This window comes from Echiichthys vipera, assembly GCF_963691815.1.
Source record: "Echiichthys vipera genome assembly, chromosome: 12".
NCBI lineage: Eukaryota > Metazoa > Chordata > Actinopteri > Perciformes > Trachinidae > Echiichthys > Echiichthys vipera.
The window spans coordinates 2,532,624-2,820,981 of NC_139837.1; the positions used below are offsets into that span (position 1 = coordinate 2,532,624).

Here is a 288,358-nt window from a genome sequence, read left to right on the forward strand (position 1 = left end):
TAAGTAACGTTAGACCAACATGACCTACCACCTTAAACATGTAAGTAACCTTAGACGAACATGACCTACCACCTTAAACATGTAAGTAACGTTAGACGAACATGACCTACCACCTTAAACATGTAAGTTACGTTAGACGAACATGACCTACCACCTTAAAACATGTAAGTAACGTTAGACGAACATGACCTACCACCTTAAAACATGTAAGTAGCGTTAGCCGAACATGACCTACCACCTTAAACATGTAAGTAACGTTAGCCGGACATGACCTATCACCTTAAACATGTAATTAACATTAGACGAACATGACCTACCACCTTAAAACATCTAAGTAACATTAGATGAACATGACCTACCACCTTAAACATGTAAGTAACGTTAGCTGAACATGACCTACCACCTTAAACATGTAAGTAACGTTAGACGAACATGACCTACCACCTTAAACATGTAAGTAACTTTAGACGAACATGACCTACCACCTTAAAACATGTAAGTAACGTTAGCCTACCACCTTAAACATGTAAGTAACGTTAGAAGAACATGACCCACCACCTTAAACATGTAAGTAACGTTAGCCGAACATGACCTACCACCTTAAACATGTAAGTTACGTTAGCCGAACATGACCTACCACCTTAAAACATGTAAGTAACGTTAGCCGAACATGACCTACCACCTTAAAACATGTAAGTAACGTTAGACGAACATGACCTACCACCTTAAAACATGTAAGTAACATTAGCCGAACATGACCTACCACCTTAAAACATGTAAGTAATATGAATATGCATCGATTAGTCGATTAATGGCTCTAAATGACGACATTAAAGGCGTTCAAGCTGATCTTACGGAGGAAAGCGTATCGGACATGATCCACTCGGGCTGTGTTTAGCTAAAAGTTAATAAACCTGTACTGTAAGAGCTCTCTGTCGTCACTGGACCAGCCGATAAACGTAGTATATCGTATTCTGATCGCAGCTTTTCTCACTCTAAACCATTTTGGAGCTTCCAGCACCCACTAAAGCCATTTTCCGTACTCGTTAGGATTCACTCCCCGGGTTTGAGTCTCTCTTTCTGTCTCCATCAGCCTCGCTCTCTTTCTCACTCTGACTGTCAGCGCCCACTCAGATGCTATCTCCACAGCCCTTCACGCTAACTCAGATGCACTTAGCGTCAGTTTGGCACACATGTTTACTGTCACTAGATGATGCATGGCGTAAATACCTATTTGCAGTGAAATTTGATAGTGCCAGTGCAGTTTTGGTGGCTCCGCTACACTGTACAGAATACCAATGTGAGAGCGTGTGTGTGTGTGTGTGTGCGTGTGTGTGTGGCGTAGGGTGGGTCGGGCGCCATATGCCTGAGATGCTTTCCCCCAAAACTTCAAGGTGAAAACAAAGGGAAACTGATAACGATGTGAATTGTTGTGACAGATGTCTGAGCACCCCCCCCTCCCCCTCCCATCACCACCTCCACCTCCACTAAAATGATAACCACACACACACACACGCACACACACACGCGCGCACACACACACCCACAAACACACGATGCAACATAGCCTCGGTGCATATTACAATAATCGCTGCATTCCTTATCATGTTTCACTCCCGACAGTATCCTCGTTCTTCTCTATCAAACGGCACAAACCTTCTCCGTGCTTCTGTTTGCAATTTGTCTGCGTCTGATGGCGTCCCCGGGTCCCGCGCGATGATGAAGACGCCTAATAATAGGCACAGCCACTTTAATTTCCAAAGTAGAGAATTTACATGTGGCTTTCCTCCCGACGCCGACTGCACAATCAACACCACGGCACGCGCGGTCGGCCTGTGGACAGCTGCTTTTTCCAACGTGTCTGCCGAATGATGTGTTTAGCTTTATTCCACATTCATTCCCAATGTGCTTGTATTTAAGGACGCCACGCTTCTATGATAATGCATCTCTAACACTTGTGTTTGTAGCCTTTGATGGGCTGCGTTTAAAAACAGGGGCCCTCACGTCCTTCAGCCGTCTGTATCCCAGAACGTGTGTATTCTGAAATACACCATATTTGCTGCATCATGGATTAAAATTCATAGATGCAAATGACAAAACATGGGAAGAAAATTCTGTCGTACACATTTAAAGTTAATGACTTTGCTTTTAAAAGCCCCAAAAAACATAAACTTTTAAAATAATAAATATGAAATCATGTAATTTGGAGTTATTTAGCTTTCAGCGGACGGAGACGCTAAGAATTTAAATAGTTTTAAGTGTTACTGCAATGACAAAGTGTTAGTTGTGTGGAGAACATGCAGAATTTTTTTATTTTACTTATATTTTTTATTGTTAGATAAAGTGATAAGAGAGCATGTGAAGTACAGGGAGACATAAACAGTCAAAAGAGATAATATAAACTAAAACAGACACTTAAAGCTACGGCCTACGGCTGATAGACCGTTCATGTTGTGTGGATCGAACCACAGGACGTCCAGCAGAACCGCGTACGCAGAAGGACATGTGCGTCATCATTCAGCATTTTCTTTGGAGCTCCATTAGACGTGTTTGCTTTCGGCGGTCGACACGACCATGGTTATTCATCCGGGCGCCATCGATCCCGGGTCTAATTGACACGCAGACGGAGAAGGAGCGGGCCTCCACCTAATCCCCAATAAGCAGGCTAACCTTCATTAAAGCCGTGACATTTTCTCACCGCGTGCTAAAAGCCAGACAGAACACGAGGGCTCTTCAACAGCTGGTGAGCAGCCGAGGCGTGCGTGCGTGCGTCCTGGGCCCCGGCGCTCACGAGGAGCCCGGAGAGTGCCGTTGTTTTTCTTCCAGGCGCTGCAGACGCCGTGCTCAACGCTGATACAGGCCTCTCTCAAACACCAGGGCCCTCCGAGAGAGTCTGACGGCGCCAGATAGGCACTCTTTAGCATGCGCGTGTGCGTGCGCTCCAACCAAACATGCGTTCATATCTCCGTCCACAGACGATATGTTCCCTTTAACAGTCTGCGAGCACGTCTCTCGTTCTTCTATATTTCATTTTGAAAGCAGCTCTCCCCGCTGTAGTTTGTTCAAGGGAAAGAAATGTATTAATGTTTATATTAATATAAATATCTATACAGTTATTTTTAATGTGATTATCAGCGGCGTTCTCCTATAAACAAATGGTTATTTCTGCCCCCTGAGCCGAATACAAACGCTGCTGCTGCTGTTTTTCCCTTTCTAACAGCGGGAAAGCAAAGTTTAGAGAAGAGGTGGGAGGAACAACACCTCCCGTGGCTGAGCAGAGAAAGAGAAGCTCATGAAGTAAACTGAATAAAAATTACAGCACCACCCACGTTGATTGACAAGTGATCTCTGGGTATTTGAGCACAGAAACAACAGCAATAAGAAATGAAACCGAGGAAAAACACGATAAACAAGAAACATCTCGTAGCTTTAATTTAAAAATGAGCTGAACTGTGAATGAATTAGGGAAGGGAGGCTTTAATATCTGCGTCCTATTGTTTAAACATTAAAGAACACACGAGAACATCTATGATTAGCTTTAAAGTGGACTGTATACGTTGAAGGGAAGTTCCCACTCCTGCACGCACTCGTGCAAGAAGAGCTTTGATAAAACAGATGAGAGAGGCTCAGTGAGAAGGGACTAAGGGCGCCCTCCCACTGTTCCTCCGTCCCGTGCCCCGTGCTTTAGGATCCTTGTCCCCCCCTCCAGGCCCGTTTGTACTCACACTACCTGGGCCTCGGAGAATGCTTCTTGCTGCCTATACGTCATCACGCCGTAACACGTCACACGCATTGATGACGTCATGGCGATGCGTGGCTTTGTTTCCAGATCTTTCCGTAGACCTCGGAGTTTTTGTGCGTCTTGTCGACTGTTTTTGAATCTTTTCATCGACCAAATCTGCAGTAAACACTCCACCTCCGCATCACACCAACGTGAACCTTTCACCGCCATTGTTTGAAATGTCCGCGCATGGTCCCGCCTTCTTTTTTTCTACGTCCCAACAGGCGCACAGGAAATGACCTCAGAGCCACCGTAGGCCTCGTGCTCGTACACGTGCGCACGCTCGTGCTCGTACACGTGCAAACTCTACCAAACTGGCCGTGGACGACAAGCGTACCGCAGCTATGTGTCCTGTGATAGACTGGCGTCCTGTCCAGGGTGGACCCCGCCTCTCGTCCGATGTCAGCTGGGATCGGCTCCAGCCCCCCGCGACTCCGACAGGGACAAGAGGTTGAAAATGAATAACTCAAAGCTAGGACTTCATTGAAACAGGCCTATTTATCTTTATCTCTTATCTCTGTCTCTGAAGAGCCGATCCGAGCTGCTTCCGTTACGAGGAAGGCTGCTCTCACGAGTTTACAGGTCTCGGACGAGATTTAGGGCGATTTTCAGAGCGCCCATCTCTCCCACATATACACTCATTAAGAGGTTGCTAACGCAGCTTGCTGTGCTCTATGGACGAATACACGGGACCAAACCTTTACCCTAATCTCTCCCCAACCTTTGCCCGTTGTTTGAGCCTCGTGTGTTTGAGCCGTTGTGTTTGAGCCCGGTGTGTTTGAGCCCGGTGTGTTTCAGCCTGTTGCGTTTCTGCCGCGTGTGACCGTAAACTGAAACCATAGCTGTAGAGGGAGGGACGGCGACATGGAGCCGACCGCTGTTCTTCACTGTTTAATCTTTTAAACTAAATCTGTTTAGGAAAAGATCACTAACAGACAAACTTGTGAAACAGCTTGGACCGCATCGGCGCGATGTTTCAGTTGTCATGACAACCAGTGAGAGAGGAAAAGACAACGATCGACAGTTTAACAAGAGGTTTGTAAAAACTTCACAGTCTGTTGTGATGATCAGGAACGACCCTGCTTTAACTTCCTCCTTTTCCAAATCCAAACAACAGATGGAGCCTGGAGCGAACGACCTGAAGCACCTTTATGGAGGATGTTTATATTTATATAGATATATGTTCATGAAAAAGGAAATCTCTCATGGAAAATTCAGTCAAATTATTTGCAAAATGAAAAATAGAAACATCTTAAAAGGAAAAGTATGTTTAGTTTTGTTCACTTCAGCAACAACGTGTCAATCATCATCTTAAAACGAGGTTTTTGAGGTTATTGATATGAACCAAATAGTGACAATATGAACTGTGTCTGTGTTCATTATTATCAACGCACGATTGCTGGAGTATAGATAGATAGATAGATAGAGATATGGATGGATGGATGGATGGATAGATAGATAGATAGATAGATAGATAGATAGATAGATAGATAGATTGCAATCAAAGTCTAAAGTTGTTTCAACAATAACTCCGTTACACCTGAGAATCTGACTTATACCTGGAACATTATAGTTCCCGTCCCTTAAGGTTCTTATGCAATGGGAACGGGAGATATTTCTCATCCGCTCAGCTCACAGATCTCCAGCTACGAGCCAGAAAGCTAACGCTAACATTATGCTAGCAAGATTCAAAGTCAATAATGTTGCGTACGGTTCACAAATAGTAAATTTAATTTGACAGTTTGTTTAACAACAATACAAGGTAGCTATCCAGCCGTGTCACTGTCCATAAATCAATACAGCGTGATGACGTATAGGCAGCAAGAAGCATTCGCCGAGGCCCAGGTAGTGTGAGTACAAACGAGCCTGGAGGGGGGGACAAGGACCCTAAAGCACGGGGCACGGGACGGAGGAACAGTGGGAGGGCGCCCTTACTTGTTCTCTCTCTTGTGGTGTTCAGATGATGAGGCATTGAAGCGCTACAGTCAGTGTTGTAAATAAGAGATTCCTAGTTTCTGCCATGTATTTTAGCGCATTAATTTAGAACGGTAAACAGACAGTTTCACCGGGACTACTTAGCACATGTCCTATATCACGTTTTAATGGGCGCCCTGCAGCCAATCAGAATTGAGTATTCACCCGGACCACTGTATAATCTGGGCCGGTCTCTCCTGCTGCACTAATAAGATTTACAAGGTATCCTTGCCTTTCATCATTTTATTTTTCTCCTGTTGAAACATTTATGGGCATTCATAAAGAAACACACCATTAAGGCTGAGGGCCTCTACAGTACAGTAAGCGTGGTGTTAATAAATCATGTTTAATAAAAAGAGACATCTAAACAGGGCCACAGCCCCCTGTCATAGTCCAAACTCAGCAAGCATGAATATTTAGGGACATCTGGAAATAACAGAGCAGCGTTCAGGCTCCTCAACAATTTATGACATGTTGGTGAAGGGGGAGACTTACCTTTAGAGCGATGTGTTGCTCTGACATACGTGAGAGAGGTGGAAGGGAGGATCACGCTTACTCTGGCATACGAAGCGCTTGAAAGGCCTGAGTAGTGAGGAGGGGACGGCATAAATGGGAACCACGCCGTTAATGTTGGATGGTGTTATGGCTGTGGAACATCTGTAAAGTGACCGATCACACGTTCACACAGTCAAGAGGGAGCACATGAGTAGCTGGACAGATGGATGCATGGATGGAAGGATAGAAGGATGCATGGATGGACGGATGCATGGATGGACGGATAGATGGATGCATGGATGGACGGATATATGGATGCATGGATGGACGGATGGATGGATGCACGGATAGATGGATGCATGGATGTACAGATATATGGATGCATGGATGGACGGATATATCGATGCATGGATGGACGGATATATGGATGCACGGATAGATGGATACACGGATGAACAGATATATGAATGCATGGATGGAAGGATAGATGGATGCATGGATGTACGGATGGATGGATGCATGGATGGACGGATGGATGGACGGATATATAGATGCATGGAACGACGGATAGACGGATGCATGGATGGACGGATAGATGGGTGCATGGATGGACAGATAGATGGACGCATGGATTGACGGATAGATTGATGCATGGATGGACAGATAGATGGATGCATGGATGGACGGATAAATTGATGCATGGATGGATGCATGGATGGATGGACAGATGGATGCATGGTGGACGGATGGATGCATGGATGGACGGATAGATGGATGCATGGATGGACGGATGGATGGATGCATGGATGGACGGATAGATGGATGCATGGATGGACAGATATATGGATGCATGGATGGACGGATAGATGGATGCATGGATGGACGGATGGATGCATGGATGAACGGATTTATGGATGCATGGATGGACGGATAGATGGATGCATGGATGGACGGATAGATGGATGCATGGATGGATGGATAAATGGATGCATGGATGGATGGATAGATGGATGCATGGATGGACGGATAGATGGATGCATGGATGGACGGATAGATGGATGCATGGATGAATGGTTTAATCTTCACCTTTTGTTGTCTGAACTTAATCATCACCTTCTTTTTCCTTTGAACTTAATCATCACCTTTTTTTCTCTAAACTTAATCGTCACCTTTTTCCCCATCTAAACTTAATTGTCACCTTTTGTTGCCTTAAATGAACCAGATGCATAACAATAGTTTTATTGCCTAAACTTATTTGTCACCTTTTGTTGTCTAAACTTTATTTCAAGTTGCCATATAGGGAATGGTAGGGTATGATATAGATAGGTAGGGTATGATGTAGGTAGGTAGGGCGTGATGTAGGTAGGTAGGGTGTGATATAGGTAGGTAGGGTATGATGTAGGTAGGTAGGGTATTATGTAGGTAGGTAAGGTATGATATAGGTAGGTAGGGTATGATATAGGTAGGTAGGGTATGATATAGGTAGGTAGGGTATGATTTAGGTAGGTAGGGCGTGATGTAGGTAGGTAGGGTATGATGTAGGTAGGTAGGGTATGATGTAGGTAGGTAGGGCGTGATGTAGGTAGGTAGGGTATGATATAGGTAGGTAGGGTATGATGTAGGTAGGTAGGGTATGATGTAGGTAGGTAGGGTATGATGTAGGTAGGTAGGGTATGATGTAGGTAGGTAGGGTATGATGTAGGTAGGTAGGGTATGATGTAGGTAGGTAGGGTATGATGTAGGTAGGTAGGGTATGAAGTAGGTAGGTAGGGTATGATGTAGGTAGGTAGGGTATGATGTAGGTAGGTAGGGTATGAAGTAGGTAGGTAGGGTATGATGTAGGTAGGTAGGGTATGATGTAGGTAGGTAGGGTATGATATAGGTAGGTAGGGTATGATTTAGGTAGGTAGGGTATGATGTAGGTAGGTAGGGTATGATTTAGTACAAACCTGTTTCACAGTGTTAGAACATCATATTCCATAAGTTTTCATAAGATATCCCATAAAACTGTCAATGAGACCATGTTCACACAGCAGATCTCATTTACCGCAATTATTTAAGATCTTTCTTCTTTAGATGTCGGTCAGTCTGTCATCTACAGGACATGAAACGTGACATCTGTGTTCCACATCAGGTGTTCGACAAATATATAAATATAATTTTAGCGCTGCTGTCCGTTGTGTGTTTAACGGCGTGTTTATACCTTCTCTGCAGATGGAGGTGGATGCGGACGATAAGCGCCATCGAACACGCTCCAAAGGTATCTGCACGGACACACACCGACACACACACGGACACACACACGTACACGCGGCGGCGCTGCCATCCAGGGTGACCTTCACTCCCCCAACACAAACACGAACACACACACAAGAGCACACACATATGCTGTACACACACCACTGCACAAATCCCAGACTGTCACAGTTGAGTTGCCTCTTCTCACCCCTCTCCCCCGTCCTCCGTGGCTCTGTTTTTATATTTCCTGCAGAAACACAAAGTCCACATTTCAAAATAAAACGTCTACATCATCGACATCTTATTCTACAAAACGATGCACAGTGCAAAGTGAAAATAAATTATGGGACTTTCAAATAAACAAAACAAACATATTTTGACGGTTTTTAGTGTTAACAAGGGTTTAATGACAGTAATTATATCCGCCCAATAAGGCCCAAATCTTCAGTGAAACCTTTAAAAACACGCTTCAATAAAGCGCTGATGGCTGTTTGTTTGTGTCCATTGAAGAACACCCAACCATGAGTTCATCAAGAGCACTTAAACATCGGTTTATATTTAACACGCGCATCAGTAATGTTGTAATTTGCAACAGAGTAGTTTTTAACTGGAAGAATAAAATGTTCCTGCAAACCACATGTTTGACGTGTTGAGTCAGCGATTTTTAAACTGCTGGAACCCGTTTCTCACCCCCTTCTCCAATGTTAACGTTCAATTTGATTTATAGTGCCAAATCATAACAAAAGTTATCTCAGGACACTTTACAGAGTAGGTAAAGACGACACTCTATGACTTATTCATGATTTACAGAGACCCAACAATTCCCCCGTAGAGTACGGTGGCGTTGAAAACCTTCACTATAACAGACAGGAACGTCAGACAGACCCAGCTCTGTGGAGGACGGACATCTGTCTGCACCGATTGGGGAGGAAGAAAAGGAGAGAGAGAGAGAGAAAGACAAAGGGCACACTCCCACTGTTCCTCCGTCCCGTGCCCCGTGCTTTAGGGTCCTTGTCCCCCCCTCCAGGCCCGTTTGTACTCACACTACCTGGGCCTCGGAGAATGCTTCTTGCTGCCTATACGTCATCACGCCGTAACACGTCACACGCATTGATGACGTCATGGCAATGCATGGCTTTGTTTACAAATCTTTCTATAGACAGATTTGCGCAATAAATCGGGATTGTGGGTTCAGACCTGCAGTGTGAACGCAGCCTAACAGAAGCAGTCATCTCGCGCCCTTTCCCAGCCCCTTGTCCACTTCCACAGGTTCAGAGCAGCAAAAAAGAAGTGACCATGTTTAATCAGAGGACCTTCTTGATGCATATATTAATTTCTTTAACTTTAGGAAGTATCTAACATCCTTTGACTGAACACAGATCAAGGTCATGACCCGTCTTCTTCATGAGGCGGATCAAGCGCTGTGAAGGACCACAAGGCCATCGTTTGATTGATTTATCGGCCGTGTGTGATAGCAGGACTGCGACTGACGTAACTTCCCCATTCGTTCATTCACTGCTCCTGCTCCCACATCATCTAAAGAGGAAGTTTAATACACTTTAATCCAATAATGATACTCTTAAAGGTAGGGTATGATATAGGTAGCTAGGGTATGATGTAGGTAGGTAGGGTATGATATAGGTAGGTAGGGTATGATGTAGGTAGGTAGGGTATGATGTAGGTAGGTAGGGTATGATATAGGTAGGTAGGGTATGATATTGGTAGGGTATGATATAGGTAGGGTATGATATTGGTAGGGTATGATATAGGTAGGGTATGATATAGGTAGGGTTTGATGTAGGTAGGTAGGGTATGATGTAGGTAGGTAAGGTATGATACAGGTAGGTAGGGTATGATGTAGGTAGGTAGGGTATGATGTAGGTAGGTAGGGTATGATATAGGTAGAGGGGGTATGATATAGGTAGGTAGTGTATGATGTAGGTAGGTAGGGTATGATATAGGTATGTAGGGTATGATGTAGGTAGGTAGGGTATGATGTAGGTAGGTAGGGTATGATGTAGGTAGGTAGGGTATGATATAGGTAGGTAGGGTATGATGTAGGTGGGTAGGGTATGTTGAAGGTAGGTAGGGTATGCTGTAGGTAGGTAGGGTATGATGTAGGTAGGGTATGATATAAGGTATGGTAGTGTATGATCTAGGTAGGTAGGGTATGATGTAGGTAGGTAGGGTATGATGTAGGCAGGTAGGGTATGATATAGGTAGAGGGGGTATAATATAGGTAGGTAGGGTATGATGAAGGTAGGATATGATATAGGTAGGTAGGGTATGATGTAGGTAGGTAGGGTATGATATAGGTAGGTAGGGTATGATGTAGGTAGGTAGGGTATGATATAGGTAGGTAGGGTATAGTGTAGGTAGGTAGGGTATGATATAGGTAGGTAGTGTATGATATAGGTAGGTAGGGTATGATGTAGGTAGGTAGGGTATGATATAGGTAGGTAGGGTATGATATAGGTAGGTAGGGTATGATATAGATAGGGAGGGTATGATATAGGTAGGTAGGGTATGATATAGATAGGTAGGGTATGATGTAGGTAGGTAGGGTATGATGTAGGTAGGTAGGATATGATGTAGGTAGGTAGGGTATAATGTAGGTAGGTAGGGTATGATATAGGTAGGTAGGGTATGATGTAGGTAGGTAGGGTATGCTGTAGGTAGGTAGGGTATGATATAGGTAGGTAGGGTATGATGAAGGTAGTTAGGGTATGATGTAGGTAGGTAGGGTATGATGTAGTTAGGTAGGGTATGATATAGGTAGGGTATGATGTAGGTAGGTAGGGTATGATATAGGTAGGTAGGGTATGATGTAGGTAGTTAGGGTATGATGTAGGTAGGTAGGGTATGATATAGGTAGGTAGGGTATGATGAAGGTAGTTAGGGTATGATGTAGGTAGGTAGGGTATGATGTAGTTAGGTAGGGTATGATATAGGTAGGGTATGATGTAGGTAGGTAGGGTATGATGTGGGTAGCTAGGGTATGATGTAGGTAGGTAGGGTATGATATAGTTAGGTAGGGTATGATATAGGTAGGGTATGATGTAGGTAGGTAGGGTATGATGTAGGTAGGTAGGGTATGATATATGTATGTAGGGTATGATGTAGGTAGGTAGGGTATGGTGTAGGTAGGTAGGGTATGATATAGGTATGTAGGGTATGATGTAGGTAAGTAGGGTATGATGTAGGTAGGTAGGGTATGATGTAGGTAGGTAGGGTATGATATAGGTAGGTAGGGTATGATGTAGGTAGGTAGGGTATGATGTAGGTAGGTAGGGTATGCTGTAGGTAGGTAGCATATGATGTAGGTAGGGTATGATATAAGTAGGGTATGATGTAGGTAGGGTCCCCAAGGACTGCAACAATACGGGCTTTGGTGAGCCTCTGGATCTATCGATGAGAACTTCAATGACGCTTACCGCGATCTCAACGCTAATTGGCTGTCACGGCACAGCGGCAGGCGATGTTGCTTGAAAAGCTAAAATGTTTTAACTTCATGTGACACACGCGATGAGGCGATGGACGCGTCATTTACATTGATTTTGAACAGCAGCTTGACGCTTTCATCAACTCCATGGCTTTTGGTGTGAATGCACGGTTAGCATGCACGAGTCAGTCCTGTTTCATAATCTCTCTCTCTCTCTCTCTCTCTCTCTCTCTCCCTCTCTCTCTCCCTCTCTCTCTCTCTCTCTCTCTCTCTCTCTCTCTCTCTCTCTCTCTCTCTCTTAGTGCCTGTGGATCCAGCATTAACAGAGCTTTTCAGGTCAGTGGGATTGAAAAAGTGTACTGCATTGATACACACACACACACACACACACACACACACACACTCACACACACACACACACATACACACACACACACACACACACACACATACACACACAAACCACTTGAATACAAATGCACACAGGCGTAAAATAGCCAGAGGGTTACAAACACATACTCACACACACCCACCCACACACACACACACACACACACACACACACACAATTGTCCTGCTGTTGTCTTGGTGCTGAGGTAGAGACAGTCGAACAGTGTCTGGATCAACCGTCACCTTATTACCGACCAGAGACGCTCCAGTCCTTCCTCCACTGTTCGAGAGCAGTCTCAAATCAGCAACCAGTGACTTTGTGTGTGTGCTCTTTCTCTTTCTTACTCTTTGTTTGTTCGTTCCCTCGCTTTCTCTCCTCTATTCGTTTGTTTCTTCAGACATGAAGAGACACTCATGGATAGTTTCTCTTTCTCTCACACTGTCGCTGCCTCTGACACTTCAATGTCACAAAAGACGATAAACAGAAACAACAAGCACACGCACTTTCTGTCTCTCTCCCCTCTCGTTAAAACAATTTCACCATATGAAATATTAAACAAGAGGGTTTTCTCATCGTCTAATATTATCCAGATAAATAATTCTGTGTTGTGTTATGCACTTGATGATATTTAGCATGATAGACAATTAGCACTTCATTACCATACGCAACTCTTTGTACGCCTACGGCCTCACAGTTGTCGTTGGGTGAGTCGAGCGGGTGGGAGGTAGAACGCAGCTCTATGTCAAATCTGAAGGTTTTTCTTTGTCACTGGAAAAGTTTCTACCTAGTGTTTTTTTTATAAAAGAGTTGTTGGCTATTTGGGCGACACGGTGACTTGGTGGAGGGTTCATGGTTTGAATCCTGGCTGCGGCCCTTCTGTGTGGAGTTTGGATGTTCTCCCCGTGTCTGCGTGGGTTCTCTCGGGTTTCCTCCCACAGTCCAAAGACGTGCACGGGGTGGCGGGGGTGCTGGGGCCGATCCCAGCTGACGTCGAGCGTGAGGCGGGGTCCACCCTGGACAGGACGCCAGTCTGTCACAGGACACATAGAGACGAACAGAGACAGACAACCATTCACACCTACGGGTGATTTAGAGTCATCAATGAACCGAACACCTGCACGTCTTTGGACTGTGGGAGGAAACCGGAGAACCCGGAGAAAACCCACGCAGACACGGGGAGAACAATGCTAACTCCACACAGAAGGGCACCAGCCGGGATTCGAACCAGGAACCCTCTCGCTGTGAGGCGACAGTGCTAACCACCACACCTCGCATCCGTGTAGCTCAAAGACGTGGGAATGCAAACTAACTGTAGGTTAAAGACTAAGAGAAGAAGAGGTTTGTGCGACACCATCAGACACCTTGACAGGAAGTTGTGGGGAAGGGCCCCAGCTGGGATGTGAACCTGGAACCTTCTCGCTGTGAGGCGACAGTTTGCACACTACCCCACCGTGTCGCCCCTTATACCGGTGTCAACGCAGCTTATTGACTTGTGTTCCACACAGTACAACACCGTCTCTTGGGAGGATGCGGAGTGTAGTTCATTAACGTTAGCCACTCAGCCTCTACTCACCAGCTCCACTCCTGACCGTTAACTAAGCTACGCACTCAACGCCGGGTTCTACATGTGTATATTTATTTACTGCCTCTTTAGTGTGAAGTGTAACCTGTTTGGGGATCGAACGGTGGCTCTTTCCCAGTGTCCTCTACTTGTCTTTGCGCGTCGTTCCCACCCCAGTAATATGTGGATCCCTCTCTGTCCTTGGCCGTGTGGTGGGGGGCGGCTGCGGCTGAGATAAGGGTTCCTCCCCACCGACACATCAATACCATATTATTCCACCTGGAAGATTCCTGTGCAGCCTTTAGCTGATGCTCACACACTGTACAAGGTGTACTCTCCCTCTCTCTCCCTCCTCTCCCTCCTCTCCCTCTCTCTCCCTCCTCTACCTCCATCCCTCTCTCTCCCTCCATCCCTCCTCTCCCTCCTCTACCTCCATCCCTCATCTACCTCCTCTCCCTCCTCAGTCCTTCATCCCCCTCCAATACACTCATTTCCCTCCTATTCACACCTCCCTCTCTCTCTCTCTATCTCTCTCTCTCCCTCAGTCTCTCTCTCTCTCCCTCTCTCCCTCTGTCTGTCTCTGTTTCTCCCTCTCCCTCTCTCTCCCTCTTTCTTTCTCTCTCTCTCTCTCTTTCTCTCTCTCCCCCTCCCTCCCTCTGTCTCTCCCTTCCTCCCTCTCTCCTTCTCTCTCCCTCCCTCCCTCTCTCCCTCTCCCTCCCTCTGTCTCCCTCTCTCTCTCCCTCTCCCCCTCCCTCTCTCCGTTTCTCTCCCCCTCTCTCTCTACCTCCCTCTCTCTCCCTCCCTCTCTCCCTCCCTTCCTCTCTCTCTCCCTCCCTCCCTCCCTCTCACTGTCTCTCTCTCTCCCTCTCTCCCTCCCTCTGTCTCTCTCCCTCCCTCCCTCTGTCTCTCTCTCTCTCCCTCCCTCTCTCCCTCTCTCTCTCCCTCCGCCTCTCTCTCTCTCTCCCTCCCTCTCTCCCTCTCTCTCCCTCCCTCCCTCTCTCTCCCTCTCTCTCTCCCTCCCTCTCTCTCCCTCTCTCTCTCCCTCCCTCTCCCTCCCTCCCTCATACTGCTGCTGCCTGCAGATAGTAATTAATCAGGGGATCGATGGGAGCCCTATCTCCAGGCTGAGGCGTCTATAATGTCGATAATGCCGCTCGATGGCCTCTCTCCCCGGAGAGCTGATAGTCTCCAGGACGAACACGCTTGACTTTGCATGGAGCTGCCTGCACTGCGTCTGATAGGCCATTGCTCTTGTGCTTGTGAGCGTGATTGTATGTGTGTTTTTATGGACATACCCTACACGTACAGCACACACACACACACACACACACACAGGAATGGCTGCTGTATGTACGAAGGTGAATGAGAGTGAATTACAAAGGCTAATTTGAGGGAATGCAAACTAACTGTAGGTTAAAGACTGAGAGAAGAAGAGCTTTCTGCCACACCGTCAGAAGCCTCAACATTCATTCATCTGCAACCTCTTGTCCCTGTTGGGGTCGCGGGGGGCTGGAGCCGATCCCAGCGTGAGGCGGGGTCCACCCTGGACAGGACGCCAGTCTATCACAGGACACATAGAGACGAACAGAGACAGACAACCATTCACACCTACGGGTGATTTAGAGTCATCAATGAACCCAACACCTGCACGTCTTTGGACTGTGGGAGGAAACCGGAGAACCCGGAGAAAACCCACGCAGACACAGGGACAACATGCAAACTCTACACAGAAGGGCCCCAGCCGGGATGCAAACCTGTAACCTTCTAGCTGTGAGGCGACAGTGCTAACCACTACACCACCATGTAGCCCCTTGGCAGTTTTCCCCTCATCAAAATTTAGCCTAACTGTATCATAATCTATCCCCCTTCCTGATAAGCTAGCATGACCTGGCTGGTGCCTTTGGTCGTCTAGTTTCACACGATACCACCTTCTTCACTTTAGCTTTGACACAAAAACCTGCCACAGCCGCTTAAAGACAGTAATCGTGTCCGAGAATGATCGCCGGTGGTGCTGCGGGTCTCTTACTTACTGGGGGTGGCCGACCCCTCGTCAGACATGTTCTTTAGCGGTTCATAGTAATCCCAGACTATCAGGAACTTAAATCTGTGTTTGGCAGAAGTGTAAAGTGTATCATTGGTGCAGGTAGAGGACGTGGATTCCTCACATAAAGCACAGATTCAGCTTGACGTGCAGGTCTGGTGACATGTGGGAAGAAGCGGCGTAGAGAGGGTGTCCGTGCGTCAGTGCAGCTGCCCTGTGTCTCCTCACGATGAAAGCTGCCACAGTGGAAAGACGCGGAAGGTAAAGGCTTCCCTTTTCAGTCAAAGCTCCAATTACATGGTTGAATTTCTTTTATGAAAGCAAAAAAATAAAGATAGCTTCGACAGAGACCCCATCATCGTGGTTTTCATACGCGGAGTGGGGGTGGGGGGGCCTGAGCTAGACGGAGAGCTCACAGCACAAACATCCCCTTCCACTTCTCTTTTGTCATTTGCATATTTACAGTCCGCCATGCTAATCGTGTTTATTGGGGTGTAGAAGTGCAGCGCATAAACTCAATAGGGGAGGATAGCTTTGTGCCGGAGACTGCATGGGAGAGGTACTGGGGTAGAATTGCCCCCCCAACCCCAACCCTCCCTCACCCCTATATTTGGAAATAAACGACTCCTCCTGCCGTAATCCAATTTCAAAAGACTAAAAGAGCCGTCTTACGTAACTAGGACAGCACAGGATTTTGCTAATTATGGTGTTAATGCGCAGTGAAGAACCCCCTGATTTTGAACAAAGGCCACAATTTGTGAAGATATTTTGGTGTTGTTGTGTTGTCGGTTGTCGTGTAGTTGAGCAATTGCAGCTCTCACTGCATCTCTTCTTCATAAAAGAGTAGAATCTATCATCGTGCAAGGTGACGGATGCCCCGCTTACAGGGATAAGATATCTGTTCGCCTCACTGCGTGTATCAGGAAAGCAGACGACACACCACGTCGAAGCCATCAATATGTAAAGGCGTTCAAGGTGGGTGTCTCGGTGCCTAAGGCTGGCTTGCAAAAGTAAACTCTTCACTCCCTTATTTGCATTAATCAAACACATCCAAGGAAACCAAATCCAGATTTGCACGATTTCACTTTGAGCACAGAGATTTTCACCTTGAGCCCCGGTGCGCGTTTGCACTGAAGTGTTCAGAACAGTTAAGTAAGGTGGATGAGTGCTTAAGCCCCTCATTTTTTTACCCCCCCTGTCAGAATTCTGCTTTCATTCAAAAGACATAAGGTCGTCCTCCGTCACCGAGCGGCCGAATGAGCGAGGCGGACGCTCCTTTAATCGCCGGTGTCAGAGCTGAAACGCGGCCGAACAGGAAATGATCGAGTTAATGAAACGTTTTAATTATTCAACGTAATTGTGGAACGTGACGAGTGTGTCGGTGAAACCCTGGTCTTGCTCGTTACACAAGGTATCTCTCCGACACACGCATGCACACACACGCCCACACACACACACACACACACACACACACACACGCACACAGTCATATACTGGCCCTCTCTCTCGATCTCTTTGTCTCACGCACACTGAACGCTTGCTTTCCCGTGGTGCTCTCCCTCGTCCTTATTACTCACCATTCTCCTCAGCGGTAGAATGAGTGAGATCGCTCGGCGTTATAATTACTTGCCCTCGTCTGCTCCCGGTTGCTGCTCCCAGCCGCCCACCTCAGTGCCCCTGCCAAGCCTGTATGCCCACCGGCCCGAGCCCCTGCAGCCATTCTGCACATCGCTGCGGGGCTCACGGGCACTGGCGTATCGATCTGAGAGCTGGAGTGCACGAGAATGAAAGGAAAGGAGTCTTTTCACTCGTTCTCTATCACTATCTCTCTGTCTAATACTACACACACACACACACACACACACGATTACCAACGGTGCACGGTAGATAATTAAAGACGACTGAAACAAACATGAGGATATCAGTTGATCAGCACGCCTGAGACTCGTCCCTATCTCACTCTCTGTCTTTGGTCGCTCCTTTCTTTCTCTCCTCGTCTTCCTTCATCTTGACAGGCTCCTCTTCTCCTTCCTGCCCCCTCGTTAGGCCCCTTTCCCCCCACTAACATCCTGCAGCCTTGCTCCTTTCCTTCCTTCCTTCCTTCCTTCCTCTTCCTCTCTACCCCTCCCGTCTCTCTCGGCTGTCTCTGGCAGAGCTAATTCCCTCTTCAGCTGGCGCGGCTCTCATTTGCATATTTATCAAAGTGTTTGGACTATCCGACAGAAGCTGTAGGAAGGTGGGGTCATTAATATGTTAATTACCCCCCTCCCCCCTCCCCTTTCTTCCCCACTCGGCTTTAGACGGCGGTGCACCATCCATATCCTCCACCTCTCTCTCTCACTCTCTCTCTACTTCACACACAGTCTTTGAATGTTCGAATACCCTCTGAAGCCCTGCAAATGCCATAAGACTCCGTAGACACTCACATTGGGGGTTAGGGTAGATTTACGCCTATCTATAGTGGGTGTGTATTTGAATGAGTGTGTGTGTGTGTGTGTGTGTGTGTGTGTGTGTGTGTGTGTGTGTGTGTGTGTGTGCACTCTGTAAGCTACCATCAATTACATGTCTACGGTCACGGTTAAGAAGCATTTGTTCATATTTTTTCGTTTTAGAGCCATAATATGATCTGGTTGCACAATTGACCGTTCGCTAACCCCCCTCCCCCGGACTGTGATCGCCCAGTCGTCGCCTTAGCAACTGTAACTAAGCACAACAGGCCTGTCAAGCCTTGGGTTTCTCTACATGCTGAAGCGTAGCAGGAGCTAAATGTGTTAGAAATCTATGAGACCGGGTGTTTATCTACTCTAATGTAAAATGTAGGTGTTAGCATGCTTGGCTAACTTATAGCATACTGACCACAGTAGTAAGCGTGTGTTAATGATATACTTCCTGACTGTGGATGAAGCATGAAGTACATTATTTTGAGGGGTTGACTATGATTTAGCGTGAGTTTGGCCGGAGAATCGGAGCAGCGGGGGCGGAGCTGCAGGCGCTCTACCGCACCGTTGTGACGAAAAGAGAGCTGAGGAAGGCAAAGCTCTGGATCTACCGCTCAGTCCTGGTTCCTACCCTCACCTGTGGTCATGAAAGCTGGGTCAGGACCCAAAGAACCAGGTCCAGGTCCAAGCGTGTGAAATGTGTTTCCTCAGGAGGGGGGCTGGAGTCTCCCTTAGAGAGAGGGGGAGAAGTTCAGCATCCGTGAGGAACTCGGAGTAGAGCCGCTGCTCCTTTGCGTTGAAAGGAGCCAGTTGAGGTGGTTCAGGATCATCTGGTAAGGATGAACCCTGGGCGCCTCCCTAGGGAGGTGTTCCAGGCACGTCGTGCTGGGAGGAGGCCTCGGGGAAGACCCAGGACCAGGTGGAGAGATTAGATCTCCACACTGGCCTGGGAAGGCCTCAGGATCCCCCAGTTAGAGCTGGTTAATGTGGCCCGGGAAAGGGAAGTTTGGGGTCCCCTGCTAAAGCTGCTGCCCCCGAGACCCGACCCCGGATAAGAGGCTGAAGATGAGATGACTGTGATTTTTAAAAAAAACAACCCAGTTCATGGCTAGCACACCCACTGTAGAGTAGGCTAGCTTTCAGCCCAGAAGACGTTTCACCTCTCATCCAAGAGGCTTCATCAGTTCATGTACGCAAAGACCAAGACTGGACGGTCCCAGCCGGGTCCTGGATGAGAGGTGAAAACCACAAATGACCAAGTCCAGTTGCTTTTGACTTAAATTGCTTTGGGGACAACATTAAATAGAACAGTTATATATGACGTTCTGGAAGTCACTGGCATATTTCCATGAGGCACTTCAACAAATCTAGGCAACACGGTAGTGCGGCGGTTAGCCTGACAGCGAGAGGGTTCCTGGTTCGAATCCCGGCTCCCACAGTCCAAAGACATGGGGTTAATTGATGACTCTAAAATTGCCCGTAGGTGTGAATGGTTGTCTGTCTCTGTTCGTCTCTATGTTCGCCATAAACTGGCGTCCTGTCCACGCCTTATGTCAGCTGGGATTGGCTCCAGCCCCCCCGCGACAGGGACAGGCGGTTGAAGATGGATGATTGAATGAACTTATAGTCTATGTAATGGTTGCAGGGTCAGTAGTCAAGTCACTCCGCTGGAGGATCGGTACATTCTGTTAATCCTAACGGGTCATTAATGTGTCGGCTGCTGTAACGAAGCTTGGTTGGCGGTGCATTGCATTAGTCATCGCTGATGCAGGTGACCGACTGAGGTGCCTACAACAAGCAACGACGGCTGACATTAATTAAAAATGTCACAGGAAGTTGTGAGCAAATGTTGGCGCAAGGCATCGTGGGAATCGCTGTCCTTGATCTAGCTTGTTTTACGGTTTGAATCCGCTGCACGGGAACGCCAAAACCCACAAAGTCTGAACATTTATTCAGCAAACAGAGGTAAGTGGTTCCTGGAATGAAAGGGAAAGATAAAAATAAATCAACATTTTCTCTGTCGAACAGAAAGGTAACTAGGGACTCAAGTGTTTTCTAAAGTAGGTTTCAATAATTTAACCGGTGGAGTGAAGGCAGAGGAACCAATGCACGGGTTTGGATTTTACCTTCTCCAGGACTCTTAACAGAAAGGATGTGTAACAGCCACCTCTCTGCACGTGTTTATGTTCAGACGACTCTCTCTCTCTCTGTCTTTCTTTCACCTCTACCATCCTCTCCTTTGCATGTCGCTGTGCCTCTTCCAGGGCGCTAATTGGTGGATTTATAGGTTACGTGGTGAATAAAATGAATGTAGAAGGGACTCCAGTATGTTATCACGGAGCCTTCTGCGGTAAATTGTAGATAAACGGTGATGTTTACTACAAGAGACAACACAGGCTACCTACGCTTGTTTTGCGCCCCCCATTTTGTGGATGTTTTTCCCTTTTCTATCCTTCCCCGTAGGTAAGATAGGGCAGCATAGAGTTAGGGTATGTTAGGGAGTGTAAGGGCGCACTCACACTGTCCTTCCGCACCGCGCCAAAACAGGTTTTATGGGTAAAGCCTAGTGCGTTTGACCAGTGTGAGTGCACCCGCTCCGCGCATAACTGCGGCCAGCTGGCCGTCCACGGCCCGTTTGGGAGAGGTGGGCTTTAGTAAAGCACGTTTGCACATGTACGAGCACGAGCGTGCGCACGTGTACGAGCACGAGCACGAGGCCTACGGCGGCTCTGACGTCATTTTATGTGTGTATAATGATAATAATAATAAAGCAGCCACTCTGAAAAATGAGTAATTTTACTTTTCATACTTTAAGTACATTTTACTGATAATTCTGCTGTACTTTTACTAAGGGCGCATTCCCACTGTGCCTCCGTACCGTGCCCCGGCACGTTTCACAGCTAAAGTCTAGTTCCTTTGACCAGTGTGAGTGCAACCGTACCGCGTCTAGGAGCGGCACGCTTGCCGTCCACGGCCCGTTTGTGAGAGGTGGGCTTTAGTAAAGCACGTTTGCACGTGTACGAGCACGAGCGTGCGCACGTGTACGAGCACGAGCGTGCGCACGTGTACGAGCACGAGGCCTACGGCGGTTCTGACGTCATTTCCTGTGCGCCTGTTGGGACGTAGAAAAAAGAAGGAGGGACCATGCACGGACATTTCAAACAATGGCGGCGAAAGGTTCATGTTGGTGTGATGCGGAGGTGGAGTGTTTACTGCAGATTTGGTCGATGAAAAGATTCAAAAACAGTCGACAAGACGCACAAAAACTCAGAGGTCTACGGAAAGATCTGGAAACAAAGCCACGCATCGCCATGACGTCATCAATGCGTGTGACGTGTTACGGTGTGATGACGTATAGGCAGCAAGAAGCATTCTCCGAGGCCCAGGTAGTGTGAGTACAAACGGGCCTGGAGGGGGGGACAAGGACCCTAAAGCACGGCGCACGGGACGGACGCACAGTGTGAGGGCGCCCTAACAGATAGAGTGTTATTGTGGACACTGGTTGGAGGAAGGAGGACAGACATAGAGGAAAGACAAAGAGATTAAACAAAACTAAAGGTGAGACGAGGAGAGCCCTCACCTCGTTCGCATTAACAATAAAGCCTCACAGATCCACCTGGCCTTGCTTCTGAATACATACTTTTCTCTGTGCCAAACCGAGAGGGCGTTCAATTCAACCCACGCAGGGCAGACTTAACAATTACTCTCACTTTGAACGCAATTTCCCGGCTGGGGGCAATGATTGACGGATTTTATCCAGGGTGTCAGGGGGCAGCCACGCCCCTCCTGACTAAGGCAGAAATTAGAGAACAGTAGGAGCTAAATTACACCTTAGCAAAGACCTCTGGCAAGAGGACAGGGAGGGAAGCATGATGAATGAGGAAAGGATCAGAACAGAAAGGCAGAGGGTGAGCCGCGTGGGAGCATGGAGACGATTGGAGGAATGGCTCGGAAATACATTTGTAGGCTCGCACGAGCACACACACACACACACACACACACACACACACACACACACACAGAGGCTGGTAGACACACAAACATACACACCGAGGTAATGGGTCTGCAGTGCTGTTGGAGTGCAAAGGCAGAGACACTTAAATGCCATCTCTACAGTTGGGATGCTATTTACTCCTTCTCTCTCTCTCTCTCTCTCTCTCTCTCTCTCTCTCTCTCTCTCTCTCCCTCTCTCTCTCTCACTTTTACAGGCACACACACACACACACACACACACACACACACACACACAAAGCCATCTCCGCTCCTCTCTCTCTACTATGTCATGCTCTCAAAGCACTCAGACAGATATGAGAACAGCAAGCAGCCAGCGGAGTGGCACAGTGAGTCTCAGGGTATCTACAGTGGAAGAGCTCGTTGGTTTGCACACATTCACAAGGCAAGAAAAATAAACGACGGACAATATCTGCTGCGGTTGCTCTAGAGAAACTGTTCTCTTATCAGTCCATATTTGGGCTCAAGGCAGGGACACACCAAGGCGTCAGTCGGCCATCAGTCGGCCGACGGTGGCGTCCATCGCTCAGTTTTTGTGGTGTGTCCTGCAACTGGATCTGCCAGGCAGTGCTTTGTTGACCAGGATTAGACTTCTTCTTCTTTGCCATGTGTAGATTTGTGGAAGTGCCTCATGGACACCAGTGACTTCCACAACGTCATATATAACTCTGACCAAAAAAGGGCATGTATGTGACGTTGGGGGGAGGGGCGTACGTCCATCTGGCTGACGTTTACCTCCGAGGAGAAGTGACAACCAGAGGCTAGCTGTCACTCAAGAGGCCACGCCCCTAATTATTCATAAACTTGCACCTCGAAAACAATATTACTACATATTTTAACAATTGGGGCTACACAGTGGTGTGGTGGTTAGCACTGTCCCCTCACAGCGAGAAGGTTACAGGTTCGCATCCCTGCTGAGGCCCTTCTGTGTGGAGTTTGCATGCTCTCCCCGTGTCTGCGTGGGTTTTCTCCGGGTTCTCCGGTTTCCTCCCACAGTCCAAAGACGTGCAGGTGTTCGGTTCATTGATGACTCTAAATCACCCGTAGGTGTGAATGGTTGTCTGTCTCTGTTCGTCTCTATGTGTCCTGTGATAGACTGGCGTCCTGTCCAGGGTGGACCCCGCCTCACACCCAATGTCAGCTGGGATCGGCTCCAGCACCCCGACAGGGACATGCGGTTGAAGATGAATGAATGAATTTTAACTATTTTCAACCCGCTGACACGAATCCTCTGTACTTCCGTAGGTGAGCAAGCGGGGGAGCTCCCAGCGCCGGTGCCGTTTATTTGAATGCACGGCAGTGAAATGGGCTGTTAATGCTAATGCTAGCTAGCTTGGTTAGCAAGATGCAACCACCGAACACTGCTCGAGACATTCTGGGTCACCTAAACCGATGACACTGACAGCACACACACTCAAGTTCACAGCTGCTTTAATGCTCACGGTGCTGTGGAGACGCATCGCTAAACCTCCACCCTGATCGACAGGTCGCCTCGTAGCTCCGCCCCAAAGCATCCCCTACTTCTCGTCATTTGACTTTAAATGAGACCATAATTGTCTTCTATACAATGTAACTTCTATTTGAAGCCAGTGGAGTAGCCCCGTGTTTAAGGCACTTACACGTCGGCTTAATTTTTCAGGCCTAGAAGCTACGTCCATTATTTTTTACCGTCTGTGTTTTCAGGTTTATGTGTTTGAGGAACGGTACGGATAAAGCCAGGAACGGTGTGGCTAAGGCTTATAAGCATCACCGACATGTTCCCCATTGACTCGCAGACGTGTTTAAAAGAAAAACAATATTCTAGGACTTGTTAAGAGGGATATGGATATTCCTTGAAGTGTAGGGGGTTACTGCCTGCTGGCCAGACCACTTGTGGCTGCTGTCTGATGGTCCAGTATTTTCTAAGACAGATGGCGTAATGCAGGCTTACCTCTATCTGGGTAAAGTGCTGCCAGCCTCGCTTCAAGGGGCCTCGAACCGGAGCAGAGCCTTCAGAACAGGCCCTTCACCTGGAGAGGCAGAGGCAAAGGGCAGCGCCACTGACACACATTCACACGCACATTCACACTCTCAATGCGAACTGACACAAATGTAGACATACAAGCATCTCCTAAGCCCCCTCACACACACACACACACACACACACACACACACAACCTACTTCACATGTAGAGCAGCGTTCCCAGCTGAGTGCCTCTTTCTGTAACCTGGCAATTTCAGCGGAAAGAGAATCCAGCTAAAGTACACAGAGCCTCATGCTGATTTCACAACAGGGTAGTTGAATAGCAGAATGGCCTCACTACAGTCCTCGTTACTGATCAGGCGAGATCCAACTCATCTGCACTCTATCATTTGTCCTTTTGTGTGCGTTTACTGATGGAGGTATTGTGCAGGAGGCCCATTTTTTGTACAATCTTGCTACGGTGGCGTTGGATTGACGCTGTGAATTACTGTGTTTAATCAGTTTATCTTACGCCACGTCTTCACACAGCTCTGTGTAGCCTACGAATGAGAGTATACCAAAAGTCCATTTATACCTATGTGTTTGTGAAAGTGCTCTTTAGTTTTTGGGTGGTTGTATTTCCCTGTGCAGAATTTGCGTAGATCGCGTTGAACAAATTGTCACTTTTGCAGCAGACTTCACACACATCCTATAGCATTTTATGCTAACTGCTATTTTATCCAAATCAATTATTTATTTAAAAAGTTTAACACATTGTGAATGGCGACACGGTGGTATAGTGGTTAGCACTGTCGCCTCACAGCGAGTAGGTTCCTGGTTCCAGGTTCGTGTGTTCGTGTCCCTTCTGTGTGGAGTTTGCATGTTGTCCCCGTGTCTGCGTGGGTTTTCTCCGGGTTCTCCGGTTTCCTCCCACAGTCCAAAGACGTGCAGGTGTTCGGTTCATTGATGACTCTAAATCACCCGTAGGTGTGAATGGTTGTCTGTCTCTGTTCGTCTCTATGTGTCCTGTGATAGACTGGCGTCCTGTCCAGGGTGGACCCCGCCTCACGCCCGATGTCAGCTAGGATCGGCTCCAGGTCCCCGCGACCCCGACAGGGACAAGAGGTTGAAGATGAATGAATGAACACATTGTGAATTTCAGTAATGCTATTTTGCTAAATAGCTAGCATAGGCTGCATCGTCTGAATCAAAGTGGGTCTTCCATCTCCGCGGTGGCGTTTCTATCCTTCCGTAAAGAGGTGCATTTCCTTGTGGGTGCTCACTCAGTAACCTGAAAATGGTCTTAAAGGAATGATCTGATTACTGAAGTTCCCCACGTGTACATGAGCGGGCGTTGAATGCTAAAATGACGGAGTAAGTCGACTCCCGTTACAGTGGGTGGAGCTCTTCCAACATACAGCCGGCTTTTTTTCTGGTTTGCTTTTGACAAAATCACACCCGGGGGGGGATTGGCCGACATTTGGACAGAATCAGGACAGAAACTGGTCTTCTTGGTAGTGATGTTGCTGTGGCGAAGTCCTTTCTATTGTTGTTATCTTTTTCACGTTATTTTCGGCGCTGTTGCTTCCTCGATTATTCTATTTCTGTCATGAACGGTTCAGGTATAACAGGAAGGTGGACCTGATGCAGACACAGACAAAAATAAAGTTACAAAATAAACGTTTAATATTACAAATGGACAAACGCAAAAACACTACAGATATACAAACCCAAGACTAACTAAACGAACACGGGAATACAGGAACGGGGAGACGACGGGAAACGGGAAACTACGGAGTAAAAACAGAACACAAACACGATTAGTAAACTTACTACAGGGAGCTTGAAAACCACTACGAGAAAGGGGACGCCAGTCCGGGGGGGAATAGTTTTACCTAGATAGGGTCGACGACGGTCCGGCGCTGCATGCCTGTCAGCTTCAGGTATTTAAGGTGGTGGTGTAATTAGCTAAGAGGCTGCAGCTTTGGGGAACGCCTACCGGACCTACAGACAGACAGGGGGAAGCACATGCAGGGAAACGCAGACAGAGGGAGACAAACTCACACAAAACGAAGGAGAGGAGGGTACTGACAGAACCAGATCTTGACAATTTCCAAGTGGAAAGCCACTGCAATGGAGTGGGGAGCATGCGCAGACGAGAAAACCGACAGTAATCCGGGAAGGCTGTTTACATGCATGAATAATCAGGTACTGAAGGAGTTCTCTAAGTCTGTTAACCGGGGTTTGAGAACTCCGATTTAACCCGGGGTACCTTGTTAACATGGTGTTCAAGAAACCTGAGTACGCCCTTAACCCGGATATAATCGTGTTTTTTTAACTGCATGTAAACGCCGCTTTAAAACGCCTCTACACTTACTTCCATTGAACAATGAAATACACATGCAAAGACACAATTCACACACACAAACATTACATACAGTACATGCTCACACACACACACACAGCAGCATCCGACAGTGATGTTTGGGGTGACATTTAGTTTCTAGGTTGCACAAGATGCTCCTATAAATGAATCATGAGTAAATCTGTGAGGTGTGAATAATAGATGGGAGGAGAGGTAAAAAACAAAGGAGTGCTGTTATTATTTGTTAATAAGACACTCTGGAGCATCACTAACTAGATCTCATTACCACAATACACGCAGGCACGTGTACACACACACACACTCACAGCCACACACACCTCCAACCACCCACATGCACACACACACCTTGCGCACACAACCCACATGCCAAACACATGCAGAAGTCTCGCAATCCCGCATGACTATTTTTACCTGTGAAGCCTGTCGTTGCCTAGCACTCCGTAATTACATCCCACACTCCACCAGCAAATGATTAGAGGCAATGATGGATGAGTTAACACTGTCACCTAAGGATGCCTGGGCGCAAAACTAATTACGTGACCATACATGTGTCACACGCCTGATACATGTGATAGCCCTCTCAGCCTGCTGCCATAACTGTGGAACAAGTGCGATAAAGGTGGACGACGTGTCTCCCGCTAATCAACAGATAAGAGATGATGAAGTAACTCCTGCTGTTGATTAATAGATCTTTGTGGCTCAGCGGTGTCTTCAACGCAGACTACAGGAATGACATAAAGAGCTCTTTTAGTGCCATTTCTGTTTTACATTTTAGTTTCCTCCTTAAAAACACGAACAACAATCCTTCTCCTTTGCATAATGTTGTTTGCTTAGCGAGGCGGTATATCTTATAGACGCACCTGAGTGTTTCACCTACTGTCAGTGCCCCGATTTCGTCGCCACCCTCCATGAAATCGCTGTCGAACTTACTTTGAGGTTCTTATTTATTACTACGCATTATGGATTTTCTGTCACGTACGGTAAGAAAGTTGTTGCATCTCTGCAGAGACAAATTTTGGTGTTATTTGAATCGGGAGACTCTGCAATGCTTGTCTGCTTATACATGCATGCAGTGTGTGTCTGCGCGTGTGTGTGTGTCTGTGTGTGTGTGTGCGCGTGCAGACAGGGATGTGAGGGGTTGCGTTTATGATTGCCACGGCTGCAGCTGGGGCTGTGGGCTGAGTAATTGCCTGTCTTGGTAGGGAGAGCGTGGTAGCGAGCTAAAAGTCAAGTGCTCTCTTCCTGCTGTAGACCTCATTTGGATTCCACATAGCTAGCTAGCAAGCTAACGCCAGCCTTGGGCCTGTATTATTCATAGCTTGACAGATAGCTCTCACTAAAAGCATTGGAAGTGGGCCAGGTGGTGATGGAGCGACGGAGGAGCGGCACCGCTGCACCGCTCTCTCCCTGCCTGGCAGGAGGAGAGGAGGATAGGGGGACGGGAGTGAAATACAAGGAATTGAAGGTAGAACGGAGCAGCGGGGAGATGAGCAGCTTTAACAGAAGCAGGGGAAACGTCTCAGTGGGATAGGAAGAGGAGAAGGGATATAGACATGAAGAGAGCGAGGAGGTGAAGAGGAGACAGAGGGCGAAGAAGGAAATCAGACAGAATTATCAGAGAGGCCATGGGAAGTTAAAGAAGTACAAGACGTCGAAGCAGAGCTTACATTATAACAGAGATAGCGGGGCGAGCGCACCAACCACAATAGGGTGAAGCCGGAGAGAGGGCAGGAACGAGGAGCGAGCGAGTGAAACCATTTCAAAAAGAGGCCTGGAAAAAGAAAAAGAAGAGGAAGAAGAGGAGAACAGGCAGCCATCCACCCCCGCCAAGCTCAGCAACCCCTCTGCCTCCATGTGCAGAACCAGATAAGGTCGCATTAATCAAAATCTGCCACTTCCCCTTCCAAAAAAACACAGTCTACGCCATCAACCCCCCTCTGCGAAGTATCTGTCACTGAAACGGAAATTTCCATATTTAATGGGGAAGCTTTATATCACCAAAGAGCCAGTGTGGGCGCAGGGTGGAGAGAGCCGAGTCGGTTGGATCTGTCGGCGCCGTCATTAGCTTATACACTTTAGACGGCGCGTGGAGCCTCGAGGGTTCATTTCAGCTTGGCTCCGGCGCCATTGTTATCATTTCAACAGCGCGATGAAGCCGGACCCAGATTGGTCCCCGTCTTGTCACAACTACGACCGCTCGTGTGATGATAGCACACCGTCTGTACTTCACCGCAGTCTCTTTCTCATCACCCTCCTGTTCTCCTAAGGGTCAATTTGACCCCATTTAATGTTTAAAATCTCTAAATAACGACGTTTTTTGGTGTTTTTTTGCTTTATATTTATGACTTTTCCTCATTTTATGGAGAAAACTCATAAAAAACCTAAAATTATCATGATTATATATATTTTTTTATTGTTCTTATCGTACATGTACTTGTGGCATCGGTGTTCCTTTGGGTCAGTTTGATCATCTGGATGATTTAATCATTATTATTATTGTTTATTTTACAATTCAAATATTATATGAGGTCAAATTCACGCTGCTGTCCTTGATAACGGACGTTACTTTCATTCCAGATGTTACAAATAACACAAAATAGCACTTAAAATAACAGACTTACTTTAAAACACACACACACAGAAATCCCTCCATGCAGTTTAACATCAGTGATATTTTTCATTCTGTTAAATAAAAACATAAAGTACCCGACTTCACTTCAGTCACACATTGATTAGGATCATTTTCCAGATGTTTAACGGTCAAATTGACCCCGAGAATAAACGTGTTAGTCAAATTTGAGGGCAACAGGAGGGTTAAAGAGTAACAGTCCCGTATTCTGTCCTCGCGTAAACCTGCAGTGCAAATTAAAAACGCACTTTGAAAGCATTTCAAAACCAGGGCCGTCAAATATACAGTGGCACGCACACGCGACTCCCCCCATCGCGCCTTCTTCTCTGATGCCATTTGTTTATTCTTTCTCTTTGTAATTTCTCTCCCGCGTTCGCCTCCTGTGCACATCGTGACAGCCCACAGACTACCTTTCTGACATTATAGCAGGCGTCAGATAAACAGGTGGTGTTTACGCTCTTTTTTTCCCATCCTCCTGTTTTTTATAACCACCTCCCCGAGGAACGACATCAAAGGGAATAACAGATCATGTGCGGTGAGTGCGGAGTGTGCCAGGGGGACGCGGGTATGATTGTGGGGAGGTGGGGTTGGGCGAGAGGGCAGGCAGCTGCTTAGGGCCAGCTCCGGGCGAGGCACAGCGTGACCTCTAACCCCTGAATCCCCACGAGCTCTCCGCAGCCCCGACCTCACCCCCTCCCACCCCGGGCCAGCCCTCCCCTCAGAGCTGCTGCCAACTAAATTACATCAGTGTCAAAAAAAGCCCCCCTCCTCTGCTGGGGAGACGGAGCCTGGTGAACATGACGCGGAGTGAGAATCACATTGTAACACAGGAAGGACACACGCTGTAGTCAGCCAGGATTACAGGGAATGATAAAGTTGATCCCATGAAAAGACAAAAATGCAAGTAACTACAAGTCATACATGTCACCCAGAGCAACAGCGTGGCTCGTTGATGGAGTTTAAGACACGGAGGACGACGTTACATCGGGCTTTGGCTACAAAGGCCGACTTGTCGTGAACGCTACAGAGATAACAAACAAAAATGGTGGACCCAATGCAGACACAGACAGGAAGTAAAAGTACAAACATTCATATTCATTCATCTTCAACCTCTTGTCCCTGTCGGGGTCGCGGGGGAGCTGGAGCCGATCCCAGCTGACATCGGGCATGAGGCGGGGTCCACCCTGGACAGGACGCCAGTCTATCACAGGACACATAGAGACGAACAGAGACAGACAACCATTCACACCTACGGGTGATTTAGAGTCATCAATGAACCGAACACCTGCACGTCTTTGGACTGTGGGAGGAAACCGGAGAACCCGGAGAAAACCCACGCAGACACGGGGAGAACATGCAAACTCCACACAGAAGGGCCCCAGCCGGGATTCAAACCAGGAACCCTCTCGCTGTGAGGCGACAGTGCTAACCAAACGTTTAATAATACTAACAGACGCAAAACACCACAGGGTAAACAGGAAATACAAACAACGAGACGGTCGAGGGAAAAACAGGAACGAGGAGACGACGGATGAACAGGGAGACGGACGAGGAAACAGGAACACGGGAAACTACGGAGAAAGAGAAACAAACACGATTAAATAAACTAAACGACGGGGAGCGTGAAACCACAACGAGAAAAGGAACGCCAATCCGGGGGGAATAGTTTTACCAGTGAAGGATCTACAACGGTCCGGCGCTGCGTGCCTGTAAGCTCAGGGTATAAGTAGAGATCCAGGTGATCAGCGTAACAGGCTGCAGCTTGGAGGGAACGCCTACCGGACCTAGACGACAGGAAACAAAAGGGACACACACATGCATGGAAACACAGACAGAGGGAGACAAACTCACACAAAAGGAAGAGAGGAGGCGACTGACAGAACGAGTCTTGACACGACTGTTGCGTCACCTCTGTGTCTTGCTCTTGATCTCACCACAAAGACTACAGCTGTTGGCTAACTAGCACGTATGTTCTGCGCCACCCCGAAACCGTAAGGACTGCTCTCAACGTGCTAGTTAGCCAGTTAGCACGTTAGCGACACAACCCAGTGTTGAACAAACAAAGGATGTTTACCGTGTGCAAGAGAACAATAACACAAACAACTAAGAAGCATAACTGTTAAAGAGCTCGATGGCTAAAAAATATCTTACCTGAAATAACACTGTTTGTTTTTTACCTCACAGCCTCTTGACTTTGACCGTTTGTGTACTTTACTCACTTCCGTTTATCCTCTTGTGCACGGAACCAACAATCAAACTGATGTCTCTCACCGTCAGGCTCCGACAAACAATTCGACATGTGGAATTGATCGAAAAGCTGCTGAGGAAGGTCAGCTACTGTAGGGCCAACAGTGCCAGACACACACACACACCCCAAAATGTGTGTGTGTGTGTGCATGTGTGTGTGCATGTGTGTGTGTGTGTGTGTCTTTGCATATGTGTGTGTTTGTGTGTGCGTGCGTGTGTGTGTGTGTGTCTGTCCGTCTGTCTGTGCATATGTGTGTGTGCGTGTGCGTGTGTGTCTGTCTGTCTGTCTTTGTGTGTGTGTATGTGTGTGCATGTGTGTGCGTGTGTCTGTCTATCTGTGTGTGTCTGTCTGTCTGTCTTTGCATGTGTGTGTGTGTGCATGTGTGTATGTGTGCGTGCATGTGTGTGTGCGTGTGTGTCTGTCTGTCTGTCTGTCTTTGCGTGTGTGCATGCATGTGTGTGCGTGTGTTTGTGCATGCATGTGCGTGTGCATGTGTGTGTGTGTGTGTCTGTGCATCTGTCTGTCTGTGCATGTGTGCGTGTGCATGCGTGTGTGTGTGTGTGTGTGTGCACCATAGCAGCTGATATGGGAGCGAGAGCCTGAGACGACAGAAAACGCCCCAAATTGCGGCGTCTGCCATGCGCCGAGCCTCCTGCACCAAGACACTGTCTTTTGTTCTCCCCTGCTAGCGGGAGGAAGCCTGACAGCTCTGAAATGATCCTCTCTCCTCTCTCATGCACACACACACACACACACACACACACACACACACACACACACACACACACACACACACACATCTCTCCCTTCCTTTCAACCGCTCTACTATATACCTCCCAATTTTGCGCGCGCACGTGCACAAACGAAACAACCCCAAAAACATACGTTCTCCTGTCTCTCTCGCTCCTATAGCCTCTATTTCCCCCAGCCTCTCGTTCTCTCCCTCCGTCTTTCTTTCTCGCTGTTGTGCGGTGAGGATGGCGAATCCCTCATGGATTTCTGGAGGGTATCACCATGGAGACGGGGCTCTGCCACACGTGTCTATAGATCCTCCTGCTGGATAGGGGGGCACAAGCACAACCGGAGGTGGTGCATTCCTACCACCTCCAGTCTGCTCTGCGGAGAGTGAAGGGGCCGAGGTGGAGGGAGAGATAGGAGGAGATGGGGAAAAGGGGGATGGAAAAAGCAAGTGGTGGAGGGAGCCCGGTGTGAGAGGAAGGATTGAGTTAATACATACTCTAGATAGCATATGGAGGGGGCGGAGATGCATGATAGGAGAGAGAGCAGGTGAGGTTATGATGGGTGAGAACAGAGAGGGAGGAATATGAGATCGAGGGTGACAGGAGGAGATGAAGAGAGAGAGAGAGGGAGAGGAAGCAGAGGAAAGAGGCAACAGCCGCCTCGTCCCAGTGTCAGGGAGACAAATAGCGCGTGATGCTAATGACCGGCTAAAGCTTTTGCCCCCGCTGAGAACAGCCGCTAATATGACTGCTAATAACGGCGCCGCGGAACGCTGTCGCACTCCAGCAGTCGCTCAACTGTCGCCCGAAATTAGCCAAACGGGAGCTCTCCTTCTCCTTCTCCTTCTCCCGCTGTTCTGCTCCCCTGCCTCGGGAAACAGGGCCCTCTCTGTAACGTTTTCTTTTCCTGCATTAAAGGCCCACTCCGTAAAATATGAAGTGGTCTTTTCTGTGATCTGAAGCTCTTCTACTCTCTGATCGCTACCTCTCGTACGGAGGATTTTGTGATTTTACCAGGAGACAAAGCAAAGGGAAACGTAGAATGGCACAGTATTTTCTCATCCCCTTCCCTTCTCTCTTCTCTAATCGCCGAGCCCAGTGAGTGGGATGCACTGCCTGTGACGGTGTAGCCAAGGTCACACGGCGACAGAGCCGGGGAATGTAGGACGGCGGAGCTGCGGAGGCTTCCCGCGGCTTAGTCATCACAGGGCTGAGGAGCGTCGGGGCAAACGCAGCCTCTCACAGTGTCACAACAACCTGACAACGTCTCTCCTGTGATCCGTTTGCATAAGATAGTCCGCCGTTGCTTTCAAAGAGCAGGAGCTTTTAAAACACGAGTCGAATATCTGCTACTTTTGACGTCCTCTTGTCTCTCTGTTTTAAAAAGGCCTCTGTGTTTGAACAAGCCTGACCGTAAAATAATGAAGTGCACTTGACTCCTTTTAAAGATACAATGAAGAAATACACAACCCAGGATTTACTATGTGATATCCATTAGCTGATGTTGCAGAGTAATTATAGCAATTCAACAACTTGGATTGAGAGTGATCCAGCTGCAGTAATGCTGCTTTAAGACTGGAAAGATAACGGCTGAAAGGGCGAGGGGGCGAGGGCATGTGTCTAATACCCCAGTTCAGACCTGTTTCTGTGATCCTGAGTGATCGGATCACAAGTGGACGGCTCTTAGGGCCGGTCCGCAGGGACACGCGCTTTCCTGTGACCGCACAACTTTAGCATTCTTCAATAAAGATCAACAAACAGGATCAGCTTTTTCTCTGTGGTATATTTTGCCAAAACATTTTCCTCTGCGGACAAAAACACGTTCACCCCTGCATCCTTACAAAGTCAGAGTCTAGCAGGAATGACAACGAGCCAAATCTCGCACAGTCTTTTTGGGGAAGGGACAGGACGCCAGTAGCCTTGGTTGGGTGACGTCTTTAGACCAAACGAAAAACCAAACATGCCTCAGACATTACAATTCCTAACATTCTGAACTTCTCTCATCACAAGGTCTCTAACACAGGGTCCACATGCAAAAAATGTGCCGTTGTACCATCATGAATTAGTTATTTGCATTATCCATTAAGAAGGTGAGACAGAGGAGACACTGAACTGTGTCTGACCTGACAAAACTATGATTATGAATTACAAATATCCAAAATTCCCACAACACGCTTAACAACAGTGCTGCTGCGTGAGAGGACAGAGACGGACCCAGAGACTGTTTAGTGAACTGGACTCTGAGCCACATGCATGGGACTGAATGAGGCCCAGCACAGATTCCTCCCTTTTCCCTGATGCTCTGAATAAGGAGCTAAACTGCTCTAGGCTCTGTTTCTAAATCCAGTTCTAAGAAGCTGTGAAAAGTCTCTTAATGTAGTGAGAAAGTGGCGCCTGGGAGTGCTTTGGGACGGGGAAGGGGCTCCCAGCAGCCCCCTCTGCTCAGTGAGGACACTAACTGCAGAGTGAAGGGGCTCCCAGCAGCCCCCTCTGCTCAGTGAGAACACTAACTGCAGAGTGAAGGGGCTCCCAGCAGCCCCCTCTGCTCAGTGAGGACACTAACTGCAGAGTGAAGGGGCTCCCAGCAGCCCCCTCTGCTCAGTGAGGACACTAACTGCAGGGTGAAGGGGCTCCCAGCAGCCCCCTCTGCTCAGTGAGGACACTAACTGCAGAGTGAAGGGGCTCCCAGCAGCCCCCTCTGCTCAGTGAGGACACTAGCTGCAGAGTGAAGGGGCTCCCAGCAGCCCCCTCTGCTCAGTGAGGACACTAACTGCAGAGGGAAGGGGCTCCCAGCAGCCCCCTCTGCTCAGTGAGGACACTAACTGCAGAGTGAAGGGGCTCCCAGCAGCCCCCTCTGCTCAGTGAGGACACTAACTGCAGAGTGATGGGTGCATCAGAGTCCAGAACAGCACCAAAGTCTCCACTAAGACCAGAACCAGGGACACGTTTGTCTCTAGGATGGAGGAGGATTTGGAGAGAAACTCTCCCGTCTCTTCTTCTCCGTTGTTGGTGTATTTCTATGGCAGTTACAGCGCCACCTCCAGGCCTGGCATGGGTAGTACAGCATTTGGAGTCTGTTTCACTCGTCCCCTGTGTGGACGCAGAGATTTCGTGGACGGAAACGTTTTCAGAACAGTCGTTTTCGATGGTGTGGACGTGCCCTTAGTACAGGTATAAATGCACCCAGGACTCATCGGGGACGCATTGAGATCGGATAGACCACATTTGGAGGTGGTCCAGGCCCCATGTGGTCACATTTGAGCTATAAATAACTCATGGTTACTTGGTCATTTTGGTAATAACATTATATTTAGGTTCATTAAATATGCCCAAATTCACAAATACGTCATATATTACTAAGTTAAACAGAAATTATGAACATGTTGTTTTACATACAGAGGGGGGAAGTTGAATCAGATGGACACTGAAGACGCATGTGGAGACGCGGGCTGCTGCCAGGTGCGAACAGACGGACTGAGAGCCGTCCACTTGTGATCGGATCACTCAGATCGGATGTTTTTACCAACAGTGGCTCAGTTGGTAGAGCGAGTCGGCCGCGGTTCGGTCCCCGCCCTCCCCTACTTGTGTCATGGTCGTTGTGTCCTTGGGCGAGACACTTCACCCACCTTGCCTCGTTTGAATGTGTCTGACTGCCGTGTGTTTGAGGAGGTGGTCGGAGGGGCCGTAGGCGCTGATTAGCTGTCACGCTCCCGTCAGTCGAACCCCAGGGCAGCTGTGACGACCACGTAGTTTACCACCACCATGTGTGTCTGTGTGAATGAATGGAACCTGGACTCTATAAATAATAAATGGAAACAGCTTCTATATGTAAACCAAAAAGATCCATAAAGAGCAGGTATGTGATATCCAATCACAGGTGGACACTGAAGACGCATGTGGAGACGCGGGCTGCTGCCAGGTGGGAACAGACTGACTGAGAGCTGTCCACTTGTGATCGGGTGACTCGGTACCAAGTTAAAACCAGGTGAAAACAGACCTTATGCTGTGTCTAGCCTGCACCACCTCCCTCTCCCTACCCCTGCTCCCCCTCCTCCTTCCTCCCACTCACCTATCCTCCTCTCCTGCCAGCCGGCCTGCCTTGGCAGCCGCTAACCTGCTGGGACCAGCTCTTGATTTATTTGGAGAGGGCCCTGGAACGGAGGGGCCAGGATGAGTGGCATTTTAATGTGCTTTTGAGATGTTTGGTCACAAGCACTATTGATCACAGTGCCGCAGCGCACGCACCCCCCCTCCCTCACCGTCCCGCAGTCCCACACGCTGCCCTGGGGGAGAGGTCTGGCTGTCAGGCAGGGAATGAGTTTCCATGTGGGCTTAGATTAATGAAATGAGGCCCCTGGTTGCGGGGGGTGCAGGGGGTCAGACCATTAAGGAATCTCTGGGCTGGGTGAGATTGAGCCTGCCAGCTGACTGTACCCTGACTGACTGATGGACGTACGGGACTGTGAAGTGAAGGGGAGAGAGAGGCAGAGAAGGATGGATGGGATATTGGTCCGTGGGACGCACTGACATGAAAAACAGAGAGAGAGAGGGGAACAGAAATGGGTTTCTAAGATCCAGCGTGCTACAACACCACCTCGCCACTGTGAAGGGCCTTTTTCCGTAGCCACAAAGGCAGCACACACACGTTGACTTCCATTTTCTTAGTCTCACACACATCTTTTGTCCCGTTCGCTCACACCAGGTCTTACTCTAAGTAACGCAGAGCCGGGGAAACACCCAGAGGTTGTAAAAATAGGAGCCGGGGATATTTCACAGCTGAGTGAACATGCCCAAAGCGTGTTTAGCTCTTTTACACTCCAGCCTGGACAAGGGGGTTTATATGATGGCCAAAACACTCAGCAGAACTCATCAGGATTCTGACCGTGTGGGTGCTTTTGCACCGACGTGCCAAAAATGTGCGCGCACAGCCGTACACTCATACATAAATGTACAAACGGCAGCGCACTTTCTAAACACGCGCATGCAGCTTACATTGAGGGCCAGGTAGCCGCTCGGGGTTCTCACAAGGTTTGATGAGTGAAATGGATTAAGCCCCCGTGATCAATAGCCTGAGCAAATACACAGATTATCAGATTATCAGATTAGGATCTGTCCCCCTGCTGCCGAGAGGGGGGGGTACATTATCCAGAGAATACATTAAAACCTGAGGTGCCTTGGCAAGATTCAATTAACCAGGCTACAGGTTGTCCTTTACAGTCGATTCCAGACGAGCCGTTGTGTTTTCGCCGCGCTCGCTTCATGTCTGAACATGAGCGTATCGGTGTCCGTGGAACATGCACGGGGATTTTCTTCTGCCTGAAGAACAAATTGGTGTTAAATGAATATCAGTGAATGTGAAAATAAACTGCATCTTGTGCTTTGTTTGCTTCAAAGATGGAGATTTCATCCCTTTGTAACTGTTTTCTGGAAGAAATGGAGCATTTTACTATAATTGCCCAATAGTTAATGAGCACATGTCTAATTAAGGTTGGTTAAGCAAAGTTTAATATTATCCCCAGCAGAAGAACCCTTTTCTCCCATTGCCGCTCTGTGCATTGTTTGCTAGTTTGTAAACCGCGGCACCATAACACAGAGGCCTGATTGTACATGAGCATTAGCATTTATGGCCAGGTGAGGCAAACAGCTAATGGCTGCCCTCTTATCTCTCCTCTGCAGTGTGTACGGCTGCCCCCTGGCCAAGAAGAGAAAGAGCCTAGACAGACAAACGCTGGAACCGTCGCCCAAGAGGAGCACCTACCTAGATGACATGGACAACTCCACCATGGAGGAGTGCTACGAAACGGACGGAACAGAGGAGATGGACGACAGGGAGGAAGAGGAGGAGGAAGGAGCCGTAGAGGAGGAGGAGGAGGGAGAAGTGGAGGAGGAGGAAGAGGAGGTGGAAGGCTACATGGACTACAACGTAGAGCAAATGGAGCATGAAGAAGGGGAGGTAGACAGAGGGGACGGAGAGGGGGAGGAGGAAGAGGAGGAAGAAGAGGAGGTAGAGGTGGAGCAAGAAGAGGAGGAGGAAGAAGGTGATGAGGAGAGGGTGGAGGAGGCGGAGGAAGAGGAGGAAGCAGTAGAGGAGGTGGACTATGAAGAGGAAGAGGATGAAGGAGAGCAGAGTCAAGGGCAAGGTGAGACCACTTTCTTATAGTGTTTAGTGTATTAAACCTAACCAAGAAGTTTTGACTAAACCTAACCAAGAGTGATGATATAAGGATGTAACCATGGTAATTAGTGCCGGGCTGTTTCCACCCGTCCCCAGTCTTCTAGTGCTCAAAACCAACCGGCTACTGGCTGTAGCTTTATATTTATCACACACACAGGAGAGCAGTATCAGTCTTCAAGTACATATGTACACGCACATCCAAGCCAAATAGGGCAGGTGCTGAGCCAAAGGTGAGCAAATCAATCAACAGGAAATAATAACCCTCACACTGCAGGGCTCCAATTATCTATCTATTTATTGCACCAAGGTGGCGACGCTTCAAACACTGCTCTTTTTCAGACAAAAGTACGAAGCTATCCTAAGCATACATATGATGCAGTCACATTATGTGATCACATCAGCGGAGGTACTCAACAGGGGCTCCCAAACCCCCGGTTGACTCAAAAACTGCAGAGGGGCCTATACGTGGTGCACAGTGGCGGCTGCTGGTCTTTCAAGGAGGGCTATGTAAATTCTACCCTTCGTTCCTTTTCGAGAAAATGATCTGTGACCATGTCGTACCAACTAGGCGTCTTTTCCAGGGACTTGACCAGTGTCCTCTAAATGCTCAGCAGAGCTAGGCTGCTTAAACGGCCTTGGCCAAGCTGGAGCTGCTGCGCCAGGCTACTGTGGAGTATGACCGCCTGTGAGCGTGAGTGCTGCCGCTGGTCGTTGGGGAAAGAAACCGCAGAGTGACAGAGCAGAGTCGCCAAACACACCGCTAGTGGTTTTTAACAAAGACAAAGTCTCTGGGGATCGGTAAAGTCTCCGGATCAGTTCAGAACAATGGAATGAAAGACTTGAAAAATGCTCCGATGGATGTTTATTTTTCAAGATCGCTGATTCGCTCGTTTAGCTGTCAATCAAAAAATAATTCCGCCTCAGATAGCTCATCCAATCATTGTGAATAAGCTGAGCGTCCGGGCCAGCGCACTGTCCCATAGACCCCCAGAGACGCTTAGCGCGTCCGATGGGCGGGACAAAGCCCAGCATTTATCCAATGAGCGTCTAGTTTGGCTGCAGTGGAACAACTCGCTCTACGCTTCCCACGTGAAGTCAGTAGAAGCTGAATGAACAAAAGATGAAGCTTTCTAGCTCTTATTAAGTCAATGAAATGTACACAGCAGAACATATTTCAACACTCTTCCCTTGCAGTCTGAGAGCAACCACCACGGGGGGGGGGGGCAGTATCCCTCCCCTCCTGTACCTCCACCAGCACACGAATAAACATATTTCCCCAAATGTCGAACAATTCCTCAACATTTCTCTATCTCTAAAATGTTACCACTGTTTTCCATGTGCTGCATGTGTGTGGTTTATATTTCCATGTTCGATGGGCTGACTGGGGCCGTTGGACACGATGTTCAAACACTGATTGTGTTTTGAACTGGAATAAGATGAAAGACCTGAAGCCAGCATGACTGAAGCTGTGTTATTCCAACAGTGCTTGGTTATTTATTTAGTACAGTTAGTGTTTGATCCATTTATTCATTCATTTGCATTTTTTTTGTTTGGATATTTACCAATTTTCAAAGCCTTTATTTAGTTTATCCTTCTCAGGCTACTGCTATACTGTGGTCTAAACCAACCTGGAGCTGGAGCGGTGGTGTGCTACTTGTTCACCATCTCTTTTTAAAGACAGCTGTTACTTTAATTACAGAGAAATGATCTAAAGTGATGGCTAAAATCACTAGGACGCTGCTTTGCAACAATTCCCCACTGAAATCCCCTTGATTATTAAATGTATACATCAGAACAACTGCTATCAAACTAGTCATTTGTAATACCAAAGGACTCTTCAGTTGCCTGTCCCTTGGTAAATCTCAAGACTATTAGAGATGTTGACATTCAAAGCCTTACTTCCTGAAGACACGATGCAAAAATACCATCTAGTTTTGGGACTATCTTGTCTTGGGCCCCTCCCGACGTGCCCGAGACCAGATTTGGCAGGTTTCTCTCCAGCAGATTCTGCTTTGCACCCCCGCATGACGATTGGACCTGACAGTGCCTTCAAGTCCAATTAAGAGTGAAGCTCTGAGAGAGAAATGTGTGTACCATGTTTGGTGCATAGCTCTACCCACCCAAAGTGTTGATGTGGCAGCCATGCTCTTATTTCTTGCAGAGTGTGAATCTCTACAGACTGGTGTTCATTAGCCAGGGCCTCACCCGTAACACTGAGACAGTGGACTGTTGCCACTGTCTCTTCATCCTGTCAACAGCCACTCTTTCCATGGGCAGGAGCGGATTACCACATTTTTTTGATAGCTACTGTGGACATAACTAGGGACATACCTAAGGAAATACCTATGGACATACCTAGGGACATACCTATGGACATACCTAGGGCTGCCGCCGACCAAGGAGATATATATATGCCCCATAGACCCCCAGAGATGCTGAGCGTACGATGATCGGCACAAAGCCCAGCATTTATCCAATGAGCGTCTAGTTTTGCTGCAGTGGAACAACCCGCTCTACGCTTCCCCATTGAAGTTAGTAGAAGCTGAGCAATCGGCACTACACCCCCCACCCCTCCCCCACTCAAGTATAGCCTAAGCAACTGAATAACATGATTCAACGTAATTATTAACCATTATGTTATTATATTACGTTACTTACATGTTTTAAGGTGGTAGGTCATGTTCAGCTAACGTTACTTACATGTTTTAAGGTGGTAGGTCATGTTCGGCTAATGTTACTTACACGTTTAAGGTGGTAGGTCATGTTCGGCTAACGTTACTTACATGTTTAAGGTGGTAGGTCATGTTCCTCTAACGTTACTTACACGTTTAAGGTGGTAGGTCATGTTCAGCTAACGTTACTTACATGTTAAAGGTGGTAGGTCATGTTCGTCTAACGTTACTTACATGTTTACGGGGTTGGTCATGTGACCTTCTTGGGGTCATCCTTGTTCTTTTCAAAGTGATCCCATATTTTAGACGTCCTTCCCGACATGATTGGCTATTATTTATTTACTGGTAACCGCGATGTCGAACACTGACAGTGAGTGAGGGTCACGACTTCCTGTATCTGGCCCTTCAAATTAAAAGCCCCCCAGCTTTTTAGACCAGCCGCCAGTCACATAGATTTTCACTTAATTGTGGCGAATTTCATGCGACCAAATTTTGGTCGGCTAATGTTTTTTCCTCGACCAACGCTTGGTCGACTGTTTGGGGGACGTACCACATTGAGCACTTTTCTGATGAATCCTCCAAACCCTTCTCATCATTGAGCTCTATAATAATTATGTTTGCTTTATTTGAATAGACGGATTCAGCAGCATTTTAATCTGCAGCCTTTTCCCTGAGAAATATTTCTATATGCATGATTACCATGTTCGCCATTCGCCCCAAGACGACGCGCTGCATGGTCCATGGGCAGATCCCAATCCCCTAAATGTAAAAGAGGAGACATTCTGGAGCTTCTCTGTGTTTCACAGTGGTATGCACATCTCTGTAGCTAATCCAAAGCCCATTCAGGGCAGGGCAGTCTCTCTGTTCGCTCCTTAATCTGTTTCGCTTCCATATCTCTTTTGTGTACCTTGATTGCTCTCCAAATTGCTTTCCTGGGCCGTGTTTCATACCATCAAAAATTAAACCCCCTGTTGCAGAAGGGTGCTGTAAGAAGCCTTCTACTGTCAAAATATGTGTCTGGTCATTCGTGACTGTTCCCTCTTCCCGCTCCAAAGCCCTTACCCCCCAAGCACCAATATTGTGTTGCTCTCATTAGATTGGAGTGTGTGTGTGCGTGTGTGTGTGTGTGTTAAGTCCATGTACATGCAGCTGGATGATAATCTGATTTGTTTTTGTATGCGTCGTTTTTTCTGATGAATACAGTCAAGTTCACAGATACGTCTTTGAGCCTGGTGCTAATAATAACATTCATTTTTGTCTCATTATTCACCACTAAAAGTCAAACTCTTGTTTATCGTGTCTGCGTGTCGGGGGCTTTCGGGGGTTCAGGAATGTAACCGGCAAAAACAAGTCGCCGATGTGAGCAGCGTGCTCTCAGCGGCTTCAGGGCGGAGATGTGAAAAGAGAGATGGGAAGTGCTCCAGGAGTGAGTGCTTGAAATTACTGACAGAAGAGGTTCAGTAACCTTTTGCAGCCTGTCAGAATCAATTAGGCAGTGAAAGGAATTGCAAAGATACTGATGATTGAATGAAAAGAAGAACTTTAGCAGCGAAAGATAAATAGCTACTGACTGGGGCTCATGGCGTCGCAGGTGGAACGACGTATATCTTTCAGGTTTTAGGAAAAACGCTCTAATTCAAGGATTTTCTCACTGTGTTTTGATTACTGCAGAGCAATGATTTAAATGTTATTCTGAACTCTTGAGTAATGTGATCAATCATAAGACTATATCTAGGAAGTAAGGGCAAAAGCAAGACTTGGATGTAGTCCATCTACCAGAGCATCTTTCTCTGGATCTTTCCCCAACCACTATATTTAACTTCCTGTGCTGATTCACAATTCAGAACACAAGCTGCTGTTAAGACTCTCAAAGTAAATTATTAGGGGAAGCAAAGAGTTCCTTATCCAATTTAGACGGACCAAGCCCAGAAATCTGATTTACCAGTAAAATAGAATGACGGAAATTCAATTATGAGACGTTTGCTCTTTCTTTCCAACAGAGGACGATCAGATGAGCAGCAGCGAGGGGGGCGAGGGTGATGGCGGAGGTGGCGGCGGCGGCAATGCCAAATCAGGCCCGACTGCGGAGAAGGACAACAACAACAATGACGAGTACGAAAACTACGATGAACTCGTTGCCAAGTCCCTCCTCAACCTGGGCAAGATCGCAGAAGACGCCGCCAACCGAGCCATGACCGAATCTGAGATGAACAGCAACTCCTCTAACAGCGCCGAGGAGGAGGAAGAGGAGGACGAAGAGGAAGAGGAGGACGAGGAGGAGGAGGAGGAAGAGGAAGAGGAGGAGGAAGAAGAGGAAGACGAGGAAGAGGAGGAAGAAGAAGAGAGGGTAGGCGATCAAACGCAGAGGGGCGATCTGAGTTTGGACGTTGACAGCGATGTGGTCCGGGAGACGGTGGACTCCCTCAAACTTCTGGCACAAGGTCACGGCGCAGTGTTGTCCGACAATTTAGATGGACAGGAGTTTGAGGACGGTAGGGCCGAGAATGACTGTACTCGTAATGGGGGAAATGCACACAATGGCGGCAACGGTCAGGTTAAGATCAACAGTAACGGACAAATAGAAAACAGCGACGAGGAAGTGTGTTTGAGCAGTCTGGAGTGCCTACGGAACCAATGCTTCGACTTGGCTCGGAAACTAAGCGAAACAAAGCCCACCGATCGAATCGGACCATCCCAACAGAACCATTTTTCATGCGGGGATCCCAATCAACAGCCCCATCACAGCTATGGGGATTTCCACCACAGCCAAGATGACAGGCGAACACTCGATAGGAACTATTCCGACATGGACAATCTCCTGAAGCTAGAGGAGCAGCTGAGCCCGCGCTCCAAGGCCTTCTCCAGTTGCGCGCAGGAAAACCGATATCACACCAACCTACGGGACTACGATGAGGACACAGCGTCTGTGACGTCGGACCGATCGGAAGAGGTGTTCGACATGACGAAGGGTAATCTTTCCCTGCTGGAGAAGGCCATTGCACTAGAGTCGGAACGCGCCAAGGCGATGCGGGATAAAATGGCGGCCGAGGCTGCCAGGAGAGATGGGGTGAGGTATAGCCATGACGACCATGGCCTGCGGCACGGTTACGGTGTTGAGCGTAAAGCCCGCCTTCCAGATGGCATGAAGAAGCCTTTCTTCCATAAAGGTGAGTGGTTCTTTCAAATATACACACACTCAGATGCAGACCGAGCATGGAAAACCATATCTACTGTACACAAGCGTAGACATTCACACCTCATTTAACAAGCTCAGGTAAAATGTTTGTCCGCCACTGTATCTTATCTGTCCTGTACTGGGGACTAGACAGCCCACATGCATTCTGGGAACCTCACCATAACCCCAGGACAAGCTTTTTTCAGCCAATTTGGAAATTCGCATCTCGGCAGCAGCGGGAGCGGCAGCAGCAGCTTATGTTGTTAAAATAGGCCAGCATGGAAACATCAGAGGGTAGGCTTGTCAGGCATAAGTAATGGCAATCTGCACGGCCTGTTAGGACCGCAAATCTCATCCCTGCGATGCAGCTCGGAGTAAAGCTGCCTATTTTTAAACCTGCGCAAGCACTCGGGAGAGGAAGCTACAAAACAGAGGCCCTCTGCCTTAAGAAGAGGTTCATTCTGTCTGGAACGAGGAACGTTTGTACACTTGTTCATGACACTTATGACCTGCTGTTCAGAATAACACTTACTGATATCAAAGACAGACAAATGTGGCAGACTGTAGTCGTGCATCAGTAGCAATTGTTATCAGCGTGCTGGATGTCTGCTTGTATACAGTAGAGTTGCAGTCACACAGACATAACAGTGACATTTACAGTGGTCTGATTTCAGGCTCTCTTATTTAACTCCTAATGATTCCTCTCATATCATCCTTGACTGCAACACTATTCAGACTTGGGTTAAATCACCTTTCTTCATAAGAACACGTAGATGAGACCAACAAATAAGAGCATGCTAACCTCAGCAGGGTTACACGACACCTTAAATGCCAAACAACTTACAGCAGGTACCATGGATATTGTGTCTTAAATGCCACACAAATGGTAATTTCGAAAGCCCTCCGCGGCCCCCTGTGTCTGGCTAACGTCGGAATAATGAGAGGACGCAAAAGACAGTTGCATCACGATAACATCTTTCCTCGGGCGAGACAGTTGGAGACACTCGTTGACCAGGGTTCCTGTGTGATTCATAAAACAGAGCATGGAGAGGGAGGGGGGGGATCAGGAATGGGGGTTTTTAGAGAAGAGCCCTGCTTCCTGAGAGAAGCACGAGGCTGAGATGGAAATTGAGCAGCACGAGAATGACCGATAACAAACGGCAGGCCAACTGACTGCACATTAATTATCCAGAGATGGTATGGTAATGGGGGCCATTTGCTATGCAAAGCGCAGACCGTCCCCAGCCACAATCAATATCCCCTGCTTTCTAATGTGCCTTCCACTCGGCTGCTTCCACTCCCTGCATGGCGGGCAGAACACACGGGCATCACGCATGTGTACGTGTGCGCGCGCGTGAGTGCGCGTGGAAATGGAGAATTATTTCCGACATACTGTTCAAACACCAACAGTCGATGTAATAATCTGCCCCAAAAGAAGCCATTATTAGAAAGTCCCATTTTACATGCGGACCCGGTTCTTTATCAACATGACATTTATTAAACTGGTGCCACGCAGAAGAACCAGACATGACACAGCAATATTGTGCCAAACTCATATTCCCCTAACGTGGCAGGGATGGATGATAGCCGCGGAGGATAATGAGGTGTTTTTCTCTGATAAATGAGATGTGGGATTTCATTTGGTGACTCACTCGTAAATGCATGAGTAGGTGTGCTCCGTGCCACTTACAAATGTTGTCCTTTCTCAATCCTCCTACCCTCTTCGCTTGATTATTCCTCTCTTTGCTCTTATCCCACAACCTCTGGTCTGTTTGGTGTGTCAGTGAGGGCCTCAGGTGGAGCCCCTTAGTTACACAGGCCTGTGAAACTTTAATCAGCGGTCTGTCTTTCCGTGGCATGTGATAATAGCGGCTCCTCTGTCCACTCCGCCTGTACTTGCTCTAGATAATGGTTTCTGTCATTCAAATGGCTCCAAATTGATTATACAATCTGATACAGCGCTGTACGCCTGTAACCCAGCTGTGAGACGGTTTTTAAGGCTATTGTTGCTTCTTACATTTTTACATTTTTCCCCTAAAATGTCAATGTAAACCAGTGACATGCAGTGAGGGTTGGGGTTGGGGAGGCACTGACTCACAAGTCAGATTTACAAACATACAGTAGGACGCCGATAGGATAGGATGAGAGAACAGGAGCGAACAGGAAGCTGGAAACCATTTTCAAACACCAGTGCCGCTGTATGTTGCAGTATATCTCACCTTTACTTGTAAATGACTTCTTACTTTGACTGAAAGTCCAGCTTTGAAGCTCTACAGCGTCACACAGCACACTTCTTGTGTTTACTTTCTGCACAGGGGTCAGAGTTCACCGTGACCTGCTGGTGGCAGCTATAAGGCTGCTCACTATGCCCCCTGCCTTGAGGCAGAGGTACTGCCTGCCTCAGGGCAGCATCCTCCCTGTGGATTTATGTCACATCAATAAGATGTAAATATTACATGCATGCGTAAAATACATTACTGACCACCATGGGAAAGAAGATGTATACTTTTATTCCATAAAAGTGTCTCAACCATCATATTGGAAACATAAACAGAAATGGGAACAAGCACGCGCCGTTTGCACGCGCTCAATCCAGTTTGTGAGTGATTGCGCAATCTGGAGGGAGGCTCGTCTGTCCGTGCCTCACCTCTCATCTGTCCGTGCCTCACCTCTCGTCTGTCCGTGCCTCACCTCTCGTCTGTCCGTGCCTCACCTCTCGTCTGTCCGTCCCTCACCTCTGGTCTGTCCGTGCCTCACCTCTCGTCTGTCCGTGCCTCACCTCTGGTCTGTCTGTGCCTCACCTCTGGTCTGTCCGTGCCTCACCTCTGGTCTGTCCGTGCCTCACCTCTCGTCTGTCCGTGCCTCACCTCTGGTCTGTCCGTCCCTCACCTCTCGTCTGTCCGTGCCTCACCTCTCGTCTGTCCGTGCCTCACCTCTCGTCTGTCCGTGCCTCACCTCTCGTCTGTCCGTGCCTCACATCTCGTATGTCCGTGCCTCACCTCTCGTCTGTCCGTGCCTCACATCTCGTATGTCCGTGCCTCACCTCTCGTCTGTCCGTGCCTCACCTCTCGTCTGTCCGTGCCTCACCTCTCGTCTGTCCGTGCCTCACCTCTCGTCTGTCCGTCCCTCACCTCTGGTCTGTCCGTGCCTCACCTCTCGTCTGTCCGTGCCTCACCTCTGGTCTGTCTGTGCCTCACCTCTGGTCTGTCCGTGCCTCACCTCTCGTCTGTCCGTGCCTCACCTCTCGTCTGTCCGTCCCTCACCTCTGGTCTGTCCGTGCCTCACCTCTCGTCTGTCCGTGCCTCACCTCTCGTCTGTCCGTGCCTCACCTCTGGTCTGTCCGTGCCTCACCTCTGGTCTGTCCGTGCCTCACCTCTGGTCTGTCCGTGCCTCACCTCTGGTCTGTCCGTGCCTCACCTCTGGTCTGTCCGTGCCTCACCTCTCGTCTGTCCGTGCCTCACCTCTGGTCTGTCCGTGCCTCACCTCTGGTCTGTCCGTGCCTCACCTCTGGTCTGTCCGTGCCTCACATCTGGTTTGTCCGTGCCTCACCTCTTGTCTGTCCGTGCCTCACCTCTCGTCTCCGCAGAGACTCCGTTTATTTAAGCAGGAAACACAGAATTTTCTGCCATTTTTACTGTAAAAACGGTCAAAACACATTAAGAACCACACCAAAATCATAGTCCAGAGGATAAATATTAATACTTTTTCCTCTCATGATGACAGGGGAGGCACATCCTCACCTGCCTCCCCTGACTGCACGTCACTGGTGTAAACTGCGTCCTTTAAGAGTCGTTGTAAGTCGAACCCCTGACCTTGTGTGAGAGTCAAAGTGCTTTAAAGGTGCAGAGCTATGTTTGTAGAAACAATGCCAGTTGGCACAGCTTAGCATCGCTGCTCTTTGGTGGTAACTATATCTGAACTGGGTTTAGAAGAAATAGGAGATCCACGTTTTGGGAAGGGAAAGACAATCTTATCTGCCTTGTCCGTGTGTGTGTCTGTGTGAGTGTGTGTGTGTGTGTTTTCAGCCAACATTGTCACACTCGGCTCAACAAACTGTCATGTGAAGGCATAAGTGCTTTTAATTAAGATAAGTACACTTTTTGCTGAAGGTCACCGACAACAAATTTGTAATATTTCATTAAAATCTTCACGATTTCATTACGGTAAACAAACCTCACCATCAAAAGATCTGTCAGGGAGCCAATTAATGCATCTGTGTCTTCACTCCATAACTTCAAATAAGCACGGCGATAAATAACGGCCCATAAAGGAGAAATCAGACCCACTTAGTTCTAATGTTTTTGGCTGCAACTGTCAGGGGTGTGGATTCTGTGTCAGGGGTTCGGGGGCGACATGAAGTCAGAGGTCCTTCAACGACAAACAACTGGAAACGCTATTTCCTGCATTTTACAAACTAGAAAACAACACATCATCACGATGTCCTGTTTTCTACTTTAATGCTAAATATAAATATAAATGCTATGTAAATGTACTATAATATTTTATATAATATACTTAAAATCACATTTAGTTTTCATTGATAGAGACCATAAACGTAATCACGCATCATCACTAAAAAGAGGACTGCCTTAACTTATAGTCACTGTTAAAAATACGATTTTGATAAGTGATTGGGGAATACGCAAATCCAGGACATACAGACACCGTAGACTGTATAAAAAATGGACGTAGCATACCCGTCGGGGTCTGTTCTCTTAACTTGATCCAATCGTATTCGCTTAGGGAAGTCGCCATCTTGTCAGACTTCGACTCCGCCTCATTTCCTCTTACCATAAAAGGGCATGTATGTGACGCTGTAGGGAGGGGCATACGTCCATCTGGGTGACGTATACCTCAAGCAGCTAGCTGTTATCAAGAGGCCACGCCCCTAATTATTCATAAACCGGCGCTGCTGCCTGCAACTTAAAGTTCTGATGTTATGTGGGGGAGCGTACCTATTTCCCGCGGGTCCTATGTTCCCCGCTTTGTATGTGACTTGTGGTCTTTTATCTTTTCCGAAATTAGCACAGAATTTCACCGCAAATAGGCCTGTGTAGACCCTAACCGTGACCTCCAGCCCTGACAACATGCTAAATTAAATCAGCAGAGACGTACGCGACCAGGGAACATCGGACCCGGGGTAACATAGGGATGACCCCTTTATGTGGCAGCCACAATGCTAGCATCATATTAGCATTTTAGCATTTCATCATGTGTGATATGTATCAATACAACTATCTGCTCACAGACGCTTCACGTGCTGACAAGAAGGAGAGTCGATGTCCGACACCAGGTTGTGACGGCACGGGTCACGTCACGGGCCTGTACCCCCACCATCGGAGCCTGTCCGGCTGTCCGCACAAAGACAGGGTGCCACCAGAAAGTAAGCACTTGAGTCACACACCTGCCGAACACCGGCTTGGCTTGTTTACCCAACCTGTGGCTTTCATGTTCTTTGATGTTCAGGAATTGGCATGTTTCCCGTGATCGATGCTGTGTCTGGCTCGTTGTGTGTGCTGTGTACTTGCTGTCATGGGACTTTGTTTGATATTTCGGGGGGAGGGGGGGGTACAGTGAGGGGTTGGACAGCTGTAGTTCTCTTGTGACCGTTTGCATGCGGTGATGGTTTTGCTTGCGGACTGCCTGCCCAGTGTGCTGTGCGGAGGTAGGAAACGAGTCCTTGGGGATGCGCAAACTAGTGGCAAAGCAGCAATTGGTGGTGGGATGGTCAAGAGCTGTCAATCAGTGACTTACGTACATCTGAATGAGACTTCCTTCTCCACTGGAGTGAGTGACACTGATTGAGAGCATGTGATAATCCCATCCACTGTTGTTGGTTGATACACGGGTCGCATGCTTTTTGAGTTTGCTAAGGTTGTCAAAACTACAGATACCGCAATACCTTTCAATACCATGTGTTTCTAAAACGACGGATATTCTCATCTGATAATACTGAAAGTATGGCAGCTACTTGTAAATCAGATCTACGACTCTGCACAGATGAGGTAACAGGGTGTGTTGGTGTGTGTTCAGTGACATCCCCTGTACCAGCTCTGTGTGCAGGTCGTCAATTTGAAAAAGGAGTCTACCATGGACTTTTCATTTTGCCACGGTATTGAAAAAGGTATCGAGTATCATTTTCTAAGAAATACAGTTGTATTGCATCAAAGTTCAAAATACTGCTATCCTGACAACCTTAGGGGGCTTTCACACCGCCAAACGGCAACTCCCCGCCGCCAGTCATTCCAGTATGTAGTGGTTGCCGCCTACTTGAACGCGCACTGATACTTTGCCCTCCAGAGTTCACAGTTCATTGTGAGCTCCTGGCTTTAACCACCCGGCAGCAGGAGCCACTTTTAAAAATGCATTGCTTTTGGCTCTTCAAGGCAGGTGGTTGTCAGGGCGATTGCTGCGTGGTGGTGTGAAAGCAGAGGTAGAATGTGTGAATGTGTGTATATTATCTACTTATTATAATGGCATAATACAGTATTATTATATTAATACTGGGTAGATATTAATTGAGTCTCACCTGTTTATTTTTCCACAAAAATGCTCGCAGACCTTGATGAGACTGAGCGTGCCTCAGTCATCCCGGCCGCAAACCCCATTCATCTATTTGTATTCCTCGCTCAATTACATCCTGTTGAATAGAAAGGCTTTATCATATCTCTAAGTCACGGATCAAGTCAAATGGCAATAAACATTAGCCTTGAATGAATAGAGAGTTTTCCCTTTTCGAGATTTCACCCCGGCTATTTAGTCTCATTCACCTCGTGCAAACTTCTCAATAAAAGCCCATTTACACGTTTCATTAACTGCGGCGTGCAAATCACCGTTATGATCTGTCATGACCCCGTCTGCGATCAAAATAAAAGAGGGCTTTAATAATGGCAAAGAAATTAGTTACCATTAAAGCCGGGCTTGTAAAGACCAGCAGTGTCACTGATGATTCTTGTTCTGCGGAGCGCCGCTCACACACAGGTCCCTAACCTGAGACGTACTCGCCTCCCAGAGATGTGAAATGACTCACAGCGGCCGACCTTGACTGCGATCAAAAGCCCCAAAATGGAATTTGGAAAGGGCTCGAATTGATTGTCACTGGAGATTTTGGAATATGATGTCCCTGTTCCTGCTCCTGTTGCTCACTCGTGTTGATCGGTCTGACGTTTTGGGGAAATGATACGGCTAATGCTGCACGGGGTGCTTCGGGTCTCAGAGAGTTCTCTTCTTGATCTTTGGGGCATAATCTTCAGCCCTTCTTCCCTGACTTCAAAATGAAGCACACACACACACACACACACACACACACACACACACACACACACACACACACACACACACACACACACACAATTGTGTTGCAGTAAAAATATGACCTGCTTTAGGTAGCTTGAGTTATTGTTAGGTCTCTGCATTATCAGGCCTGTGAAGGGAATGTATTTATAGAGCGCTTCTTTAGCTTTGGCGTCCACTCGAAGCGATGTAGGGCCCGTCCACACGGAGATGCGTTTTCCTGTAACCGCATAACATTAGTATCGTTTTGGCCAACCATCCCACACCGAGCCGGCGTTATCGGAGCCTGAAAACGGGTCCCAGAGTGGGAAGATTTTTAAAAACACCCCCCATGGCGTTGTTGTCTGGACGGTGAAAGCTAAGACTTTGTTAAAGGACGGCGTCATGGCCCCACCTCCGACCTCTAACGCCGCGGCGTCACACAACAACAACAGTGCTGCTGCGTGAGAGGACAGAGACGGACCCAGAGACTGTTTAGTGAACTGGACTCTGAGCCACATGCATGGGACTGAATGAGGCCCAGCACAGATTTCTCCCTTTTCCCTGATGCTCTGAATAAGGAGCTAAACTGTTCTAGGCTCTGTTTCTAAATCCAGTTCTAAGAAGCTGTGAAAAGTCTAAATGTAGTGAGAAAGTGGCGCCTGGGAGTGCTTTGGGACGGGGAAGGGGCTCCCAGCAGCCCCCTCTGCTCAGTGAGGACACTAACTGCAGAGTGAAGGGGCTCCCAGCAGCCCCCTCTGCTCAGTGAGGACACTAACTGCAGAGTGAAGGGGCTCCCAGCAGCACCCTCTGCTCAGTGAGGACACTAACTGCAGAGTGATGGGTGCATCAGAGTCCAGAACAGCACCAAAGTCTCCACTAAGACCAGGACCAGGGACACGTTTGTCTCTAGGATGGAGGAGGATTTGGAGAGAAACTCTCCGGTGTTTGGATTCTCCACAGCGTCTCCCCGTCTCTTCTTCTCCGTTGTTGGTGTATTTCTGTGGCAGTTACAGCGCCACCTCCAGGCCTGGCATGGGTACTACAGCGTTTGGAGTCGGTGCACCTGGTTTCATGTGGACGCAGAGATTTAGGAGTCGAGGCCTTGGGGACGGAAAACTTTTTAATAACGGAGAAAAACATACCCTTACACTAGAGGCACCTTTTACCCCTTTCAAGCACATATTCAGTGGTGGCCAAGGCTCTCAGACAAGGCGCCACCTGCTGATCAAATAAACATTTATGCTCATTTGGGGTTCAGTATCTCGCCCAAGGACACTTCATGTCGACTGCAGGGGCAAGGGATCCGATCCTTCCGATTGATGATTGGGGGCTGCTCTCCCACTGAGCCCCTTCTGCCTTTGTAGCGACCTGTCATGAGGTTTCTGTCAATACGTGGTCAATAGTCTCATGCAGACTCCTTGCATCGCCACTTTAAAGGTAAAGATGAGTGCATGTCACACATGCAGCGGCCTGTGGGGAGGATTCCTCTACGCTCAAGTCTCTCTCTCACCCCATTAACACATTTGCGGCACTGAATGGACAATGTTTTATTAATGGGGCGGCTTCGTTTAATTGGGAAATCACACAACGCCACCAGACTGTTCCTTGGGAAACGTGAAAAATGGCGATTAAATTATATCTCAAATTCATTCATTGCCATTCCTGTTTGCTCTTGCTTGTGCCTCTTTGCTGTAAAATGCTAAAATAGATAATGAGCTCACACGGGAGTCTTTGTTTTTGTCTTTAAAGTGAATTACCTTTGTGGCACGCACGGCATGTGGAGCTACACTGCCTCCTGTACGCGTCCCTGTTTCCTCAGCATCCCTATAGTTATATCTGTGTCCACTGAATCAGGCCAAGGGCTTTTCATTCCTCGCCATCCTATCTGTGACTTTGCAGAGGGCAGGGCAAAACTGGGATATGCATAATTTATCGGCTTGTGGCGTGTTGAGGTGGCAGGCTTTGTCCAATTACCTGCAGCGAACACCAATTAGTATGTGAGGGAAGGAGGATGATGAGGGGTTAAAGTTTACGGGGGTGATAATGATGAAGCCGGTGCCGGTGGGGTTTGGCCCTGCGTGCCACTGATTTTGAGACCATCCTTTCCCCGCGCCCGCGCCCGCACCTGCAGAGCTCCGACGGCTCTTCTCGGACATCCATAGATCATTAATCTAATTGGCTGGTTGCCGAGGGGACCCGAGACAGTTATGGACTGTTTTAATGGTAAATGGTATTGAAGACTGCACTCTCCCCCATAACAACGTACGGATGATAACAAAGCACACTCTATCAAGGAGCCGTATGCCATGTGTCTGCCTCTGTCATTGATTTTAAGGCTTGTGTTTTGCATGATTGCTGGCTGTCGGTTGCTCCGCTCTCTGCATGCTCTCCCTCCATCTCTGTCTCTTGCCGGCTTTGTCCCGGTAAACTCAAATGACATCTTTTTATTCATGACTGTCCCTATTCCATGAATACTAATTTGAAAGGCTAGATAAGTGGAAGCAATATGGCGCGAAACCTTGTCTGCCCTCTCAAACTAGTGTTCATTAAAATGAAGAAGAGGTCATTTGGGTTCACGCGGGCTCATTTCTTAATGATGTTTATAATGCCAAGCTCCTAACACACTAATAGAGCTCATGCGTGATTGTAAGGGGCTCCTAACCTTCCCTGTCTTTCACTCCTATCTCCTGTCTGCGTGAAGTCGTGGCTATGTATGAGAATGTTCTTAAGTGTCCTACGCCTGGCTGCACGGGACGTGGCCATGTCAATAGCAACAGAAACTCCCACAGAAGGTAAGTGACAGCTTGCCCGTACGCAACTGGCACTGTCCATGTTGCACCATACTTTGTTCACCGTGGGACTTTTTTTGTTTGAAAACTTATTTTTTCCATGTTCAATTTCTTTTGTTTACTTATTGTTAAACCCATTCTTTCTGTGTGTGGATAACGTGTTTTCTTATAATGTTGGGTGAAAGAGAACAATTACAGCCCAGTCGGCAGGGAGAAAAAAGTGTTGGCATCTTACGTTTCTGCAAACCGTAGAAACGTTCATATGAAACACGTTTGACGTCCTTTAGCATCTGTATTAGACGCACCAGGCTGGATGGTCGGGTCATGCTGTACGCGCACCAGGCTGGATGGTCGGGTCACACTGTACGCGCACCAGGCTGGATGGTCGGGGCACACTGTACGCGCACCAGGCTGGATGGTCGGGTCACACTGTACACGCACCAGGCTGGATGGTCGGGTCACACTGTACGCGCACCAGGCTGGATGGTCAGGTCATGGCGATGCGTGGCTTTGTTTCCAGATCTTTCCGTAGACCTCGGAGTTTTTGTGCGTCTTGTCGACTGTTTTTGAATCTTTTCATCGACCAAATCTGCAGTAAACACTCCACCTCCGCATCACACCAACGTGAACCTTTCGCCGCCATTGTTTGAAATGTCCGCGCATGGTCCCTCCTTCTTTTTTCTATGTCCCAACAGGCGCACAGGAAATGACCTCAGAACCGCCGTAGGCCTCGTGCATGTACACGTGCGCACGCTCGTGCTCGTACATGTGCAAACGTGCTTTACTAAAGCCCACCTCTCTCAAACGGGCCGTGGACGGCAAGCTGGCCGCAGCTAGACACGGAGCGGTTGCACTCACACTGGTCAAACGAACTACGCTTTACCTGTAAAACCTGTGTGAGCACGGTACAGAAGGACAGTGCGAGTGCGACCTAAGTGTCGGTATGTGACGAGCAGGGAATTGAGAACAGGTTCCGGTACATCTGTGGGTTTCAGAAACGTACAATGCCAACATTTCATTCTGGCAGCCGGGATTGATTATTCAAGTAGTTCAGCTACTTTCAACCATTCCAGGGTTTAACTGAGACTGATTACAATGCAGCAATTCACACCTTCAGTGGCATAAATCATTTATCAGCTCATGGCACAAAAAAAGTGGCATCTATCAGGTGCAGGTTTGGGGGGAGAAACTGAAATAGCAGGGTGCTGTTGCCGGTGCTGTCAGACGGGGCGAGGTGACAGTGAAAGAGGAGTGTCACCCACAGCAGATGCTCAGGGAGTCGGGCGTAGCAGCAGCCATTAGCACCTTTCTGCCACTCAGCCAGGGTGACAGGAAAGGTGCAGACCTGGGAGGACCAGAATGCCTGCACACTGTGCTCAGTGACACGGCTTCTGCGCAGAACAGGCACGCACTTGGACGCGCTCAGTAAACTTTCGCTTTTACTAGAAAGCGGTGATATAAACCTCCATATAGTAGCGTGCACTTCCAACCTGATACTCAGTGTGTTACACCTGCACACAGTCATGCACATTGGATGACAGGTGCTCATGAACACAACTCCATGCTGGCTTCAGGCCATTGTCAAAGATAATCTTTTCACCGCGGCCCGGCACACTACAGGTGACAGACTGGATGGAGAATAATAGGGGTTAAGGATGACAACATAAACTTTTGTCACATTCGGTCAGTTGTTAGTTGTCAAGAGAAAGTTTTACAGCCGTAAATGCTGTCGGAACATACTGCAGGGTTAGATCCCGAGTGTGTGTGTCTCTCTCTGTGTGTGTGTGTGTGTGTGTGTGTGTGTGTGTGTCTGCATATGTTTGAAGGAAATAAATGCATATTTTTACGTGCATTTGTTCATAAGGAAATACTTATTCTGAGACATATGCCGTCTCAGAAACATGCAAGCTGTTCCCAACTGTGTTATTGATTTAAAAGTGAAATGTTGTGATGATGAATGATTTTGTTAGCTTGGAAATCCAGACCCACATCCGTCCAGACGTAGGCTCTGGCAGCGTCAGCGTCAATAGACGTTCCTGACTTAAAGCGAAATTCCGGTGTAAAATCAGTGTAAAATCATCTCAGACGAGTTCGACCAGACGCACATAAATTACGTCAGAACCGCCGTAGGCCTCGTGTTCGTGCTCGTACACGTGTGCATGCTCGTGCACGTGTGCACGCTTGTGCTCGTGCACGTGCGCACGCTCGTGCTCGTACACGTGCGCACGCTCGTGCTCGTATATGTGCAAACGCGCTCTACAAAAGCCCACCTCTCTCAGGCGGGCCGTGGACGGCCAGCTGGCCGCAGTTATGCGCGGAGCGGTTGCACTCACACTGGTCAAACGCACTAGGCTTGACCCGAAAAAAAAACGTTTTGTGTCGACATTGTTTAGTCCCGCCCATAACAGATAGAATGACATGAGTAGTGAATTGGGATTTCCTGACATAGATGATGAGCTCAAACAGAGTACCCAGAGGCAGCTGCAGAGCACAGTGAGTCTGGATTTCCAGGGTATGATTTTAAATTTTAAACAAATCATTTTTCAAACTGCTAAACATTGGACTTGAGTAGCTGATGTGCACAAGCCAAACATGTGCAGTCAATATATTTTCACCTAACAAAATAAGCCTCAGCTGCAACTTCCAATATGCAACTTTAGTCGCTTTTTTCCTTTCAGTTTGTCAGGGTGTCCCATCGCTGCGGCGGAGAAGCTGGCCAAAGCCCACGAGAAGCACCAGGGCTGCGACGGCCCCAAGTCCAACCAGGCCTCGGACCGAGTCTTAAGGTAGTATTCACTCTTCACTTTCATGTACATCACGTATGATGAAGTTGAGTTGGCCAAAATGTAGGATGGAAATCACATAGTATAGTTACATTTCAGTCTACAACCATTGTCATCTTGTAGTGCATATTCAATCCATGCGGAACCCATTGTGAATGCTATCGCTCGATTCAGTCGGGGTTAAGGGCATACCCAGGTAAACACTGTACCCCAGGTTAAATCGGGGTTCTCATAGCCCGGGTAAAAGACCTAGAGAACTCCTTCAGTACCTCAATAATTCGCAACGTCCTCGGATTACTGTCTGGTTTCTCGTCTGCGCATGCTCCCCATTCCGCGCCGGTGGCTTTTGAGACGTGAATAGTAATAAACCAGGAAGCAACGGCACCGAAAAGAGCGTCACCTTTACCAAGAAGACCCGTTCCTTTCGTAATTCCTCGGCGAATGCTTCTTGTTTTTGAATGTTTTCATCGACCAAATCTGCAGTAAACACTCCACCTCCGCATCACACCAACGTGAACCTTTCACCGCCATTGTTTGAAATGTCCGCGCATGGTCCCTCCTTCTTTTTTCTACGTCCCAACAGGCGCACAGGAAATAACCTCAGAACCGTCGTAGGCATCGTGCTCGTGCTCATACACGTGCCCGCGCTCATGCTCGTACATGTGCAAACGCGCTCTACAAAAGCCCACCTCTCTCAAAGGGGCGTGGACGGCCACCTGGCTGCAGTTATGCGCGGAGCGGTTGCACTCACACTGGGCAAACACACTAGGCTTTAGCTGAAAAACCGGTTTTGGGCGGTGCGGAAGGACAGTGTGAGTGCGCCCTTAAACGTCTGATAGTGGCAGTGAAATGTATATTGTGTGTGAAGATGTTCTGACTACTCGAAGTGTGTCTCAGTCATGTTTTGTGTGCGGCTTTTCTCTCCGGAGCTATTGAGATGTTAAGTCTCCCCTTTTGTTTTATGTTTATGTTCTCCTGTCCCCGGAGAATACTTCCAAGAGGCTGCACGTTCACTTCCGTGCTCACCATTGAAAGCAAACGGCTTTATTAGATTGGAGCAAAATTGGCCTCATTCATCACGGCGAAGGCAGAGCTTTTTTTTGAATGAGCGTTTCTTTGATAGTCATGAAAACGCTGTGATGAAAAGTCACAAGTGATTGGGAATTTGATATTTAAATCCAACTGAACATCAGCAGCATATGATCTTACATTTCATTTCTTCCCCGGTCTCAGATTGAGGATATAAACGCGTATCAGATGATAAAAGCACATCAGGAGTGTGCAAGTGTAATAAAAGGAACGTGGAAATTCAATTTTGACCGTTTTTTATTGACTAGGCATGAAAAACAGGGGTATTTTTTTTGTAAAGCCAGAGGAAGAAAACATCCATACCGTGGTAAATCAAAGGGATGCCCTGCACCCTAAGCCACCCCAGCCTTACCATCTACCAGCACCCCCCCCCCCCCCCCTCCCATATACTAATCCTGGATAATTACCATAACCCATTCCCTTGCTTCTGCCCATTTTTCTAACCAAACCCCAAGTTTCCTCTCCTCCCCCTGGGCAATATTGAATGCCTCAGTCCAACTTCCACCCCCTCGTCATTTATTTTCCAGGCCTATGTGCTTTGTCAAACAACTGGACTATCCACAGTATGGTTACAAGAACAATGTTTCCACCAGCACGCCCCGCTCCAACCTGGCCAAGGAGCTGGAGAAGTACTCCAAGACCAGCTTCGACTACAGCGCCTTCGACGGAAGTAACAACCACCACGTGTACGGGAAACGGGCCATCGCACCCAAGGTTCACGGACAAAGAGACGCCTCCCCGAAAGGATATGACGGTAAGGGTGTGTCAGGGTTTATGTCCAGCAGACACTCCCACGTCAACCTTTTCATGTCGGTGCTAACTTACTGTTGTGCACACACACGATTATTTAAAGATTCCTTTGCGTTGTATCACGCATAAACATTTCAGGGTCACAACATATTGTTTTGGGGGCGGCAGTAGCTCAGTCCATAGGTGACTTGGCTGGCTACCGTAGGGTCGCTGGTTCAAGTCACTGTTTGAACCATTTATGGAGCATGGACTGGTGGCTGGAGAGGTGCCAGTTCATCTCCTGGGCACTGCCGAGGTGCTTTTGAGTAAGGCACCGAACCCCCAACTGCTCGGGGCGCCGGGTCACTGGCAGCCCCCTCGCTCTAACATCTCTCCATTAATTGCATGTATAGGTCGTGTCTGTGCATCTAAGTGTTTATCAGAATGCATTAAGCCCTCATTTAATTCTGAACCTCTTATCTTTGACCAACAGCCAAACGTTACTGCAAGAACTCCAGCTCGGCCAGCAGCACCACCAGCACCTACGCGCCCAGCAGTAGCAGCAGTAGCCTGAGCTGTGGAGGCGGCGGAGGGGGCGCGGGAGGAGGCAGAGGGGGCGGGGGCAGCAGCGCCAGCAGCACTTGCAGCAAGAGCAGCTTCGACTACAGTCACGACATGGAGGCGGCCCACATGGCGGCCACGGCCATCCTCAATCTGTCTACGCGCTGCAGGGAGATGCCCCACGGCATGGGGGGGAAGCCCCAGGACCTGTGCTCGCAGGTAAGAGGGCTGAGGAGCCGTCACGTCATATCGTAGATTCTGTGCGGAGAAGGTAAACAAAGGTGACGTCCGCAGGTGTATTCTGATGAGTTGGTTAAGCAGAACACTCTAAGAGAAGACACTACAGGGGAATAAGATTTATACATACCGTATATCTGTGTGTGTGTGTGTGTGTGCTTGGCGACTCTGTTCTGCCTCGGCGAATGCTTCTTGCTGCCTATACGTCATCACGCCGTAACACGTCACACGCATTGATGACGTCATGGCGATGCGTGGCTTTGTTTCCAGATCTTTCCGTAGACCTCAGAGTTTTTGTGCGTCTTGTCGACTGTTTTTGAATCTTTTCATCGACCAAATCTGCAGTAAACACTCCACCTCCGCATCACACCAACGTGAACCTTTCACCGCCATTGTTTGAAATGTCCGCGCATGTTCCCTCCTTCTTTTTTCTACGTCCCAACAGGCGCACAGGAAATGACCTCAGAACCGCCGTAGGCCTCGTGCTCGTACACGTGCGCACGCTCGTACATGTGCAAACATGCATTTACAAAAGCCCACCTCTCCCAAACGGGCCGTGGACGGCCAGCTGGCCGCAGCTAGGCACGGTACAGTTGCACTCACACTGGTCAAAGGAACTAGACTTTACCCGTAAAACCTGTTTTGGCCCGGAAGGACAGTGTGAGTGCGACCTTAGAGATATCGCCATGAAGGTTCCCCAGTTGATAACATACATTAAGACAAATATTCTTTGTATAACGATTACAGACCAAAACAGACAAAGTGTAGTAAAATGAACACCTAAACGTGTATTTTGGACGTGTTTCCACTCGTCTGAAAGAAGGAAGATACCTCACATCGACCCGTGCGTGACTACGTTGTCCGTAGTGTCTCGGCTTAAATGAGCAGGAGTAACAGACGTCCCCTGAGTTAGCACGGCAGCCTCGCATGACTCTACATTCACTGTGGAGTCGCAACAAACTCCACTGACAGATCATCTCTGTGCTTCCTCCGTAATGCTAATGCTGGCAGTGAGAAGTGACAAAGATAGGGAGATCTCATCTGCGCGCACACACACACACACACACTCACACACACACACACACACACACTCTCACACACACTCTCACACACACATTCCATCAAAGATCCAGGGCTGTGTCTTACACTCAGGGCTCAGCGGGGCAGGTTTTTTTTTTATTTTGCCGTCTGGGGATCAGATAGGAGCAGGACGACGAAGTGCGTTTGACACGGCGTGAGCCTGGCGTGTCGTCTCCGAGCAGATAAGGCGCCAGTGTTTTATCTGTGGCCCAGATGCTGGAGCTGGGAAATGGAGGCCGGGACGAGCTCACACAGCGGAGGGCTAATGCGGGCTTAATGCTAATGTCGACAGCAGAGACAGCCGGAGAATGAGAGCGAGGGAGATAGAATTGAAAGGGAAGACGGAGAGAGCGGCGGGGGGGTTTCCAAATGCCACAGTGCAGAAGGTGAGGAGAGGCGGACGCAAGAGAAGAAGAAGAAGAAGTCCTTTATTTGTCCCGCAATGGGGAAATTCAATTTTCACTCTATTATTATTATTTTTCATGTCACACACACACACACACACACACACAATTAATGGAGAGATGTCAGAGCAAGGGGGCTGCCAGTGACCGGCACCCAGAGCAGTTGGGGGTTCGGTGCCTTGCTCAACAGCAAACGTGTCAGAACTAGGCCCACCGATGAACATACCACTGTTTCTGAGTAAGTGCTGTCCTGTATTGTGAAGAAACCTCTGGACCAAAGTCCGTGAAATGTCCTGGAACATTAAATCTTAAAAAAAGTGTGAACCCTGTCTTTGTATTTAGCGCCTCATCAGCTGTTTGACTTACACGACCCCGACCCTTTTATTATTCATAGTGAGATATCGTCTCCGCAGCCTTTGGACGTCCTTGGCCACGGTTCTTGCAGTATTCATGCCCAGTCCTAAATCTTTCACCCCCCTCACCCCTCGTTCGAGTCACTGTGCGTCACAGAGGTTTTGGCTCCAGACACCAGGAGAATCCACCCCGAGGGACACTGTCGGCTGGAATCAGCATTAGGACGGGCTTTCCTTCTCATGAAAGGGGGCGAAGGGAGCGCGGAGAAGAGGGGAGATGAGAAAGGGGAGTCGGGAGAGAACGATAATAACGAGAGCAAGGACACAAACGCACGCACACGCCTACCAAAACAGAGCGGAAGCCTCTGGGGAGCGGGACTCTCGGCACACACACGTCCCAGATATAGATTAAACAAAAGGCATAGTGCGGCATAGCATGTGTGCATAGATGTACAGATACAGACCTCCGCTCGGGAGGCAAAGCGATGCTTTAGTGAGCAGTCGGTCTTGTTGGATGTGGCCCACTTTGTCCCAGAACACAGAACGGTTCTGCTCTATTTTTGGGATTGCGGCAGTCGAGCTCCAGCCACCGCTGCTCGTCACTGCTCCCTTGCCCACCCCTAACCCTCGGCCCCTGCCCCGCTGCGATGTCCTCTCACATTAGGCTCACGGACGAGACCATAGAGGGATGGGAGGGAAGAGAGAGAGAGAAAGAACGGGGGGGTGGTGGTTCACAGGGGGATGCTCGTCCTTGAGCACTGACGACCTCGTCTTCTTTTGACCCTCGTATGAGCGTCACACTGCAGCGTTACTGTACACCCAAGTGTCTGTCTTCTGTTTCGTCCTACGCGGACACAAAGAATAAAGCGTAATATTGTTTCGGGTGTTTCAGCCGCAGGTGCTCTCGATCCATCTCATCGCATCACTTGAGGAACAGCAGCACTTCTCATGTTCTTCTTTAGTATTCAGGGTGGATTCAGCTGCTGTTGTGCCGCGCTCTGATCCTGGAATATGAATGTTTGACTGCTGTGTAATCAGAAACTCTCCCTCTCTTTTATCCCCTTCTCTCTATCCCTGCCTCATAATCATCCCACTGAAAATACGCAACACGCACACACGCTCCTCTTCCACATACCTGACTTTACTCCCCACACACACACGCACACACATCCACATCCTCATCCACTTTCCAGAGTCCGGGGTTAGACGTCGATGAGAACGGCACGCTGGACCTGAGCATGAGCAAGCGTCTGTGCAGCGGCGGAGGGGACTCGGTGCTCACCCCTCTGGAGCCCATGTCCCCCCAGAGGCAAGCCGCCCTGCTGGGCTCCCGCTGCTACGGCATGGGGGACGCCGCCGACTGCTGGGACCTGCCTGTAGACTACACCAAGATAAAACACATAGACGAGGACGAGAAAGAGGTAAATGACGTCTCCGGTGTGTATCGTTTTTGCAGTGAGGATGTATTTAGCTAAGAAGCTGCTCAGACGACATGATGATGATGATGACGAGTGATGAAGAGATGTTACAAACAAATGACAGATCAGTGTGATGCTGATGTTAAAGCAGAAGTAAATGATGGTTTGTGGTTTTGGACGTGACGATTATTTTCATTATTGATTCAACTGCTGATTATTTTCACTTAATCATTTAATCCTTTGGTCCCTGAAGTGTCAGAAAGTGTGATGTCTCAGTGATGTCTTTAAATATCCTACATTGTCAGTCTTCGGACTTCCCATTGCACTTGAACGCAGCATGAGCAGCGCACGTGAAACAGAGCTGCGATGACGGGCAGGAGGCTCTGCACATCGTTTTATTTGGACCGAATAAAATGATGTGCAGACTTTTGTCAGAAATATATGAGAATTGAATATTAAGTTCCAACATCGGGTGGTTTTGTTTTTACATTTTAGTGCCATATGTTTATTAGGAGCATTTTAAGATTACAAAAGAAAACCGCTTTAAAACTCTTATAATGTCTCTGAAACACCAGAATCACTGTAACATAACACGTTAGGAACCTAGAGTAATGTTTTTATTGCATCCGACATATGACACACATCCTTTACAGTGAGAAACAAATACGGTCATCGTAAAACCTGAGGTCCCCTGATTAAAGATGCCCTAATAAATCGCAGCAGAACGAACTTGCGGCGATCGCAGAGAAGCCCTTCACGCACACAGGCTGTCAGCTGCTGCTTGGTAAAAACATACACAGCGATGTTCGTTGTACAGCGCGTGCAACAAACGCTTTGACTTTCTACTGCTTTTAATAGACTTCATCTGTGGTTCTCAAATCCTAAAGGTTTAAGTTTTTTCTCACTATTATATGAATTTAGTCATTAATGTTTCCATTTTTTATTTTGGAGATTACGTCAAAGAGAGCTTGGGTACCCCCAGAGAGAGTTTGGGTACCCCCAGAGAGAGCTTGGGTGCCACCAGAGAGAGCTTGGGTACCACCAGAGAGAGCTTGGGTACCCCCAGAGAGAGCTTGGGTACCACCAGAGAGAGCTTGAGTACCACCAGAGAGAGCTTGGGTACCACCAGAGAGAGCTTGGGTACCCCCAGAGAGAGTTTGGGTACCCCCAGAGAGAGCTTGGGTACCCCCAGAGAGAGCTTGGGTACCCCCAGAGAGAGCTTGGGTACCACCAGAGAGAGCTTGGGTACCACCAGAGAGAGCTTGGGTACCCCCAGAGAGAGCTTGGGTACCACCAGAGCTTTGGTATTAATGTTACAGTAAAAACCGAAGTAATCTGCTGTCGATTCACCGGACAAGTCTCATCTCATCTCATCTCATCTTCAGCCTCTTATCCGGGGTCGGGTCGCGGGGGCAGCAGCTTTAGCAGGGGACCCCAAACTTCCCTTTCCCAGGCCACATTAACCAGCTCTAACTGGGGGATCCTGAGGCGTTCCCAGGCCAGTGTGGAGATCTAATCTCTCCACCTGGTCCTGGGTCTTCCCCGAGGCCTCCTCCCAGCTGGACGTGCCTGGAACACCTCCCTAGGGAGGCGCCCAGGGTTCATCCTTACCAGATGATCCTGAACCACCTCAACTGGCTCCTTTCAACGCAAAGGAGCAGCGGCTCTACTCCGAGTTCCTCACGGATGCTGAACTTCTCCCCCTCTCTCTAAGGGAGACTCCAGACCCCCTCCTGAGGAAACACATTTCAGACCTTTGTACACGCGACCTGGTTCTTTGGGTCCTGACCCAGCTTTCATGACCACAGGTGAGGGTAGGTGATTGCCGGACAAGTCGCTCGTTTTGTAGAGTCGCTCGTGAGAATGTTCACGATTACTCCGATCATGGAAATTCACCGCCATCCCCTGACTGTGTTAGTATCGAGATCTGCGATTAAAAACAACGATCATTGTATCCCCTACGATAGCACAGTCGGCATGTTTGACGCAGACTGTTCATTGTGTCTCAGCCCAAATCATTCCCCTCCGAGCCGTTGATTCAACCCGGTGTCTCCAAGTCCAACATTTGCGTTGCTCTGCGGTTGTCTTCTAGGCGTCTCACCTCCCGACTCATTCGCCCTTTGAATCATTAGAAAGTCATATCAGGGAGTTTGGAGGGAAACCTAATGAATCTGCATGCTAATTGATGCCAGCGTTGCCATGCGCAGAGGCATCCGCTCTGTTTGTATCACGCTTTCTGTTTTTTACATTTCGCTCTTCTCCAAAAATGAATTATGCAAAGTAGCACCTTGGGAGGGAATCGGAATAGCTCGTCTCATCAAAGAACCGCTGGAAATCAATGCACCGCTGCTGTGCGCGCCCCCGTCGGTGTGTGCAGGCGCATGCGTGTGCGGTACATGTGCCCCCGTTGGTGCGCGCGTGCGAGTTGTGAATATTCATTTGAGTGTGTGTCTGCACCCGTGTCTCTGTGGGAGTGTGTCTGCGTGTATATGCAAGTTCCATCCCAACACTGCACTCTGCTCTGTGTACGTATGCGTGTGTGGTTCTCCCTCCTGTCCGCCTCTCTCAGCCCGCGCTCCCTTTAATTGGAGAAGCTCGCCGGCTGACCCAGCATCACACACTGCGAGACAGCTTGAGCGCCGGGTAATTTGGGCTGTTTCTGGACCTGTCTCTTCGCGGGCATTACTGTACATACACTGCGAGCACGGAAGAAAGGAAAGAGGATTTGCATCAACAGCCGTCGTGCCCCGGCTGCATGCACTGCAGACAAAGCACAGCCTCACGTAACACAGCCAGCAGCGGTCTGACGCGGCGCCGCAGTGCCATCTACTGCCCGAGCGCTGCATTACACACATCCAACCATCCACCATAACCATCCCTGAATGCTCTGTTCCCGCACGCTTTAAAAGAACGCTTCACGAGCACGCACAAGCCCACCAGTGAGCCATCGCACACACACACGTATGCACACACACACACACACACACACACACACACACTGTTCATTTGGCACTGACTCATAACTGACTGACAGGAGAGGCTCAGCAGTCACACAGGCTCAATCATTAGCATCAGATTGACAAGTCTGACAGGTGTGTGCGTGTGCGTGTGTGTGTGCGTGTGTGCGTGAGTGTGTACGTGTGTGTGTGTGTGTGTGCGTGTGTGTGCGTGAGTGTGTACTAACGCGGGTGTGTGTGCGTGTGTGTGTGTGCGTGCATGCGTGTGTGTGTGCCTGTGTGTGTGTGTGCCTGTGTGCGTGTGTGTGTGTGTGCGTGCGTGCGTGCGTGTTCGTGCGTGTGTGTGTGTGTGTGTGCGTGTGTGTGTGTGTGTATGTGTGATATTAACCCTTTAATTTCCTCACTTAAAATAAAAATAATAGAAAATGTCTTAGCATTTTTCACTTCCTTGGGCAATAAATAATAATAACAAACAATGTTTTTTACCTTTATCTTTTTTTAACAGACCCCACAGTTGTTATATGTACATATATAATATCTATATATAGATATTATATATATATACAGTTGTTTAGATATAGACCTCTACAAAAACAGTCGAGATGTCTGTTAACTTTTGTTGGTCTCCCCTCCCCCTCCCCCCTCTGCCTCCCTCAGACGGACGACCTGGACCCCTTCCACGACCTCCTGGAGGACCGCTCCTACACCACGGACGTGAACATGCCCAGCCCCAAGCCCAAGTACGTCCAGTGCAAGGAGAGTAAGAAGGACCTGATCACGTAAGAGCGCTCCCTCTCCCCCCTCTCACCTGACCCCTCTCACCTGACCCCACTCCTCCCTCTCACCTGACCCCACTCCTCCCTCTCACCTGACCCCACTCCCCCCTCTCACCTGACCCCACTCCTCCCTCTCACCTGACCCCACTCCTCCCTCTCCTCCCTCTCACCTGACCCCTCTCCTCCCTCTCACCTGACCCCGCTCCTCCCTCTCACCTGACCTCCCTCTCACCTGACCCCGCTCCTCCCTCTCACCTGACCCCGCTCCTCCCTCTCAGCTGACCCCACTCCTCCCTCTCACCTGACCCCACTCCTCCCTCTCCTCCCTCTCACCTGACCCCACTCCTCCCTCTCACCTGACCCCGCTCCCCCCTCTCACCTGACCCCTCTCCTCCCTCTCACATGACCCCACTCCTCCCTCTCACCTGACCCCACTCCTCCCTCTCACCTGACCCCACTGCTCCCTCACCTGACCCCACACCCCCTCTCACCTGCTCCTCACTCTCACCTGACCCCTCTCCTCCCTCTCACATGACCCCACTCCTCCCTCTCACCTGACCCCACTCCTCCCTCTCACCTGACCCCACTGCTCCCTCACCTGACCCCACACCCCCTCTCACCTGCTCCTCACTCTCACCTGACCCCTCTCCTCCCTCTCACCTGACCCCACTCCCCCCTCTCACCTGACCCCACTCCTCCCTCTCACCTGACCCCGCTCCTCCCTCTCACCTGACCCCACTCCCCCCTCTCACCTGACCCCACTCCTCCCTCTCACCTGACCTCCCTCTCACCTGACCCCACTCCTCCCTCTCACCTGACCCCGCTCCCCCCTCTCACCTGACCCCGCTCCTCCCTCTCACCTGACCCCGCTCCTCCCTCTCACCTGACCTCCCTCTCACCTGACCCCACTCCTCCCTCTCACCTTACCCCTCTCCTCCCTCTCACCTGACCCCGCTCCTCCCTCTCACCTGACCCCTCTCCTCCCTCTCACCTGACCCCGCTCCTCCCGCTCACCTGACCCCACTCCTCTCTCTCACCTGACCCCTCTCCCCCCTCTCCTCCCTCTCTCCTGACCCCGCTCCCCCCTCTCACCTTACCCCACACCTCCCTCTCACCTGACCCCACTCCTCCCTCTCACCTCCCTCTCACCTTACCCCTCTCCTTCCTCTCACCTGACCCCTCTCCCCCCTCTCACCTGACCCCACACCTCCCACTCCTCCCTCTCACCTGACCCCTCTCCTCCCTCTCACCTGACCCCTCTCCTCCCTCTCACCTGACCCCACTCCTCCCTCTCACCTGACCCCTCTCCTCCCTCTCACCTGACCCCGCTCCTCCCTCTCACCTGACCCCACTCCTCCCTCTCACCTGACCCCGCTCCTCCCTCTCACCTGACCCCACTGCCCCCTCTCACCTGACCCCACCCCTCCCTCTCACCTGACCCCGCTCCTCCCTCTCACCTGACCCCACTCCTCCCTCTCACCTGACCCCACTCCTCCCTCTCACCTGACCCCGCTCCTCCCTCTCACCTGACCCCACTCCTCCCTCTCCTCCCTCTCACCTGACCCCGCTCCTCCCTCTCACCTGACCCCGCTCCCCCCTCTCACCTGACCCCGCTCCTCCCTCCTCCCTCTCACCTGACCCCTGACCTCCCTCTCACCTGACCCCGCTCCTCCCTCTCACCTGACCCCACTCCTCCCTCTCCTCCCTCTCACCTGACCCCGCTCCTCCCTCTCACCTGACCCCGCTCCCCCCTCTCACCTGACCCCGCTCCTCCCTCCTCCCTCTCACCTGATCCCTGACCTCCCTCTCACCTGACCCCGCACCTCCCTCTCACCTGACTCCACACCTCCCTCTCACCTGACCCCGCTCCTCCCTCTCACCTGACCCCACTCACGCTCAGAGTTCCCATCCTTCTCCTCGCTCTAGTTCACCTCGGAGAACCACCTCCCTTCCTCTCTCCCTTCCCACCCCCCCATCCTGCGCTGCCGGCTTGCTCTCCCACTTCATTCATTTGTCCGTAATCATCTCTTTCACTGATGCCTTCATTCCCTCTTTTGATGCTTTATGCTTATAAGACGCCAGCTGTCCGTACCGCCCCATACCAAGTGTAGCTGATCTTACGCTTTACACAGACAGTGAAGCTAAACTGGAAACAATGAAAACCAACAATCAGAAACAACCCCCCCTCCCCCTCTTTTTTCTGTAATTGTCACTTTTTCTCCATCTTCCCTTTGGGCTTATAAATCTGTCTATTCTTCCAACGGCAGATGTCCCACACCGGGGTGTGATGGAAGTGGTCACTTGACGAGCAATTTCTCCTCACATCGAAGGTGTGACTTCCTCTTCTCCTGGTGGATTCTGAGTCTACTGCTCTTTATTGTTTTCAGCTTACCTCGACTATGCTGTCACACACCCGTACGCAGAGTGTGTCCTCCTGTCTGTTAGCCCCTTTGCTGTCGGCCATCTTGAAACGAGGGTATCATGAAATGCACGGAAGGACTTAATGAATTAAAGATTGGATACATGCTCATTTTGAAGCTAAACCCTGGGATGAAATGATTCCTCCGCGGGCCGGGTTTAAAGCCTTCTAAGCTGATGTTATTCAGTCCTCCAGGCCCTTCCCACAGTGCAATGCGGACTAAGCATTTACCGTTCAGAGTAAGAAGACTTAAGCAGAATTATTGAGTCTGCAAGGACCGAGTGGTATCAGTCTGGAGGCTGACGTGGCCGCGCGTACGTGAGATTCCCCCTGAACAAGCTCCCGATTCCAGCCAACTTCTTTGAAAACAGCCCGGTGTGTTAATTCAGTGCTTTTTTATTCACCCGACGCTGTTTGAACACGGTGCAGGACTCACCATGGTGCGGGGCTCACCACGGTGCGGGACTCACCACGGTGCATGACTCACCACGGTGCAGGACTCACCACGGTGCATGACTCACCACGGTGCGGGACTCACCGCGGTGCGTGACTCACCACGGTGCGGGACTCACCACGGTGCAGGACTCACCACGGTGCGAGACTCACCACGGTGCAGGACTCACCACGGTGCGAGACTCACCACGGTGCGAGACTCACCGCGGTGCAGGACTCACCACGGTGCGAGACTCACCACGGTGCAGGACTCACCACGGTGCGAGACTCACCACGGTACGGGACTCACCACGGTGCGGGACTCACCACGGTGCGGGACTCACCACTGTGCGGGACTCACCACGGTGCGGGACTCACCACGGTGCATGACTCACCGCGATGCAGGTTTCACCGCGGTGCAGGACTCACCACGGTGCGGGACTCAACACGGTGCGGGACTCACCACGGTGCACTCACCGCGGTGCTGGACTCACCACGGTGCGGGACTCACCACGGTGCGGGACTCACCACGGTGCAGGACTCACCTGGTGCTGGACTCACCACGCATGACAACAACGTGTCCTTGGAACAAAAACTCAGATTTAAATCAGCTCCCTGCTCTTGCATCATGGCTTTTTTTTGCATTTTCTGGTTGAAGTTTTGTGTGTGTGTGTTTGTGTGTGCTTTTATATGTGTGTGTGTGTGCTTGTGTGTGTGTGTGTGTGTGTGTGTGTGTGTGTGTGTGTGTGTGTGTGTGTGTGTGTGTGTGTCTGTGTGTCCTCTGATGTAACTAATGTTGGTATATCTCTCAGTCTCTCAGGTGTGTGTGTCCGTGTGTGTGTGTGTGTCTGTGTGTGTGTGTGTGTGTCCGTGTGTGCGTGTTTGTATACGTGTGTGTGTGTGTGTGTGTGTGTGTGTGTGTCCTCTGATGTAACTAATGTTGGTGTCTCTTTCAGTCTCTCAGGTTGTCCTTTAGCTGATAAGAGCATCCGAAGTATGCTGGCCAACAACGCGCAAGAGCTCAAGTAAGGCGTGAGATGATTCCCTGATGTATGTGTGGTGTGTGTGGTGTGTGTGGTGTATGTGATGTGCGTGATGTGTTATGTGTGATGTGTGTGTGATGTGTGTGTGTGTGTCGCTCACTCTGCCGAGGTCAAACGCATCAGTGTTGGTGCAAACATGCACTTTTACAGGAGGTAACGTAAAGCACAGCACACAGAGAAATCCTACGCGGCTCAGAAGAGACATGGAAACTTGATTTCAGCGATAAAGATGTTTTTTATATGAACTCAGTGCGTTTTGCTGCCGCGGACGCCCTCGTCCACAGCAGCTCCTGCGTCTGGACTCAGGTCTATTTTAGAGTTAGTTCGTTTCTGTAAAAGTCCTCACATTTTTTTAATTTTTGACGTTTTCACGAACTTCTTCTTTACGTAAACAGGTTGATTTCATGGCGTTATTTGGACCGAGTGCCCGACAGATTGTCTAATTACAACCACAGTGAATTCATTTATGGCTGTTTATGCTTTTAATGCTGTTGTCTCGTGTCTTTATGTAGAATTTTCCGCGCAGACGGACGATAAAGTCTTTTCTTATCTTACATAACTATGAATGAAATGCTCGACGCGGGCTGCAGTGCTTTATCCGCGGGGTCCTCACTTTTGCTGTAGGCCCTGAGCCCTTTCTGTGTTTTCTGCCCCAGGTGCCCGACACCAGGGTGCGATGGTTCGGGACATATCACTGGCAACTACGCCTCACACAGAAGGTACGACGCCCTCTGTGCACGAATGAACCATTTCCTCTCTTTCCTGTCTCACACACACTCTGCTCTCTGTGTCCCTCACACACACACACACACTGTATGCTTCAACACTGTAACACTGTCATCCGTCTGCAGTCTCTCAGGGTGTCCGCGGGCCAGGAAAAGTGGGATAAAGATCATCCACAGTAAAGAGAACAAGGAGGACCAGGAGCCCATCAGGTACAGTGCAGACACCCATCATCCGTCTTCTGTCTCCTTTCCTACTCCTGCTGCACACTGTACATTCTTCTTCTTCACTTGAGTTTATTCACAAACACCACTTCAAACATAATAAAGTTGGTATTTACAAAGTTAATTGGGTAGAAGGAAAAGGAAGCTAGAGAAGCTTATAGGCAGGGACCCCATGGTTCATGCAGAGGTAGTGGTACAGTCCAAAGTATACACAGTTTCCACCTGTGAGCAAAAATGATGAGTAAATGCATGCAAAAGCACCAGAGCACACATAATTAATACATGACATGCACATACAGTCATACGCATACGTCTCAGTCGTCCATGAGGAAACAGATCTATATGAAATAAAGCTTGGTGGGACATTAAATCTCAAAAAACAACATATAACTTTACTTTTCTTTTAAAATGATGCAAGTAAGACGGGGAACAAAAGAGCAAAGTGCTTATTATGCAGGATTTGGATTTTAGATTTCACACATTAATTAACAAGAGCAACACAGTCACGCATGTAAACGGGTCAGATTTAGTCATGCAGGCTAATTTTCATCTGCAGGTAACGATTTTCAAACCTGTCACAAGCTTCAGCTGCTTGATAACGAGCACATGATTAGACTCAGGCGTGTTGGAGCAGAGAGAAACCTCAAACATGCAGGACAGTGGCTCCAGAAGCAGGGTTGGGCAGCCCTGACTAAGGGCGCCCTCCCACTGTGCCTCCGTCCCGTGCCCCGTGCTTTAGGGTCCTTGTCCCCCCCTCCAGGCCCGTTTGTACTCACACTACCTGGGCCTCGGAGAATGCTTCTTGCTGCCTATACGTCATCACGCCGTAACACGTCACACGCATTGATGACGTCATGGCGATGCGTGGCTTTGTTTCCAGATCTTTCCGTAGACCTCGGAGTTTTTGTGCGTCTTGTCGACTGTTTTTGAATCTTTTCATCGACCAAATCTGCAGTAAACACTCCACCTCCGCATCACACCAACGTGAACCTTTCACCGCCATTGTTTGAAATGTCCGCGCATGGTCCCTCCTTCTTTTTTCTACGTCCCAACAGGCGCACAGGAAATGACCTCAGAGCCGCCGTAGGCCTCGTGCTCGTACACGTGCGCACGCTCGTGCTCGTACATGTGCAAACGTGCTTTACTAAAGTCCACCTCTCCCAAACGGGCCTTGGACGGCAAGTTGGCCGCAGCTAGACGCGGAGAAGTTGCTCTCACACTGGTCAAACGCACTATGCTTTAGCAGCAAAACCTGTTTTGGCCCGGTGCGGAAGGACAGTGTGAGTGTGTAAGAGTGTTCCTCCTTCTACCCCAACAACAACAACACACAGGAATAAATCAGGAATAAAGTCTCTGACAGGACGAGTGCGGCGTGAGCGTAAAGTTTCAACCCAGAATCTGACGGTGCAGGAGAAACTTCAGAAGAGCAAAAGGTCGTAGCAGTTTAGAGAGTGGAGCTTCTGCGGTCTCCGGTGAGCCCGCGGAGACGCACAGGTGAGGGGAGAGATTGATTAGACTCTTCCTGAATCCCACTATGGGCTCCTCTGGCCTCAGCCCTGCAGCCGCATTGATTTCTCTGGTGGTGCAGAGCACAAATACCACACTTCTCTGTCCGTCCTCCATCAACCCCGTCCTTCTGTTGGAGTCTGAGGCCGCAGGTAACCCTGTAGCTGCTCTGACATTAGATATGTTTGTTTAATATTTTATAATATGTATGGAGGAGTGCACTAAATAAATAAATAGATAAGAAAATATGACATTCAGTGTTTCCCGCAGGTTTACAGCGTTTGGTGACAATAAAATTAAAGGAACGCACGGTAGCGTTGTTGCCTGGATGTTGTTTTGTTAGCGTTCCAGTCGGTGTTTAATCAGACAATTTAATGGTCGGGTTCGTCCTAAAGGTCAGTCCCGCAACATGGAGAAATGAATCAGTGTTTAAGGGTGTTAAAAATCAGCAGACAGAAGAATCACAGTTATAAAAGCAATAATCAGCCACGATGCAAACTCGGTTTAAATCAGTGTTTCGCACAATGAGCTACACTCAGCATCAGAACATGTCTTTTAAACTGGCCTGGGAACGCCTCAGGACCCCCCAGTTAGAGCTGGTTAATGTGGCCCGGGAAAGGGAAGTTTGGGGTCCCCTGCTAAAGCTGCTGCCCCCGAGACCTGACCCCGGATAAGAGGCTGAAGATGAGATGAGATGTCCAAAAGGTCCAAATAATGTTCTCCAACAGAAACAGAACAAAGTTACATCACAAATCAACAAATAAAGAAATAATTTCAGTTTGTTTGATTCTGTTTTAGTTGTTTTTTGTTCTCAAATTAAATAATAAAGGATCTCTGAGAAGTTTCAGTTTCGTTTTCCCTGTTAGGAGTGGAAACTGAAGCAAAATGACTTAAAACTTAAGCAAAATGACTAAAAACAGATGCAAAATGACTGAAAACAGATGCAAAATGACTAAAAACAGATGCAAAATGACTGAAAACAGATACAAAATGAGTAAAAACAGATGCAAAATGACTAAAAACAGATGCAAAATGACTGAAAACAGATGCAAAATGACTAAAAACAGATGCAAAATGACTAAAAACAGATGCAAAATGAGTAAAAACTAATGCAAAATGACAAGAAATTTAAGCAAAATGACTAAAAACAGATGCAAAATGACAAAAAACTAATGCAAAATGACTTAAAACAGATGCAAAATGACAAGAAACTTAAGCAAAATGACTAAAAACAGATGCAAAATGACTAAAAACAGAAGCAAAATGACTAAAAACAGATGCAAAATGACTAAAAACAGATGCAAAATGACTTAAAACAGATGCAAAATGACTTAAAACAGATGCAAAATGACTAAAACAGATGCAAAATGACTTAAAACTTGATCATTTTATCTATAAAATATTGAAAATGCCCTTTAATTTTTCCTCACAGCCCAAGTGTAAATCATCAAATGTCTTGTTTTGTCCAAGCAAAAGTCCAAAGATGCTCACTTAACCGTCACATGTGATGAAGAAAACCCTCAAATCCTCACATTTGAGCAGCTGGAACCAGCAACTGTCCGTCGACTAATTGAATAACGTAAATAAACTGTAGTTATACATTAATATATAAGTGTGAGGGTTTCAGGGGAAAGGTCAAAAGAAAGTATTAACACTGCACGGAAGAGTCCGGCAGCTTTAAAGCGTGAGACACGAGGTTGAGCCCTGCTCACCCCAATCATCCCCGTACAGTCGTACAGTCGTACAGTCCCTGACCTGTCGTGCTGTCGCTGCAGCGCGGAGCACAAAGACTGCGCTCACCAGGCTCTCACTGCTGGACATTATGTATTCCTGGATGGTCTGTTTGGCTCCTCTGAGCTGTTACACAGCACACCCTTGGCTCTCAGTCTTATCACAGACTGCTGGATGTTGGCCCGGCGGCACAGTTCTGGACCGGTCTGCTGCCAGCTTGTAGCAGGTCGCCTTTCAGGTCGCTGACGAGGGGTTGGGGCTGATATCTGGTTCATGCAGCCGGGACGTTTATGGCTTGAACTGGGGTCCAGACTTCCCCTCGGGAGGACAAGGAAAGGTGCAGCACGGGAAAGGCAAGAATGTAGAGACATTTCGAGAGAAGCAATTCTTCCACCATCATCTTCAGCCCAAAATAATTCACAGGTTTGTAGAGAATCAAAAGTTACAGGCGGCTTTCATTAGTTTACACCACAGACTGTATAAAAATGGACGTAGCGTCTCCGTCGGGGTCCGTTCTCTCAACTCGATCTAATCGCACAATGAGCTACACTCAGCATCAGAACATGTCTTTGAATCATTAAAGTCCAAAACGTCCAAATAATGTTCTCCAACAGAACCAGAACAAAGTTACATCAAAAATCAACAAATAAATAAATAATTTCAGTTTGTTTGATTCTGTTTTAGTTGTTTTTTGTTCTCAAACTAAATAATAAAGGATCTCTGAGAAGTTTCAGTTTCGTTTTCCCCGTTAGGAGTGGAAACTTGAGCAAAATGACTAAAAACAGAAGCAAAATGACTAAAAACAGAAGCAAAATGACAAGAAACTTAAGCAAAATGACTAAAAACAGATGCAAAATGACTTAAAACAGATGCAAAATGACAAGAAACTTACGCAAAATGACTAAAAACAGATGCAAAATGCTTGAAAAACCGATGCAAAATGACTTAAAACAGATGCAAAATGACAAGAAACTTAAGCAAAATGACTAAAAACCGATGCAAAATGACTAAAAACCAATGCAAAATGACAAGAAACTGATGCAAAATGACTAAAAACAGAAGCAAAATGACTAAAAACCAATGCAAAATGACAAGAAACCGATGCAAAATGACTAAAAACCAATGCAAAATGACAAGAAACTGATGCAAAATGACTAAAAACAGAAGCAAAATGACTAAAAACCAATGCAAAATGACAAGAAACTGATGCAAAATGACTAAAAACAGAAGCAAAATGACTAAAAACTGATGCAAAATGACAAGAAACTTAACCCTCCTGTTGTCCTCATTTTCTCTATAAACCCCGTGTCCTCCGGGTCAAAATGACCCGTCTTCACTAAACCCCTAATATAAGCAGCCTAATTGAATTTAAACATCAAATTTCATCTTGCTTGAAGAAACAACTTGTCATTCACCACAAAATGTGTGAATAACTGAGTTTTCCCTCTTCACTTCATTTATATACCTTAAGAAAAGAAAAAAATGTGCAAAACGGAGTTTGAATGCGTTTTCATTCATCCCAATGACTCAGTTTGAACAATTGAAGACAATGTACAACACAAGATATGAGAAATAACATAACCCATTGCTCTGGGTTGTATTCCTCCCCATCTTCTTCTTCTGATACATCCTCCACTTACGCACACTCACGGCTCCAGCACAGACAGAGTTCAGGGCCCTGTCGTCTGCAGCACCTTTATGATCTCTGCAGTCTGCGATAACACCTGTGTGTTGTTTACGTCTGCTACTGTCTCGTTCACGTCTACTACTCATTGATCTGAGACGGATCAAAGGCACAGCCGTCCGTGAGAAGACCCCATGATCTGTCCTGTTTACGTCTGCTACTGATTAAAACAACTCAAACATTGAAACATTCAGTGGTTTGTAAATAACTCTGTGACCTTGAGTTCAACTCTTTGTGCCTCACGGGTCATTTTGACCCCAGGACGACCTTTGTACCCTTTTTTGTAGCTTACATGGAAATGTGAATAAAAGCAACATTTCACTTTTTCTACTGTTGGTGCCAATCCAGGAAAATTTCAGGTTAAAGAAATATCGTTTAGGGGATTTTTGTTTGGTTTTTAACACAGTGGCGGGTCATTTTGACCCAAAGACAACAGGAGGGTTAAGCAAAATGACTAAAAACAAAAGCAAAATGACAAGAAACTGATGCAAAATGACTAAAAACAGATGCAAAATGACAAGAAACTGATGCAAAATGACTAAAAACAGATGCAAAATGACTAAAAACAAAAGCAAAATGACTAAAAACTGATGCAAAATGACTAAAAACAGATGCAAAATGACTAAAAACTGATGCAAAATGACTAAAAACAAAAGCAAAATGACAAGAAACAAAAGCAAAATGACTAAAAACAAAAGCAAAATGACAAGAAACAAGAATGTAGAGACATTTCTAGAGAAGCAAATCTTCCTCCATCATCTTCAGCCCAAAATAATTCACAGGTTTGTAGAGAATCAAATGTTACCGGCGGCTTTCATCAGTTTACACCACAGACTGTATAAAAAATGGACGTAGCGTCTCTCTCGGGGTCCGTTCTCTCAACTTGATCCAATCGACCTCGCCTACGGGAGTCTCCATCTTGTCAGAATTCGACTCCGCCTCATTTCCTCTTACCAAAAAAGGGCATGTATGTGACGTTGGGGGGAGGGGCGTACATCCATCTGGCTGACGTTTACCTCCGAGGAGAAGTGAGGGCCAGAGGCTAGCTGTCACTCAAGAGGCCACGCCCCTAATTATTCATAACATCCAATAAAATAAAAACTAGCCCCTCCCCCTCAGTGTTGTCATGGATCATTAGATTAAAATGTGTCTTTCCCCTTCTCTTTGCCTCACGGTCGGCCATGTTTGCTGAAGAAGGGGGCGTGGCTTAACTTTAGATGATGTAGTAGAACATTAGCTTATAGCCTCATTTCCTCTTACCAAAAAAGGGCATGTATGTGACGTTGGGGGGAGGGAGATACATCCATCTTGATGAAGAAGGGGCGTGGCTCAACTGCAGTCCACTTTAGATGATGTAGAACAAAGTGATTGGCTTATAGCAGGGATTCCCAGAGTATGGGCCGTGGCCCCCTGGTGGGCTGCGAAGGTACTGCAGGTGTGCCGCAAGAGGTCATTTACAATAAATAATATAAAGTTTCAATTTTGTTATGACCATAAAGTATTTATAATAACATATTTACATTTTAAAAAGTAATCAGAGTTAATAAAATAAAACCATGGGATTTAAAGTCGCAGTTGGCAACATTTGTTTGATCATATTCACTGAAGCCCGCTCTGCTCCGATAGAACAACATAAATCATCAGGTTTTAGGAAAAACGGCCTCTACGTACACGTACTTGTTAGCCAGCCTACCTCCATTTGGCGTGTACTCCATGCCGTTTAACGATGAGAGAAGACACAAGCGCGTTCACAGGAATGTGGTGCACGCGCACTGACGAGCACTTGATGGGGGAGAGCGGAGGAGCTCGCTGGTAGAGGGGGAGGGGCGTGAGAGTAAACATTCAAAATTTGAGTTAACTCAATTTGCCAGACTTGGCGACTGCAGCTTTAAACTATATTACAGCAGTGTATTATTTATCATTGGTGGGGAAGTGATTGGCTTACAGCAGTGATTCCCAGAGTATGGGCCGTGGCCCCCTGGTGGGCTGTGAAGGTACTGCAGGTGGGCTGCAAGAGGAGAAATAGAAAGTTTCAATTTTGTATTTACAGCCGGATAGACATCTACTCACATAAGTGTGTGCACTTGGGTGGAGGTAGATGACAGTTATAATATATCTGGACATCCTGGAGAAGTTATGTCCATTAGAACGGTCGGGGAACGAACGGTTGGGTAAATCTAATCTGAACAGGTTTGGATCCGGATTGGAAGCGCACAGTGGAATTGTTTGAAGGAATATAACTTAGTCTGACCGTTCTGGGTCCAGGTTTTGGGGCTCGGGACGATGGATTACTTAGGAAAATTCCTTTATTTACCAGGGAAAAACTCTCAAATACAACAGGAAATACACTGTGGCAGACATCAGTACATGTGACACCCCCTGACTGTCAAAGCTGTGGAGCTGAACTAAAACGAGGTGGCTGCTATTTGCAGACGGAACAGATACTTTCACAACTGTAGCTCGCTTTACCCATAATCCATTTTGTGAGCTGTGACATTTGGAATAATTTACTGCCTCATTGCATCTGATTAGCACTGGTGTTGATGCACTGTCAGCATTCCCAAACTGTGATAAGGCTGCCACTGGGACAGCTCTAATATGATGATGGTATCTTTGTTTATATCGAAGCAGCAGAGATAGAAGGGAAAGAGAAAAGTGATTCTCGTTCATACGGTCTATAGTGGTTTACTACTCAAGATGCAAACAGACTGTGTACCAGAGCAGCTCAGACTCAGCAGGTCAAGAAAGGATGGTGTCTACCTGTGTGACGCAAAGATGATTGGACCAACTTTGAATATCTCATCTCATCTTCAACCTCTTATCCGGGGTCGGGTCATGGGGGCAGCAGCTTTAGCAGGGACCCCAAACTTCCCTTTCCCGGGCCACATTAACCAGCTCTAACTGGGGGATCCTGAGGCGTTCCCAGGCCAGTGTGGAGATCTAATCTCTCCACCTGGTCCTGGGTCTTCCCCGAGGCCTCCTCCCAGCTGGACGTGCCTGGAGCACCTCCCTAGGGAGGCGCCCAGGGTTCATCCTTACCAGATGATCCTGAACCACCTCAACTGGCTCCTTTCAACGCAAAGGAGCAGCGGCTCTACTCCGAGTTCCTCACGGATGCTGAACTTCTCCCCCTCTCTCTAAGGGAGACTCCAGCCCCCCTCCTGAGGAAACACATTTCACACGCTTGGACCTGGACCTGGTTCTTTGGGTCCTGACCCAGCTTTCAGGACCACAGGTGAGGGTAGGAACCAGGACTGAGCGGTAGATCCAGAGCTTTGTCTTCCTCAGCTCTCTTTTCGTCACAACGGTGCGGTAGAGCGACTGCAGCTCCGCCCCCACTGCTCGGATTCTCCGGCCAAACTCACGCTCCATCGTCCCCTCACTCGTGAACATGATCCCGAGGTCCTTGAACTCCTTCACTTGGGGTCAGGACTCATTCCCTACCTGGAGTAACAATCCACCGGTTTCCTGCTGAGAGCCAGGGCCTCAGATTTAGAGGTGCTGAAGGTCACTGACCGACGATGCCATCAGCTTTTAATATGTAAGCAAATAAAGGTTGTGGTTGTATGAATGTATGAGATGAATCAGATTGTTGACTGAGAACATTTCTCTCTGTCCCTCCAGGTGTCCGGTCCCAGGTTGTGACGGTCAGGGACACGTGACGGGGAAGTATGCGTCCCACCGAAGCGCGTCGGGATGCCCCATAGCAGCCAAGAGACAAAAGGACGGCTACCTAAACGGCATCCAGTTCACATGGAAGTCCGGCAAGACAGAGGGCATGTCCTGCCCCACACCAGGCTGCGACGGCTCGGGTCACGTCAGCGGCAGCTTCCTGACGCATCGGAGGTGAGTCCGGGAAACCTGGCTGGAGTACTGCTCAACGCAAGAAGATCTGAGGAGTCCAGTTTTCTTGTAAACAGATAAAAGTTATGTTTAAAGCATAGACTGGACAAAAATAACGGATAATGTGGAAGCTGCAGTCTTTCTAGTGTCCAGCAGGGGGCGATTCTACGAGTCTACTTCTCACATGATTTACTACCACACTAAACATTTTCCTAATGAGTATATGGTCTTCTTCCATACAGCACAATGTGCGTTATATGACATATTGTCCCATTTAGGATCAAACAGATGATAAAGCAGGGTATTTTTTTAGGGTGGTGCTAAATGGCGACCTCTCGATCAGGATAGAGGCTTCAGAATGCACATTCACAGCACGGTACATTAAAATAGCTTGTTGTCTGTGTTTTCACTGTGTATTTCCACTTCATCAAGGTTAACTGTAACATCTTGGTCTCCTAAATATGTCTTGATCTTCTGTCCGGTGGTTGCATCTTACTAACCAAGCTAGTGCTAGCGTTAGCTGGTAATTTAAGGGAAACTTCCTTTTAAACCGGCGCTGTGTGACTGCAGTACATGCAGAACAATGTCAGTGCTGGTGGCTCCCTGCTCACCTGGCAGCAGAAGTCCATCAAAGGTTTTGCATCAGCTGGTTGAAAATCTGTAGAAGTTTCCCTCTTTAGCGTGTAGCTTAGCGCAACAATACTGGCTTAACGCTCGCTACCAGACCTTTCACCTTGACCCAATATGGTAACTTCTGGCTCAAAAAAGAAAGTGTCCTATGTTATTTTTTCCCACAATCAGTGCTGAATTCCCCGGCAAATAGGCCTATGTAGACCCTAACACTACCCCCTAACCCTGACCCTAACACTACCCCCTAACCCTGACCCTGACCCTAACACTACCCCTTAACCCTGACCCTAACACTACCCCCTAACCCTGACCCTGACCCTAACACTACCTCCTAACCCTGACCCTAACACTACCCCTTAACCCTGACCCTAACACTACCCCCTAACCCTGACCCTGACCCTAACACTACCACCTAACCCTGACCCTGACACTACCTCCTAACCCTGACCCTAACACTACCCACTAACCCTAACCCTAACAAAATGCTGAATTAAATCCGCGAAGGCACAGGCTTATGCAACCAGGGAACATCGGACCCTTTTCGGGTGGGAAACATAGGAACCGGGGAACATAGGGATGATCCCATAGAGCCCAGCATTTGTCTCCCTGTGTGCGTGAAATACCCTGAAGCAATGCTTCCTCTCCTTGTTGTTCCTCTCCTCCAGTCTGTCGGGTTGTCCACGGGCCACCTCCGCCATGAGGAAAGCCAGGCTCTCCGGGGTGGAAATGCTAACAATAAAGCAGCAACGCGCCAGCAACGGTAACTCCAACTACCACTCACACACACAATACAGCCAATCAGGAACATGGATTTGCAATGATTTGCTGAACAGAGTTCCAATTTAAGACCATAAACCAATCAGAGGGACGTGTTTGGAAAGCAATATCTGAGAAAAAGTGATGTAAATAAAGAGAAGAGGGGCAGTAATCAGACATGGGACATCTGAACTAGCTTGTGGTCGTGTGCTCCGTCTGTTTTCCTAACACTTCACCCCTGATTGCAGTGAGTTTCAACACTTTATAAAGGGATGTGACAGGATCATAATGCAGTTCTTCTGTGGGATTGTTGAGTCTGCATCAGATCAACCTGCCCCACTTCTACTTATTGTAGAGGTGAAGACAGTCACACACTGTCCAGCAGAACTCTTAGGAGGCTACGCAGTCATACTGTGTCATCTTTAATTACTTCAGTCCAACACAAAGGCTGTTAATCTCATTTATGACTGAGGCCTTGCAGCAATGTGCCGGTGTTAACGCTGCCCCTCCTCCGCAGGACTGGAGCACGAAGAGGACATCAAACAGCTGGATGAAGATATCAAAGATTTAAGTGAATCAAATTCACAAGTGGAAGCGGACATGATCAAACTCCGAACGCAGGTACGTCACTTCCTGTGTGCCCGTGTTTCTGTATATCTGAGTAAGCGGTGGTGTGCATGTGCCGGTGAGTACACAGCTGTACCGTAACATCCTGTCATCCACCCGTCCTCTCCTCAGATTACAACAATGGAGTCCAACCTGAAGTCCATAGAGGAGGAAAACAAGGTGATTGAACAGCAAAATGAATCTCTCCTGCATGAGCTGGCCAACGTCAGCCAGTCACTGATTAACAGTTTAGCTAATGTCCAGCTCCCTCATATGGTAAGGGCCACCAGGAATGGCAAGCCGGCAAGTTGCAGAATATAGCTAACCGTAGCATTACAGCGGCTGATTCATTTATTTGTGTAATGAACAACAGTGCATGCTTGGTCTAAAGTGTTGAGCATTGCTTGTCTTTGCAAACAGTAAGGGGGAGTTGGGAAATGAGGTTTGATTGGGCTTTTTTTTTTACAGTGGTAGCAACTCCGACAACCGAAATCTGGGCTACATTCAGCAGTTTAGGCGAAACAAAGGCTTATGTTGAGTCTAGAATGGTGATTAAAGGCTTTAATTGCAGGTGTATAGCAAAGTGGTATCATGTTCTGTTTCATAGTATCACGCACTCTTCCATCCTAGCTTTCCATCCTTCACTGTGCCGTTCTTTTACGATATCCTAAGGAATGAATTATTCTTCAGATAGGAATCTTGTCTTAGTGGCAAGCTGATACTGGAGTCATTCATTTCAGCTCCTTATGACCATTCTGACGTTCGGACACCACGGGCCTGCCTGGCTCTGTTTGTCTTAGGGCGCATTCACACTGTCCATCCGTATCGTGCCCAAACAGGTTTCACAGCTAAAGTCTAGTTCGTTTGACCAGTGTGAGTGCAACTGTACCGCGCCTAGCTGCGGCACACTTGCCGTCCACGGCCCGTTTGAGAGAGGTGGGCTTTAGTAAAGCACGTTTGCACGTGTACGAGCACGAGCGTGCGCACGTGTACGAGCACGAGGCCTACGGCGGTTCTGAGGTCATTTCCTGTGCGCCTGTTGGGACGTAGAAAAAAGAAGGAGGGACCATGCGCGGACATTTCAAACAATGGCGGTGAAAGGTTCACGTTGGTCTGATGCGGAGGTGGAGTGTTTACTGCAGATTTGGTCGATGAAAAGATTCAAAAACAGTCGACAAGACGCACAAAAACTCTGAGGTCTACGGAAAGATCTGGAAACAAAGCCACGCATCGCCATGACGTCATCAATGCGTGTGACGTGTTACGGCGTGATGACGTATAGGCAGCAAGAAGCATTCTCCGAGGCCCAGGTAGTGTGAGTACAAACGGGCCTGGAGGGGGGGACAAGGACCCTAAAGCACGGGGCGTGGTGCGGAAGGACAGTGTGAGTGCGCCCTTAATGTCTTAAGGCAGGGACACACCAAGTCAACATCAAAGAACTTGAGGCAAGGGGAGCTGAGCGTTACGTTATCTCACGTCACTTGTGTTGCACTTAACCGAGTTGCAGCGTAGACTGTCTATAAAGACGGACGGCTCGACAACAGCAATCAAGAAAGGTTTTTGAGAAGCCCGTTTCGAGGTGTGTGTCGATGACGTATGTGGTTCAGGAAATGGTTCACGGGTTTGCCTTGCGATGCGAAACATAACGGGGAAACGAGACGCAATGTAAATCCCAACTTTATAAACTTTACTTTTCTCTGTACCACGGCTTCATCTGTGCCTAAAGAAGGTGGAATTCTCTCTTAAAAAAAAAAAATCCGCCAGAGGCCCAGCACTGTGGAAAACTTATTTTTAAATAAAATTAATAAAATGTCCCCCTAACACAGGCACACACATCCCTCCCTGGTGGCTGTCAGCAGGTCACAGGTCCCGCCCCCTCCATGTTAGTGGATGGGACAACAGCCAAACAGAACAGAACACCTAAAAAGAGATGATTTGTGTCGATGTAGGTAGTTTTTATTACGCTGATGTTTGTTCAAGTGTTAATGCATCTGATACGTTTGGCTCCCACGCTGATTCAATATGCTGAATCTGCAAAAACAGCCTAGTCGAGCCGACAAGGGCGGACTAGTGCCACCGGTGCGGGACACACCACAGAAACAAGGGTGACGGTCGCTCATGTCAGCCCAACTGTGACCAGCGTCTGGCGGTCGGCTCGGTGTGCCCCTGCCTCTCTATGTCTTCATCTATGTCCAGCTTCTATTTTTCTAGTTCTAGTTTTCCACTTGTGTGTGCAGCTGTAAATCCAATACTGCCACCTAGTGTTCAACTGTAAGAACTACAGCATAGTTTGTCAAATCAAACTAATAGAAATGTGTCCCTTCTTGCCTTCCATAGAAGCCCCTGGCACACAAAGAGCCTCCTCTAAGGAACAACAGCTGCTTACAGTTGCACCAGCAAGTAAGTCAGTGACGTATCTCATTTACATGCTGTCTATGTGTTTCAGTATTGTATTCCACTACCTCTATACTCTGTATGTTATCATTTCTATGGATGGGTTTGAGTCTTTTGACTCAAACCCATCCATTTGAGTCGGTTTGGAAAGGAACTGCATCTTCAGGACCATTTTAAACAGGGACTCTCTCAGCTTTTAACTTTTTAACTTTTTGAGTCGCTCTGTTTTCTTTGTGGTCGTTTTGAGTCATTTGTAGTCGCTATTTGTTTGGTTTTGGTCGTTTGTAATGACTTTGGGTCAATTTGTGGTCATTTTACAACTATTTATGGTCATTCTACATGTCTTTGTAGTCATTTTACATACTTTAGCGAGAGTTTTGCATCCACTTTGAGTTATTCTGCACTTTTTTTCTGTGTTTTTACGTCAGTTTTTAGTTGATTTGCACTTATTTGTGGTCATTTTGAGTCATTTGTAGTCACTATTTGTTTGGTTTTGGTTGTTTAGTGTGATTTTGTTTCTCTTTGTAAAAGCTTTAGGTCAATTTGTGGTCATTTTGCACACCTTTGTGATGGTTTTACATAGATTTTTAGCTGATTTGCATTTATTTGTGGTCATTTTCAGTCATTTTCAGTCGGTATTTGTTTGGTTTTGGTCGTTTAGTGTCATTTTGGAAAGGATCTGCATCTTGAGAGCATTTTAAACAAGTAAATAAAGCGATTTGGCAGAAACACCGATGAAGCAGTGAAAAGGTTCTGTATACAGCAAAGTGGCTCAAACTCATTTGTTTTAAATTTGGCTTTTATCTCGTTTTGGAAAAGAGCTCTTCATATGTGTTTTTGATTTTGTGCTGAGCTGTCCCTTTAAATCCTCTAACAGCCTCCATGTTGTGTCTCTGTCTTCCGCAGGAGCCGATAAGCGAGCAGAACTTCGACGCCTACGTCACCACCCTGACGGATATGTACACAAACCAAGAGCAGTACCAGAGCCCGGAGAACAAAGCCTTGTTGGAAAACATCAAACAAGCGGTTCAAGGGATTCAAGTGTAACCATCCAGCGAAGGGGGGTTTTTGTCCCCCCCCCCCCCCGGCAGGTGCGGGTCCTGCATCAGCTCCACATACAAACAGTGTTGGTTCGGTCTCCTCGGTTCAGTGCAGTATCTTATATAGTGTTATATATATATTCTAAATTCTGTTCCCTGGGGATAAAAAAGAGGTATGTCGCTCAGACAGACGTCGAGATCATTAGTTTCCTTCTTTTGTTTTTGGGGCCTCGCTTTGACGGAGAACACAAAAGAGTCGACGGCAAAAACGGTTTTTGAGGACCTTCACATTTTGTACGTTTTCATATCAGCTGACATAGTGTCATGTGATGTTTCTAGCCGCTCATGTATGCACATTTTTGAGTGTATATGTCTGAACACTAAGCTAACGATCAACGGGACGCGCGTTCTTTTTATCGGACAGTGAAATCGAACGGGGGAAAAACCACGAGCGAGGAGGACGCCACTTCTTTTTGGAGGATTTTGGACTCTGGACGACGATTTTCGATGTTTTTTCTTCTTCTTCTTCTTCTTCTTCTTCTTCTTGCGTGTAGATTGTCCGAGAGCAAGAACCGGTTTGTGGAATCGCTTTATTTTTTTCTGACGATGCTCGAGAAACGTCTGTGTTTCCTGTTTGTCGATGCGTAGCCGCAGGTGGGGGCGTTTTTTTTAATCGGTGCTGTCAATGAATCCGGAGAGGAAACTGACCTGATGTATGTATGAATGTATGTATGAATAGTTCTATTGTAAACATCATTACACGGAAACCCGATGGTGGAAATCCCGTCATCTAGGAGAGCCAATTAGTTCCTAGAGGAAGACGTCTGTGCGGTGCATGCGTGTCCACATGCTCATCCTTAAATCATGTGTAGAGACAATGACCTTATAGAGAACACGTTCAAGCCTTTCTAAGTATCAAACCCGCGCAATTTGGAGACTCGTGTTGCTTGGATCGAGAAACGTCTCAGCAATATAATACCTAAATCATTTGTTTGTAGTAGGTACGGGATGCAATCTGCGAAGGGAAGGGGGAAAAAAAAAAGGTTGGGTATATGCAATTTCCTGTTTATGAGCATAGCGGGGTAACGCGGATCTTTTTAATATATGTAAAATATTGATTTTTATACAAATCTTTTAATACAAAAAAGAAAAAAGTCTTTTTAGAAAAGAGGAGGGGAACCTGGACGTGGAGTTTCAGGAGCGAAAGTATATGAGTTCCACTTTTTTTCCGTACGATTTTGCACAGGGACACCTTCGTTTCCATGTTCTGATGTTCTTACAGAAACTAAACGCAGCGCCCGAGAGCCTGGACGGAGGGTTTCCGAGGGTTTTGTAAAGAGTATTTATAAGAGTATGACAGCGGGACTTACAGGGTCACTGTCCCCACTTATGTGCCAGTAGACTATTTGCACTTGTCCTTGAAGATATTATCCTTACGTACGGCGGCGTGCAATTTTTACCAGATGACCTCTTTGGCACACGATTGGAGCAGCCGAGTGCTCGGAGCCACTGCGGGCGCGGACTTAGTACCACTGAGAGAGGGAGACCAGGGACTTGAAATCAGAGAGGAGGACGATTCTAACCGCGGCGGTTACACTGTCGGCTTATTATCGCGTGTAAAAACATCGTTCTGTCATTTTCTGCTATGTTTTAAGAAGACAACGTTATCCCCCAGCAGCACTTTATATCTAATCACTGTACAAAGGATTAAATAGTCAATCAATTCAAGGTTTTTAAAAAAAAAGCTGAGGAGACGGTGAGAGGAGACCTTCGAGGGGGGTGGTACCCGGCGTCGCGCCCCGTACGCCTGACTGTGCGCGCCCCTCCGCCCTGTCGTGCTAGTTGTTAGCGATCACGCTCAGAATTTGCCTTTTTTCGAGAGCTAATGCAAAAGGTGCTCGTCGTTCACCCGATCGAACCCCATCTATTGTACTTTACCCTTGACCCTACTACCCGTCCACCCATGACTGCATACGCCTTTTCCCCCCACAGCATCGTGTCTGCAGCTTCTCGCCGATATAGCAACGCTTCAGTAGAGTAACGGCTTAGCGCCAGTTTTTGAATTAATTCTCATTATCAGTCAAAAAAGGGGACAAAGGGATTTTTAAAGCACAAACCGGCCGCTCGTCTGACGTCGGTGCATAAATAACAAACGGGAATAGCTATCCGCGGCGATCCGTAGGGAACACAAAGAGGTCGTCGCACGCTTAGGACGCGGACTTTTCATATGGATTATTGTGAATTCATCAGAGTTTATGCGTTTGATTTGAGCCAGTTTCATTCGGGAGGTTGTTTTTTTCCAGTGACCATCAACAAAGACAGGATTTTGTATAAACTATTGTGCTCTCTGTGGAACTGAAGTTTGATTTATTTTTGTACTACACAGCATGGATTTGTTGACATTTTAATTTTGCTATAAATGTGTGAGATCACAAGTTGCTGTGATATTTCATTTATAAATTGTGAACTTTGTACAATTTTTTGTCATGCTGGATGTTGACACATCTTACTCTGAATAAAGAAACAAATGTGTTGCCAGAGGCCTGTAGAAGGAGTCGTGTGTGTGTGTTCGTTACAGAATGATGCTGCACAAGATCCACGAGGTTTCATTCATACAGCCCAGTATCACAAATGTGTTAATGTGTGTACGCATCTGACCAGTCCCAGCCTGGTCCTGGTCCTGGTCCTGGTCCAGTCCCAGCCTGGTCCTGGTCCAGTCGTTGGTGGAAGTCGGTCTGGACTTGGTTAGTGCTCTATTGAGTCTGAACGACAGTCGTTGGAGTCACAGGTGGACATTTGTCAACAGTTGTTCTTTGAGGTTAGACTGTTGAGCACACCAGTTAGTTGGACCAGTCCCAGCCTGGTCCTGGTCCTGATCCTGGTCCAGTCCCAGCCTGGTCCTGGTCCTGGTCCTGGTCCAGTCGTTGGTGGAAGTAGGACTGGACTTGGTCAGTGCTCTATTGAGTCTGAACGACAGTCGTTGGAGTCACAGGTGGACATTTGTCAACAGTTGTTCTTTGAGGTTAGATTGTTGACCACACCAGTTAGTTGGACCAGTCACAGCCTGGTCCTGGTCCAGTCCCAGCCTGGTCCTGGTCCTGGTCCAGTCCCAGCCTGGTCCTGGTCCAGTCGTTGGTGGAAGTAGGTCTGGACTTGGTTAGTGCTCTATTGAGTCTGAACGACGGTCGTTGGAGTCACAGGTGGACGTTTGTGAACAGTTGTTCTTTGAGGTTGGATTGTTGACCACACCAGTTAGTTGGACCAGTCACAGCCTGGTCCTGGTCCAGTCCCAGCCTGGTCCTGGTCCTGGTCCAGTCGTTGGTGGGAAGTTGGTCTGGACTTGGTAAGTGCTCTATTGAGTCTGAACGACAGTCGTTGGAGTCACAGGTGGACATTTGTCAACAGTTCTTTGAGGTTAGATTGTTGAGCACACCAGTTAGTTGGACCAGTCCCAGCCTGGTCCTGGTCCTGGTCCAGTCCCAGCCTGGTCCTGGTCCAGTCCCAGCCTGGTCCTGGTCCAGTCCCAGCCTGGTCCTGGTCCTGGTCCTGGTCCTGGTCCAGTCGTTGGTGGAAGTAGGTCTGGACTTGGTTAGTGCTCTATTGAGTCTTAACGACAGTCGTTGGAGTCACAGGTGGACATTTGTCAACAGTTGTTCTTTGAGGTTAGATTGTTGAGCACACCAGTTAGTTGGACCAGTCCCAGCCTGGTCCTGGTCCAGTCCCAGCCTGGTCCTGGTCCTGGTCAGATGCGTACATGAACTGATGAAGCCTCTTGGATGAGAGGTGAAACGTCTTCCTAGACAAAGAACCAAGTCCAGTTGCTTTGGACTGAAATTGCTTAGAGGAGAACGACGACCTGGACACATGAGAACGTTCACAGGCTTGTGCCTCATGTACTTTAACTCTGACACACACTCCACCAGCAGATGTCAGCAAACCCAAACAGCACCGTGGCTGCAGCTCAGGACTCACACACTCGTACAGGAGGTTGCTGCTGCTGATGATGTTATTAACACTACTCATCATTGATCGTATCACCATATATATCATCATTGTCATATTCTGTCACCTTAGCTGTGCTTGTTTCTACTATTCTACTGTATTAACTACCATCACATATGAGTCATATTCACATTAATACAGATATTATTATAGTTACTGTTCCTTTTGTGGTTGATGCATCTCTGGAAGTGTCTCTCTGTCTGTCTTTGTGTCTGTCTCTGTCCATCTGTCTGTCTTTTCTCTCTCTCTCTCTCTCCTTCTCTTCCTCTCTCCGGTGCAGACAGATGTGCGTCCTCCACAGAGCTGGGTCTGTCTGACGTTCCTGTCTGTTATAGGGAAGGTTTTCGTCTCCACCGTACTCTACGGGGGAATTGTTGGGTCTCTGTAAATCATAAATAAGTCATAGAGTGTGGTCTTTACCTGCTCTGTAAAGTGTCCTGAGATCACTTTGGTTATGATTTGACACTATAAATAAAATTGAATTGAATGAAACGTGGTTCAAAGCATAAGCACTGATTAACAAACTCTCCCGAAACGCCCCTTTTGTTAGTTCATCACTGTTGGAGTAAAACACTTAAAGCAGCACACACTCTTTATTGGAATACCTCTGTGTGACCGGCTCATTCATTAAGATCCAATGTAATTCAGTTAATCACTTAGCCACGATAATCTACTTCACATCGGAGCGAAGATAGAAGGCTGCAAGCCTCTCGTCCAGATCTGTCCTTCTCTCTCTGTGTCTCCCTCCATCCCATCTTGTCTCTTGTCTCCCTCCATCCCATCCCAACAAAGCTCCCCAGTACCTATCAAACAATGGATGTTGCAGTTATGTGGTATGGGCACTGTATAGTCTGACAGAGGACCTAGCTACAGTAGGATCTGCATGGTTGTCCTCACTCCTGGATCAGCACAAGGGCCAGCCAGGAACATATAAAGCTGACCTATGATCCCAAGTGTCTGAGTTTATGTTGGGACACATTGTTTATTATTATTATTGTTCATTATTTAACTGTACACTTACACGATTTTTCCCGAAAAGGGTCCGATGTTCCCCAGTCGCATAAGCCTCTACCTTCGCAGATTTAATTCAGCATCTTGTCAGGGTTAGGGGTCAGGGTGAAGGTCGGGGTTAGGGGGTAGTGTTAGGGTTAGGGGGTAGTGTTAGGATCAGGGTTAGGGGGTAGTGTCATGGTCAGAGGGAAGGTCAGGGTTAGGGGGTAGTGTCAGGGTCAGGGTGAAGGTCAGGGTTAGGGGGTAGTGTCAGGGTCAGGGTTAGGTTGAAGGTCAGGATTAGGGGGCAGGGTTAGGGTTAGGGTTAGGGGGTAGTGTTAGGGTTAGGGTTAGGGTTAGGGGGTAGTGTTAGGGTCAGGGTGAAGGTCAGGGTTAGGGGGTAGTGTTAGGGTCAGGGTCAGGGGGTAGTGTCAGGGTCAGGGTTAGTGTTAGGGTCAGGGTGAGGGTTAGGGGGCAGTGTTAGGGTCAGGGTGAAGGTCAGGGTCAGGGGGTAGTGTCAGGGTCAGGGTTAGTGTTAGGGTCAGGGTGAGGGTTAGGGGGCAGTGTTAGGGTCAGGGTGAAGGTCAGGGTTAGGGGGTAGTGTCAGGGTCAGGGTTAGTGTTAGGGTCAGGGTGAAGGTCAGGGTTAGGGGGTAGTGTTAGGGTCAGGGTGAAGGTCAGGGTTAGGGGGTAGTGTTAGGGTCAGGGTGAAGGTCAGGGTTAGGGGGGGTAGTGTTAGGGAATCAAATATTTCTGTTTGAGCTCCCTGTAAATAAAACACCACAGCCCGACGCATGTGCTGAAACAATGCTTCCACTGTTTATCGGTGCCTCCAGTCTGTCAGGCTGTAGAAATGCTAAAAATAGCAGTGGAGCAGCATTGTTAGCGGTGGAAATGCTAACAATGACACAGCAGCATGCCAGCAACAGCAGACACAACTCTCTCGCCAACACAATACAACAATCAGGGACCCAGATGTGATGATACGGAGCAGAGGTAACAGACCAATCAGGAGTCTACATGTGTGCTGAGCTGCTGCTTAGATTAGAAGGAAACTAACGGTCGACTGTGGCTCGGAGATAGATCGGGTCGTCCTCCATTCGAGAGATCCGTAGTTCCATCCCCACCTCCCCCGGTCCGCATGTCGAAGTGTCCTTGGGCAAGACACTGAATCCCCGAATTGCTCCCTGTGCAGCGCATGGGTGTCACTCTAACGAAGGTCGTTGGCACAAAGGGTTCCAGTGACATCATCGGCCTTGTGAAAGGTTAAATACCTGGATCTCCACACCAGTTAGGGCGCACTCCCACTGTCCATCCGTCCCGTGCTTTAGGGTCCTTGTCCCCCCCTCCAGGCCCGTTTGTACTCACACTACCTGGGCCTCGGAGAATGCTTCTTGCTGCCTATACGTCATCACGCCGTAACACGTCACACGCATTGATGACGTCATGGCGATGCGTGGCTTTGTTTCCAGGTCTTTCCGTAGACCTCTGAGTTTTTGTGCGTCTTGTCGACTGTTTTTGAATCTTTTCATCGACCAAATCTGCAGTAAACACTCCACCTCCGCATCACACCAACGTGAACCTTTCACCGCCATTGTTTTAAATGTCCGCGCATGGTCCCTCCTTCTTTTTTCTACGTCCCAACAGGCGCACAGGAAATGACCTCAGAACCGCCGTAGGCCTCGTGCTCGTACACGTGCGCACGCTCGTGCTCGTACATGTGCAAACGTGCTTTACTAAAGCCCACCTCTCCCAAACGGGCCGTGGACGGCAAGCGTGCCGCTCCTAGACGCGGTACAGTTGCACTAACACTGGTCAAAGGAACTAGACTTTACCCGTGGAACCTGTTTGGGCACGGTACGGATGGACAGTGTGAGTGCGGCCTTAGTTGGTCCAGTCCCAGCCTGGTCCTGGTCCTGGTCCTCATTAAAAACACCAGCATTGTGCTTAATCATGACTCTGTGATGATACATGGTGAATGTACCGTATGTTCTGTCTCAGGCCTGGTGTTGTCTCTACCTTCAGCAGCAGGTGTCAGCAAACACACACTAGTAACAACAGCTGTCTTCAACTGCTGTGTGTTTAAAAGTTGGGATGTGAACTGATTGGAATGGGTGGCGTGTTTAAATATAGAATATGAAATATAAATTAAAGTGAAGGAGCCTTCTGAGGAGCCTACCTTAGAACAGACACATCTGTGCCGTATCAGTAATGTGTGAATCTCCCATCGGTCGCGCCCTGACTGCACTTTAACCCTCCTGTTAACCTCCATTCAGTGTTTAACGTCTCAAATTACACTTTTTTTGGTTCATATTTAATGACTTTTCCTAATTTGAGAGTTATAAATAACACAAAATAGTACACTTACGTTACTTACTACGCATATGCCTCAAAGTCACGCTACAGACCTTTTTAATGGGATTGCATTGGCAGGCAACAGCCTTGGTCCTTGTTGACTTCCTGTTAGCGGATGTCATTCACATTCACTGCAACAGGAAACAAACGTGGACACATTGAGAGTGTTTGTGTTTGTCTATAGGTGTTCTGGATATGATATAAGACGATTTGAATCATATTTAGGCAACAAATGCACCCGAGTAACGTCTGTGAGTAGGAGTTCTGGAGGTTTAACTATCTGGGCTCAAACTGACGGCAAGGACAAACGCTGGGGGTCAGATTTGAGGGGGGTTAGGGTTAGGGTGACCCCGGTTTCTGGGGACAGTCCCCGTTTCAGTGGCCCGTCTCCGGTTCCAGTTGCCCTTCCCTGTTTTCAGTGGCCTGTCCCTGGTTTCAGTGGCCCGTCCGTTAAATATCTGGGCTCAAACTGACCCCAAGGACAAACGCTGGGGGTCACATTTGAGAGGAACAGGAGGGTTAAGGTTAGGGCGTCCCTGGTTCCAGTGGCCTGTCTCCGGTTCCAGTGGCCCGTCCCCAGTTTCAGTGGCCTGTCCCTGGCTTCAATGGCCCGTCCTTGGTTCCAGTGGCCTGTCCCCGGTTCCAGTAGCCCGTCCCCAGTTCCAGTGGCCTGTCCCCGGTTCCAGTGGCCCGTCCCCAGTTCCAGTGGCCTGTCCTTGGTTTCAGTGGCCTGCCTCTGGTTCCAGTGGCACGTCCCCAGTTTCAGTGGCCTGTCCTCGGTTCCAGTGGCCGGCCTCTGGTTCCAGTGGCCCGTCCCCGGTTTCTGTGGCCTTTCCCCCCGGAAATGTCCCCGGTTTTTGACTTAAAGATCTGAAAATGTGTGTGTTTGTCTCTCTGTCTCTCTCTCTCTGACTGTGTCTCCCTCTCCCCCTCTCTACCTCCCTCCCCATCCAGCCCTCTCCCCCGCTCCCTCCCTCCCCGTACAGCCCTCCCTCCCCGTCCAGCCCTCTCCCCCGCTCCCTCCCTCCCCGTCCAGCCCTCTCCCCCTCTCCCTCCCTCCCCGTCCAGCCCTCTCCCCCTCTCCCTCCCTCCCCGTCCAGCCCTCTCCCCCGCTCCCTCCCTCCCCGTCCAGCCCTCTCCCCGTCAGTGTGGAGGGGCAGCTGGCGGTCTGTGCTCAGCTCAGCTCGGCTCTAGAAATGGCGCTGCGGGCTGCCCAGCTCTTCTCTCCGTGTGTCGTCGCGGTGGTTCTCCTGCTGCTCGCCGGAGGACCCCACCGCGCACTTTGTTGTCCGAGTCGCTGTTTGTGTTTCCGCACCACCGTGAGATGTATGCACCTAAACCTGGAAACGGTACCAGCAGTTTCTCCGCAGACCACCATTCTGTAAGTAGCCTCTTCGTTCATCTAACAGGAACCAGGACGCATGTCTCCGCCTCTCGGGCCCGGGGTGGACGGTGCACCGGGGGACGGGACACCGGGGGGTGGGTAGCCCTCGCGTCGCAGAGTCACGGTGTTAAAACCAACTTTTAAATAAAAGTTAAAATAAGTTGAAATTGAAACCAAGGCTTGTGCAGAAGTTCGTCTAATGCCTCAGAAAGGGGGGCACCTGCCCGGGAGTTCAGCTGCCGCCCTGGAGGTGAGGTTTGGGGGGTCACACAGCTGGTGACGTCCGCCCCGAGCTGACCCCCGGAGGCTCGGGCTTCTTCAGTGGGTCCTTCCGTGGGAGAGCTCCTCTGAGCCGCCACGGCAAAGTGTTGACATGTCCTTCATGGAGACATGCAGGGGCGGATTAAGGTGGTCAGGGGACCCTGGGCTACTGTTTGTTTGGGCCCCCCACATTATTAATCATGCTTTATCAGAAAAAGAAACCCACTTAGGACAGAAGAAGTGTCAATTTAGGGGTTTCTGATTGTCTATAGGTGTTCCTGATGTATTAGACGATGTTTGTGGTGCTGTGTTTCATTTAAAATCATATTCAGGCAACAAATGCACCTGGGTAACGTCTGTGAGGAGGAGTTCTGGAGGTTTAATATCTGGGCTCAAACTGACCCCAAGGATGAACGCTGGGGGTCAGATATGAGGGGAACAGGGGGGTTAAGGTTAGGGCGACCCGGTTTATGGGGACAGTCCCCGTTTCAGTGGCCTGTCCTTGGTCTCCAGTGGCCCGTCCCCGGTTTCAGTGGCCTTTCCTTGGTCTCCAGTGGCCCGTCCTCGGTTTCAGTGGCCTGTCCCTGGTTTTAGTGGCCTGTCCTTGGTTTAAGTGGCCTGTCCCTGGTTCCAGTGGCCTGTCCTTGGTTTCAGTGGCCTGTCCTTGGTTCCAGTGGCCTGTCCTTGGTTTCATTGGCCTGTCCTTGGTTTCAGTGGCCTGTTCCAGATTTCAGTGGCCTGTCCTTGGTTTCAGTGGCCTGTCCTTGGTTTCAGTGGCCTGTCCCTGGTTTCAGTGGCCTGTTCCAGGTTTCAGTGGCCTGTTCCAGGTTTCAGTGGCCTGTCCCTGGTTTCAGTGGCCTGTCCTTGGTTTCAGTGGCCTGTCCTTGGTTTAAGTGGCCTGTCCTTGGTTTCAGTGGACTGTTCCAGATTTCAGTGGCCTGTCCCTGGTTTCAGTGGCCTGTCCTTGGTTCCAGTGGCCTGTCCTTGGTTCCAGTGGCCTGTCCCCGGTTCAGTGGCCTGTTCCTGGTTTCAGTGGCCTGTCCTTGGTTTCAGTGGTCTGTCCCTGGTTTCAGTGGCCTGTTCCTGGTTTCAGTGGCCTGTCCTTGGTTTCAGTGGCCTGTCCCTGGTTTCAGTGGCCTGTCCTTGGTTTCAGTGGCCTGTCCCTGGTTTCAGTGGCCTGTCCTTGGTTTCAGTGGCCTGTCCCTGGTTTCAGTGGCCTGTCCCTGGTTTCAGTGGCCTGTCCTTGGTTTCAGTGGCCTGTCCTTGGTTTCAGTGGCCTGTCCCTGGTTTCAGTGGCCTGTCCCTGGTTTCAGTGGCCTGTCCTTGGTTTCAGTGGCCTGTCCCTGGTTTCAGTGGTCTGTCCTTGGTTTCAGTGGTCTGTCCTTGGTTTCAGTGGCCTGTTCCCGGTTTCAGTGGCCCGTCCCCAGTTTCAGTGGCTTGTCCTTGGTTTCAGTGGTCTGTCCCTGGTTTTAGTGGCCTGTCCCTGGTTTCAGTGGCCTGTCCGTGGTTTCAGTGGCCTGTCCTTGGTTTCAGTGGCCTGTCCTTGGTTTCAGTGGCCTGTCCTTGGTTTCAGTGGCCCGTCCTTGGTTTCAGTGGCCCGTCCCCGAGTTATCTTTAGTAGATCTTGGTCCCGTTGTTCTTTCAATCGTTGTGATTTTCTTTTTCGTGCTCCGTCACATTTCCTTTCTGACATTTTGCCGCTTTACTGTCTGATAGTAACAGTGAGTGACGCATCATTGACAACAAAACTGACCTTATGAACCCGGCCACGTTCTGTATTAACTGCCATAACATAAAAGTCTTTGTCTGAGTCGATACATAAGTTCGGGTATCGGGAAGTACAACAACACAGAACATCAGAACTGTCCTGGGCTTGACCACTGAGAACCGGCCCGGTTGTTCCTGGCTGCTGATTCACATCAGCTGTACAGAACGTTTCCTAACTTCTCTGTAGAATAGTTTGATGTTGGGAGATAAATCAATCTTGTTTATAGATCTTTAATCACTCGTGTTCGCATTGGAGAGACTCTGTGATCTTATGATCCTGAACAGGACCTGGATTTCCTCTGGACTCGGTCTTGGCTTTGACCGTATTAAGTTGGCCCGATCTGTTCGGCAGACTTCTTTGGGTGTGTTGTCATGTTTGTTTTTAGGAAATATGTCCTTCAAGATCCCCGTTCTGGGTCAGACTTTGTTTTAAAAATGGATCTCTACAACACATTGTGATGGAGACACAATGTGGAGCAGCTGCTTCCTTCTCTAGAGTCAGAAAAGCTGTCATGCACTTTATAAACCGGATTATATTTGGGTTAAGGGAATACTGTCCATGTAAACACCGTACCCAAGAGTTCTCGTACTGCGGTTAACAGACCTAGAGAACTCCCCAGGAGCCTTTTTTTAATTTATTCATGCATGTAAACAGCTTAACAGGAGTATAATCAAGCGAATGCTTCTTGCTGCCTATACGTCATCACGCCGTAACACGTCACACGCATTGATGACGTCATGGCGATGCGTGGCTTTGTTTCCAGATCTTTCCGTAGACCTCGGAGTTTTTGTGCGTCTTGTCGACTGTTTTTGAATCTTTTCATCGACCAAATCTGCAGTAAACACTCCACCTCCGCATCACACCAACGTGAACCTTTCACCGCCATTGTTTGAAATGTCCGCGCATGGTCCCTCCTTCTTTTTTCTACGTCCCAACAGGCGCACAGGAAATGACCTCAGAGCCGCCGTAGGCCTCGTGCTCGTACACGTGCGCACGCTCGTGCTCGTACACATGCAAACGTGCTTTACAAAAGCCCACCTCTCCCAAACGGGCCGTGGACGGCAAGCGTACTGCAGCTAGACGCGGTACGGTTGCACTCACACTGGTCAAAGGAACTAGACTTTAGCTGTGAAGCGTGTTTGGACATGGTATGGATGGACAGTGTGAGTGCGCCCTTACATCACTACCAAGAAGACCCGTTTCTGTCATCATTCTGTCCAAAAGTCGGCCGTTTGTGATTGTGACAAAGGTGAAGGTGGAAATAAAGTTGTATTCAGAGCAGCTGGATGTTGGTGGAGCTCCACCTACTGCACCGGGGGAAGAGTTACTCCCTCATTTTACCATTCAACCCCCGCACATGTATATGAGGAGCTTCACTAATGTGATTTTTCCTTTATCCCTGAAAAAGACTATTTTCAGGTTAGCGGCGTGCATGTGGACGCACTGACTGGCTTGGAAGGGTTGTGCTGCACAGGCTCAAACTCCCTGTTTGACTTTCCCTTCTCGGATGAAAGGAAGGAAATACTTCTCACTTGACAGGCACTTGTGAATGTGTCCTGGTTGTCAGGAGCACCGTGCTACAGTCACCCAACTGAACAGTTTCCTTTCTGATGTAGCTGGCCCCGGGTTCAGAGCCGCAGCGGGAGAACACAAAGCTCCGGCTCTGTCCGATCTCCCAAATGTGTGGCACCCTTTGTCTTTAATTATCCACCGCGATCTTGTTGTGCATCTCAGTCCATAATGCATGCAGCTATAAATAACTTCATTCAGCCCCGAAAAGCAGGGGGACAAAGGGGCAACTCAGCCGGCCTGTCCCACCGCAGCATGAATTAGCCTTGCCCTCTCGTCATCTGGGGTCAGCCGCGCAACCATGAAGGGAGCCCGTGGTTCAGCCCTGCCCAGAGACCCCGAAAGGAAAGATGAAAGTCCAGGCTTCACCGCAGCAATGAAAGGATTGTTTAGGTCTCCTGTAGGATGTGTCTAAATCTGTTAGAGGGCTAATCAGCGCAGGAGAGCATGCTGGAGGCTTTTATGTTGGGGAGCTTTGAAGCCGAAGCCCCCCCCCCCCCTTTTCGGCTGTCATGTCAGGACATGAATGAAGTTCCTACCCAGACATCCCTCACTCTGCAGAATCAAATATTCAACACATCAACAAACTTGGCTTCACTTAAAAGTTGCGTCCGTGCAGTTTGTGGTCTGTTTGCTGTGTCTGATGAAATTAAGCTTCATAACGTGGAAATCAGAGCGGATTAAAACCTTTTTTTTAATAGTGAAGTTGTTTCTGGAGGAGTTTACAGTGTAAAGCTCATAACTGTAGGTGGACCGTATTTTCCGCACTATAAGTTGCACCTAAAAACCTTCACATGTCTCAAAAGCCGACAGGTTGAGTACGCAACTACGGAGATTAAATCACTGACTGTGACTCCTTTAAGAGCCACACACTTCATCTGAGAGCTCATTCCTGTTCTTTTAGAAGCATTCGGACCTGGTTAGCACTAGCATAACTACTCATTTAGCACAACATGGCTGAGCTTAAGGCTGCTACACGCTAAAGCTAACTCCCTAATATGATCACTCGACACATTACTCACGTGTAAAGCGTTTTGTCGCGGCCCCGTGTGAATGCACCTTTACTGTCAGGCACTTTATCTGACTGTGTAGTAGAGATACGTGGATTGGCTCTGACGCCATCCAAATCCATGTACCGTATTTTCCGCACTCTAAGTTGCACCTAAAAACCTTCAACTGTCTCAAAAGCCTCAGTGCGCCTTATAATCCGGTGCTCCTTAAATATGGACCAATATTGAGCCACAACAGGTCTCCAACTACGGTGAGCAGCCGTCGACTCTATTTTCCCCCGTAGAAGAAGTAACGCGCGGTGCATGTTGAGATATACGACTGCGTGAAGCGTGCCGTTTCATTTCCATGTGTGTGTTTGTGTAAAGAGCCCAAAATGGCTCCTGTTAAGAGACACGCTTACGACGCAGAGTTTACACTCAAGGCCATTAGTCACGCAGCAGAACACGGGAATAGAGCAGCAGCCAGAGAGTTGAACATGAACCAATCAATGGTGCCGAAGTGGAGGAAGCAGCAAGACGACCTCCCCTGACTGTTGTGTTGACGTTCCCTTTAGCGCAGCTTCATCTAATGGATGCAGAACGTAACCCCAGCCTCCACTGTAGCGTCTGTTCTATGCGCCTTATAGTGCGGGAAATACGGTAATTCTCTCTTTTGCTCTTTGGTTAGCCTTGAAGCGATAACGCGAAGTAGCAACCGAGGTCCTTGGTTCGAGCTCTTTGCAGGATAAAGTAAGTGAGTGAATCTTTGCTGAATAGACATCTGAGCTGTGCGCTGTAAAGGTAAAGGCACCGCATTCCTCCGTCCACCTGGCAGCATGCCATCCGAGGAATTTCCAATAATGCAATCATGAGTGTGTGTGAGATGATCCCGCATCTAGACCTCGAGCACGCAGGTTGTGTAACCTGATGGAGAGGTAAAGCGGCTGCTCACTGTTGTTGCTTGTAACAAAACAGAGTTGAACATTAGTTAGTTTAACATAAAATCTATTTATCAGAAGCTATTTACAGCTGTATTCTCTCTGACATGCAGTTTCATGTCCTTTATTATCAGCTCAGTCCTTAAGTTGCGTACTTCCTTGTGAGATCCAGGTCTATTAGTGTCACTTCAAGTCCAACTTTTTTCTGTACTACATTAACCACATATTTATTAAACACTAAATATTACATAATAATAATAATAATAACAGCAGCTTGTTGGGTAAATGCATGCGTGACACCGTGGGAAAAGTGTGTTCTGGGTAGTGTTAACAAAAGTGTAGTAGTGTGGTAATGAGTAGGAGTCTACGGTGTGACCGTGATGGTTACGCAGTCCGTACTCCACCCGAGTGTTAGCAAAACAAAGTGCCTTTATGGCCGTGAATGTGTCCCACTGTGAAGTCATAAAGCCCCAGTTTATTGCTGCAACCGCCGCCTCACCGTTTAGTTTCTCGCCTCTCTTAAACCCGGACCGTTAGAAGTTTACAGCCACGAGCCAAGTTATCAGGATAAGAGCAGCGTGGAAGCTGTAGCGGGAACACGCCGCTGTCCGGACGCATCACACGATGTGGAGGCATACGAGATTAAACAAATAAATGTTATTGTTGTTTTTTTAAATGGTTCTACAGGGAAGGGAGAAAACAGGACAACAGTAACACGTGGAATATTGCTCCTATAATGTTTTTTAATATATAAATGTATATTTTTTGGAAGGCGTTTGTTAAGGCGGCAGGCGTGTGTTGCTTAGTCGGCCGCCTAGGCTGTAAAGTGCTGCGGGAAACCCTGGAGTACGCGACTCGATTGGCCCTCAAGGGACTTGATGCGACCACTTGATCTTGCAATGAACCGCTCGTGCCCATCCCTCATTTGAACGTTTGGTTATATAAGATAACATCGTCAGCGAGTACCCGACTTGTGAAGCAAGTGGCTAAATGTGACGACAAACATTATCACCGCAAATACGCAAAACCAGTTGGAAGCTAGCTGTGGTTGGTTTATAGCCTACGTTAGCATTTTACGATCGCATTTATGCTTTAGAAATCACTGAAGTGGTGTTCAGTGGTGAAGAGCAGCTTGCTGAACAAAAGCATGTAGGTATCGTAAACTTCTGTCCACCACAGAACGTTATTTCTGCAGTGATCCGGTGGAAAAACCACGTTGACATCTTGTCGATGGAACCGATGCGATGCTAACTTCAGGGTCGGCCTATGAAAATACGTCATCCTCACATCACTCCTTACATCTTTAGTCCAGGAAACTCCTGAGTGGTATATGTTTTATCCATAAAACATCGGTGTAGAGCATGGGTGTCAAAGTCAAGGCCCGTGGGTCAGATCCGGACCACGAATGTATGATCTTGGCCCCCGGGATGATATTTCATTAGTATTAGAACCGGCCCGCACGCCACAGTACACAATACACTGCTGGTGTATTTCACGCACCAAAACTACATTACCCACAATGCAACGGTAGCCCGCAAACTCTCAGCAGCGCCGCCAGTGGGCCGCCTTGGCTTCATTATTCATCAGCATTCAGGGCAGATGTCAAGTTGGTGATGTCTGGTGTAGAGTTAAGCATCTAGACCAGGGATGTCAAAGTCAAATACATCAGAGGGCCAAAAAAACAAATCTGCTACACACCGAGGGCCGGACTGGTTCAATGTTTATTAAAACATATTAAAATGATGCAAATAACCTGTTGAACCAAGACCTAACACAGTGCACCGAATTTTATTACATAATTAAATGAATAATCCAAGATTTTTGTACGGCTCTGTCAGTCTTTTCATTTTTCAACAGGCTCACAGACAAAAACAAACGTGTCCTGTACATTAAATGAATAAAGCAAGATTTTCTTATGACTTTAGCAAAAAAGAAAATGTCCTTCAAAATAAAATAGGTTCCTTAATATCAAGATAAAGACACACAGCGTTGTGAACATGAGCTCTGCCTCCCACCTAGCTTAAAACACCCTGTTCTCATCGTCCACCACTGAGTTTGCTGGCTACCATTGCATTGTGGGTAATGTAGTTTTGGTGCGTGAAAAACACCAGCAGGCGGCTTTTGGCGTGCGGGCCGGTTCTACTACTAATCAAACATCATCCCGGGGGCCAAGATGATTCAAAGTCAAGGCCCGCGGGTCAGATCTGGCCCGCGGGCCTTGACTTTGACACCCATGATCTATACTATGCATATGCCTGTTTGAGATTAGAAAGGACTCTCCAGATAATGAAGGCGCGAAACTGCAGTTTTTGAGTCGTTTCAACCGTTTTAGTGTCTCCAACTTCTTGAAACTCCAAACATCTCTCTGTGTTTCCTCTGCAGTAGAGAATAACAAGGCTTGGCCCAGAAGCACTACTGCCTGTGGGCGTCGTGCCAAGAGCTTTTCTACATGACACTTGGACCGAGGAACATGGACCCTTTCTCCCTCCCTCCCTCCCTTTTTGGTTCTTTCTGGCCTACATTTGTTTTTCAGCTGTTTTCTCTGAGGACTTTCAGGCGTGATAGTAAATCGTGTTTTTCCTCTCTGTAATGACATCGCCGCATATCTTCCCAGGGATTTGCCGGAGTTGGAGAAATGATTACTTCTACATTAGCGCTGTTTCGCCAACATCATTTTTTTTACCTTATCAGCTTGAGAAAAGGCTCAACATGACAAGCCTTACATGATTATTGTACGGTATGACATGCAGCGTCGACGCTTGTCAGTGTAACAGAGGCTCAGTCAGTATCTCTGGGTTCCTTATTTGGTCGATAGCTGATGCTCATACTGGGGTTTTTTTGTTTTGTTGTGGTGTTGGGTGCGCCTTTCTTGGCATCCTGACTCCGCCTGCTCCTGGCGAATCCAAAAATGGGCAAAGAGGTGGAGTGTGGTGGAGCCATGGACATAGAAAAAAAGAATGGATGGTGGACGGCAAAAATGGCGCCCATTCATTCCAATGGAAAGTTTGGTTCTCGTGAACGCAGGAGGACTTACCGGATGTGGAAATCTTTGCGTTCCTGAGTCGCCAAACACAAAACGACACGAAAAACAATAGAAAAGAAAACGTAACTCTGTCTGCGTGGAGCAGAGACCTTATTTTGATAGGAGGGGGCGGGCTCTTTCGGACGGCGATATGACAAGCCTTACATGATTATTGTACAGTATGACACGCAGCGTCAACGCTTGTCAGTGTAACAGAGGCTCACGGCAAAAATGGCGCCCATTCATTCCAATGGAAAGCCGCTCAGTGGCACAGGTTCCCTTAAGGACGCCGCCATTTTTGGTTCTCGTTAACGCAGGAGGACTTAGCGGATGTAGAAATCTTCACGTTCCCGAGTCGCCAAACACAAAACGACAAGAAAAACAATATAAAAAACATCGGCTCTACTGAGACGGGACTTAAGCTGCTGGAGGTGTTTCACTACAGCTCTTTTTAGCGGCGCACCCTCCTTCTACCCATAACTCCATATTGGTTGGGTCTAAATTTATGAAAACATAATTTTTTTTAGTAGAGGGCCTGAAGATAATTATGGGCCTTTTGATTTGTATCTCAAAAGGTTTTAGAGGTGATCTCCTCTTCCCCGCATGTATGGAAGTGAACGTGCGAATGTGCTTCTGGGCAAAGGACCACCAATCAAACAATGCTGCAGTACCACGCTTGGCCGCTGTGCTCATGGCGGCATATGACGAGAGCAGTTGGTCAGTGTGGGGCTAGCGCTCGGTCCAGTAGCCTTGTGTGTTGGGTGGAGGGCCGGGTCGAATGAAACGAGGCTCCGGATATGAGTGGAACATGCCGTTGGTGGGTGCAGGACGGCTGGTGAGTCAGCTCAGTGGGGCTTGGTGTCCTAGCGTCACCAGGTTGCAGACCAGCCTGGTTCTGCCTGACAATGGTTGACACGTTTCTGTGGCAGCCTCCTGTGAGTTCTGCACGGATCACTACCTGGTGGTCAGCGTCCAGCCATTGTTCTCTGTCCAAACGTCTTAATGTCTTTTACCCCTCACCCTCGTCCGACTGAGTAACAGCGTCAGTGAGTCAGGGAGGGGGAAAGTGGAGCTCCATTGTGTGGAATTTGCTGCAGTCAGGCTTTGTGAGGCGCTCGGTCCCCGCAGCATTCAGGAATGCAGAGCCAGAAATCCCCAAAGCTTCGCTCATTTGCTCAGAGAGATTGGGCCCAAGATAGTTGTTGAGAGGAACTCTCCCGGCCTCTTCCCGAGCCCCTCCAGTGTGGGACAGCTGGGGAACACTGGTAAACCTTCTCTCTGTCGATATGTTTTATGTGTTTTAACAGTTATTATCCCACAGAGGTGAAACATACACAACATATGCACATGACTTCAATGTAAACATTCATCTCCACAATGTGGAAGTGCATTGTTCAGCGGACACATTGACACAGCGGGTTCCCGTTTACAGGATATAAAGCACACTTTGGGATTAAAGAAAACAAAAATAGAGAAAGGGAAATAACAAAACAGAAGCAAAAGGTTCAGAATAAATCTATACATTAAATAAGAAGGGGGGGGGGGGTGTCCCCTGCTGTAATCGTGTGTGTGTTTGACCCACCCTATTTATTGTCAAGGGGCTCCTGTAAAAGTCGGGGAGGGCCTCCGTATTTTAGAGAAAGCTTGACAGGATCCCTTGAGAGTGCGTATTTGATTTTTTTCTCGCTTTAAGAAATGCGTAGCATCATTGACCCAGTGAGAAAAGGACGGAGGAGCTTGTTGTTTCCATCTGAAAAGGACCAAAGGCCTCAGAAGGAGTGTGGTAAAGGCTCCAACGAGATTGGCTTTAGCTGGTGAGAACAGGAGGGCGCACTCCCACTGAGCCTCCGTCCCGTGCCCTGTGCTTTAGGGTCCTTGTCCCCCCCTCCAGGCCCGTTTGTACTCACACTACCTGGGCCTCGGAGAATGCTTCTTGCTGCCTATACGTCATCACGCCGTAACACGTCACACGCATTGATGACGTCATGGCGATGCGTGGCTTTGTTTCCAGATCTTTCCGTAGACCTCTGAGTTTTTGTGCATCTTGTCGACTGTTTTTGAATCTTTTCATCGACCAAATCTGCAGTAAACACTCCACCTCCGCATCACACCAACGTGAACCTTTCACCGCCATTGTTTGAAATGTCCGCGCATGGTCCCTCCTTCTTTTTTCTACGTCCCAACAGGCGCAGAGGAAATTACCTCAGAGCCGCCGTAGGCCTCGTGCTTGTACACGTGCGCACACTCGTGCTCGTACATGTGCAAACGTGCTTTACTAAAGCCCACCTCTCCCAAACGGGTCGTGGACGGCAAGCGTACTGCGCCTAGGTCACACTGGTCAAACACACTAGACTTTAGCCGTTGATTGTTACGCAGAACACACAGACAAAAGGGCAATGAGGCACAATAAGAACACAACAGCGCTACATGCTCCTGTTCACAGGAGTCTGAACAAAGTTTGCCACTGCCAGATGTAGATTATGACCAGAGCAGTTCAACTCGTTCACTGCCGCCTCGCTTGGCGGACGCTCTCCTATAAGGAGTCATATTTACACTTGACCACATATGAGTCGTTGCAGAGGAGTCGACATTCCTGAGCTCCTTTCTGCCCGATGTTTCTACTGTGTCGTACGTTTCGCTCTCTGCACGCTGCTAAACAGAACCATCTCCTCCAGCAGAGATTGTGTAACAGCGGCTGTGAGGCATTTGTGCTTGTTACTTTCACAGTTGTCTTTGGCAGCTCATGCAAGTCGTGCAGGCTGACTTCACTCTGTGGCTGCTCCGGCTCTGCGACTTGGTGCTGCAAGAGCGGGCAGTCGAGCTTCGGTAGCTGGAGGAAAGGAAGGGACCTTCTGGTGCACATTTTGCTTATTGTCTAAATTTGCTGGCTCGGTCGAAAGCCGAAAATCCCCAAACGAGCAAAGTTACATTTGGTTTTGTGACTAAAGCAGCTGCAGTTAATCACACTGCAAAGGCAGCAGCAGATCATGGGACGTAAACATCGCCTGCAAATGACGAATGACTTGATTTAACATTAATGCACCTGAACATCACACTGAGAACAGCAGAGATTTGTAAAACTTGGTGATGTCTGTTGGTATTTTCAGCCGTAACTGTGACGTTTAAAGATCCACCGGTAGTCCGACCCGTCTGACGGTTCTTCTGTGATTATTTTACGTTCTGCTGGTGCCTGGGCTGTCACTGTCTTCAGTCTGTGGCCCAGCAGGTTTACTCAGGGCGTACTCACACTGTCCTTCTGGCCGGGGCCAAAACCGTTTTTTCAGCTAAAGCCTAGTACCTTTAAGCAGTGTGAGTGCACCTGTTCCGCGCATAACTGCGGCCAGCGGGGCCGTTTGCACATGTACGAGCACGAGCGTGCGCACGTGTACGAGCACGAGCACGAGCCCTACGGCAGTAGCGTTATGTCCGCCTGTTCGGACATGTAAATAGAAGGACGGACCATGCGCGGACATTTAACAACAACAACAATGGCGGTGAAAGGTTCACGTTGGTGTGATGCGGAGGTGGAGTGTTTACTGCAGATTTGGTCGATGAAAAGATTCAAAAACAGTCGACAAGACGCACAAAAACTCCGAGGTCTACGGAAAGATTTGTAAACAAAGCCACACACACGCGATCAATGCGTGTGACGTGTTACGTGTGACGTGTGATGGCGTATGGACAGCAAGAAGCATTGGCCGGCCCTGGCAGTGTGAGTACAAACGGGGCTGGGGCGCGGGGTGAGAGGGAGGGGGGACAAGTACCCTAAAGCCCGGGTCGCGGTGCGGAAGGACAGTGTGAGTGCGCCCTCAGTGTTATTATTCCACTATCTACTCTCCCGTTACTATAGAAGTCCCACACGTCCTAGAGGTAATCCCTGGTGAAATGATTTGTAGCCGTTGTGGTTTAAATGAACCCTGATGTAGTTCCTGTAAATGAACTTCTGTCTCTGTAGTCGACCCTTCAAAATAAGATGCATTGTCTGATTCTGTGTTGTGGACTGATTGATATTTGATCTGACATAAAAGCATCAAACATGCATATTAGATGAATGAGAGGAGAGTATATGCAGTTGTTCGTTGCCTCTGTTTGCTGTTGAATTGAATGTCGGGACATTGTGACGGGGTCTGTAGAGTTCTCCCAGCATCACTATCGTTACTATCACCTGATGTCTGGAATAGTTAGATCCACTATTGCAGTCCAGCGCATTTACGTTCAAAATGACCTGTTAGAGCAGCGCTGTCAAACTCCAATTCACAGTGGGCCAAATTTCATCAGTTTTTAGTCGTTTTCTCACTTTTTGTGGTGTTTTGCATCAGTTTTTAGTCGTTTTTTCACGTTTTTGTGGTGTTTTTCATCTGTTTTTGTTCGTTTTTTCACGTTTTTGTGGTGTTTTATAGTCGTTTCTTTAACTTCTTGTGGTGTTTTCATCTGTTTATAGTAGTTTTTTCACGTTTATATGGTGTTTATAATCTGTTTTTAGACGTTTTTTCACTTTTGGTGGTGTTTTGAGTCTGTTTTTAGTCGTTTCATCACTTTTTTGTGGTGTTTTAATCTTTTCTTTACTAAAAAAAAAAAAAGACTGCAAACGTGCATGTGTCCCTTCTCTCCAGATGTGTAACGTTGACCCTTTCCAGTGCAGCTCCTTGTTCTTGTCGTGGTGTTTCTTCTGTTTGATTCTTTGGTTACAGCCATGGTGACAAACAGCTCTTTACCTTCACACACAGATCATCTGCTGAAAGCTCCTGTCCTCCATCTTTCTTTGGGTCGTTTTTGGGGAGGGGTGGATTCAGTGTGTCTGCAGAGACTGGTAGCATGGATGCTCATGTGTGTGAACAGAAAAGTAGACGTGTATGTGCTTTAAACTCACGGGCCGGCTCTCACAGAACCTGGATATGATCTTAGGGACAAATATAATTACACCGCGGGCCAGATTTGGCCCACGGGCCTGAGTTTGACACCCCTGTGTTAGAGTCTGTGACGTGTCCTAAATGAGGCGTTTTGGGATTGACTATCTTGGAATAAACTCCAGGATCATTTCATCAGCACGGAGCATTTCTAAAGCAGGATTAAGGACTTTTGAAACTGTCTCTGAGCACTGATCTGCTTTTTTAGCTTTAATGCTGCTTTATTTTGTTGACTTATCTTGTTAAGTTGTGTTGTTTTGGTTTTAAATGTGAAACTTGTGTGTTTATGCTGCTGTCTTGGTCAGGACTCTCTTGGAAAAGAGATTTTAAATCTCAACGGGAATAAACGGGAATGGTTAAATGAAGGGGAATGAAATGAAATGACTGTCGTGCTGATTCTGTCCCCCGTGACAGTCAGAACTAAGAGAAAAGGCTCAGTGTGGTGGAGAATGTAAAGGCCTGTGGAGTTAAAAAAAAGAGAAGAAAATGATTCTTAGGGCGCACTCCCACTGTCCATCTGTACCGTACCCAAGCACGTTCCAAGGGTAAAGTCTGGTTCCTTTGACCAGTGTGAGTGCAACAGTGCTGTGCCTAGGAGCAGTACAGTTGCCGTCCACGGCCCGTTTGGGAGAGGTGGGCTTTAGTAAAGCACGTTTGCACGTGTACGAGCACGAGCGTGTGCAGGTGTACGAGCACGAGGCCTACGGCGGTTCTGAGGTCATTTCCTGTGCGCCTGTTGGGACATAGAAAAAAAGAAGGAGGGACCATGCGCGGACATTTGAAACAATGGCGGTGAAAGGTTCACGTTGGTGTGATGCGGAGGTGTTTACTGCAGATTTGGTCGATGAAAAGATTCAAAAACAGTCGACAAGACGCACAAAGATCTGGAAACAAAGCCACGCATCGCCATGACGTCATCAATGCGTGTGACGTGTTACGGCGTGATGACGTATAGGCAGCAAGAAGCATTCTCCGAGGCCCAGGTATCGGAGTACAAACGGGCCTGGAGGGGGGGACAAGGACCCTAAAGCACGGGGCACGGGACGGACGCACAGTGGGAGTGCGCCCTCAGATGCTTAAGAACAGTCCACCATTCATTTGCATGGCCACTTGCCACATTTTGCGGAGAACCGCCACGGCCATGTTTGGAGATCCCGGTTCCTCCAACCAAGCGAGGAGCCGGCCATGTTCATTGTCTAACTATGAGTGACTCACGCACGTCCCAGAGACCTTGGCAAGTCCACTTGGGCATGCGTCACAAAGCCAACCCTGACTAAAGAGGGAGAGAGTGAGACGTCCACACATGGAACTCAGATGCTGGTTGTTTGGGTCGGCGGCCAGGTTCAGTCGCCGTCCTGGTTCAGACAAGAATTCAGAGAAATGGTAAATGGACTTGTACTTATAAAGCGCCTTTCTAGTCTTCTACTCAGGGCGCTTTCACACTTGTCACATTCACCCGTTCACACAGACATTCACACTGATGGCAGTGGACATCTACAGACCATCTAATCTGACCATTCACACCACATTCACACACCCATGCGCAGCACAGGGAGCAATTCAGGGTTCAGTGTCTCGCCCAAGGACACTTCGACATGCGGAACGGGGGAGGTGGGGATCGATCCGCCAATCTCTCGAATGGAGGACGATCCACTCTTCCACTGAGCCACAGAAACCTCCTTCTCATCCTCGCAGCTGTCGTCCCTATCTGAACAGTTTGGCATCGTTTGATTGTTGTGTGCTCTGTGAATGAAGCAGTTTTATGTTCTTCCATGACCGCAGCACCTTTGGGTCGTGGCTTCTGCACTCGAGCGTTGGATGCTGTGGAGAAAAGCGTGAGTGTAATGTGGTGTAATGTAAAAACACAGAACCGTTCAAACTCTGCACATGGTCGGCAACTTTCCAGAAACTTTCCATGGGAAGTTAAGTGCGGGAATTTTGGAAATATTCCCAACTGGAAAGTTTCCATGGGAATAATGGAAATGATGGGAATTCATGGGAATTAACTGGAAATTGGGGTTAATTTAAACAAACTGTATCACATTCAATTATAAATATTAACATTTTGTGTTGTCATTGGCTGACATTAATAAAGAATTATACACATTACATTGAAACAGATTCATTTGTAAGTAGAATTTTATGAATTTTTAATTATTTTATTGAACAATCAATTATTTCAGTGAAGAACAAAAACATGAATGGTGAGTAAATATACCACACACCCCCCCCCCTACACACACACACACACACACACACACACACACACACACACACACACACACACACACACACACACACACACACACACACACACACACACACACACACACACACACACTCTCTGTCAGCAGCGTCTAGTCTAAATAGGTCATTCTAATTATCTTTGCAGAAATGTAAGGCCTGAGTTTAGTCTGTGCCAAAGAGCTGCAGCAAACAAATTCACTTACTGATAAAAAGATGCATTCAGGCCGTGGAGGAGTAAAGCCCTCTCTTCATTCTTTGATTCTAAGATTGCGTCTCGTGTTAAAGCACAGGCCCAGACTGTCGTGTTTGGGTAAATGACACGTGTCTTTGTTTTCAAGGAGAAGGGAAATCGATCTTCTGTATTAATGCTCTTACTGTCACTGTTCCCGTGGCTCTTCGTCCCTGAGCCAGGGGAAGCTGCTCACTTTCAGGCCTTTTGTTTAGGCAACACCCAGAATAGACCGCCGGCCCCTCTGCTGGGCGGTTAGCCATGTTTGATAGTTTCCCTCCGGCACAGTGCCGTCAAAACTCATTAATGGGAGACTCATTTGTTAAAGTTGTACCTCCGTAAGATTTGAGATGTGTTGTTTCGAGCGGCATCTTTGGGAGTCAGATGTAACTGCAGATGAGCCTGTTCTCTCAGAGCCTCCATCTCTACTTCCTGTCCGTCCTCTATATGTCCCCCTCTTAAATCCACACACACACACACACATGTTCCTATTACACTTCTGTCCTTTCTAAAAGCCTGACTCAGAAGTCCGGGTTCCCGATTTCCGATTACAAGTGAAAGCAGCATAACCGTTGGTGATGATCTGGACCGACAGACCAACCGCTGTCAGCAGGGTCGCTAACATGGCGCCGTGTTTTCATCTAATCCGTGAACGTCTCCACAGACACGATATCGGAAAACTCTGCAAAAAGTCAACAAGTGTTTTTCATTAGTGGGTCACGTGATCAGTCGCCATGGTTTTAACTCACGCTTTGATGGATAGGAACTTAAAAGACAATTACCGTATCTTCCGCACTATAAGGCGCACCACATTATCAGGTCTTAGAACAGACGCTACAGTGGAGGCTGGGGTTACGTTCTGCATCCATTAGATGGAGCTGCACTAAAGGGAACGTCAACACAACAGTCAGGGGAGGTCGTCTTGTTGCTTCCTCCACTTCGGCACCATTGATTGGTTCATGTTCAACTCTCTGGCTGCTGCTCTGTTCCCGTGTTCTGCTGCGTGACTAATGGCCTTGAGTGTAAACTCTGCGTCGTAAGCGTGTCTCTTAACAGGAGCCATTTTGGGCTCTTTACACAAACACACACATGGAAATGAAACGGCACGCTTCACACAGTCGTATATCTCAACATGCACCGTGCGTTACTTCTTCTACGGGGGAAAATAGAGTCGGCGGCTGCTCACCGTAGTTGGAGACCTGTTGTGGCTCAATATTGGTCCATATATAAGGAGCACCGGGTTATAAGGCGCACTGTCGGCTTGTGGGACATTTGAAGGTTTTAAGGTGCAACCTATAGCGCGGAAAATACGGTAACATGAAAAGAGTACAACTTAAAGTCCCGGAACAAATATCATAAAATGTTCAGCCATCTCTGGTCGCTCAATGAACTAATTCCTGAAAAATGTTTCACAAACGCCTTGTTTACCAATATCTCTTTCACCCCAATGCCCAGGCTCGGACCCGGCTAAGCCGACCCTTCGTCAACCCCTCTATTGTCAATTCAAACCAAGCCAGTCGAATCGGGTTAATCCCTGGTCATGAAAATTCAGATACAACCTGGATCACAACCTGGGAGCAATGCACTCCAATCACCTGGTACTGGCGTCCCTGGTTGTGCGTCGTTCACATTGAAATCGACCCTTGTCTGACCCGTGTCACTGCAGAGTCACTGTTTCTCAACTGAATCCTCGTGAAAGTGATGTGTTTTTAAATAATGCTTGTGTGTAGTAGTGCCGACAGACACCATCTGGATCCACGTGTGCTCTCACCTGCCTGCACCTGAATGAATTATTTCCTCTGATTCAGAGACGCACACCTGTAAGGACATTCCTCTCCCCCTCCACAGCCCCTGCAGGCTTTCAAACTTAGCTATTGCATTTTTGGACGAGCGTTTTTTCTAATGTTCTCATGCGCACAATAATATCATTACAACAAATATCGCGGGACATTCAAGCTGCAAAACTAAATCAACGACGTCTCACTGTTGTATCTTATGCGTGGATGTGCACAGAGTCTCTCTTGATGGGGACGCACCTTCCTGATGAAGCGGTCTGCAGACGCTGCCCTGCTAGGTTCATATATTAGAGAATGGTATTCATATTTTCCAAACAAATTAGGTATTATTTGCGTGAATCTTTAGTTTTAAGGCCACCTGATTAACGGATCAACCGCGGGGCTGCAGACATACCTGCAACCAGGCTTCACTCGTATGTAGCCCTTTTTCCTTTCGCCAAGTGTTGGAAAGTTTCCCCTCAAACTTTCTGATCAGAGCACGTGCCACCCAGAACTAAGTCCTTTGCATCTGTGGACTAAATAAAACCCCTTACAGCAACAGTAAGGGCGCACTCACACTGTCCTTCCGCACCGCGCCCCGGGCTTTAGGGTACTTGTCCCCCCTCCCTCTCCCCTCGCGCCCCAGCCCCGTTTGTACTCACACTACCTGGGCCTCGGAGAATGCTTCTTGCTGCCTATACGTCATCACGCCGTAACACGTCACACGCATTGATGACGTCATGGCGATGCGTGGCTTTGTTTCCAGATCTTTCCTTAGACCTCGGAGTTTTTGTGCGTCTTGTCGACTGTTTTTGAATCTTTTCATCGACCAAATCTGCAGTAAACACTCCACCTCCGCATCACACCAACATGAACCTTTCACCGCCATTGTTGTTGTTGTTAAATGTCCGCGCATGGTCCGTCCTTCTATTTTCTATGTCCGAACAGGCGCACATACCGCTAACGCCGTAGGGCTCGTGCTCGTGCTTGTACACTTGCGCGGAACGGGTGCAGCCCGAGTTTGAGTGTGAGTGCGCCCTTACACAGCGTTTTGTTTAGCAGATGAAGCTGTTCCGGACCGTACTCCTGCCTCTTAATGACACCACTGGAGTAAAGACATTTTAGACCGTTTATGTGCTACAAAGAATATATCCTATAAGTAGAATCAAAAACAGCGGCAGTCTCAGTTGTTGCGAGAGCACATGTGGGATACATCGGCGCTGATGTCATCAGCCCTTACCTTCTATCGACTGCAGATGCTTTAAACACCTCCTGCTGCCACAGATTACACTGGGCTTGACCTTATTTAGCCTTCTGTACACAGAGACACAGTCATCTCTACACACAGCCACTGCCAGGACAAATGGTTCAGTTAGCAAACTTACAATCACCCACAGCAGTCAGGAGGGAGTGCAGTCAGGGTAAGAGCTCCTAAGGGCGTTCGTTTTGGTCTTAGTCGACTAAGGGCGCACTCCCACTGTTCCTCCGTCCCGCGCCCCGTGCTTTAGGGTCCTTGTCCCCCCCTCCAGGCCCGTTTGTACTCACACTACCTGGGCCTCGGTGAATGCTTCTTGCTGCCTATACGTCATCACGCCGTAACACGTCACACGCATTGATGACGTCATGGCGATGCGTGGCTTTGTTTCCAGATCTTTCCGTAGACCTCTGAGTTTTTGTGCGTCTTGTCGACTGTTTTTGAATCTTTTCATCGACCAAATCTGCAGTAAACACTCCACCTCCGCATCACACCAACGTGAACCTTTCACCGCCATTGTTTGAAATGTCCGCGCATGGTCCCTCCTTCTTTTTTCTACGTCCCAACAGGCGCACAGGAAATGACCTCAGAACCGCCGTAGACCCCGTGCTCGTACACGTGTGCACGCTCGTGCTCGTACACGTGCAAACGTGCTTTACAAAAGCCCACCTCTCCCAAATGGGCCATGGCCGGCAACCGTACAGCTCCTAGGTGCAGTACGGTTGCACTCACACTGGTCAAACGAACTAGACTTTACCCGTGGAACCTGTATGGGCACGGTACGGAGGGACAGTGTGAGTGCGCCCTAAGATTTCTTTAGTTGTTGAGTCATTTTGTGTTTTTTTCATGCTGAATGAGAAACTCAGTTTTACAGATCTGTCCATTAAATGAACCAAGCGATAAGTGGGAAGAACCGTTTGAGCGTCAGCCCCAGTGTAGAGGACGCTGTGTGAACCAGTACTATGCAAAGAGTGAACCCTTTCCCTTTGCTTCAGACTCACCTCTGTAGAGATCAGAAACACGGCTTTCATGTGTACCTGAGACGGGTGCTGCTTGAACCAGCACGTAGCCCTGCTCCCCTGCTTTCCCTCCCCCTCCCCCTCGCCTTCATCTCTCAGAGCTGGAGGCAGTTAGGCAGGACGGCCCCTGCCTCAGCATGTCGGGCACTGCACTCTGCACCCTGGGCCCGTCGCCTGGAGAGAGGTGTTTTCCTCTCCTTCGACTGTAGCAGTGAACTCAATGTTCAATCCACGGACGACCCCTCAACCCTCTCTCCACTTAAAATGTCTCTGTCATTTTCAAAGGCTGCGTTCACACCGCAGTTCCCAGTGACGCTCAGATGTGACCCATATCTGATTTGCATTTGACAGCGTGAACAGAACAAGTCCCATTGAATCTGACATTTTCGAATCAGAATCAGGAACCTTTTTAATGTGATACTGAATCGGATATGTATTGTCTTTTGTTGTTGTTTTTTTACTGCAATCTGAACAGCCAGGTTGCATCTAAGGGCGCACTCACACTGTGCCTCCGTCCCGCGCCCCGGGCTTTAGGGTCCTTGTCCCCCCCTCCAGGCCCGTTTGTACTCACACTACCTGGGCCTCGGAGAATGCTTCTTGCTGCCTATACGTCATCACGCCGTAACACGTCACACGCATTGATGACATCATGGCAATGCGTGGCTTTGTTTCCAGATCTTTCCGTAGACCTCTGAGTTTTTGTGCGTCTTGTCGACTGTTTTTGAATCTTTTCATCGACCAAATCTGCAGTAAACACTCCACCTCCGCATCACACCAACGTGAACCATTGTTTTAAATGTCCGCGCATGGTCCCTCCTTCTTTTTTCTATGTCCCAACAGGCGCACAGGAAATGACCTCAGAACCGCCGTAGGCCTCATGCTCGTACACGTGCAAACACGCTCTACAAAAACCCACCTCTCTCAGACGGGCCGTGGACGGCCAGCTGGCCGCAGTTATGCATGGAGCGGTTGCACTCACACTGCTCAAACTCACTAGACTTTAGCTGAAAAATCTGTTTATGCCCGGTGCGAAAGGACAGTGTGTATGCGCCCTAATGCGACTTGACGTCATTCTGACCCGTGCTGCACTGTTGGAGAACAGCAGTGGAGCATGCAGACTGTTTGGTTGGTTTAGCAGTTTTGTCAGTTCGGCATTAAGCCATAAAGTCCCACAACACCGACTGCCGTTGCCATGTTCGCTTCAGTAAACACTGTTGTGGTGTGACGTCATCAATGATCAACTGCACATGCGGGTCACTTCAGGAGCGTGAGCTGTTCACACAGAACTCTGTAGACAGGTCACATTTAAAGACTAATGAAAATCAGGTTTGAGCAATGAATGAGAATTTTGCATTAAGACGTGCAGCGTGAACGGAGCCCCCCGATGCGTCAGACCCGTCGATGCGAAGCACACTGTGCAAACTTTCTCATTCTGAGGTTTTACGGTTCGGGCAAAGTTGTTGATTCATTTGCAACTGGGATCAGCAATGCAGCAGATTTATTTTCTTATCTTGACGTTAAGAACATAGTCTCTCACTCAGGCGGTGCCAGAAACAACAGTATCATCATCACCGCTGAAGGACGTTCCACACAAAGCATGTCGGTTACATAAACCTCTCGGAGCGAATGCTTGCACTAGCTCACAGCCTATTTACAAGGAAGCGAGCATATGACTCTGATTGGATCCATATGTGAAGGCTTTTACGGAGCCAACGGCCGATAAACATTTCACTGGCTATGAAATCAGGTGATTTGGTTATAGAAACATGAGGAATGACAAACTCTGGAATGCATAGCTTCATGTTGCTTTGCCCGTCGTGCATGAAGGCGAATTGGACACAAATGAACGCTAAGCTAATGAATGAATGCAACATGTTAATGAAATCTATGCTTGGGGTGGATTTCAAAGCAGGACAGGTCGTGTCCGACATCATTTAATAGTGAAAAAGCAAAAGTAAAGGTGTTTTTCCTCCTCTTTAAACTGGAAAAACGACCGATCTCTGTGCTTGCCAGCTTGCCGGCCACGGCCCGTTTGGGAGAGGTGGGCTTTTGGAAAGCACGTTTGCACGTGTACGAGCACGAGGCCTACAGCGGTTCTGACGTCCGTTTATGTGCGCCTGTTGGTACAAGTGCATTTCAACGCAGGACAGGTTGTGTCCGACATCATTCAACAGACAAAAAGCAAAAGTAAAGGTGTTTTTCCTCTTCTTTAAACTGGAAGAAGCACCGATCTCTAGAGTCCCATCACCCCGGCGTCTTGTCAGTTTTGTAAAATCATTGGGTTACAGTACGTCTGCGTGACCCAGTCTCTAAGACTGCGTTCACTCTGTAAGGTCACCGGCTACCAGGAATGCTGGTAGACAGTCGAAAGCTCTTGTTGGGGGAGTCTGGCTTTGGAGAGGAGAAAGAATGATGCAGTGAGTTCTCCCTGTCCTCGGCGCAGTGATAAATCTGTTTTGTGGCTCCACCCCAAACGTTCTCTTCATCTCTTTGGCTGGAGGTGTTTTCAATAGACTTTCCTCTCTCTGTGTCAAATGAGGCACAACTGGCTACCACGATTAATGTGGGTTAAAGCAGACCTTAAAGATATACGTTGGGAGAGAGTTTGGATGCCTTTTGGAAGAGTGGGGGGCTGATACAGTGTCTTCTTCAGTGACACATGGATAAAACGTTTTTCGAACATCGGATCCACAGCATTTCACACTCAGAATTTGATCCATATCATTTGGAAAGTCTAGTAAATACACGATTAAACCATTTAATCCTCATTCAAGTTACTGAAACGCTAAACTGAAAGTACACAGCTACGCCCATGGACGTCTGTAGTGCGCCTGCTCTATGAACCACACAGTACAGAAGCAGCGTCCATCGTCCTGGTATTTTAGACGCAGCAGTTGAACTTCTTTGGGCTTCACGCGCCGCCGAGCAGCTTTCATAGGAATAAACAGGTCCCTGCCTCCAACCCTGTGTCCATTACACCATCCATTGCACGTGTACGAGCACAAGCGTACGCACGTGTACGAGCACGAGGCCTACGGCGGTTCTGAGGTCATTTTCTGTGCGCTTGTTGGGACGTAGAAAAAAGAAGGAGGGACCATGCGCGGACATTTAAAACAATGGCGGTGAAAGGTTCACGTTGGTGTGATGCGGAGGTGGAGTGTTTACTGCAGATTTGGTCGATGAAAAGATTCAAAAACAGTCGACAAGACGCACAAAAACTCCGAGGTCTACGGAAAGATCTGGAAACAAAGCCACGTATCGCCATGACGTCATCAATGCGTGTGACGTGTTACGGCGTGATGACGTATAGGCAGCAAGAAGCATTCTCCGAGGCCCAGGTAGTGTGAGTACAAACGGGCCTGGAGGGGGGGGACAAGGACCCTAAAGCACGGGGCACGGGACGGAGGCACAGTGGGAGTGCGCCCTAAGACCGACTACGACCAATCAGTGCAACCAACAAGGTGACATATGCAGCCGACTTCAAGGGCGCATCACTGTCGTCGTCGGTTAAGCCCGCCCATAACAGATAGAATGAGCTCCAGCGGTGCGTGCCCAGAGGCTTGCGGTGCGTCTTGATTCCTAGGGTAGAAAGATACTGAAACCTGCGACCTGCTGCGTGTCCACTAGCCTGGTGATTGTTATCTTTGGGGCAAATGTTGAATAAATCTGCCCGCATGATTAAAGCTCGACTAAGGCATTTTTGCGACATGAGTAATGTGTCCAATTACCCTTTTTAGGATTATTACGTGAAGGTTGGACTTAAGCTCATGCAGATGTGTGTGTTGCCGGCTTTCTACGCATTGACAAATCTCCCAAATGTAACTTTGATAATAAACTCTGTACTTCCTGTGATCTTAATATACTTCCTTGTGTTTTCAGAGACCTGAGGTTCAACAAAATCAAGGATTTACAACCAGCTTCCTTCAGACGACTACAGAACCTCAACACACTGTAAGTCTTTGCTCCGGCTGCGTGGTTGTAAACGCTTGTGTATGTACTGTACGTACGTGTACATATAACCTCTGTCTTCGTATGACATTGGATCCTAAATGATATTTAATAGTTACGGCATCCTGTTGGTAAGATTTAGTGAATTAAAAGAACTTCTATTGGATTTTAATCAAGACTATTTCCCTAAAACAGCACTCTGCTGAATGATTGTCACTTCCCTCGAAATCCCTGTTTTTATTACACACACACACACACACACACACACACACACACACACACACTGCTGTGGTTTCACACATGTAGGTCAGCTCGTAATCTATGAGGAATTTCTTTTTCCACTTCCACCCACAGGGCTATTTATCATACGTCCAGCTCGCTCGACGGTGCGTTGCTACACTAATAAATGTTCCAGGTTTTGTGTTTTTCACGGGCAAAATATTAATTCATCAACTGAAAGTTAAAGAAATGCGTGCATGCTTCAGCTTATGTAGTCATATCAGTGTTTAGACTGTTCAGCTCAGGGGTTCACAACCTTTTTGGTCTCTTGGGACCACCGTAGTCCAGTCACATGAACTCATCCACCTTCATAAATCCCCATGTTCTGAATTTATAACCATTCATTGCATTAAAATGTGGATGTTGTTGGGAACTCTCAGTATTCAGGTTGGTGTGGTCAGTAATTTTACTACTGCTAGCCTACTAGGCTAACACTACTACTACTTGTAGTAGCCAGTAATTTTAGCTATTTAGCTAATTATCTCAACCATTTCTCCAGTACTTTTAGCTAACTCTTGATCAATTTAACCGTTCTTTTTAGAAAACTTTAGCTAACTATTTAAACCATTTATCCAGTACTTATGGCTATTTCAACCATTTATCAAATACTTTTAGCTAACTCTTCAACCATTTATCCAGTACTTTTAGCTAACTATTTCAACCATTTATCATCACTTTTAGCTAACTCTTCAACCATTTATCCAGTACTTTAAGCTAACTATTTCAAACATTTATCCATTAATGTTACTTTTAGCTAACTATTTCAAACATTGATCCAGTACTTTTAGCTAAATATTTCAAACATTTATCCATTAATGTTACTTTTAGCTAACTATTTCAAACATTTATCCAGTACTTTTAGCTAACACTTCAACCATTTATCCAGTACTTTTAGCTAACTCTTCAACCATTTATCCAGTACTTTTAGCTAACTCTTCAACCATTTATCCAGTACTTTTAGCTAACTATTTCAACCATTTATCCAACACTTTTAGCTAACTCTTCAACCATTTATCCAGTACTTTTAGCTAACTCTTCAATAATTTATCCATCACTTTTAGCTAACTATTTCAAACATTTATCCATTAATGTTACTTTTAGCTAACTATTTCAAACATTTATCCAGTACTTTTAGCTAACTATTTCAAACATTTATCCATTAATGTTACTTTTAGCTAACTATTTCAAACATTTATCCAGTACTTTTAGCTATTTAGCTAACTATTTCAAACATTTATCCAGTACTTTTAGCTAACACTTCAACCATTTATCCAGTACTTTTAGCTAACTCTTCAATAATTTATCCATCACTTTTAGCTAACTATTTCAACCATTTATCATCACTTTTAGCTAACTATCTCAACCATTTATCAAATACTTTTAACTAACACTTCAACTATTTATCCAGTACTTTTAGCTAACTCTTCAACCATTTATCCAGTACTTTTAGCTAACTCTTCAATAATTTATCCATCACTTTTAGCTAACTATTTCAACCATTTATCATCACTTTTAGCTAACTATCTCAACCATTTATCCAGTACTTTTAGCTAACTCTTCAACCATTTATCCATCACTTTTAGCTAACTATTTCAACCATTTATCATCACTTTTAGCTAACTATTTCAACCATTTATCATCACTTTTAGCTAACTATCTCAACCATTTATCCAGTACTTTTAGCTAACTATTTCAACATTTTATCCAGTACTTTTAGCGAACTATCACAAACATTTATCCAGTACTTTTAGCTAACACTTCAACCATTTATCCAGTACTTTTAGCTAACACTTCAACCATTTATTCAGTACCTTTAGCTAACACTTCAACCATTTTTCCAGTTCTTTTAGCTAACTATTTCAACCATTTATCCATCACTTTTAGCCAACTATCACAACCATTTATCCAGTACTTTTAGCGAACACTTCAAAGATTTATCCATTATTTTTAGCTAACTATTTCAACCATTTGTAGCCTATGTTAAAGTAGCTAACCACCATTTAAGCTAACTGTTTCAAGCTACTTTATTAAACATATTTCAAGTATTTAGTTATTACTTTGTATAATTTATTTCTACCATTTATTCATACTTTTAGCCATCTGTTTTAACTTCTGTGTGTTAGCTTATTCATTTTCATTCACTCTTCCATCATTGCACAAGTAGTGTTCAGGTGTTACTGTTGACTAAATGTTAATATGGATGTAATACTTTAGCCAAATCATAATTTACAGCTACAGTTTTTCCATGTACCCTCTGGGGTACAAGTACCCTTGGTTGGGAATCACCTGTTTGCTGACTGCTAGGATAAATCAAACTCATCCATGCTCATCTTGTAGCTGTTGCTGCCGCAGAGTAAGGTAGACATATGCAAAAGACGGAGTAAAAGCACTTTTAGCATTGCACTAAAAGTGAAGATGTGTAGATCCAGTTACGTGTCCATAGTTAATAATCATGAGAATATGTGCATGGCATGGACAAAGTGGTTTAGATTGAATTTCAAAGTGAAGAAAAGTCCCTTAAGGCAGGAGAAAAGCCCAGCCTTTCCTATCAGCCGGCCATGTTGAGGGCTTTATATCCTGAACAGCTCTTCCTGGTTTCAGGCAGCAGTTCCACAGACTGAACAATAACACACATCTTAAAGACTGTCAGTCTTTGAACTACACAGACATGTCCAATATTACTGCTGCACAGACAGAAGTATGTCTGTAATGTCCGTTGAAGGGGCTCTCAGCTAGCCTTTGGAGCTCTCAGCTAGCCTCTGACAGAGTGTCACAGGAGCTTGTAGTCGTTTACATCTAATAATGTTCTGTTTTTGTTGTGTTTCATAAAGCACAAATAAAAACAGGGAACAAGTGATCACAAACCATTTGGAATAACGACTCAAATCTAAAATCCGAACACTTCCAAACCGCAGAGCAAAGGGAGAATGTGTCATCAAGCGGACGAGGTGTCCGAGGTCAGCAGGCAACTGACGCAAACAACTGTGAACTACATCATATTACAAATAATGAACTCCTTCTATTACATAATATATATTATTATATCATAATGAAACAATTAATGGACTGTTTGTTAGGGCTGCCCCCCGACCAAGGACTTTCTTGGTCGACCAATGGTCATTTAAAGCGATAAGTCGACTAATTGACGAACATATATATATAGATATCAAGTATAAACCTGTATATTATTTGCACGATGGCATGTAAATTCTGTCTGTTTCCAACTCTCAGAAAACTTTGACAGCGAGGTTCACTGGTTCAAAGTTCGTTTGTTCAATTGTTTGGGGGAAAAAAGGGGAAAACGAAACTGAAACTTCTCAGAGATCCTTTATTATTTAGTTTGAGACGATGATTCACTCCTACAAAAAAAAAACAACCCAGAATCAAACAAAATTAAATGATTCCTTTATTTGTATTTTTTAGGCCAAGGTCCCTAAAACAGGGTCCACACAGGCCAAGGTCTCTAAAACAGGGTCCACACAGGCCAAGGTCTCTAAAACAGGGTCCACACAGGCCAAGGTCTCTAAAACAGGGTCCACACAGGCCAAGGTCTCTAAAACAGGGTCCACATAGGCCAAGGTCTCTAAAACAGGGTCCACACAGGCCAAGGTCTCTAAAACAGGGTCCACATAGGCCAAGGTCTCTAAAACAGGGTCCACACAGGCCAAGGTCTCTAAAACAGGGTCCACATAGGCCAAGGTCTCTAACACAGGGTCCACACAGGCCAAGGTCTCTAAAACAGGGTCCACACAGGCCAAGGTCTCTAAAACAGGGTCCACATAGGCCATAAAACCAGTCCTGAGTTATCTGTAAGAAACAGGATGTACAGAAGCACAGATCTGCCGTTACACCGTCATGAGGCCGCTATTTACGTTTTCCATTTAGCACAAACAAGCTCTGCACCGGTCACATGATCAGGTTCAACAGAGGAGACACTGAACTGCATCTGACCGGACAAAACTATGATTATAAATTAGAAAGATCCAAAATTCCCACAACAATAGTGGCGCCCAATGTCGTCAACATAATGTAGCAAGTCTTTAATGACGCTGACAGACTGGGAACACCCTGTGGCCATTCTCTGCTCAGAATTAGCCCAGAACAAACTTGCTGTCCGTCTTGTAACCACTAAATAACCGCTTGTTTGCTTTCCTCCACAGCCTCCTCAACAACAATCATATACGCAGGATCCCCAGGGGGGCGTTTGAAGACCTGGAAAACCTCAAATATCTGTAAGTTGCCCTCGTGTCAGTTTTGTTTTGCTTTTGAGGTCAAGTGATAGATTCTGAGACGATGTGTCAGCGTCTTTGTTCCGTCAGACTTAAGGGGTAAAAGGTCGCCGTTAGAGGAGTTCACTCTGTGCTGAGTCAACAGGAGAGGACGCACGGTGAAACATGTCTCACGCGCCTGTTGACTGTGAATGAGCAAGACAGCTGATGTTACTCCGCCGCTCAGCCTGTGGAAGTGTATCAGCTCAGTGTACGGAAAGTGCATCAATGAAAAGCCTCCCTTTTGTCTGATCCTCTGTACTTATGTGTCTGGAAGTCTTGACCTGGAGGCAGATGAGAGCAGATTTCGGAGGCATGTGTCGCCCTAAGGTTCCTGTGGGATTGCTAGTTCGCTCCCTTTGTTAGTCACTTACATCATCACCCCTCTTGGTGAGAGCACACGCTGTGCTCACAGTTAGATATGGTCTGTTTTCAATGCGTGGACCTCCTCTAACGTGGGGGCTAGGGCTTCACAATATGAAGAAAATACGCGTTATCCGCAGTAATGATAGCACGTGTGATTAGTTGTACGCAGTTCTGCCTTTGTGCTGCATTCGTTTTACTGCTAAAATCAAAATGTCCGCATACCCAGATGACAGATCGAGTGGCTCGCCGCCAATGACTCTTAATAACGACACACATAACTAATCGTAACAGTGTGACATGGCGGTGTGGTGGCAGTTTGAAACACGTGACAGTGGTGGACGCTTAAATCGTGTGACCATGAAAAATGTGACGGTTCTATTTAACATTTTTGAGACAGTCACAGTTTTAAACACGCGGTTAAATGTTGTCATATGTCACTGAACAACAGCGGCGTAAAATCATCCCAGGGTCTTTTTCAGCAGATGCACTTTGACTCCTCTTTATTGATCCTTTGGGATAAACTAAAGACAACTAAGGTATAAAAAATACAGTTTAGGATAACCAATAAACCCTTAGCTAAATAGATACAGAAAGTATATTTACAGTAAAAAATAAACTCTCAGTCAAACGTACGGTATATGAGGTAGATGTAAGAATACAGGTCAAATAAAAATCACAGAAAATGAAATCAGAAAAGTTAAATGTAGAGGAAACGTATGAAATAAAACATGTATGACTCATTAAAAAGCCGTCCAGACTATTTTTTTTCATGTAGTAACGGAGAAGTCCCGGACAGCCGCTAATAGGAATGAATGTAATGTTATGTGGCTAACAGTTAGCTTGGGGCAGCACGGTGAAGGCATTCAAAGGTCTTTTTTAACCACTAATGCTGCTGAAAATAACAGCAAACCTCTGCAGCAGCATGAGAAGAGTTCCTACACACAAAACAAAGCAGCAACAGCGTAGTTAGTGAAGCCAGAGTTTATTAAAGAGTGTTTTAAAGACTTACCTACTGGCCCCTGTACCAGCTCCTCTCATAGTAAAGTCCATTACAGTGGAAGGAGCCCATTGCTGCTTTGTTGTGTGTGTAGGGACTCTTCTCATGCTGCTGCAGAGGTTTGCTGTTATTTTCAGCAGCATTAGTGGTTAAAAAAGACCTTTGAATGCCTTCACCGTGCTGCCCCGAGCTAACCAGTGTTAGCCACGTTCAGCTGTTAGCGACTGTTAGCCTTTTAATGAAACCGAAGGTCAGTGTTAGAGCACAGCGTTTCCCTTTCAGCACAGTGTGAGAGTCTTTACTGAGCATTTCTCTCCTCTCCTGTGACAAACGTGATTGAGCGACGCCATCCTCGCGTCACAGGCGATGACACCGCCTCCATCGCGTTTAATGTGAACGCACAGTTAAAATTCACTATGGTGCAGAGGAAGCCCACTAATGGCTAATGTATCCATTCCACTGAAACACTACAGCGCTGTGCTGTCTGTCTCAGCCCAGCACGGAGAACGTGTGGTGGATTCACGCTATTACCCAGCAGTCTGATGCGTGGAGATGTCTCTGCAGTTATACGGCGTCGGCCCGGCGTGTTTTTAGGCGGTTTAAAGAAGATAAAGACAGTTTATGGCGCGTGGAGCTGGCTGTCTGGCTCCTTCCCAATTCCTGCTTCTCACTTTTATAATTGCTTGTTTAATTAAAAAACAGAAAGGAAATTACCCCCATCGTTATTTCATCGAACCAATGAAGTGAAGGCAACATTAAAAAAAGTGTCTTGCACTGATAAAACCAAAACAGATTTATTGCACAGCCCTGGTTGGGACAAAACTGGGAGAAAGTGAAGGATATATTTAATTTCATCTCATCTTCAGCCTCTTATCCGGGGTCGGGTCTCGGGGGCAGCAGCTTTAGCAGGGGACCCCAAACTTCCCTTTCCCGGGCCACATTAACCAGCTCTAACTGGGGGATCCTGAGGCGTTCCCAGGCCAGTGTGGAGATCTAATCTCTCCACCTGGTCCTGGGTCTTCCCCGAGGCCTCCTCCCAGCTGGACGTGCCTGGAACACCTCCCTAGGGAGGCGCCCAGGGTTCATCCTTACCAGATGATCCTGAACCACCTCAACTGGCTCCTTTCAACGCAAAGGAGCAGCGGCTCTACTCCGAGTTCCTCACGGATGCTGAATTTCTCCCCCTCTCTCTAAGGGAGACTCCAGCCCCCCTCCTGAGGAAACACATTTCGGCCGCTTGTACCCGCGACCTGGTTCTTTGGGTCCTGACCCAGCTTTCATGACCACAGGTGAGGGTAGGAACCAGGACTGAGGGTAGATCCAGAGCTTTGTCTTCCTCAGCTCTTCTGTTCATCACAACGGTGCGGAAGAGCGACTGCAGCTCGGCCCCCGCTGCTCCGATTCTCCGGCCGAACTCACCCATATATTTAATTTCCTTTAGAAAATGTTGTTTATTGGGTTGTGTGCGTTTTGAGACTGGGGGGAGAGGGAGGGGGGGCAAGGACCCTAAAGCACGGGGCGCGGTGCGGAAGGACGGCGTGAGTGCGCCCTTAAGTGTCTGCATAATGGCTGATCAAGTCAAATCTGAATATTAGCAGGAACTGGTGATAAAGTCCTGTGTGTTTGGAAAGAATTAGCGTGACACACCGTTACATAACCGCCCGGCTAATGTCCTGGACAACCACTCCGCACTGGAGACGCATGTACATCAGCTCCAAGAGAGGGGGAGGGACGACGGGGTGAGGAGAAGGGATGTACAGGCCTTTCTTTCTTTTCCTCTCTTCATTTTACTGACACGCAAACATAAACATTCCCGCCTTATGTGCTCGCTCTCGGTGTCGTAACTAAATACCGTAGCTGTTTTAATGACAGTGCCCTGCAGAGTTCATCCAAAGCCCGCACCGTGGCCTAACCTCTGTGATTAGGGTACGTTTCCCCCCCTTCCCCCTGACTCAGTGCTCTGTAGCTCGGGGCTAGATCGTATCTCCAATCTTACCTCTTCACTTCCTTTGGTCCCCAGTAAAGTCCACTCCCTGTCACCTTTCATGTCCTGCAGACCTAATGGCCGGGCGGCCGTCTGTGCAGCTGCCTCCTCTCTCCCACGACCGTCTCCGCCAACAAAACAGAGGTCGACACACCTCTTTATGGGAACCCTTCACTGTTTATTTGATCTTTTTCTAAATGGTCATTTGCATTACATTCATCTGAGGTTGTACCTGTAGCTTCAGTGCGTTTACATGCGGTTTAAAACCCCCAATTATATTCAAATTAAGGCAATACTCCGGTTTCTTAACCCTCCTGTTCTCCTAAGGGTCAATTTGACCCCATTTAATGTTAAAAATCTCTAAATAATCTCATTTTTTTGCTTTATATTTATGACTTTTCCTCATTTTATGGAGAAAACTCATAAAAAAACTAAAATTATCATGATTATATATATTTTTTATTGTTCTTATCGTACATGTACTTGTGGCATCGGTGTTCCTTTGGGTCAGTTTGATAATCTGGATGATTTAATCATTATTATTATTGTTTATTTTACAATTAAAATCTTATATGAGGTCAAATTCATGCTGCTGTCCTTGATAACGGACGTTACTTTCATTCCAGATGTTACAAATAACACAAAATAGCACTTAAAATAACAGATTTACTTTAAAACACACACACAGAAATCCCTCCATGCAGTTTAACATCAGTGATATTTTTCATTCTGTTAAAAAAAAACATAAAGTACCCGACTTCACGTGAGTCACACATTGATTAGGATCATTTTCCAGATGTTTAACGGTCAAATTGACCCCGAGAATAAATGGAGTTAGTCAAATTTGAGGGCAACAGGAGAGTTAAACACCATGTAAACACCGTACCCCGGGTAACAGACCTAGAGAACGCCTTTAGTCACCGGGGAAAAAGAATAAACCAGGAAGTAATGGCGCCGAAAAAAACGTTAAAACAACAGCAACACATGATTTACCTGTAAACCAAGGCAGGACCTCGCCACGGCAAATGACATCACTACCAAGAAGAGCCTTTTCTGTCGTAACTCTGTCCAAAAGTCGTCCGTAAAAACACTGTGTTCTGATCAGCTGTATGTTGGCGGAGCGCCACCTACTGTACCAGAGGTCAAGTTACTCCCGTTGTCTTCCCCGCTCTCCCCCGCTCATGTATACCGGAGGAACTTCACTATTGCGATTATGCCTTTAACCGAGGTACGGCTGTTTTCGGGTTAGTGCTGTGCATGGAAACGCACTGGCCCTCATTTATCAATCTTGCGTGGAAACGGGCGCAGATCTGAGCGCAGAATTGGTCGTAGGACAGGACCCACGTGTGATTTATGAAACATTCGTATCTGACCAATCTCAGCGTACGAATGAGCGGGCCTTGATGAATGCAGCGGCTGAATTCGATCGTCTTTAACATGTTACGCCCTTAAAGATTCACGGTTCGAGGCCTCGCCCACTGAGGTCAAACACAGAGAGACGAAACGCTGGTTAGAAAAGAAACTTTTCCGCCACACAGATCTGCATCCTGACATCCGAGATGGAGCAAAATAAAGACGTGCTTTTTGTCTTAAGAGTGGAATAAAAGGGGCCCATCATAAAAACGCTGTATAAGAATAAAGGAGGCAGTCAACCCGAAGCAGCGCTCCACTGAGACCCGCGTGCACTTGTGCGTGTGTGCGCACTGCTGAACCTGCGCTCCTGCTCTGTAGCGGGGTTCGTTCATTATTTTCAGACAGATTTTGCTGCACCGCAAATACTCAAAGGCTCAAATGTGCGACAAGATCTCAGACCTGACGTGAGATTTGATCGTAGCTCCCGCTCACGTCCAAATTGATAAATGCCGGAGTTTGCTGGGAAACGGTCGTACGCACGTTTGTCTGCCGTACGTTCGTTTGATAAATGAGGGCCACTGAGAGGAGAGACCTCGTACCCTCATTATAACCTCTGTAACAAACACAGTTATGTTATAACACACATCACAAGCTGCTCTGTTGATTGGACAGTTTCTTTCTTTCCTTGTTGCAAGTTGCACGTTTGACGTTAACGTTTCGCGAAACAGTCAGAAAAACACTCAGAGCCGCACGATTCTGATACCATCCCTTATAACAACAATATATCTGGTTACTCCAGAGTCACTGAAGCGCACACATTATACTTAACGGTCATTATTACCCCCATTTTATACAAATTAGTTCTGTATTTCCGTCTGTTTTCTGATTTCCTGACGGGACAGGCCGCGTCCTTTCTCTATGAATGTCACTTTAAAAAGTCCTGTCTTTAATCTAAGTTTGTTTATTTTTGTATAAATCCTTCAGCTTACACGGCAGGAAACCCGATAGCATTCACACACGGACATGTTCTAGCACCGAGAAGGGCACGCAACGACGTGAAGATGTTTATTTTTCCATACGTTGCGTCACTCCTGAGATCTGTGTCTCATCGCGAGTGCAGCGCGGAGAGCGAAACAGAGAGATAGGAGGTGAAAGGACGGACGTTGTTTTTCTAGTATCACGTTTCTTGAACATGTGTGATGGAGGGAAAACAGTCACATCTTAAGAGGATCTGTCTTTCATGGAGCTAAAACACCACGTTGACCCACACACGCTGCATTTTCCCTCAGTCTGAAATTGAAATACGGAGAAAATGTGACGCGCAAGGAATGTTCGATGTCATATTCATTGTGTGTCTTACGATTGTTATGTGATGCACGCACCATGTTAACAGGTATATGTTGTTCCTTAGCTGTGCATTTATATCATCTTTAATGTTGTAATGTGAATGATAACCTGTACAGTCAGATATTAGGACTCGTTACCTTAATGTATAACAGTGCATCAGCGATAAAGAGGGTTTTATTGTTGCTTGTATTGACTTAGAGCAGGGGTGCCCAATCCTGCTCCTGGAGAGCCACTGTCCTGCATGTTTTAGGTTTCTCCTGCTCCAACACACCTGAATCTAATGCTGTGCTCGTTATCAAGCAGCTGAATCTCGTCACAGGTTTGGAAATGGTTAGATTCAGGTGTGTTAGAGCAGAGAAACCTAAAACATGCAGGACAGTGGCTCTCCAGGAGCAGGATTGGGCACCCCGGACTTAGAGTTTGATCCTTGGCTCATTTAACGTCAATATTCAACCCAAAATACAATGATCTGTAAAACATTATTCCATACGTTGCACTGTCCACTGCTGTCTGTGGTAATACGGTGTCGTTTAATATATAATATATAAAATTAATTTCCACTTTGACGCCTTTCACGCCTGTTAAAATACCGTAGATGTGAAAATAACACTGTTTTGTGACAGTTTTTATCTACATTTAGCTCAGAATTAAGTTTGAATTGTGTGACTGACGTTGTGTAAAAGAGAAGAGAGTGCTGCTTAGTTTTTTATTAATTCAAATTTAGCTGGGTGGTTAATAACACATTTTTTCATGTAGTGTGAAAGATCCGATCACACTCTTTTCATTGCTTCACAGAGACACTTTAAAGCATGGGTGTCAAAGTCAAGTTGAATGATCTCGGCCCCCGGGATGATATTTGATTAGTATTAGAACCGGCCCTCACGCCACAGCCGCCTGCTGGTGGTTTGTCACGCACCAAAACTACATTACCCACAATGCAACGGTAGCCCACGAACTCTTATCGTACATGTACTTGTGGCATCGGTGTTCCTTTGGGTCAGTTTGATAAACTGGATGATTTAATCATTATTATTATTGTTTATTTTACAATTCAAATATTATATGAGGTCAAATTCATGCTGCTGTCCTTGATAACGGACGTTACTTTCATTCCAGATGTTACAAATAACACAAAATAGCACTTAAAATAACAGACTTCCTTTAAAACACACACACAGAAATCCCTCCATGCAGTTTAACATCAGTGATATTTTTCATTCTGTTAAATAAAAACATAAAGTACCGACTTCACTTGAGTCACACATTGATTCTGATCATTTTCCAGATGTTTAACGGTCAAATTGACCCCGAGAATAAATGGAGTTAGTCAAATTTGAGGGCAACAGGAGGGTTAAGGCAATACTCCGGTTTCTTAAACACCATGTAAACACCGTACCCCGGGTAAAATCGGAGTTCTCATACCCTGGTTACTAAAGGAGTTCTTTAGGTCTGTTTAGGTATTCATGAAATAGAATAAACCAGGCTGCAGCGCCGCAAGTGTGCCGCCTCGTCTTCATTATTCATCAGCATTCAGGGCAGATGTCAACTTTCAGCAACCCCCCCAATAACGGCTAAAGGGGAGGTGGACAACAAGCACAGGGTGTTTCAAGCTCGGTGGGAGGCAGAGCACATGTTCACAACGCTGTGCGTCTTTATCTTGATATGAAGGAACACATTTTATTTTGAAGGACATTTTCTCTTTCTTTCTCGGGCATCTAGTAAGGATGAACCCTGGGCGCCTCCCTAGGGAGGTGTTCCAGGCACGTCCAGCTGGGAGGAGGCCTCGGGGAAGACCCAGGACCAGGTGGAGAGATTAGATCTCCACACTGACCTGGGAACGCCTCAGGATCCCCCAGTTAGAGCTGGTTAATGTGGCCCGGGAAAGGGAAGTTTGGGGTCCCCTGCTAAAGCTGCTGCCCCTGAGACCTGACCCCGGATAAGAGGCTGAAGATGAGATGAGATGAGATTTTCTTTTTTGCTGTTTGCCTGTTGAGTCATAAGAAAATCTTGCTTTATTCATGTAATGTACAGGAAAAGTGTGTTTTCTCTTTGGAGGAAGTTTGTTTTTGTCTGTTGGAAAATGTTTTCACCTGAAATTACTGACAAAAATACTGGATTATTCATTTAATTATGTAATAAAATACGGTACACTGTGTTAGGTCTTGGTTCAACAGGTTAAATGCATCATTTTAATGTGTTTTAATAAACATTGAACCAGTCCGGCCCTCGGCTTGTAGCTAATATGTTTTTTTGACCCTCTGATGTGTTTGACTTTGACATCCCTGCTTTAAAGTGTCTCTGTTTTTGGCACAAAATGGGAAAAACGACACCAAAGAAACGTCCGTATTGGCAAAAAATCCATTGGCCCAGTATTTCCCCATTGGTGCATCCCAACTGAAAGCCCATAATCATTTTGAAAAGGCAACTGAACCATGGTTACTGGATCAGACCCTCTCTACTTTCTCTCATGCCGTAATAACCAGACAGAGTTCACGTGATCCTGTGTGCGTGTGTGTTACTAATGATGCTGATTGTCTCTCCTTTCAGCTATTTGTACAAGAATGAAATCCAATCAATTGACAGACAAGCATTTAAGGGGCTTGTCTCTCTTGAGCAACTGTAAGTGACCAACTTCCTCGTCCATCTTTTTCCTTCTGCTCGACCCGCTGCTCCTCCTCCCACCTCCCACCTACTGTCTCTCTATCTGTAAAGCACCTACCCCCCCCACCCACCCCACCCCTTCCTGAGAGATCGCTACGCAAATCATGTAGCCTGGTAAGGTCTACATGGTCATAAGGGATCTCTAAGCTTCTTTATGTGATGCAGTAGTGACAGAGACGACCCAGACGTTGTCATGGAGGCATGTGTGACATGACTGTGTGGGCCTTACACAGGTGTCATGATAGCTCTGTTCAGTTAGTGACACCTTCCACCTCCAACCCCCTTACGTGCGCCCCCCCCTCTATCCACTTTCCCACCGCCACCATGCATGCCGTGTGTGCACCCACCCTTGTATCTTGTATGCCGCGCTGACCCCTTTTGCATGAGTCGCATGTCTTGTGGTCAGGACAGCAGATACTCGCCGCCCTCACGCAGAGTCTGAAGCACGACGTGTAGTCTTCTGAAGCCAGCAGCGCTAGCAGTGTCGCGCTAGAGTCAGAGCTTCCGCTTTATATCAAAGTTCAGATTGCATTGCGTCACTCCTGCTGCTACAGAAGCTGCTGTTCTGCTCTTTGCTGTAATCTGCTCGGAGTGTTTATATGTAAGCAACCTTCAGTGTTGTCGTGCATTACGTTGCCTCCTGTAGGTCTCAACAATCAGAGACGTCTGTGCTGCTTTCACAAGAATACACTCTGTACCTGTTGATAATGTATAAATGTGTATATGTATATATATACACTTGCATGATTGACAAGAAAACAACTCATCATTAAGTGCTGGTTGATGTTATAAATATGAATTAGCTTGTGTTACCTTTGGCAACATGATCCCTGTAGTTTGTCAGTAAGATAGTGTGCGACCCAGTCACCATAACAAAGCACCTGGTTGGGTTAAGGCAACAAAACCACCTGGTTTAGTGAAGTTAACACTAAGTTCTGCCAAAAACGTGTCTTTCTGTATCCTGGGAAGAGACGTAGCGTACATAACGTACCTCTCTGTAACCACTTTACCAAAGAACAAATGGCCAATTCAGCAGAAAATAAATACTCCAACATCAGGTCTTGTGTCTGGAAGATGTTCTGATTTTGCTCCAATAATGAAGGGTGATAGACCAGGGGTGTCAGAGTGATCCAGTAAAGGGTCGTGTGGCTGCAGGTCAATCAAAAACACACCTGGTCCAACAAATCAACTGTGTGAAGACAGTTCAGGTGGTTGAGTAAGTCGAGTCAGGTGTGTTTTTGACTGGTTGTGATGAAAACCTGCAGCCACAGCGACCCTTTACTGGATCACTTTGACACCCATGTGATAGACAATATGTATGCGACAACATCTCAGCCCGATTGCACATATTTAATAGTTCCTCTGGAGCCTGAAACCACCTGCAACACAACTACGCACTATCATTCACACATGACCCCCCACCAGCGCTCATCTGCCGAAGTTACACTAGCGTGCCAGTGAAGTACAGCAACATGAACACAAAGTAGGACCTCTTATGTTCCTCTTAACACGGTTTAGACCATGACTGATTGCTTCCTTGTCATCTCTCGCTTAACTTGTAACAGATACTGGATCAAAAATAGCGTAATAACCGGTGTAGGACGATGATTGATCCTAGAGAGGGGGATTATGTGGCTCTAAAAGGAACTGCCGTCTTCATTAGACCTCTCCGTCTTTCACTTGTCTGGACTGTGTTGTGTTTTTTTTGTGTGTTTGTTCTGGCTCCTCGACAACACACAGCCGATCCCAGGCAACACCCAAAGACACGCTGTCGGCCGTCCAGCACAGCTCGTGAAATACAGCAAAGACTCAACAGTGGAGAGATAACGCACGGGCCCAACTGAACAGGGTTTTCTGTTGTGGACAGAGATCTAGAGGAACACTGCCTTTTACTTCACGTCCTACGCTGCTTTAGTCTGTGTGTGTCTGTCTGTTTTGCTGCCTCAGCTGCTTTGGCCGTCGCCGCTTTCCATGTCTAAACAAGCAGATGCCCGACTGAGTCGCTACAGTCAGTCACCATCCAGCCATCGGTTGGGTTTCACTTCCCTAACCTTTTATTTGTAAGCGTATGTGTTTGATTGATTTTTTCTCAGCTCAAAGGCTTTTCGCTGGAATAAATGATATTTGCATTCCATGAGATAATGGTTGTACTTGTGCTTTTCACCTGCGGGCAATCGTATTTTACACGTAGATTTCAGATCCTGTATATCAACTGTCTGAGATGAATGCCTGATGTGCAAATTCCTCCAGTCTGTCTGCATTCACCCAGAGCTACATACCAACTTCTCTGAAGCTGATATTTCAGTAACAGTAGTAGTGCAACGGGACGACCGCTCGCACTCCAGTGTTGCTGCTTGCAGCTTTCTCAAGAACCGCTCATCTAAACAACTTCACACTCGAAACCCTTGGGTGTTTCCTTGGGTCCCGAGCGACACACACCCGCCATGACACGGTTGCATCACCTAGCAATGCTACGGTATCTGTGTCTTTTGACAAACAGCTAGCTATTTGGGACCAGGCTATTTCCAGGAACCATAGTGTTCATTGCAAAAGTTACATTACCGGTGCTTGATCTCCGTTCCCTCCGGCCTCTGACAGTTAATAGAAGCTGCCTCTCAATACACTGCGCAGCGTGTTCCACTAATGTCCCGTACATCTCCAGAGCTCGCACTCGACATCGCACTTCCTCGGGTCCTCAGCGATACACCCACCGAGTGTGAAGTAGTTCGATTAACGGTTGTCGAGAAAATCAAAGGACATACAGAGTTACCCTTCCATTTGAATTAGATAAAGTGTCAGGGACGGACAGGTGAACACTGGGGAACACTTAGGCCCTGTTTGGACGAGGACGATATAGAAAGGAAACACTAAAGTGGCGTCGCATTCTCACTTTTTATTCCGCGTTTAGACGAGCGTCTTTGGTGGGAAATCTGCAAGTCAGGTGTGTAGGTGGAGCTGTGAAGCACTGCCACACAACAGCACGGTCTGCAGCCTCGGCTCCACCCAGGACACTTGAACGTCCCACTGATGGAAACAGTCCCACGCGTTTGTTGTTGTTTACCTGAACTCTGCACGCGGATGTTACGGAGACACGTACGCCACGAGAGCCAGCGTGAGCAGATCAGAGCTCACTTTAGTGTTTCTACCTTTACACGCAAACACAACGCTGGAGCAGATCAGAGCTCACTTTAGTGTTTTTACCTTTACACGCAAACACAACGCTGGAGCAGATCAGAGCTCACTTTAGTGTTTTTACCTTTACACGCAAACACAACGCTGGAGCAGATCAGAGCTCACTTTAGTCGTGTAAACAGGGCCTTAAGTGTTCTCATTTACCCAGCTTTTAGGGAAGGGGTGTCAGTAAAGATTAGTTTGACCCCCCTGTCTTAGGGCCTACAAGGACAAACTATATTTAGTCAGACAGGGAGCCCTAATCCATTTTTGCTGTGCTTTCTTTCCACTTTGTTCTTCTCCAGGTACCTCCACTTCAACAACATCGAGTCTTTGGAACCGGAATCATTCACTCAGCTACCGAAGCTGGAACGACTGTAAGTTCATCCTGTCTGACTTTCGCACAACATTCCTAAAAACGTATGCAGTTCACACACAATCATAAAAATCATATATATCATTTATTAACTGATCCAACTGCCAAACTGGATTCACCAGGGCACTTTATAGAAACCAGAGAGCAACAACTAGCATGATGTACTTGGTATGCAATTAAGTGTCAACTCAGGCAAGTCCAGACTTTGCTTAGCATGACATTGGAACGACCGACTTCAGTATAAATCAGAACAGCCAGATGCCTCCTAACACGCCTCTGAGGCTCCTCTAATGGTAAAGAGCTGTGGTTGTCCGTCGTTGCTTTAACCTATAATACAGTAATGATCAAATATTCTAGGAGTTAATCCCTGATTTATCTAATTCTCATGAGGCTAATTTTGGCTCCGCTCACACAGCAGGCCTTAATGCAGGATTCCGATGTATTGCTAAAATCCAGTTTATTGTTTGTCTGTTAACATTACGCCTTTAAATGTGGCCCAGGCTCCTGAAGTGACCCGCAGACATGTTCAGGTTGCGGTCTGACACATATCCGATTCAGCATCACATTTAAAAGTGGCCTGATTCTGATTAGAAAATGTCCGATTCAATGCGACTTGTGCAGTTCACACCGTCAAAATCCAATCAGATACAGGTCACGTATGAGCGGAAAAGTCGGATTCAGGTCACTTGGAGCTGCAGTGTGAACGGAGCCTATGTGTGTCCTGTTAGAGCTGCGTCATGATGCAAGTGTTCTTTTAAACGCTGTCGTTTATAACTTTAGTCGGACCGATGTCAGGAAAGGTATTGGGTTTGCATTGTTGTCCGATTGCTTCTAAGGGTGCACTCCCACTGTCCATCCGTACCGTGCCCAAACAGGTTTCATGGGTAAAGTCTAGTTCGTTTGACCAGTGTGAGTGCAACCACACCGCGCCTAGCTGCAGCCAGCTTACCGGCCACGACCGTTTGGGAGAGGTGGGCTTTAGTAAAGCACGTTTGCACATGTACGAGCACGAGCGTGCGCACGTGTACGAGCACGAGGCCTACGGCGGTTCTGAGGTCATTTCCTGTGCGCCTGTTGGGACGTAGAAAAAAGAAGGAGGGACCATGCGCGGACATTTCAAACAATGGCGGTGAAAGGTTCACGTTGGTGTGATGCGGAGGTGGAGTGTTTACTGCAGATTTGGTCGATGAAAAGATTCAAAAACAGTCGACAAGACGCACAAAAACTCCGAGGTCTACGGAAAGATCTGGAAACAAAGCCACGCATCGCCATGACGTCATCAATGCGTGTGACGTGTTACGACGTGATGACGTATAGGCAGCAAGAAGCATTCTCCGAGGCCCAGGTAGTGTGAGTACATACTGGCCTGGAGGGGGGGGACAAGGACCCTAGGGCACGGGCACGGTAAGGACAGTGGGAGTGCGCCCTCAGAGACTGACATTGGGACAATCTGCCAGAGAAAATGAAACAAGGGGAACTGAATGAGATCACAACTTTAAAACCCTGGACTGGACCGAGGATTACGAAAACATCTTGGCCCCATTAAACGCAGAGCCGAGCTAATTGCAACCACATATAGGAATGTCACTCTGGACATGGTGTTCATCGCAGATCCCTGGTTATATACTGCAGTAACACTTATCAGTAATATTGAAAGGGGGTTACTTCGACTTTGTGGGAACAATATTCACATTTGTGATGCTGAAAAACGCATTTTCTGCCGTTTTTATTGAAGCATTATATTAATAATATTGTCCCCGACCACAATAATACATATCAAGGTTCATAAAATCCTTTAAATTATCTCAGTTAACATGTTTTTTGTCCCTTTGTCAATAAACGTTGGCTACCAATTGGCTACTAATGATTTGAAGCTGTGGTACAAATGTGTTTTTATGTCGTAGGGCTCCGTATGTGAACTTTCTTGACAACGTACAGATGTGATGTCGCCTCAGCTCCTTAAACTCTCCTCCAGATGTCTAAGGGCTGGGGAAAGTCCTGTTGAATTCCTGTTTCATTGACCCATTTATGGGCGAGTGGCTACCCAGCACATCCATACTACCAAGTCGCTGGAGGGAGGGGAAGGAGGGACACCTGCAAAACACGGGGGAAAGAGGAGGGCAGGAAGTCCCAGACGCACACTCATTTGGCTCGTTGGGGAATATACCCATGGTCACGGTCAAAGCACTCACTTGTTACGGGAAAAGTCATGGCTTATCTTCACAGTTCTATTCTCCGAGCGTTTTCTGCAGGAAAGGACTGAGCTCCATGCACCCAAATGGGGCTGATAGAGAGTCATATCCTGGCAGTTTGCATTTTATACGGAATCAGCCTTTAGGGCGCACTCACACTGTGCCTCCGTCCCGTGCCCCGTGCTTTAGGGTCCTTGTCCCCCCCTCCAGGCCCGTTTGTACTCACACTACCTGGGCCTCGGAGAATGCTTCTTGCTGCCTATACGTCATCACGCCGTAACACGTCACACGCATTGATGACGTCATGGCGATGCGTGGCTTTGTTTCCAGATCTTTCCGTAGACCTCGGAGTTTTTGTGCGTCTTGTCGACTGTTTTTGAATCTTTTCATCGACCAAATCTGCAGTAAACACTCCACCTCCGCATCACACCAACGTGAACCATTCACCGCCATTGTTTGAAATGTCCGCGCATGGTCCCTCCTTCTTTTTTCTACGTCCCAACAGGCGCACAGGAAATGATCTCAGAGCCGCCGTAGGCCTCGTGCTCGTACACGTGCGCACGCTCGTGCTCGTACACGTGCAAACGAGCTTTACTAAAGCCCACCTCTCCCAAACGGGCCGTAGACGGCAAGCTGGCCACAGCTGGGCGCGTTACGGTTGCACTCACACTGGTCAGAGGAACCAGACTTTAGCCGTGAAACCTGTTTGGGCACGGTACGGAAGGACAGTGTGAGTGCGCCCTGAGTCAAGCCTTCTTCGAGGATGACCACATTTTTCTCCCATTTAGCGAATTAAATATGATCAAGGGACAAAAAGGCAAATCTCAATATTTCTGAAAAACAGTTTATTCGTTCAAATGACACAATTTCCTCATGTCTGAGTCGTTGATGGGCCTTCCAAGCCAGGGTATATAGCTGTTTTGAGCCGTACAGTAATGAACACTGATGAATCATCTGTTTTCTCTCTCTCTCACTCAGGTTTTTGCACAACAACAGAATCACGCAGCTCGTCCCGGGAACCTTCTCTCATCTTCAGGCCATGAAGCGATTGTAAGTGGAAAAGTCCACTTACTGAAACAGCTGCGTTAGAAACAGAATACATGTCTCCAACAATTCCTGGAGCTGACTCCCAGGACTCCCAGTATCGAGCCAGTTACATGCCATGTAACCACACTCCACTGTTCTCACGCTTCTTTGACTGCAAGGTGGTTTTTGTCACGTGGCTCCCAGCCCAGTCCTCCCCTTAGTTTAGCTGCAGAGGGTGGAGTATGAGGAGAAAGGCAAAGAAAATGAAAATCATATTATCCATCCTGCACAAAGGAGGCTTCATTTTCCATGAGAATACGGGGCCTTAAGACCTGACGCCAACTATCTCTAACACAGCTTCAAACTCCTCCAGCCAGCAGAGAAGAGTGATGACCAATCAGCAGTTTTGCCTCATCCCATCGCTCTCGTCTCTACCATGAATGAGCCTTTAATATTTCTGAGGCCGTAAGAGAGACGAAAAGACGACAGTAGCCTCTTATTGACTTCATTCAGATACCGTATTGTCCGCGATATAAGTTGCACCTAAAAACCTTCAAATGTGTCAAAAGCCGACAGTGCTCCTTATAATCCGGTGCTCCTTATATATGGACCAATATTGAGCAACAACAGGTCTCCAACTACGGTGAGCAGCCGCCGACTCTATTTTCCCCCGTAGAAGAAGTAACGCACGGTGCATGTTGAGATATACGACTGCGTGAAGCGTGCCGTTTCATTTCCATGTGTGTGTTTGTGTAAAGAGCCCAAAATGGCTCCTGTTAAGAGACACGCTTACGGCGCAGAGTTTACACTCAAGGCCATTAGTCACGCAGTAGAACACGGGAATAGAGCAGCAGCCAGAGAGTTGAACATGAACCAATCAATGGTGCCGAAGTGGAGGAAGCAACAAGACGACCTCCCCTGACTGTTTTGTTGACGTTCCCTTTAGCGCAGCTCCATCTAATGGATGCAGAACGTAACCCCAGCCTCCACTGCAGCGTCTGTGCCATGCGCCTTATAATGCGGTGACCTTATAGTGCGGGAAATACCGTATGTAAATAATCACTAAGACCCTGAAATCACAAGTGTAACTAAAGATCAGATTTGTTCATAACACACTTTATCAAACGTTAAACATTATATTGTGAAAGCCAGGCCTTGGATAACAGACACATTGTGGTAGACGTGAAAGCAGGATTCGTTACCAGAGGAGGAGGCCAAGCAGAGAGAGAGTTTCCCACGGCAGCAGAGAGCGTCTTCCAACATGGCCCCGCTGAGCCCCAGTGTTTGGACCGAGCTGGGCCCGGCTGTGCCAGACTAGTTTTTGTTCATAAACTGCCAGAGAGGATTTCCTGGAGCCACAGCTACATGTCCTCTGCAGCCATGATTCTCAGGGCTAGGCTACTTGTACCCCGGGGGTACTTCGGCATGTGGAAAGGTTTCAAAGAGGATAGATTACTCAACTAACTTCTTGAAAAAAATAACAGTTCTGATTGGATTAAAATGATATATATTAACAAGTCAACTGTAACTCCTGAACACCACATGTCACAGCTCTGTAAGTGTGTGGAACCTAGTTAGCAAGCGAGCAGTGAAATTTAAACATGGAGCCAAAAGTAATGGATAAATGGTCGAAATAAGTAGCTAGCTAAAAGAGTTAGACTTACTTACTTAAACAGTTAAAACAGTTAGCTGAAAATATAAGATAAATGGTTGCGGTAGATAGCTAAAACTAATGGATAAATTGTTTGAATAGCTAATGTTAATGTAGCTAAAAGTATCATTAATGGATACATCTTTGAAATAGTTAGCTAAAAGTAACATTGATGGGTAAATGTTAAAAATAAATAGCTAGCTAAAAGAGTTAGACTTACTTACTTAAATAATTAAAATAGTTAGCTGAAAAGATAAGATAAATGGTTATAGTAGATAGCTAAAAGTAATGGATAAATTGTTTGAATAGCTAATGTTAATGTAGCTAAAAGTATCATTAATGGATACATCTTTGAAATAGTTAGCTAAAAGTAACATTGATGGGTAAATGTTAAAAATAAATAGCTAGATAAAAGAGTTAGACTTACTTACTTAAATAGTTAAAATAGTTAGCTGAAAAGATAAGATAAATGGTTACGGTAGTTAGCTAAAAGTAACATTAATGGATAAATGGTTAAAATAGTTAGCTAAAAGTAACATTAATGCATAAATGGTTGGAATAGTTAGCTAAAAGTAACATTAATGGATAAATGGTTGGAATAGTTAGCTAAAAGTAACATTAATGGATAAATGGTTGGAATAGTTAGCTAAAAGTAACATTAATGGATAAATGGTTGCAATAGTTAGCTAAAAGTCACATTAATGGATAAATGGTTGGAATAGTTAGCTAAAAGTAACATTATTGGATAAATGGTTGGAATAGTTAGCTAAAAGTCACATTAATGGATAAATGGTTGAAATAGTTAGCTAAAAGTAACATTAATGGATAAATGGTTGGAATAGTTAGCTAAAAGTAGCATTAATGGATAAATGGTTGGAATAGTTAGCTAAAAGTAGCATTAATGGATAAATGGTTGGAATAGTTAGCTAAAAGTAACATTAATGGATAAATGGTTGGAATAGTTAGCTAAAAGTAGCATTAATGGATAAACGGTTGGAATAGTTAGCTAAAAGTAGCATTAATGGATAAATGGTTGGAATAGTTAGCTAAAAGTAACATTAATGGATAAATGGTTGGAATAGTTAGCTAAAAGTAACATTAATGGATAAATGGTTTGAATAGTTAGCTAAAAGTAACATTAATGGATAAATGGTTGGAATAGTTAGCTTAAAGTAACATTAATGGATGAATGGTTGGATTAGTTAGCTAAAAGAAACATTAATGGATAAATGGTTGGAATAGTTAGCTAAAAGTAACATAAATGGATAAATGGTTGGAATAGTTAGCTTAAAGAAACATTAATGGATAAATGGTTGGAATAGTTAGCTAAAAGTAACATTAATGGATAAATGGTTGGAATAGTTAGCTAAAAGTAACATTAATGGATAAATGGTTGGAATAGTTAGCTAAAAGTAACATTAATGGATAAATGGTTGGAATAGTTAGCTAAAAGAAACATTAATGGATAAATGGTTGGAATAGTTAGCTAAAAGTAACATTAATGGATAAATGGTTGGATTAGTTAGCTAAAAGTAACATTAATGGATAAATGGTTGGAATAGTTAGCTAAAAGCAGTGTAAATGGATAAATGGCTGAAATATTTACAGTATACCTAAATATTTAGCATAGTTAAAGGTAATGAGGCCTTTACGCATTTGGAACATACACTGGGAGTGGATGAAGAAGTACGCGTGTTCATCTGACGGGGCTGTGGGTTGGGAACCACTGATAGTCAGTCTGCTTTATCGACTGAAGACAGGCCCTTTTCTCACTTACTGTGTGTGTCTGTGTCCGTGTTCAGGCGACTGGATTCCAACGCGTTAAACTGTGACTGCGAGCTGCTGTGGCTAGCCGACCTGCTGAAGCAGTACGCCGAGTCGGGCAACGCCCAGGCTGCTGCCACCTGCGACTACCCCAGCCGTCTGCAGGGCAGATCGGTGGCAACGCTCACCGCTGAGGAGCTCAACTGTGGTAAGAAACCTCCACTCCCCACTGAGCGTGACCCTCCCAGGGTATCACGGGACGTTCGTTGGCACATTCGAAAAATGGACTCTTTAGATTGGAACTTTAACGCGCTGCAACATTAATAGCATCCACGTTATTAGAGACAGAACATGTAAAGAAGTGATTCTGACATGGTTATTAAACAGCCTCCCTGTTGAAACCTAATTTAGTTTTCACTGGAGAGGAACGCACATCTGGGAAAGCATACATCAAGTCAAACACACGGTTGCTTAGCAGCACACATGTGGTTTCCCCGTTCCTGTTCCTATACGCACTCTCTTAACCTGAACCACAGCTCAGTCACATCCAAGGCTACACGGGGCTACAGTTCTCAGGCACCGTGCCTAATTTCAGTGATAGAGCAGTTTTAAAGTCATATAATACTCAACTCAATGAGTACATACAACTCCTTTCCTGCTCTAACTCCCGCCTACAGCCTTCCAGTCAGCAAACAGCAGGTATGCATAGTCACGGTGTGTCACACAGACACAGGTGTATCCTCTCTTTGTGTCTGAGGTCTGCAGACACCCGGCTGTATCATGCGTCATACACTAACAGCTGTGTCTGTGGTCTGGGTAAAGTGTCAATCAGGACCCTCTTTGGGCTCTAGAGACCTCCAGTGCTAGACCACCAGCACCTACTCAGTCTGTGTATGAAATGTGTGTGTGTGTGCGTGTGCCTGTGTAAATGGAGGGTCCACAGCCTTCGTCCTTTGTTTAATCACTTTTTTTGCATTTATTCAAAACGCTATACACGGTTACGGTACATTGAAGATCCACACTGCAGCCCCTTACATGTAGGGGATTTTCTGTGTTAGTGATCACACGGTCGACCCTGACTAAGGGGGAATAAAGTTTCAAAATAATCTCAAAACAGTGGATGAAGAGTGCAATATGAGCGTCAAAATGCATTTCCACACTTATATATGTATTATACATTATAAATCATTCAAAAATTGTCTCATCTCATCTTCAGCCTCTTATCCTGGGTCGGGTCTCGGGGGCAGCAGCTTTAGCAGGGGACCCCAAACTTCCCTTTCCCGGGCCACATTAACCAGCTCTAACTGGGGGATCCTGAGGCGTTCCCAGGCCAGTGTGGAGATCTAATCTCTCCACCTGGTCCTGGGTCTTCCCAGAGGCCTCCTCCCAGCTGATTAGTGATAGACCGATAAGTCGGCTGGTCGATATTATCGGACAATATTTGCGTTTTTAGGTGTATCGACTGATGCAGTTTGCAGCATTATTGACAAACAGGCGTCCACAGGCAGCTCCGTGCTGCCGGAGACGACTTTTTTAAGCCAAACACATTAGAAGCTTATCAACTATCAACCCATCCGTCCTCTTACCACCACCACCAAATTACTCCGCATTAACGCCGGGGATTGTAACTGCAATTGGAAATCCTGTTTATGGTAACCTGGCCTCTATCGTGGTCCAGTGAGGAGGCGAGCCTGGCTCTCATCAGATACCACTTGTGCGAGGAGGTGGCACTGCGTCTTAAGAAGGGCGGCTGCTTTGACAGCTGCTCGACACGCCGTGCATTGTTCCACCTCGTTCACAGGGGGAGAGAGGGAGGACGAGGAGGGAGGGAGGGAGGGAGGAATGGCTTCCATCATGTTCGTAAGCAGACATTCCTCCGCTGCTACCTTGCTACGCAGACGCTTGAGGTGGAGGGGCCCACGCTGAGCAAGAACGGGCACGTCGGTGCCATCGAATTAGCTGCTGAGATTTATATGTGGTTTGGTCGCAGGCGGCTGCCAACGCGCCTGCCCGCTTGGCTCAGACTGGAGCCTTTAGTGGGAGCTGGAGGAAACTCGGAGCTACGCGGAGATTTACGGTGGGAGCTAACTGCCAGTTAGAGAAACCAACTCAAAACCTGCCGCATGGGCTCACAGTGAAATGTGAACTTGGCTTTTCTACCAATACACTTAAACCTGTGCTTCAGCGTAAAGCCAAACAGTATCTTATTAATATCATATATATGTATAAAAACACTGCACAGACAAACTTCCACATGTACTGTGTATGTGATAATGATGCATTTAATGTCAGGTAATGGAGGTAAGGTAGGTAGGAGTGGATGGGTTGGTGCCTCGTAAAGGACAATAACAAAGTCTTTATGTTGTCCTCACTGTGGTCTCATCATGTCCTCACTGTGGTCTCATCATGTCCTCACTGTGGTCTCATCATGTCGCAGCCACAGAGCCAGATAATGGCACTATTAAGTTATAATGGGATGTTATTAAAAGAGTTAATTAGAAATTCCACCCAAAATGGCACAATACAGCCTTTAAAGCTGCACAACATCGTCTGTCAAACCTTTTTTAACCTTTATTTATTCAGGGGAGTATCACTGAAATGACGCCTCTCTTCTTCAGGAACACCCTGATCACGGTCGCACAGCTGCACACTTTCACATCTGTAAGCGGCTGTGAAACCACAGTCTGGTGTGACGGCCACTGAGCGGCTCCCCTGGAGTGGGTGGGGATGAGGGGCTGAGGGCCTTTCTCAAGGACACCACATGTTTTGAACGGGCACTGCATTAAGTTATGTTTGCTGACAGTTTCTACAGAGGACTGACAGAGTCAAGGACTTTTGGCACATCCCAAACACATCCAGCGAGTACGTGCATATGATCAACGCTATGGATCTACTGATATGGATTTAATATGGCCAGGGCCGATACTGATTTTTTCTTTATCAGCCAAAGACGATTTTGTTGTGCCGTTATTTGGAGCCGATACTACTTTTGCATCCTTGATTTACATCATATGAATGAGACAAGGATGAAAACAAATGTTACGAGTCTCAATTGAACTTAAAAAAGTCGTCTCCGGCAGCACGGAGCTGTCTGTGGACGCCTGTTTGTCAATAATGCCGCAAACTGCATCAGTCGATACACCTAAAAACGCAAATATTGTCCGATAATATCGACCAGCCGACTTATCGGTCTATCGAAGAGTGGATCGTCCTCTACTCAAGAGATTGGCGGTTCGATCCCCACCTCCCCCGGTCCACATGTTGAAGTGTCCTTGGGCAAGACACTGAACCCTGAATTGCTCCCCGTGCTGCACATGGGTGTGTAAATGTGGTGTGAATGGTCAGATTAGATGGTCTGTAGATGTCCACTGCCATCAGTGTGAATGTGACAAACACTGTGAAAGCGCCTTGAGTAGTCAGAAGACTAGAAAGGCGCTTTATAAGTACAAGTCCTTTTACCATTTACTATCATATAGTGGGTGTGTGGAGCACAGAGAGTGTGTGCTGCATGATGACGGGGAGTACGGGAGCTTGACTCCCTGCTGGGGCAGAAGTTAACTTAATGTGCGCAGTGTTTTAGGAGCTGGGAACCTTTCTCCGTGTTCCTTGCCTCAGTGTCTGCGTGTGTTGGTACACTCGTTCTTGTAAGATCCTGTGTAAGAAAATATGCGGCCAACAAAGTTTAAGGGTGAGTTGGAGCTTTTGGGGTTGGCCACCTACCCGAACTCATGCGGCAAGGTCAGTGCCTTCCACTTGAGGCAGCTTCAATGATTTCCTTGTATTTGCAGTGGCACACCCTGATCCTGACTAAAGAGAGCCTCTAATGGGCCTTTTGGGGGGAGGGTGAGTCCTGCACACACTGTGGTGGGTTCTGAGGGAGACTCTTCTACGAGTCAGGCTAAGGAACTGACAGTGTCTGTAATCTTGGTATGTGGTGGCCAGGGGCGGCGCTAGCTATTAAGGACACTGGGGGCTGTTGCCCAGGAGTTAGTCCTGTTGAGATGGAGGTTGAAAATCAGGCTGATGAACATGCAAGTGTGACGTAGTTTGAGAAGGAAAGGAAAGACCAGTCGTGTCCTGTAGGGGAAGGTCTAGTGAGTAGGTGACTGTTTATGTTTAGGATGGGAAAGTGCACCGCAGACACCAGCAGCCAAAATGAGACGTTAGAACAGCGTGTAGCCTGATACACACCGTCACACACCGACCTGAATTCACTGCAGGTCTCCTGAAACTGTGTAAACTAGAAGCCGGACGTTTTCTGTCCCAGGGCTATACGGTGGTGTAGTTGTTAGCACTGTCGCCTCACAGCGAGAAGGTTCCTGGTTCGAATACCGGCTGGGGCCCTTCTGTGTAGAGTTTGCATGTTGTCCCCGTGTCTGCGTGGGTTTTCTCCGGGTTCTCCGGTTTCCTCCCACTGTCCAAAGACGTGCAGGTGTTCGGTTCATTGATGACCCGTAGGTGTGAATGGTTGTCTGTCTCTGTTCGTCTCTATGTGTCCCGTGATAGACTGGCGTCCTGTCCAGGGTGGACCCCACCTCACGCCTGATGTCAGCTGGGATCGCCCCCCCCCAACAGTGTGAACAATAATTGTTTGAGGTTTTTTTTTTTAACTCAAACCGGACCAGCTGGAAATTCGAAACAATGCATCATCCTCGTATTGGTTTGATCCAGGAAACTAACCTTTGGCGTGAGCCCGCTCCTTAGGGTTTGTGAACGACTGCGGAGACGCGGTGACCGGCTCCAGACTCGTCACCTGGCCCGGCACGATCAGAGAGACTAGACGGAGTCCCCAGGGGCTCGGTTCAACAGACAGACCGATCGGCACGGCACAAAAGCACTCACTGTATGAATGAATGGACGTTTATGTACACCTGTGTATAATTACCCTCCCATCCTCCCTCCTCAGAGGTCCCCAGGATCACCTCGGAGCCCCAGGATGTGGACGTTACGTCAGGGAACACCGTCTACTTCACCTGTAGAGCCGAGGGCAACCCCAAACCACAGATCATCTGGCTCAGGAACAAGTAGGACTCTTTATGTCATTCCTCCAAAGATTCCCTTACTTAGAAAATGTGGGTATTATGTCATAATTACGTGGAGCAGTGTGTTAACAGGCCGCACACACGTCCTGATGTATCCGAGTCACCTGTGATGTGTGTCTCTGTGCCCTCCTGACAGCAATGCTCTGAACATGCGCGACGACAGCCGTCTGAACCTGCTGGAGGACGGGACGCTGATGATTCAGGACACCAGGGAGACGGACCAGGGGATCTACCAGTGCATGGCCAAGAACGTGGCCGGGGAGGTCAAGACTTCGCAGGTCACGCTGCGGTACTTCGGAGCCCCCTGTGAGTGGCTGCTTTTTACCTCTCGCCTCCTGAATGAGTTTAACTTTGTGTCACTGTGGGTGATTGAATCGTCTTTATTGTCATTGTAATTTACAGTACAATCCATTAAAGTGCAGAAACAGTTTAACATTAAAGCATCAAATAGAAAAGACTTGAAAGCTACGACAAGCTTACACACGCACACGCATGCACGCACACACACACACACACACACACACACACACACACACACACACAGATTGCAGAGACCCTGAGCATCATGTACCATCAGAGGTAAAGGTATTTGCAGTGTTCAGCGCTGTCAGAGCTTTTGGATAATGGTTAGTCCGAGCATTTAGATGTATAGATAGATAGATAGATGGATAGATCGATAGATAGATAGATAGATAGATAGATAGATAGATACATAGATTGAGACCTAAAACGTGCAATAATTCAAAGTGTTGGTGTCCTGGGTGGGACGACTCGCTTAGACTGTTTTTTAGCCCTACTAAGACAGCGAGACACTAATACTGTACAAACAAGTGTCTGTGTGTGTGTGTGTGTGTGTGTGTGTGTGTGTGTGTGTGTGTGTGTGTGTGTGTGGGGGGGGGGGGGGGGGGGGGTTGAGATGATGTCCAGAAACCTGATATTTAAGTGTTAACACTGTGAGCAGCTGGGTTAACCTCAGTTCAGCCGGTCAAATAACTCGGATGTCTCGCTAAGTCGTGAGCAAAGCCCGCTGCCTTTCATGTCTAATTTTCCTCCCACACACTAACACACACACACACACACACACACAAACACACACACACACACATACAAACACTCTAACACACACAAACACACACAAACACACACACACTCTAAAACACACACACACACATACAAACACAGTTACGTTCTGTCCCCTGTCTCCGCTGCTCTTACCCACGAGCTTCTGCCTTCACATACAAACTCCCACATCACTCAATCGTCGTGCCCGTGGCCGTCGTCGTGGGAGATTTCCACGGCTGTCTGCAGACGACCCGAGGGTCAGCGGCGGGTGACGGACGGCCCCGGTGACGACCCCTTGTTAAGGAGCAGTCTTTGAGAGCAGATGTTGTGCATTTCCTGTTACTGTTTGATTGTAAACGCCAGGCCTCTCGCGCTGTGTACATACTTCCTCTGACTCCACTGTAATCACAGCCAAATATGGACAGGACGGCGTAGGAGGTTGTTAGCAGTGGTCAAAGTGGCGTTATTGACAGAAACATACAAAGATGATGTTTGTGCAGGAACTGACCCTTTTATCAAGGTCGCTACTCACGTCCTGATCCCCTGAAGTTACGCGCTGACCCGGATGACACATGTTATCACCCCTCACCTAATTAACCTGACCCCGTTCCCACGCTCCCTGCTCCTCCAGCGCGGCCCAGTTTTGTGATCCAGCCCCAGAACACGGAGGTGCTGGTGGGGGAGAGCGTGACCCTGGAGTGTAGCGCCACGGGCCAACCTCAGCCCCGGGTCTCTTGGACAAAGGGCGATCGGACCCCGCTGCCCAGCGACACCCGCATCACCATCACCCCCTCCGGAGGGCTCTTCATCCAGAACGTGGACCAGGCGGACGGGGGGCAGTACACCTGCTTTGCCTCCAACAACGTCGACACCATACACGCTACGGCGTACATCATCGTGCAAGGTAGGAATCAGAACTCATTCTTTTCTTTATAAGACAAATTGACTTTGGATTTATTAATAAATAAAATAGATGTCATCCCAACACCGGTCCCCAGCACCAGCCTGACACCAGTGCATGAAAAGACAAAACCTATGTATTGTAGAGTGGTTTATTATTATCCCTGTATGGATGTGTGGTATTATTGCTTTCACTGTTGTTTGGCCTAGAACTTTATTTTATTATCTAGTTTGACATCCAACCCCAACTCCAACTCCAGCTTTATTTGTTAAGCACTTTAGGGTGCACTCACACTGTCCATCCGTACCGTGCCCAAGCAGGTTTTACGGGTAAAGTCTGGTTCCTTTGACCAGTGTGAGTGCAACCGTTCCACATCTAGGAGCGGCACGCTTGCCGTCCACGGCCCGTTTGGGAGAGGTGGGCTTTAGTAAAGCACGTTTGCACGTGTACGAGCACGAGCGTGCACACGAGCACGAGGCCTACGGCGGCTCTGAGGTCATTTCCTGTGCGCCTGTTGGGACGTAGAAAAAAGAAGGAGGGACCATGCGCGGACATTTCAAACAATGGCGGTGAAAGGTTCACGTTGGTGTGATGCGGAGGTGGAGTGTTTACTGCAGATTTGGTCGATGAAAAGATTCAAAAACAGTCGACAAGACGCACAAAAACTCAGAGGTCTACGGAAAGATCTGGAAACAAAGCCACGCATCGCCATGACGTCATCAATGTGTGTGACGTGTTACGGCGTGATGACGTATAGGCAGCAAGAAGCATTCTCCGAGGCCCAGGTAGTGTGAGTACAAACGGGCCTGGGGGGGGGAGACAAGGACCCTAAAGCACGGGGCACGGGACGGACGCACAGTGGGAGTGCGCCCTTAGTTGATGTTGCATGTTGTGTTTTCTGAATGATCCTTCAGCACCTGTAACTTCACACAAACTCAACCCAATACAAAGTGAATTTAATCAAAAGAAGACTTAGTGCTTAGCTTGCACCATCTCACCTCTCTGTAAGGAGAGTGCTTTCCGTGGCACACACATTTCCAGACTTTGCAGATGTCTAATCCAAAAAAACACGGGTTTGAAATGTGTTTTATTAGTGTGTCGCAGTCATTTAAGATGGTGTGGCTTACCAAGGTGCATATCAGGTACAGAGCCTGACATCCAGGACTAAATGACTCTGAAGAAGTAAAGACATAACAGAGCTTTTTTTACCCTGTACCGTAATGTTAACGTGCAGCCCGACCACACTCCTGCAACACATCTTCACCTCTAATTGTCTAATATCTCTGTAACGTGTCCCCAGCCTGCCGTAACTTTTAAAGGCTCCTATGAAGCAAGACGTCAGTTTACAAATTCGACTGTTTTTCCCCCCAGCAATCCCCCAGTTCACCGTCACGCCGCAGGACCAGTCCGTCCTGGAGGGTCACACGGTGGACTTTCCCTGCGAGGCGAGCGGCTACCCCCAGCCGGTTATTGCCTGGACACGCGGGGGCAGTCCGTTACCCCTGGACCGTCGCCACGTGGTTCTGTCTACTGGTACTCTCCGCATCACCCGGGTGGCAGCTCACGACGAGGGCCAGTACGAGTGCCAGGCAGTCAGCCCTGTGGGGACTGTACGCACGGCGGTGCAGCTCAGCATCCAGCAGAGAGGTGAGGAAGTGGGGTGAAGCGATGACGTAATGGTAATGAGCAGGTAAATGAGGGTTTGTTGCAGTCAACTTTAGGGGGGAGGGGAGGTTAAGCCCCTAACATGGTAGAATATGACTCAACAGAGTGGCTGAAACACTGCTGCCATACACAGGCTGTCAGTGTGGCTGCTGAAAGGCCCTCTGCAAACACTGCATGTTTGTGTATGAGGAGGAGGAGGAGGAGGAGGAGGAGGAGGAGGAGGAGGAGGAGGGGTAGGTAGTAAAATGTGAAGGGGGTTGGAGTGGTGCAGCACTCTCCATTTACAGCCAATTTGACATTTTCACACACAAATCATCTATTTAACTGTTGCAATGCACGTACACACTGAAAGGTGTGTGTGTGTGTGTGTGTGTGTGTGTCTGTGTCTGTGCGCGTGTGTGTGTGTGCGTGTGCGTGGTTGTGTGGTTCCTTTGTGTAGGTTTTTCATTTTTATATGCATAGACTGTGTGCACTGTACTGCAGCTCAGTATGCATGTGCAGATGTGTTTGGATGTTCAGAAGAAGGTGTGTGTGTGTGACTGTGACTGTGTGTGTGTGTGTGTGTGACTGTGTGTGTGTGTGTCTGAAATTACAGGCCTGACACAGGAAAGCACGGCACTCTGTAATCCCGTGATGACACCATGTTTTTCCATGTAGTAATGGCTGTTAACATGGCACAAAGTACACGTTGCATAATGGCCCCCACACTGATAAAGCACTGTACGAGCCCACAGCCATGCACGCAGTTAAGGACGCTCTTATCCTGAGAGCGCTGCGCAGGGGATAGATCACGCTTTAGAAGAAAATGAAAGCGGGGATTAACGGGGTAGGGTTTGTCTTCCAGGGTGTGTAGCACGTCTCCGTCCCACAGAGATTCCTCCTTTAACTAATATCAACTGTTCTGGAGCTCGGACACATGAAGACAACGTCGCCATTTTGATTCCAGCGCATGTTAGACCCCCCGCTCTCTCTCTACAAGTGTCCTGCCCGCCTTTTATAAGTGTCCAATAAATGTAAAGTTGCTTCAATGTTGATTTCACATCCCGGATTTCTCTGTGTCACGGAGCAGCGCTGGCTACGCGCCGCCCGCAGCTGTGACGCTGTGTACTGTACACCGCAGTGAACCCTGTGTTTTAGAAAGTTCAGCTCTGATTTAAGGGCCGTTAATTAGTTTCAGACTACTACGAAACGGCCTCCCGCCCTAAAAGTTGTGGGATTTTCCCAGGGCCAGGTGGCTCGCCGCGGCATGGGAACCACGCAGGAATTTGAACACGGTGTGTGTGGGGGGCAAACATCCACCCTCTCCCGCCCGACACAACACCTCAGCTGTGGAAGGGTCGTGTCACGGCTCTTAGACGGTGCAGCGCAGTGACTCAGTCTGAAACAATGCTCAACACTGTGTGTGTGTGTGTGTGTGTGTGTGTGTGTGTGTGTGTGTGTGTGTGTGTGTGTGTGTGTGTGTGTGTGTGTGTGTGTGTGTGTGTGTGTGTGTGTGTGTGTGTGTGTGTGTGTGTGTCTGTGTGTGTCTGTGTGTGTCTGTGTGTCTGTGTTCGTGTGCGTGTCTGTGCGTGTGTGTGGGCTTGTGTCTGTGTGCGTGTGTTTGTGCGTGCGTGTGTCTGTGCATGCGTGTGTGTGTGTTTGTGTGCGTGTGCCTGTGTGTGTGTGTGTATGCGTGCGTGTTTCTGTGTGTGCGTGTGTATGTGTGTGTGTGTGCGTGCGTGTTTCTGTGTGTGCGTGCGTGTGTGCGTGTGTCTCTGCGTGCATGTGCGTGTGTCTGTGTCTGTCTGTGTGTGCGTGTGTCTGTGTGCGTGTTTGTGTGTGTGCGTGTGTGAGTGCGTGTGTGTTTGTGTGTATCTGTGCGTGCGTGTGTGTGTGTGGGGGTTAAGTGACTGCTGACCCACTCGATCTCTGCACACAAATGGAAAACGACTCTTTTCACTTCATGTAATTGAAAAAAAACAGGTTGCATACGTAAATGTGTCTGTCTGACGCCTGTAGGGGGTAAAGTGCAGCATTTAAAAACAACAAAATCACAGACACTGCTCACATAACAGGTAGAAAGAGACAAAACACTGAAAACGTGTTAATGAATTGCAGCATTAATGTGTTCCACTATGATCACTGCACTATTTGCTACATGTGCAGTTATGCATTAGAGTTAAAATATGCCGACATCACCCTTTGAACTGCACGGAGACTCTTAGATGAGTCATGCTTTGCAGCTCTGTAATAGAGGAAAGACAAATGGCAACAGCAGTGTAACAAACAGTGTGAGTGTGTGAGTGTGTGTGTGTGTGTGTGTGTGTGTGTGTGTGTGTTCGTGTCACTGTCTCCTGTGATTGATTATAAAATGCAGTTTCCATGTACGGTACTTTGAGCACTGGTGCATCATCATTAACACAGGCGTATGTGTGTGTATGTTTTAACTCATCCAGTAACGCCTGTTTTCACAAATGCTCCAAGGGACCTCACGGTGGAGTCTGGCCAAGACGTCCAGATTCCCTGCAGCGCTCAGGGCCAGCCACAGCCTGTCCTCACCTGGAACAAGGTTAGATGATAAAGCTCCAGTAGGCCGAGTACGGTGCTCGTCACCTCCTCACCACAGAGGTCAGGGGGGGTTGGAAGGGGTCCTGGACCAGGAAATGTTCTGGGGTTACGTGATTTGCCGTATTAAGTGATGGAAATAATGACAATTAATGTGTTTTTGGGGCATTTTCACACCAGTTGATGAGTTTCCCCTCAGTTCAGTTTCTTTTCACGCAGAGAAAAATCCAAAAATGCATCACTCAATCCAGTGTGTCTGGAGCGGGAGCAAGAACGTACAAGTACTAAACAGACTGGACTAGTGCAACCCTGTAGTACCCATACTACCATACTAATTACGGTGCCAGACCACATCCCATCCCAACACATATATGTCAAATGCCAAGCTACCGGGACGTCCTACTACATCCGGTAGGAGCCAAAACATGTGCTAAAGTGCCCTCTAGGAGCCAAAACGTGTTAAAGTGCCCTCTAGGAGCCAAAACATGTGCTGAAGTGTCCTCTAGGAGCCAAAACATGTGCTAAAGTGTCCTCTAGGAGCCAAAACATGTGCTGAAGTGTCCTCTAGGAGCCAAAACGTGTGCTAAAGTGTCCTCTAGGAGCCAAAACATGTGCTAAAGTGCCCTCTAGGAGCCAAAACATGTGCTGAAGTGCCCTCTAGGAGCCAAAACATGTGCTGAAGTGTCCCTTTAGGAGCCAAAACCTGTGCTTAAGTGCCCTCCTGAAACCAAAGGCCCAATTTCAGGAGCCCGGTCCATATTCAACAGAAGGATCCAGAGAACAAAGAGTTAGTGAGCGGCTTGCTCCATAGCTGCTCATTTCATCCGTGGAAGCCTCCATGTTGTTTACACTCAACAGTCTCTTCTTGTTTCCTCACTTAAATCCACCTCTAAACCAGGAACCAAAACGTGTACTTAAGTGTCCTCTTGGAGCCAAAACGTGTGCTAAAGTGTCCTCTAGGAGCCAAAACGTGTGCTAAAGTGCTCTCTAGGAGCCAAAACATGTGCTAAAGTGTCCTCTAGGAGCCAAAACGTGTGCTAAAGTGTCCTCTAGGAGCCAAAACGTGTGCTAAAGTTTTCTCTAGGAGCCAAAACATGCGCTAAAGTGTCCTCTAGGAACCAAAACATGTGATAAAGTGTCCCTTTAGGAGCCAAAACATGTGCTTAAGTGTCCTCTAGGAGCCAAAATATGTGCTAAAGTGCTCTCTAGGAGCCAAAACATCTGCTAAAGTGTCCTCTAGGAGCCAAAACGTGTGCTAAAGTGTCCTCTAGGAGCCAAAATGTGTGCTAAAGTGCCCTCTAGGAGCCAAAACATGTGCTAAAGTGTCCTCTAGGAGCCAAAACGTGGGCTAAAGTGTCCTCTAGGAGCCAAAACGTGTGCTAAATTGTCCTCTAGGAGCCAAAGGCCCAATTTCAGGAGCCCGGTCCATATTCAACAGAAGGATCCAGAGAACAAAGAGTTAGTGAGCGGCTTGCTCCATAGCTGCTCATCTCATCCGTGGAAGCCTCCATGTTGTTAACACTCAACAGTCTCTTCTCGTTTCGTCACTTAAATCCACCTCTAAACCAACGCTGATGGGCTCTTGAGGCTAGCATCTGCTCCGTTCGCCGAGACTTAAGCACGGGCTAGTTTGACGTGGTGCAAGTGACAGCTAGCATAGCACCAGCATATTTATGTGAGAGAAACATTAGCTAGCTGCTACAGTTAGCCTGCTCTGACCATGCATGTATATTGTTAGAAGACATCAGCAGGTGTCCTGGTAGTTTGGTTGGATCAGTCCCAAACAAACCGTACCAAAGCGTATCAGGTCAGGTTGATTTGGTCCGCGTGTCATGGCTGTGTGCTCCGCCCAAACGAACCGCACCGGGGATGTGAACGCGCCACGGTTCGATTCAACCCAACTAAACAAGGCAGGTGTGAAAACGCCCCACATCGTTCAAGTCAGACTCCGTCCAAACCCACCCGTGTGAACTAAACCGCTCGGTGGTCCCATCTGTGAGGCTCTCAATCACTGTCCCGTAGTTTGACACGCAACTCCCGGGGTCATGACCTCTACCCTTTGTCCCCCCGCCCCCCACCCTCTCTCTCCCAGGATGGTGTGCAGGTAACAGAGAGTGGCAAGTTTCACATCAGCCCCGAAGGTTACCTGGAGGTGAAGGACGTGGGCACCGCTGATGGCGGACGCTACGAGTGCGTCGCCCGCAATCCCATCGGCTACCAGGTCGCCAGCATGGTGCTCACCGTCACCGGTAAAACGCCGCCCATCACCACACACGCGTGTTGTTGTTGTTTCTTTCACTTCCTGGTTGAGTAGCATGGTCACGATGGGAGTAAGGGACAAACCTGTCTCTCTCTCTCTCTCTCTCTCTCTCTCTCTCTCTGTGTGAGCGGTGAGACAGGTCAGCCCTTCCCTCCGTGTGTGTTGGTGTTTCCTGCTGAGGTTTCTCAGGTCCGACCGCTCTCACCGTGTTCGATGGCACACAGAGGAACGAGTGGGCTCACTCCAGTGCAGCACCTTAAATGGCTTACAGTCACTTACAGCCACTACGCTCTGTTTCCTAACCTCAGACCACTGTTACCCTCGTATGTTAAATGTAGTTTATACCCTGTACCTGCATCCAAACACATCAGATCTCTGATCCCGTCTCTCTGTGCGACGACAGTTCCTGCAGTCAGCAGAGAGGGCGACACCTTCGTGAGCACGTCCATAGAGCAGGCCATCCGTAACGTGGACAGTGCCATTGAGTCCACGAGGAGACGTCTGTTTGATGGGTAAGTTCTGAGAAACTCACACAAGAAGCACGCACAAGTTCACGCACTCTTACTGTACATGTGCTGTGCATCTGCTGAGAGAGAGGGTCGTGTGTATAGGATGTTTAATGTGATGCAAAATGCAGTATAATGTGTGTATAATGTCAGACGTTCAGAATAACGTGCTGCAAAAGCTGCAAATAATGAGGTAAACCCTCCTGAACGACTCGAGGTGAAGTCGATCCATGCCAGATTTTTATATACGGTGATCTGCTCCAGTCATGTTACCGTGTACTCTATGTTTACACTACACACACTGCTACATGTAGCTACGTGCTAGCACCGGAGGGGAGCGTACCTACGTTCCTACCTAGTAAGGATGCCCCCCGGGCGCCTCCCTAGGGAGGTGTTCCAGGCACGTCCAGATGGGAGGAGGCCTCGGGGAAGACCCAGGACCAGGTGCAGAGATTAGATCTCCACACTGGCCTGGGAACGCCTCAGGATCCCCCAGTTAGAGCTGGTTAATGTGGCCCGGGAAAGGGAAGTTTGGGGTCCCCTGCTGGAGCTGCTGCCCCCGAGACCCGACCCCGGATAAGAGGCTGAAGATGAGATGACCCGTATACAGTAGCACATTTGATACCTTTAATATTGTAACCAAGCGACTGTGGCTCAGTGAAAGAGTGGATCGTCCTCCATTCGAGAGATCAGCGGTTCGATCCCCAGTCAACAAGTGTCCTTGGGCAAGACACTGAACCCTGAATTGCTCCCTGTGCTGTGCATGGGTGTGTAAATGGGGTGTGAATGGTCAGATTAGATGGTCTGTAGATGTCCACTGCCATCAGTGTGAATGTCTGTGTGAATGGGTAAACGTGACAAGTGGTGTAAAGCGCACTAGAAAGGCGCTTTTACCATTTACCAAGCACCTGAAAGCACCAATCTTCAGCTTTATCTGCTCTTTAGTTCTTTAACATTTGGACACATTGAACTATTTTGCTCTGTGCAGACTCAGTCCAGAGCTACGCGCTCACGGGGCCCAAGTTAGAATACAGTACGGTTTGTCTCACATCATCCTGGCACATGACCTGCATGTCCTGAGTGTGAGTCAGAGCCTTCAGGGAGAGAGTGTGGCGGTTCACAGTGTTGTTGCTCTCTCCGTGCACAAAGGTCGTCGTTTTAAAGTCGTGGATCAGAACGCTCCGAGTAGAAGCGCTGCCTCAGGGCGCCGACGGCCCTCCAATCAGTTACTCTGACAACCGCAATCAGTGTGTGTCACTGCTTTATCAACGCTCCAGGACGGTAAAGGCAACGACTGTGTCTTGAAGTCTTTGTTTCTCCAGCTCAGTTTTGCGTTGCCTGCTGTCACTCGCACAGACGTAGGTGGTTTCAGCGTAGCTCATAAGTGCTTCCATCCGGTTGAATGATGTGGTTAGCAGCTGTGTTTTTCTTGGCACACGCGCACACATGCACTCTGCCCACACACGCACATGCACGCGCAAACACGGCGCACAGACACACACGGGAAGAAGAGAAATGGACACACGAACTCAAAGTGGTAGCCTAAATGGAGACGAGGGGATTTCCAGCTCTCACAGATGAACAGGCAGCCTCCTCCTTGGCCGATGGCACCGGGGTCTGAACATGGTGTGGAAATAACCACAAACCAGCTTCATACGGAGGTCCTTGTAAGAAGGCTGCGTTAATAGGTAATAGAGGTCTTATGAGTCCTTATAGGATGCATTGTTACGTGTTAATGAGACTATATAAGTGTTAATAACAGCGTCTTTAATACGTTTATTGTTAGAATATAAGACATTTCTGAGCCTGTGTAAAAATACATTATTATGCGTTATTAACAACTAACTATGCATCAAGTTTAGATTTTGTTTATTTGGAATATCTGGGGTCGGTCGTGGGGGCAGCAGCTCCAGCAGGGGACCCCAAACTTCCCTTTCCCGGGCCACATTAACCAGCTCTAACTGGGGGATCCTGAGGCGTTCCCAGGCCAGTGTGGAGATCTAATCTCTCCACCTGGTCCTGGGTCTTCCCCGAGGCCTCCTCCCAGCTGGACGTGCCTGGAACACCTCCCTAGGGAGGCGCCCAGGGTTCATCCTTACCAGATGATCCTGAACCACCTCAACTGGCTCCTTTCAACGCAAAGGAGCAGCGGCTCTACTCCGAGTTCCTCACGGATGCTGAACTTATGCACTTAAGCGAGGATTTTAAGCCAGTGTAATAAAAAGCGATGCAACACGACAGATGTTTGCCAAACGCATTAAGACGTCAAATAAAGAGTTCACGTTCCGCGTCACTTGGCTCACGTTTACATTACGTCACAATCTAAACGCGCTCGCCAAACGAGAGGATCCGTGTACTTAGTGTTTCCTCTCGGTGTGGGCCGAACACCTGCGGATCTGGAACGTGTCTTAATGCTTTGCCACAGACTCGAGTCCAAGTTCCAAATGCATTTTTCAAACGTAGCCCGGGGTGATGGTGAAGCAGCCAAGGAGACGTCGTAGGAGTGAAAGCAGAGAGAACACACAGACTCAGTGATGATGGAGGGGATCCAGCTCATGAGGGAAATGGCGTGAGATGTTTGTGCAGGTTCTTCTCTGAACTCTCTGACCTTCTCGAGCTGCAGCGAAGAACTATCGGAGTGTCCGTAAAAGCTCCGTATGCCTTCCCAACCCAGGGGAATGTCACGCAATCAGACATTGATTTTGATTTATTTATCGTCTCTTCTCCGTCACTCTTTCATTCTCTCCCTTCTCTCCTCGCCGTCTCCCTCTCCCTCCTTCCTCCAGTCAGCCTCGTACCCCGGGAGAATTGCTAGCTCTTTTCCGGTATCCGCGGGACCCCTACACGGTGGAGCAGGCGCGCGCCGGGGAGATCTTCGAGCAGACTCTCCTGCTCATCCAGAACCACGTCAACCAGGGTCTCATGGTGGACACCAACGGCACCGGTGAGTCTTCCATTTAAAGATCGAGCTGCCAGTGTAGACAGGAGGGAAACATGGTACAACTATAGTACATTAACAGTAATTAATGTCAAGTAATGCAGCTAACAGTGGTTAGCTCGGGGCAGCACGGTGAAGGCATTCAAAGGTCTTTTTTAACCACTAATGCTGCTGAAAATAACAGCAAACCTCTGCAGCAGCATGAGAAGAGTCCCTACACACACAACAAAGCACCAATGGGCTCCTTCCACTGTAATGGACTTTACTATGAGAGGAGCTGGTACAGGGGCCAGTAGGTAAGTCTTTAAAACACTCTTTTAATAAACTCTGGCTTCACTAACTACGCTGTTGCTGCTTTGTTTTCTGTGTAGAGCTATGTACTTTACCTTTTTACAGTTTCTTTCTTTGTGTATTGAATGACTATATTTAAAGTGTGTAATTGTGCGATTCTATGTGGTATTTTACGTGGTTTTATGTGGTCAAACCAAAGACAAATTTCAGCATTGTGGACAATACAATTATTTTCAGCAGTATTAGTGGTTAAAAAAGACGTTTGAATGCCTTCACCTGCTGCCCGAGCTAATCAGTGTTAGCCACATTTGGCTGTTAGCGGCTGTTAGCGACTGTTAGCAACTGTTGGCCGCTGTTAGCGACTGTTAGCGGCTGTTAGTGGCTGTTAGCGACTGTTAGCGGCTGTTAGCGACTGTTAGCGCCGGTTAGCGGCTGTTAGCAGCTGTTAGCGCCTGTTAGCGGCTGTCAGCGGCTGTTAGCGGCTGTTAGCGGCTGTCAGTGGCTGTTAGCGGCTGTTAGCGGCTGTTAGTGGCTGTTAGCGGCTGTTAGCGCCTTTTAGCGGCTGTTAGCGGCTGTTAGTGACTGTTAGCGCCGGTTAGCGGCTGTTAGCGCCTGTTAGCGGCTATTAGTGGTTGTTAGCGGCTGTTAGCGACTGTTAGCAGCTGTTAGCGACTGTTAGTAGCGGCTGTTAGCGACTGTTCGCGGCTGTTAGTGGCTGTTAGCAGCTGTTAGCGGCTGTCTGGCATTTCTCCGTCAATAGTTGTTACACGAAAAAAATTGTCTCGATGGATTATTTGATAAATGCATTTGCTGGAAAATGAAAATGAAATTGTGCGCTTATTTTGTGCTGGAATTTCACTTTAATGCGTGACACCAGTGAGGTTATCTTCTACACAAGTCACTGGCGACCACAAACAAAGAGCCGTTGTGTTGCGTTGACCTACTAAAATTGTCCTTTATTGAATTACTTACGATATAGAAATATTGATATTGCGTCACTACAAAGCGACGTTGTGTCCTTCCAGGCATCATGTGTCTGTGTCCGAGCTGTAGCTGAGGACGTCCAAGTGTCTCTGTCAGGGTTCGAACCTCCTCCGAGGGCCTGTGGGAGTCTGCTCTCTGGTGTACTGGTGACGCAGGGCGGAGCCTTTGGCACGCCATTGCTGTTGATACTGCTGTCTTCAGCTCATGGGGAATAATCACTGGAACAACTTAATGCTTGGAGGAAATGATTAATAGGTCCTTGCAGTTAAAAGAGTCTGATGTCATCACAACAAAATGGTCTTCATGCTGTTGTCTGTTGACCCGCGTTGCTCCTGACAATAGAGGAGGAAATCACTTTAATGACTTTGTTCAGTTCAGTTCAAACTTAAGTAGTTTTTAAGCTTTTTTGCCCAAAGCTTAGCAGTTTATTACATTTCCAATGCACTTCAGCATGTCAGTAAGTGAATGCATTGTCCTTAATATGACCTGATGTTCTGATTCAGACTGTGTTCAGGTCAGTAGTGCATTCAGTGTGTTTCCTGAACATGGGTAAACAGCTCAGCAGCCTGTTATTAATGACAGTTATCAGATTATTTAAAGAGGAAGTGAGTACTGTCCCAGCTGAGCAGACAGGCTACATCCACACCTCTGCATTTTGGTTTTAAAACGCGTCACTTTTTCTACATTTACGCCGACACACTAATCCGAGACACTTGCAAACGCTGCTGAGCCTGGTTTGTTTGCATCCCACTTTGAAAAGCTACAGTCGAACGCAAATACAAGCTGTGTAATCCAACATCTGTGGGTCGCACTGAACTACATACAGATCAGTGGACACATGCGCGCTCTATGCAGCGCCCCAGTACAGACAGATGCTCACACACTGCATATTTACCGGTTGTTCCTGGGGAAGAAGGGACTTGTAATAGTTTTGACAAATGTCATTTCCCCCCACGACCCTCAGGGATGAGTGGACGTAACTTGTGGATGAATGAATGGAAATGTAATCTTCTTGTGGGATACACAACATTCTCCTGTAGCCTCGTCGTGGATCCAGTAAAAAAAGCTCCTATCCAGTTTCCCAATATGAGTCTCATGCAAGGAGTAAATGAATTACCATGTTACTGTGAGCAACACTTGGCTGTGGGTAGCCCCTCCATCTGCATGCCATTTTCTCTCAAGCATGACCAGAGGCGCAGGGACGTAATTATGGAGCAGTTACGACGAGGAGCCGTAAACAGTTTTATTAGCTCTGTGTCGCACCACACAACACTTAACCTGCAATCACCGCCGACACAGGACAAATTTTGACACAGCGCGTTGGCGTACAGATTGTCTCGATTATGCATGCGTGTGGGGACGATCGGGCGAACACGGACGGGTTTGTACGTACGAGCATCTGTCTTTGTTTGCATCCACGTGTGCATTCAAAAGTGGCTTTATGGGGCATTAAAGTACTCGCTGTAATGGAGGGTTACATTTCATAGCGCAGAGGGCAAATTAGATGGTTGTTTACAGCTGTGTTTAGCGACCACGGGTACTTCGCAACAACAGGAGGTACGTCTGTTGTTGTCAGGGGGTGCTTGGGAAAACTGTGGAGCAGCTCAACTCATTTGGAAAAATAGGGATTATGATTCAATTGGAAGCTGCATACACAAAGTGTTGCTGTTATTTAAGAGCGTTAAAGCATGATTCAGGTGTAAAATCACCACAGTCGCTAACAGCCGGACGTGGCTAACACTGGTTAGCTCGGGGCAGCACGGTGAAGACATTCAAAGGTCTTTTTTAACCACTAATACTGCTGAAAATAACAGCAAACCTCTGCAGCAGCATGAGAAGAGTCCCTACACACACAACAAAGCAGCAATGGGCTCCTTCCACTGTAATGGACTTTACTATGAGAGGAGCTGGTACAGGGGCCAGTAGGTAAGTCTTTAAAACACTCTTTTAATAAACTCTGGCTTCACTAACTACGCTGATGACGCTTTGTTGTGTGTGTAGGGACTCTTCTCATGCTGCTGCAGAGGTTTGCTGTTATTTTCAGCAGCATTAGTGGTTAAAAAAGACCTTTGAATGCGTTCACCAACTAAAAGGCCTACTTTCTTTAGGCCTACTGACTGAACAGTTCAAATTATTAGTTACTATAAAAACAGCAAACAAAATAGTTAGCTGCACTCCAAGTAGTAGAACGAGTAACTCACCAAACCAGTCTGAATATTGACGGGTCAATGGCATGAAAAAGAAAACTTTTATATGATGAATAGTGTTTTGAATGTGGCATTTCGGACATACACTGTGAGTCAATGGGCCGTGGGGAAGCCTCAGACCAAGAAGCTTGGGAACCACTGGTGTACAGAGCCTCATATGTGGTGCTTTTGAAAATTTGGGCTGAAATCAAACAACAAGAACAGGTTTATAAAGCAAAATAGACGATGTATAGTATGTAAAGTTAGAGTTACAGGTAGAGAAAGTTAGTGTTAGAGGAAACGGAGCGATGGGGAAGAGAAGTAGAGCTCTGAAATATGAACAAAGGGAGAGAGACACAGTGTTTTCATTACTTATGCAAACAACTAAGAGTTCATTGTTGCACTGGCCCCAAACCAAGCTACCGGAGAGTTTTCTGCCCGTCAGCAGAAACAAATGTGCTGTTTTTATTGTATCTCTGTTTTATCTGAGAGGGCAACACCGCAGCTTTCACCATTTACACAGGAAGTCTCACCTCACCCTCGCTGAGGTTGGCCGCACACACTTCACACTTGTTCTTCTCATGTAGAACCATAACACCGCATTGCTAACACGTCTCAGACCAACACACATTGGAGTTTCCACTGAGGAGCTCTCACATAGCAAAGCAAGTCCGGGCAGGTCGCGTGCCCTCGGAGCAGGGGGTTCTTTCTGCACTCTGTCTACTGACAACATGTCATACGTGAAACATATTAGCAGGCGCTAGGTTACTGTATGCTAACTGATGGTTTGGATGATTGACTTTACTATAAAATCAATGTATTATGACGATCGTGAAGCCTTGTAACACTTACCCGGTCTCTGCATGCATTTTTGTTGCTTCCCCACAGCATTTCGCTACAACGACCTGGTGTCCCCTCACTTTCTGGACGTGATTGCCAACCTGTCTGGCTGCACAGCCCACCGTCGCTTCAACAACTGCTCTGACATCTGCTTCCACCAGAAGTACCGCAGCCACGACGGGACGTGCAACAACCTGCAGCACCCCATGTGGGGGGCCTCTCTCACTGCCTTCGAAAGACTCCTGAAGTCGGTCTATGACAATGGCTTCAACCTGCCCAGGGGGGCTACTGATCAGCTGCACAATGGATACAGATTACCTCTGCCCAGGTTGATTTCCACCGCCATGATTGGAACAGAGACGATCACTCCCGACGACCGCTACACTCACATGCTGATGCAGTGGGGTCAGTTCCTAGACCACGACTTGGACTCGACGGTGGCGGCTCTCAGCCAGTCGCGCTTCTCTGACGGCCAGCTGTGCACTCAGGTCTGTACCAACGACCCGCCGTGCTTCCCGATCCAGTTCCCGCCCAATGACCCTCGGCAGCTGCGAAGTGGCGCCCGCTGCATGTTCTTTGTCCGATCCAGCCCCGTGTGCGGCAGCGGGATGACCTCTCTTCTCATGAACAGCGTTTACCCAAGAGAGCAAATCAACCAGCTCACCTCTTACATCGATGCTTCAAACGTCTACGGCAGCTCGCGCCACGAATCGGAAGAAATTCGCGATTTGGCCAGCCAAAGGGGTCTTCTCCGGCAGGGGATCATCCAGCGAACAGGGAAGCCTCTCCTGCCATTTGCTACCGGACCGCCCACGGAGTGCATGAGGGATGAAAATGAGAGTCCAATTCCATGTTTCTTAGCTGGAGATCACCGCGCCAACGAGCAGCTCGGTCTGACCGCCATGCACACGGTGTGGTTCAGGGAACACAACCGCATAGCTACAGAGCTACTGAGACTCAACCCCCACTGGGACGGGGACACCATCTACCATGAGGCCAGGAAGATAGTAGGGGCCCAGATGCAGCACATCACCTACAGCCACTGGTTACCAAAGGTAACCTCATTTTTCTCTGTTATGAGTTGCTTATAATTCTCTTTTTTAACGTCTGTTTTTCTGATTATGGCTAAAGCACAAAGAAAGACAGTCATGCAATGATAAAGAAGAACCACTGTTACACTCCCTTTCTCCTAGATCCTGGGTGACGCAGGCGTGAAGTTGATGGAGCCGTACACTGGTTACAACCCCAATGTGAACACCGGCATCCTCAGTGCTTTCGCCACTGCTGCTTTCCGCTTCGGGCACACCCTCATCAACCCGGTGCTCTACAGGTTAGACGAGGACTTCCAGCCTATTCCCCAGGGACACATCTCCCTGCACCGGGCCTTCTTCTCCCCGTTCCGCATCGTGAACGAGGGCGGAATCGACCCACTCCTCCGCGGGCTCTTTGGCGTCGCCGGCAAAATGCGGGTTTCCACACAGCTTCTGAACACGGAGCTGACGGAGAGGTTGTTCTCCATGGCCCACGCTGTCGCGCTGGACCTGGCCGCCATGAACATACAGAGAGGGAGGGATCACGGCATACCGCCGTACAACGATTACAGGACCTTCTGCAACCTGACCTCGGCTCGGACGTTCGAGGACTTGAGGAATGAAATCAAGAACCCTAATGTCAGAGAGAAGCTGCAGAGGTAAGGCTTGAGACCAGTACGCTGTGGACTGTAGTGGTGTCTGTGACAGCAGAGTCTTTATAAGGGTCTTGTCATTGTATTTACATAGTTTAGTGTCCCTGAGTGTCTTTCCTGTGCGGCAGGCTGTACGGCACTCCTCTGAACATCGACCTGTTCCCTGCACTGATGGCTGAAGACCTGGTCCCTGGCAGCAGACTGGGGCCCACCCTCATGTGTCTGTTGGCAACTCAGTTCAAACGCCTGCGGGATGGAGACAGGTACAGTCAGGTCCCGTCTCACCTCACCATTCACAAACACACTGCGTCAAAGACAAAGCCAGAGGTGGATCGTAACGGGTTTCATTTACTCAAGTCACCTTTTGGAGTAAATGGTCCTGGTCAGAGTAGTTTTAATGCAGCTTACTTTTTAGATTTTACTTGTACCCTGTTACATTTGGCCACTTTCATCATGTTACGCTGGTCTGAAGTCAGAACATCAGCTCATGGTGACACTGAGCCGACAGAGAGCAGGAAATGTGTTTAACAACATACTGTATACACACAGTCTATCGTGCTTTAACACTACTGTAGCCTACTCGGGTGCAACTGTGGCTCAGTGAAACAGTGGGTCATCCTCCATTCGACAGATCGGCAAATCGATCCCCACCTCCCCCGGTCCACATGTCGAAGTGTCCTTGGGCAAGACACTGAACCCTGAATTGCTCCCTGTGCTGCACATGGGTGTGTGAATGTAGTGTGAATGGTTAGATTAGATGGTAGATGTCCACTGCCATCAGTGTGAGTGTGACAAACACTGTGAAAGCACCTTGAGTAGTCAGAAAACTAGAAAGGCGCTTTATAAGTACAAGTCCATTTACCATTCAAAGGTCTTTTTTAACCACTAATGCTGCTGAAAATAACAGCAAACCTCTGCAGCAGCATGAGAAGAGTCCCTACACACACAACAAAGCGTCATCAGCGTAGTTAGTGAAGCCAGAGTTTATTAAAAGAGTGTTTTAAAGACTTACCTACTGGCCCCTGTACCAGCTCCTCTCATAGTAAAGTCCATTACAGTGGATTACCAAAGTCAATCCCAAAGGAAGGAGCCCATTGGTGCTTTGTCTTGTGTGTAGGGACTCTTCTCACGCTACTGCTTTTCGCCGCCATTGTTTGAAATGTCCGCGCATGGTCCCTCATCCGCTCGTTGCACTCACACCGGTCAAACGAACTAGACTTTACCCGTAAAACCTGTTTGCCACGGTACGGATGGACAGTGTGAGTGCGCCCTAACTTAACCTGAGGAGACACAGGGGGAAAGACAGTAGTGTGCTGGTGTCACTCACTACTCAAGCAACTACTTTTGTTCTCTAACTGAAGTAGTTGTTTTCATTACCACTTGTTTTATCAAAGCGACGGTGCTCTCACTTGAGTACAGTTCAGGCTGCTCCGCCCTCATCTGCTCCTCTGGGTTCTGTATCGACCCGCGAGGAAAACTCATGATGCTCCAGATGGCTGGGCGGTCGCTGCCTGAGGGGGTATTAAACTTCTGACTGGATTTGTTTTAGGAAACATGTCAAACCAAAGCGGTACAACATCCTCGCCACATGTTCTCCATCATGCGGAAGTGCGCGGGGTGAAAACGTCCTACTTCCCTCTCTTCTGTGTGTCTTGCTCAGGTTCTGGTATGAAAACCCGGGTGTGTTCTCTCCCGCCCAGCTGACACAGTTGAAGCAGACCTCCCTGACACGGGTGCTGTGTGACAACGGGGACAACATCACGCGCGTCCAGCACGACGTGTTCAGGGTGGCCAAGCTGCCCCACGGCTACGGCAGCTGCGAGGACGTCCCTCAGATTGACCTGCGCATGTGGCAGGACTGCTGCGAAGGTGAGCGCGCTTTGGGCGTTTTGTTACGATGTTGTTCTTCATTTTGCTTTATTCACTCCTTCTTAAACTTTGATATTTCGTTCAAGTCCATTTGGATACTGACTAACTGTAGTGATGTCAACAGGATATATGGTTAAAGGAGGAAAGACGAGACTAACGTGTGGTTTAAAAAATGTTTTTATTATTAATTATTTATTTTCGGCACTTTCCACCTTTTGTAACTCTCTCTTTATCTCTCCCTCTCTCTCTCACTCCCTCTCTCTCTCTCTCTCTCTATCTCTCTCCCTCTCTCTCTCTCTCTCCCTCTATCTCTCTCCCTCCCTATCTCTCTCGCTCTCCCTCTCTCTCTCTCTCCCTCTCGCTCTCCCTCTCTCTCTCTCTCTCCCTCTCCCTCTATCTCTCTCCCTCTCTCTCGCTCTCCCTCTCTCTCTCTCTCCCTCTCTCTCTCCCTCCCTCTCTCTCTCTCTCCCTCTATCTCTCTCCCTCCCTATCTCTCTCGCTCTCCCTCTCTCTCTCTCTCCCTCTCGCTCTCCCTCTCTCTCTCTCTCTCCCTCTCCCTCTATCTCTCTCCCTCTCTCTCGCTCTCCCTCTCTCTCCCTCTCCCTCTCTCTCTCTCAAGCACGCTTCACGGCTATAGTCTAGTTCCTTTGACCAGTGTGGGTGCAACCGTACCGTTCTTAGGAGCGGCACGCTTGCCGTCCACGGCCCGTTTGGGAGAGGTGGGCTTTAGTAAATCACGTTTGCACGTGTACGAGCACGAGCGTGCGCGCGTGTACGAGCACGAGGCCTACGGCGGTTCTGAGGTCATTCCCTGTGCGCCTGTTGGGACGTAGAAAAAAGAAGGAGGGACCATGCGCGGACATTTAACAACAATGGCGGCGAAAGGTTCACGTTGGTGTGATGCGGAGGTGGAGTGTTTACTGCAGATTTGGTCGATGAAAAGATTCAAAAACAAAAACGCACAAAAACTCTCCCCCCAGGCCCGTTTGTACTCACACTACCTGGGCCTCGGAGAATGCTTCTTGCTGCCTATACGTCATCACGCCGTAACACGTCACACGCATTGATGACGTCATGGCGATGCGTGGCTTTGTTTCCAGATCTTTCCGTAGACCTCAGAGTTTTTGTGCGTCTTGTCGACTGTTTTTGAATCTTTTCATCGACCAAATCTGCAGTAAACACTCCACCTCCGCATCACACCAACGTGAACCTTTCACCGCCATTGTTTTAAATGTCCGCGCATGGTCCCTCCTTCTTTTTTCTATGTCCCAACAGGCGCACAGGAAATGACCTCAGAACCGCCGTAGGCCTCGTGCTCGTACACGTGCGCACACTCGTGCTCGTACATGTGCAAACGTGCTTTACAAAAGCCCACCTCTCCCAAACGGGCCGTGGACGGCCAGCTGGCCGCAGTTATGCACTGGTCAAACGCACTAGACTTTACCCGAAAAACCTGTTTTGGCCCGGTGCGGAAGGACAGTGTGAGTGCGCCCTTACACTGAGCCGGTATCTGGGCTGTGTTGTGAAATTGAAACCATACAAGGACCTCATGCTTTGTTTCCTTGTTGCACCGAGGCGGCCTGGCTTCACTGTGATCACCTGTGATATTCCACAATTTGCAACCGTCCTTTGACAGGAACAAGGTCGTTCTTAGAGTGCAATTTACCCGACAGCTCTCCCGTCTCTGCGGCTCATGTCTAATAGATGTTCATTGAGCTTAACTGTGTGAAACTTGGAAGAAGAGACGGAGCAGGGGAGAATAAACATTGTTTCAGGCTTCAGCACCTCGTCATGAAAAAGCGATTCGACTGTAATGGAACAGTGTCTGGGATCTTTTCCTCCGCGGCCTCGTGAAGACAAACTCGCTCCTGTCAGACTTTGGTTTTGTCTAAAATAAAGTGTGAAGTGAAAATGCCGTGAAGTGTCGTGCTGCGGCTTCTCCGCTGGTGCACCGCGTCAGTGCACACTCGTGACATAAGCAGCAGACGGAGAGAGATTGTATTTGGACGTAAGACCTGGATGTGTAAACATTCAGAGGGTGCAGCTGACGAAGCGAAAGCGGAGATGGATGAAGAGTGTGTGTGTGTGTGTGTGTGTGTGTGTGTGTGTCCCGCTGTCATAATAAACCTCCATTAGGGTTGAGACTGATTGTTTGCCCTGTATCATGATTTGGAGATCAAATAAAAAAAGCAAATTGCTTCGACTCGATAGAAAATCTAAGGAATTCAATTCATTAAACTTCAAAGTTTAAGAGCCATGCAATGCTTTTTTTAATCTATACTAATAACAAACATTATTGAATGAGCTTGAAGCATGAAACTAAAGTCGTGATTCCTTCCTCCCTGTGTCCTGAGCTCGCAGGAGCAGCCTGAGAGCAAGCGGCTCCAGTGTCTTCTGAGCGGTTCATGGGAAACACAATGTTGTTCCAGTGACATAATGTGGCCGAGTGTAAAACACACAGCCGCAGACTCCCCGCTGTACCTGTTTCCATTTAATTACTAATGAAGTGAGTCAAGAAGTGTGGAGTGTAAAAGTGCGAACAGATGTCACGGCTGTGTTTGCGCTCGACCCTCAAACGGCTCCGGTTTCATCCTGTAGACACCAGTGTTACCGGAGTCCATACGACAGCCGACAGTGGACGTGACGTGGAAACGATTTAACAATGTGGGAGAACAAAGTATATACAAATATATATATATGTATACTATATGTGTTGTTTTGGCGGCCTGTTTTACTTTTAGTCTAGTTTTAGTCACTAAAGTCTGAGCATGTAAGTCTAGTTTTAGTTTTTCATGTAATGAAAGTGTTTCTTCTTTTCCTCCCAAACACGAGCCCCGGCTGGTGTCACACTTTGTTCTCATGTTTCTTTAGTTGTCGTTAACTCTTAACGCTAACGTTGACCCTAACGCTAACCCTAACGCTAACGCTGACCCTAACGTTGACCCTAGCGTTAACGCTAACCCTAACGCTGACCCTAATGTTAACCCTAACTCTATATAATAATAATAACGAGATGAAACAACCTTACTTCGTCTCGTTTTCGTCAACGAAACTGCATTATATATTTTGTCTTAGTCATCGTCACATGCACAGCATTGTCGTTTCGTCTCGTCTAGTTTTCGTCTCATGATAAAGGTTCGTTGACGACAGCAACACTAACTATATGTATATTTATATATACACACATATGAACAGGATATGTACTGTTTTCGCAGTTGGATAGGATCTTCAGTCACATCTAAGGCCCAGTCTCATTCCTCATTTGTACCCCTTCCCCTCCCCAGTGCCCCTTACGTTTACATGCAGTCTAAAAACCCTGATCCTAATCGGGTTAAGGCAGGGGTCGACAATCCTGGTCCTGGAGAGCCACTGTTCTGCATGTTTGAGGTTTCTCTCTGCTCTAACACACCTGAGTCTAACAATAATCAAACTGTGACGAGCATCACACACATCATTAGACTCAGGTGTGTTAGAGCAGAGAGAAACCTGAAACATGCAGGACAGTGGCTCTCCAGGACCTGAATTGCCTACCCCTGGGTTAAGGGCGTACTCTGGTTTCTCAAACACCATGTAAACACTGTACACCAGGTAAAATCTAAGCTCTCATACCCCGGTTAACAGACCCAGAGAACTCTTTTAGAAACTGGAGTTCTCTTGCATGTAAATGCTTTACCCGAGCTACTATAGTTTTTCTTGTTTGCGCACGTGTCGGGGTTATAACTCCTCCTCCCCTCTCCACAGCGGTGGTTTTTGACCCGGAAATAGAATAAACCAGGAAACAACAGCACAAAAAAACAACAACAATAGAGCGTTACCTTTAAATCGAGGGAGGAGATCGCCACGGCAACTCACATCACTACCAAGAAGACCGGTTTCAGTCGTAATTCTGTCCAAAAGTCGGCCATTTTTCCCCCACGCTTGTGATTTTGACAAAGGTGAACCAGAAGAAAAGCCGTATATCGACCGGACTAAGAATATACAGCTCATCCGCGTGCCCAATCTCATCCGCGTGCCCAATGACGCCGCCCTCTGCTGGTGCTGGTCCTGTGATCTACAGTAGTTTGATCGACTTTGGAGGTTTCTGACCACTGGAATACATTAAAGTGAAATGAAGCAGCTTCGTCGCTTCGTCGTCTTTGAAAAACAACATTTTAATAAGCAACACACGGCGCCTCTTAATTATTCACCCACATTCTGACCCCGGTGTTCACCCTTCCTCGACGAAAGGGGAAGGGAAGAGCTGAGCTAATAAACAAAGAACATCCTGCCAGAGAGAAGAGGGAGGGAGGAAGTCAGCGCACTCATGTCTGTGTGTCTGTCAGTAACGCTGCAGCCGGCTTCACAGTGGTGTTTGGCTCCATTAAGAGGAGCGACACCGCTGAGAACTTAAATCTGTGTGTGTGTGTGTGCGTGTGTGTGTGTGCACAGGCGTGTCTATCAGCGTGAGATTGGAAGTCTTGTTGTGTTTGGATAGTCTTTGTCTTTTACTGACTCTTGTCTGGTGAATCAGCGACACTCTGAGGCCGAGCAGCCGGCTGTAACCTGTGACAGATAGAGATGAAGCCCGACCCTGAGCATGTTCGTCAGCTCATCACAACATTTACTGTGGACCGTCTCCTGTTGCTCTTTGCCGTCGCTCGGCATGCTCCAGGTGTGTTCTCGGGCATCGGCTGCATTCTGTGTGTGTGTGTGTCTGTGTGTGTGTGTGTGTGTGTGTGTGTGTGTGTCCTTTATGCTCTTTGATCTGGGTCCAGTGGGTGGGTCATAGTAATGCAGTAAGCCTCAGAGCCGCAGATGAGCACTTTGAAGCAGAGAGAAAGTAGCATCAGTGTGTGAACTGTATGTATGTAAGTGCATGGGCGAGTGACTGCATTACTGTTTGTGCTTGAAAAGGAAAAGATTAACCTTCTCTCCCCGTACACGATTTCTTTATTCCATGTGTTCATTAAAGCAATAAAGATAGATATAGATAGATAGATTGATAGATAGATAGATAGGTGGACGGACGGACGGACGGACAGACAGACAACTAAATAAAAAGTAGAATAGGATATCTGCAGATTGACAGACATGGCGAAACAACACAATACATGAGCATAAACACAGGAGTTAAGTCTTTCTCTCGTACATCAGTTTCCTCCTCCTGTAAGGGCTCAACCATCAGGATATCGTACACACGCACCCGGTGTGTTACCACACCTAAGTCAATACTTATATTATACTATATATAATACTTAGTTACGATGCTTCCCAAACCAGGAAACACTTTCTCGTTTCACCAGCATCAGTCGTAGTGCTGTACAGTGTTACTCACTTCTCACCAATGTTAAAAAGTGCAAGAACAGGCCTTTTATGACGCGGAGTGGGAACGATCAGTGGCGCCATTCTCTTCAGTGTAGCATCCAAATGGCTTTGAAGATGTCATTTTCCGTTGCTTTAAGCTCTAAATTGTTGCCGTATCGAGGTCAGTGGATGTTTTTGCATCGGTGAGTGAACCTCGGTGTGTTGTGCTCTGTTTGACCCTCACAGACTGCAGAACCAAGGGGCAGTTCAACGCCCTGTCGTACCACTTCAGAGGACGCAGATCAGCTGAGCACAGCTACCAGAAGGATAGACCCGCCGACGGCATCCAGGAGGACAGGTAACAGCACGATGAGCATCCAGAAAGAAGACACATGTTTACAAAGACATTGTGGCGTCAGCATGTGACTGGTGTTACTGAGACTCTATAAACAGATATCTGCATACGGATCATACCCGTTTACAGCAACATTTGGGCCTCATGACCTGTGAGAAAATGCTTTCTTCATGGTTTAGCGTTACAGGACGAACGGATTTACATCATAAAATATGGAAAGCAATGGCAAGGCAAGAGACTACTAAGTTATTGGGTAGAAAAAAGACTCCAGGGACACAAAAAATGTAGAAAATGGTCCAAAATAATCAAATCAAATCAAATCAACCTTTATTTATACGCCGCTTTTCATACAGAAAGTATCGCAAAGTGCAGAGTTAAAGAGATGTACAGAAAAAGAGAAACATCAAATAAAATCAGGAGAAGAAAGTTAAAAGAGTAATAATATATATAGTAATGTGAACATGACCCACATGTTATGGCAGTTAATACAGCAGAACAGCAGGAACACGCACATCCAAGGGTGACAGAACATGAAAATGAAAATAATTATGACAAACATGATCAATGATGAGTAGCGGCAATAGCAGGTACGGTACAGCGAGACACACCACTGACGGTGTTTTTATGGCAACAAGTTTGACTAAATTTGACTAAACAATGACTCGCACACGGAAGAGGAAGTCTTGGCCCAGATATCCGGTATCCTGATATCCAGCGGCTGCACCGGAAGCCCAGAAATATTGTCCGTTGTCCCCCGAGGCTAAATCGCTGTCAGACAGAGAGACGGTTGGTCCCAAAATGGCTGATATGCTGGCTCTAACCTCGTGTGTGACATTGATTCAGCATTCGCGGGTATAAATGAGTCAGATTTGAGTACAGTACCTTTACGTATTCTTAATGGTAAATCGTGTGTTGCAGAAATGTTCACTCGTCTTCTGTTTGTACGTGTGTCTCCGCAGCCCGGTGGAGGCAGCTGTAGAAAGTCATGTCAATGTTACTGTGACCTCCAAAAAAAGCACTGAACCCTCGGTCAACGACTTCCAGGACTTTGTCTCCGACATGCAGAAGACGATCACCAGTTTACGAAAGCAGGTGAGTGTCGCCTCTGAACACGCTGCATGCTAGCGCTGTCCGTTTACACCAGCGATGCTGTGGTGTGACACATGGACACGGTGAAAACCCCATACATCCAGACGTGTTTTTCATTACCATGTCAGCGGTACAGTTAATTCCTCAGGACGGGGCCCAGCAGCTGCAGCCTCTAACATGTAGAGCCATTCATAAATAGTAAGTTACAGTCAAAGTAAAAGGTGTTTAGATCAGATTGTTAATTATCATAATAATTCTGCAGTCAACTATCATAGTTATGCAGATGACACACAGGTGTATCGCACACTGTCCCCAGGTGACTGAAGTCCAATAGAGTCATTATGTCACTGTTAAGAGCAAGTCGAACATTGGATGAGTACGTACTGAACTCTCTATTTTCAATGTAAAGTACGCTGACATGTTTTATCTGCAGGACCAAACATCTGACAGTAATCGGGACATCGTGATCTCACATTGTGCCGTTCCTCGTGTCGATGTAACCACAAACACCTGCTGCTGTGAGTGACTGTCAGTGTCCTTGTGTCTTTGCAGATTAAAAGACTTGAGGCCCGTCTGAGCGAGACCGACTGCACTGATCACGAGGGACGCGAGCGGACAGATGGAGAGCGGTGGAAAAAGGACCCCTGCACCATATGTGAATGCAGAGTATGTTCCACATCTAAAGCTGTACACACCACACAAACATCTGAGCACCTGCATGTGTCTCATTCAGTGCGTTCACATGCACAGCAGTAACCTGAAAATGGCCTTAAGGGAATGATCACATGATTAAAGGTCCCTGGTGTCCATGTGCGAGGGTTGAATGGTGAAATGAGGGAGTAACTCCTCCTCCGGTACAGTAGGTGGAGCTCCACCAACATCCAGCTGCTCTGAACACGCCTTTATTTCCACCTTCACCTTTGTCTCAATCACCAGCGTGGGGAAAATGGCCGACTTTTGGACAGAACCAGGACACAAACGGCTCTTCTTGGTAGTGATGTCAGTTGCCATGGTGACGTCTTCGGTGACAAAAGAACATTCTAGTCTGTGTGTTTAGCTCATATCTCCATGGCAACACTGAGGGGGAGGGGCTAGTTTTTATTTTATTGGAGGCTAAAGTTTATGAATAATTAGGGGCGTGGCCCCTCCCCCCAACGTCACATACATGCCCATTTTTGGTCAGAGGAAATGAGGCGGAGTCAAAGTCTGACAAGATGGAGACTCCTGTAGACGAGGACAATTGGATCAGGTTGAGAGAACGGACCCCGACAGAGATGCTACGTCCATTTTTTACAGTCTATCGGCTCAATGCTAAGTTTTAAAAGTGACTGCAAGGTTGGCAACCACAAATCAGCTTTTGGTTGCTGAAACTGAAAATATGGTTGCCATTTGAATCATCTTGTACTTTGAGTAATTAGGATACTAAGCAGTTAGCGTAACGTTAGCCTATCAATGAGAACATAAGTCCCAAAACTTCACAAATGACCTTCTTGTTTCAGTTCAGGTTCATCTGGTTCTGTGGCTAACATGTTAGCATGTTGTGTGGTTGCCACTGACGTCAACCAAAGGCCAAGAATAGGATAAGAGTTTCCAGTTGCTCCATTTATGTTTATGTGCTTCTGTGTCTTGATATCTGCAGCTGACCAGATCACATCCAATCTAATCTAATAAGGTAACTGACCTGTTGCCCCTTGCTTCCCCCCCCCAGGAGACCCAGGTGACCTGCTTCGTGGAGTCTTGTCCACCGGCCGAGTGCAAACGACCCGTGAAGCTAAAAGGCGCCTGCTGCCCGGTGTGCCTCGAACACGAAGATGTTGAGGAGCGGCAAAAAGCAGACGCCCGCCATGAATAACCCTCAGGACCCCCGCCGACAAACACACTCTGGTGGCTGAAAGTCACACGCTCACACACGGACATCCAGAGAGAGGATGGGACTCATGAAGGTGTGCCACTCCACAGCCACCACTAGCCTCGATAGACCCGCTAGCCTCAGTTTTTTTTTGGTTTTGTTTCATTTTGTATAATGTTCGTTGATTGGGGGAGGGGGGTGATTTATTTTTACTTTGTGGAGCGTTGCCCCCCGCCAGGGCCAGCGGCCTGAGGCTCGGTTTTAAAATCCTCTGGCGACCAGCCAGCGATCACTAAACGGATTTCTGAACCGACGGGTGGAGAGATGGACGGATGAATGGGCGCATTGAAAACACGATGGACGAATCTCTTCCCCTTGCTCGGAGTCCACCGGGGCTCCTGACGTGCGAAACAAACGCTCTCCTGCAAATAACACTCGGTGGCAACACGCGGGGGCTGACGACAAGCGGGAAAGGGAAGCAGGTTGAAAGGCGGCAGCCATTTTGTTGTCTCACAAAAGTTTCTCAGGTCAGAGATGCCGAAAACTGGTGCTATTCTCCCTTTTTTTATTACTGATTTAATCACTAAGTATGAACCTTCAAAGTATTGTCTTTTGTACGCAAAGCAACCTATATACATACAGTATATGCTTTTTTATGATAAATCACATTGAGAGGATGGTCTTTTCAAACTAAAAGACTTTTTATGAGTAGATTTACTTCATCTTTTTAATCCAAGGTGCTTTTTTATCATGTTATGAATCTGTCTTCCCACCTCCCTTCTTGCTTACATATGAAGATAATGTGAAGCCCTAGGAAAATGTACGTAATGCAACAGAGATGTCTACTGATTACTGCTCCTCTATCCACGGACAACTTGTTAGTTGACTTCCTGTATCGCCTCCGCCGGCCTGTCCTGAACTTGAGTGAGGTGGAGCCGTGTAGCACTCCCCATTGCAGGACACTCAAAACCAGCTCTCGCACTGTTGTGCTCCTTTCCCCGGTTTCATTTTGCTTTCAGAAAGCAGTGAAAGAATATCCATTTATTTGTTTTTTACCACTGTAATGTTGTGAACTCTGTCCCAGTGTTTCCCTCGGTCTCCTAAAGCCAAATGTATGATTTAGTTTAGACATTAACAGCGCGTCTATCTATGAAACAGTGTATGAATGTTGTAACCAGGTCAGGATTTAGCCGTCGGTGCTGCTCACTCTACCACAGCAGTATTCCCCTGCGCCTGCTCACAGAGGGTTTTGTATTCACGCATGGTCTTTAGTGCAGAGACTACACACACACTTTGAAGGCTACCATAACTGTTGACTGCTCTCTTCTGCTGTGGAGGACCTGCAGCTCTCTAGCTCCGGTTTAGACAAGGACACGCTCGCCTGCATGCACGCATTCCTTTGTCAGGAATCCACTTTGACTCCTCCAGCGTTTCCCTCTTTACGTTTCCTTTCTCATGTGTGCTCAGTGTTTGGATACCCCCCCCCCGCCCTGTGAGGACCGTCTTCACTGTTGATATAGGTTAAGAGCGCTCCTCCCGACTCGTGTTTCTTTGCCATGTTGAAGCTTTTGAAACCGGGGTGACGTCATTCGGCAAAGTATTTGTGCAGCGCTCTGACCCTCATTCCGCTGTAATGGAAGCCATATGAGAGGGGAAGCGAGGGTAATGTCGGGGGGGAGGGGCGCCGATGATCGGGGACACGGCGTCAATCCAAACACGTCTCCGCCGTCTCGCTGTTGTGAGATTTTTCCCCCACTGTCACCCGGCCCTGAACACGTACTGTACTCAGACCGCCCCGTGCACTGGCTTGGTGTAACATTTTTGTTTTCCCGTTTCGCCTCGCTCCTAATGACGGCGAAGCAGCTGCAGTGTTCTTTTCCATTGTTGTCTTTACGTGGTAACGTCCCGAGCAAGCGTCTGTCACCAAACACAAATACTCTAGATTGTTCCATCCAGGGTTCCAGTCGGAGTACGGGGCCGGCAGCGGCACTGGTGCATCGGTATCATATCATGTGTGTTTACATCCGTCTGACACAAATCATTCTTTTCTCTCCATTACTTTCTGATGCTTTTCCAACAATACCTTTATGTACACGTGCTTTTCAAGTGCTCCAATGTGTGTACTGTGTCATGCGTTTTGATATATTTTGCATAAACATTGTGTATGAATGTGTGTGCGTATCTCTGTCTCATTAACAGGCGAAATGGATTTTGGTGTGTGTCCCGAGGCTTGGCTGTCAAAGCACTGTGAGCTCTCTTCCTCACCCGTCTCCATATGAGTATATCTGTCGTATTAGCTCCTCCGTATTTCCTATTTTAATCACAGTTCCCTCTCTTTTTTTTATCTCACACACAAAAACTCCCAAGTGTCAATGGAATGCACTGCTCCGCAAGACTGAACATACTTTACCTACACTGTCCCTTAACCAGCGGTCGATGTGGATCAAATAGTACCTATCATGACATTTGTATTGTACGTTTGCCAAAGAATGGTTTGCACTGTAATGTATGCCTCTCAACAGTAATAATAAATAAGCCACATTTGAATTATAATCACACATGTTGGTGCCGGTTCTTTTTCAGCTGTGCTCGGCAGCGCTGCTGAACGACAGGTGAGATCGAACTAAAGATGCGATCAGGGTTGTGTCGATCAGATCTGAGACGTGGACTTGAGACCGTTCACACTGCAGGTCTTAAACGCACAATCCTGATTTAATGCTTAAATACGATTACGTCTTTAACTGTGGCCTGTCTACGGAGTTATGTGTGACCAACTTGAGCTCCTGAAGTGACCCGCGTGTGCAGTTGATCATTGATGACATCACACGACAACGGTGTTTACGGAAGTGAACATGGCAACGGTAACTGGTGTTATAGGACTTTATAGCTTAATAAAATTAAATAAATAATTAACTAAACTAAAACAAGTTATAAAGCTCTACTCTCCCTCCACGGGCCGCCTGCTTCACTGCTGTCCTCCATGTTTGTTCTTGTTTTTTTTTCAATCAACTTTGTTTGTCATTCATTTACAGCGCGGACAATGACGTCAAAGTCACATTACCTAAGACCTGGCTGTTCAGATTGCGGTCGCATTCAAAAAAAATCTGATATGTATCCGATTCCGTTTCACATTAAAGAGGGTCCTGGTTCTGATCAGATTGAGCGACATGACACTTGACTGAGACTTGGAAAGACTCCTGACGTGACTTGAAACATGACTAATAACTTGACAGCTTGTGTTGATATTCATGTGTGTGTTTGTGTGTGAGACGTTACCCGGTATCTGATGCTGATGTTAGCTAACCTTTGCCTGATACAATCTGTTGCCACACAACTCTGTAGCTAAACTACTGGGCTCATCCCTATGTTCCCCGGACACATAAGCCTCTACCTTTGCGTTCAGCATTTTGTTAGGGTCAGGGAGTAGTGTCAGGGTCAGGGGGTAGTGTTAGGGTTAGGGGGTAGTGTTAGGGTTAGGGGGTAGTGTCAGGGTCAGGGTTAGGGGGTAGTGTCAGGGTCAGGGGGTAGTGTCAGGGTCAGGGGGTAGTGTTAGGGTCAGGGTCAGGGAGTAGTGTTAGGGTCAATGGGTAGTTCCAGGGTCAGGGTTAGGGGGTAGTGTCAGGGTTAGGGGGTAGTGTCAGGGTCAGGGAGTAGGATTAAAGGTAGGGTCAGGGTTAGGGGGTAGTGTCAGGGTCAGGGGATAGTGTCAGGGTCAGGGGGTAGTGTCAGGGTTAGGAGGTAGTGTTAGGGTCAGGGGGTAGTGTAAGGGTCAGGGGGTAGGGTCAGGGTTAGGGGGTAGGGTCAGGGTCAGGGAGTAGGATTAGGTTCAGGGTTAGGGGTAGTGTCAGGGTAAGGGGGTAGTGTCAGGGTCAGGGGGTAGTGTCAGGGTCAGGGTTAGGGGGTAGGGTCAGGGGGTAGGGTCAGGGTTAGGGGGTAGTGTCAGGGTCAGGGTTAGGAGGTAGTGTTAGGGTCAGGGGGTAGTGTTAGTGTCAGGGTTAGGGGGTAGTGTTAGGGTCAGGGGGTAGTGTCAGGGTTAGGGGGTAGTGTCAGGGTCAGGGTTAGGGGACTGGGGAACATAGGACACTTTCTCTGCGGGGAACAGCAGACCAGCATGTGTTACTTGTTGCCTGGAACATTAATCCACAAACTTCCGTATTCGTATTTGTGTTGATCACGACTGACTCAGACACCGTCTCAAAAATAGCACGAACTTCCCTCCCGATCTCTTCTTCTGCCTGTCTCCCTACTTTCTGTCCTCCGTCCATGTCCCTCCCTTTGTCCTCTATACCTCTCCCCGTAGACTCAGCGCTGGCAGCCAGGACCGGGCCCTGGAAAGAAAACTGGACCAGGAAATGAGGTTTCCAGCGGCTGCACAGATAAAAGCGCCTTCATCTTCTAGTCCGGCAGGAAAAGACATTATCGCTCTGACAGGGGACCTACCTTGCTCAGAGAAATAGGTCTATTCCTGGGAGATGCAAACACGAGTACGCACATGCACTTCCTCTGGGTCTTTCTCATATCTGCCGCAGAGTTTCCCCTCCATGTTGTTTGAATCAAACCTCCTCTGCAGAGTGGAAAGAGATGGACGCTCTGATTATGTAAGTAAGGAAGTGCTGTGGGTGTCTGGAGCTAGATGTGACCCACACAAACACGTATCAAAGCACAGAATCGGTTGCAACCGGCTGACACGAAAGTCTAGATCTCAATCTCCGTCCAGTCCCCTTTCAGATCTTGAAGCAGAGGATTGTGGCTTTCAGGGTTTGGACGGGACACGAGCCCGCAGCTGCACAAGCACGGCTACCGAGCAGGCCTCTCACTTCCCACTCGTCACGTAGTCTACTGGAATTTCATTTAGGCAATTGGCCCTCCGCGCCGCACCTCTCGCTCGCCAAGGCGGGGAATTCTTTCCCCTCGCCGGTGGAATGTCATTCTCATTTCCAGAGCGAGGTGGATGAAAGAGAGCGAAGCGGCGTCCCGCTGAGGGAAAATAGGTTCTGCATCCCGGGACTCAAAGGACCGCAGCGATGGCTTGTCACCCCCAGTGGGTGGGAAATGTCATGAGATGGCTCCCCACTAGTGTTTTTGGCCCTGACACACAAGCCCACTGAGTTTATGCTGCAGGGGTTTGCATAGGTAGTTACTGTGTGTGTAAAGCTGCTCCTCAAGGTCACCTGCTAGCATCACAACGACTCTGCGTTGATCGGTTATTTGTCTGATAGTTTGATGGATATTGGGGGGATTTTGAAACATGAAGTGTTTATTTTACTCACTGTGCACATAAATGATTTAGCATGCTTTCACATTATGACCAATTTAACACCAATGGCTTAATTAAAGGATGTTGCGGCTAAGCTAAGTTAAAACAAGGTGCAGTAAGGTGAAGAGGGGTCAGCTCCACAGGAAATTTCAGGAAACTTTTTAAACTTCAAGACGTAGTGCGACTTACCTGGAGTAAGAACAAGACAAGTTCAAAATCCAATGAACTCTAACCAGGAGTAGAGGACATCTTCTGTCATTGGCGCAGCACTTACGTAGCACGACAGCTGGATTCTCGCCGTATCACGAGAATCGCAGGATCCCATGTTGTGCAAAAGTACATCTTGTCAGACTCCAAGTAATGCGTTAGTTTTCAGGGGCGGTTAAGGATGTGGAAAGGTGATTGTTTGTTCAAACAACGAGGTTAGCTTAGATGGGAGCGTACTGATGTTCCACAGCGAACAACAGACCGCTTTTAAAAAGCAATAGTCAATACACGAAAGAGAAAGTGAGGCAGATCCCTGAAAATTAAATACTATTGGTTTCCTTTTTAGATAAAAATCAACATTTTATTGCTTAAATTGCATACGCTTGGTTGAAATTCGTCAAAGTGTTAATAGCTCTTTCATGTTACCTCGTGCGGGGTTGCTCCCTGGAGACTGGATACTTTCTGCTGAGATGCTGAAGCACTGATGTTGTGCTAAGCTAGTCGGGTTTTACAGCAGACACAGAGTTTTCCTTTAGTTTCACCTCCAAATGATCCCAAATTTGGACACTTTCTGCTGAGATGCTGAAGCACTGACGTTGTGCTAAGCTAGCTACACAGTTTTCCTTTAGTTTCACCTCCAAATGATCCCAAACTTTGGACACTTTCTGTTGTTTTCTCTGGCCTGCCTCGTCTTTTCTCCACTCTCTATTTTCTCGCTCTTCCTTCATGATATGCGCCATCAAATCACGTCTTCTCCACAGCACTTGTGCAGCACCGATGTGGCGTTAATAGCGTTAGCCCGTTGTGCAACTGTAATACCCGTCAGTGTGGCAACACAGTGTGCTGTATATAGTTACATTAAAGTCATTCATTAGCCAAAGCTTCAACGCTGCCCTGTCACCTGTAACCTGTAGAAGTCGCTAACAAAGTTTAGCAACGGCTTTGAAATGAGTTAATGCCACTGGCACCTTGCTGTGATCGGCGTTTTTGACACAACAGCTGCACTGTCAGCATTATGCTTTAGTCATTAATGGTTCATGCACAATAGCCTAGAGAAAGTGTGTGACTGTGTGTGTGTGTGTGTGTAGTTAAGCACTTCCATGTCTGTGTTCCTCTTTCCTCTCCAGTCCCTGAAGTCATTCTCAGCTTTTGTTGTTTCCAACTCCCAACGTTTAGGTTACACTAATTCGATTTGCGGCTGTAACTCGGCGCCAAATGGAGTGCTACATCTGACCCCTCTGCCCCCGGGGGGGGGACTTTCTCCCCCGTATGAAAATACCAAACTCCTTTCCCAGGTCTATTAACTTTAATTATCAAAACAGAAATATCCGTGTTGCTGAAATATAGACAAAACAAATCAGCAGATAATATATTCTATGTCACCCGGAATAGATATGATCATGCTGAGTGTGTGTGTCTGTGTGTGTGTGTGTGTGTGTGTGTGTTTGTGTGCATGTGGGAGCTGGGCCCCTTCAGAAGAACATACAGTTCCTCCGGAGTAATTGTTGCTGATAAAGAGCCAAGCTAATCTGGCGTGGACTGGCTGAGCGCCTCGCTGGCAGATGACTGACTGGCAGCTGGGATGAGTCAGTGCGTGACCGACTGACTGGCTGACTGATAGGTTCACTGCCTGATTTGCCTGCATTCCTCAGTGGACACCAGCAGGGTACAGTCTGACCCAGCATGATAATCCCTTCGCTGCCAGGACCCCTAATCAGCTCTCCTCTAGACCTGAAATGTGCAAGCTAATGGGGGAAGCCAACCTGACACACGGAAGGAATGTATGTTGACACGGACACAAGCACATACGCAACCACCGCGACGCCAACAAGAACTGTCTGTCTGCAAAACATCCATATCTTCATAAATGAAAGATACCCGGGCATTTTCCCTCCCAGAGGTTGGGAAATTTTAGTTTGAGATGTGTGACAAGTGCATTAACTTAGATCAAAACATGTACATAAAGATTTTTATTGGGGGAATTCACCTGATATGACACCTGGAGGAGGGACGATGCACCACTCCCGCTGGGAGCCAAACACTGTCAGCGTGTGTAGGGGGAAACAAAGGGGAACTCCTGTCTGTTGTGATATTAAACATACAGGATATCATCTTTGAGGACAGGTGTGTGCTGCGTACGGCTGTAGTAGCTGATGTTTCCTCGATGCTGATTTAAAATACTTCGTTCTAGTCCAGGAGTGGGCAATCCCGGTCCTGGAGGCCACTGTCCTGCATGTTTTAGGTTTCTCTCTGCTCTAACACACCTGAGTCTAATGCTCTGCACGTTATCAAGCAGCTGATGCTCGTCACAGTTTGATTATTGTGAGACTCAGGTGTGTTAGGGTAGGGAGAAACCTAAAACATGCAGGACAGTGGCTCTCCAGGACCGGAATTGCCCACTCCTGTTCTAGTCCGTTCAGAGCGGGCCGATGCCTGGCCCGTGGATGTGCAGCATTCTTGAAAACCTCTTGATTAGCGTGACTCGTGTGAAGTTGATTGGACAAATGGTTCCTGAGATATATGAAGGACAGTCACACATCCAGGCAAGCACAGACAAAGATTCATCCGTTAGAGTTAGATGGCGCTGCTACAGCACCACCTGTTGGCCAAATGATACCAAATGTGTCAATGTGTCCTCTCTGACATCATATCTACACATATCCACCAAATGTGGTTACAATAGCACAAAGTGTTCAGGAGGTTTGACGGCATTTTAGCAAACTTTGAGGACACTTCGACGTGCGGACCGGGGGAGCTGGGGATCGAATGGAGGACGGCCCACTCTGCCACTGAGCCACATTCGCATTTGAAATGAAGGTAAACACGGATTATGACCGAATCTTTCTCCTCATAGTCACTAATGTAAATAATTAACCTCTTTTCCCGAGCCACATATCTCCTGAACATTCGGATTTTATCAGACGGACAGATCGGGAGAAAATGAACCTGGTTGGAGACCTGCTTTTGTCTTCTTATTTGGTCTTACATTCATTTGTCGGGGTCTGTTTCCAGGTAAATATGACCCACCATTTACCCAGAACCAGAACCCGGACAAACAGAAATGGATAATAACCAGCAGTATTGGTCAAACGAGGACATTAGGCCTCTGCAGACTATCTGGTAGTGTCACTTAGTGTCTGTTGATGAGTTGTAAGAAATCATAAACGATCTTTAAGAAGGCGTATATGTTTGCTAAACCTTTGTTTTCTCACCCTTTAGATTACTGGGCTTTCGGTCCAATGGGACAATTTGGCAGACTACTTCAGAAAGACCGTCTGGGACACCATGGTTGGGTCACCAGAGGCAGATTCTGTTGGTGAGTGTTTTGGTATTCTTTCAGCACAAACTGTAATTCCAGTATGGCTATTTCAAGTTACAGGGGTCTGAGTCTTGTTTATGTGCGTGGGATGAATAGGAGCCGTTTACATCGAGGCTGCATGTCACGGGTGGGTTTTAGGCCGAAACTGCGGGACTATCGACACGATAGTAGAAAGCCAAATGTTTTTTGTTCGCCCAGTTTGGGGCCAGTTAACGACAGCTGACTCGAAGACAGCCCTAGCTCACCGTGGTGCTGTAGTGGAGCTATTGTTTCCTGATGCAGACCAACTTCTACGGCATCAAACTTCCGTTGTTAACTGGAGGTCGCCACCTGCTGCAACTGCTCTGAAATGAAAGACTTCCAGTGGTTAAACTAAAGTAGATTGGATCAGAAACAATGCTTATCTGTCAGATTAGGGCAACAACAGGAATGTAAGAGGGAAACTCTTCAACATTACTGGAGGTCGCCGCCTGCCACCTTCCAGTGGTTAAACTAAAGTGGCTAAACAGGGTTAAGTCTACTTTGACTGTACAGTCACGTTTCATTACAGCTGCAGTACCAAGGGGAGACAATCAGAAACAGTGCTTATCTGTCAGATTAGGGCAACAACAGGAATGTAAGAGGGAAACTCTTCAACATTGGCGGCACCTTCTCTGACCACGCATCGAGCCAGTTGGCTCACACAATGACGTAGTCGCAGGGTGGGGGCGAGGACAGGGAGCTTCATAGTTTGGGGACAGTTAACGACAGCTGACTCTAAGACAGCCCTAGCTCACAGTGGCGCTGTAGTGGAGCTATTGTTTCCTGATGCGGACCAACTTCTACAGCATCAAACTTCCGTTGTTAACCGGAGGTCGCCACCTGCCACCTTCCAGTGGTTAAACTAAAGTGGCTAAACAGGGTTAAGTCTACTTTGACTGTACAGTCACGTTTAATTACAGGTGCAGTACCAAGGGGAGTGGTCAGAAAGCAATGCTTACCTGTCAGATTAGGGCAACAACAGGATGTAAGAGGGAAACTCTTCAACATTAGCGGCACCTTGTCTGACCACGCATCAAGCCAGTAACACAATGACACCGACGCAGTGTGTTGGGGAGGACAGGGAGCGTCATAGTTTGGGGCCGCTCTTCAGAAAAAGCATACCAATGCGGTTACCTCCTGCTGCAGAGATGTTGTGGAAATATAAATTAGTGCAGTTTGCTACAATAAAGCATACCGTTGTAAAATGACAGATACAGTATGAGAGAATGGAAAGAGAGTTTTGGGCCTCGCTTTGTTTACACACTTCCATCCCAAGCTCGTTAAGGCTTGGAGGGTCACGCTGTGTCAGACAAGGAGTCACTGCCAAGCAATGGTGGGCGGTTTCACTGTCTGAAAGTGCCTGCGAAAGGCAACGCATACTTCCAATTATACTCGATTCCAGGTTATTGCACTTTTAACCTTATTGCCAATTAAACTGTTGAGTGGTTTCTTAAGTGTCCTGTAGCCCCATCCCTCAGACAACACTAATGAAGGTCCCATCCCATTGACTTTCTCATTAACAGTCCACAGGGAGAGATTACCCCAAGTACTCACTCACTCACACGGCATTCTTGTGCGAAAATGTGAAATTGGCTTCATCACTGTAGCATTTCCAGCTTGGCCTATCCACCAGGGGCGGAGCTGATGTGGGGAGCCACCAGGGCTCCAGCCCTGAGTCTTTAGGGTTTTTAAAATACATTACATACAAGCATGTACAAATACATTTGTCAGTCTCTCTGGCTGGACCTGCGCATCAATGGAGCCACAGTTCTGTTACTGGGGAAATATCATCTATAAGTCTGTCCTAACACTGTGATGGGTGGCTGTTACTGTGACTACTACTACTACTACTACTACTACTACTACTGCTGCTACTACTACTACTACTACTACTACTACTATTACTACTGCTACGACTACTACCACTACTACTACTACTACTACTACTACTGCTATGACTACTACTGCTACTACTACTACTACTACTACTACTGCTGCTGCTACTACGACTACTACTACTACTACTATTACTACTACTACTGCTACTACTACTACTGCTACTACTACCACTACTATGACTACTACTCCTACTACTGCTACTACTACCACTACTATGACTACTACCACTACTATGACTACTATTACTAATACTACAACTACTACTCCTACTCCTACTACTACTACTCCTACTCCTACTACTGCTACTACTACCACTGCTATGACTACTACTACTACTACTACTACTACTATGACTACTACTACTACTTCTACTACTACTACTACTACTACCACTACTATGACTACTACTACTACTATGACTACTACTACTACTACTACTACTACTGCTGCTACTGCTACTACTACTACTACTACTACTACTATCACTACTCGTACTACTACTACTACTACTACTACTGCTACTACGACTACTGCTACTACGACTACTGCTACAGCTACTGCTACCACTACTAATAACACTACTACTACTACTACTAATAACACTACTACTACTACTACTACTAATACTACTGCTACTACTACTACTGCTACTGCTGCTACTGCTGCTGCTGCTACTACTGCTACTGCTACTACTGCTACTACCACTACTAATAACACTACTACTACTACTACTAATAACACTACTACTACTACTACTACTAATACTACTGCTACTACTACTACTGCTACTGCTGCTACTGCTGCTGCTGCTACTACTGCTACTGCTACTACTGCTACTGCTACTACAACTACTACTGCTATCACTACTCCTACTCCTAGTACTACTACTACCATTACTACTGCTGCTGCTACTACTAATACTAGTACTGCTACTACAGCTACAACTGCTACTACTACTACTACTACGACTACTGCTACAGCTACTGCTACTGCTAATACTAGTACTACCACTACTAATAACACTACTACTACTACTACTTCTATGACTACTACTACTACTACTACTACTATGACTACTACTACTACTACTGCTACTACTGCTATGACTACTACCACTACTACTACTACTACTACTGCTACCACTGTTATGTAAAACCAAATAACATCAGATGTTTTCGGTTATTTTAGGTGTCCGGAGTAAATGAAGTGTGGATCTGTTGTGTTCTGGTCTCAGAATCACGAGGACACTTGGACAAATACAAAATTGAATGTGGGCTCTACAGGAGGATGTTTTCCCTCTTGGCAGCCGTCATATTTTTCCTAATTATGTGCAGATTTTTAGCCATTCTTCTGTCAAATGCCTGAAAAATAGTGCACATAGCTGCTGTTAATGGGCGAGGAGAATCTCCCTGGGGGAGCGTGCTCCTGGACCCCCCCTGACTCTGGCCTGAGTGACGAATATTTACAATGTCTGGCTCCTGCTAGCCGCATCAGCAATATGCCTGTTGGCTAATCAGCAGATGAGTAATGGACTAAAGTCTGGCGTGATCATGTTAGCATGAAAAAAAAAGTCTCTGATGTTTTCCTCATCAGAACGAAGGTGGGGAGTGTGGAAAAGTCACACTAATAGACTGTTTGCCATTGTTCTCCAACATCTGGTAAAGGCCTTGTCATCTGCAAACAAAGGTACTTCCAATGGTTACACACAAAGAGATGAACAAAAACACATTTAGCGCGGTAATCCCAGACCGGGCTGAAGAAAGGGCCTACCGAGACAATTTACCAGGCTGCCACAACAAAACCCCAGAGCGGTGATGACTCTTGGGGAGTATGAATCACAAGCTGATTGCGGTAGAAGAGTCGAAGGAGTGACTTCATTATCAAACACCAGATGTTGACATCGGCATATTCAGTGCGGTTTAGAAAAGACCCCTCGCGGAAGGGAAGGTGTCGTGGCTCTGCTTTGAGTAAATGTATCTTCAAAGGAGAACCCGTCATAGTCGCCGCGGCGCCAAAGATGGCACACGGTGCTTCCTTGTTATGGCATGTCACTAACATGTGAAACTGAAGAGGGCTACCTGGAATGAGCCCCGGGCCGCAGAGTCTCTAAGGGCGCGCTCACACTATCCTCCCGGACCGAGACCCGGACTTTAGGGTACTTGTCCCCCCTCCTTCTCCCCCCCGCGCCCCAGCCCCGTTTGTACTCACACTACCAGGGCCTCGGCCAATGCTTCTTGCTGTCCATACGCCTTCAAGCCGTAACACGTCACACGCATTGATCGCGTGTGTGTGGCTTTGTTTACAAATCTTTCCACAGACCTCAGAGTTTTTGTGCGTCTTGTCGACTGTTTTTGAATATTTTCATCCGACCAAATCTGCAGTAAACACTCCACCTCCGCACCACACCAACGTGAACCTTTCACCGCCATTGTTGTTGTTGTTAAATGTCCGCGCATGGTCCGTCCTTCTATTTACATGTCCGAACAGGCGGACATAACGCTACTGCCGTAGGGCTCGTGCTCGTGCGCGTACACGTGCGCACGCTCGTGCTCGTACATGTGCAAACGGCTCCGCTAAAGCCCACCTCTTTCAAGCGGGCCGTGGCGGCCCAGCTGGCCCCAGTTGAGCGCGGAGCGGGTGCGCTCACACTACTTAAAGGTACTAGACTTTAGCTGAAAAACCGGTTTTGGCCGCGGCCAAAAGGATAGTGTGATCACGTCCAGAATCATCCCAGTAAAATGCTCTTTTACAGGCTGTTGTTCCTCTGAAGATGGATGGAAGGTCATATATCACCCGATGCCTGACCAGAGGTGACTGTTTCTAATCAGCAGAGAAGCTTCTCTATGTGTCCCTCCAACATAACCGCCACAGTGACCTTGTGTGCTAAAGTACCCCCATGCTTTGACCGTAGCACCGTAGACTGCAGGCTATTATTACCATTAAAGCTGACACACACACACACAAAGAATCATTACCCAGCTGCATTTCCCCTCAGCTCTACGGAGCACTTCACTATCTTTCACCGCGTTGTTTTGGTTTGAAGGCCCAGACTTGCTCGCAGTGTTTTCAGTATCATGCTCTGCTCAGCACTTTTTTCTGCAGCAGCAGCTGTTTGTACCGCCTGTACAACACACTACCTACTGTACAACATCAGGACACAAAGACAATAAGGTTTTTCCTCAGAGGTCCACAAAGAGAGAATTTTGGACTTACATATTATCAACAATAAAGTCATAATATGTTAATCGTATTTAGAGCATGTTCCACTGCGTCCAAGTTGACAAAAATCACTTAATGCAGCTTTAACTTGCATTTATCTCATCTCATCTTCAGCCTCTTATCCAGGGTCAGGTTGCAGGGGCAGCAGCTTTAGCAGGGGACCCCAAACTTCCCTTTCCCGGGCCACATTAACCAGCTCTAACTGGGGGATCCTGAGGCGTTCCCAGACCAGTGTGGAGATCTAATCTCTCCACCTGGTCCTGGGTCTTTCCCCGAGGCCTCCTCCCAGCTGGACGTGCCTGGAACACCTCCCTAGGGAGGCGCCCAGGGTTCATCCTTACCAGATGATCCTGAACCCCCTCAACTGGCTCCTTTCAACACAAAGGAGCAGCGGCTCTACTCCGAGTTCCTCACGGATGCTGAACTTCTCCCCCTCTCTCTAAGGGAGACTCCAGACCCCCTCCTGAGGAAACACATTTCAGACGCTTGGACCTGGACCTGGTTCTTTGGGTCCTGACCCAGCTTTCATGACCACAGGTGAGGGTAGGAACCAGGACTGAGCGGTAGATCCAGAGCTTTGCCTTCCTCAGCTCTCTTTTCGTCACAACGGTGCGGTAGAGCGACTGCAGCTCCGGCTATCGGAAGATAATTTATCGGACTGATAGAGCTCACGTGTCTCTATTTTTCACGGCCGATATCTTGACTTGACATGGCAGCAAATGTAATTAATAAATGAAGTAGCCGGCGAAACCTTCCAATGCATCAGCTGCCACAAAATCAAGGACCAGGTCATCATTAAATGATTAATTTTACTGGTGCTTTGAGCTGCAATCTCACTGCAAGGAACCTCTCAGGGTTATTACAGAGTATAGGTTTCTCTTTCAGTGACAAGAACAAGGACACAGGCTGAGGGAATTCCATTGAAATGATTTATTGTAGGTTTTTTTATCGTTATACACTAATTTCTCATATCTCATTTTGACTGCATGGTCCAAAACCTTTATCTGGACTGTGCAGTCAAAGTGCAGTGTTTAAAGGTGTTGTACTTGGTCGCTGATAGGCCTTTGCTCAGGGTGAAGTTGGGCATGTTGGGAGGTCACCGGACTGCACCAATAAGAACGATGAAGGTGTAACTGTAGGTGTAGGTGTAACAAAAGATAACAGATTTATATGTCTACTGAAAACACACAGTGCACACTCCCGAGAAGAGCTGTAGTCTTCTAAGTGAAGTCACCTGTGTGGGTGTACCATCTACGCACAGGGCCTTCAAATAGTTTAACATCTGGAACAGGCTCGCATTGCCAGACCTCACTCCAGCGCTGGACACACACTTGCATTCTGGGATAAAGGGAAAAAAGGCTCTGGCTTGTTTGCATTTCTTTAAACCAATCAAAGTCGTCTTGGGCGGTGCTACGCTCTCAGCTTTCATTCCAACACTCTACGTCCTTCGAGCCAGACTAGCAACAGGTAAACAGACAACAGGCACAGACAGTAAAAGATCTGGCAAAGAGCAGCTGTTACCGATGAGGAGCAGCTCAGTGAGCAGGTGACTGGGTCAGGAAAGATCTTTTTAGTGGAGGCAGCTCGACAGGTGAGGAATAACAGAGTTTGGAATACCGCACAAAACACTGTGAAACGGTGACATTGAGTTGGACAGGTGTCTGTGTCTGAGGTTCAGGAGTAGGAAGAAGGGTGCAGTGGAGGGCCGTCTTCTTCCTGTGGGGGAGAAAAGTAAAACGTTGTAAGAGACTTTCTCATAGGAACATTTTGTTTGTCAAACAAGGACCTTACTCATAGCATGCATTCGATTGGGACCAGGAGTCGCCATCTTGACGGACTTTGACTCCACCTCATTTCCTCTTACAAAAAAAGGGCATTGATGTGACGTTGGGGGGAGGGAGGTACGTCCATCTGGCTGACGTATACTGGATTAGCCACATTAGCACCACCGCCCGGGAGCAAGGCTAACTCAACACATCACTAGATAAACGAGAGTGGGAATTAATTATTTTTCAAATTTCCTGTGTCTCTAGCGGAGATAACACCGGCTCCAGGAGAAAAAAATGCAGGCAGTATTTATGATCTATGATTTAAACTGATATTCAAAACAGTGCCATGCCCACAGACTGTAAAACACTGACCCTCACAGTCCCGCACAGCCCGAATCCTCCCGATGCTCCAGATTAGCATCTAGTGTATGTCGATAGCGGGCTATATTGCAAGTCATTGTGCAACTGCGGCAACTTAATTAGCATCACAGAGCTAACATGTTGTGTTCCTAAACCATCTGTTGTTACAGTCGATCGAAGAGCAAACCATCTTGTCACTTATAGTAACACCATATAGAATGACTGCAGTCCAGGTCCAGATGACGGAGTTAGCATGCTAATGATGCTAATCCTGACAACTAGCCTCAGGGAAGAAGTGAGGGCCAGAGGCTAGATGTCACTCAAGAGGCCACGCCCCTAATTAGTCATAAACTTTAACCTCCAATCAAATAAAAACTAAACTAAAATTCACCCTCCTCAGTGTTGCCATGGAGATATGACCTAAACACACAGACTAGAATGTTCTTTTGTCCTTAAACAGGTTTAATGATGCTGTGTAAACGGCCTGTTTAACATGGGGCTCAATGAGAAACTGCTCTATTGTGCACACTGCCCCTAGTGGACACTCAGAGAACTGACGCTTTTGTCTCTTCCTGATTGGATCAACCAGGAAGTGGCTGTGGTGGGGGCTTTGTCTTGTATTATGCATGCAGTACACTTTCCCTACACTATTTCACTCTGGCATTTTAATACATACAGCATGACACACGGCACAGTGTACGGACATCTGTTTGTTCTGTTCTGCACACAGAGGCCGTGTGCTGATTGGTTTTGATTCAGTTTGTTTGTCTATATCTGTTATGACTGCAAACAATCATAAAAGGAGCAGCTGCACGGGCTCACAAGAGAGGTCAGGTGGTGCAGAGACAGCCAGCTCACCGAGGACACCTAGTGGTCAGGTACTGTGGCAGCAGACCTGGACGATGTGGCGGATCCCTGTTCAGACGCGTTGTCTTGTGTCCAGATGTATCCAGACCGTGCCTTGGATCCAGCCAGGTTTAACTGCAGTTCACATCTGGCATTCAAATGTGTCTAAAATGGGTCTCGAGTGAAATATCAACTTTATTGAATGATTTACATCGTGTGATGTCAGGTCTGGAATTCCACGGTTAACCTCTGTGACCAGCTGGCGTTAAAGGAAGCGATGCCACACAAAGTCAAAATGCACAAGGGACTAAGGAACAACCAAACCTGAAGGGTTAGCTATGTGGAAAGATAGTGTGTGTGATTTGAGGGTAAGTGAATGTGTGGTGGGGCAATAAACAGCTAAGTCAGAGAAGTCCAACAGAGCAATCCCATCGCAGATGTTGGGCAAACACAGCAGAACGAGAAGGCAAAGCAAACGGAGTGGGTGGGTCGTGAAGCTGGGAGAAGTGAACTCAGCAGTAGTAGAACTAAAAACGTACACACAGTAAAGCATTTGGACCACGGGGGGAGAAAAGGAGAGTGTTTCATCCAGCAAGTAAAAAGCAATAACTCAACAAAGCTTACTGAGGACATCCAGTGGATGAAAGAGGAGAAATGGAGCCGTTCAGCTTCTCTCTTTAATGAACAGGGGACAGTCACATTACTCTATCCCGCTCATCTCATCTCATCTTCAGCCTCTTATCTGGGGTCGGATCTCGGGGGCAGCAGCTTAAGCAGGGGACCCCAAACTTCCCTTTCCCGGGCCACATTAACCAGCTCTAACTGGGGGATCCTGAGGCGTTCCCAGGCCAGTGTGGAGATCTAATCTCTCCACCTGGTCCTGGGTCTTCCCCGAGGCCTCCTCCCAGCTGGACGTGCCTGGAACACCTCCCTAGGGAGGCGCCCAGGGTTCATCCTTACCAGATGATCCTGAACCACCTCAACTGGCTCCTTTCAACGCAAAGGAGCAGCGGCTCTACTCCGAGTTCCTCACGGATGCTGAACTTCTCCCCCTCTCTCTAAGGGAGACTCCAGACCCCCTCCTGAGGAAACACATTTCGGCCGCTTGTACCTGGACCTGGTTCTTTGGGTCCTGACCCAGCTTTCATGACCACAGGTGAGGGTAGGAACCAAGATTGACCGGTAGATCCAGAGCTTTGCCTTCCGGCTCAGCTCTCTGCAGTACATAATACTTACTTGGGAATATGATCACCAATATGTAGTTATGATGTCACGGGTGTGTGTTGTGCAGCGGTATCTCGGGTTAACAACACTGTGCTTTGCTTTGTTAAAGCAGATATACAGTAGACGGCAGTGTCAGCGCCACACAGCCTCTCAAGTGATTTAGCAAACACATTTTTGCATATATTGTTTTTGCTGATAAACTCCATCAACGCTGTGACACAGGCCTAGCAGCGGGGTGGATCATCACATGTGCAAACACACACTTAAATCAAAATATCATACAGATGGCAGTTCATAGATTATTGTGTTATTCTCGCGACAACATCAATTGGATGCTGTCTTTGGTCTTGGGCAGTTTTGAGTCTCTGTCAGGACTTAGGAGTTACGTTTATCCTGAAGATGTTTTGGGAATATGGGCCCCGGTCGGTGATTTAGTGTTTTTTTGCCTTTTGTGAGTCAATGCTCGGGACAGTTGTGATCAAGGAGGCTGACTTTGACACATTTACAGAGTACAGAAAGGTCAGACGGACTGCTTGTATTCTTAAATGTCATAGAACAGATAGATGTATCGGGCTTTCTTGTATCTTTGTGTTCTCTGTACACAGGGAAATGATAGTACGTGTGTTGTTGTCAGCCTCAGTGACCCGGTTGGGGGAAGTGAGAGACACCACATGAAGGGAACAAAGGATGAGGATAGAACAATGCTCTCAGATGATACCACGTGAGGAAGTGAGGAGGTGCACCAGGGAATGTGTCAACACCACCCTGATGGTAACTCTCACTGTGTGTGTGCACGTGTTAAACTCTATCAGTGAGAGTAGTTTACATGCTATTTAATGGCACCAAGCCTATTTTACAGCATCATTTATGTAATGATGAAAAGGTTATATCGGTAGAGATAGTGGATTCAAACATTCAGTTCAATTCAAATTTGGGTTTTCTATTAAATAAAATGCACTTTTTCAGAGACGGTGTTTAATCAGAAAAGGTGACAGAAGAATTCAATCAGATATACAAAATATACAAATAAAAACATCATGAAATTGGATATGAATATGGTATTAGATTGGTAGAAGGAACTCTTTCGATATTTACCTTTTGTTTAAATGAACAGACTCAGTGAAGATCACACAAACATACAGACATGATACACTAAAACCAGAGGTGTCGACCTTAAGTACAAGAATAAGATTAAAAAAAAGATTCACAATCGTACATCGGCACCTGCAGTTACATTATTAAAGATGGAAACACCTGAAGCAACAAAAGCAGCCCTCATGAGTCAGTCAGTAGTTTTGGTATGTCATATTAAAGTGGTGCGCTGCATCATGTGGTCTCTGAAGGAGGGGAATCAAATACGCCTTACAGTGAGAGGGTTCCTGGTTCGAATCCTGGCTGGGGCCCTTCTGTGTGGAGTTTGCATGTTGTCCCCGTGTCTGCGTGGGTTTTCTCCGGGTTCTCCGGTTTCCTCCCACAGTCCAAAGACGTGCAGGTGTTCGGTTCATTGATGACTCTAAATCACCCGTAGGTGTGAATGGTTGTCTGTCTCTGTTCGTCTCTATGTGTCCTGTGATAGACTGGCGTCCTGTCCAGGGTGGACCCCGCCTCACGCCCGATGTCCAGCCGTAGGCCTCGTGCTCGTACACGTGCGCACGCTCGTGCTCGTACACGTGCAAACGTGCTTAACAAAAGCCCAGCCCTTCCAAACGGGCCGTGGACGGCAAGCGTGCACTCACACGGGTCAAACGAACTACACTTGGGCACGGTACGGATGGACGGTGTGAGTGCGCCATTAAGGTGCTCCTGTGTGACAATACCCATGAACACTTTTTATCCCAGTATGAGCACGTTGGCAGTGTTTGGTCGTGAGATAATGGAAAGAAAGCATTTATTTATTTTTATATTTAAGCATCGTCCTTGAGTGCTCCTGAATTTCATTGTATGATTCGTACAACGACAACAAAGAGTCTAATCTAATCAAATGTTATAGTATCTTATTTTGAAGGGACTTCTCATGTTTGCGGAGTATTACCTAGACTTCAAATCCACTACATATTTCTATTGAAGCACATTTTGAAAGGGTGATTTTACCTCTACTTATGTACAGCTACAGCACAGCTACAGCACAGTACCAGCTCGGGGAAACCAAGAGGCTGCTCGATCCTCTACCGCCGCAGTGTCATGCACTGAACGATGTCACTTTGTTGGAGCCGTCTGAAGACATGCGGCCTGAGACGCAAATCTCAGACGTGACGCGTGACGAGCGAGCGGTGTAGATGTACTTTTTGCTAAAGCACCATAAGTCCAACATTATCTGTTGGAAGTGGCTCCTGAACTTCACCCCGATGAAGGCGTAGAGGAGCGGGTTGAGGCAGCAGTGGAGGTAGGCTACGCTCCGGGAAATGGCCAGCACTTGGAGTTTAACCTTTTCTGCAACACAACTCCTCTCCTTAAACAGAGACAGAGTGTGGTCCAGCAGAGCCGCATTGTAGGGAAGGTGGCACACGATAAAAACCACAACCACTGCCAGAACCACACGGATGGCCTTGTGCCTCTGGCTGCTGTGGGCTCTCAGCAGCGTGCCCACGATGCTGGAGTAGCAGAACACCATGACCAACACAGGCAGCAGGAAGCCGATGGCCATTTGAAGGCTGGGCACCACCACCTTCATGAGCTTTGCCGTCTCATCGTTGGTGAAAGACAGCTGACACATCACAGTGACGGTCCCAGCCTCCAGGTTCTGCTCTTCAAAGCGCTCGGTGTAGAGGAGCGTGGGCAGAGTCAAAGCCATGGCAGACACCCAAACAGCGCAGCAGATGAGGCGGCTGTACATCAGAGAGCGTGAGCGGGCACCGAAGGATCTCCTAGCCTGGACTATAGCAATGTAGCGGTCGCCACTGACGCACGCGAGCAGGAGCATGCCACTGTAGAGGTTGATGCTGTAGGCCGACCTCAGCGTCTTGCAGGCCACAGAGCCCATTAACCAACCGTGCTGCTCGTTGTATATGATAAAGGGCAGAGCGACCACGAAGATCAGGTCTGCCACGGCGACATTGTAAAGATAGACGTCCGTCATGGTCTTGGTTCTCTTGTAGAATATATAGGTGGCGATGACGAGAGCGTTGCCGATCAGGCCGAAGGCACAGATGATGGAGTGGATGTATGTCTGGGTGATGACCTCCACTGGGTTGGGGTCCAGGTTGCAGAGCTCGCCGTCTGGGTCGTCTGTGCTGTAATCATAGTCTGGAGTCACGGCGGTCATAGTCACCAACACCATGGTTTAGATCTGGAGAAGAAAAGAAAAAGATGAACATTTACAGCAAACAATTAGGGGAATACAACAAACGTTAGCAGTTAGTGACCATATTTGATCATTTGGTACACTGTGCTTATTTGGTTCAGCCCCATTCATTCATTCATTCATTCATTTTCAGCCTCTTGTCCCTGTCGGGGTCGCGGGGGGCTGGAGCCGATCCCAGCTGACATCGGGCGTGAAGCGGGGTCCACCCTGGACAGGGCGCCAGTCTATCACAGGGCACATAGAGACGAACAGAGACAGACAACCATTCACACCTACGGGTGATTTAGAGTCATCAATGAACCGAACACCTGCACGTCTTTGGACTGTGGGAGGAAACCGGAGAACCCGGAGAAAACCCACGCAGACACGGGGACAACATGCAAACTCCACACAGAAGGGCTGGGATTCAAACCAGGAACCCTCTTGTTGTGAGGAACCCTCTTGTTGTGAGGCGACAGTGCTGACCACCACATCACCGTGTCGCCTTCTATACTAATGTAATCATCAGTTCATCAGAGCGGAGTGAAGGTAGACGGCATGATATGATAGAAATACCCAGAAAAGAAGAAGTACCGCACAATTGGGCTTGGTTGTATTCAGTGACTTAGTGTCGGCAGGAACAATTTGAATACAGGAAGCGGACTTCTAATGTAACATAGACTGTGGTGTTTCTATTTGTACTGAAGCAACAGATGTGAATAATAAAGGTTCAGTGAATCCTTACCAGTGGCTTCTTTCATGGTTAAAATCTAAAGTCTTTAAACACACAGATCAGTGATGTGTCCTCACTTGCTCAGGTGTCTCCTGTTGTGTGTGAAAGACATTTTACTTCAGCCTCGGGTGTTAACACACGTCAACACTTCCTTGTTTTGTTTTCAGGTGCTCCACGCGTAACGTAGCATCCCGTAATAATCACAGTCTCTTAAAGGTCCCTTAACCCCTATTCAGCAACATACAGCAAACCCCATGTATCACAGTGTGACCGTGTTATAAGAACATAACATCTCGCACATCATTCTGATAGTTCAGTGTAAAGTGTGCACCCTGCCTCCACTGAGTAAAACTCACATCACACTTTTTTGGGTCTGTTTGCAGGACAAAAGCCAGTGTTCTAGTTCACCTCTTCCTCCGGGGGTGAATGACCTCCTTTTTACCCCATTAGAAATGAGGTGAATGCACGCAGTTTACAGTCAGTTAGGCTGCAGGTGGTTTCACTTCATGCTTCATCTGATCTTAGAGGCTGATAAGATCCTAATCAACGGGGATCTTAGATGTATCACCGAGAACCAGGATGCGCGGAGGAGGCTCACGAGCATGTAACAAGGTCACGCAAACAACAAAGCGACCTGCTGGTGATCTAGAAACAACAAGATAGGAGTGTTTCCATGTGACACTGGAACATTAGACATGTCTCTTTATTTTTGTTGTCATTTACTTTTTAGTGGTTTTCTCCAGGTAGGGAATGAGTCCTGACCCCAAGTGAAGGAGTTCAAGTACCTCGGGATCATGTTCAGGAGTGAGGGGACGATGGAGCGTGAGTTTGGTCGGAGAATAGGAGCAGCGGGGGCGGAGCTGCAGTCGCTCTACCGCACCGTTGTGACGAAAAGAGAGCTGAGGAAGACAAAGCTCTGGATCTACCGCTCAGCCCTGGTTCCTACCCTCACCTGTGGTCATGAAAGCTGGGTCAGGACCCAAAGAACCAGGTCCAGGTCCAAGCGTCTGAAATGTGTTCCCTCAGGAGGGGGGCTGGAGTCTCCCTTAGAGAGAGGGGGAGAAGTTCAGCATCCATGAGGAACTCGGAGTAGAGCCGCTGCTCCTTTGCGTTGAAAGGAGCCAGTTGAGGTGGTTCAGGATCATCTGGTAAGGATGAACCCTGGGCGCCTCCCTAGGGAGGTGTTCCAGGCACGTCCAGCTGGGAGGAGGCCTCGGGGAAGACCCAGGACCAGGTGGAGAGATTATATCTCCACACTGGCCTGGGAACGCCTCAGGATCCCCCAGTTAGAGCTGGTTAATGTGGCCCGGCAAAGGGAAGTTTGGGGTCCCCTGCTGGAGCTGCTGCCCCCGCGACCCGAACCCACTTTGATGAATCAGCGATCCACATGTTATCTTGATCAGTGAGGTGTTCGTATGGAACACTTGTCCCATTGTTTGTTCTATATTTTTCAATGTGGCCTTGCAACGAGACATTTCTCTCTCTGGTGCTTATGACCTTGTGCACGAACGGCACAGAAATAATCATAATTTCTCCGTCATGCACAGTTAGCATGTGAGAAGCATGTTGCATGCTCACTTACTTCTTCAAAAGAACAACCTGTGATGATATCTCTCGTTCCAGCAGTTTCACTTCTCACAAACAGCTACGGTGAGATTATATATATAGTGTGGTGCGGTGGTGCGGCGGTGCGGTGGACGGTAATAGAAAAGGCTGCGCCGTTCGTCTGGGAAACACATTTTTTGGAGAACTTCAGGTGCTCTGTAAATATTGCATCCATATTTGCACAGTACTAGTTCTCTACGTGATCCCTGAGTGTAATGAGTCATTGTTTGATACTGTTATGACTCTTGTACGGGTTTGGATATCACCCTTATCTGTTTTATACTGTGTTTGAAGTTTGATGTTTGCCTAAAAATGAACGTTTTTTAATACTTTTGTCTTTCTGCGCTCGTGTGGAAGTGACCTCATCAAGACCAAATCTAATCAAACATGCTGATGCGACATAAAGTGTTGATTTTTGACTCATTACAAAGTCATCAGTCATCAAGGACAAACCCTGAAATCACACTCACACACTCAGAACATGCAGAATATGGCGTGTTTGCTGCGCGTACCTTGCAGAATGATGCTTCCCTCTCAGTTAACTTCTTTATCTTCTGGGTCCGACGTCGTCGAGTCAAAAGAGAGCGGAAAAATGTTCCTTGTGTGGAGCTTCGGCGGCGTCGAAGCTGCTTCTGAAGGCTTCAGAGTTCAGAGTGAATGAAGAAGAAGACAAAGACAAAGCCACGTTTGCACAGGCTCTGCTCTGTGTGAGGACAGGGCATCACTGATCTTCCTACTTTTGATGTCACACACATGCAGGGACATCCCCCCCGTCATATGCTGAATGCGTATTTGCAGGTGTCTGTTGCGTTGATTTACCGCGAGACTGCGCAATTTGCCCTGGTTGCTCACAGTCTCAACAACTGCCCCCTCACAGTTGTTTTCGTGAGCGACTCCTGTATCTGCCATGTGTGTTTGTACTTCACACGTCTGAGTCCAGAGCCGTCCATGTCGGGTGTTTTGCTGAGGACCCAAGAGAGGGATCTCTGTTGAAACCGGTGCAGTTTGCTCAGATGGTGGCACCATAACAACAAACTTTATGTTTTCGGCCCATAACCTTTTATTTAAAGTTAATTTTTTGGCAGTTTTTCAAGCCTTTATTATTTAGGACAGACAGGAAATAGGGTGAGAGAGAGAGGGGGGGGACATGCAGCAAAGGGGCCGCAGGTCGGTGTCGAACCCGTGACCTTCAGCCTCCTTACATGGGGCAACTGCTCTAACCACTGTTCCATAGGTCCATAACTTTTAAACCATAAGTCTTCAAATTCCTGGATTCTGTTGGTCGAGATGAATCTATCTATCTCTATAAGCCACGCCCATTTATGTCTAGATGCTTCCTCACAGAGACTTCCTGTTTGATCCAATCAGGAAGCTCCGTCAGCGTCAGTTCTCTGAGTGTCCACTAGGGGCAGGTTTCCTAACAGAGCAGTTTCTCATTGAGCCCCATGTTAAACAGGCCGTTTACACAGCATCATTAAACCTGTTTAAGGACAAAAGAACATTCTAGTCTGTGTGTTTAGACCAGATCTCCATGACAACACTGAGGGGGAGGGGCTAGTTTTTATTTTATTCGAGGTTAAAGTTTATGAATAATTAGGGGCGTGGCCTCTTGAGTGACAGCTAGCCTCTGGCCCTCACTTCTCCTCGGAGGTAAACGTCAGCCATATGGACGTGCGCCCCTCCCTCCAACGTCACATACATGCCCTTTTTTGGTCAGAGGAAATGAGGCGGAGTCAAAGACAAGATGGAGACTCCCGTAGGCGAGGACGATTGGATCAAATTGAGAGAACGGACCCCGACGGAGACGCTACGTCTATTTTTCATACAGTCTGTGTTGCCATGGCTTTGTCTGTGGTCTGTGGTTTTATTCCCTACCCCGCCATTTTGAGCAATCAGCGATAAAATAATGCGGTCATATCTCTTGAACACTTTGAGCTATTGCAGCCATATTTGGTGGACGTGTGTAGACAAGATGGCGGAGTGGACATGACAAATTTGGTGTCATTGGGCCAATAACTGGACCAGTAGCAGCACCATCTGCCTATGTGCGTCTGTCCTTCTCATATCTGGAGAACCGTTCATCCGATCGGCTTTACACTCAGCCGGTGTGTTGCCGAAAACCCAAGGGGGTGCAGTGTTGAGTGTGACGTCGATGCAAGCAGTGTTTTCAGGGTCCACACACTCGGCCCGCTCCGAATAGCCAAGCGTCCAGACAGCAACAACACCCGGAGCCAAGAATGGCCTGTTCCGAACAGACGCTGCGGTGCTTTTGACATTTTGAAGAACTCTCCGTCAGTGACTCCCTTTCATGTCATCAAGGTGTTTCACACACTGTCGGATAAAGGTTTGCCGCCCTCCCTCACTCTCCCTGTCTGTCTTTGATGAACGCACAGGTGTGATCATGCTCCCTCAATCCACCCACACACAGAAACTACGCAGCTTTCTTCTCTCTTGACCTCAAACCTCAGTCTGGTTTTTGTCTTCCCCCACAGACGGCGTCACACAACTTACTCGTTTTAACCCTCACAGTCTTCTACTTTCATTGTCTCGTCATTTTTTTGGGGAATATTTTAGTGGATCAAACACAAAACTGTATTATTAAAACACATGTGTTAAGTGTTAATGCATAAAAGTATTAAGTTCATAATAATAACTGAGCACAAAAAGAGGAAAAAGAGAAATATAATGAATTGAAAGTGGACCTTGTACCTTTTATAACATGCAACTCTATATACTCACCCTTAATGCACACACACACACACACACACACACACACACACACACACACACACACACACACACACCAACTCAGCATATTAAAGAGGTCAGAGCGGTGGCCATGACAACCGTGTTAAATACAAAACAATAAAGCAGGAAGTGTATTAAATATTCAGACTAAACTAAATTCTGGGACCAGAGATGAACCACAGCGTCTCTGGAGATCAGTCATTGTTCAGTTATTACTTTATCCTATTTTTGTGTTTTTTATTGTGATCTTAGGGGTTTTCTGTTCTGGTTAAAAGTTATTTTAGAGGATTTTTGTTGTATTTCTCTTTGTCTTTTCTACTTTTATGTATTTATTCGTTATATATTAAGTGTAACCCCTGATTCAGGTTTGGAGCATTTCCTTGTTTTGTGTCAGACTTAACAGAGATTTAACAATGTGGGAGAACAAAGTATATATATACACACATATATACACAATATATATATATTTCGCAGTTGGATAGGATCTTCAGTCACATCTAAGGCCCAGTCTCATTCCACATTTGTACTCCTTCCCCTCCTCAGTGCCCCTTACGTTTACATGCAGTCTAAAAACCCTGATTCTAATCGGGTAAGGCAGGGGTGGGCAATTCTGGTCCTGGAAGGCCACTGTCCTGCGTGTTTTATGTTCCTCCCTACCCTAACACACCTGAGTCTAACAATAATCAAACTGTGACGAGCATCACACACATCATTAGAGCAGAGAGAAACCTAAAACATGCAGGACAGTGGCTCTCCAGGACCGGAATCGCCTACCCCTGGTCCATACACTGCGCCCTGCAAACCGCCTTGCAAACGTCATATCAATGCCCTTTTTTGGTCAAAATCTGACCAGATGGCAACGCCTATAGGCGAGGACGACTGGACCAACTTGAAATAGTGGACATCTACAGCAGGGGTGGGCAATCCTGCTCCTGGAGAGCCACTGTCCTGCATGTTTTAGGTTTCTCCCTACCCTAACACACCTGAGTCTAACAATAATCAAACTGTGACAAGCTTCAGCTGCTTGATAACGAGCACATCATCAGACTCAGGTGTGTTGGAGCAGAGAGAAACATAAAACATGCAGGACAGTGGCTCTCCAGGACCAGGATTGCCCGGCCCTGGTCTAGACTTTCCTGTAGACTGTACTGTGTACAATAACACAGACTGTAGGTGCTTTTCCTGAGCATGCCCAGTAGATGGAGCTGTCACTTCAGTGACATCAACAATCATGAGTGAGCTCTGAGGCTCACAGACATGTTGGAAAAGGACCAAACGCTGGCTCTATAATGTTGTTTTTCACTTATTATTGTTATTATTTTTAAAGGCATCACTAAAGGTTAATGATATAAGCTCTCTGTGATATATGTGCACGATCCACACCACATCCTCAAAGCAATTTCAGTGCCGAGCAACTGGACTTGGTTATGTGTCTAGGAAGACGTTTCACCGCTGATCCAAGATCTCTACACTGGAGAAACAAAACAACCACTCAAGGAGAAAGCCCACTCCTTTGATGACAACAATGTCCACATCCTGGACAGAGAGGACAGATGGTTTGAAAGAGGAGTAAAAGAAGCATCTATGTAAAAGTAGAGAAACCATCGCTAACCAGAGGAGGAGGTCTGAGACACCAGGACCAGTACCAGGCTGGGACTGGACCATGGCTAACCAGAGGAGGAGGGCTGAGACACCACTTATCTCCAGTTTACAATGCTGCCCTTTCATCCCTTCATTCAACAATCTAACCTCAAAGAACAACTGTTCACAAACGTCCTCCTGTGACTCCAATGACTGTGGTTAAGACTCAATAGAGCACTAACCAAGTCCAAACCTACTTCCACCTACGACTGGACCAGGACCAGGACCAGGACCAGGCTGGGACTGGACCAGCACTAACGAAGTCCAAACCAACTTCCCACCAACGACTGTCACTCTAACGATGGTCGTTGGCACAAAGGGTTCCAGTGACATCATCGGCCGTGTGAGAGGTTAAATACCTGGATCTCATACCAGTTAGTCCATACCCAGCCTGGTCCAGTCCCAATTTGGTCAGATGCGTACATGAACTGATGAAGCCTCTTGGATGAGAGGTGAAACATCTTCCTAGACAAATAACCAAGTCCAGTTGCTTTGGACTGAAATTGCTTTGAGGATTGGTTGTAAATAGTTAGATTCTATAGGAACAGATCGAGACGTCATGATCAATGGCGTTGATCGACTTGCGATTGGTCGAGCGGGCGCATGAACTTGTTGTCCAATCACTACTGTGAAGACACCAAGCCCCCACCACAGCGACTTCCTGTTTGATCCAATCAGGAAGCTCGGTCAGCGTCAGTTCTCTGAGTGTCCACTAGGGGCAGGTTTCATAACAGAGCAGTTTCTCATTGAGCCCCATGTTAAACAGGCCGTTTACACAGCATCATTAAACCTGTTTAAGGACAAAAGAACATTCTAGTCTGTGTGTTTAGATCAGATCTCCATGACAATAACGACGACCTGGACACATGAGAACATTCACAGGCTCATCTACACCACAGTTTTTGCAGGATTGCAGATTTAAAATGTGTTAAAATGGAGGGGGGGAAATGCAGCGTGACTCCATGTGTCTGTTTAAAACGGTGGAACTTTGTTTTCTCTGACACCTTTGAGTGAACATGTTTAATTTCCTTTTATGTAGTTTCCCTGTAATATCCTCATTTCATGTTCTTCGTGTGTATATCACACATATTTGATCTGTATCCTTCTGTCAATACAAATACCCAAATGCTTATTTAAGGTCTTTTAAGAAGAAAAGGAAAGTATAATCTCTTAAAGTGACGCACTTTTAAAAGCTTATGGTGCGGGGAAGGAACTAATCATTATCTTTGAATGCCATGTAGAAGAACTCGTATCACACCTCACCTGCATCCACACCCACATATATAAACACACTTTAGTACCGCAGAGTGTGAATAGGTATGCGCGTGCTGCGTATTAAGGCCAAATGGAGGTTTGCATCCAGGTAAGACTAAATTGGAAATCCAAGAGCCTGCTGCATCAAGCTGGATGCTGATAGTAAAATATTTGCCTTCAAAATAAAAGCTTTTATGTGTAAATGATGTAACCTATGTGTCTTGTGTGTGAGAGAATAACACAAGTTAAGCTATTGTGTCCAGTTGTGGTGCACAAATCCGCTCATAAACGTGATTCGGTATCAAACGCTTTTGACTTCCATAGGTGACTCGGCTGGGAACTGCAGGGTCGCCGTTTTGAGTCCCAGTGTGGACCATGTCTGGAGCATAAACTGGTGGCTGGAGAGGTGCCAGTTCATCTCCTGCTGTTGAGCAAGGCACCGAACCCCCAACTGCTCGGAGCGCTGATTTATTGGCAGCCCCCTCGCTCTGACATCTCTCCATTAATTGCATGTATATAGGTCCTGTTTGTGCATGTGTGTGTGTGTGTGTGTGTGCGCGTGTGTGTGTGTGTGCGTGTGTGTGTGTGTGTGTGTGTGTGTGTGTGTGTGTGTGTGTGTGTGTGTAACCTGAATAATAATAATAACAGAAAAATCATGACCGAAAGAACGAGGTCTCGGGTACAAGCGTCTGAAATTCTCAGAGTAGAGCCGCTGCTCCTTTGTGTTGAAAGGAGCCAGTTGAGGTGGTTCAGGATCATCTGGTAAGGATGAACCCTGGGCGCCTCCCTAGGGAGGTGTTCCAGGCACGTCCAGCTGGGAGGAGGCCTCGGGGAAGACCCAGGACCAGGTGGAGAGATTAGATCTCCACACTGGCCTGGGAACGCCTCAGGATCCCCCAGTTAGAGCTGGTTAATGTGGCCCGGGAAAGGGAAGTTTGGGGTCCCCTGCTAAAGCTGCTGCGCCCGAGACCCGACCCCGGATAAGAGGCTGAAGATGAGATGAGACAATCCCTTTGACCCGAGGGACGGCAGAGGGCCCCAAAGTGAAGACTGTACATGGCTGTGTAAGTGGATTTGAACCTGTTCCCATCACGCTCAGGACGGGTGGAGCAGATGGTGCAGGGTCCTGGTCAAACCAGTATTTCCAACAGTACGGCTTTAAGCAATTTAAAAAGAAAAAGCCTGTTTGAATTTTATATGACAGGGTACTTAAAGGGGGCGGGGCACTTGTAGGCCTACAGCGACTGTACCGGTGCAGGGGTGTTCATAGGATCAGGACGTTCTCAGCCCGGAATAAGAACTGTTGCCAAAGTGACAGGAGTTGAATACTTTTCAAAGCAACATCTTCACCCCGACCTTGAGGAACGCTGTCGAAAAATCTGTGCTGTGATTCGGTATCAAACGCTTTTGACTTCAATGGGTGACTCGGCTGGAAACTTTCGGGTCGCCGGTTTGAGTCCCTGTGTGGACTATGAATGGAGCGTGGACTGGTGGCTGGAGAGGTGCCAGTCCATCTCCTGGGCACTGTAGAGGTGCTGTTGAGCAAAGCACCGAACCCCCAACTGCTCCGGGTGCCGATCACTGGCAGCCCCCTCGCTCTGACATCTCTCCATTAATTGCATGTATATAGGTCCTGCACTCTAAGAAATGATTCAGGAGGTTAGTTAGTATGACTTAAAAAACATGAGCTTTTTCAGCATGAAAAATACAATTTGTTACATGTCCATTGTTTTATTAAGTTGATAACTTATTTCAAGTAGTTGATCAAAATTAAAAATGAAGAAAGATGTCTTAACTCAGAAATATATTGATTTTGGACAAGCATTTCTGCTTTCACTTAACAAGGAACGGTATTAAGTTAATGAAACTTAATATTGTATTATAATATTAAGTTAGTGCAGCTTCCTTTCATGTGTGCATGTGGTGACCAGCAGCCATTTTATGCTGCCAGACTCCCCCAGCAACGGCCAGAGGGAGCCATCCGAGCCCACAAGGAGTGAAGGTCAGCTCAGACTAACTTTACTTGGTGAGTAAATTTTTTTTTTTATGTTATTAATTCTATTTGCAACAGCAAGTAACTATCAGCGCTCAGTCACAACACTAAAATTGAAATGTCGCAGCATGCTTTGTCCTCGGCTTTTAGCTAGCTAGCTAATGTCTTCAAAGTAACTTAACTTTTAACGTTAGAAGTGTGTTAGAGTAGGCTACAAGGTGCCTAAACTTGCGGTCCCAGAACAGCTGCGGGCATGAATTTTCAGCCCTCGCGTTTGCAGACACATAAATGAGCTGGCATTGGTGAGTAATATGTTGTGGAAAGGCGCTAGCCGTCAACCGCTAATGCTAATAATGATAAATGAACAGGGAAGCGCTAGTCGTTAGCCGCTAACGCGCCAACTACACCAGGCTGTTTTTGTTTATTTAGAATGTGAAATAGTTGTGGCTTTTTTGTGAATTTATAACATCATTTTTATCCACCGGAATTTCCTAATCTCTGCCATTTTACTTTCATTACATTGTGCTTCAGTGAAATTCATTAACTTTAAAATGCTGTCCTCCTACTATTGTCATTTGCCATAGAAAAAAATGTCTGTAAACAGATGTATATAATGGTCTTTTCGATTTGCAGTAGGATTTGTAGAAGTTTATTTTTTCTTTCAAAAATAAGTAAGAAAATGTCAGTCTAATGGAAAAGCTAACTTCTTGAAGTAATGAGCAGCATAGAACTTTCCTGTATGCTGGTTAATATTGCAAATTTGATAAAGACCAAATCCAGTGCTTGTATCTCAAATAAATTGCAGTGTTAATATTCTCCTCTGATACTGAATGTTAAGGAGATGTGACTGCATGTATTCTATAACTTAAACTTAAGAGAATAGTTCATTATTTCCTCGCCCTCATGCTGATGGAAGTTCCGGTGAATTTTTTGAATCCATGAAATACTCCCAGGGATTCAGGGGAAAACAGATTACAGCATTCACCCAATTGTGACAACCTTAAGAAGGATATTGTGTACCAAAAAATGTTAAATTACTCAAAACAAAAACATAAAAATGCCCTCAAACTGCTTGTTTGCCTTAATCAAAGTACCCTGAAGTGTCCATGCAGAGTTGAAAAGACATCATTTACATTTTATTTGCCAATATCTACACTGTTGCTGCACACCTCAGAGCTGCGCGTGTGTGCACAGTCCCCACACACCAGTCAAGATGGTGTGTGCACGCACACATGACCGTGGCTGTATGCTAAGATGTACAGTGAGGCTTTAGTATAAAATCACGGAGTAAATTACGTCTTTTTCAAGTCAACTCTGCATGTGGAGAATTCAGGAGATGTAGATTAAGGCACATGAGCAGTTTGAATGCATTTTTATTTTGTGAAATTTAACATTTTTCGGTAGTCACAATTTAAATCTTTTTTTGTGGAAGAATGCTGCAAGCTGTTTTCCTCTGAATCTCCAGAAAGATTTTATGGCTCCAAAAACGTTGCTCAACCTGCCACCAGCATAACGGTGAGTATATGACAGATTTTTCCTTGAAATGGAACAACTCTTTAAGTGATGTGTTTTCACATACAGATGCTCCAATGTCTCAAGCCAAACTTAGGGTCATTCTTCAGGACCATGACATACGCAAACTGGACTTGCCTCATGGAATTCCTGAAACTGTGGAAGAACTTGAGTCCATTGTGAAAGAGACATTTAAGCTTGATGGGAACTTCACTTTTCATTATAAGGATGCTGATTTTGGAGAGGAATATTTCTCCCTTTCCTCAACAAGTGACATCAAGGACAAGGACTCTATTAAGGTGTTTCACATTGTTGAACCTCCCACATTGACTATGACCTTCACTGATGTGGACTATCCTGTTGAAAGTGCAGCTGAGACCTCCATCACAAGTGCAGATGCAGCCTCAGTCAATTATACAGAGACTTCCAACTATTCTTCTACCAGCACTTGCTCTTCTGGATCACAGGATACAGTGATACTTTCATCCTCTGAACATGAGCGTTCACAGCGTTGGCCAACTGAATTCCAAATACCTCGCTTTGCCTACGACACAGAGCTTGTGCTTGCCGCAGGAAATGAAGCTTTCAAGAAAGATGGAATTCATGTCAACTTTACCACAATTCTTCCAGACATCCTTGAGAAACTGGCAGAGAGCATGTTTCAGTATGTTGCCTACCCAACAAACGCACATAGGGCTGATGTTGCTGAAGCACTGATTCGCAAGCATCCTTGCCTAAAAGAGCCAGGATCGTATAAAGGAAGCTATGGATGGCAACAAAGACTAAAATATAAAATGGGCAACTATACATCTAAATTGAAAAAGGTTGGATGTCTTGAGCTTGAGGTCAACACTCTGTCAAAGAAGCGAGGACATGAGAAAGCACTGGCAAAGAATATCAAAAAGCCAAGAAAGGCAGAGGTGAACTTTTTACCTCCTCACCCACAAGGAGAAACAGAAAAAAGTTTGGAACATGAGAGATTGGATCTCCTTAGTGAAGTAAAGAAGAGGAACAATCGCCAGATCATCAGTGAAAAAATGGCAAAAACATTTTCAATTCGCAGACAGGAAGTTGTCAATGTAGCACCACCAGTCAGTGACTTAAAGGACCGATGGCCTGCTCTTTTCAGTGCAGCTCAGGTAAATATTTTTTCATGATATGGTTTGCATTATTTGCTATATTGAAATCAATTTCACTACATTAACAAATTGTGCTTTTTTATTTGTGCCTTTTTATTTTTATACAGATAAACGAAGAATTCAGAAGAGTCACTACAGTTAACTTGGAGACAACATTTATGGCGAAACTGGACGAGTACACCCCAAAGATCATGTCCTTTGTGTTGTCAAGGGGAGGGGCTGCAAGAGTGGCTATTCAGCGCATAATGAAGATGCTGCAAGAGGTATGAATGTATATAACGTGGTTCATATCAAATAGAACACCTTTCCCCCCCTCTTCCTCCCCTCCTCTACCCGTTTTTCTCTTTCTCTCCACCACTGCTCCTGCTTGTTGTCTTTTCCTTTTACTCCTCTTCTGCTCCTTCCACTCCTCTCCTCATCCTCTTCTCCATCCTCCTCTTGTTCCTCTTTGTTCTGCTCCTCCTCTCTTCCCCCTCCTCTTATGCTGCTTTCCTCATCCTCTCTTCCTTTTCCTCCTCTTCTCTTCCTCCCCCTTTTCTCCTCATGCTTCACAGCAAAAACTCAAAATCTTACAAAGAATGTTTGTCATATTTCTTCTCAAAATGTGTCATTACTCTTAAAATTAAGACATTACCTCAAAGTAAGCTGTTTTTGACTTATTTTCAAGTTGAATTTCACCCATTAATGCTAATTTTTCACTTGAAATACGTAAAAAAACCTCTGCACAGATTGTGATTGAGGGAACAGAAGTCCTGGAAGACGTAGATGTACCCAGAGCCTGTGCCCTACTAATGGGGCTGATCTACTCACTCAATCTCAGCTACCCGAAGGAACTGAGAAACACTTTTGAAGTGTTTCAAAAGGTGTTCCTTGAGCTGGATGGTCTGAAAGCAAGTCCGAAGGTAATGTCTCTGAAAAGTAAACTGCTGTACTAAAAAATGTGAAGACTGTCCACTTATTGAGCAGGAAATGTTGCATTTATGTTTATACATTGTGTTTGTACATTTTAAAAGTTTTTGTGTGCTTGTTTAAAGTACTTGAAGTACACGTTTACACCTGAAGTACACTTGAAGTTCAGTAAAAGTTAATGTCTCAGCTAAGATCTAAAGTAAAATGCTGTACTAAAAATGTGAAGAATTAGGGTGTCCACTAATTCTGCAGTAAATGTTGCATGCGTTTTATACATCACATCTGTACATTTGGAAAGTTTTGCTATATACATTTTATTCTGTCACAGATGTATCATATAATCACTCAAAGATGAAAACGGTTTCTAAAATGTGCAAGTTCATCACGCTGTTTATATTTAAGTACATTATACTGTGAGTATATTTTTCACAAGGGGAATTGAGTGATTGTTGATGGTTTCTGTTCTTCAAGTGCTGATATCGCACAGAAACAGGATATTTTGGCAGGTCTTTAGTGTTTACCAAATCTGCAACAATGTCATTCACCTGATATTGCTGGTTCATTGCAATAAAATTGTTATTGATTAGAAGTTTACAATAAATACATTGACAGTAAAACTGCAATTGCCAATTTATTCTGACTTAAGTGAAATAAGTTACTTATACTCAATAAAATTGAGGTAACAATTTGCATTGACTTTTCTGAGTTGAAGGAAATAAAATAAAGGCATTATAGCAACTTAAATAGAGTAATTTGACTACTTATTAACACTAAATCTTTGATATAAAAATTGAGTTGGTTCAACATAATTAAGCTTGAAGAGGACAAAACAAATTGTGTTGGTTGTACTAAACTAATTGAGTTAATCCAGCTATAAAAGTCTCATTGAAAATACTCAATTATGGCTTAGTTGGAATTACTTAAAAAGATAAATGCAAATTGTTACAACAATTTTTTTAAGTTGAGCCAGTGTATTTTTTTTTAGAGTGTGTGTGTGTGTGTGTGTGTGTGTGTGTGTGTGTGTGTGTGTGTGTGTGCGCCTCTGACTGTAGGGCGCACACTCACTGCGGTCCACGATCAGGGACACAGCTTGCATTCAAAAAGTAAAAGTGCACTTTTATTTTGAAGGTTACAGTCGGAAGTGGAGGTCTCTTCTCTCCTACCTGTGCGGGCAAGTCCCAAACACTCGCGACAACTCGCTCCGCAGGTCGGCCCGGTGCGTCCCGCCCCCCGCAGGTCGGCCCGGTGCGTCCCTCCCCCCGCAGGTCGGCCCTGTGCGTCCCTCCCCCCGCAGGTCGGCCCTGTGCGTCCCGCCCCCCGCAGGTCGGCCCTGTGCGTCCCGCCCCCCGCAGGTCGGCCCGGTGCGTCCCGCCCCCTCCCCCCGAAGGTTATAAGAGGGACCGCGCTCCTCATGTTGCTGTTTTCGGTCCCGCGCTCACTGCACAGGGAGCCGGTCCCCCAGTCACCATGAGTAAGTCCGGCACCCTGCGAGTGAAGTCTCTGTTCAAGTTAAAGTCACACGATAAAGAAAGCAAGGAGCAGAAGCGGCTGGGCCTCTCCCCTAAAGATGATGCAGCCAGCCCCGGGGACAGGTCGGGCACTTTACCGGCGAGCCCCGGTCCCCTCAGCCCGGGAGGCGACGCCGCGTTGCCCGGGGATGTTCTCCCCATCTCCCCGAAAGAGAAGAAGGGAAGGCGGCTGCTGCCTTTCAAGCTGAAGCGGAAGAAATCCAAGCGCAAGGAGGAGGCGGTCGGAGAGGTGTTCTTCCCCGACGAGCTGGACAGCTTCGGCAGACACCTGTAAGAGACACACCCGCTCACCGCTCCGGTCCTCCACTCTCCCTCTTCTGCCTCTTTCCTTTGTTTCTGTTTGGGTTGAAAATGCATATTAAGATGCACGGGTCACACTTTGCATTAATGTTTCTAAGTAAGACTGTGGCTCAGTCAGGGGTTGTCCTCCATACGAGAGATCGGCGGTTCGAGCCCCACCTCCCCCGCTCCTTATGTCGAAGTGTCCCACAGGAAGACACAGAACCCTGAATTGATCCCTGTGCTGCACATGGGTGTGTGGATGTGGTGTGAATGGTTAGATTAGATGGTGTGTAGATGTTCACTACCATCAGTGTGAAGGGGTGAATGTGACAAACACTGTGAAAGCGCCTGTAAAAGTCCATGTACAACAATAAGGACACAAATAACACTTAGAGTGAAGTTTAACTAATGCATGAGTCATGAGGGTTTAATGAGGCGTGCCATTGATTCCAGTTGTTGTGTCAGTACATACTGTAGGCAGGGGCGGATTACGGTTGTCAGGGGCCCCTAGGCTACTCTTTGTGTGCCCCCCCCCCCCCCACATTATTAATCACGCTTTATCAGAAAAAAACCACAGCTAGAACAGAAGAAGAGTCCGCAACCTTGGGAAATCCTGTCAATGTAGGAGTTTACGCTGTTCTTTCAGTCGTTAGATTTTCTTTTTCCTGCTCCACAGTCACGTTTTCTTCCTGGGACTGTTGTTAAGTCACAGTGACGTATCATTCGACAACAAAACTGACCTCATGAACCCGGCACCATGATGGCAGCTGATGGGGTAAATGTGTCCCATCTCTATCCAATCAGTGACTTGGGGCGCACTCACACTGTTCCTCCGTCCCGTGCCCCGGGCTTTAGGGTACTTGTCCCCCCTCCTCTTCCCCCGCGCCCCAGGCCCGTTTGTACTTACACTACCTGGGCCTCGGAGAATGCTTCTTGCTGCCTATACGTCATCACGCCGTAACACGTCACACGCATTGATGACGTCATGGCGATGCGTGGCTTTGTTTCCAGATCTTTCCGTAGACCTCAGAGTTTTTGTGCGTCTTGTCGACTGTTTTTGAATCTTTTCATCGACCAAATCTGCAGTAAACACTCCACCTCCGCATCACACCAACGTGAACCTTTCACCGCCATTGTTTGAAATGTCAGCGCATGGTCCCTCCTTCTTTTTTCTACGTCCCAACAGGCGAAGTTTCAGTTCTGTTTGTGTTCTTTGTTGTGAACGATAATGGATGTTTTATGATGGGAAAAGTCATGGAAAGACTTTGAAAACATGTCCATGGGAGCCCTGTGATCCTGCAGCTAATGGGGCCCCTGGAAGCTTTCCACTTGGCCCCCCCTGGCATCCCTCAAACCCCACATTAGGAACCAACGCACCATCTTTCACAAGCTGACAGAACTGAGAGGAGAACCGGACTGTTTTGGTAGAAACCTCTCACAGAGCAACTCCTTTTTTCCCCCTGGCACATTTGAAAACCCGCCGAGTTATCGAGCCGTGGCATCGAGCCGTGGCATCGAGCCTCGGCTGAGCCAGTTCAGTCAAGTTTGGAAATCTCACAGAGGAGGCGTGCAGTGGAGCTGACACGCACCACACGTCACGCACGTTACGCACTTTAATTTCACATGTCGGGCCTTCGCTCTGGGAAGTCGTGTGAAACGCAGACTGACCCAATTCTCTTTTGGTGCTCTCGGGCAAGGCACTCGACCCCCCCCCCCCCTCTCAATTCTTCCCCATTGGCCAACAGTGTGACACTGCCGCAGCTCCTGGATGTTAATGTAGGGAAGTGTGTGTGACTGTGAAGCCGTAAATATCCACGCTGCCTGACTCACTCTTCCCTGGATGAACTAAAGGTTTAAAAATAAATGGTTTAACCTCCAGTGGTCACGATAATGACCGAGGCATTTCCAGTACTTTCCCCATTTGCTTTCATTTTCTCCGGTTTCCTCGTCTCCTGCTCGGATCCCCGTTGTTCTGCATCCAAACTCGTTTGCTGATGAGCTGAACGATATTGCCTTTGACTCAGGTGTGTCAGGTGAACAAACACTAACTGTCTGATGCTGTTTTGATAGGAAGAGGGCAGGCGTTGCATAACACCGAGCGCCACAGTGAAAAACCTGCCTGTTCAGTCCTATTCTGTGTGGCAATTAAGTTATTGTTGTGTCTGAGCTGAGTCTGAGTAAATATGACGAAGACGTGACGCATCAAAACATCACCGCGTGACTCATTTAACGTAGAGTTCACAAATAACGACGATGATGAGGGCTTCCGCGCTCAGCTTGACGGGGTGCAAGTACCATGACTGTAACTTTTCTCTGTGAGTGCCTTGGTGCGTGAAGTGAACGTCCTGTGTTTACTGATGAACTCATCGGTCAAAGGCGTTGCTTTCAAACCGATCTTTACTTTCCCAACATCTGCTGGCAAGCACGTTTCCATTTTACTGGGAACTTTCAAGTGCTGTTTCAGGTCTCTTTTATAAAGAAGAATAATGTTTATTATTAGACGTTAGCCACTAGCTTCACATCCTTAGCCTCTCTGGCAGAGAGACTGTTGCCTAGCCTGCCTGGATTCAGTTAAATCCGTTGTTGTTCGTCAGGTTTCTCCACAGTGTAAACAGGGATCTGCTCCATGCTAACGTCTTCAGCTACCGTCCTTAGCTTCTGTGTTTCTGCTCACGTGGCTCCATATTTTCTCTGCTCATTAAATAGAGTTGGTAAAGCAGCTGCAACTGTCTCTGTCTCGTTGTTGATCGACTTTTCATACACGTGTCGTCCTGTTAAATGAACGTCTCTGAACGTTAGACGGACAGGACTGATGATGTTAGCTGCGTTAGCAATTAACATTAATGTTTATTATTAGACGCTAGCCACTAGCTTAACACCCTTAGCCTCTCTAGCAGAGAGACTGTTGCCTAGCAATGAAATTCCATTGAAAAGGTCAATCCGGCTGTTCAGTCTGACGTAACACCCTTTCAAAATAAGATTTCCGGGTCCAAACGCTCCGTTGAAACAAAACAAACAACAACGGCCGAACATGTGAACAATAACGATCAACCTCTCCGTCAGTTAGACGCCTTTTTCATCCATATGAAAGAGGTAAAATGACAATTGCATTCATCTCATCTTCTCATCTTCACCCGGGGTCGGGTCGTGGGGGCAGCAGCTTTAGCACGGGACCCCAAACTTCCCTTTCCACATTAACCAGCTCTAACTGGGGGATCCCGAGGCGTTCCCAGGCCAGTGTGGAGATCTCAGATCTGTTCAAACAACGGGGAACAACGACCTCTGTGAGTGCCATGGTGCATGAATTGGTTTCAAACCGATCTTTACTTTCCGAACACCTGCTGGCAAGCACATTTCCATTTCACTGGGAACGTTCAAGTGCTGTTTGAGGTCTCTTTTATAAACCCTCCTTTGCTCTTTGACCACTGGCCACTGGCTAAGGATGCTACAGGGTTAGAAGAATTGTAAAACAAGCTGAAGGACGCATGAGCATGACGGACAAGGCTAAGGTGTTGGGGAAACACTAACACAGCCAAGAGATTCAGAAAAACATTATCCTCTCATGGCAGTTGTGCTCCTGGGCACCTGATGTGCTGATGTGCCAAGCCAGTGTCTGGAGAGTCCCTGTGTGTGTGTGCGGTTGGGCTCTGTGTTTACACTGCTTTGCTAACTAATGAACCGACAAACAGAGGTGTGTGAGTTTGGATGGATTTCAGTTCTTATCGTTTACTTAATGGTTAAGGACGTTACTACGGAAACATGATCCACCAGCATGCACTTTTGTAAACGATACACCGCTCTCTCAGCGTCGTGACTGTTGTCATCCAAAGATTCATCCAAGGTTCAATCGGTGCCACACGTTGCTTCGTCCGTACAGTGCAGCGTTCTTTATTTTGAGCTCGTAAACATTTTGTGCATAGAGTCTGACAGACTTGTACATTTGAAATACATATTCAAACCTCTAGGGTGAGAAGTTCAGCATCCGTGAGGAACTCGGAGTAGAGCCGCTGCTCCTTTGTGTTGAAAGGAGCCAGTTGAGGTGGTTCAGGATCATCTGGCAAGGATGAACCCTGGGCGCCTCCCTAGGGAGGTGTTCCAGGCACGTCCAGCTGGGAGGAGGCCTCGGGGAAGACCCAGGACCAGGTGGAGAGATTAGATCTCCACACTGGCCTGGGAACGCCTCAGGATCCCCCAGTTAGAGCTGGTTAATGTGGCCCGGGAAAGGGAAGTTTGGGGTCCTCTGCTGGAGCTGCTGCGCCTGAGACCTGATCCAGGATCAGAGGCTGAAGATGAGATGAGATGAGATATTCAAACCTCTGTCTGTTCTCCGTTGCGGACTTTTATGGCCCTGCTGAGTCAGTTTTGGTGTACAGGATTGAGCAAACGTACGCACCTGGATCGTTCAAGCATGTTCTCGGGCTTTTGTACCAAAAGAGATACGACGCACTTCAGCTTATCAGTGCAAAGGCTGTTTTGCAAGAGAATGAGATCACCTTGGTTCCAGGCATGTTTTCCTCTGCCTTGTCAAAACGTCAGAGGTGAGTTATGTCACAGTGCTTTTGGTTTTCCAGCCCCGTGACTTGCTGGAATCTGACCAGCACGGCACTTGAAATGTTTCGTTTACTGAGGGAACAGGGGAAGTACAGCCTGTTCAAACTGATAATACTGAAGGATTAGAAACAGCCCACACTGCTTGGTTAAGGTACAAGGCTGTATGCTAAGTCTTTCCTCCGTGTCACTGCAACAACATGAAAATAAAGTCTGTATAAAAGCCTCAGTCTTACTGGATGCATTAGACCAAAGCATCTGAACAGTAGATGAAAGCTCATGTATGCAGTCTTCCAAAATAATCTAATCTATCAGACCAGATAAGCCTGTCACGCCCCACAGCCGAGGCTGCAGATTCCTGCCCCCACAGTTTCCACACAGTCCCTAAGGTGAGGGTGTGGGGTTGAAAGCCAAAATGAACAAGTCAACATTTTTGTGCAGAACAACCGTCGTCCCGTAGCACTGCAGGAATTAACAAGTAAATCTCCCTCAGTGCAATCACTCATACCTCGCCTTTGCATTGATGTAAGCGTGCGTTATGAATGTGGTGATCAGGTTTGTGGGGTACAGTGTGTGTGTGTGTGTGTGAATGCGCAGCTTCACCAAGTTTATCTTATTATTTTGTCTTTGAGCCATCGTCTGTTATAAGGTTGACACAATACTAGAATTTCAAAGTTGATATAGAGGAAAATACCTTATACGCGAAACCATTTGAGATACCACGCGGAGAAAATACAGAAAAATGAAGGCGGTATTTTTAAAATAAAGATTAAAACAATACGAACATCAATAACACTTTCATGAAGTTTTCTGATGTAGTGGAAATAAAGGAAACACACTGTAGGGTGAATATAAATATGACAAATGTTTGTTATTTGTGTGAACATTAACCCTCCTGTTCTCCTAAGGGTAAATTTGACCCCATTTAATGTTTAACATCTCTAAATAATGACGTTTTTTTGCTTTATATTTATGACCTTTCCTCATTTTATGGAGACAACTCATAAAAATCCTAAATTTATCATGATTATATATATTTTTTATTGTTCTTATCGTACATGTACTTGTGGCATCGGTGTTCCTTTGGGTCAGTTTGATAATCTGGATGATTTAATCATTATTATTATTGTTTATTTTACAGTTCAAATATTATATGAGGTCAAATTCACGCTGCTGTCCTTGATAACAGACGTTACTTTCATTCCAGATGTTACAAATAACACAAAATAGCACTTAAAATAACAGAGTTACTTTAAAACACACACACAGAAATCCCTCCATGCAGTTTAACATCAGTGATATTTTTCATTCTGTTAAATAAAAACATAAAGTACCCGACTTCACTTGAGTCACACATTGATTATGATCATTTTCCAGATGTTTAACGGTCAAATTGACCCCAAGAATAAATGGTGTTAGTCAAATGGAGGGCAACAGGAGGGTTAAGTGATTCCGTGAAGGAGGTTAAACCTTGGATTCAGTCGGTGAATCCGTTGTTGTTCGTCAGGTTTCTCCACAGTGTAAACAGGGATCTGCTCCATGCTAACGTCTTCAGCTACAGTCCTTAGCTTCTGTATTTCTGCTCACGTGGCTCCGTGTTTTCTCTGCTCGTTAAATAGAGTTGGTAAAGCAGCTGCCACTGACGTGTCTCGTTGTTGGTTGAATTTTCAGACACATGTCATTCTGTTAATTGAACGCCTGAACGTTAGGCGGACGGGACTGATAATGTTAGCTGCGTTAGCTCCGCCATTAACGTTAATGTTTATTATTAGACGCTAGCCACTAGCTTTACATCCTTAGCCTCTCTGGCAGAGAGACTGTTGCCTAGCAATGAAATTCCATTGAAAAGGTCAATCCAGCTGTTTAGTCTGACGCAACACCCTTTCAAAATAAGATTTCCGGGTCCAAACGCTCCGTTGAAACAAAACGGACACAACGGACGAACATGTGAACAATTAGGATTCCCTCTAATGCAGTTAGACGGCTTTTTCATCCATATGAAATAAAATGACAATTGCATTCATCTCATCTTCTCATCTTCACCCGGGGTCGGGTCTCGGGGGCAGCAGCTTTAGCAAGGGACCCCAAACTTCCCTTTCCACATAACCAGCTCTAATTGGGGGATCCCGAGGCGTTCCCAGGCCAGTGTGGAGATCTGAGATCTGTTCAAACAACGGGGAACGAGGAACTGTTGGGGTGTAGAAATACGAGGCTCGGAGCGGCTTGGACCCGGAAATCTTATATATTTTGAAAGGGCGTTAAGTCACGACTTAACAGCCAGATAGACCTTTTCAACGTGGTTCCTTTGCTAGGCAACAACCTTGGTCCTTGTTAACTTCCTGTCAGTTGATGCCATTCACATTCACTGCAACAGGAAATGAACTAGGACAGATTTCTAGGACAATGTTTATGTTCACATCTTTGAAAAGGTCTAAAGAAGCAGCACTGAGACGCAGAATTTATGTAATCCGATCATAATCTGAATTAATTAGTTGTATTTATTTAACAACGACCCCTCAACGTCTCCTCACAGTCACATTTAGTACAGAAGCGACTCCGTGCGTGGCTGTTGAGACCGAATGTACAAACACCACAGCAGCTGAATTCCCCAGACAGGTGTTGTCAGACCTGGAGGCTCCGACTGTCTCTGAAAGTAAAAGTGTGTGTGTGCGTAACATGTTGTTAGCAGCCTGATCTACGGCTCCGTCATATATATTTACACCTGTTTGCACCTGCTCATTCACATGCAAACAGAAAGGAGACAGAGAGCGAGAGCCATGCTGAGAGCTTAAGGGCGCCCTCCCACTGTGCCTCCGTCCCGTGCCCCGTGCTTTAGGGTCCTTGTCCCCCCCTCCAGGCCCGTTTGTACTCACACTACCTGGGCCTCGGAGAATGCTTCTTGCTGCCTATACGTCATCACGCCGTAACACGTCACACGCATTGATGACGTCATGGCGATGCGTGGCTTTGTTACCAAATCTTTCCATAGAACCTTTCACCGCCATTGTTTGAAATGTCCGCGCATGGTCCCTCCTTCTTTTTTCTATGTCCCAACAGGCGCACAGGAAATGACCTCAGAACCGCCGTAGGCCTCGTGCTCGTACACGTGCGCACGCCTGTGTATTAGCAATGGTAGCATAGCGCGGCGTGTTTGGCACAACACCTGACGCTGCGCAGCATCGTCCCTTTTAAAACCAGAGTAGTTCCACACACCTGACGTCTCTTTGAGTCTAAAGTCTTCGCTGTATCGGTCTCAGACCGTTCTGTCGAGCTTGAGGCCGTTCAGCAGCGGGTTAATGAGCGGCGTGACTGAAGCGTGTTCTTGGAACCGAGTGCTCCACTCAGTCGCGTATCACGTGACCCTTGTAATCGCGCCCCCTTGCGGTTATAAAATCGCGTTTTATCATATTTCGCAAATGCAATTGACCTGTCCACTTAGCACAGAGCTGTGTGAAAGCTAACTCTCAGGCACAGTTCGTGCACACGCCACAGATCCCCCCTCCCCGCTCGCGCATGTTACAATATCACAGGTACACGCCTCAAGCTAGGCATATGCTAAATGACGTTAGCTGGTGCTATCTATGAGTTAGCCAGCCTACCTCCGTGTAGCGTGTTCTCCATGCTGTTTATTGATGAAAGAAGATACGGGCGCGCACACAGGAATGTGGTGCACGCGCGCTGACGAGCCCGGAGCGGAGGAGCTCGGTGGTATAGGGGGAGGGGCGTGAGAGTTGTAAACATTAAAAGTTTGACTGAGTCAACTCGTTCGGCCAGACTTGACGACTGCAGCTTTATGTAATAAAAAACAGTTGTGAAGATTTATGTTAACGTTGAGCCGTCAGAGTTGGAGATGTGTTTGAACTCTCCGGGGCAACAAAGTCGTTCAGACTGAAGAGATGAACATGATAGTTGGAAAAGAAGCGTTCATGCCTTTAGTTGCTAAAAAAAACCGCAAGCACTATTCAATGACAGGTCTATATTAGGCTTGCCACGGTAGTCTGTGTTACCAGCATTACCAGTGTTACTGGTGTTACTTGTGTTTGGGCATACGCCGATTACATTACACCCCCACTGCAGACAAAATAGACTACAAGTGTGAGCTAGGGCTGGACGGTATGGTCTAACACTTATATCATGGTATCATTTGAAGCATAGACAGTAACAGTATTATATCACTGTATATTCATTTATCTTAAAATTTCTATATAAATGTTTATTTTTGAAAAAGCTTCCCAGACGTCACTTCTCTTTCTTTGGTGCAGCCACCGTCACCGCAGGACACTCAGCTCCTTCTGCAGCCTCTCTTGTCTGTTGTGATGACGCTTCAGTGGATGCTGCCCGCCTCGCTAACAGTGACTGAATCTCTGCCGCAGCTTTGGTTCTGATGTCTTCTTTCCCAGTCGTGTATGTATCTATGACACGTGGATCTAGGAGGGAGGAAATGTACACTAGCAACTATAAATACGCACACAAGGAGCGTAGATCTGGCCTTCTCCTGTTCAGTCACCCTCTGGATCATTCTTTGTTGAGACCCCCATGTGGTTGGCGATTCAGTGATGAGGTGGCCAACTGCACGTCCAACACAGAGCTCTTTGGCACTTGTCTCTGTAAAATAAGTCAGATTCATTATTCCATATGTACCCACATCTCCGTACATCCATTCATTCATTCATTCATCTTCAACCTCTTGTCCCTGTCGGGGTCGCGGGGGGGCTGGGGCCGATCCCAGCTCACATCGGGCGTGAGGCGGGGTCCACCCTGGACAGGACGCCAGTCTATCACAGGACACATAGAGACGAACAGAGACAGACAACCATTCACACCTACGGGTGATTTAGAGTCATCAATGAACCGAACACCTGCACGTCTTTGGACTGTGGGAGGAAACCGGAGAACCCAAAACAGTCCAGCAAATAATAACATTACTGTAACTACAGTCAAACTTACTGTACTGTGTTACTGTATAAATATTTGCATTCAGATATACCAGCAGGGGTTATGTAAATATATCTCAATAAACATATTTGAACACATAAAACTGACAGAACGGTGGTGTGGTTAGAACTGTCGCCTCACAGCGAGAGGGCTCCTGGTTTGAATCCCGGTTGGGGCCCTTCTGTGTGGAGTTTGCATGTTGTCCCCGTGTCTGCGTGGGTTTTCTCCGGGTTCTCCGGTTTCCTCCCACAGTCCAAAGACGTGCAGGTGTTCGGTTCATTGATGACTCTAAATCACCCGTAGGTGTGAATGGTTGTCTGTCTCTTATCCGGGGCAGCAGCTCCAGCAGGGGACCCCAAACTTCCCTTTCCCAGGCCACATTAACCAGCTCTAACTGGGGGATCCTGAGGCGTTCCCAGGCCAGTGTGGAGATCTAATCTCTCCACCTGGTCCTGGGTGTTCCCCGAGGCCTCCTCCCAGCTGGACGTGGGGGTGGACCCCGCCTCACGCCCGATGTCAGCTGGGATCGGCTCCACTTCCCCGTGATCCCCGACAGGGACAAGCGGTTGAAGATGGATGGATGGGACACATAAAATTATATGAATTAAATGTATAAGAATCTGTACACATATATAATTATTACTTGTTATTATACGGAAGGAAATCATGATAGTTATAAACGTCAGGTGTCAAGTGTGGTCGACCAAACCAGTAAAGACGCTCACTGGATCGTATGTTTGCCGTTCTTCACGTCTCACAGATCTACAATCGCTTTGGCTGTGACCCAGTTCATCACTCCCCCTGTTCTCTTCTCATTTTCCTCTCTGCAGGAATGCAGTTAGCCAGCAAACCGTATACTAGCTAGTAGCACCTTCTAGCAGATCAGGTGATAAGGAATGATTCACTGCTGACTGACGGTTGCAGTTTTTTGGCAACTGCTTTAACAAACCTGTGCTGCCAAACCTTTAGGGGCTTTAAACAGGTATTACCTCGCTGAAAAACACTCATATGGCTTTTTTCAGCCATTTTCTTGTCACAGGTTCCACCAACCAGCCACAGGTGTAGATGTTTACATTTGTTAAGGGTTTACGGTATAAACGGTACAGTCGGGATGGATTTTGACTCTACTTTGTAACAGGCAGAGGAGGTCTGACGTAACTACACAATGCGTGATGATCCGGTCCGTGACTGAATATTTACTGGACCTTTGAGCACAAAGGGCCGTTAAGACTCAATAGAGCAGGACCAGGCTGGGACTGGACCAGCACTAACCAAGTCCAAACCAACTTCCCACCAACGACTGTCACTCTAACGACGGTCGTTGGCACCTGGAGCACAAAGGGTCCCAGTGACATCATCGGCCTTGTGAGAGCTTAAATACCTGGATCTCCACACCAGTTAGTTGGACCAGTCCCAGCCTGGTCCTGGTCCTGGTCCAGTCCCAGCCTGGTCAGATGTGTACATGAACTGATGAAGCCTCTTGGATGAGAGGTGAAACGTCTTCCTAGACAAATAACCAAGTCCAGTTGCTTTTGACTGAAATTGCTTTGGGGATAACGACATTAGTTTAGGCGTGTGTTGCTTAGACGGCCTCCTAAGCTGTACAGTGCTACCGTTACTGTCTATGCTTCAAATTATACTGTGATGAAAATGTTAGACCATACCGTAGCGGCCTAGTTTAGGGTAAATTTGATATCTAGCTGCCTCGATAAGTTCTGTGTTAGACAGATATTGCAGTAGTGTTGGAGGAAGCAGGGCATGCAGGCGGGGTAAAGAGCGCTGTAGGGAGGGTTGAGTGAGCAAACACATGAATTCACTCACATGTAAAGGAGAACGCTCCAGGGAGCAGGTTATGAAATGTGTTTTATGTTTTTAACTGTTGAGGGGATTCTTGTTTCCGCCCTAAAGTTTCAAACAGGTTTGTAGGTTGAGAAGTGGCTGTTCTCTTCACAGAAGCGGTCGATAAAAAGCACATAAATAGAAATGGTTGCATGTATTGCACCTCATCTCATCTTCAGCCTCTTATCCGGGGTCGGGTCGCGGGGGCAGCAGCTTTAGCAGGGGACCCCAAACTTCCCTTTCCCGGGCCACATTAACCAGCTCTAACTGGGGGATCCTGAGGCGTTCCCAGGCCAGTGTGGAGATCTAATCTCTCCACCTGGTCCTGGGCCTTCCCCGAGGCCTCCTCCCAGCTGGACGTGCCTGGAACACCTCCCCAGGGAGGCGCCCAGGGTTCATCCTTACCAGATGATCCTGAACCACCTCCACTGGCTCCTTTCAACGCAAAGGAGCAGCGGCTCTACTCCGAGTTCCTCACGGATGCTGAACTTCTCCCCCTCTCTCTAAGGGAGACTCCAGCCCCCCTCCTGAGGAAACACATTTCGGCCGCTTGTACACGCGATCTCGTTCTTTCGGTCATGACATGTATTGCACCTGCATCTGTGATGTCAACGCTGTCCAGACTTATGTTCTGTAACACTCCTGTTTCCTCCCCCCTTTAGGGCCGGGCCATGATTCAATTTGATCATTTTGGTCTTTCAAAGGAATCAGATCTTAATGAATCATATATTGAGAAATTATGACGCACAATTACGTCTAAATGGACAATAACAAGCACATTAACTCAAACTTTGTCAGAAAATTAATCACAATTCATATCAACCCGTCGGGAGCCCAGATAAACACAGTTAAAACAATATAAAAGTGTATTTTTCTAGTTCATTTCTAATGCGGTGTCAAAAAAACACAACTGTGTTACTCCTAAATTAACGTCACTTGGATAACACTTATGTTCTGATGTTTTGTTGTTTTCTAATAAAATGAGAAAACACTCATTACTTTTCATTTGTCAAATATTGAACTCACTCGGAGTAGAGCCGCTGCTCCTTTGCGTTGAAAGGAGCCAGTTGAGGTGGTTCAGGATCATCTGGTAAGGATGAACCCTGGGCGCCTCCCTAGGGAGGTGTTCCAGGCACGTCCAGCTGGGAGGAGGCCTCGGGGAAGACCCAGGACCAGGTGGAGAGATTAGATCTCCACACTGACCTGGGAACGCCTCAGGATCCCCCAGTTAGAGCTGGTTAATGTGGCCCGGGAAAGGGAAGTTTGGGGTCCCCTGGTAAAGCTGCTGCCCCCGCGACCCGACCCCGGATAAGAAGCTGAAGATGAGATGAGATGAATTCACACGGGAGTATACAAAAAAGGTTTTCTTCATATAGATTATTAATTGATTTACAGGACAATGATATTAGCAATATGGAGATAGAAGATTTTGTCCGTATCACCCAGCCCTATCAAACCTTAGTGATTGACAGGTGCAGCTGAATAAGACGGTATGTCCTGATGTCGTCTTCCTTCGCATGGATTATGTATGAACTGTCAGATCCGTCTACAGCCTTATGAGACTGAGGCCCTTAAGGCATTTCAACCAAACCTGTCGTTGACTTGTGATTTTCTTTGAGCCTGGCCTAAAGGAAGAATTCCACACTCAAACACGTTAGCAATGCACTCTTCATTTCTGCATTCATGTATCATGTATCATCACCACAGAGTGCTGTAAAATGTCAGTCAAAAGCGCATTTATCGTCTTCAAATGTAAATGAACCGTGTTTATATTTGAGCCATCATCCCATCATGATTTGATCCTGGGGCACGTTGTAAAGTCCGTTTCAACATGAGCACCGTGAAGGCATCGTTGATCATCCTTGTGACGTTTAATAATAATTAGGTTTGACCTTTGACGGCAATGCTGGTTCGCAGGAACATGTGAAGCATTCTGCCACCGTTGTGACCGCTGTTCTGCCACCGTTGGAGAACGACGCTGCTGTGACACAGACGGTGAAATGGAAATTGCATATTTCTCACAGAATAATGCACAGAAGTTTATGCATGAGGCTCCAGGTCTCTGCAAACAGGAACTGCTGATTTAGCATACTTCTAACGATGCCCCTTGGCTGCAATTGTTGCCTACAAACGTACTGACTCCAGGGCAACACTAGCAACATTTCCTGTTTACGTCACCCACTGCCTCCAAATTCTTGGGATTGCAGATGACAGGAATTGATTTGCAGTTATCTCTTATATCTATTTTGTCTGTGAGGGCCCTGAGTTAACCTGACTCCTCCAGATAGATCATGGTCTCAGCAGATCCATCTGAACTCTGGTTTGGAGATCTTTTGGGAAAGGGAGGTTTCTGATTGGATAAACCATCTGTCTATCACCAACATACGGGCCAAACCAACCAATCGTATGGGGTACTAACCTACTAAGGCTGCAGGGCAACAGTCTGACAGCTTGCGTGACTCTGTATGGATGGTCCACCTGTGACAGAGTTTAATCACAGCAGGGCCCTTGAGCTGTTCTTTGTTAAACCAAGCAGGACGGCCTGCAGCGATGCTCCATGTCAGCTCTGACATAGTGACTGTGATAGCGCTGAGGCAAAGCTCAGAAAGGAAACAACATGTGGGTAAAGGAGATTTTCCCTTTGTGTTTAACCAGCCAAAACATGTGCTAAAGTGTCCTCTAGGAGCCAAAACATGTGCTAAAGTGTTCTCTAGGAGCCAAAACATCTGCTAAAGTGTCCTCTAGGAGCCAAAACATGTGCTAAAGTGTCCTCTAGGAGCAAAAATGTGTGCTAAAGTGTCCTCTAGGAGCAAAAATGTGTGCTAAAGTGCCCTCTAGGAGCCGAAACATGTGCTAAAGTGCCCTCTAGGAGCCAAAACATGTCCTAAAGTGTCCTCTAGGAGCCAAAACATGTGCTAAAGTGCCCTTTAGAAGCCGAAACATGTGCTAAAGTGCCCTTTAAGAACCGAAACATGTGCTAAAGTGCCCTCTAGGAGCCAAAACATGTGCTAAAGTGCCCTCTAGGAGCCAAAACATGTGCTAAAGTGCCCTCTAGGAGCCAAAACATGTCCTAAAGTGTCCTCTAGGAGCCAAAACATGTGCTAAAGTGCCCTTTAGAAGCCGAAACATGTGCTAAAGTGCCCTTTAAGAACCGAAACATGTGCTAAAGTGCCCTCTAGGAGCCAAAACATGTGCTAAAGTGCCCTCTAGGAGCCAAAACATGTGCTAAAGTGCCCTCTAGGAGCCAAAACATGTGCTAAAGTGCCCTCTAGGAGCCAAAACATGTGCTAAAGTGTCCTCTAGGAGCCAAAACGTGTGCTAAAGTGTCCTCTAGGAGCCCAATTTCAGGAGCCTGGTCCATATTCAACAGACTGAAGCCTCCATGTTTGGTCGCCTGGCAACCTCTCCAAACTTTCTCCGCCGCACGTTACCAGACTGATCTGAGTAAAATATAATGCTTGCGAGACCAGGATGGTTTCACGCAGCTAGCCCTTAGTGTCAGTCTTTGAAAACCGCTGTCACAGTAAAAAAGTGTTTCAGGAAGCTGTTCTCCGGACACTCAAGACTACATTTCTCTGGGGTTTGTAGATCATTTCACTGACACAGCAGATACAAATACAAATGCAGCATGTGATTATAAACCTGAATTCTCATAAATCAAGTTGGATTTTTTGCACATGTAAATACAGTTTATGTACATTCTGCTGAAATGAATGTCAATTTAGAGCAGGTCCGATGACAAAGCTGGACTTAAATAACTGGATTTTAAAACACCAGCTCCCACAACAGTTGCTACTCGTACAATAAGTAATACATCTCCATCAACAGCAGCTAACAACACTTCCACATCTGAAGCCGAGCCCGCTCCTCACACGCTTATTAAATATGTGTTACTACCGTGAGGACAGTGGTAGACATATTCCTCTCACCCTGATGTGACGTGTGCCGTAAAGGCCGGATAACCCGGGGCGATTTATGAGGGGTGGTCATTTTTCAGATTTTTATTTTCAACACTAGCAAAGGAAGTGTCGGCGTTCAGATCCTCAGCTGTGACTGTTAGTTCTTGTGTGTCCGGAGCTCCAGAGGAACTCTGTACCCTGGTTGCACTGGTGCTTTTTCATTGAGCGTTCCTTTCCACGTTGGTGATTTCTCCCGTTTTCAACCTTTTCCCTTTTATTAAATCACAAACAAGACGTGGCAGCGATCATGAGGATGATCCAGGACAGCGCTGTCAAACTGCAAAGACTGCAAACGTGCATGTTTCCCTTCTCTCCAGATGTGTAACGTTGACCCTTTCCAGTGCAGCTCCTTGTTCTTGTCGTGGTGTTTCTTCTGTTTGATTCTTTGGTCACAGCCACGGTGACAAACAGCTCTTTACCTTCACACACAGATCATCTGCTGAAAGCTCCTGTCCTCCATCTTTCTTTGGGTCGTTTTTGGGGAGGGGTGGATTCAGTGTGTCTGCAGAGACTGGTAGCATGGATGCTCACGTTTGTTAACAGAAAAGTAGACGTGGATGTGCTTTTTACTCACGGGCCAGCTCTCAGAGAACCATGATATGATCTTTTGGGCCAAATATAATTACACCGTGGGCCAGATTTGGGCTACAGGCCTGAGTTTGACACCCCCTGATCTAGGACTTAATCTAGTAAAAGTTAGCTGTTCTTTAGCCATATTAGAAGCAGTGTTACAATTCATTATCATGTCTCACTGAAATGCTGCAGGAAGGGGCGCTGCTCTGCTGACCGAAGAGCAAAAGCAAAAGAAAGGAAGTTCAGTGAGAAGTGGAAGACTGACAGGGAACGGCTTCAGTACTCCGGCTACACGGGGGTCATGTTTTGCTCCGTCTGCTGGACACGAGGAGGAGGAGTTGTGATTAGAGATGCAGACTGGATCGGATTGGTCCCATCTGTAGTTCTGATTCTGGTCATTAATGAGGGTTTTCATTTTACAATGTTTGGAAATTCAATTATTCATTCATTCATCTTCAAACGCTTGTCCCTGTCGGGGTCGCGGGGGGGCTGGAGCCGATCCCAGCTGACATCGGGCGTGAGGCGGGGTCCACCCTGGACAGGACGCCAGTCTATCACAGGACACATAGAGACGAACAGAGACAGACAACCATTCACAATTAAATAATAAAATGTAATCTAAATAATACTTTGGCCTCTATTCTAAGCATGTATTGCTATATTTCCATGTTATCTCAATGAAAAGGACTGAAACAGATGGATATGCAACAATAAGGCAATTTATTATTAGGCTGATATAAAGTTTACCTGGCAGGTGAGACAAGAAGTGAGCGTACAGCCTAAAAACGCGTCTGGAGTGGATCCTTAAGGTTGGGATGTTGCTCAGAGAGGAGCACAGGGCGCGGTTTCACACAAATGCCTTATTTAAAAAACAAAAACACACATACACACACACACACACACACACACACACACACACACACACACACACACACGTACACACACACACACACACACACGTACACACAATGACCTGAAAGTGTTTGGTCATACTTGACAGATGTTCGGTGGCGTGTGGGCGAAGCGCTCGCTCTCTGGAGCCCTGGCGTCTGTGTGTGTTGTGTACCCGGACTGGAGCCGTCCGTTTGTCGTTCAGGTGCACGACCTGTGCTCTGTTGGCTTTGTAGGTCGCTGTGTTTGCTTAGTCATTCAAGTCCTGCACAATATCAAGTGTTTGTTATTGTTGTGTATAAGGGAGTGTTTCCATTAGAGCATTTACATCACACCTGCAGCTATGAGGGACGTTAAAGGCCAACGTTTAACGATGCTATCTTATGTGTACGTGTGCATTTTAGCTTTTTTATGCAAGTCAGTGTTTGCGTGCTGGGTCAGTTTGGACACGTGATGGTGTCTGGGTGTTAACACCCCGTTGTTGCCCTTTGGTGCTGCAGCAGGCCTTCACACACAGCCACTGCAGTCAGGGCGAGGGAGCAGCACACAGGCAGGCACAACTAAAGTAAACACGACTCAAACGACTCATACTTGCTATTCAAGCGGCGTGCATGAATTCATTGGTGGTTTTTAAAGAAAGGAGCTCGAACAGAACAAACTGAAAACACATGTACGTGTCATGCAGAGCCTCACAGCTCCCACACGAACCTCCAGGACTGTGCAAGGAGTGTTTTACTACAGTCCAGATGGGATTAGGCAAGAGCTGTGGACCGACTCCACTGTTTCCACGGTAAAGACACTTCTTTGTGTGAAGGATGTTGGAGTTTACCACGATTCACACTAATCACAGGAGCCAGCTTTGGGAAGACATGCAGTCAGGGCGCACTTACTGTGCGTCCGTCCCGTGCCCCGTGCTTTAGGGTCCTTGTCCCCCCCTCCAGGCCCGTTTGTACTCACACTACCTGGGCCTCGGAGAATGCTTCTTGCTGCCTATACGTCATCACGCCGTAACACGTCACACGCATTGATGACGTCATGGCGATGCGTGGCTTTGTTTCCAGATCTTTCCGTAGACCTCGGAGTTTTTGTGCGTCTTGTCGACTGTTTTTGAATCTTTTCATCGACCAAATCTGCAGTAAACACTCCACCTCCGCATCACACCAACGTGAAACTTTCACCGCCATTGTTTGAAATGTCCGCGCATGGTCCCTCCTTCTTTTTTCTACGTCCCAACAGGCGCACAGGAAATGACCTCAGAACCGCCGTAGGCCTCGTGCTCGTACACGTGCGCACGCTCGTGCTCGTACATGTGGAAACGTGCTTTTCAAAAGCCCACCTCTCCCAAACGGCAAGCGTACCGCTCCTAGGCTCGGTACGGTTGCACTCACACTGGTCAAAGAAACTAGACTTTAGCCGTGTAACGTGCTCGGGCACGGTACGGATGGACAGTGTGAGTGCGCCCTTATGTGTCTGTATCGTTTACTGTTCTCTTCTTTTTCTTTTTGTCACTTTGCATTTTTATTGTTGCATGAAGCAGAAACAGGAAGCTAAGACATGAATACACCTTTTAAAATAAATGTTATGGAATAGCAAGGCTTAATGTTTACTAATCAAATCAAAGTATTAGGTATTGTCTATAAACTCGTAAAATATCGTATCTGTATAAACTTAAAAAGTCCAAAATTTGACTTTTGACTTAACATGAGTATTAATATTTATGAAACAATGATAAAGCCTGTTGTATATGTAAACTCCTGTGGGAATTTAATAACAGACAAATAGAAAATATGATTATTTTCCCGTTTTATTGAGAACAAAATGTTTCACATCCGATTTCCTGAGACATTTGAGTTTGCATGTAATTAATAATGTAGACAGTGTGTGTATCACAATACCTCAATATATGATTATGTCAGGATATAAACTTCATTTTAAGGATGATAAACGATCACATTGTGTTATCAACCAATCCTAGTATAACATAGGACATGGAAGAAGATGCACGATGGGTGTCCCCCTCCCCCTCTAAAGTCAACATTGCAGCATCATGCGCTGCCACTGTAACCCTGTCATCAACTTGTAATTGTGGCAACATCACACGGCTCTTCCCCAAGGGGATGCATCAGTGATATACTACACTGTATGCATTTTATTACCCCCACTTTATACGACAAGAACAACATAATTGGGCTGTTTTTCAAATGATGCATCATGTCTGCACTCTGCAACTGAGGAAAAGACTTCAAAAACACGCCGGCTCGGTCTTGGTGGAAGTGCAGCAGCGGCAGCAGCCTACTGGTTGTTGCAGACCCGCCCAGCATCTGGCACACATTTGGCTCCGCAGCAGTTGTTCCAGGCACTCCCAAAAATGCACAGTCACTCTTACAATCCACCGCACTTTTGGATTCAAAGCCTATTTATACCTCGTCATTAGCACTTCACTGCGTTCATTTGCTTCCTAACTCGTCGCTCAGCGTAACATCGGACTCTTTTTTCCAACCCCAAAATAAACTGCTGCGTCATCTGAGCATGGAAACAGTTAAAAGCGACCCACTTTAGAGCACGACCCTCTTCTTTTTGCTGCGCTGTGCTTCAGTTACATGTTTCCTATCAGGCAGCTCGACCTCGGGAGGAGCCCTAACATCAGGCGGCACAATCTGCGTATTACAGTCCGTTCCTTTTGTGCACAGCAGCTTAATCCAGTGCCCTTCTCATAACAACATGTATTCCATCAACAGCCTCTGGTGACTCATCATACCCCCCCCCCCCCTCATATGCCCAATAAACAGTGAGTCATTAGTTGAATTCTTTCCACCCCTTGTTTGAGTTTATTCAGTAGCTGTGCGGAGGTTCGCCGCGCTCACACACATCTGTTTGTTTTGTTGGCGTGTTGGTTCCTGAGAAGACAAAGAGGAGTTGATAACCTCTTCCAGGCGCTGGCATGTTGTGTCAGTGTGTTAATCTCTGGGTCGGCAGAAACATGACCTGAAGTGACTCAAGTGGAAGTACAGCCTAGGGATCTATTCTTTTTCCTCCTGTCCCAGGAGCGGAAACACCATCCTGGGTATCCCGTAGTTTTTAAGTTATAACTCTGCTTTAGTCTATTGTTTGGTGCCATTATTAACTATTAAGGTAAAATAACGTTGTTAATCAGTATTGGAATCACAGCCAGTTGAGGTGGTTCAGGATCATCTGGTAAGGATGAACCCTGGGCGCCTCCCTAGGGAGGTGTTCCAGGCACGTCCAGCTGGGAGGAGGCCTCGGGGAAGACCCAGGACCAGGTGGAGAGATTAGATCTCCACACTGGCCTGGGAACGCCTCAGGATCCCCCAGTTAGAGCTGGTTAATGTGGCCCGGGAAAGGGAAGTTTGGGGTCCCCTGCTAAAGCTGCTGCCCCCGAGACCCGACCCCGGATAAGAGGGTGAAGATGAGATGAGAGAGAGCCTAATTCAGCCTCATATTTTGGACAATTCTTCATTGTACAGACAAATTAAATATGTTTCAAAGCTGTTGCCCTCAAATTTCCCTAACACCATTTATTCTCTGGGTCAATTTGACCGTTAAACATCTGGAAAATGATCCTAATCAATGTGTGACTCAAGTGAAGTCGGGTACTTTATGTTTTTATTTAACAGAATGAAAAATATCACTGATGTTAAACTGCATGGAGGGATTTCTGTGTGTGTGTTTTAAAGTTAGTCTGTTATTTTAAGTGCTATTTTGTGTTATTTGTAACATCTGGAATGAAAGTAACGTCCGTTATCAAGGACAGCAGCGTGAATTTGACCTCATATAATATTTGAATTGTAAAATAAACAATAATAATAATGATTAAATCATCCAGATGATCAAACTGACCCAAAGGAACACCGATGCGACAACTACAAATATATATAATCATGATAATTTTAGGTTTTTTATGAGTCGTCCCCATAAAATGAGGAAAAGTCATAAATATAAAGCAAAAAAAATTAGATTATTTAGAGATGTTAAACATTAAATGGGGTCCAATTGACCTTAGGATTACAGGAGGGTTAAGCTGACACAGGAAACGTATTGAGTTAGAGTTCAGCGGCCTCTGGTGCTCGTGCCGACTTGGCTCAGTTGCCACGTTCTGACTTCGATGCAGCCCCCGGATCTGATCCTGGCCACAGGACTTACGTTAAGGACTCACATATTTCTGTAGGGATGCATAGGCCTACACTTTGCACATGTGAGCCTATTTGATTCACGCTTAGAACATGGCTTTCACCCCGTTTTTCAGATCGGACAGATCTGACGGAATCAAAACAGGAAACAGAATCAGAGAGGAGGACACACTGCTTCTCGGCAGGGCTGGCTAAGAATGCATCTTACTTTCCTGCCGCTGCTGCTGCCTCTCTGTTGGACTCCGGTACTGCAGGAAGGCTACACTCCAGACTCTGGTGTGGTCAGGAGAGGGAGACTGACGTAAACCGTGTTGAGCTTTTTTCCAACTGGTCCAGGTCTTGAGCCCAAGTAGCCAGGCCCTAACCCCGCCCCTGGTGTAGACGACTCTTCTGTTCTCCTTGGTCAAGTAATGAAACCTTTTCAGCATCAAACCTGCAGGACTGACATTGTGTCTTCTTTCTGGCACCACAATAAATTCTTCCCTGACACCTCTGAAGCCCTGTAGAGTTGCAACATTCACACAACTTCGTCTTTGTGCTCACTGTGACACACTGTGTCTACGTCTTTGAAAGAATTCGATGAGTTGATAAGGTTTAAGAACCGCCAGCTAAGGGCGCACTCCCACTGTGCGTCCGTCCCCTGCCCCGTGCTTTAGGGTCCTTGTCCCCCCCTCCAGGCCCGTTTGTACTCACACTACCTGGGCCTCGGAGAATGCTTCTTGCTGCCTATACGTCATCACGCCGTAACACGTCACACGCATTGATGACGTCATGGCGATGCGTTGCTTTGTTTCCAGATCTTTCCGTAGACCTCGGAGTTTTTGTGCGTCTTGTCGACTGTTTTTGAATCTTTTCATCGACCAAATCTGCAGTAAACACTCCACCTCCGCATCACACCAACGTGAACCTTTCGCCGCCATTGTTGTTGTTGTTAAATGTCCGCGCATGGTCCCCCCTTCTTTTTTCTACGTCCCAACAGGCGCACATAAATGACCTCAGAACCACCGTAGGCCTCGTGCTCGTACACGTGCGCACGCTCGTGCTCGTACATGTGCAAACGCGCTTTACAAAAGCCCACATCTGTCAGACGGGTCGCGGACGGCCAGCTGGCCGCAGTTATGCGCGGAGCAGTTTCACTCACACTGGTCAAACGCACTAGGCTTGACCCGAAAAAAACGGTTTTGGCCCGGTGCGGAAGGACAGTGTGAGTGCGCCCTGACTGAGTTTCCTAAACCTATTTTTTCCACTTCTACTTAACTTTTCCATCCGAACGTCCAATATGAGATCAATACTTCCTCAGAAATCTTCGAGGAATGACGTCAGTTGCCGTGGCGTAACGTAAGACACAGCATCACATTCGATGCTCATGGATTGTGTCCGTGCAACAGTGGAGCTTTTGTCTGTGCTGCAGCGAAGAGGAGGCTCAGACAAGTTTGAGCTGGTTCGTGCCTGCATGTTGACAAGCATGGAGAGAATTCACCCGACTGACTGATTCTGTAACAAGGTCAAGGGTTATTCTCCAGGGCTCTTTTAGGTAAGGATGCACGGGTCACAATTATCCGCTCACGGTGAGATGACACCTGACGTTCAACCACATTCACTTTCAGACATTCTAACGTTTGAAATGCGGCCTCAGGCGTGTGTGGGGGTTAACGGTTACAGAGCGCAGTGGCAACTTTTCCCTTCATGGAAAGCTGTGAAGCCCAGGTCATTGGTGTTTATGGCATTGTTTTCGTTCCCTTTTGCTTCAAAGTTGAGGCGCGTACAAGGCGGTGCGTCAGGATAACAGGCGGGAAAGGCCTTTGTCAAACAGAACAGCGGCAGGTTGTCTTTCATGTTGCACCAAGATCCTTCGAGCAACTGTGAAACTAAAGCTGACAGCCGTTCTTCTCTACTTTCAGTTTTAGGCTGTGGAAGCAAAGTGCGTTTAAACACCATTCTCATTAACAGTAGACTTGTTAGACTGTAGTGCAAGATGTATATTTACTGTTAAACCGGCCTTCATGCTCGTTAGGCGGTCGCTACGTAGCTGGAACTGACATGCACCTCTCGAAGCCACACTATGCGGAGGTCTCATGGCGCCCTCCCACTGTGCGTCCGTCCCGTGCCCCGTGCTTTAGGGTCCTTGTCCCCCCCTCCAGGCCCGTTTGTACTCACACTACCTGGGCCTCGGAGAATGCTTCTTGCTGCCTATACGTCATCACGCCGTAACACGTCACACGCATTGATGACGTCATGGCGATGCGTGGCTTTGTTTCCAGATCTTTCCGTAGACCTCAGAGTTTTTGTGCGTCTTGTCGACTGTTTTTGAATCTTTTCATCGACCAAATCTGCAGTAAACACTCCACCTCCGCATCACACCAACGTGAACCTTTCACCGCCATTGTTTGAAATGTCCGCGCATGGTCCCTCCTTCTTTTTTCTACGTCCCAACAGGCGCACAGGAAATGACCTCAGAACCGCCGTAGGCCTCGTGCTCGTACACGTGCGCACGCTCGTGCTCGTACATGTGCAAACGTGCTTTACAAAAGCCCACCTCTCCCAAAAGGGCCGTGGCCAGCAACTGTACTGCATGGTTGCACTCCCACTGGTCAAACGAACTAGACTTTAGCCGTGAAACGTTTTTGGGCACGGTACGGATGGACAGTGTGAGTGCGCCTTCGGTTGCTGTGATTAGGTCGGATAGGGCCGCTTGTGTTTTCTCCTTCAAGTTTCCTTTGCTGCTAGAGAACAACAGCAAAGACGTCACAAAGACACCAAGGGAGTCCTCCTTTTTCAGTAACACTTTGTGATCTGGCAACAAGTGAATACATGAGACTGCTCCTGTGGGGCACGTCTGTCTACTGTACTCGACTCCCACGGCAGACTATAAATGACTTCACATGCTGCAGGCAGCTAAGGCAGGACTGTAAGAACCGATGCAGCAGCATGAATCCAGGCAAGAGTTGTGGATACTGTTGCTTGTTGCTCTCCTCACCTACGTGTGTCAGCATGATCCGACTCTGGTGCAATTAGAATTCCCACATGTCCATATTTGATTGAAAGCAACAGGTTCGCGCTTGTTCCTTGGAAGCGTTTGAGGAAAAGAGTAGGAAATATAGATCTGCAGGATGAAGCATGTGCATCAAAAAGGTAATTATAATGTTTATTAGCGTACTTTTAGAGGCTCAAAATACCACTTAGTGGGGCGGGGAGAGGGGGGGGGCATCTTTATTTACAGTATATAGCACATTTCATACCAAGGAAACTCAATGTGCTTTACATAAAGACAGAAGATTTCCTTAAAACAGCACAAAAACAAAAAACACAGTTAAAAGCAGGAGCAAAGAAGAATAAAACAGTAAAAGAAAAGCAAATAGGTAAAGTTTAAAGTGAATAAAAAGAGTTAATCTACTGTATAAACGCATACAAAGAGAATTTGATTTCAGATCTGCTGCTGGTTTGTTCCAGTTGTGTGCAGCATCACAGCTAAACGCTGCTTCACCAGGTCCAGTCTGAACTCTGGGCTCCACTATCTGACCTGTGCTCTACTGGGTTTATACTCTACTAACATATCCTTCATGTATTCTGGACCAGAACCACTCAGTGGTTTGTAAACAGAACATTAACATCTATTCTGTAGCTGACTGGTGAGGTCAGTGTGAGGTCTTAAGAACTGGGCTGATGAGATCTGATCTCTCCGTTCTGGTTCAAACTCCAGCTGCAGCGGTTTGATCCTCCTTTTTTGGTGGGGTCCAGTCAGGAGACGGTTACAGTGGTCGAGTCTATTGGAGATGAAAGCATGAATCAGCTTCTCCTGATCATCAAACCCTTAATCCTGGAGATGTTCTTAGGTTGATAAAAGGCTGATGTGGTGACTGATTCGATGTGGCTGTTGAAGGTCAGATCTGAGGGTGCACTCCCACTGTCCGTCCGTACCGTGCCCCGGGCTTTAGGGTACTTGTCCCCCCCTCCAGTCCAGTCAGAAGGCCGTTACAGTGGTCGACTCTATTGGAGATGAAAGCATGAATCAGCTTCTCAAAGTCAAAGCTTTATTGTCAATTCTTCACACAACAAGACATACGAGGAGCACTTAACCTTTTGAGTTTAAGCAGGAAGTAGAGGCGCTGTTTTGCCTTCTGTGCCGGTGATGTAGTGTTTGTGGTCCATGACAGGTCCTCACTGATGTGCACCCCCAGGAATTTGTTGCTACTCACTCTCTCCACCGCAGCACCGATGATGATTAGTGGTGGGTGGTCGTTGTGGCCTCTCTGGAAGTCAACGACAACCTCCTCGTCTTGCTGACATTTAGTAGGAGGTTGTCGTTCCTACACCACGTGGTCAGAAGGTCTACCTCTCTCCTGTAGTGTGTCTCGTCGCCCTTGGTGATGAGACACACCAGAGTTGCGTCGTCCGCAAACTCCGTGAGGTGATTGGTGCTGTGAGTTGGTGTGCAGTCGTGCGTCAATAGGGTGAAGAGCAGAGGACAGAGCACGCAGCCCCGTGGGGCCCCCCGTGCTCAGGGTGATGGTGCTGGAGGGGTTGTTCCCAACACCGCGTGTGGCCTCTCGCTGAGGAAGTCGAGCAGCCAGTTGCAGAGTGAAGTGCGGATCACTTTGGGACATAAAACCCTGAATTCTGGAGATCTTCTTAAGTTGATAAAAGGCTGATTTGATGTGGCTGTTGAAGGTTTAAACACCATGGTTTTGGATTCAATCAGTGCCCTGCACACAGCTCTAAAGTGGGATGCGATTAAAAAAGAATATAAAATCAATAAGTGGCAGTCAGTGTTGATATCAGGGCCAGCTCCTTGTCTGTGGCAAACTCTGCATTGTGTGCGCGTCATTTAACGTAATACCAAAGACGGTCTTGTGTGTGATTGAGCGACATTAGATTAAATAATCCCAAATAAAGTCCGTGTGAAACACTGGATTCATATCTTTAAGGAAGCTTCACTTCCATGTTATGTTACATTATATTAAATATCACCACTCTTATTGGTTTTCTACTTTTTATCAATATGTTTAATGAAGAATCTTGTTTTTTTGTCTATTTTTAATTTAATTTCATTCATGTTCCCATATTGGAAAGTACCAACTTCAGTATTTAGGCGGTACTACTTTTTTTATTCGTTAAGATAAATGAATAAGGGGCGACTGTGGCTCAGTGGGTCGTCCTCCATTCGAGAGATTGGCTGTTCGATCCACATGTCGAAGATACTGAACCCGAATTGCTCCCTGTGCTGCACATGGGTGTGTGAATGTGTGTGAATGGTCAGATTAGATGGTCTGTAGATGTCCACTGCCATCTGTGTGAACGGATGACAAGTGTGAAAGCGCCTTGAGTAGAAGACTAGAAAGGCGCTTTATACGTACAAGTCCATTTACCAAGTCCATAAATAAATACATATTAGTAAAGAAAGTGAATTCAAAATTGATGCAGGTAACAAATGCTGGTGTATGTCATTTTGTGTGTGTGCACAGAAAAGAAGCATTTTGAGCTGCGTTTGTGTTACGTTGAGCGTCATTCATGAATCATTTCTTACTTCGTTTTACTCCGAAGGACGCGCTGCAGGGCCTTTCCTGTCAAGTTCCCTCTTTCCTCAACCCCCCGTCCCCCACGACCTGTCTATACCTGATGCGCTTTTTCTCTCGCCTCCCTCAGGTTCATTGTCTTCTGTTCAGTGACTCGTGGTGTCAGTCTTCTGCTCGGTGGAGGGGGCGGCAGTAGTCCTGATAGCAACTCATGGCGCACTCCCACTGTGCCTCCGTCCCGTGCCCCGTGCTTTAGGGTCCTTGTCCCCCCCCCTCCAGGCCCGTTTGTACTCACACTACCTGGGCCTCGGAGAATGCTTCTTGCTGCCTATACGTCATCACGCCGTAACACGTCACACGCATTGATGGCGTCATGGCGATGCGTGGCTTTGTTTCCAGATCTTTCCGTAGACCTCAGAGTTTTTGTGCGTCTTGTCGACTGTTTTTGAATCTTTTCATCGACCAAATCTGCAGTAAACACTCCACCTCCGCATCACACCAACGTGAACCTTTCACCGCCATTGTTTTAAATGTCCGCGCATGGTCCCTCCTTCTTTTTTCTACGTCCCAACAGGCGCACAGGAAATGACCTCAGAGCAGCCGTAGGCCTCGTGCTCGTACACGTGCACACGCTCGTGCTCGTACATGTGCAAACGCGCTCTACAAAAGCACACCTCTCCCAAACGGGCTGTGGACGGCAAGCGTGCCGCTCCTAGGCGCGGTACTGTTGCGCTCACACTGGTCAAAGGAACCAGACTTTAGCCGTGAAACCTGCTGGGGCACGGTACGGATGGACAGTGGGAGTGCGCCCTAAGGAATTACATCAATCTTTGATCAGTCAGCACAATCTACATAAGACACACACACACACACACACACACACACACACACACACACACACACACACACACACACACACACACACTAGGTTAAACACCTATTTTGAAAAAAGGTAATAAAAGAAAGCAATAACCATTTTAATAGATGCATTTGTACCCATGACCACGACTTTGATAAACCATGTATATCTCTATTAAATCATTAGTATAATAATGTGGATTTAATATCTGCAGCAGAGCACACACACACACACACACACACACACACACACACACACACACACACACACACACACACACACACACACACACACCCAGAAGCTCAGCCTATTTTGTCAAGGGTAAACTTAAAGCTTCAGGTTCACGTCGGGTAAATACGGTAAGGCGTGGTCGATTCAGCCCGCCCGATGAATACAAACACGTCTGAAACTGACGTATCAGTCCGCTGGATCCACTGTTTTTACTGCATTAAATATCCACATACTCAACAGTTTAGTACCTAACTGTTTCACTTTAAACTTTGAATGACTGTAACTGTGTTTACACCAAACAAAGCTGTGTGTTCTTGTCCACGTTAGAGTGTTTCCCTCAGTCGGTACACAAGGCTTTAAGGTCCTTAACTGCACAGACTCACAAAGTCGAACACAGACAAATGCTACAGAGCAGTCAGTCCTGTTGACAGAGTCGTCTCCTGCCAGCTGTCCTTGGAAAAACTATCTAGTTCTGCCCCCTTGTGGGGAAACACGGCATTACTACAGATATTATTATAGTCACTGTTACTTAGACACACTTCCAGAGATGCAAGCAACCACTGTCTTTGTCTCTCTCTGTCCATTTGTCCGTCTTTTCTCTCTCTCTCTCTCTCCTTCTCTTCCTCCCTCCGGTGCAGACAGATGTCCGTCCTCCACAGAGCTGGGTCTGTCTGACGTTCCTGTCTGTTATAGTGAAGGTTTTCAACGCCACCGTACTCTACGGGGGAATTGTTGGGTCTCTGTAAATCATAAATAAGTCATAGAGTGTGGTCTTTACCTACTCTGTAAAGGGTCCTGAGATCACTTTGGTTATGATTTGGCACTGTAAATAAAATTGAATTGAAGCCGAGCCGGAAGGCCGGTCAGTCCTGGTTCCTACCCTCACCTGTGGTCATGAAAGCTGGGTCAGGACCCAAAGAACCAGGTCGCGGGTACAAGCGTGTGAAATGTGTTTCCTCAGGAGGGGGGCTGGAGTCTCCCTTAGAGAGAGGGGGAGAAGTTCAGCATCCGTGAGGAACTCTGAGTAGAGCCGCTGCTCCTTTGTGTTGAAAGGAGCCAGTTGAGGTGGTTCAGGATCATCTGGTAAGGATGAACCCTGGGCGCCTCCCTAGGGAGGTGTTCCAGGCACGTCCAGCTGGGAGGAGGCCTCGGAGAAGACCCAGGACCAGGTGGAGAGATTAGATCTCCACACTGGCCTGGGAACGCCTCAAGATCCCCCAGTTAGAGCTGGTTAATGTGGCCCGGGAAAGGGAAGTTTGGGGTCCCCTGCTAAAGCTGCTGCCCCCGAGACCCGACCTCAGATAAGAGGCTGATGATGATGATGATGATGATGATGATGATGATGATGATGATAAATGGCTTCACGCCTGGAGGCTGCCGTATTCCTGCGGCCAAACCCAAATTTAGCACACCTGTTGTTTAAAGAATGCCGTCTGTCCTTGTGTCATTGTGCCTCACTGTCGCTGCGCGGAGGTTTCTTTGGTTACAGCCTGGGTGTGATTTCTCCGTAAACACTTTTGAGGCAACAGTTTAACTTTAGCTGCAGAAAAGCCGGTCCTCCTGAAATAGATGCACCCTCTCTCATGCCTCACACGTGTACGAGAATCCTCGCTGGCACTCTAATTGCTGAGCGTGCACGGTTCGCCGTCAGGGAGTGGATGTCCTCCGTCAAGTGTCGTATTGTGCGTCTCAAACTGTGCTGTGCTCTCCAACGCAGCACAAAGGCCGTATGGGAAACGTCACTGCAGTTAGGAACAATTAGTGGTCTGTTCATATGCTCAACCCCCCCCCCCCCCCCCCCCCCCCACAGATATTCTACTTAAGTTTTATCTTTAATCTGTTGTTGTTAAACCAGAACACATTCAAATCAGATCTGTCATGAATGGTAGTAAAGTGTCATATCACTGCGTTTGATGAGACTAACACTGTATGGACATGAGTGCTGTACGCTGAGAGGACAAACAAAGGCCGTGAGCATAACATCCACCTCCCCACCCCTCTCTCTCTCTCTCTCTCTCTCTCTCTCTCTCTCCGTTTCCTCTCTCTCTACCAGGAGCTACGACCAGATCAGTGTTTCCACAGAGTGCAGTTTCCGGACTGAGTCGGACTGGGACCCTTACTCCGAGTCCACCTCTATGATCAGCTTTGACATGGATCAGACGCACAGCCCGACTTCACCCTCCAAGTTCTTCAAGGTTGGTTTCATTCACACTTTTTTACACTTACTATCTCTCTCTCTGTCTCTCTCTCTCTCTCTCTTTGTGTGTGTGTGTGTGTGTGTGTGTGTGTGTGTGTGTGTGTGTGTGTGTGTGTGTGTGTGTGTGTGTGTGTGTGTGTGTGTGTGTGTGTGTGTGTGTGTGTGTGTGTGTGTGTGTGTGTGTGTGTGTGTGTGTGTGTGTGTGTGTGTGTGTGTGTGTGTGTGTGTGTGTGTGTGTGTGTGTGTGTGTGTGTGTGTGTGTGTGTGTGTGTGTGTGTGTGTGTGTGTGTGTGTGTGTGTGTGTGTGTGTGTGTGTGTGTGTGTGTGTGTGTGTGTGTGTGTGTGTGTGTGTGTGTGTGTGTGTGTGTGTGTGTGTGTGTGTGTGTGTGTGTGCTATTCAGAAGTACAGTTCTTTCATTGTTATGACTCATTTCTCTATAAAAGCCTTGGACCTTAGGTCGCACTCACACTGGTCCATCCGTACCGTGCCCCGGGACGTTTCACAGCTAAAGTCTGGTTCCTTTGACCAGTGTGAGTGCAACCGTACCACGCCTAGATGCGGCACGCTTGCCGTCCACGGCCCGTTTGGGAGAGGTGGGCTTTTGTAAAGCGTGTTTGCACGTGTACGAGCACGAGCGTGCGCACGTGTACAAGCACGAGGCCTACGGCGGTTCTGAGGTCATTTCCTGTGCGCCTGTTGGGACGTAGAAAAAAGAAGGAGGGACCATGCGCGGACATTTCAAACAATGGCGGTGAAAGGTTCACGTTGGTGTGATGCGGAGGTGGAGTGTTTACTGCAGATTTGGTCGATGAAAAGATTCAAAAACAGTCGACAAGACGCACAAAAACTCCGAGGTCTACGGAAAGATCTGGAAACAAAGCCACGCATCGCCATGACGTCATCAATGCGTGTGACGTGTTACGGCGTGATGACGTATAGGCAGCAAGAAGCATTCTCCGAGGCCCAGGTAGTGTGAGTACAAACGGGCCTGGAGGGGGGGACAAGGACCCTAAAGCACGGGGCACGGGACGGAGGAACAGTGGGAGTGCGCCCTTATTCACCAATACCTCTGATCTTTCTCTGACATGTGTCCTTAGAAAAGTCTACTGTGTGTCAGCTTCATGATGGCTCCTCTGTTCTTATCATGATGAATCCCGTTGTCCCTGTAAATTGAAAGCATGTGCCGGTTGATCCTAATTAGCATAGGTAAACGCGAACACACCTATCCCCCATATAAGGGCATGAGACTGCAGGGCACAAAAGAACGCAGCGTTGAGGGAAGTCGAGAATGGCCAAACAAAAGAGGGTGGAGCACCTGAGTCCAAACAAAAACCATTACACACTCCTGCAGGGGTGTAGTTTACCTGTTAGTGTGTCTGTACTCAAGCTGGGTCTTTACCGCAGCGTCATGGGTTTGATCTCAACCTGCGACCTTTTGCTGCAGGTCCCCCACCCCCCCTCTCTGCCCTTTTTCCTGTCTTTTTGCTGCTTTACTATCCGATAAAGGCAAAAAGGCCCAAAAAAAGCATAAAACCCGAAAAAAGGACCAACTTTGGGCTGATAATAGCGTCATCAATGTGATTACTGGATGGTGTGTTTCTCCAAACAACAGAACGGATATGAATTGAAGTGGTAGTTTAGTGTTTATTACCCTCAAAAGACAATATTGCTTTGTAAATATAATTAAAATAAGGATTAAAATGATACGACTCCATTGAAAGACAAAAGAGGGTGGAGCACCTGACTCCAGACAAAAACCATTACACACTCCTGCAGGGGGGTAGTTTACCTGCTAGTGTGTCTGTACTCATGCTGGATCTTTACCGCAGCGTCACAGGTTTGATCTCAACCTGCGGCCTTTTGCTGCAGGTTGCCCCCCTTCTCTCTCTCTGCCCTTTTTCCTGTCTTTTTGCTGCTTTATTATCCGATAAAGGCAAAAAGGCCCAAAAAAAGCATAAAACCCGAAAAAAGGACCAACTTTGGGCTGATAATAGCGTGATCAATGTGATTACTGGAGGGTGTGTTTCTCCAAAAACATAACGGATGTGAATTGAAGTGGTAGTTTAGTGTTAATTACCCTCAAAAGACAATATTGCTTTGTAAATATAATGAAAATAATAATTAAAATGATACGACTCCATTGAAAGACAAAAGAGGGTGGAGCACCTGAGTCCAAACAAAAACCATTACAGACTCCTGCATGGGGATAGTTTACCTGGTAGTGTGTCTGTACTCATGCTGAGTCTTTACCGCAGCGTCATGGGTTTGATCTCAACCTGCGACCTTTTGCTGCAGGTTGCCCCCCCTTTCTCTCTCTCTCTGCCCTTTTCCCTGTCTTTTTGCTGCTTTACTATCCGATACAGGCAAAAAGGCCCCAAAGCAAAAGCATTTTAAGCTTAAAAACAGAAAACAGACCAACTTTGGGCTTATAAATGACGTTATCAATGTGATTACTGGAGAGTATGTTTCACCAAAAACATAACTGATGTGAATTGAAGTGGTAGTGTAGTGTTTATTGCTTTGTAAATATAATGAAAATAATGGTTAAAATGATTTGACTCCATTGAAAGACAAAAGAGGGTGGAGCACCTGAGTCCAGACAAAAACCATCACAGACTCCTGCAGGGGGAGAGCCTTTAGTCTCCCTGGTTGTGTGTCTGTAGTCATGCTGGGTCTTTACTGCAGCGTCATGGGTTTGATCCCAGCCTGCGACCTTTTGCTGCAGGTTGCCCCCCTTCTCTCCCTCTCTCTCTGCCCTTTTTCTTGTCTTTTTGCTGCTTTACTATCCGATAAAGTCAAAAAGGCCCAAAAAAAAGCATAAAAATAGAAAACAGACCAACTTAGCGTCAGCAACCTGATTAACGCATGTGAATTGAAGTGGTAGTGTAGTGTTTATTACCCTCAAAATACAACATTGCTTTGTAAATATAACGAAAATAATGATTAAAATGATGTGAGTCCATTGAAGGACTGCCCAGCCTTATCTGAGGGACTGTGAGAGTGCACCTGCTCCTGTGGGATCCCACTGTCCCCCCGGGGCTGTTTCCACAGACTCGAACCTGTCCGACCTGCTCTCAGGAGTGTTTGCGTCAATAGGAGTCGTACAGAAGTGATGCTCCAGCGTGCTCCAGTGTTTAAATGAGACAGGCGTGTTTAATACAGTGCATAACAATAAGACATGGGCTTTTTATTACATCTCTTTTGGTTTATGGCTGAAAACAACAGACGAATCTATGAAGCAGCTTTGTTTACACTGTGGCGCGGAGTGTGAAAGATCCAGTGCCCTGTGGTAATTAAGCTCCACATCATTGTTCCCGTGTGTACACCCTTTATTATTATCATTATTATTATTAATATCTGCCGCTGAGGTGGGAGCATGAAGCCGAGCGTCGGCCGACAGATAAGGAAGTGGAGCGTGATCCGCACAGATATGGCTCCGTATCTCCACCTCCCTGACATTTGTCACTGCTGTGAGTAAATACAAGAGGAATGCTCCGCGGAGAGCCAACAGGAGCTTTTCCTCAGGTAACCATTCGAGACTCACACATCCACCTGGACGCAGGATTCTTCATCTGGGCTTTATTTTTGAAAACCTTTGCTCCAACGAGGGATTTTTGAATGAGTCAAAACGAGCTGGAGGTACTGTATCACCGCTTCCACTTCATGTTAGAGACACGTTTGATGTGAGCGAGGCTTTCGTTTCGTTCTATTTAGACACGGACAGGTAAGCCCGGCCACAGGCTGCTGTTTGCTCAGTGAGGTGACGCGAACGTTCGACAACACTCGAGTGTCGAAACAGGTTCTTATTAAAGAAAAATTCAGGTGTTAAGGAGTTAAGACGTGTGCAGATTGGACTGCACGTGTGTTTACTCAGGCACAGCACTGAACAGAGGCACCTTCAACCCGTTTCATTGTGTGGTTCCTATCTAAACGACGGGTCTAACGAGTCCGCACTCATGGAAAAGTGTGTTTTCTTAATAAAAGCACAGTAGATAACAGATGTCCCATTGATTTCCCCAGCTTTAGAACGAGGAAGGGTGGGGTTCCCCTCCAGCCGGCCCGTCCACGCCCTTTGCAACACCGCTGGGCTGTGAATTCCTTTTGCCCGTTTGCCATGGGAACCATCTTTCACAATATCTCTCTTCTTTTCTATGCAGTGTCGTTGTGATGCAAATGGCCGTGCCCTCGGGTCAGACACTGTGTTCAGAGCTGGGACGTTTAACTGTAGACACACTAACACACACAAGTCACTGCAGCCAGTACCGCCTCTCTGCTTGCAGAAGTAGGACACTGGCTTTCATATTTCACTTTTACAAGCACCCGGTTTAAGGATCTTTCATCATCATTGCGTCTAAACATTAACTTCTTTCGTTCGCTGTCGGCGAGGACTGAGCATTAAACAGCGATCCTCAAAGGAAGCCCACAGTTCAGGCTCCAGAGAGTCAAAATGGTATGTAACTGTTTCTTTTTACACCGGGGTTCGTGCCTCTTGTCCCAACATGTGCTCTGTATACTGCGACTACAGCGAGGCAGGTTTGGCAAGGCGTGTTTTACGTCAGCGCGGTGTTTTTTCTACTTGGCTGTGATAGACGTCCTGTTAGAAAAGTGCCGTGGCAGCATTAAAATGTGCTTTATAAGTGACTGAACAAGGACGTGGAAGTGACTGCTGCTGCTCCACGCTGTACCTTACTTTAATATTAAGTAATAATGTACCATATGTTCCTCATTATACTACTATATATAACTATTATCTCATCTTCAACCTCTTATCCGGGGTCGGGTCGCAGGGGCAGCAGCTTTAGCAGGGGACCCCAAACTTCCCTTTCCCGGGCCACATTAACCAGCTCTAACTGGGGGATCCTGAGGCGTTCCCAGGCCAGTGTGGAGATCTAACCTCTCCACCTGGTCCTGGGTCTTCCCCGAGGCCTCCTCCCAGCTGGACGTGCCTGGAACACCTCCCTAGGGAGGCGCCCAGGGTTCATCCTTACCAGATGGTCCTGAACCACCTCAACTGGCTCCTTATAAGGCGCAGAAAACAGACGCTACAGTCGAGGCTGGGGTTACGTTAAGGACCGCCTCTAAGTTCCTAGATGTTAAGTTGGCGTGCTAGCGCTGTTGCCTTCAGTGGAACAGTGATCGTACGGACTCTTCTACTTGCTGCTCTCTGTTCAACAACCCACTGTTGGAGTTTGTCCTCCAGCTGCAGCCGTCTCGCTCTGTTCCCTCTAAACTCTGTTTAGTCTTCTTTACTCGGCGCAGGTCGTCTTGTTGCTTCCTCCACTTCGGCACCATTGATTGGTTCATGTTAAACTCTCTGGCTGCTGCTCTATTCCCGTGTTCTACTGCGTGACTAATGGCCTTGAGTGTAAACTCTGCGTCGTAAGCGTGTCTCTTAACAGGAGCCATTTTGGGCTCTTTACACAAACACACACATGGAAATGAAACGGCACGCTTCACGCAGTCGTATATCTCAACATGCACCGCGCGTTACTTCTTCTACGGGGAAAATAGAGTCGGCGGCTGCTCACCGTAGTTGGAGACCTGTTGTGGCTCAATATTGGTCCATATATAAGGAGCACCGGGTTATAAGGCGCACTGTCGGCTTATAGTGCGGATACGGGAGTCGTCTTTGAGTTACAGGCTTCATTATCTCTTTGTTTATGTCTGAGTTAGTTTTGGTGATAACTGAAGCGACCCTTGAGCTCAGCAGCATCAAAGGAGTTTCACGTGTGTCCAGTTGGACGTTAGTCGTGCCGCTCCAGCCTGATTGTTTTACCAGTGTGTTGTTATTTGCACCAGGGTGTCAGCGTTCAACCCGCTCAGCCTGGTCTACCTTTGAACTCTGTTAGTGTTTCGATAGGCGTCGTAAAATACAAGCTTTCAACTCAAAGTCCCACTTCAAACACTTGTTAAAGTATTTAAAAACATCTCTGCTATGATTATAGATATGATTGGTTTAACATGGATTTCCCCAGATGGAGCTGGAAGCACATCTACGGTTTCTCCCTCGCTGAGAATTTTAGTATGTGGCGTCGCCCCGCCCTCCGCTGCTCGTGCTCGTATTCTCGTGCGACCCGCGGTAGCTAGAGGCTACGTTCTAGCTTCTTCCAGCTTCGTGGAGCCGCACAGGCGGGTGGACGGGCTCGGACCCGTACCCGCCCGTCAATGGAGCTAACGTTCACGATCCGCAACTAGGTTAGAGTTTTGGCGTCCTGAAGCCGACGTCAGTCAGACCCAGACTCAGATGAGGAATCTGTCGTGCACTAAAATCTGCGACTAGCAAACGTATCAGAATGGAAAGTGTAGTTAGCATTTTTTATTAGCTTCTGTTGTTTGTTAGCTTGAAAGTGTCAGTGGGTGACACCTGTATGTGTGTGTGTCTGTGTGTGTGTGTGTGTGTTTGCAGCTATCAAATCTTTGTGTAATCGAGAACTCTACCGATTATTCCGCCGATTAATGGATTAAATGGATATTAAAAAAAATGCAAAGAAATATATATATATATATCATTTTGCATAAAAATGTATTTGTGTTATTATGCAAAATATATCTTACATTATAACCATTACTAACAAATAATATATTATGTCTGGAGTAGGCCTATTTGGTGTGATAACCTAACACAGGTGTGCGTGTGTGTGTGTGTGTGTGTGTGTGTGCGCCCGTGTGTGTGTGTGGCAATAAACTCACAATTTACCTTAGATATTATCTAGTGACTCTCTTGCTGTTTACCGTAAAAACAAAGAACGAGCAAAAGTCCACTAACACATTCACTCAAACCAAACTCTACAGACTGATCAGGGAGCTGACGTTCTGTTTAACATTGTAGTGAAAAACTGAACACAGAGGCGTTCACAGGGACAGCTACGCGTTCTCTTCCTGCTTTTAACAACCGGACTCCCTGAACCGAAACAGCGGCGCTCGGTGAAGTGGCGTTGTAGATGCGCTGTAGCTGTTCCGCTGTTGAATAGTGTTTCACGTATCAGCCAGTGATTGGTTTATATACCAGTGACTTTCCGACATTTGCATCTCAAATTTCAGAGAAGTGCATCTTCCTTTTTCAGAAGAGGAGACAAACTGTGCTCAGAGACAAGTCCCTCATGTCAGTGTTTCACATTTTAGAGGACAAACAGAAGGAAAGCACTTATTTGAGTGGAAGGGGACTTTAAATATCTGTAATTATCAGTTGCTACAGAAACGCTAGTGTTGTTTTCTGTCTGTGGGTGTGTGTAGGTGTGTGTGTGTGGGTGTGTCATCACAGCAAAATGTCGTCCTGGAGATACCTACTTTAGCAGGATCTACCACATAGGAGGTTATAAATATGTTTGCCAGGTGTTTGTCTGTCTGTGGCCAGATTTTTGTCACGGCTCTAGCGTCACAACCGTGCGAGTTACAGTCATGAATCATGGCTGAAGGCTTGGGCGGGAGCGATCTTCTCATACCTTCATATCTTCACTGGGGCCAACAGTGTGTGTGTAATATAAATAAAAACATACAAGCTGAGCAGAACCCAGAGGAGCGGCTCGTCACTGGAATGACAAGAGCTGGTTCACCTCAAAGGTCGGTCCACCTTGACTCACTCCCACTGTGCCTCCGTCCCGTGCCCCGTGCTTTAGGGTCCTTGTCCCCCCCTCCAGGCCCGTTTGTACTCACACTACCTGGGCCTCGGAGAATGCTTCTTGCTGCCTATACGTCATCACGCCGTAACACGTCACACGCATTGATGACGTCAAGCGCGCGGTCTTTTGGCCACATAATGGAAAGCAGCACAGAAAACATGGGAACGTTTTTGGCTTTGTGTTTTTTTTTGGACTCTTTGTGATGCGGCACGACCTCGTTTAGTCGCCGTTGCAAGGCGACAACATTGTTTGAAATGTCCGTGCATGGTCCCTCCTTCTTTTTTCTACGTCCCAACAGGCGCACAGGAAATGACCTCAGAACCGCCGTAGGCCTCGTGCTCGTACACGTGCACGCACTCGTGCTCGTTCACGTGCGCACACTCGTGCTCGTACATGTGCAAACGTGCTTTACAAAAGCCCACCTCTCCCAAACGGGCCGTGAGCGGCAACTGTACCGCTCCTAGGCGCGGCACGGTTGCACTCACACTGGTCAAAGGAACTAGACTTTACACTAGCCACTTTGGTGCATGAAGTGTTTCACTGTATTAAACCTTCCACTTAATTAAGGTGGTGGTCATCCTGCATTAAAGCAGGGGACTTAACATTCGAAGTAAATCATTTGCACACAAAACTTGTCTTAGTATTCTGTTTAGTACAGATTGTACATCCAAAATAAGAGGCTTTCAAACATGTATTCCCTGAAAGTCTGTGTGAGTGTGAGTCCATACATACTGCAGTTCCTCATAGGAAATGCATGACCAGTTATGTACCTTTGTATAGCTCAGCTTCTGGCTCGAGAGCTGTTGAAAAGCATTGTCAGTTTTCTTTTCTGTCTTTTTTTTGCCACAGCTGAGGAAAAGGGTGTGTCAGCTGCTCTCTGCACCTCAGTGTTTATCTTTCTGACTGCTGCTCGTCTGTCCTCTTTCAGAGTTCGGAGGAGAAGAGGGGAGTGCTTGACCGCCTCAGCAACTTCTTCAACTCCAGGAGGAAGAAGAGCGGCAGGCATCGTTCAGACGCCTCCACAGACGCGAGTTCCCCAGCGTCCCCCTTGTCTCCATGTTCACCCCAATCTCTACGGGAGGATGTGCTGAAGACGCCGACTCCTTCAAAGAAAGACATTGATCTGCAGGGCGACACCGTCAGCCAGAGCTCCACTCCCAGCGCCTCAAGTATAGCTTCCCTGTTGACGGATGGAGGAGATCTCCCTTTCGCAGATAGTGACAGCAGCGGCAGCGTGAGGGAGGTGCACGTGTGCACCATCAGCACGGCGAGCGGGGAAAGGAATTCGGGGAATGTGACTCCCACAGCGCTGGAGCTTGCCACTGCCGCTGATCCGAGCGCTGAAGCGAGCTCAGAGTTGGGTTTTGCAGAGTCAGTGGTGGAGGAAGTTTGCAAGAGGCTGCACGTCAGGGTGGATGAGAAAGTCCTAAAGGATACAGACGGCTGCAGTGAGGATTGTGCAGTTAATCAGACCGCACCGTTGGCTTTTAAAATCCCCCTCACTAACGCTGAGGCGCCAAAATCACCCAACTTAACTTCTATAAGCTTAGCATCAAAGAAAACGTTGGTGCAAGTGGGACAGACGGGGCACAGGACTGCCCTGAGGGGAGTGACTTTAGGCTCGCAGTCGTCCACCTCACACCTCATCAAGACCCAACAGCAGGACCGAGACTCTCCGGACGCAGCGAGGGAACACAAGAGGAGGGGTAAGGTATTCTCCTGGGACTCCGTAGCCCCAGAATTCAGCCCTTCGCCTGAGAAAGAGCAAGTTCCCACAGGTGACTCTCCCGTCCAGCTTCACAAAGCGATATGGGTGGAAACACACCTGGGAGCGGAGGAGGACGGGGAGAGGGAGGGGGAGAAAAAGGAGGACATAATGGAACAAGAGGAGGAAGGCATCAGGGCGGATTCGCCTCCCGTGCTGGCTATACCTGTCACAGTGATTCCTGAGGACGACTCACTCCCCCAGTGTGCCGCGGACAGAAGCGCCACTACCCACTCGGAGACTCTGCCGTCCAGTGGCAGCCCGCCAGAGTCAGCCGTCTCCTTGGCAGCGACTACAGGGGACTTCCAAACAACCTCACAGCCAGAGGAGCCCGAGGCTGGCACAGGCTCAAGGCAAGGTTCACTTAAGGAGAAACGAAGGTCGAGAGAACTGCGTGTGACGCGCAAGACCGTAAATCTACCTTCCAAACACAAGGCTTTTGCCCACAAGGTGCACGTTAGCCCCACGACGAGTTTGGACGGGACTGAACCAGCGGAAGAGGAGCTCAGCGGGGATTCAACTACAAAGATTTCAGACACAACAGAAGTGAAACAGTGAGTATCCGTCTATTTTAATGTCGTTTACTTTGATCCTGGGGGAAACAGAAGCAGAAAGGGAGCTAAGCACACATGCAACCTGAGCTCCGAGTTCCCAAGCTCCATTGTATCAGAGGAGAACAATACAGGCTTAACCTGCGCTGGAGCACTGAAATATTCATGTACAGTTCATCTAATCATATAAAAACAGTGCCATTTTTCTATGAAGTGCTATAGGTTACCCTTCAAACTGTAGTAGTGAGGTCACCTTTGCTGTGTTTACCCATGGTGTGTAGTCACCACCTGAATAAGTTAGTTATTACAGAACTTGACGGGCGACGGGCGACTCCTTTTGTTTGACTTTGGGGTTACTGTACATGGTGGCACTTACATACGTGCCTATAGAGGAAAAAGGCACGGCACACATGCAGATACTGTTCTCAGAAGAATAAATAACGACTATCGGTGTGACGGCAGTAACACTTTACAGGCTACAGCTGGTCTCGCTGAAAATACCTGAAGTTCAGAGGGATTCTTTCATCTCACACACAGTTTTAACAGTAGTTTCTCTTTTGCCCCCGAGTTTAAAATCAGAGGAATGCTCAAGTTTAAAGTCTCTTTAAAGACACAAATAACAAAGGAATGAATTGACAACTTGACTTAGGGGAAGAAAGGAAGGAATATTTTATGCCAAAGTATCAAACTATCCATTTACGTTATTGTACGTGCATGGAAATAACAGGAGAATCTAATGAAAAGTACTATTCATTGTCCCTTGCAGTATGTGGTTATTAAGGTTACTTTTATATGCCTCTCTCTGTCTCTGTCTCCCTCTCCCTCTGTCTCTCTCTCTCTCTCTCTCTCTCTCTCTCTCTCTCTCTCTCTCTCTCTCTCTCTCTCTCTCTCTCTCTCTCTCTCTCTCCCCCTCTCTCCCTTCAGACTGCCAAGTCTCCAAAACAACAACAATGTGGAAGTCGAGGAAGCCAACCTTGAGCCACTGCCAACGACAGATGAGACTTCACACTCTGACACAAACACCCAAGAACCCGTAGCTCAGAAAAAATCTGAATCTGAAGCCTCTGACTTTGATGATACCTCTGCAACGTCAGACATGTACACAGCAAAGTCAAAAGCGGTGGGGTCTGGGACGAGCCAGGCTACACCCTCCAAGCGAGGGGTTAAAACTGTTGCAGAAAGTCGGCATACCACAGCGAGTGGAGCAAAGACTCCGTCGTCAGCGGCTGGCGGCAAGGCCAAAAATGTGACAACAAAGGCTAAGGCCTCCGCAGAGAGCACAAAAGTGGGAACATCCAGTTATACGCCGCCGCAAACGGAGCATAGAAATGATAAAACGGCGTCTGTGTTACCAACTTTAAAAGACCAAAGCACCAGTGGTCCCTCGAGTCCAAAATCTTCAAAGTCTAAAATCCCCAAAAGGTCAGCGTCTGATACCGATGTGAAATCACCGGTGACGACAGATAAAGCATCAGTGAGCGACGCCTCGGGGGCAGCGGTCCCTTCCAAACTGCAGAAACCAACCAAAACCAAAGAAGCTTTGAAATCACAGGGCATTGCAACCAAAGCTGTCAGGAAACACAGTTTTGAAGAAGCCAAGGGAGGGCAAGCTCTGTCAGGAGACATTACGCCCTCAAAGACACCACACAAGACAGGGACGAAGCTCATTAAAGAAAGGTCAGGTGAGGACTCTATAAACCCGGTGAATGGTGTGGAGGCAGACCACAACAAGAGTAGTATTGAAATAGGACACCCGACTGACAGGAAGGGCCTGGACGTCAAGAAACAAGGGCAAACCCACCTGGAGAATAATGCCTCTGCGACATCAAAGAGTCGGTTGCCCGTTTCATCTCCAGCGAAAAAGACGAACGATGAGACGACTCCAACAAGTGGCACCAGCTCTAAAAAATCTGCTCAAACAGACTCAGACAGATCCAAGACCGTCCAGAGGCAGAGTCCAGAGCTGCAAGAAGCAACTGCTGGCGTGAGACCTGGTAGCGAGACGCCACCCCCACTCCCTGGAAGTCCCAAGAAAGGTAAGACAATACGATCACAGTGTGTAGGACAGTGTGCTAGACAGGAAATCAGTCTGTTCCAGTATTCTTTACACGCTCGTTCTAACAGGATCCTCGGCCCCGCTGTGAGATTAGACTAGATGGTAAGGTTTGTGTCACTCTCTGTGGAGTGAAGATGTCGTACCTGCCAGCAGCTGGTCGGCTCAGTTTAGCACAAAGACTGGAGACGTAGAGGTAGCTAGCCTGGTTTTGTCCAAACATAACAAGAGGCCTAGTCCACACGGACACAGGTATTTTTGAAACCCCAACAAAATTCCGTCCACATCGTCGCTGTGGTAAAAATATCTTCGTCCAAATGAAACCACAAAATCTGACTCCGTCAGCGCGTCACATCTAGAGCGCGCCACAAGTGTCCATGGATACAGCTGACTGTTTACCGTTGCACAGTGTGACGTAGAACAATGTCGACAAGAAATGTGTTTTTTTAATCCTCGGTTTTCCTGTCTACACGACTGCTGAAACCGGACTTTTCCGAAAAAGTACACCCTGGCCTCGGTTGCAAGAAACTCCGTTTTCAGGAGCCTGACGTCTTCTAGTTTATTGGTCGATTGGTTGGTGGATATGTTTTTGAACGAGCAAATTCTCTATGGTTGGACAGTCGCTGTTGTTGGCTGAGACCAAAGCGGATATATGGCGGCTTTAGGGTTTATTCATGGACTATATAAAAACTGGACGTAGCAAACCTGTTGCAGTCCGTTCTCTCAACTTGATCCAGTCGTCCTCGCCTACGGGAGTCTCCATCTTGTAAGACTTTGACTCCGCCTCATTTCCTCTTACCAAAAAAGGGCATGTATGCGACGTTGGGGGGAGGGGCGTGCGTCCATCTGGCTGACGTTTACCTCCGAGGAGAAGTGAGGGCCAGAGGCTAGCTGTCACTCAAGAGGCCACGCCCCTAATTATTCATAAACTTTGACCTCCCATAAAATAAAAACTAGCCCCTCCCCCTCAGTGTTGTCATGGAGATCTGATCTAAACACACAGACTAGAATGTTCTTTTGTCCTTAAACAGGTTTAATGATGCTGTGTAAACGGCCTGTTTAACATGGGGCTCAATGAGAAACTGCTCTGTTATGAAACCTGCCCCTAGTGGACACTCAGAGAACTGACGCTTTTGGCACTTCCTGTTTGGATCAACCAGGAAGTCGCTGTGGTGGGGGCCTGGTTTTGTTGGTTGACTGCTTATTTGCCACTGTACCTGTAACTTGTAGCCTGACGTTGAAGCAGCTGCTGGGGACCCTACGTGTTTGCGTTACGGTGCTGACCTCTAGTTAATTAGTAAACCTTTAGGGTGCTTGTGGATTGTGTTACCTTTTTTCTATTCTTTGTTTATGCTAGGCTAACCATCTCCTAGCTCTAGCTTCATATTTACTACACAAGATACAGGAGTGGCGTTATTCTTAACATCTAACGTTCAGCAAAAAAAAGCAAATAAGCATATTTCCCCAAATGTCAAATTACTTTTTTAATTAAAACTTTGTGTGTGTGATTCAAACAGGAAGCACGCTGCCAACCAGAACAACCAAACACCTCTCTAAAAGAAGCATTAGCCACGAAGAGAGTGACACGCCCACCTTGAGTGTCTCTCAGCCTCCCACCAAGCAAGAGAAAACGGTCTCATCGCGGCTCTCCAAACATAACAAAAGTCCAGTAAAGGATTCAGCCGATCCCTCAGCACCTGTAAGCAAGCTCCCTACAAGAGGCCCGAGAAGCCCCAACAAAATCAAGTCCAGAAAGCATTCAGCAACTGAGGACTCAAACCAGGATCCTAACACAGAGACGGCTGTCAAAGCGTCCGAGAGCGTCAAAGCAGATCAAGTGAAAGTCAATGCAGGTGGTGATAGATCTAAATTAGAGTCTACGTCTACAGAGGAGCAAGAGAACATAATCAAACACACAGACGATCGGTCCAGTATCAGTGAAAACAAGCTGCAAGGAAAGGAGACTCATCAGGTAGAGGAGAGCATATCCAGTCCTGCACCTGAGGGCGTTTCAAAAAACCAACCAATTCAAAGCAACAAAGCAATTATTACAGAAAACACTCAAGTACAAGTTACACCAGATAAAGGCCCAGGGGCTGAGGTATTGCCTTGCAGTGAGATTGCAAAGGCGCCACCTCAGTCGCCAGTAACTGATGTAAATATTGCAGAGACTGGTTGCCAGGAAGGACCCCGCAAGACCGAACCACTTACCGAAGTTGAATCTCCAACAAAGAAATCTCACGTTCAAAGTGACAACACGACACAGGAACACGAAATGCAGCTTTCACCGAAGATTTGTCCAGAAGAAGTAAACGTGAACAGCATTTTGGAGACAACTCAGCCAATAAATCACGGAAAACCAGATTTAATCCAGACGAGAGGCCTTCAAGAGCCAAATCCTGAGGTGTTGGCTAAGGACACAACACCGGCACATGAGGATGTAACTGATATGTCAGCAAAACCTGTTTTGGCTGACATCACTCACAGTGACATAATGTCCTCATCTGAACAGGAGGGTGTTATTGTTGATAGGGTTTCCCTTAAAGACACAAATAGGGACACTTCTAAGGAATACACTGGCAGAAATGGTCGTCCTGCTCAATTGACATCAAAAGACCAAGATGCTGAGCAAAAAGATGTGCTTTTAGCGACTGTTAGCGCTAACCTGGCTAGTGCGGATCATCAAAATGAGTCGTTGAAGGATCAAACCACAAATTTAATTCTTAAAAATGATAGATTGCCCACATTAAGCAAAGATTTAGTAAACGATTTTGAGAAAGAAGAGAAGAGTAAAGAGGAGACTGGCAGGAAACCAGCAGAGGCTTTGGTCATTCAAACAGAGGCTGTCTGTGAGTTACCCAAGAATGTTGGAAACCAGCTGGACAAAGAGCCGCTTTTACTGGCAGGAGAATTTGCAAGACAGGACTCGAAACCAAATGAAAAGCTGAATGATGCAGCGGGGGAAAGTGCTGACTCGCCAAACAGTTGTGAAAAGGAGCTCAAGGGCATAACTGTTGAGGATGAAGCAGAGAAAGACATTACAACACAGAAGCTAACAGTTTTAGCATCAGAGGAGAAACGTTTGCAACCTGACTCAGAAGAGGCACCACAGACGGTAGTTACGGACGTCCTGGAAGAGAAGAAGCCAGAAGCAGAGCCAACAAGACGTGCGCTCCATGAAAATGCAGACTGTGTGGTTAAAACAAAGCAGGAGTGTGAGGTTGTCTTAAAAGATAATGCAGAGAGTGGCAATGAGGGAAAACGTCAGCAGGTCAAGACATCGACTGTGGTAAATGAACAGGACCCCAAAGTGCTTCTAGGCAAAGATGAGAAGGTCGGCGATAAGGAAGCAAATCAGAGACACGCACACATTGATGTAAAGAAGAGCAAAACTCCAGAACGAAACGCTGTAAGCGCTAAAACAGCAACAGCTAAAGACAAGAGTGAAACAAAGGATGTGCAGATGGAGATTTTACCAAATGAGATTTCAAATGAGGCAACGGACCCTGAAGTTAGGAGCCACAAGGAACCAAAGACCTTAATTGCCGGGGACCAAGAGGAGGACATTACAAAGCCAGAGGAAAATGCTCCTAGATCAGGAGGATCCAAATGTCCAAATGCTAACCCAGACCAGAAACCTGAAACACAAAAAGGTCCAGGAAAGACAACTGAAAGCCAAACTTCACAAATGGATCCAACTCCAGAACTAGAAGCAGTAAGCAGTGAAATCCAGAGCGCTGATTGTACTAAAGAGAAGACTGAGACCAAGGGTTCACCAATAATGAGTTTGACGAATGAGAATGCAATTACGAATGCTAACAGTGAGGTTAGCATCCAACAAGACCAGATGTCAGTAATTCTTAGAGATCAACCTGAGGACACGACCAGACCAGATATAAGCAAGTCAACAGAGTCCAAACAGATAATTACTGACCTAAAACCGGAACCTGCAATGGTAAGAAAAGAAGCTCCACAGAAGAGTCAAGAAAACAAAGTTCAAGTACTAAAGATGGAAAGCAACAAAACTCAGAGTGCTAAGGGAACTAAAGAGAAGACCGAAACAAAGGAGTCACCGATTAAGAGCTCAATTAACGAGACTACAACTTTGAATGCTAACAGTGAAGTAAGCATCCAGCAAGACCAGATGTCCGTACTTGTTAGAGACCAAGATAAGGACGTTACACAACCAGAGAAAAACAAATCAACACCATGTTCAAATTCAAACCTGGAACAGGAACCAGAGACCGTAAGATCTAAAGTTCAAAAGGAGACAATGGAGAGACACATTTTACAAACCGAAGAACTCCACGCTATGAGCACTGAAGTTCAGAGGGCTGAAGATATCAAGGATATCAAGGATAAGACTGAAACAAAAGATCCCTCAGTAAAGAGTTTGGTGAATAAGACAACAGCTGTAAACGCTAACTACCAAGTTAGCGACCAACTGGAACAGAAGTCCGTAATTGCTAGAGATCCAAAAGAGGACAGAACCAAACCAGATACAAGCAAATCCACAAAATCCAAATGTCTTAAAACTGAGCTGAAACAGGAACTGGTAACTGACGGCGTCAAGGAAAAGACTGGAAAGGACGCACCAGTTAAGAGTTCTGTGAACGAGTCTACAATGAGGACCGAAGCTCCAGAGAAGATACCAGAAATTCCCAAACTAAAGGTTGTAAGCACCAAAACCCAGAGTACCGACGGTCAAGAGAAGACTGAAGCGAAGGATTCACCAGTAAAGAGTCTGACGGAGGAGGTTGTAATTGAGAATGCTAACTCTGAAGTTAGCGCCCAAAAGAACCAGAAGTCCTCACTTGTACAAGACGAGCATGTGGAGATTAAGAAACCGGAGAAAAACACCGATCAGGCCACAGATTTGAAAGCCCTTACTGCTAACCCGGTTGCTTTCGCACCTGAAAAAGCAGCGGGTAAGACCGAGAAGACACAGAAGAAGAGGAAAGAACTCAAAGAAGTCACTGAAGTTGAGACTAAAGTGCAAAAGCAGGAGGATCAGCGGACGAAGGCACCGAAGACAGACGCCAAGCAGGAGTCAGGAGGCAAAAAAGGAGGCGGGGATAAAAAAGACACCCCCGCTGTTGTTCCAGATGAAGTACTTAATAGCGCTGATCCTCAGACGATCGGTAAAGACCCCAAAGACAAACCAAAGACCGATAGTGGTTTGAAACAGGAAGTGAAAGAACAGAAAACCACGAGCCTCGGCGATTCTGGGCCCGCGAAGTCAACCCTCAACGGCAGTGTGTCTCCTTCTGGGACAGCAGAACCGCCCGCGACATCGCCAGGGCTTCAGCCTGAGAAGGAGTCTCCGTCCAGCTGGTTGGACGTGGAGCATCAAAAACGCAAGAAGGAGCATAAAAGACGACTCAACGCATCGGCCAGCGAGGATGAATCTCTCGAGCCCGATAACTTTGAGGATTTCGTCCGGAGTATTAAGGAGGGCAGCATCCCCTTCTCACTACCTCCGAAGAGGCACATTCGCAAAAAGTCCCCGTCTCCACCTTTCACCATGCCGGCCATCAAGGAGGACCGTTTTGAATTTAATCCAGAGGAATTTCAGTTCGGCTTAAGAAAACCTGCCAAAGGTTTAAGGGACCCTTCCCCGGCTATGGTGATCAAACAAAAAGCAGCCAACAGGGAAGGACGGACCCCGGGCAAACGGGCTCAGGATCACGGCGTGAACGCTTCCAGAGACCAAATGAAGACGCTCGATGAGGCAAAAGGTAACAATGGAGGTGACGAGGGGACGAGTATTGAAGCAGGAAAAGAAGAGGAACAGAACAATGGGGAAGAACCCGGGAAGCTGACGTCACGGCTTGAGCGGATGTCCATCCTCTCCAGCTTGCTGAGTTCCCCTCTGTCCTCCAGGAAGACCAAAGCGGAAGCCGCCCCCGCCTCAAACAGCACACAGACTAACCAACAGCAGGGCTTGGCCTCGGTGGGAGAGCAGGGCGTTGTTGATTCACCTCTGCTCGCCGTCGCAGCAGATAAGAAGGGTGTGAAAGTTACAGATCAAGGCCCACTTGTGGGTTGTGGAGTAGGTACGCTTAGTGAGTCAGCACTTAACCCCTCCTCTGCTCCTCCTGCTCTGCCCTCGTTCTCGGAGATAAAGCTGCCTGATCACTTGGAGAAATACCTCAAGAAGGACAAATCAGAATCTCAGGACTCAATACAGACGACTCAGACCAAGCTGAACCCTGAGAGCGCTGTAATGGACCCGGCCCTGACGGCAGAAGACCCACATGTGGACGTGAGCCTGCAGAGCCCTGCCCTACCCCTGCCCATGCTGCCTCGAACCACCAACAGCCAGCAGACGTCTCAAAATGGACTTACTACTTCTAGGACTAAGGTAGGGATCTCTATATTTTATATTAAATGTTGAGCTTCGATAAAAGGACTTTTCAGTTCAGTTTTTTATCACCGACCGTCTTTAGCAGAAAGAAACACCAGCCTTAAACCTGAATGGGCTTGGAGCTACGAGACTCTTACACTGAAATGTCCTAGTTTGTTTCCATAGCGATGTGTGTCTGTTTCCTGTTCTTTTGTACTGCCGTGCTGTTGCAACAAAACCATGCGTCACCGGCAAGTGAGGACAGGACAAATGAGCATCTCCTCCGTCTGGAATTTAGCACCGGGGTGAATCTTTGCCAGCCGAAGCTCGACTGTCACGTCACAATAAGAGATTTGCATATTGATGCAAATGCAGCACTATGCAAAGAAGCGTGTTTGTGTTTGGATGAACGCAGCGTGCGTGTCACTCCTGCTGCACCACAGGTGTTCAGTTCTCTCCCTGTAGACACTTTACAAGACAATTACTTTGGTTTCTCCAGTTTAATAATGGCTGATTGAAGTTGTTGCCAAAAGTAACGGATACATATTTGAAATATTAGGTCAAAATAATCCATAAATAGTTGAAATAGTTTGGCAAAAATAATCCATAAATACTTGAAATAGTTTGGTAAAATTAATCAATAAATACCTTAAAACAATCCATAAATAGTTGAAATGGTAAAATAAAAATAATCCATAAATACTGGAAATAATTAGGTAAAAATAATCCATAAATACCTTAAAATAATCCATAAATAGTTGAAATTATAAGGTAAAAATAATCCATAAATAGTTGAAATTATAAAGTAAAGATAATCCATAAATAGTTGAAATTATAAGGTAAAAATAATCAATAAATAGTTGAAATTATAAGGTAAAAATAATCCATAAATAGTTGAAATAGTCAAATAAGAATAATCCATAAATAGTTGAAATAGTAAAGTAAAAATAATCCATAAATAGTTGAAATAGTAAAATAAAAATAATCCATAAATAGTTGAAATAATTAGGTAAAAATAATCCATAAATAGTTGAAATAATTTGGTAAAAATAATCCATAAATAGTTGAAATTATGAGGTAAAAATAATCCATAATTAGTTGAAATAGTAAAATAAAAATAATCCATAAATATTTGAAATTGTTAGGTAAAAATAATCCATAAATATTTGAAATTGTTTGGTAAACATAATCCATAAATACCTTAAAATAATCCATAAATAGTTGAAATAGTAAGATAAAAATAATCCATAAATAGTTGAAACAGAAAGCTAAAGGCTCCATGGTTGACATAGTTGAACACGTGTTCACTCATGAATGTTTCTTATTTGTAGAAAATGTTTTGTCTCTGACGAACAAACAAACAAACAAACAAACAAATAAACAAACAAACAGCACCTGCAGTTTTCCTGTTTGGAGCACGGACGTTTGTTTCAGCACAGGTTCAAGTTTTAATCCAAACATCCTTTTTCCTTTCAGATCCCTGTGGTGAGAGGCTTCCACAAAAGGCCCGGGAAGGTACGACTTAATTATGTTTATGTAATGATGACACTGTTGTTGATGTTTGCTGTTGCACATTTGAATGAAGTGTCCTTGTGCTCGTCCAGATGGTCGTCCATGAACACGCTCAGTTTGGAGGGCGGCCGTTTGAACTCTGCTGTGACGTGGAGGATGCCACCGCAATGAAGCTGTCCCCTGTCATCTCAGTGCGAGTCATAAGAGGATGGTGAGGGTCTTAAGTGTCCGAAACATACTGAACTTAAACCTGACGATGCTGTAGAATATAAATATCTATGGGTAATGTGTCTGCACTTGGCACTTTGGTGTAGGCCGTGTTTCAAAACCACCTCTTACTTGTTTTCTGTGTGTCTCAGCAACACAGATTAGCTCGGGGCAGTACGGTGAAGGCATTCAAAGGTCTTTTTTAACCACTAATGCTGCTGAAAATAACAGCAAACCTCTGCAGCAGCATGAGAAGAGTCCCTACACACAAAACAAAGCACCCACGGGCCCCCCACCCCTATGATCTTGCGTTATGTTTCGGTGCTGCAGGGAACGACGCTGTGCGGGACTTTTCCAAACCTTTTACATCTATAATTAACTTATATTTCACTGCCACAAACCACAACATTGACGTGTTTTGCTTGAATAAATCAGCAATGGGCTCCATCCTTTGGGATTGACTTTGGTAATCCACTGTAATGGACTTTACTATGAGAGGAGCTGGTACAGGGGCCAGTAGGTGAGTCTTTAAAACACTCTTTTAATAAACTCTGGCTTCACTAACTACGCTGATGCTGCTTTGTTTTGTGTGTAGGGACTCTTCTCATGCTGCTGCAGAGGTTTGCTGTTATTTTCAGCAGCATTAGTGGTTAAAAAAGACCTTTGAATGCCTTCAACGTGCTGCCCCGAGCTAATTACTGTTAGCCACACATTACATTACATTATTAATGTTAGCGACTGTCCGGGATATAAAAAAAGTGTCTCGATGGCTGATTTAATGAGTGTATTTGACGAAAAAGACCGTGGGATGATTTTACGCCGTAATTCCACTTTAAGTTTCAGATTTCTGATGACGCATCTGTGGTAATGATGCAATTCTCTTCTTCATCAGCTGGCTCCTCTATGAAAAACCCGGCTTCCAGGGTCGTATCATCGCCCTGGAGGAGGGACCCACGGAGCAAATAGTGAACATGTGGGCAGAGGAGGGAACCCCAACAACACTGGACCAGATGGGTCAGCCTGTACCAACAGCACCCATGGTCATAGGTTCTGTTCGATTGGCAGTGAGAGTAAGTTATTTGTCCATATTTGTGACTATTTGTCCTGTTGTTTTGTTCTCCATCTCATTTAATCAGCGTGGAATTCATAAACAGAGCCGGGTACCGGACCTCAACAGTGAATTTGTCCCAAACATTGAAAAGCTTTTTTACTCTTGTTCACATTTTCTGCATTTAATGATCATTTTGCCCGTTTAACCCTCCTGTTACCTTCAAATTGTACTAACGATGTTTATCCTTGGGGTCAATTTGACCGCAGCAATTTAAACATCCACAAAAATGATCATAATCAAAGTTGTTGCACCAGTTTTTATGTCAGGTACTCTGTGTTTATTCGTTGACGGCCTAAATTAAACACAGCACCGCAAACACATATCTCACCAGTTTACCTTAAATTGAATTGAAGGACATTAGTGTGTGTTTTATAGTAAGTATATTATTAGTTATTATATTATAAGTATATTATTAGTAAGTACAATTTTGTGTTATTTATAATATTTGAAATGAAAGCAATTTCCAATATCAAGCACAGTAGCGTGTGTTTCTGTATATTTTTATTGTAAAATAGATAAAAATAATAATGATTATATCGTCCAAATGATCAATTAGACCCAAAGGAACGAAGCTGTGACAAGTTTGTGTTCATGACAATGCAAAAACATAATCATGTCCATTTTAGGTTTGCCCAGTTGTCCCCGTTAAATTAGGAAAAGTCATTAAATATGAAGCAAAAACAAATTATGTTGAGCATGTAGTTCGAGATGGGCCCTTCTGTGTGGAGTTTGCATGTTGTCCCCGTGTCTGCGTGGGTTTTCTCCGGGTTCTCCGGTTTCCTCCCACAGTCCAAAGACGTGCAGGTGTTCGGTTCATTGATGACTCTAAATCACCCGTAGGTGTGAATGGTTGTCTGTCTCTGTTCGTCTCTATGTGTCCTGTGATAGACTGGCGTCCTGTCCAGGGTGGACCCGCCTCACGCCCGATGTCAGCTGGGGTCAGCTCCAGCCCCCCCGTGACCCCGACAGGGACAAGCGGTCGAAAATGAATGAATGAATATTCAAATTAAACCCTTTTCTCACATAATTGTATTGTTGTTTTGTGTTTTACAGGACTACAGCATGCCTCGGATTGACCTGTTTGCAGAGGTGAATGGACTGGGGAGGATGTCTTCGTACTGTGATGAAGCCGTGGAGATCGGCTCCTATGCCCACCCACAGACCACGGGCTCCATTAAGGTTCACTCTGGAGTGTGAGTGCAGCTGACCGCCCAAGCCTTCTTTAAGTTAAAGGGACAGGGAATATATGTAAACATGGCTGTTGCTCTTTGGGATCATCTTTCAGTTTCACTGTTGGTGGCAACCCTGCTACTAAGTAGTAGCTTTGAAGCACACTCCGATGTATGTATGCCAAAGAGTGTGTGTGCAGCATATTCTCTGTCTATGGAGGAATGCATGCTGCAGGCCAGAGTGTGTGCTTGTAACAGTCAGGGGCGACCTTTGCTACGTTTCACCTGTCAACTGAAACGGGCCCCGCCCTTCCAAAGGGCCCTCACTGACACGCAAGACTTGAATAATTCACCCACTTGTACTGGCCCCGCCGTGCCCCGCCCGCGTCTTTACCGACCCTCTGTCATTCATGAGAGCGTGCCGCGTGTGTAGTCTCGTACAGGGCTGTACTTGACATTCAGAACATCAATATAGCAGCAAAACAAATATTTGCTATGTGAAGGTATAGTGGAGTAATGTCGTCCTGAGCGGAGGATGAAGTCACTCTCCCCCTGTCCGTGTTGTAATCTGACTTTGTGTTGTTTGTTGTGAGAGACGGTCCGGCTGTGCGTGAATGTTTGTGCACACGGCTGTAAAAAATACGGGGAACGGTCCGCGGCAGCCATGCGGAGGCAACCCCTTTTTTTCAGTATTTCCTGCACTGCTCCTTTAAACGTGTGTTTGCGTCCGGGCTCTGCTGCCGCTGCTCCGTCGCGGTCGCTCCCGTACGGCGTGGTCATTTACGGTCATGGCTGTAAAACGGTGGATACGTTGTTTTGAGCGTCACAACCGACACATGACTCCTTTCACGTTCAGAGTTTGAACAGTTGAGTGTGAGAACATTTAGAAAGTCCAGATGAAGCTGCACACTTGGATTATTTTAGCCACAGGAAGTTAGCGCGCTTGGCGTTTCGTCTTCAACCAGCTCTAACTGGGGGATCCTGAGGCGTTCCCAGGCCAGTGTGGAGATCTAATCTCTCCACCTGGTCCTGAGTCTTCCCCGAGGCCTCCTCCCAGCTGGACGTGCCTGGAACACCTCCCTAGGGAGGCGCCCAGGGTTCATCCTTACCAGATGATCCTGAACCACCTCAACTGGCTCCTTTCAACGCACAAATCCTACCTTCTTAGTTCCTAATTTGTCAACTGGTGTAGAGACCGAGTACTAATAAGACACGTGTCCTCTCTCTCCCATGCCGTCTCTGTGTGTCTGTAGCTGGCTGGTGTACACTGATCCAGGGTTTGGAGGCTTTATTGGAGTGCTGGAGGTGGGGGAGTACCCGTGCCCTGAGACCTGGGGTTTCCCTGAGCCCTTCATCGGGTCTCTCCGACCCCTCAGAATGGTACAGTACATGAAATATATCCTACACTCTCTGTTTACACTGTAGACTGTTCTGTAAATGTGTCACTTACCTCGTTCTGACAAACGTGTGTCTTCTCCGTTACAGGGACCAATAAAGGTGGAGAATGTCCATGGAATCAAGGTGTGTTCTGCACGGCATGACATTTGTGACAATATCAATATCTTCCGTTTATAGAAACCGCGTACACGTTGCAGTGCAGAGGCCGAAGATGGTGGAGAAGCCAAACTTTGTTGTGAATGTTCAGTGGTTACAATGAATCACAAAGGTTCAGCTGAAGCGTGTTTAAGGGCGAACTCACACTGTCCTTCCACACCGGGCCAAAACTGGTTTTACGGGTAAAAACGCTCCGTGTCTAGCTGCGGCCAGCTGGCCGTCCATGGTCCGTCTGAGAGAGGTGGGCTTTAGTAAAGCATGTTTGCACATGTACGAGCACGAGCGTGCGCACGTGTACGAGCACGAGGCCTACGGCGGTTCTGAGGTCATTTCCTGTGCGCCTGTTGGGACGTAGAAAAAAGAAGGAGGGACCATGCGCGGACATTTCAAACAATGGCGGCGAAAGGTTCACGTTGGTGTGATGCGGAGGTGGAGTGTTTACTGCAGATTTGGTCGATGAAAAGATTCAAAAACAGTCGACAAGACGCACAAAAACTCCGAGGTCTACGGAAAGATCTGGAAACAAAGCCACGCATCGCCATGACGTCATCAATGCGTGTGACGTGTTACGGCGTGATGACGTATAGGCAGCAAGAAGCATTCTCCGAGGCCCAGGTAGTGTGAGTACAAACGGGCCTGGAGGGGGGGACAAGGACCCTAAAGCACGGGGCACGGGACGGACGCACAGTGGGAGTGCGCCCTAACTGATGGTACTCATCGCGTTGATGTCTCACTTCACATCCACCAGGTTCGCAGCCTGTTCATGCGTTTGTATCGCAAAGGCTCCGAATCTGGAATCCCTCTACAGTGATATAGATTTAGAGGTACTCGAGATTTATGCCGCCAAATATAATAGAAAAAAGTCATGTGAAGCATAATATCTGGTGTCAGCGTCTTTAAAGATGTTGCTGCTTTTCGTTGTCATGTAACATCTCTAGGTCTTGGACTCACTGGTTGGACAAAAAAAGACCATTGAAGACATCACTGATAAACTTTATAGACTAAACAATTCAGTATTAATGTAGTTAATCGTAAGTTGCATCCTCTGTAAGCAGAACCGTGTCAAACATACCTTTTGCCAAACTGCTAAAATAAGCCATTGATGCTCATCTTTCACCCTTTCTCTCCTTCTCTCACTCAGGCTTTAGTGTTTGAGAAGCCCAACTTTGATGGCGAGTGCTTAGAGGTCGACGGGGACGTTTACAACCTGCAAGAAGAAGTGAACGAGGAGGGAACCGACACAGCAGACGAGAAGAAGAAGAAGAAGACGACGTTGTCTGCAGTCGGGTCTATAAAGATACTCGGTGGTCTGTAAGTGTGTGTTTGAGTTCATAGATGCAGGGTGTTAGGACCACAATGGAAACCAGCCTTTAGCCTTCACTGGGTTTTTATCTGTGTCAGTTTGCTCGGGGCAGCACGTGAAGGCATTCAAAGGTCTTTTTTAACCACTAATGCTGCTGAAAATAACAGCAAACCTCTGCAGCAGCATGAGAAGAGTCCCTACACACAAAACAAAGCAGCAACAGCGTAGTTAGTGAAGCCAGAGTTCATTAAAAGAGTGTTTTAAAGACTTACCTACTGGCCCCTGCACCAGCTCCTCCTAAACCTTCTTCTTTGGTGCCGATGGGTTCACAGTGACCCATCTGTTCTCCCATCCCCCCCGACCCCTTTTCAGCCTGTTGCTGAAGCTCTTCCTCTGTATTCTGCCTCAATCAGGTACGGGCGCCCATCGAAACTGTAGAAGTCACCTGTTCGCCTGTCAGCCATTTCTGTTCCTATGTGTTAGTGTTCAGTGTTGCCATCTAATGCTCGGACACTAACGTAAACCCCTGTGAGCTAAAGCTTCCTGTAGCCTGCAGCTTCTTCTGGCAACACACGCATTTATAATTAACTTCTATTTTACCAAACTGCCACAAACCACAGCGTTTACATGTTTTGCTGGAATAAATCATTCATGGGCTCCTTCCTTTGGGATTGACTTTGGTAATCCACTGTAATGGACTTCACTATGAGAGGAGCTGGTACAGGGGCCAGTAGGTAAGTCTTTAAAACACTCTTTAATAAACTCTGGCTTCACTAACTACGCTGTTGGTGCTTTGTTGTGTGTGTAGGGACTCTTCTCATGCTGCTGCAGAGGTTTGCTGTTATTTTCAGCAGTATTAGTGGTTAAAAAAGACCTTTGAATGCCTCAACTTTACCCTATTTCTACATTAGTAGTTCATGCACGAAGGCTTATTTGATGTGTATTTGCCTGGGATGATTTTACCCCAGAATGTCGCTTTAAATAAGAATGAATCCACCCCCGTGTCACTGATATTTAAGTGATAACTCCTTCTTCTGTCCTTGCAGCTGGGTGGGCTATCAGGAGGCAGACTTTGAAGGCCAGCAGTACCTCCTGGAGGAGGGGGAGTACCCTCACTGCAGCGACTGGGGGGGCTCTGAGGACGGGCTCCTGTCAGTGCGCCCTGTGTGCACAGTAAGTATCACCTGCAGCATTACTGACACATTCAAACCACGGCCTGTTGATCATGAATGAACCTGAAACCTACAGCACTTTGTCCCGGACAGAGAGAGAGAGACAGAGAGAGACGTGGCTCTCTAATAGTTCCACTGTGTTTTCCTCCCCAGGATTTCCTGTCCCCTCACGTTAAGCTGTTCAGCGAGCGGCACTTTGATGAGCTGGGACTCAACGTGGACTTGCTGGGTCCCGTCCCCAACATGGAGGACATCAGCTACGGCTGCAAAACTCAGTCCGTCAACGTCATGGGTGGAGTGTAAGTCTGACACGAAGAAGGAGGGAAACATTGTCCACACCCTTTTAGTGTTTGGGCGTGTGATGCTCACCGTCCAAACGTGTCACTCTACACACACTCACACACACACACACACACACACACACACACACACACACACCACCCTTTGAGGGCTGATCCCTTTAGGAACAAAAGCTTTTGTCTCTCGAGGGCAAAGATTTCCACTAATGACGTGATTAAAAGAGTGAATCTTTAGTTACTGTAAACAATAATTAAAAGCACTATTTTTGAGACATCTCTAAAAGTATCCTCTGAATACTTTGCCCCATATTTACATGATATGATTAACATTTTACTCCCCACTTTACACATTTTGCTTCACCACACCACCTTCTGCCAACATATATATATATATATCTATATATAATGTATATTATATATAGATATAATTAATATATTTTAGAAAAGCCTGAGGCTGTAGTTTTCTAATGAACGCCTATTTTGATATAATGCTGTAGCCTCTCCGTTGTGGTCCGTTCTCTCACCTTGATCCAGTCGTCCTCGCCTACGGGAGTCTCCATCTTGTCAGACTTTGACTCCGCCTCATTTCCTCTTACCAAAAAAGGGCATGTATGTGACGTTGGGGGGAGGGGCGTACGTCCATCTGGCTGACGTTTACCTCCGAGGAGAAGTGAGGGCCAGAGGCTAGCTGTCACTCAAGAGGCCACGCCCCTAATTATTCATAACCTTTAACCTCCAGTTAAATAAAAACTAGCCCCTCCCCCTCAGTGTTGTCATGGAGATCTGATCTAAACACACAGACTAGAATGTTCTTTTGTCCTTAAACAGGTTTAATGATGCTGTGTAAACGGCCTGTTTAACATGGGGCTCAATGAGAAACTGCTCTGTTATGAAACCTGCCCCTAGTGGACACTCAGAGAACTGACGCTGACGGAGCTTCCTGATTGGATCAAACAGGAAGTCGCCGTGGTGTGGGCTCGGCCTGTACTTCCTGTGTCCCCCCCCCCACCTTTCAAATCAAAATTCTGCTTCTTTTTCCGAGTGACAGCAAAGAAAAGGAGGCGTGCAGCACGTCCTGTACCATTAACGTAGTGAAATGAATGAATCAAGTGACCTACTTGTTTCAAAACAAAGGTTTCGCAACAGTTAAAATACATTTTTCGTCTGTCACTTGGTCGGTTTTTTAATTAACTAACTAAAATGTTTTTAATTACCTTTAAAACATAAGTACATAACATAACATGAGTTTTTATAGTTAACAGATTTCACATGCAGATGCACGTTTGAGCTTTTGTTTAACTTTTATCATCATGTTTAGTTGAGTTTACCTGAACACTGCAAATTAAGAAACACACACGGTAAGAAAAGGCAGAATTAGACAATTTTTCATCTGTTAACCCCGGCCAAGACGTTGCGAGAGGCTTCCTCGAATACACGGGACTAAAAACACAAAGCACGCAGTTCAAAGCCTGGAAAAGTACACAGTTGTTAAAAGCAGCAGTGACACAAACTGTGTGCGTGCGGAAAGGCTCCGCAAACAAGCAAAGCAGTGTTCTGTTGTTTGCTTTGCATCCTCCTCTCCAGCTCAATCGTTTTACAGCCCCTCAGAAGCCTGGACTTCCTCCTTTTATCAGTAACCGCACACAGTCCCAGTCAGTGATTTAATCAGAGCCAACCAGATAAGACGACTCCAGTCAGGGCGCACTCACACTGTCCCTCCGCACAGGGCCAAAACAGGTTTTGCGGCTAAAGCCTAGTGCGTTTGACCAGTGTGAGTGCAACCGCTCGGCGCATAACTGCGGCCAGCTGGCCGTCCACGGCCCGTATGAGAGAGGTGGGCTTTAGTAAAGCCCGTTTGCACATGTACGAGCACGAGCGTGCGCACGTGCACGAGCATGAGGCCTACGGCGGTTCTGAGGTCATTTCCTGTGCGCCTGTTGGGACGTAGAAAAAAGAAGGAGGGACCATGCGCGGACATTTAAAACAATGGCGGTGAAAGGTTCACGTTGGTGTGATGCGGAGGTGGAGTGTTTACTGCAGATTTGGTCGATGAAAAGATTCAAAAACAGTCGACAAGACGCACAAAAACTCCGAGGTCTACGGAAAGATCTGGAAACAAAGCCACGCATCGCCATGACGTCATCAACGCGTGTGACGTGTTACGGCGTGATGACGTATAGGCAGCAAGAAGCATTCTCCGAGGCCCAGGTAGTGTGAGTACAAACGGGCCTGGAGGGGGGGACAAGGACCCTAAAGCACGGGGCGCGGTGCGGAAGGACAGTGTGAGTGCGCCCTAACTGTGGTGTTACATCTCAGGACGTTGTCTCTGTGTCCCCCGGCGAGCAGGTGGGTGGGCTTTGAGAAGCCTGGATTCAGCGGAGAGCTCTACGTCCTGGAGAAAGGCCTGTACGCAAACCCCGAAGACTGGGGAGCCAAGAACTTCAGGATCTCATCCATACAGCCCGTGTTCCAGGTAAGAGATGACGTGTGGGATCAGTTCAGAACAAGATGTGGAATAAGACCTTTGCCCTGTTTAGACGAAGACGATCTAGAAAGGAAGCATAAAAGCGGTGTTGCGTTCTCGCTTTTTTTTCCGCGTTCAGACGAGCGTCTTTGGGGGGAACTCTGTGTGCACACGGTGACGCATAAGTGTGTAAATTGGACGTAGTGTGCACGTCAGGTGTGTAGGTGGCAGCACTCAGAGCTGGTGCATGCTGGGAAACGTCCTTCTCCTTCGCTCCCTAACAGCGGAGAAGCAGGACGCCGTACAGTGTGACAGGGATCTGCAGCACGGTCTGCAGCCTCCCACCGCCTCGGCTCCACCCAGGACACTTGAATGTCCCACTGATGGAAACAGTCCCACATGTTTGTTGTTGTTTACCTGAACTCTGCACACGGATGTTACGGAAACACGCACGCCACGAGAGCCAGCGTGAGCGGATCAGAGCTCACTTTAGTGTTTTTACCTTTACACGCAAACACAACACTGGAGCAGATCAGAGCTCACTTTAGTGTTTTTACCTTTACACGCAAACACAACGCTGGAGCAGATCAGAGCTTACTTTAGTGTTTTTACCTTTACACGCAAACACAACGCTGGAGCAGATCAGAGCTCACTTTAGTGTTTTTACCTTTACACGCAAACACAACGCCGGAGCAGATCAGAGCTCACTTTAGTGTTTTTACCTTTACACGCAAACACAACGCCGGAGCAGATCAGAGCTCACTTTAGTGTTTTTACCTTTACACGCAAACACAACGCTGGAGCAGATCAGAGCTCACTTTAGTGTTTTTACCTTTACACGCAAACACAACGCTGGAGCAGATCAGAGCTCACTTTAGTGATTCTACCTTTACACGCAAACACAACGCTGGAGCAGATCAGAGCTCACTTTAGTGTTTTTACCTTTACACGCAAACACAAAGCTGGAGCCGATCAGAGCTCACTTTAGTGTTTTTACCTTTACACGCAAACACAACGCTGGAGCAGATCAGAGCTCACTTTAGTGTTTTTACCTTTACACGCAAACACAACGCTGGAGCAGATCAGAGCTCACTTTAGTGTTTTTACCTTTACACGCAAACACAACGCTGGAGCAGATCAGAGCTCACTTTAGTGTTTTTACCTTTACACGCAAACACAACGCTGGAGCAGATCAGAGCTCACTTTAGTGTTTTTACCTTTACACGCAAACACAACGCTGGAGCAGATCAGAGCTCACTTTAGTGTTTTTACCTTTACACGCAAACACAACGCTGGAGCAGATCAGAGCTCACTTTAGTGTTTTTACCTTTACACGCAAACACAACGCTGGAGCAGATCAGAGCTCACTTTAGTGTTTTTACCTTTACACGCAAACACAACGCTGGAGCAGATCAGAGCTCACTTTAGTGTTTTTACCTTTACACGCAAACACAACGCCGGAGCAGATCAGAGCTCACTTTAGTGTTTTTACCTTTACACGCAAACACAACGCTGGAGCAGATCAGAGCTTTCACCCGCGGGCGTTCTCGTGTAAACAGGGTCTTAACGAGCTTCTTTTATTATTAATTATTAATTATTAAGATCTCTTTTGGTGCAAAGCTTATGTTAATACCTCCCTTCTGTCTGTTGTACAGGACACACTGATGGGAACAACCAAATTCAAGGTATCATCGCTCCATTCACACTTTCTGTAAAACGGCTGGACAAACCCGTTTTTCGGGTGTGTGTGTTCTGCCCGGGTCTCTAACCTCTGCTTTCATACGTGCCACAGATGCAGATGTACTCTGAGCGGGACTTCCAGGGAAGGATGGTGGCTCTGGAGGACAGCCCAGCATCTCTGGATGAAGACTTCATACCCCAGTCCTGTAAGGTGCTGGCTGGCAGGTAGGCACAGCTGCAGTGTTAGTGTCAGAGATGCTCTCGTGATTTATCCGCCACTTAACTAGGAAAGAAATCTAATTCCACTTGCGTGTCCTTAGTCGGAGAACTCTGACAGCCCGTGGTTTCAACAAACCCTTTTTTGGGACACACTGAATAACCTCAGCAGCATTTTGAGGACCCAGGTTTCAGCTGAGAGTAAAAACAACAAACAACACAATGATAAAAAGGTAGAAACCACTGATGCCAGGGACAGGAGCACGCCCCGGAGAACCTGGACGTTTAGGGACTACTTTTCCAGTCGGTGGAAACACACGGAAATTGAGTGAAATGGCCAAATATCCTGGAAATAATCCATGTTGTACCATATCATTTAAATGTATTTAGGCACCTAACTTGCTGATGTAAGCTTAGGTGTGTATTTAGTTTAAAACTAGCAGGACCAGCGATGTGGTGCGACACTTCAAAGCAGGTTTACCCGGGGAAGAACGGAAAAATGCTCCCTTTTTACTTCAGCTTCTTGAAAGGTCCTGGAAGATGTTTTCTTAAAAGGAACGGGAACCCAGACAGTCAGGGCGCCCTCCCACTGTGCGTCCGTCCCGTGCCCCGTGCTTTAGGGTCCTTGTCCCCCCCTCCAGGCCCGTTTGTACTCACACTACCTGGGCCTCGGAGAATGCTTCTTGCTGCCTATACGTCATCACGCCGTAACACGTCACACGCATTGATGACGTCATGGCGATGCGTGGCTTTGTTTCCAGATCTTTCCGTAGACCTCGGAGTTTTTGTGCGTCTTGTCGACTGTTTTTGAATCTTTTCATCGACCAAATCTGCAGTAAACACTCCACCTCCGCATCACACCAACGTGAACCTTTCACCGCCATTGTTTTAAATGTCCGCGCATGGTCCCTCCTTCTTTTTTCTACGTCCCAACAGGCGCACAGGAAATGACCTCAGAACCGCCGTATGCCTCGTGCTCGTACATGTGTGTGCATGTGCAAACGTGCTTTACAAAAGCCCACCTTTTGTAAAGCACGTGTGCCGCAACAAGGCGCCTTACAGTTGACCAGTGTAAGTGCAACCGTACCGCTCCTAGATGTGGTACGGTTGCACTTACACTGGTCAAAGGAACTAGACTTTAGCCGTAAAACCTGTTTGGGCACGGTGCTGATGGACAGTGTGAGTGCGAGAGAGTCATTGACAACCAAGATGTGTGTGTTTCTGTGTCAGCTGGGTGGCTTATGAAGGAGCCCAGTTCACAGGGAACATTTACGTGTTGGAGGAAGGAGAGTACCCGACCGCAGAGGCCATGGGCTGCCTGTCCCCGGACTCCACCTTTCGCTCCATACAGACCGCCGGACACGTGAGTATCATATGAGCGGTTCCATTTGTGCTGTTGGTCATAATCAGTGTCTGCACTGTGGATGGGACTCGTAATAAACGAACCTCTCCGCTCTTCTTCTTGTTCAGGAGTTTTCTCTGCCCTCCATCAACCTGTTCAGCCGGCCGGGCTGCAGAGGCCGCAGAGTGCTGATGAGAACCGGAGCCGTGAACCTGCTGCAGGCGGGCCTGGACACGCGCGTGCACTCCGTGGTGGTGGAGGGAGGAATGTACGTCACTTTTTTACTGTTACCTTTTTTTGCTCTCTTTGAAGGCACAGTCAAAACCTTATGAATCCCAACATGATTGACAACACACACACTAACACAACCTATCAACACAACTGACTGTGTGTTTCACAGTCATTTAAAGTTCTTTCAATACACAAAACATTATATATTTACACATTTACAGCATCTAGAATCAAAATGATGGCTTCTTTGAACCTTAACTCCTCAGTTATGTGTGTGACTATACTTTACACTTCTAACATTTTACATTTTTTGGACTTTGAATGTTAAAATATTGTTCATTTCTAAAGTTCTCCTGTCGGACCCAAGGTGTCTCCGGCTTCACAGCAGGTCCCTTCTCTCAGCGTCCACCTGTCGCAGCACATTCACGCTCTCCGTCCACACTTACTCACAGAGTGTGTGGAAGAAACTGTAAAATATGCTCCTGAAAAACTGCACACCAGTCGACTCCCGATGTGTTTGCCAGCGGCGTTCACAGAAGCCACCGTCTCCCGAAGCTGCCACAAACAGACACACAGACACAGACGCACACACACACACACACACACACAGGCCTTATATGCATTCAAAGCACCTCTGTGTTTTGCTTCGCTTGCTATCTGAAAGCACCTTTAGGCTTGTAGTCCTGGTTATTTCTTATTTGTGTACCGTAAGCCCAGAGGCGGCTGTGGCTCAGTGGAAGAGTGGGTTGTCCTCCATTCGAGAGATTGGTGGTTCGATCCCCACCTCCCCTGGTCTGCATGTCGAAGTGTCCTTGGGCAAGACAAAAATATATTCATCTCATCTCATCTTCAGCCTCTTATCCCGGGTCGGGTCTCAGGGGCAGCAGCTTTAGCAGGGGACCCCAAACTTCCCTTTCCCGGGCCACATTAACCAGCTCTAACTGGGGGATCCTGAGGCGTTCCCAGGCCAGTGTGGAGATCTAATCTCTCCACCTGGTCCTGGGTCTTCCCCGAGGCCTCCTCCCAGCTGGACGTACCTGGAACACCTCCCTAGGGAGGCGCCCAGGGTTCATCCTTATCAGATGCCATTTGTCTCTAAATATGTGTGTACTGACTTGGTTAAAAACAGATTTTGTCACTGATGCTTGGTCCCGGGCTCCAAGTATTGCGAGAAAGGAAAAATGAGTTAACTGTAGATCAGATTCACCACGAGTGGAAAACATACAATGCAACGTTTGAAGACGACCCTGGACCTCGGGGGGCTGTTGAATGCCAGGTTAAATCTTCAAACTCCTGACCAGCGTGGTGTGTGACAGTGACAGACTGGAAGTGAACCCTGTCCCAGACGCGGGGAAGACACGCGGCTGGCCCGCTTGTTCACGTCACATGCTGTTAGCACGCGGTGTCAGTGCATGGGCCTCCCCCCCGCCCTCATTCCTGCTGCTGACGAGCGAAACATTCATCAGGAGTGTTGTTTTCTGATGTTTGTAAGCGAGTGTAACTGTGGAGCCCTTCAGAGGCCATCACCACGAAGACTTAGTGTTTTAATAACGACGTGTCACATTTTTCTATGAACAGAACTAACGCAGGGCTCTTCTCTCCAGGTGGGTGTTGTATGAACACAGTAACTACCGCGGCCGACAGCTGCTTCTCCAGCCAAGTGAAGTGGGCGATTTCTGGAAGTTCAGCGGCTGGCGGCAGATCGGATCCCTACGGCCGTTACTCCAGGTATGGAAGCATGTGGGTCCGTCCAATCTAGTCTCGTACATCAAGTAAGGGCGCACTCACACTGTCCGTCCGTCCCGTGCCCCGTGCTTTAGGGTCCTTGTCCCCCCCTCCAGGCCCGTTTGTACTCACACTACCTGGGCCTCGGAGAATGCTTCTTGCTGCCTATACGTCATCACGCCGTAACACGTCACACGCATTGATGACGTCATGGCGATGCGTGGCTTTGTTTCCAGATCTTTCCGTAGACCTCAGAGTTTTTGTGCGTCTTGTCGACTGTTTTTGAATCTTTTCATCGACCAAATCTGCAGTAAACACTCCACCTCCGCATCACACCAACGTGAACCTTTCACCGCCATTGTTTTAAATGTCCGCGCATGGTCCCTCCTTCTTTTTTCTACGTCCCAACAGGCGCACAGGAAATGACCTCAGAACCGCCGTAGGCCTCGTGCTCGTACACGTGCGCACGCTCGTGCTCGTACATGTGCAAACGTGCTTTACAAAAGCCCACCTCTCCCAAACGGGCGTGGACGGCAAGCGTGGTACGGTTGCACTAGATTTTACCTGTGAAACGCGGTTGGGCACGGTACGGATGGACAGTGTGAGTGCGCCCTTAGTGTCCCTGGTTTCAGTCCCAGCAATAAAACAAGTCACACATCAGGTTGTAAATAACTTTCTCATGTTTTCATAAACCCGATGTTACCATGTGGCTCTGCTCCAACAGAAACACGCGTACTTCCGTCTGCGGAACAGGGAGACGGGGTGCGTGATGTCGCTGACGGGAGCTCTGGACGACATCAAGCTGATGAGGGTTCAGGCTGTGGAGGAGACGGGAGGGGTAGAGCAGGTCTGGCTCTATCGGGACGGGCTGCTTACCTGCAAGGTACCGCATAATCCCACCAGTACACCACACAAAACCACCGTCACAGCGCGTGTGTTACGCCATTATAAGTTATATTATCTTCAGTATTTTGCCCCGTGACAGTGTTGTGGTTCACTCTACAGTACCAGTGTCTGTAGCACATATATGACATTGTTATACAGAAAGTGTGGTTCCTGTTGGAGCCGTTACAGTGGTCTGGAAGTCGGCTGCGGTGAAAACAGCCTCCGGCCCAGTTATTTTACTAACTACCTGAAAACAAGGGCGTGATCAGGACGATTATGCAAAGCAGGAAAAAACATGTATTCCCCACAGACTTCATTCATTGCTCTGGTTAGCTCCTCCACAGAGGTCGGGTTTCTGTTTCCCCCGTTGGTGTTTGTGAGTTAGCAGGAAGTTTCCGACCGTACGACAAAGACCAGTGTTTGTTTTTTCATGTGACTTCAAGAATTCTTAGATACGCAATTCAAACGCTGTCGTCTGGAGTTAATTATTTTTATTATATTGAGAAAACAAAAGATCATTGTCTTTGCTGTTGGTCGTGTTTATCAGAGATCAGAAGAAGAAGAAGAATTCCTTTATTAGGATGTTTAACTCTATTATTGTTATTCATGTTACACACACACACAGACACACACACACACACACACACACAGACTGGACCTTTATACATGCAATTAATGGGATGTGGGGGGGGGGGCTGCCAATCGATTAGCACCTCGAGCAGTTGGGGGTCCGGTGCCTTGCTCAACAGCATCAGTAGATGAACTGGCACCTCTCCAGCCACTGGTCCACCACACAGGGACTCAAACCGGCGACCCTCCAGTTCCCAGCCAAGTCACCTAACGACTGAGCTACTGCCACCCCAGGAGTCACTCCTCAGATCTCCGTGGTCTGACTGTAGTGCAGCCGTATACACTCACGTTAATGTTTATGTAAGATGCATTTAAAGGGCCCAGATGGAGCTGACAGGACCTTTACTTTGACACAAAATCAAAGCGTTTGTACTGAAAACATTTAAAGATATTTCAGAGATCCTCGACTCAGGCGTTTCGGTCACTGTGAGGACCCCCCCCCCCCCTCCAGCAGCACAAAAATAAAGAATAAAGACATTTACCTCACGATTTAGCCATATTTTCTTAATTTAAATTAATTATAAGGGACACAGGTAGCATGTTGTATACTTCTTGGATAATCCAGTTAATTTTATTTCCACATATATTTTTACCTTTTGTAAAAACCTTATATTGAAAACCGACGTCGTCACGTTGCACCCTCACTGTCCGCTCGATCTGGGCCGTTTGAACTTCTGATCTGTCCAGATTCCTCACACAGAGAACAAAGGTGTGTTCAGAACCAGAACCAGAGCTGAATGTTAAAGCAGCGTGGTCACAGAACACAGCATTTTGAAAGATGACGTATTTGCGTGCATGTACAAAAAACCACCGTAGTCAATCAAAGGTTTCAGGGATAATGAAGCAACACTTTGCCCCCTCTGTCTGCAGCTGGTGGAGGACTGTTGCCTGGAGACCACGGGCAGCTTGGTGATGGAGGGCAGCCGGCTCTGCGTTACCCCGGAGCGGGGCAAAGGCAACCACCTGTGGAACATCACCCCGGATGGCCTGGTGCACTGCCACCTCAAACCTGAGCTGGTCCTGGAGGTCAAAGGTCAGATGTTTTAACTTCACACATGTGTTTGTCCAGTTGCATGTTCTGGAGTCAGTTAAAAAGGTCCAACCATGTCAGCGTGTGGTCGGGACTCAGTGAGTGCTGAACAACAGCTCCATCTCCTGGTGCATGGAAGAGGTGCACCCTCTCAAACTTCTAGTCTCTGCTTTAACCTCATTTTGTACTCAATCACTGGGTTTCATTACTTTGGTTCTATAAAGATGAAGTTGGTAATTTTTAGAAAAATAAGCTTTTGTCATATTTGCTGAAACTCTGTTCAGAAAGAGGAGGCAGTGGCACTGGAGTGGGAAGTGTTAGGGCGCCCTCCCACTGTGCCTCCGTCCCGTGCCCCGTGCTTTAGGGTCCTTGTCCCCCCCTCCAGGCCCGTTTGTACTCACACTACCTGGGCCTCGGAGAATGCTTCTTGCTGCCTATACGTCATCGCGCCGTAACACGTCACACGCATTGATGACGTCATGGCGATGCGTGGCTTTGTTTTTTTCCATTGACCTTTTTTTGTTCCAAGTTTCCAGCAGCGTAGACGCAGGAGTTTGACATCACTGTTTTACAGTGTGCGGACTTTAGACCTGTCGCAATTAGCAGTAAATCAATAAATCAATAAATCACATGATTAACTAATCGCATGATAACTTTTCATGAGCCTGATAATGATGAGCCTTTGCCAGCTGCAATTATTTCCATGTTTCCAGTGTTTCCTGGAGTTTTCACTGCGGTGCATCTGTTTCCACTGAGCCTCTCTCTTCCTCAGCGTAATGAGGAGTTAACGCTCGTCACGTGTCGTGTCAGTCACTTGTCAGCAGCACGGTCTCTGTGTGGGGGGCTGACCCCTGGAGTTACCCCGAGTGCAGCAGGAGAGCCCTGTGAGGAGCAATCACTTCACCTGAGCGAGCCGCTGTCACGCATTTTTTATAAAAACAGTAGCAACTAAACGCGTCGACGTTGTTAAAATAGACTGAGAGTCCATTTGATTTATTGTTTTGGTTGTTTAGTTTATTTATTTTTGGATATTTAAAATGTCTTCCAGTTCTAGTGTTAAATAATCTTTAGAAATAAACTTTTATTGATCTTTGAAAGGGTGGACTTGCATTATTACGCCTTTTGTCATTAGATCAGTTGAAGATGGTCCCAAAACAGCAAAATTATCGCTTCTCACAATAATTTCTGGGACAATTTATCAGCCAGCAAAAAATTTTGTATTCGTTACAGGCCTGGTGGACACTGATCAAATGAATTGATACACTCCTGTGTATCCTGACAATCCTGAAAGCACTGTATGAGACGGATCATCTGTGATCAAATGTGTCGCTCTACCTCCACCTACTGCTCTAAATGGCATCTGCAAGATTTCACCACGTCTGAAGGAAAACGACCAATCAGAACCGAGGAGTCTGTGACAAAGTGTCAATGACTGAACTCTGCTCACACTGTCAAACGCGGCCCTGATCAAACATGGATCAGGATTCTGTTACTGTGTTGTCTTTAGCTACTTAGGGCGCACTCACACTGTCCTTCCGCACCGCGCCCTGGGCTTTAGGGTACTTGTCCCCCCCTCCAGGCCCGTTTGTACTCACACTGCCAGGGCCTCACGCAAATGCTTCTTGCTGCCTATACGTCATCACGCCGTAACACGTCACACGCATTGATGACGTCATGGCGATGCGTGGCTTTGTTTCCAGATCTTTCCGTAGACCTCTGAGTTTTTGTGCGTCTTGTCGACTGTTTTTGAATCTTTTCATCGACCAAATCTGCAGTAAACACTCCACCTCCGCATCACACCAACGTGAACCTTTCACCGCCATTGTTGTTGTTGTTAAATGTCCGCGCATGGTCCCTCCTTCTTTTTTTTATGTCCCAACAGGCGCACATACTGCTACCGCTATAGGGCTCGTGCTCGTGCTCGTGCTCGTACATGTGCAAACGGCTCTGCTAAAGTGGACGGCCCGCTGTCCGCAGTTATGCGCGGAACGGGTGCACTGACAGTGTGAGTGCGCCCTAAGTAAACTATTAAGCTGTAAAATGAGAACGTTTGTGACAGAGTGGAGCCAAATCCAAGCCCCGCCCACCAGCCCAACGTTCAGAAAACACTTTATGGAGCAATAAACAATACAATAACAGAATACAGAGACATATTTTATGAGTGCTGCCTTGTTTTACAGCGTGACCAGAGTTCAGAGCAGTCATTGACACCGTGTCACAGACTCCTCGGCTCTGGTTGTTGTTTTCCTCAGGGTACAGTGGGGTCTTGCAGATGCCTAAAGGTGCAGCGGGCGGATTCAGACGGTCTGTCACGTGCATTACTGACAGGATATAATGAGTCTGAGCTAATATAAGTTACCAACCGCAGCTTTCATAACCAACTCGCCCGTGTGTGTCAACAGTGTAAATGTTGTATGGGACAAAAACACTGACTTCCTTGTGTTTGCCCCTCAGGCGGTCATCAGTATGACAAGAACCAGGTGATCCTCAGCACGTGTGACGAGAGGAGACTGAACCAGAGGTGGACCCTGGACGTCTTGTGATCCGACGAGCCTCTACTCCGCGGACTCACCCGCTCCACTGTAGAGCGCCTGTTGCTTAGGTAACCATGTAGAACTGCTCTCGCGGTGTTAACTGAACGAATGAACAGTGATTGGATTCGATTTATTCAGCACATGTGGAGAGAAGAAGATGATTAAATTACCTGCAAAGGAAACCCAGGAAACCCAGAAGAGGCTCGGGTTAGAGGCAGAAGGGTTCCCTACAATCATTCAACTACATTTATCAGGATGGAAGAATAAACATATACAGTAGATACACAAACATATACACATGAGGGGTGGAACGGTTTATTAACTACTACTATGATAAAATAAAGACTCATATGCACTCCTATGTTGCTGCATTGTTTTACAACATCCATTAATGTGACGCTCATATTTTTCCAGCTCATTTTGGATCATTTTCCAATTCCAACTGAACTGAACGGCCCTGATGTCGCCTATTTCAGTCAGTTCAGTGATTGTTTGTGCGTATTTTAGTGAAAGAAAACCAATTTTCTTAATTTTTCCTAAGATTTGATGATGTAAAAGTTTTTATATTCTTACCTAGAAGGCAAACAAGTGTTCACCTTTATGCCAAATAAATATATAAACGCGTAAATGCAGCAATTTGTCTCCTACTGTTTCAAAATCTCACTTTGATTTAAGATTGTTGCAGTAATCCCTAAACATGCTGCCTCATTATTTCAGTTTGTGCATGATTGCATGACACGTCCTTAACAATATCTGATCGTATTGTTAGGCTACGGTGGATTGTTACTCCAGGTAGGGGATCAGTCCTGACCCCAATTGAAGGAGTTTAAGTACCTCTGGATCTTGTTCACGAGTGAGGGGACGATGCAGCGTGAGTTTGGCCGGAGAATCGGAGCAGCGGGTGCGGTGCTGCAGTCGCTCTACCGCACCGTTGTGACCAAAAGAGAGCTGAGGAAGACAAAGCTCTTTTAGGGTTAGGGTTTAGGATTAGGGTTAGGGATTAGGGTTTAGGATTAGGGTTAGGGTTTAGGGGTTAGGGTTATTTTAGAGACTTGAAACTTTGGCTACCCCCCCTATTTCGTGGGTGCTGAGTTCACTCGTGCTGGTTTCGTTGCGATCGGACATCGGGAACCCTTTGATCTTTAACAATTGTGTGTTATGGCCACGCGCTTTCCATTGGTACCAGGATGGCGTCTCTACGACGTTCCTATCAAAAGTTATGGCCTATTTAAAATAGGGTTAAGGTTTGAGATTAGGGTTAGGGTTAGGGTTAGGGTTTAGGATTAGGGTTAGGGTTTAGGATTAGGGTTAGGGTTTAGGATTAGGGTTAGGGTTTAGGGGTTAGGGTTATTTTAGAGACTTGAAACTTAGGCTACCCCCCCCCCCCCCCCCCCTATTTCGAGGGTGCTGAGTGCACTCGTGCTGGTTTCGGACATCGGGAACCCTTAGATCAATTTTTTCTTTCCTCAGAGCTAATGGGGAAAGATTGAGATGAGATCTGATCCATGGTGCCGAACCCAAAACCGAAAACCGTGATATGAAGCGAACGGTGGCTTATGTGAACCGTTCCACCCCTAACACACATAAACATGCACATATACATAAAACAAATCCTCTGTAACTGATGCAAAGTGTAAAAATAAGTGTAAAAATGTTGCCTATTTTTTGCTACTTGCTTTCAAACCCTCTGGACCAAAGACTCCGCCCCCCTCCTATAAAGGGAGAACCTCGATGCTGCACACCTCTCTTTACTTTACGGTACTTTTCTGCTGTGTGGGTCCAGTTCTGACCGTAATGCTGGTAAATATGAATGTATAGTGTATATTGACAAATGCAATATGAAATGTGATGTGTGTACACTCCAGAAGCTCTAGGTGGACTTAGTCTTTGTGTTATTGCTGTAGATCACTGATCTATTTAATGTCCTTTAAGGAGGTTTTTACATCTTTACACACACTGTTCTCCACAGCATTAGGCCTCGCTGTACATACGTGTACAGATTAGAGTTTAAACTGTAAATATGTGAATATGAGAGAAAACTGTTACACATGAAATTAAGAATGTGATTTTCTGCCTTTTTAGAAAATAAAAGATCGTTTTTCTTCAGATGAAATGAACTGTTTCTGTGATTTCTTCAGTTACGTATTCCTTCTTCTGTAGACTTTGCACCACAGCAAAGCACCTGCTACAAACCCTCTGCTAGGATTCCTTGGTGCATAGAAATAAACACTTGTGTGTAGAGTTCTGGAGCAAAATAATATATAATAATATAATAAAATGAGAAAGAAACTAAACACAGGGTTCCTACGCAGTCTGGAAAAGTCTGAGATTTAATTTGAGTCATTAAGGCAAAGGAGGAGAGAGGGAGTCTCTACGACGTTCCTATCAAAAGTTATGGCCTATTTAAAATAGGGTTAAGGTTTGAGATTAGGGTTTAGGATTAGGGTTAGGGTTTAGGATTAGGGTTAGGGTTAGAGTTTAGGATTAGGGTTAGGGTTAGGGGGTTAGGGTTATTTTAGAGACTTGAAACTTTGGCTACCCCCCCTATTTCGTGGGTGCTGAGTTCACTCGTGCTGGTTTCGTTGCGATCGGACATCGGGAACCCTTCGATATAAAACAATTGTGTGCCTATTTTTTTTCCTTAGGTGCTCATTCGTTGAGACTTTGCCTACCCCCCTAATTATGGCCACGCGCTTTCCATCGGTGCCGAAATGGAGTCTCTACGACGTTCCTATCAAAAGTTATGGCCTATTTAAAATAGGGTTAAGGTTTGAGATTAGGGTTAGAGTTAGGGTTAGGGTTAGGGTTAGGGTTAGGGTTTAGGGTTAGGGTTAGGGTTTAGGGGTTAGGGTTATTTTAGAGACTTGAAACTTTGGCTACCCCCCCTATTTCGTGGGTGCTGAGTTCACTCGTGCTGGTTTCGTTGCGATCGGACATCGGGAACCCTTCGATATAAAACAATTGTGTGCCTATTTTTTTTTCCTTAGGTGCTCATTCGTTGAGACTTTGCCTACCCCCCTATTTATGGCCACGCGCTTTCCATCGGTGCCAAAATGGAGTCTCTACGACGTTCCTATCAAAAGTTATGGCCTATTTAAAATAGGGTTAAGGTTTGAGATTAGGGTTAGGGTTTAGGGTTAGGGTTAGGGTTTAGGATTAGGGTTAGGGTTAGGGTTAGGGTTAGGGTTAGGGTTTAGGGGTTAGGGTGATTTTAGAGACTTGAAACTTTGGCTACCCCCCCTATTTCGTGGGTGCTGAGTTCACTCGTGCTTGTTTCGTTGCGATCGGACATCGGGAACCCTTCGATATAAAACAATTGTGTGCCTATTTTTTTTTCCTTAGGTGCTCATTCGTTGAGACTTTGCCTACCCCCCTAATTATGGCCACGCGCTTTCCATCGGTACCAAAATGGAGTCTCTACGACATTCCTATCAAAAGTTATGGCCTATTTAAAATAGGGTTAAGGTTTGAGATTAGGGTTAGGGTTAGGGTTAGGGATTAGGGTTAGGGTTAGGGTCAGGGTTAGGGTTTAGGATTAGGGTTAGGGTTAGGGTTATTTTAGAGACGTGAAACTTTGGCTACCCCCCCTATTTCGTGGGTGCTGAGTTCACTCGTGCTGGTTTCGTTGCGATCGGACATCAGGAACCCTTCGATATAAAGCAATTGTGTGCCTATTTTTTTTTCCTTAGGTGCTCATTCGTTGAGACTTTGCCTACCCCCCTAATTATGGCCACGCGCTTTCCATCGGTACCAAAATGGTGTCTCTACGATGTTCCTATCAAAAGTTATGGCCTATTTAAAATAGGGTTAAGGTTTGAGATTAGGGTTAGGGTTAGGGTTAGGGTTTAGGATTAGGGTTAGGGTTAGGGTTAGGGTTTAGGATTAGGGTTAGGGTTAGGGTTAGGGTTTAGGGTTAGGGTTAGGGTTTACGGGTTAGGGTTATTTTAGAGACTTGAAACTTTGGCTACCCCCCCTATTTCATGGGTGCTGAGTTCACTCGTGCTGGTTTCGTTGCGATCGGACATCGGGAACCCTTCGATATAAAACAATTGTGTGCCTATTTTTTTTTCCTTAGGTGCTCATTCGTTGAGACTTTGCCTACCCCCTAATTATGGCCATGCGCTTTCCATCGGTACCAAAATGGAGTCTCTACGATGTTCCTATCAAAAGTTATGGCCTATTTAAGATAAGGTAAGGTGTGAGATTAGGGTTAGGGTTAGGGTTTAGGATTAGGGTTAGGGTTAGGGTTAGGGTTAGGGTTAGGGTTTAGGGGTTAGGGTGATTTTAGAGACTTGAAACTTTGGCTACCCCCCCTATTTCGTGGGTGCTGAGTTCACTCGTGTTGGTTTCGTTGCGATCGGACATCGGGAACCCTTCGATATAAAACAATTGTGTAACTATTTTTTTTCCCTTAGGTGCTCATTCGTTGAGACTTCGCCTACCCCCCTAATTATGGCCACGCGCTTTCCATCGGTACCAAAATGGAGTCTCTACGACGTTCCTATCAAAAGTTATGGCCTATTTAAAATAGGGTTAAGGTTTGAGATTAGGGTTAGGGTTAGGGTTAGGGTTTAGGATTAGGGTTAGGGTTAGGGTTAGGGTTAGGGTTTAGGATTAGGGTTAGGGTTAGGGTTAGGGTTTAGGATTAGGGTTAGGGTTTAGGGGTTAGGGTGATTTTAGAGACTTGAAACTTTGGCTACCCCCCCTATTTCGTGGGTGCTGAGTTCACTCGTGCTGGTTTCGTTGCGACTGGACATCGGGAACCCTTCGATATAAAACATTTGTGTGCCTATTTTTTTTTCCTTAGGTGCTCATTCGTTGAGACTTTGCCTACCCCCCTAATTATGGCCACGCGCTTTCCATCGGTACCAAAATGGAGTCTCTACGACGTTCCTATCAAAAGTTATGGCCTATTTAAAAAAGGGTTAAGGTTTGAGATTAGGGTTAGGGTTAGGGTTAGGGTTTAGGGTTAGGGTTAGGGTTTAGGATTAGGGTTAGGGTTAGGGTTAGGGTTTAGGATTAGGGTTAGGGTTTAGGGGTTAGGGTTATTTTAGAGACTTGAAACGTTGGCAACCCCCATATTTCGTGGGTGCTGAGTTCACTCGTGCTGGTTTCGTTGCGATCGGACATCGGAAACCCTTCGATATAAAACAATTGTGTGCCTATTTTTTTTCCCTTAGGTGCTCATTCGTTGAGACTTTGCCTACCCCCCCCTAATTATGGCCACGCGCTTTCCATCGGTACCAAAATGGAGTCTCTACGACGTTCCTATCAAAAGTTATGGCCTATTTAAAATAGGGTTAAGGTGTGAGATTAGGGTTAGGGTTAGGGTTAGGGTTTAGGATTAGGGTTAGGGTTAGGGTTTAGGATTAGGGTTAGGGTTAGGGTTAGGGTTAGGGTTTAGGGGTTAGGGTGATTTTAGAGACTTGAAACTTTGGCTACCCCCCCTATTTCGTGGGTGCTGAGTTCACTCGTGCTGGTTTCGTTGCGATCGGACATCGGGAACCCTTCAATATAAAGTAATTGTGAGCCTATTTTTTTCCCCTTAGGTGCTCATTTGTTGAGACTTTGCCTACCCCCCTAATTATGGCCACGCGCTTTCCATCGGTACCAAAATGGAGTCTCTACGACGTTCCTATCAAAAGTTATGGCCTATTTAAAAAAGGGTTAAGGTTTGAGATTAGGGTTAGGGTTAGGGTTAGGGTTTAGGGTTAGGGTTAGGGTTTAGGATTAGGGTTAGGGTTAGGGTTAGGGTTTAGGATTAGGGTTAGGGTTTAGGGGTTAGGGTTATTTTAGAGACTTGAAACGTTGGCAACCCCCATATTTCGTGGGTGCTGAGTTCACTCGTGCTGGTTTCGTTGCGATCGGACATCGGAAACCCTTCGATATAAAACAATTGTGTGCCTATTTTTTTTCCCTTAGGTGCTCATTCGTTGAGACTTTGCCTACCCCCCCTAATTATGGCCACGCGCTTTCCATCGGTACCAAAATGGAGTCTCTACGACGTTCCTATCAAAAGTTATGGCCTATTTAAAATAGGGTTAAGGTGTGAGATTAGGGTTAGGGTTAGGGTTAGGGTTTAGGATTAGGGTTAGGGTTAGGGTTTAGGATTAGGGTTAGGGTTAGGGTTAGGGTTAGGGTTTAGGGGTTAGGGTGATTTTAGAGACTTGAAACTTTGGCTACCCCCCCTATTTCGTGGGTGCTGAGTTCACTCGTGCTGGTTTCGTTGCGATCGGACATCGGGAACCCTTCAATATAAAGTAATTGTGAGCCTATTTTTTTCCCCTTAGGTGCTCATTTGTTGAGACTTTGCCTACCCCCCTAATTATGGCCACGCGCTTTCCATCGGTACCAAAATGGAGTCTCTACGACGTTCCTATCAAAAGTTATGGCCTATTTAAAATAGGGTTAAGGTTTGAGATTAGGGTTAGGGTTAGGGTTAGGGTTTAGGATTAGGGTTAGGGTTAGGGTTAGGGTTTAGGATTAGGGTTAGGGTTAGGGTTAGGGTTAGGGTTTAGGATTAGGGTTAGGATTAGGGTTAGGGTTTACGGGTTAGGGTTATTTTAGAGACTTGAAACTTTGGCTACCCCCCCTATTTCGTGGGTGCTGAGTTCACTCGTGCTGGTTTCGTTGCGATCGGACATCGGGAACCCCTCGATATAAAACAATTGTGTGCCTATTTTTTTTTCCTTAGGTGCTCATTCGTTGAGACTTTGCCTACCCCCCTAATTATGGCCATGCGCTTTCCATCGGTACCAAAATGGAGTCTCTACGACGTTCCTATCAAAAGTTATGGCCTATTTAAAATAGGGTTAAGGTTTGAGATTAGGGTTAGGGTTAGGGTTAGGGTTTAGGATTAGGATTAGGGTTAGGGTTATGGTTAGGGTTTAGGATTAGGGTTAGGATTAGGGTTAGGGTTAGGGGGTTAGGGTGATTTTAGAGACTTGAAACTTTGGCTACCCCCCCTATTTCGTGGGTGCTGAGTTCACTCGTGCTGGTTTCGTTGCGATCGGACATCGGGAACCCCTCGATATAAAACAATTGTGTGCCTATTTTTTTTTCCTTAGGTGCTCATTCGTTGAGACTTCGCCTACCCCCCTAATTATGGCCACGCGCTTTTCATCGGTACCAAAATGGAGTCTCTATGACGTTCCTATCAAAAGTTATGGCCTATTTAAAATAGGGTTAAGGTTTGAGATTAGGGTTAGGGTTAGGGTTTAGGATTAGGGTTAGGGTTAGGGTTTAGGATTAGGGTTAGG

General features: G+C 47.2%; 4 protein-coding genes across 5 annotated transcripts; 3 read left to right on the forward strand and 1 right to left on the reverse strand.

Moving 5' to 3' along the window:
* Positions 1–8,464: 8,464 nt before the first annotated feature.
* Positions 8,465–85,828, forward strand: myt1lb (myelin transcription factor 1-like, b; the record flags this gene model as incomplete). The annotated part of the gene is made up of 21 exons (XM_083924723.1): positions 8,465–8,510; positions 12,233–12,266; positions 37,994–38,457; positions 43,165–44,331; positions 49,588–49,722; positions 54,316–54,406; positions 57,082–57,189; positions 58,803–59,029; positions 59,498–59,784; positions 62,833–63,060; positions 66,672–66,793; positions 69,058–69,120; positions 70,598–70,666; positions 71,341–71,403; positions 71,536–71,619; positions 80,177–80,398; positions 81,691–81,785; positions 82,299–82,402; positions 82,520–82,663; positions 84,725–84,787; positions 85,688–85,828. 21 exons carry the CDS (start codon positions 8,465–8,467, stop codon positions 85,826–85,828), a joined length of 3,957 nt encoding a protein of 1,318 aa, XP_083780849.1.
* Positions 85,829–94,330: 8,502 nt separating this feature from the next.
* pxdn (peroxidasin) lies at positions 94,331–177,787 on the forward strand. Its single transcript, XM_083924996.1, has 23 exons — positions 94,331–94,548; positions 118,410–118,481; positions 122,918–122,989; positions 131,620–131,691; positions 135,210–135,281; positions 138,451–138,522; positions 141,952–142,121; positions 146,820–146,937; positions 147,092–147,261; positions 148,649–148,921; positions 150,290–150,565; positions 153,019–153,131; positions 155,220–155,376; positions 155,791–155,899; positions 158,680–158,837; positions 163,181–164,187; positions 164,326–164,822; positions 164,945–165,079; positions 166,477–166,685; positions 172,215–172,326; positions 173,283–173,415; positions 173,965–174,078; positions 175,121–177,787. Exons 1-23 carry the CDS (start codon positions 94,364–94,366, stop codon positions 175,262–175,264), a joined length of 4,440 nt encoding a protein of 1,479 aa, XP_083781122.1. The 5' UTR covers positions 94,331–94,363; the 3' UTR covers positions 175,265–177,787.
* Positions 177,788–195,561: 17,774 nt separating this feature from the next.
* ccr6b (chemokine (C-C motif) receptor 6b) lies at positions 195,562–196,659 on the reverse strand (the record flags this gene model as incomplete). The annotated part of the gene is made up of 1 exon (XM_083924525.1): positions 195,562–196,659. The coding sequence occupies one exon, from the start codon at positions 196,657–196,659 to the stop codon at positions 195,562–195,564; it is 1,098 nt and encodes a 365-aa protein (XP_083780651.1).
* Positions 196,660–211,641: 14,982 nt separating this feature from the next.
* On the forward strand, positions 211,642–282,332 carry crybg1a (crystallin beta-gamma domain containing 1a). Of its 2 annotated transcripts, XM_083924379.1 has the most exons (23): positions 211,642–211,995; positions 241,557–241,698; positions 250,249–251,639; positions 252,561–253,672; positions 255,207–260,053; positions 261,512–261,550; positions 261,640–261,758; positions 262,647–262,824; positions 263,919–264,058; positions 265,288–265,414; positions 265,520–265,555; positions 266,730–266,899; positions 267,938–268,064; positions 268,217–268,362; positions 270,709–270,835; positions 272,482–272,511; positions 272,619–272,731; positions 273,953–274,085; positions 274,193–274,332; positions 275,900–276,023; positions 276,745–276,903; positions 278,406–278,568; positions 281,020–282,332. In XM_083924379.1, the coding sequence occupies exons 1-23, from the start codon at positions 211,664–211,666 to the stop codon at positions 281,106–281,108; spliced, it is 9,984 nt and encodes a 3,327-aa protein (XP_083780505.1). In that variant the 5' UTR covers positions 211,642–211,663; the 3' UTR covers positions 281,109–282,332. The 2 variants fall into 2 exon arrangements, with proteins under 2 accessions (XP_083780505.1, XP_083780504.1); XM_083924378.1 differs by lacking the exons at positions 211,642–211,995; positions 241,557–241,698; positions 270,709–270,835; ... (6 more) ...; positions 278,406–278,568; positions 281,020–282,332 and adding an exon at positions 245,256–245,340 and having other exon boundaries at positions 268,217–269,125.
* Positions 282,333–288,358: the final 6,026 nt, after the last annotated feature.

Bases quoted from the DNA above. Each gene is read 5' to 3' on its own strand.
- crybg1a (XM_083924379.1), top strand. From the start codon at position 211,664: ATGAGTAAGTCCGGCACCCTGCGAGTGAAGTCTCTGTTCAAGTTAAAG. The intron at 272,512-272,618 runs GTATCATCGCTC...TACGTGCCACAG, and splicing joins TGGGAACAACCAAATTCAAG to ATGCAGATGTACTCTGAGCG. The intron at 274,086-274,192 runs GTGAGTATCATA...CTTCTTGTTCAG, and splicing joins CCATACAGACCGCCGGACAC to GAGTTTTCTCTGCCCTCCAT.
- pxdn (XM_083924996.1), top strand. From the start codon at position 94,364: ATGGCGCTGCGGGCTGCCCAGCTCTTCTCTCCGTGTGTCGTCGCGGTG. The intron at 142,122-146,819 runs GTAAGAAACCTC...CTCCCTCCTCAG, and splicing joins CGCTGAGGAGCTCAACTGTG to AGGTCCCCAGGATCACCTCG. The intron at 155,900-158,679 runs GTAAGTTCTGAG...TCCTTCCTCCAG, and splicing joins AGGAGACGTCTGTTTGATGG to TCAGCCTCGTACCCCGGGAG.